General features: G+C 48.7%; 1 protein-coding gene across 1 annotated transcript; it reads right to left on the reverse strand.

The window, feature by feature from the left end:
- Positions 1–97,225: 97,225 nt before the first annotated feature.
- Positions 97,226–219,382, reverse strand: CALB2 (calbindin 2). Its single transcript, XM_069654696.1, has 11 exons — positions 219,023–219,382; positions 123,274–123,350; positions 119,995–120,084; positions 118,791–118,871; positions 114,912–114,968; positions 112,774–112,851; positions 108,790–108,845; positions 106,335–106,374; positions 104,500–104,553; positions 103,749–103,820; positions 97,226–97,817 (listed from the first exon to the last, which is right to left on the reverse strand). The coding sequence occupies exons 1-11, from the start codon at positions 219,117–219,119 to the stop codon at positions 97,695–97,697; spliced, it is 825 nt and encodes a 274-aa protein (XP_069510797.1). The 5' UTR covers positions 219,120–219,382; the 3' UTR covers positions 97,226–97,694.
- Between the last annotated feature and the right edge of the window lie 68,976 nt (positions 219,383–288,358).

Here is a 288,358-nt window from a genome sequence, read left to right on the forward strand (position 1 = left end):
ACCACACTCTTGTGATCCCTGATATGACGAAAGGTACGGCAGCAGTGATGGATTACTACTGGGTTTGCGGCCGAGAAGCCTACTTGCATCTCCCATCATCCTGAAGGGGCAAGTGTTCACTGTATTAGAACACATGGGTGGAGGAACTAACTTGTCTCTGTGTGTTTGGTCCACTGGATGGTTGTGGTTGGTGTGGAACTGCCCCTCACTGCTTCCTATGAGCTCCTTAGTGTTAAGAAGGGGCTACAGAGGAAACTGTAAGGGGTCAGCCCCTAAAAATTTGAAAAACCCCATTGAAGGGGGGAGCAAACCCACAGGTCTTTAGAGCAGCAGTGATTTGTGTCCAGATGATGTCAGAATGAGGATGATAAGCAGCTAGAACATAGAACGAAATCAGCTCTCCCCCGGAGCGGTCAGAGCCATGGAGTCTTCTCTCTGAGCTGGAGTTTTCTTTCTGAGCTGGACGCGAACAACTGCTCAGGCCACTGCAAGAGCTGGTGGTTATGGCAGAGCTGATTCAGTGCCAGCGGAAAGGAGAATGCGTGAGCAAACTCACGGGTGATCAAAGAAGGCAGCAACGAGTAGTGGAGCTGCAAGTACATGCAGGAGGCTACGGCACAGCTGATCCAGTGCCGGCGGTAAGGGAAGGTAGCCAAGAGCAGAAGAGATGCAATTACACAAAGAGCGGATAGCCACAGAGGAAAAGACAGAACGGCTGAGCCAAAAAGAAGGAAAACAGCAGAAACCACACGGGAGAGAAAGGAAGGTGTGGCAGAGCCACGAAGGAAAGGGAGGAGGTACCAGATGGTGAAAACGGCAACTGCGAGGGGAAGAATAAGTGGAGTAGGTAGCAGGAGAAAAGAATAAACGGAAGGACGTCAATGGGAACAAGTGTCGGGCTTCAGGAGGCAAGAAGCAACACAGGTTGCTTTCCAATGCTGAGTCCTTAAGTAAAAGGGTGATGATGAAGCATCAGAAAAAACAGGCACCATCTTGGGGGAAGACTAGAGCGCTTCTGACAGTGTTCGAAAGAGAACCAACCTGTGGTTATTCTGGGTGGTGCATAACACCATGTGGATGATTCCTTCTCCACTTGTGCCAGATGGACCAGGAATTAGTCATGGACATAACACACTGGCTACCCTACACTTAGTACTACTAGTAATCCTGGAAGAACACCTGAAGGGAAAAGAACTGCCTGTCAAGGTGCCAACAGCCACTCCAGCACCTAAAGAAGCAGAGAGAGACTTGCAGATCCCACAAGAAGTTTGCATGCTGCGAGAAAAAGAACGATTTCAACAGGTGAAAAGAAAGAAGAGATCAAACTATATCTTAAAAGGCTCTTCCGCACTGCTCATAGGAATACCTGACGAATATCGACTTTTTAGCTCAGCAGAGACTTTCTGTTCATCTTTTTTGGCTCCTGGGGTACAAGCACCTGCTAACGACAAGTGGGTTCAGATCATCCGATGGGCGCTAGTCCAGCTCGCCAATGATACAGAGAATGGGTTTAACGCCATCAAAGTAGAGCTCTGTGCATTGAGACTCATGACGATGCAGGACCGTTATATGCTGGATCTGTTAACAGCCATAGAAGGAGGAGTGTATAAAAGGATGGGATGCAGCTGCTGCACTTTTGCATCCCTGGAGGATGTTGAGAATGGGTCACTATCCCACATCATGGAGGAGGTGCACAATCTAGGTGTTCAAATGAAGAAAGAAGGTGGAGTTCACAACACGGATTGGCTATCGCTTGCCTTTGATTGGGTTATGTCATGACTGGGGCAACAGTAAAAATACTGGTGCCTGTTATTGTGTTCTTCTCTGATTTTGTGTCCATGTAGTACCTAGTAGTGCAAAGATAATGGTATCAATTGGGGGTTCTAATGCACCTTGCCATACAATAAACAGTGAGACTCAAAACGATACTTTTGCGATTGTAGATATGTCGGGTGGGGATGAGTTTGTTACTGTAGAAGTAATAAAAGGGGGGAATGTTGGGAAGGAACCAGGGTCCTCCCGAACCCCCAAGCACTTTAGAGTTCGGCAAGACCTCTTTAAGACGCTATAATGGACTAGGGGGGAGGGGCACTGGGAAGGCTCTATCATGCAAACATAATCACATACACAGACATAGACAAGCACTGAAGAAGATAGTTATTTTCTAAATATAAGGCACAGTTAACTTTTAGTTGGATAGATTTGTAATGTCCAATCCCAGGCATTTTAAAAGCTTAACTATTGCTGTAGAGGAGTCAAACTCCCCCTCCTTCCCAGAAGGAATGTGGCTGTGGGATTCAAAATAGACAGCAGACTTAGTGTGCGGTTTCCGTCACCGTGGCCAGCACAAACTAGCTCACTAGGTGTCCACTGTCCATCAAGAGTCCATGTGCTCTCCTTTCGTAGTGTTCAGATGGTCTGCCAAAAGTGGGGCTTGGCCCTCTTTTAAATCCAAATAGATGACAGGGATTGGTGTAGGCTAAGCCTACCTTAATTTAAAAATCTTGTATGCTTGAGGTCATAACCAGAGTGCTTTGCAACAGAAAAGGTAAAAGGGTAAAAACATGTAATACTAAATTCCACCCATCTTCCTGTCTGTTGTGGATCAAAGGGTCCCTCAGGTTAATGGAGCTCTCTGTGGTTCCTGATTAAAGCGGCAGGTCTTGCTTGAAGCTGTGGCAGGACCAGACTTTCTGGCTCCATCAAACCACATACTCGTACCTTCTGAATGGGCCCCCCCTGCGAGGATGACTACTGTAAGCATGCAGGCTTAGACATGACATTTCACTGTCAATCGATACTGAGGGCGGGAGTTGGCTTCAGGTTGACCCAGTGCATATGAAAGGGTGCTGGGGTTTCCTGTCTGCTTTGTTAGCCTCTGCAGCCAGGTCCCATATGGGCCTGTTTGAATTACCCTGTGAATGGTATGCAAAGCTGCCACAAGCTGCAAGGCCCAACAAAAGGACAGGGCAGATCCATGGAGCCTTTGTTAGTTAATTAGGCTGGCCATGGCAGGGGGAAGGTTTGGCACTCCCCCTTCTGGAAGATGCATTGTGTACTCCTCCTGTCATATCCCAACTAAATATGACCGGGGGACTGCACCTGTAGGCTGTGTCCAGCCAGAGCAAGCGGGTCTATGCGTATGTTGTGTGGTGAGCATAGGAAAATGTGTGTAGCCCACACATTTTCCAGGGGTTGCTCTACCATCATTCAATTTCTTTTAACATTTTCTAAAAAAGCCCAGGTGAGCACACACCCGCTGCGCGGATGGTCGAATTCCTCACAAGAATCAAAGGTAGTGGGGAGAACGGGAGAACCAGAGGCTTTCTGCGAAATTTAAGGAAGTAGAAGACACGAAGACACTCATCCCAGTAGAATTAAAGAGGCATTGGGCCTCATTACGAGGCCGGCGGTAAGGGGTTAACGGCACTGGTAAGGATGCCGGTGCCGTTAACCCCTTACCGTCGCATTCCGAGGTCCCTTAGCGGGTCCCACTAAGGCCAGCTGGTTTTACCAGCCGCCCTTAGCGGGAGCTGCTAAGGGACCAGGGAGCTAAAAACGAGCCCGCTATTTGCGGGCCCGTTATTAGCTCCTTCCCCATTCCCATTGAGCCCGATGGTGGCTCAAATGGGAATGGGGAATGGTTTTCAGAATGGGGATTTACCGGGTCCTCCAAGGTTGGAATGACCCGATAAGTCCCCATTCTGAGAACCCAGACCCGGATACGACTTTGGAGGCAGCCATGGTGCTAATAGCACCATGGCTGCCTCCAAAGTCGTAATGACCCCCATTGAGTTTATAGTCAATAAAGCGGAACTGTATTAATGTGGAGAGAGAGCTCTCTACCACCGGGTTACAAATATGTTAGGGAGAGTGGCAAATAGCCCAGAAGTCAAGAAGTAAAGAGTGGAGAATATCAGAGAGAGAACTCAGTGAATGGGAAGAAAAGCCAAATGAACCACTAAAGGGAAAAGATACTCCGAGTAAACCACCTGAGAGGGGGAGCCCTAACACCCAAGAAGACATTTCAAAGCTAAGAAGATATATGGTTCTGATCTCAAAAGGGTATAGCAATGTGAATCAGAGAAGAATAAAGAGACCAAAAGGGAGTATTGGAGAACAATCCCAAAAGGGAAGACCCAAAGACATTGTGAAAGAGTGGCAAGAACAGATACAGGAAGTGACAAGAGACCATTTAAAAATAGCCTACAAAAAAGGAATTGTGAAGAGAAGAAGAGACTTTGCCATGATACAATCAGGAGAAGGGAGACATTCTCCTGATCTTATTTAAGTTGGTTTGAATAGGGGTAGAGTCAGATAGAACTCATTTTTTAACAGCGGACTGATTGATCTTAGACTTTCTGATGACTGATGAGCACCATAGTTATTTACATTGACCGGGAACACCCCCGTAGCAATATGGAGAGATAGGCCTTATACTTATTATTTAATAAATAACCAGTACAAATGTTCTCACAGTGTCCACGTCCTTCTTCTGACCGCCACACAGACCATACACTAAGAAACAGTGTCACCACATTCTGCTGCGGTCGCTCATCATACAGCAATAACTGTATTGCCCTACATTCTGACTGAGTAGTGTTCCATAAGGAGAGTGTCACAACATTGTACATGTACATAACTTCAAAGAAATAATGAAACTGCTAGACTTTCCATGGATAGCTGGCCATGCAATAAGGGGTGTCACTACATTATCTATGTATATATACAGTGTGATATGATATTATAGGTCACTTATAACGTGCCTGTACACAAGTATTTCTAGGTGCAACAAGACAAGGAAGGGGGGACAGAGGAGGACAAAACAACAATCTTACTAAGCCTTGTGTTATTCATATTGCGTAAGTATGGGGGGAGGGAGGAGAGAAGTGCCAGGGGGGAGGGTGGGAGGAGAGTGCAAGTAGCTTGGAAGTGCTTTGGTTGGTGGCTCATAAGTGCAGAGTCGGGGGACGGTAGGGTTGCAGATACAGTCCATTAAGTGGTTTGGAGGCACAGACAAGCAAGGGCCACTTGTTGTGCAGGAGCCTGGTCCTGTATGTTCAGTGGAGGGCCAGGTAACCAGAGTGCGCATCAGACAGAGACATCAGCAAGGGAGCGGGAGAGAGAAAGCGGAAGCAAAAAGGAAGGTCTTGATTTGCTTCCAGAACCTTAGATTGGTCTTGCTCAAGTATGAGAGAGACAGGGAGGCTGTTCCAGAGGGAGGCCCCAGCCAAAGAGAGAGATCTAACCCTCCCACCCCCCCTCCCTCTCTGCCTGGAGAAGCGCCTGACCCTCAGAGAGTTGGAGGTGGATGAGCAGAGGGCTTGAGAAGGAAGATGTTTAAGAAGAGAAAGTTGGATGTAGTGTGGTCCCGGCCCCCAAAAGCCTTGTGGACAATGCAGAGGGTCTTGAACTTGATCCTTGCAGCCACATGGAGCCAGGGAGAGATTTCAGGGCTGGAGAGATATGATCCCTGGGCTTGAGGCCAAGGACAAGTCTCGCAGTCCTGTTCTGGATAAGTTGTAAATTGCGAAGAGTAGAGACAGGCAGATTTAGAAAGAGGCTGTTGCAGTAGTCCAGCCTAGAGAGGACCAGGGCTCTGGACACAGTGAGCTTCTAGGGGAAAGTGAGAAAAGGAAGAATACCTCAGAGGAGGTGCAGCTGATTGAGTGACTTCTTAGAGACGTCAGAGATGTGAGGAGAGAAGGAGAGTGTGGAATCGCAGGTGACCCCAGGGTTCTTATCCTCACAGGAAGGAGCAGGTAGATGGCCCAGGGTGTGCGGCCAGAGTGACAGTGTGCACATAGTAATGATTGTCACTAAATTCTCCAGGTGTATCTTTCCATTTTGTAATACTGCATGTGCCACATTTCTCTTTGGCTTTTGTGAATCTGGTGCTAGCTAGTAGCTCTTGCTTTGCTATTGGTCGCTGCAAGCAGTACTCCTACACAAAGGGCCTACCATTATCCCCATCTAGTAGCAGTGCATAGTTGTGGGGAACCAACGGGTTCATGGGTAGAGGCGTGCCAGAGCCTTGATATAGGTCCTCGCTTTGAGCCAAAGAGGATCTGCATACCTGACCTCCAGCCTCCCCGCCCTCAAACACAAAACTCATACCTTTCATCCTGCCTCCTCAACCCCCACATCAAAAAACCCAAAACATGGCATCCTCATCCTTGGACCTCAAAACAACAATCCATATCTGAGGCCAGATTACAGAAACTTTGTACCGGTGCAAGTGCAATTTTGCACTGTATTAGCACTTGGGCAAAGTTTGCCCTAGGTCAAAAAGCATGTGCGTTCAATACATGCTTGCACCCGGGCAATGCTTTCCCTAGTGCTCATACCAATCTACAGGATTTGAAATTAAGATTCGATGAGCAGGAGCCAAAACAAGCTCCTGGGTGTCAAGCATCACCCAGTAGGCAGGAGCTATGGCAAGGGAACTAGGAGCCAGTACACAGTTCACTTCCACACGGCATGCACTCTACCTTTTTCCCCATTATGTATAATACATTACATTTTAATGTGTTCTAGATGTGCCCTAATTCTTTTTATTTGCATTTTCAAACAATCATGGTTTTATGGTACCAGTTGGCCTAGGGAGCCAAAAGTAGCTCCTGGTCACTTGGGGTTAAGCTAACCAGGCAATCCTAGGTTAGAAGCAAGAGCTAAATGGCTTCCAGTTCCAAGAAATTCCGAACCTGGAATAATTGTTAGAACTAGGGCAACATTTGACCTGGTGAAAAAATGAATTGCAATAATAGGGGTTTGCCCTAGTGCTAATATTGTGCAAATTTGCACTTGCAATGGTACACAGTTTCTGTAATTTGACCCATAATGCTCTGTCTCCCATCCCATAACCAGAACACGTTTACCTGGCACCCCAAATTTGGAAGATAAGGCACAGTGAATTTAAATAATGTATCCAGGATCACACACTTTCTGTAAAATGGAATTTGAGACCAGTCTATGCTTTATACACTTGACCACATATTGTCTCATCTCTATTTAATACAAATATGGGTTTTTGGGAGGGATTAAAGGGCTCAAATAATGCTGTTTCATAAAAATGACTTAAATGTCACATTATAAACCAACATAACAAATAAATAAACCCTTACATTAAGCAAAGAGAGTGATTGTAGCTGTATATTTATTTTCAGCATCTTGAATGGAACTCTACATGTAGCAGAATGCAAAAGGTTAGCCTAAACAATCCACTGTTTTGCCTCTGTACTTTGAAGACTTTACCACACAACAAAACTGTGTGAAAATGTCAGCTACTTGTAGTCATTGTTTCAAACACACTTGGTGCTTGTTATTATGCATCACGGCTAGTGGGATTAAATGCTAAGAGTGCTGTTATGTTCCGCCCTGCGTCCCGCTACGCGGTGACGCAGGGCGTCCTTAATAAAAGCCCCGCCCCCGCATTCGGGAGGCAGTTCCGGGGCAGACCTAACATCGGCGTGGGTGTGTGTTTATTGCAGCTCCCGCTGGAGCTGCGCCACCGGCCGCGCGGCCTACTTGCATGACGCCAGCCCCCGCGCGTAGGCCGCGGGCCCTCGACACAACAATGGCGACGAGGAGAGACGAGCTCCACAATAAGCTCGGTGCTCTGAAGGCACCACAACGACATACAGCCATCGCGGCTTAATTTTTGGACACCCGGTGGGGGTGCCATCACACACGTGACCCCCCACCCCAAAAAAAAAAAAAAAAAAAAAAAAAAAATTTTTTTTTTTTTCTCTTTCTCTCATCTATTCATGCGCTCTGCCTCCAAGACCACAACTCTTCCCATCCAACACAGGAGAGCGGCACCACAGAGTGTGGGGAGTGCCAGGCCAGGAGTTGCAACACGGCGCCTGGGCACGGCGGCACCTCCAAGGCAGGCAGACGACGCAGCACAGCATTGGTGGCCGTCGGAGGCACCTACGACAACACGGATCAGGTACACGCCAGCATGGCGGCCGGCACATCCACGCCTGGGCCCTCCACGCCGTCCAGAATTGCGGCAAACCTGTCCATGACGCCGCCTCCACCTCGAACTCAAGGCACTTCGTCGACACTGGTCCAACCGTTTGACCCATTCACGGATCCGTCGTCATGCGGACCCAGATGGCAGCTATGGATCCAGAAGTTCGAGATGGCGATGGAGTGCAAAGAGATCACTGCGCCCAGGAAACTGAAGGCACACCTGCTACTCAGTGTGGGTGATGAGGTACTGCGCATTTTCAATTCGCTGAACGTTGATGATGGCCTGGATGGGTACCGAAGCGCGAAAGACGCCCTCACCGATCACTTCCTCCCTCAATTAAACCCAGACTATGAGACGTTTCTCTTCTGCACCACATTACAGACAGCGGAGGAAACCCTTGATGCGTACCACACCCGCCTGAGGAAGTTAGCCATGTCCTGTGAATTCACAAATGTGGAGAGGGAAATCAGGAGGCAGATCATCAACGGGATTCATTCGGAAAAACTGAGGCGCCTGATACTCAGCGAGAGGGGTATCCCCCTACAGCGTATCCTTGAACTAGGACGTCAGAGGGAACTGGCACACACCAGAGCGGCCAATATGGGGGCCAACATGCCAGGACTCGTTCGAAAGCATCAAGGACTCCCTCTCAGCTGACACCAAGATGGCCTACTACAATACTGAACTGCCCACAGAACTATTCGTAGATGCCAGCCCCGTGGGGCTCGGAGCCATCCTAATGCAAGTCACGAGGGAAGGGGAGAAAAGACCGATCGCGTATGCATCGAGAGCCCTCACCGAGACCGAACAAAGGTACTCACACATCGAAAAGGAGGCCATCGCCGTGCTGTGGGGGTGCCGGCATTTTCACCTCTACCTATATGGACGTCACTTCACGACGATCACGGACCACAAGCCCCTTCTACCAATTTTCATGGGAACCTCAGCACACCCTCCGGCACGAATAACCAAGTGGTTACTGCACCTCCAGCAATATGACTTCAACCTCGTCTACCAACCAGGCAGCGGGAACCCGGCGGATTTTCTATCCAGGCATCCGCGAGAGGCCACTCAACAAGAGATCCAAGTAGCGGCAGAAACAGAGGAACACATATGCCAAGTGGTGCGAGCAATGAGGCCCAGAGCGGTGAGCATCGAGGAAATCGAGGCGGAAACGCACCAGGACCCGTGTTGCGACTTGGTGAAAGATGCCATCCTGTCCGGTGACTGGAAGACTTTCATGAGACATACACACAACAGAACAGCGGAAGCAAAGGGGTTTTTGTCAGGCATATTCACAGTGCGGCAAGACTTGTCAGTCACGGAAGGTGGACTGTTACTTCGAGGAAACCGCATCGTGATCCCTCTCAAACTACAGGACAGAATAGTGGCCCTAGCACATGAGGGACACCAAGGACTGGTAAGGACGAAAGCCCGCATTCGGCACCGAGTATGGTTTCCCCAGATCGAGGAGCGGGTCGAGACACTCATCACCACGTGCCTAGCCTGTCAGATAACAGGGGGGCCGCCAGACCCGGAACCCATCATATCGGCAGAACGGGGCCGCTCTCGCTGGGAGGCCATCAGCATTGACTTTTGCAAGCTCCGGGAGGGCCTCCACTTGCTGGTGGCCGTCGATGACCACTCCCGCTACCCGGAAGTTGAGATAGTTGAGTCCACAGCAGCTGAAGTGGTCATTCCGGCCCTAGAGAAAATGTTCGCAACCCATGGACTACCCATTTCAATCAAAAGCGACAATGGCCCGCCGTTTACGGGAGAGGACTTCAAAAAGTACCTACAGGATCTCAATGTGAAATATCACCACATCACTCCAAGACACCCCCAGGCAAATGGGGACGTAGAACGATTTATGCGGACTATCAATAAGGTACTCCGAGTGTCTAAGGCTAACGCCAGCCCCTGGAAGGTTGACCTCTTCCGATTCCTCCGAAACCACCGGGTCACGCCTCACAGTACAACCGGCATACCGCCTGCGGACCTCATGTTCGGCACCGTCATCAGATCCTCGATCCCGCATCACCCAAGCAGAACCCCGGACACGGTGAACGAGGAACGCACCGAGAGAAGGAGGAGGGATGCCAACGAACACATGAGTGGCAAGCGGAGAGCGAGGCCGTCCCATCATCAAGTGGGTGACCAGGTTATCATGCTACGTAACCCTTCCAAGTCAAAACTTGACACAAGGTACGAGGAACTTCCATGGACCGTCAGCAACCGGCATGGAACCATGGTCACTGTGACACGAGGAAACCGCCAAGTGACGAGAAATGCGTCATGGTTCAAAGCCATACCCCGTACACTATGGACTGATAAGGAATGCCATCGGGAAGGCATGGACAATCCACCCAGCGAAGAAGAGCCGGAGGCCATCCCTGAGGAGGATGGAGCGCGGGATGGAAGCTGGGAACCGGTGGATGAACCTGGCCTCGAGGACCCGAACTGCGACGATGGAACCGAGCTCGAAGCAAGGGGGGAGGACCCCCGCGAAGGACGATACTCACTGAGAACAACGACGAGACCGCCAGCCAAGCTAAGTGACTATGTGTGGCAACTGGTGCAATAGTGCCATGAACCCCAATGGCAAGGTGGCTGAGTGTTGAAGACTGAGCGCTTATGTTGGACTTGGCTGTTGTTCGGCTGTTAGAGTTATGTGTTTTGTTTTGTTTTATAATAAAGGAGGAATGTTATGTTCCGCCCTGCGTCCCGCTACGCGGTGACGCAGGGCGTCCTTAATAAAAGCCCCGCCCCCGCGTTCGGGAGGCAGTTCCGGGGCAGACCTAACATCGGCGTGGGTGTGTGTTTATTGCAGCTCCCGCTGGAGCTGCGCCACCGGCCGCGCGGCCTACTTGCATGACGCCAGCCCCCGCGCGTAGGCCGCGGGCCCTCGACACAACAAGTGCTAAACTCAGTCTCTAAGCAGCCACAAGTGGGAGCAACAGACAGCACCCTCATCTCTTGGAGGGTGTGAGAGTGAGGAGAAAAACGAATCTGCTAAGATGGAAAGCCACCTCCCACTGTTCCATGCACAACCTGGGTAGTGGGTGGAGACCCTAATGGCCACTGGTAATGGCTGTTTGGGGGCGGTATGGAGTGAAAGACATGTTCCTGGCAGGCTCCTTATAAAGGGGAGAAAATTAAGTGTCCCAAGCAAGCCGTCTTGCCCACCAAACAGTCTAGTATATCATCTATTGCACACGTTAGTCGAGAAAAATGGATCATAAGTGACAGAGCAATGAAGTTAAGGAACACTTCAACCCGTTGTGTGTGTCATATAAATGACAAATATTTGTATTATCTTTAGAACAAACACAGTTATTTAATAAAATATGTATAATTGCTGAAAACTGCTCTCTGCTTAAATCCTCCTAAGTGACCTTGTATCCTTCACCACTGTGTCGTCCTCTCTCCTCTCTATAGTCCTGTGTGTCTATGTGCTCCCTGATGCCTGCGGGCTCTGGTGTGTTATAAATAAATAAAATAAGTGAAGCGTTTTATGTAGCGCACGCTTAAAATAATCCCTTTTACAGGATCCTAATTATGGCAATAAAATGAAATGTGACCAATTGAAGTAGAGTGATTTTTCCAGGATTTCACAGATTGGTTAAGTGTGGAAGTGGCTTTTCCGGTTACACAGTTGCAATTTCGTAGGTTTCAGGCCACACATTCTCCCATTGGATCTTCAGTTTGGATCAACATGCAATTCCTGGTAAGAGCAAACAAATAGTCTGCAAGTGGATGATTCCATGCAGTTCTTTTAACTGTCACTGGGTGGCAGTGATGACTTAATTTACTCTGTGAACGAAAGAGGATGAGGCGTTGCTTTGCTGATCTTCAGCTGGGATCTTTTTTCACAGACACTGAAGCTGAACCGGAGCCAGCGTTTGGCTCGAGCCAGGCTCTGGCTCACACACCTCTAGTTGGTGTACGGGAATGATCTATAGAAGTAAAGAGGATCTGCTGCTCTCAAATCATAGCTCGGTGCAGCCCCTGTGGACGTTTTTGCTTATTAAAGGGACAGGTCAAGGCAATTTCAGCTTTGCTTCGTCTATAGAGGGACAGGATTTAATTAAATAGTAAAAAATAAATAAGGAGGAATCTAGTCTGGTCCACATAGTGAGCGCCCAATCACCAAACGCGTATTGGTCTCAGCAACTACTTCCTCTTCAAGTTGCTACTTGTTTCTTTCGAGCCTGCCAAGAGGAGACTCTGCTGTAAAACAGAGTGAGATGGGAAATGCAATGCACTAAAATCTGGCTTCGTTTGATGAATAGTTCCACGTGCCATGGGACGGAAGCGCCTCAAAGCGAGGCTGGTTGCGGCCCTGTGTGGGCAATCATAGTATTGAGCACGGATTCTCCGCGGTTCTACGTTGAAACGGCGTAAGTAAAACAACGAGGACCAAAATAACGATTTGTTTGCACTTTTTTCATTGTTTCATGTGGGGGGGCGACCGACCCCCCCACCTTTTTTCTAGTCCGTAACCCAAACCTCATCTTTTTCTTATTCAAAAAAGTGCAAAAAATCGACAAATTCGACCTAAAGAATTGGCTATTTTTCATCCGCGTTTTTGTATTCAGTTTTTTGGGGGATTAGCTTTTCCACTTCTTATTGGGAATTGTGATATCTATTGTGACGTCATTGCCTCATGTCTTTTGCATACGGGCAACACGCGGAATGATTGTCATTTCGGATTCCGGTCGCGCTAGGATAACGTTCTACTATGAAAGGAGCACAACTGTGGGCCTCATCATGAGTTGGGCGGTATCCCAGCGGTATTACCACCGGGATACTGCCCGGGCTAATGGCATTACCGCCAACACTGATTGCACCAGAAAATAGGCGTTTAGTTGGTGCATTTACCCCCAGCTTAGCGCTTGGAGTAAATGCTGCCAGACTCGTGATTGGGCGGACACTTAAATGCGGCTATAATCGCCATAATCGCGTTACTGCTGCATTTAAGGGTTTCTGCCCAACGGTGTCCCTTCAGAAAGTTCCTTCCTACAACTGTTGTGACACTGACCTGTGCTCCCTCACTCCTGAGTAGGATAGTTACATTACAAATACCCACCATCTTGTCTGGAGGATCAGTCTGCAAATCCCAAAGTCCATAGTCCTGAGGGACTGCATAGCATCATACAGTCTGCCGAGGCAGATAACACAAATGGGTCTCACGAGGATTTTCTTCCATTCAAAATGTCGCCAGCATTTTGCTAACCACTTGTCTCCAGTAGGGGCACCTCTCTTAGCCCATTGTCTAAATATGCCCCATATAACTACTAGGATGTACAGTGATGTTGCTATAGTGATCTCTCGCTCTTCATCCACGATTCCCAACAATAGAGGATCATCAGGGATGGGGATCCCTGCAACTCTATCAATCCATAGATCCGGCTTTGAGTCAGAAATCCCATAATTGCGGGCAGGCCAAAGTATGGAAGCCTAAGTGCCTCTTTTGGCCGTGTTTGCTCCATGGGTTGTCTGGTCTGTTCTTATCAATAGCATGCACTTTGAATGGTGTGTTACACCTTTGGTATAAAACCTTATGTTGGATCGCCATTAGTTGCACACTTCATATATGCTTGACTACCGCCCACCCCGCGTCGTGCCTGGCCTCATCAGGGATTGTTGAATTCATGTCCTTTCCCCACTTTTGCCTATGCTTATCAAACTCAGGAGAGGCAGTTCCTACCAATAGTTTCTATATTTTTGGTAATTGACCCTTTTCGGGAGTTGATCTTAGTGACTCATTTCTCGAGGTCAGAGAAGGGGTTTCGTAGCACCTTTTATAAAAGAACTATGCATCACCCAATGACTAACCTGAAGGTTCTCAGATCTATCTCCTTCTTGTAGGCCGTATTCAGTTTTGGTATGGTAATGTTTATTTATAAAGAGCCTATACACAGACCAGTGTTCAAAGCGCTCAAGGAGGGTGGGAACATGGGGGGAAAAACAGTCGCTGTGACCCCTTGAAATTCTGAGGCGTTGATAGTCTGCACAGGCAGAGAAAGTGCACATAATACATTTAACAGTTTAGACTCAGCAAATAGGCCTGATGACGATTCTGCAGTTTTACCAAGTGCAATTAAGGGTGAGTACATGGGAGAACAGACAGACGATCTTCCGCCATGCAGGGCATTCGAATGGTGCAAGTGCACAGATGCTCACAGTGAGGGGGAGGTCCAAGTGCATCCAGTTGGTGGAGACTGGGGTAAGTGCAGAGAGAGCCTCTCTCTTGGGTTATTTCTGAAGTGTAATGAGGGAGGGTGGGGTGCAGGGCCTTGAGGCTGAGGCAAGTGCGAGGGAGGACTTGCAGGGGTGCCGGGGACCTGTGAGACTCTGAGGTATACCAGACGGCCAGTCAGCAAGCTGTAAGGAAGAGGAGGGAGAGGGGGAAAGAGCAAAGCGCTAGGCTAGCAGGGTAGGGGGAGAGAGAAGGAAGAGGAGGAGAGGAAGGTCTTGAGTAGTTTCCGGAACTTAAGAAGATCAGGTTAAAGATGGAGGGCTATGGGTTAGCTCTTTAGTGTGCCATATATTCAGCCGAAATCTTGAATACTGGTGTCTTGCTTTGGCACTAGGAAACTTCACCAGATAGGTTTCTATGACATGCAATCTTTTGCTGGAACAATTGTGCTCCCTGTATCGTCTTGACGTTATACAAAGCTCTGTATTAAGGATCCAGTCCCATTGATACATTTTCTTTTTTTACTCTGTCTGGGTTAGTCTCTAAAACATCATTAGAGACATTCACATCTTTCAAAAGTTGCTGGACTTTTGTTAACCAAATGAGCATCTGTTTACTTGATGGATTCACTTCATGATTTGCAACCACGTGCATGATGAATTCATAATTTGCTGCCGATGGGCATTTTCGATAAAATGCAACCATTTTCCATTTGCATCCCATACTCAGGGATACCAAACCCAACTCGTGCCTAATGGTCTGCATGGGCTGACCTTGTGCTAACTTCAATAACCTTCTCCAATAGGATCCCTCTAGCCTTGTCCAAAAGGGGTCATCCCTCCATGCTCCAGTCTCTGCACCATATAATAGTAATGGTATTGACTTTTGTTTATAGAAGTGCAGCGTGGCTAGTAGAGAGAATTTTCAGTACTTGCCCCTAATTACGCAGGCCTAGGATGTTACAGTTTTTACTTTCTTCTTAATATCTACATAATATGTTTTAATATAGGTATACATCTCCACTTGCGACAGACCAGTATTCCATATACAGTTGTGAGTGCCAAATTAATTGTTTCCACACTTGGCAAGGTTTTCAAGAACTTGATTTCTTTATTTTAAATCATATACAGGGTATATAGCCCCTCAAATTTGTAGACTCTCTACACATGTTTCACCCTTATTACACATTCAGAAAGGGATCATCAGGAGAGTTTTTTTGCAATAGTGTTTTTTCTTTCAATTTTTCTAATTTTCCAAGTTTAACTGTTGGTTAACAGTTTCAAAAATGTATTTTCAAAAGATTAAGAATTCAGTGTCCATTAGTTTGTTGGTCCTTATCTTTTGTGAGGTCAATTCAATATGGAGAATGGAAGGGATGCGATTGGCCCTTCTGGCGCCTTCAATCTGTGCGTCTACATAATATGGTGCACCAGAAGAATGGTCATTCGTATTAAGACCCAGATATTTATATTTGTGTATAATGTCCACGGGGTTATTCTGTAACAGCCACTGCGGCTTTACTTTAATTCGTGAATTGATGTTGACCAAAGTTTTGCATTTCTCTTTATTGATTGTCAGATGGTTTCTCTCCACATATGTATGCAAGTGATTCAGTAGCATTTGTAAACCCCTGGGAGTCTTTTTCAATAACACAAGATCATCGGCATAGAACAGCCAGGGGATGCAGTGCCCGTTGAGTCTTGGAGGATCAGATTTAATTTCCCTGAAACTGTGCCTCATATCCGAGACAAAAAAGTTCAAGACTGCCAAAGCAAGGATACACCCTTGTTTGAGGCTTCGGTAGGTGGCTATCGGGGCTGTTAAATTTCCATCCAGAGATAATCTAACCAGGATTGTTGTACCTGTATGCAGTTGTTTAATCCAATGCAGAATTGGTCCCGGGCATGCTGTTTTCTCAAGTTTATCCCACAGCAGTTCCCTCGACAAAGAGTTGAAGGCAGCCTTGAAATCTATAAAGGCCATGTAAATTGCCTGATGTCTTTCTTTTTCAAGAAGCTTAATAGCATGTAAGGCCATGAGATTTACATTTGTTCCCATTTCCACCACAAACCCAGTTGGAAAGGGATCTGCTAAATTTGAGGTTTTAACCCATGTGGCGAAATGTTTGAGGATTATGCGAGCAAACATTTATACTGGGACATCCAGCAGGGTGATGGGATGATAACTTTCAGGTATTTACCGTTCACCCTTTTTATACAAGGGTACTATAATAGATTTTAACCAAGAGGGTGGTAGTCAGACAGATTGAAATACTTGTTTGAAAATTATCACCAAGGTGGAGGCCCAGGATTCAGGATGGGTCTTTATCATTAAATTGGTTAGGTCGTCAGGGCCCGGAGGCCTGGACCTGCTAGGTTTGCTTATATAGTATACAATGTCGTCCCTGTCAAAATCAATAGCCATTTGTCCAGCTGCTATATTGTCATTTATGGAGATGGGAAGATGCATTTCTGCATATAAGGTCTTATAATACATGGTCCAGACCTCCTCAGGGACTGAAATGATCTGTACTCCTAAGTGACTTAGCCCATGGGCCTGATTTAAAAATCCCCACATCAAGGCAGAACTCTTAGATGCCACGGATCGGAGCATGTTTTGTGAATCTCGCTGGTACATGTTGGCCTTTCTTGCCCTTATCCAGTTCTTATACTTTGTCTGTAACTGCCTCAAATTTTGTTGCTTCTTAGATGTCTTATGCTTTAGTTTGTAATGTCTATTCGCTTTATACTGAGCCTTCTTGATGACAATCTCTGAATCATAAGTGTGGATATGTGTAGTGTTCTTCTGACCATTACATCCTCCTTTCTGGTGATATATTTCCGGTAACGTGACATATAGGCCACTAGTGATTTCAGACTCTTGGTCTTCATGTCTCAAAGAATAGAATAGCCGATTTTTTAAATCAGTGAGGGTCGGTAGGGTCCACCGAAGCCTATTTCTGGAATTCGAAGCTGTTAAATTGATATTAGATTTATGAAACATCCTTGAGTTCGTCTCTATATTCCACATTAGCTCTATTAGATTGTGATCACTATTGGTCTGGAAGACAACCTGGAAAGTATCAACCTTGGCAAAGAGGCTCTGAATAACAAATATATAGTCTCTGAGAGCCGACTGATTTCCCCTCTGCCAGGTGCACTTAGGAGGAGTATCTCCACTAGTAGTTCCATTCACCATTATCATCTGCCTCTCCTTAATGAGAGCAGACCATAGGAGAGTGGCCTTGGGTTGGACCCGAGGGATTTTTTTTTAGACATTTGATGTTTAAGTCTCCTACTATGATTATGTGTCAGACTTCTTGTCATTGTGGATACGCTCTAAAGTCAGCTCAAAGTCCTGCAAGAAGTCTTCATCTGAAATCCCCACGTGGTTCAAATATGTATTGATCAGTGCAATCGATCCATGTGTCGTCTTTATCCTGACCAATTGAGTAAACATATTTGGGGAGAACCACAGAGAGAGTTCTAGATTTACTGTCATTTCAACCACCACCATTAGCTCTTCCATGGGCCGGCCCCTAAACAGTTGTAATAAGATAATATGGTGTTCATTCCATTGGGGGCGTTGTTAACCAAACTTCTTGTAAGGCCAGAATATCATACTTATTCAGAAAGTTGTTATTACTGAATGTTAGGTGTTTGTAACTCCTCGTATTCCACGAGGCAAGGGAACATGTCCCAGTTCTAGTATTCTCTCATTGTTAATTCCTACTACTATGTGGGCCTTGTCCTACCATTGCATTTTGATGGCAAATTAATCTAAGATTCAGAAAATTATCTTGATTTTTAATTTGAAGCGTCCTAGAAACGGTGCCTTATTGCTGATTATCTGTGTGCATGTCTTTAGTATTATATTTGGTTTCAATATTCATAGTTTGATCAGCACTTCGTATTTCATTACGGCCAGCCCACCTGGGAAGCTTTTCTACGTTTGGGTTTATTTGTTTGTCAATTATGAATCCTAAGGTGTACAATTCTGAGCGAGCCTGCCAAATCAAATTCATCACCACCCTGGACGACATCCATCATTTTACAATGGTACATCTATGTTCATCTACGAATTCTACCAGATCTGTATTGCACAAGCATATGTCTTCTAACATTGGGATTTCATTCATTATATTTAATACAGATGACCTATTTAGATCATATTCGCCAAATTGACCACCTCTGCATTGCATTAGTAAAAAATGACTTGCTCGACTTCTCTTCGGATTCACTGCCATCCTATCAGTTTGTAGTAATAACTTGGGGTTCTTTTGGCAGACTTACATCATTGATATTTATACTTCGGCGATTTTTTGAGGTGCTGTTTCTGCTCGCGTTCAATTGCGGAGTTTGACTGGTCATGTTAAGCCCCAGAGACCTAGCAATGTCCTTTCGTCTTTGCCCGAGCGTGGATTTATATGTATATTGCACACTTGGACCATTGGGTATGCCCTCTTCCTGGGCATCATGTCTGATGTTCACTAGCCTCTCATCACAGTAATTTGTAGCTGGGATGGAGTTCCTCCCATGACTTGCATTTACTGGCAGGGGCTCTTGTTTGACATCTGTTAGTATCGTTTTTGACATTATATTTACTTCCCCCTTGCTTTTATCTAATTCCACTGTTTTAATAAGATCGTCTAGGGGCTGGTATTTTAAAATTGTATTGTATAAGGGCCCTTTTTCAGAGATGTTCGAACCTATACTCAGTTAAGTTCTCCTCTTTTGCATTTTAGTATATTTATTCACCACCACGTTGCTTGCAATTTGGGACGCAGCTTTTGGTAGGACAATTTTCTTTATGAACTGATGTGTGCTAGCCCTGCTCTTTGGAGTTGTCATTTTCATGTTTTTCGATTTTCTTTGTGTTAACATCTTCTTTTTGTTAGCTGGTTTCAATTGTGCATTAGCCAACATGACATAAGTGTTTACTAAACCCTGCTGAATAGGGGCAGGATTTGCTAGCACTTTCGTGATAGGTTCTGATTGGGCATCTTTACCATTTAATGTTTGAGCTGAGTCCTGCTGGATAACTGTTTCTGTGTTATTTTTTTCCAATTTTATGTTGTTCTTTCTTCCGTTGCCGCTTGTCTATGAAGACAGGATCAAGTGTGGAAATGATCTTATTCTATATGCATATTGCCTCATTTGCATGAAAGTCATCCTTGATGCCATTAATTTCTTTTGGTATTTTTCCCATATTGAGGCCCCCCCAGTCATTCTTTCTGTCGCCCCAACCAAAGTTCTTTTGCCGTTGCAGAATTTGAGATAACGTATCAAATTGCGCTGCTAATTTCGTGTCTAGACCTTCATACAATTTCATCACAGAATAAATTGCCATATTCATGGCCTGAACAGTATTTTGGAGATTATCGCTACCGGCAAATGGCTGGGTTGTTGGCTCGGAATAGAAAGGTTGATGTCCCCTCTGGGGTGTTGGCTCAATGAATGATAGTGCCGGTGATTCTCGAGCCGACGGAGGGAACGTAACAGGGGTTTTAGATAGATCATATATATGGCTGCCGTAAATAATATCGCCGGGAAAATGTCGTGGCAATATTATTTGGGTGACCATATATATATGGGGACAGGGGCTAAAAAAAAAATGTAAAAAAATAAATAAATAATAATACAAAAAGTTTGGGGTTTTGGCGGTGTCCCCACATGTTCCATGCAATAATGTCGCCACAAAAAACGGCCATTTTTCGGCGATATTTTTGCATGGCGAGATTTTTGTGGCGACTTTATTACATGGAACCGTTTTTTTTAAAGTAAAACACCACTTAGCAACACGGAAGCCAAACCAATCCATATCAGGCAAAAGCAATTGGGACTCTATCAACCCCCTCATTCTTTTAAGTTCTGCAGCCATTTTGATCAACTCTCCCTTTACCACCACCTTCATCGAGCCCCATTTACTCCACATTGCTACTTATGGTGTATCATTGCTAGCTCAAAATGTGTTCATCACTTGTAAAATGTGTTTTATGTGAATTGTGTCTCCAAGGAAATAGTCTTACAACCTCCACGTTCGCCTCTGCCCTATGCATATTCATCGCTTCATTTCAATTTAATTGGGGCATGATCTGAGAGTGAGATCACACCCGTTTCTAGTTGAGTCATGTTTTTTAATAGACTCAGGGAGAGAAAAGCCGTGGCTGATCTGAGAATATGACCTATGAAGGTGCAATTAGATTATATATTGTCTATCCCATGTGCCAATTGTACCCCAACCATCAAAAGACCAGCCTTTTAAATGCTCGATTTCAACTTGCCTGGCATTGCTACACGTCTGCTATAGATTGAACTGGTACATCCACCTTTCAGCAGATCTATGACTAGGTTGAAGTTACCTGCTGAACTCCACTTGGGTCTTTTGCTCCTAAATCCAAAGAAAGTCAATGAAAAATGTATCCTGGTCCTGATTTGGAGTGTACGCAGAAGCTATAGTGACGGCGCCAGAAACTATAGTGCCCAGTATAACACAATATCTTCCCCCTTTATAGCTGGTCACTTCCTTAATAGAGAAGACAACCTTTCTGAGGATCATAATCGCAATTCCCACTTTCTACTCTTTTATACCTTCATGAAACAGTCTGGTATACTTCTTATGTCTGATTGTATGCTGTGTTGTGCAGGCACACAATATCAGGTAATAGCTTAGATAATTCCAAGAAAAGCTTCTGTCTCTTGGACGGTCTATTCAAGCCTCCTATATTCTAAATCCATAATTTCATAATTTACACAATACTCTTAGCAACTCCTATCCGATGCAAATCACAGTTTAATCATTTGGTATATGTGGGTCACATGTTAAGTTCACGAAGTGTAACCTTATCAAACTATAATATTGGTAATTCAAGATCGTTCTGTGGTACCTGCCTCCCCCCAAACCTTCTGCTTAGCATGATGAGTTAGACCAACCATTATTGAAAAGAGTGACCTGTTTCCCCTCCTTCAGATCCTCAGCCGTATACTCAGAAAACCTGATGGATATATTCTGAGCTTGCCTAAATATCAACCTCTGATATGGGACAATCAAGTTCCAGCTTCACGTAGTTACCTCTACAGCAACCGTTAACTTGAAATTACTGCATTGCACCATAAAAGATTAGTCCCGAGTCAGTTTTAACACTGTTCCAAGGTTCACTTGAACTAATTCTTCCATGCCAGTCGATTTTCACCCTCCTGCACCCGAATCTAAAAAGCCCTGTTCTTAACGACCATGGGGTATTTATGGCAGGTAGTCCTGTACGTAGTTTATCTCTTGTCTAATGTTGAAAGCAGCAGATAACTTACTTCTGTGGCTCCATTTGAAGATATTGTTACCATTCTTGTTAACTTCCATCTTTGTAGTCTGTGTTCTTACCTCCAACCTAAACGTACCCCTCTCTTGATCCTGGTTTATAGCTTGGATTTACTGGCGAGTTGTCAAACCACCATGGATTCTTGTTCCGCTTGAATTGTCCTGCCTCCAGGGATTTTTCCCTATGCACAAGGCTCAAAGACTTTCCTCCACTGCATGAGTGGTGTTTTTTTGGTTCCCTTTGAGCTGCAATCTCAAAGGGAAGAGCCATCGGTACCGGATAACTGCTATTATTCATCTGTCAGTGAGAGATTTCATATTATGTTGCTTTGACAATGTGGTCGGAGATATGTCATTTAGGGGGTAATTCATGGAAAACAGCGCACAAGTGGCGCACGCGGATGGTGCACAGTGTGAGCGTGCAGCAGTCTCCACCAGCCACGTGCGCCAAAACCCATTTCAGCACACAGCATATTCATGGATTTTAACATCCATAACCAGCCGTGGTGCAAAGTGGCGCAGCGACCCTGCAGCAGCGCCAGTTACGCCTCCAACCCCGCCCTGTGCACCATGAACAGCGCACAAATCCAGTACATGCCGCAAAGGCCAGTGGACCAGCATACAGCCCCCCCAACCACGAAAACGCGTGTAAAACTCCCCACGCACCCCTTAGAATATACGTACCCTTCTCTCGCTAGCGAGATCTCGTGTAAAACTCCCTGCGCACCCCTCAGAATACACGTACCCCTCTCGCGCTAGCAAAATCATGTGTAAAACTCCCTGCGCAGCCCTCAGAATATACGTATCCCTCTCGCGCCAGCGAAATCGTGTCTGAAACTCCCCGCGCACCCCTCAGAGTACACGCATGCAGCCCATCCACCCTCCCCATCCCCCACAGGCAGTCCATCCCCCCAATGCATGCCCCACAGGCAGCCCATCACCCCAGTGCATGCCCCACAGGCAGCCCACACCACAGAGGGGACTTTTCCCACGCGGTTTCGGTAGAGCGAGAGGGTTACATGTATTCTGAGGGGTGCGCAGGGAGTTTTACACGCGATAGGCCCTGTGCGAGTGGGGTACGTGTATTTGTGGGGTACACAGGGAGTTTCACACGCGATAGGCCCTGTGCGAGTGGGGTACGTGTATTTGTGGGGTACGTGGGGAGTTGCACATGCGATAGGCCCTGTGCGAGCGGGGTCCGTGTATTTGTGGGGTACGCAGGGAGTTGCACACGTGATAGGCTCTGTGCGAGCGGGTACGTGTATTTGTGTGGTACGCAGGGAGTTTCACATGCGATAGGCCCTGTGCGAGCGGGGTACGTGTATTTGTGGGGTACGTGGGGAGTTTCACACACGATAGGCCCCGTGCGAGTGGGGTACGTGTATTTGTGGGGTATGCGGGGAGTTGCACATGCGATAGTCCCTGTGCAAGCGGGGTATGTGTATTTGTGGGGTACGCAGGGGGTTTCACACGCGATAGGCCCTGTGCGAGTGTGGTACATGTATTTGTGGTGTACGCGGGGCGTTTCACATGTGATAGGTCCTGTGCGAGCGGGGTACGTGTATTTCTGGGGTGCGTGGGGAGTTTCACATGCGATTTGACATCATGGGCCCTCCCGGGTGTGCAGTTCCCTCCCTCCCCATGCCCTGCAGGCAGCCCACACCACAGGGGACTACCCTACAACCCTCACCATGCCCTGAAGTCAGCCCACATGGCACCATGCACTTGTGAGCACACTTGTGAGCCCCGACTCATGTCCCCACCCATCCACCTACCCCCAGTGATGGGCATCTGCCAGCAGGCCCCGACTCATGTCCCCCTGCACCCCCACCCACCCAGTAGTGACGGGCACCTGCCAGCAGGCCCTGACTCATGTCCCCCTGCACCCCCACCCACCCAGCATTGACGGGCACCTGCCAGCAGGCCCCGACTCATGTCCCCCTGCACCCCCACCCACCCAGCATTGACAGGCACCTGCCAGCAGGCCTCGACTCATGTCCCACTGCACCCCCACCAACCCAGCAGTGACGGGCACCTGGCAGCAGGCCCCGACTCATGTCCCTCCCCAACACATCATCACGATCCACATTCATGGGCCTTATGGCCACCCAAATCCCACCCCACGCCACCCCAGTCCAAACATCCAACCAAGTATTCCATCCACCCCACATTGAAATCCCCATGTCATGATAGATCCCAAATGGCAAGTATGCACATCAATGCATGTCCATCACACACACACAATGGGTGCAAGTGAATGAGAAAACCCACATCGTGACATGCATGAAACCAATGAGAGAAAGCCACACAAATGAAGTACGAAACCAAAATGTATTAAATACAAAAGCAAGGGAATGGTCACACAATAATAGAAATAATAAACAAAAGGCTGCATGTCCAAAATGAATGAAAAATATATGAATGCAGAATCCAAATAAATTCAAAAGAAAAAGGCTCCAAAGCGTTCGTCCATCAAACCAAATCCAAAGGTAAATAAAAAAGAAAACCATTGCTCCATGGGTATAAAAAAAATCAATACAGTCAAATCCAGTCCAGAAATATGTACAATGTAACAATTCAGGGTCCACGAGCCCAACAATCCAAAGGAAACCTACAAAATACCCAACCTAACTAATAACTATATACAAAAAGGTGGGGCATAGTCCATGCCCCCCCAAATGAAAGAAAAATAGAAAGGAAACCTAACACTAATTAACTATATACAATGGCGGCGGGCAAGTCCTACGGCTCACTTGTTGATTTCCCGGGCCAGGGCAGCCTCGAACTCTTGTTCAACGTCCTGGAGGTGGGCCTGTTCCCTGGCCCCGAGGTCTCGCAGGGATAGTGCCATGTCCAGCTCCAACTCCCTGCAAATTTCCTCGAGGCACTCAGCCCACCTCAGCGCCCTGCGCATGACATTCTCCGCCCTGACCATAGTGAGCCGTGCCTCATCCGCCCACCGCCGCTCCGCATCTATTTGCTGGCCCAACTGCTGCCACACGGAAGACACTCCCAATCCAGGGTCCTCCGGCCGATGCCTGGCCCTCTGATGTTGATGGCCCTGAGCAATCATTGCTCCTACCTTGAGCCTGCTGCTGCTGTGCATGTGCCCTGTCTCTTGATGCCTGCACGTCCTCCTCCTGCTGGGGCCCAGTTGTTGGGGTGGCCGCCCCTGCTAGACCTCTGACTCCCGACTGTGGCAGGTAGGTGTCCTCCACCAGCCTGGCCACTGGGTCAGAGGCAGCTCCACAGGGTACCCAGGTGATACCTGGGCCGGAAGATGGCACGGATGGCGACTGACTCATAGGGGGTTCAGTTGAGGAGGGGGTCGGTACAAGGTCCAGCAGACGGAGGAACCCAGCACTGTTGACCCGTCCTAGTAGGTCGACGCGGTCATTGAGGCATCCCAAATAACGGGCAGAGTCCTCACGAAAACCCTGCACGTCATCCCGGATGCCCCGTTGACGCAACGCCACCCCAGCCAGGACAGGCTCAACACGGTCCCGGATTGCCACGTCTGCAGGGAGAGGAAGGCCAGTTGTTGTTCGCGCATCCCCTCCCTGAGAACAGGTCTGGACGAAGGCATCCCTGCTGGTGTGGGATGATGCAGTCACAGGATCGGGGACAGGATTACCTCCACGGCGGCCTGTGCTGCCTCCTGTCCCTGCCCCTGGATTGCACCACTAGCACCAGTGGAATCCCCCCTCCAGACCCCGTGTGTGGCACTTCCATGGCCTCCTCCTCAACCAAACCCCCCACCAACCTGGATGACTGCATGCCATCTTCCTCCATAGGTCCCTGTGGGGTCTCAGCTGCCCCTTCTGCTGCTGAGGAGCCCACCTCTGACCTCTGCCTCTTGGGCCTACCCTTGGCAGCTGCGGCCATGGACACGGCACCAGACTCCTCACTCCCCGACAAGATGACAACCCGGGAGGGGAGCTGGGCCTTGCGTCTCCAGCTGGCGGTGCGATCCCTGCTGCTGTGCTCCACAGCACCGTCTCCGCCCTCTTCATCAGTTGAAGCTGCAGATAGGGAGAGACAGAACCCAGGCATCAGGGCACTGTACGATTGTCTGATACACACATGACAGTTGCACATGAGTGGCAGTGTAAAACTCACACATGGCATCACACTCCCCAACACACATATCATTTGAACTCACACACATGCGCAAATCAACAGGAATGTTGCAGCAGGCAGCACCATCCATACACATACAACAGCATCAGCATTGGAAGGTTAGCCTGACGTCACATGCAACATGGGGAGTGCAGAACACATGCACACATGCCACCAGACATACATGCATCTGTATATCTCCACCACCTGTCGCAGTGATATCATCGCCATCCATGTCACATCTGCCAATCAGCCTCCTACATGTCAGTGTCACATGCATCCATGGTGTATCACAGTGGCACACTTGTCAAATACACACACATGCACATGTACATTGTGCAGATATATGAAGGCGGAACCAGCATCCATGTGTCACACCACAACCATGCCACAGTACATACACAGAAATGTAAACATGTGTGCACCCACACATGCATTTGGCCACCATGCATTTGAACACATACGCCATTGATGTGCCTCACACATGACAGGACTCACATGCGGCAGGCTCATGTCCCTGTACATACACATCCATACATGGGCCTACCAAGACATATGTCCAACCTGCACACTCCTGGCACACCTCAACATGCACAGCGTCAAATCAGTACGCATGTACACTTACCGCTCAACTCTGGATGAGTCTGCCTCTCAAGGCCCTGGAGGTGGATCGCTGGGCATATACGTTGCACGAACCTCCTCTGGTTGTTGGTAAGGCGGACCCGGCACCCCTCAGCATCCGCTGCCTTCAGGAGGCGCCGGGCCTTGCTGAGGGTCCTGGACCTGAAGTCCTCCCACCGCTTTTGGACGTGTTGCATGTCGTGGGCTGCCACCCCCTCCACGTGGATGGCAGCCATGATGTCCTTCCAGATCCTCTTCCGTCCTTCATTGTCGGCGCGTGAACTTCCAAAGAGGGCATCATACTGCCCAGGACTTTCTCCACCAGGATGCCAACTTCATTAGCACTGAAGCTGGCAGCCCTCTGCCTCTCTGCTGGGGGGTTGCCACTGGTGCCAGATGGTGTTGTGTCAGACATGGCTACCCCCGAGGCAGGTGTGGGTGGGCTGTGGAGCAATGGAATACCAGTCGGGAGTCTTCTGTTCCAGCAGGGGTGGTCACAGCAACTGGACCCCTGCAGTTGGCTGACGTGCAGGCACCAAATAGCAGGGCACGTGGCCAGCAGGGAGGCAGGCAGCAGCAGATGGCAGGTGGGAGCTTGCTCTGGGCTCCGGGGGGGCAGGAAAATGGACTTCTGGGTAGGAGCGTGGTCTTCTGTGTGTTGTTGCGTGGCCAGCTTGATACAGAGTGATTTGGCACGTGAATAAAATGCACGTCAGCGTGTAATTCGAGGAAAGGCCCTTAGCGCGTAAGCGCGCATGTCACGTGATACGCGCAGGCATTTCCCTCAGCACGGATGCATCCACACTTGCCAAAAAACACTTACGCGTGTGAATGCGTGTAATCTGAGGAAAGGGCCTAAGCGTGTAAGAGAAGTGACGTGTACGGGCGTTTCCCTCAGCATGGGTTAAAGGTGAGCGGGGCCAACAGTCTGCTGTACGTGCCTTTCGTGGAGACCGACGTGTGTGTTGCTACTTCGTGTTGTTTCGCGCGCCATCACAACTTCACAGCGGATCAAGGAGGTATCGCTTATTTTGGCGGGGGTATTGGCTACGTGTTTTTTTCACTAAAACGCTAGTCTGACGGTGAGTCGTGCACGCTATTTTTCCCACTGCGGGTGCCCCTGTGTATCGCGTACCCATTTTCAAGGTCATAGTAGCCTGCGTGTCCCACGCATACGTGTTTTTCATGTCCTTGCTGGTCAGCGCGTACTGCGGGAGGGTAATTCCACACACGTGGGCTACCGGGGGTTGCGTGCACGGTTTTACTGGAGTTTTGGGGTGCCTGAGCGTTGTGTGACCCGTCACTTCATCACCGGGGTCACATACAGCCTTGCAGGTGCAGGGGTGCTGTTAACATCTTGTATCCCACCCCCTTCACCCCAATTGCCCAGGACAATTGTCGTGTACACTTCTCATTGACACTACTACATCTGTTCCGGCACTACTACATCTGTGCCATGGATGGGAGGCCACGAAAGGTGAGGGGCTTCTCAGCTGGGTGTACTCCATGTGGCGGGCGTGGTCAGGGATATGGCCGGGGTGAACAGGGAGTAGGGGAACTCCAGGGTGTCCAGGGTGGCTGCAGAGGAGTTAGTGGCAGGGATGCGCCACTGCAGCAGTGGTCAATTAGCAGTTCTGAAATGCTTATGGTGTGTTGCATCTCTTAGTTTCCATCTGTCTTTTATGCCTGTGACATGTGCCTGACAGATGTGGCGTCTGATGGAGTTCATATATTACAATTTGTACTTGTGTAAGCTTGCCTATTTAGGATTTGTTTGTATATCAAGGCCACTGGATGCATGGCAGGTTCTCATTTGTGTGTGACATGTCTGCTTCATGTGTTGGCTGTCTATGTGATGTCTATGTGTGTGTTATGTGCTTCTGACATGTGTTCTAATGTTTCTTTTTCCCCACTTTGCAGATGATGATGCAAGGGACACAGAGGATGGTGTTGTCATGCCAGACATAGGGTTGCGATCACATCAGCAACACAGCACAAGTGAAGGTGTGGGGTGGTAGGCCACGAGAACCCACTTGTGTTACAGACCATCTTGTCTATGGCTGGCAATGAGTCTAGCCCAGATGATCACTCTGACGACAATGTCGAGTTGGATGTGCATTGGGTCCATTTGTCAGGGGTGAGTGATTCTGATGTGGACGCTCTTCTGTCTGCGACACCTGCACTGAGGGGCCAGACGGTGGTGGGACCTCTGCCTGTGGTGGATCGGGACGCAGGATCACCCTCCACACCAGTTGCTGATGTGCCTGGGGCATCACTTCGATGGAGGAATGTAGTCCTGCAGCCGTGGGTGGTGCCAACCCAAAAAGGACGTCGCCTCCTTGATAATATCGCTGAGAACATGGAATGTGTGGACCAATCCTTGCTACCCCCTGCTAGGCAGGTGGAACTCCAGCAACGGGCAGCACAGTCCATGGCCCGCTCGCTCAGACTGGGCATGGCGGCCTCAGACAGGGTATGCAGGGCTGAAATGGTGTCTTTACATCAAGCAATTGCTGCTCACGCACAGGCACAAATGGAGGCCATGAGGGTTGAGTATGATTCCCTCAGATCTACTCTGGGTGTGCTCTTGATGTCCCAGAGGAAGCGGTCAGAGGAGAGGTTGGAGCAGCTAGAGAGTACCATCTCGGCTGAGCTACGTGCTTGCTGGAAGGTATACCAGTTGTCCAGCCAGGCCATGCAGGAAGAACTCCGTGTTACACGTGTTACCTTGCAAGAGGAAGCACGCGTATCACGCAAGGTTCTACATGCTGACCTACGTGTCATCGCCGCACAGAACCAGGCTCACCTGTCACACAGACTTGCTGCCAACGAGGGGCAAGCAGCACCTAGGCATGGTTATGGTACTGTGCCAGATCAACCTTTTCAGCCAGAGGGTGACTCGGACGACGCAATATCTCCCACACAGGTCGGGCTGTGCAGGCGTTGAGCCCATGGAGGTTTTTTTTTTGTCTCAACATCATCGCATGTGAGTGTTGAGGTGGACCCTGTACCTCCACCCCCCCTGGGTGCCTCCCCCCAGGAAGTATGTGGCCATTTTTGATTTTTCTTGTTAGTTTAGTTAGTTAATATTGTTTTTGATAGTTAGTTTAATTAGGTAATGTAGGTTTTTTATAGTTAGTTTAATTAGTTAATATAGTTTAAAATTGCTTGTCTATTGTGCATTCATGTGACAGTGTGCTGCTTTGTGGCTTTTGAAAGCATCCACTGTCTGTTCCAGCTGGGCCCTTCAAGCTTGTCTCGTGTATGTGTTTGCAGCTTGGGGTCCTGACTCACATAGGCCACTCCTGCTTCCCTTATCCATGGGCTCGCAAGGATGGTTCAGTGTAACAACCATTTACACAAGGGCTTTGGACTTTCGTCATATCTGTGGCCTGTCCGCTGCTGTACTACTTGTGTTAACTCCCCCAGTGGGGATTGAGTGGGTTATATCCATGGCACGTCTGTAATCTATTTGGGTGAGTACATGATTGATGTGTCCATTAATTGATGTGGATTGTGATGTATGCTATTTTCCTGCCTGTATATGTGCTTGATGCACTTCATGCTGTAGACAGTAGCCTGCACCCTTTGCCTGTCAAAGTCACACTGATGGTGGGAGGAGTTTTGATGTAGGTCTGTAACATGGGCCAGTGACAACCAGCATGAAGACACACACACAGGGAACTTTCCAGCATTATTATGTTTTATGCCCTTTCTGCAGGAAAATGAGCCTCCAGACTACCTTTGCCAGCAGACACAGGGCCAAGTACTGCAGAAACCTGGCCACATTCGGTGGTGCAGACGTGCGCATGTGTGCCCAAGCAGAAGCACAGGGCTTGTGCTCTGACGTCCAACAGAAGCAGACGTGTTTCCAGGGGCTCCAAACAAGGTGAGCTGCACAAGGGGCCACACCGCAGCCAACCTTCCACCAGGCCACTTGCACATGCATGCTAAGTAGCGCCAGTGCTGAGGAGCTTGGCCAGATATTGTTGTAGAAGCGCACAGTACAGCTAAGATGCGTTGAGGGACAAATGCCAAGTAGCTTTACAAGTTGTCATGGGCACACGCATGGGCCGTCGCACATATCCTCCAGTCCCCCCTGCTCCTTAGAAGCTGAGTTATTAGCGCAGTAGCGTTCCGAGCCAGAAACATATACAGTGCACAGGGACACCCTGCGAGGCACAGACTTGTGTGCAGTGCATATCATTTGCATGTGCAAATTGCCACTTGCACTACCTATTGTAATCCACGGCTGCCAGAACACGACTTGTACTGAAGTCACACCTCACTATATGTGTCTAGCAGGTCACCCAGGGACCATCCTATCATGTGTGATTCTTGACGCATTGGTCTTCCATTTACCGCGCGCCCATGTGCGCCTGCCTTACTGCATTAACAGTGTATGAACCATCACAGGGGCAAGCTAACGTATAAGTACATAACAGCAGAGAAGAGTGTTTGTTTGTGGAGAAGTCACTTACTTTGGGGCATGAATGATGTTGTGTGTGTGTTGTAAACACACACAGATTAGTAACTCACGCTCTCTTTGCAGCATTGAACTGATCCTGTTAACCTGAGAGTGCGTAGGCAGGAGGCCAGCGCTCACCCCAGAGATAAGTCTCTCTTTGTCTAGCACTTGACTCATTTCGTACTATGTGCATGTAGAGCATGGTTTCTCTGACTGAGTATGTGTTATTGTCAATAGTTGTATTTTGTATTTTGACTACTTTCCCTTCAATCCAACTCCCCTCTCCTGACCCTCTTTCTGGTTATCCTGAATACCAATGCCTGTCCAACCAACGGATCCCTGACCCTCTTTCCCCACGGGGTCTCAGAGGCCTGTGTAAGTTTTACCTTGCAGGCGCCGAGACCACGGAGGGGGTGGTTGGTTTGTGCCACTCCTGCGCCTGGAGACCGGAGCTGTGACACTACCCATCAGTTATTGCATCCTTATTGTATGTTGTTTCCGAAGAAAAAAGGTACTCTTCCTGTTGAACCATTGTTGAACTGTGCTACCATGGTAGTTCTATCATTCTGCTTGTACATGTGCCGGGACTTTTTTTTCCACTTCAAGTAATCTACTGGAGACTCTTCCAGGGTATTTTTGTGCCGAGAGGCTTTTACCCTGGTTTGGGGGTTTGGCTCCTTGGAGTTCTCTGCGATTTGGTATTTTTACCAGTCAAGGAGGCCTCTGAGGGGGCTGGGCCCTATTTACATGCAAGGTGGAACATGAAGACCAAGGGGCAGGGGGATCATGTAGCCAGGTAGACTAAAATGGAGAAGGCTATATACCCCAGACACAGTTGTTCAGAAGGTCATAGTGATGTGTAAATGAGGGAGGGCCTTTTGTTGTTGGACAGTAAGCCTGGGCTACAGTGTTTGGGCACACTCTGACCATGTGATTGTGAGGTATTATGTACATGATGTGTTCTGCTGGTCAATTGCTGTTCCTGTGTTGTATTTACTTTTCAGGTGTCAGGGGATTTTTGTGGTTTGACATGCTGGGGTGTACACATGGGCAATGTTCACATGTGATGTGTATAGGACACTAAGGGTCACTTGATTTCACATGCATATATTGAGTGCATGTCCCTACTGACACACACAGTTGCACAATGCTCCACCACACGTACAACCACACTCCATGCCCACAGGTGCACACATATTGCCTTCTCGGGCACGCTGTGTCCCTGCAGCGCATGATCAATTACCATTTGGGGGTCCTGGACATGCGTCAATGGGTACATTTTTTTATTTGTCCTTTTGATGTGATGCTCAAGGTGTATCCCCAACACAATGGCTGCTCACTGTGCTGTGTGCTGAGCAGTGTGTACCAGGAGACACACAGCACACGGGTTTGGGAGTGGCAATTCTGCCTTGCTCAATGTGCATGTGAACAGGCATTCAGTGCTGTGTTCAAACTACCACTGGTGGACGGCATTTGTGTATGACTTGGTATGTGTGGGAGGTTGTTGGTCAGTCATTTCATCTGATTCCATGTCAGGCATCATTATCTCGGGCCACTTTCTATTTATCACATGTCACTTTGTATATTATTGGTCATGTGTTGACCTTTTGCTGTTGCATGCCATGTCATGGTGTGGCAGACAAGGGTGATTTGGTTTGGGAGGGTTTGGGTGACATACCAGGGATTGTCATGGCCTATTTTATGGGGTGGGTGTGATACACACCTTGCATGTGTTCCCTTTGGTCACACGGTACTGGTTATGTTTAAGTGGCTAGGGATGCACACAATGTAGCACTTCCTTGGCAACATCCTCAGTGTGGTAAGGTTGTGACAGTTGACTGTCTCTTTGTCATCATCGATTGTCACCTGGTATGTGCCAGGCCTGTGTGCACTCCGCAGGGGTGGGAGTTTAGATAAAAATGTGGCCACAAGCTGGGTCCGGGCTGTCTCGCCACTTGCCCTTTCCCCTTGCATGGGCAGCGCCTGTGCCTGTGGTTGGAGATGTGGGGGCACCGCCATGTCCACCGGTACGCCCTGCCATGTTGCAACATTGTGCAGGACACATGCTGCCACAATGCTCCTGCACACTACAGGGGGTGCATATAGTAGCTGGCCGCCAGAGCGGTCAAGGGAGCGGAAGCGTGACTTGAGCACTCCGAATGTGCGCTCCACTATGGCCCTGGTTGCAATATGGGCAGCGTTGTATCTTACCTGGGGTGGTGTGGTGGGGTTCCGGATTGGCGTCATCATGTGGTTGCTCAGAGGGTAGGCACTGTCCCCTCGGGAGGTGATAATGGTTGTGGGTTTGTGTATTTGTCTGTGTGTGACATGCATGCATGTGTACAGGCATTTGTAATTACCTAGGAGCCATGTGTCGCCATGCTTCCCAGCTTCCAGGGCCTGGCTCAGGGCGGACATTCTGTATATGAAACTGTCATGGGTTGAGCCAGGGTAGTTTGCATAGACAGAGGTGATGATTCCCTTTGCATCGCATACAACCTGCACGTTGATGGAATGCCAGTGCTTGCGGTATCGATAGATGTGCTCAGTGGCCCTAGGTGGACGTAGGGCCACATGGGTGCAATCTATGGCACCGAGCACTTTGGGGAAGTGTGCCACCCTGTAGAAGTCCCGGACCATGGCCTTCCTTTCTGCGGGTGTTCTGGGCATGTATATGTGCCTGTGGACTGAGGGGGGCGGAGTCATGATAGCCAACACCTGGTGTAGGCAGCGTGACTGGGGTGGCCTGTGAGACCCCTGCACTATGGCAGTTGTCCGCTGAAATGACCCAGTGGCCAAAAAATGCAGGACATTGAGCACCTTCTCCAAGGTGTTCAATGCTTGGGAGCACAGGGTGGGGGATGTAAGGTCATCTTCCCACTCCCTGACCAGGTCTAGGATGATATGAGGTGGAAACCTATACCTGCCATAGACCTGGTCATCAGGCATCCCAAAAAGGCTGGTCCGGGGCAACAAAATGCAGGGTCTGGCTATTCTCCTCCTCCTGCGGTGTCCCACGAGCAGTGCTGCGACAAATGGGGCATTCATCGTAGCTGTATATACATGTTTGTTGTTGTGCGCACTTTTATACTGTGCACGGGGACGCTTCCGCCTGCCTTCGTGTGGCGGACATGTTGACGCCTGTGCGCGTCTTTTAGCGTGCGCGGGTTTCCCGTATTCGATTCCATGAATATGTGTTGTTTGCGTGCGTGTGGGCGTTCCGTGTATTTCCCTGCACTACTTCCCCAGTTACGCCTTCTTTTTCACGCGTTGTTCCCCATTTCGCATGTTACGCCCCGTGTCATGCCCCCTTTTTGGTGTGTGCTCCGACGTTGAGCACTTTCGCTTTGCACATCGCGCACGGCATTTGGGATGTTGCTGTGACGTGTACGCCCGTGCGCGCCACGCTCAGATTTGGCGCACATCCCGCTGTAAACACGTGCAGGCCCTTCCATGAATCGCACGCGTGTTCGTGTGCTTGCTTTTTCACACTTGCGCTGGCTTGCGCCAAGATTTTCGGCACCCATTTTTTCCACGAATCGGCCCCTAAATATTTGAATGTCGCTTTTCAGAAAAGTGATGGCTCTTTTCTTGCGCACCTTTGCCAAGATCTTCTCCTTCACAGTGTAGTCGTCAGGCTTCACCAGTATGTCTCTCGGCGCTGCCCCTGGTTAATTTCCGGTTTCCCTACTCAATGCACTCTTTCAATATCTGTTTCTTTATCACTCAAAGGAACCCTTAGTACTGAAAATAGGGCACTGGTGCAATCATTCCTGTTATACAATTACGATCCTTCCTTTTGGGTTTTCACTCTAATGCTCTCTGGTCTAGAACCATTTTCTGAGTCCTTGAACTTCAATGGCAATTCTTTAACCATCTGTTTAGTGTCTTGACCACTTCAGAAGTGATTGCCTCTAATTACAGCTTGGAGTGATCCTCTTTATGCCGTTTAATCTGCTTGCTATACGTTCTATCCCCTACTTACTGTTTGCAATCGCTGAGAAAAGATCATCTCTCACCAATTTTAATTATTTTCCTAAATTCATGTTCAGCTCTTCCTTGAACTCACTTGCATTGTGAGACCTTTCGCCATTGTTACTCCACTGTTCGCTTATATATTAATATGTTTGTTTTCCATTAGTTGTAGTCCAGCTTTCTGAGAAGCTCGGGATTCCTATCTGACCTAAAGAGAAGGTATATCCAATAATCCCCCCCTTTTTTTTCTTCCTTCAGTGACATGAGGCACTTCCTGTGTGCGAAGGCTGCTGTCTATTGCCAGAGATGAGGTCACGGCTAAGTGTCGTCTTCAAGACCCACATTGGTCAGTACGTCTTCTGGTATAGTGTGACCGGTTATCTTGCAGACTTAGGTCCCTCTCTCCCCTTAAAATACTTCTGGAGTGTTGCTGCTATGTTTCTCTGTGGTATGGTATAGAGGAGTCTTTGTTGCTGCATACATGCCAACCGTCCTGATTTTTTATTAAACAATTGTGATATTTGTTACTTTCTCCCTCCCTTAAATATTTCTAACCCCAATTCAATCCAACAGGAACATTCAATCTCGATTACAAAATCTCCCTGTCAGCTGCAGTAGAATGTTGGCATGTATGCTGTTGCCACTGGTCTAAATTTGTATTTGCCCATATCTTAGTAACTGCAGCTGTAAGTAGACTGTAGTGTGCACCTTCCCAGCTTTCCCCCCCCCTCCCAATTAGAGGGCATGAGGATCTGGAGGGATTCGAATGTTCACCGTCCCCTTGATGGGTTTCATGAAAGCTCTTCTGAACAATTGTGCTGCCTAACTTACTTCATTGATGTACTGTACGGGAGATGCTTGGCCGCCATTATGGTCAGGCACTGTGCGTGGCCACCATTTTGAAGTCAGGCACCACAACCATATATCGCCTTTGTTTCTCTGCTGGGGCTGCAAGCAATCAAAAGTTACTCTCCGGGGGACTCCCCCACTGTCTACACATCAAGGTCCCTAATTGACCCCCATTTGATCAACTTTCCTGGGTGAGGAAGGGGGAAACAGGTGCTCGCCTGATAGGAGTTCAGAGTAGTTGCTCGGTATTGAGCACCATTTTGGCCAAACCCAGTGGTGTCACTGGAGGGAACGGGGGGTGCGGACCGCACCGTGTGGCACCATCACAGGGGGTGACACCAAAATGCAAATTATGACTGTATGTGTCATTCTGTGAAATTGTTGTGCAGTGTTTAGCTCCAGGGCAGAAAGGTATTGTTTAAACAAAACTGTGTTGTTATTTATAACCACTAAACGGTTTTTCGCAAGCCTAGCTAACATATAAATACAATACAATAATATTTTTTGACAGCACCATGTGTGTCGGCAAACCATATGAATTATGAAACAATTAATTAAATATGAAATCCAACAAAACAATGCGTGTGTATCAGATGATATTTCTCCTGCGGCGGGAACCCACACATGCGCTGCGTGCATTTGCGCTGCAAATAGCAAAGCGCATGCACACTTATGCTACAACAAGTGCGCCACCAGTCACTTTCATAATTTCACGGAAGACGGAGCACTGCTTACAACTTACCGTAGATTACTTTTTTTCTTTTAAAAAAGATATATTTACAGTAAAATGTCGAGAACCTAAATTTACAAGCACTACTAAGGATTCTGTATGGTGTGGTACAGGAGGACATGGAGGAAGGACATGGAGGAAGTCCATGGGGGAAGTTGTAAGGGGGTGACACCATGGCCCTCATTACAAGTTTGCCGGTCCGGAATCAACGGTGCCGGGAAGCTTACCGGCATCGTTGTTTCCGGACCGGCAAACTACGAGTCTGCGGGCGGGTGCTGTACCGCTCACCGGGGTGCGACCTGGCAGGCAGAATGGCACCCGCCCGCAGACTTTCACAGAAGCACCGGCACCCTTATTAACTGTGCTGGTGCTTCCGTGGTCTCCACTCTCATATAGTCCTATGGGACTCTATGGGAATGGGGATCAACATTTTACTGGCGCCTGACTTACAGGACCGCCGGGGCTGTAATGCCTCAGTATTTCCGGCAAGTCAGGCGGCGATAAATCATTATGAGTCTGGCGGCTACCTGCCGGTTTTGCTGGCACGGTTTCCACCAGACCCGTAATGAGGGCCCATGTGTTACCGCATCGGGTGTCACTAACCTTAGTGATGCCATGGCCATACCCTCAGAAATATATTTACAATACAGATTCCAGTGTAACGCTAATGCTTATGTGTTATATGGGCATGTATTCCTGCAAGGTGGTTATTTTTTAGTTGTGATGCAATTTGTAAAGGAGACTTTAAAGAGCGGCATATGTACTTAAAACATGTAAAGATGTCTGCAAGTACCATAGATCATGCCATGATAAATGTCAGTTCATGTCAGTGTTTGGTGTGCCTGGATAAGCTGCCGGAGTCACTTTGCTGCTGTGTGAAGTCTTTCCCCCCACTCTGTCCAAGACTTCGCCCCTCCTGCTGACGCCCGCCTTCAATAACAGCTAGAAGAGCGGAGCGCATCGCAGTGTGGCCGTGTGTCTGGTGTGCCTGGACAAGCTGCCGGAGTCGCTTTGCTGCTGCTGTGCAAAGTCTTTCACCCTTCTCTAGCCAAGACCTTGCCCCTCCTGCTGACGCCCGCTTTCAGTAACAGCTAGAAGAGCAGAGTATGGACGAGTGTCTGGTGTTCGGTATGCCGTTGGCCGGCCGCCCAATGGAGGAAGGCAGGACTCTGAGGAGTTTGAAGAGCCGGAAAGAGGGCGAACCGGCTCCCATGATGCCAGCAAGAAGCCCAAAATCGGCGAAGCAGTCTTTCTGTTCCCTGGAAAATTGGGCACCCTCTGTGACTTTGGCGGGTAAGAACCTGTGTAAAATCTCCACTCTGAACATCTCATTGCTCTCTTCCCCTAACCCTCAACCCTTATTGCTTGCTGCGTCCCCTTGCTCTGAGCTATGTGGGATATATTTACCCACTCAGCTGTACTCCCTTCCATTACCAAGCTGCACTTCAGCAGAAGCAGCACAATGGCTGCGCTGGCTCCTGTGAGCATTATTGCCTCACACCAAAACTGCGTTTTCAGCTACAAAACGATGGCTGCACCATCTTGCCAAGCACATATTGGGCAGGATGGAACAAGGGGGCACACTGAGAAAGCCTGCCAGGGTGTTTCTTACATGTACAAAAGAAGGGGAGTCAAAAAGCAGTGTTGCTTTGCTGCAAGCCCAAAGCTCCCATTTGAAAAAGGGAAATAATGACATTTAAAAATGATGCTGCTCTGATGCTCTTTTTCCTCTGTTCCTCATCATACTACATTTATTAATGAGACCCTGCCATGCCCATCCACATTCACATTGTGCTCCAGCAGGCATGAGCAGTATCCCTGAATGATAGGCTGTTGTTCAGCTCAGAAGAAATCAAAAGAAGCTTTACTTGAGCTACACAGGACACGCTTTACTTTTGGGCTATAAAATGTCAAAGATCAATGCGTCAAAAAGGCCCTGGCTTTCTGGGCCTATGTCAATTTCAGTGCATCTGTGTTTTAAATAAATTGCTGCATACAAGAAACTGACTATGACTGCAGAACAATGTGGGAATTCAAAGGGAAGAGACAAAGCAAATTTGAAAGAAAAAGGCCAGCAGTCGCCACATGTTTAAAATGTACTTTTGGAAACTAAGAAAAATACTTGTTTAAAAGTGTATGTTGGATAAGGCTCTGCCCTTATCTAGCTATGTGGAGGGGTTTTGTGCTGTGAAACATATATGGGAGATCTTATTCAACAAGCCTTTATTCTGATTAAAAACAAAAATAAATAAAATAAGGAAATAAATTGCATTTGCTACATGGGGGAAATCAGCCCCAAACAGGTTTCTGCTGGGGGGTAGGGGGAGGTTTCCAGCAACAGAAGGCCCCTCACAGTAGATGCTAGAACACACAAGTGATAATTGCTACCTTGGCAGACTTTCTTCTGGGCTGAGGCCTCTTACAATGGAATTTCCGGGACACCAACCTGTGAAGTGGAAGCAGCCATAATCCTTCAATCAAACTGGGAAAACACCTCCCCACACTCGGATGAAGGGACAGTTGGTGGTAGCTGAAGAGAAAAAAATGGTTCCAGTGAAGGACAAAGGATGCCCATTTGTTTCAAAAGACTATTTTATTCAGAAACTTTTAAAGACGGTTATTTTTGCAAAAGAAATTTGCATGAATGTAAAATGTTGACAGTTTTAATGTAATTTTGTGGGGTTTAATTTAAGATGTCGTAGCCTTCACTGCCACCTTGGGAACAGAAATGGCAGAGAATTGGGTATTCCACGGAAAGTGTAAATGAGGCCAATGTAAAATTCAATACCGCCATGCCTGATGATAATCCATACACACGTGTAAAGTTATAGAATTTTAGGCCGAATGTTTCACACTAAAAATGACTAATAATTATTAGAAGGGCAAAACAATGTCTTACAAATTGTAGAGTTGGACTGGAATGCTCTGCAGAAAATATGTAACCTACTTATGTAATTTGTGAAGATGCCCCAACTGTAAAAATGTGCCATTTATGGCAAAGCTAGATTTTAGTTAAAGTAACTGTGGGAGGTTCTGGACACTGTAAAACTCACATCATAAATCTGACATCATGCCCTTGAAACCCAACCTGTCATGCTGTCCTCTCATTCTGTCCCTTTTTCGCAAACATCTAGGTCAGACAATAGGACAGGGTCAGACAATAGGACAGGCAACACTCACAATACACCAGTTACCCCAGTCAGGTTTCCACTCCATGTCCCTCACAGTGGAAGGTTGTCACGTGAGGGGGTTTACCCCAAGGGCCACACATACAGACTCAGGGGTTCTCCATTCCTTCATTGGCGTCTGCCATGGCGACTGCAAGAGGGAGCTCGCAGACGCCAGCTACAGGACGCTGCTCACAGAAAGTCAAGTCTGCGATCATGGAGACCACGCTCACGTGTCGCGTCCGCGGGTCAAGTGATGCGTCGCGGATCAGGTGACGCTGAAGCATCCGCTATTTAAGCGCTGAACTTCCGCACGTCCGCGCTTCACAGCTGTTCTTTGGAGGACTCTTACAGCGTTTGGATACCTTGTGTTTTCACGGCTTCTTGACTCTTGGATTGTTTTTGGATTTGCTTTTGCTCACGTCTTTGGCTCTGTTTGCTGGATCAGCTCGAACTCGGAACGCCTTTTGGACTGTCTTGGATTACCCTGAATTGGACTTGGCATTGGTCTCTTCACTGCATTACGTTATCAAGTACTTTGGATTTTGGTCCTTTGTTTCATGAAGTTACAGGAGGGCAAGTTGGGTTTTAACCCAGCCTACAGTTCTTCTCCCTACTGTCATCGGGGAAACCAGCTCACGTGCCCATCCACGGAATTACCAACTATCTTAGGTTCTGGGCTTCCTCGCCCATCAGTTTAGGTAAGCCCTGTTCTTTATTCTGCCTGTTTGCTTGTACTGTGCTCAGTTGATTGCTAATAACGATTTTCTTTACAGCTGACTTTGGTTTCAACATTTCCCGTGGATCCGAGCTGCAAGAACTACCCACCTGTGGCCTCAATGATCGCATAGGGAGTAATCTTGTATTCTCGCTCTGTGGTACTTGGGGACGGAGGTTTCAATACTCTCCACGACAATCAAGCAACCTGACAGACTGTGAAGCCATTCTTTGTCGTACAGAGTATGCAGGGTGCCGCGGATGACCCCATGGCAGCTATGATTCAAGCGATCACAGTACTAAGAGCGGACATGGCTGCAGCTACCACAGCCCTTCACCAACGTTTAGATGCTATTCAGAGTACCCGTAACCCATTACCTGCAGATGCAGAGTTTGGGGACGCGGCATCACCTGCCCCAGTTCCCCAGGCCCCAGCCCCAACCACTCCTGCTCCCGTGATTCTACCCACTCCTTTTCCATTGGCTGCACCTGAAATATTCCAGAGGGATCCCACCAAGTACCGCACATTAATAAATAAGTGCAAGTTACACTTCATGTGTCGACCTACCTCCTTCCCCGATCCTACTTCTAAGGCTGCCTTTCTGTTAACACATTTATCTGGAACAGCCACTGCCTGGGCCAACCCACTTCTTGAGAACAATACCCGAGCATTATACGATTTTGACCTCCTGGTCACAGAAATGTCCCGTGTCTTTGACACCCGTCACAAAGCTCAGTCCAGGGATCTAGAACTATTAGAATTACATCAAGGCAGGGGAACACTCATTGAATATATTACAAAATTCAACCAACTGTCAGCCGAGACTTCATGGCCTGAGAGCAAGAGGGCTGTGGTATTCTACAAAGGTCTGAACAATGCTATGAAGGACGCATTATCAGTAGTTCCTTCCTTGCCCACAGCGTTCCCTGATTTAGTAGATCTGGCTCTCCAGGTTGATGCCAGGCGCTCAGAACGGAAAGCTGAAGCTGGGTTTTCTGGTTCTATCCCTTATACAGGTTCCTCTCATTCTGAGTCTGTTCCTGAACCTATGCAAGTGGGAGGTCTACGTAGTCCTTTAACTTCCACGGAAAGGGAGCGCAGGAGGGTGGACAATGCTTGCTATTATTGTGGGTTGATTGGTCACTTTGTGAAAGAATGTCCACGTCGCCCAAAGGCTAAAGCTCAGGGTTTTCGGGCAGCTTGACCATAGACCCGGGGGTGGGTTTGAGCGCTATTAGTCACTCCCCGGACCAGGTACCTGCGCTTGGCACCATCAGACCCGTGATTGTGCATTCATTGTTACAAACCAGTATTGAGGTCTCACATTCAGTAACTGTCATCATCGATTCTGGTGCCACTGGCAATTATATCGATTTCAATATGGCTCACACACTTAATCTCCCTCTTATCGCCAAGACCCGACCAGAACCCGTACAGACCATAGATGGGAGTTTGTTAGTCTCTGGCCCAGTTAAACAACAGACAGCACCTCTTACTTTGGTCATACAAACTAACCACAAAGAAACCATTAGCTTTGACTTGTTCTCCATGCCTCAATATGGCCTTATCTTAGGCATCCCTTGGTTGCGTCTGCATAACCCTTTGATCAATTGGAAGACTGGTTCTGTGTTCTTTGAGTCAGAAGTTTGCCCGGAGTTTTGCCTTAATACACCTTCTACTGAGAGCACTCCAGCCCAATTTCTCAGTACTGTTTCACAACTCACTTTGGAACCTTCTCCCGTTACCTTGGCAGACACGCACATTGTTGATCTTGTAGCTGAGGCAATTCCAGAGCCTTATCGAGACTACCTGGATGTCTTTGATAAGGGATCATCAGAAATCCTTCCACCTCATAGGTTGTACGATTGCCCTATTGAATAACTAGCAGATTCTGTAGTCCCAAAGGGTTGTATATATTCGCTTCTACTGAGGAACAAGCCTTGAAAACTTACATTCAAGAGTGCCTACGTAGGGGTCACATACGTCCATCTTCATCTCCAGCAGCCAGCCCTGTCTTCTTTGTCCCAAAGAAGGAGGGAGACCTTCGCCCATGTGTTGATTACCGACGTCTAAATGCCATCAATAAAAAGGACAGGTATCCTATTCCTCTCATCACGCCCCTATTGGATCGCCTCACGCATGCTTCAGTATACACTAAGTTGGATCTCAGAGGTGCGTATAATCTAGTATGTGTGAGAAAGGGTGATGAGTGGAAAATGGCCTTATGCACTCGTTACGGATTATATGAATATTTGATCATGCCTTTCGGCCTTTGCAATGCGCCTGCTACATTCCAGCGCTTCATGAATGATATTTTTAGTGATATTCTGGATGTATTTATGGTGGTCTACCTGGATGACATTCTCATTTTTTCACGTTCTCAAGAGGAACACATCTGACACGTAAGGGAGGTACTAAAACACTAACGCATGTTCTCCCTTTTTGCGAAACCCGAAAAATGTCAATTCCACACTGACAACATTGAATTTTTAGGGTTTCACATCACTCCTGATGGTCTCACTATGAACCATACCAAAGTCAAAGCGGTTTTGGAGTGGCCGACTCCCACCAACCTTAAAGCATTACAGGCTTTTTTGGGTTTTGCTAACTACTATAGTAGATTCATTTCTGGATTTTCTTCCATAGTAGCACCTCTTACTCTTTTGACCAGTCCTTTAGTTCCATTTAATTGGTCCAACGATCAACAACTTGCATTTGATACCCTAAAACCTGCATTTACCACTGCTCGTGTCCTCCAACACCCTGACAGTGATCTCCCTTTTATAGTTGAGGCGGACGCGTCCTCGTTTGCCTTAGGGGCAATACTGTCTCAAGAATGTGTCTCTACTGGATGCTTGCATCCAGTCGCCTTTCATTCCCGGAAGTTTACACCCACAGAGTGTCTCTATGCAGTGACCGAAAAAAAAACTTCTGGCTGTCAAAGAGGCTTTCCAAGTATGGCGTCACCATCTCCTGGGTGCAAAACATCGGGTTACGGTCTTCTCGGATCATCAGAATCTACGCGATTTAGCTTCTCTGAAATGCTCGAATAGCAGACATGTTAGGTGGCATCTGTTTTTTGCCGCTTACGATTTCCAGATCATGCATTGTCTTGGTAACGTTCATGGTAAGGCTGATGCTTTGTCTCGCTCTCCTGGTGGGGTTTAATTGCCAGTCTATCCTGAGTCCCTGCTAGATAAGAAACATGTGATATGCCTCCGTACTCCTTCTCTGACTCTGCTGGATATGGTCCGTAAGTGGGTTTCCACACACCCATCCTTACTTACAGATTGGGATTTGGTATTACAAGACGGTCTGCCTTTCTTTCAGAACAAGTTGTTTCTACCCACCACTGATATTCGTAATCTGGCTCTTGAATGGTCCCATGATCTCCCTGTTCATGCACATCCTGGGCAGCGAAGAACACTTTGGCTTCTACAACGTTGGTGTTGGTGGCCTTCCATGAGAAGGGATGTGGAATGCTATGTTAACACTTGCTCTGTTTGTACCCAATCCAAACATAGGAAAGGACGACCGTTGGGTCTCCTGCAGCCTCTTCCCATACCCCCGAGGCCCTGGCATACCGTGACGATGGATTTCGTGACGGATCTTCCCCGGGTTCAAGGTTTTGATTCCATCTGGGTTGTGGTAGACTCGTTCACCAAAATGGCATGATTTATTCCATGCCTGGGCATTCCCTCTGCTCCTGTTCTGGCAGGATTGTTTTTCAAGTCCATCGTATGAATTTTTGGTTTACCATCAGTGTTGGTATCCGACAGGGGTTCTCAGTTCACTTCTCGTTTCTGGCGCGCCTTGACTAGATTAGTGGGGATCGATTCACGTTACTCTTCGGCCTACCATCCGGAGACGGATGGACAGACCGAGAGGGTTAATCAAACCATGGAGCAGTATCTGCGTTGCCTGATTCTCCAGCATCAACAATCCTGGTTTCGCATCTTGCATATGGCTGAATTTGCCTATAACAACGCAGTGCACTCTTCCACTGGTTTCTCTCCCTTCTATGTCTTGTATGGTCAGCACCCTAAAATCCTGCCCATCCCGGATTTTTCGCTTTCTGGTAATCCGGCTGCCTGTTCTTGCATCAGAGACATCTCGGCTGTCCACGCACAGACCTTGCAAGCCCAGGATTCCATGAAGGCTGCCGCAGACCGGAAACGTTCTGTGGCCCCTTCGTTTGCTGTGGGGGATAGAGTTTGGCTTTCTTCTCATCATCTGCATCTACAGGGTTGCCACAAGGTGTTGCCCCGCTTCGTTGCTCCTTTTGTGGTCTCCCGAGTGATCAACCCTGTGGCCTATCGCCTTCGAGTCCCGATTTCATGGCAGCTTCACCCCGTCTTTCATGTCTCTCTTCTCAAACCTTGCCCTGGTCCTACCCGTCTTTGTTCCCCTGGTGCTCCAGATTCCCCTTCCTCCCCGGATGTTTTTGAAGTGCCTGCTATTCTGGGTTCTCGTTTCTTCAAAGGGGGTTTGCAGTACCTGGTGGATTGGAAGGGTTATGGCCCAGAGGAGCGCTCATGGATTCCAGCGTGTGATGTGCATACCACTCGTTTGGTTTCCAGTTTCCATAGGGACAATCCGTTGTGCCCACGGGGTCGTGGGCCTTTGGGGGGGGCTCTGTCACGCTGTCCTCTCATTCTGTCCCAGTTCCGCAAACATCTAGGTCAGACAATAGGACAGGGTCAGGCAATAGGACAGGCAACACTCACAATACACCAGTTACCCCAGTCAGGTTTCCACTCCATATCCCTCACAGTGGAAGGTTGTCACGTGAGCGGGTTTACCCTAAGGGCCACACATGCAGACTCAGGGGTTCTCCGTTCCTTCATTGGCGTCTGCCATGGTGTCTGCAAGAGGGAGCTTGCAGACGCCAGCTACAGGACGCTGCTCGCAGAAAGTCAAGTCCGCGATCATGGAGACCACGCTCACGTGTCGCGTCCGTGGGTCACGTGACTCGTCACGGATCAGGTGACGCTGAAGCTTCCGCTATTTAAGCCCTGAAATTCCGCACGTCCGCGCTTCACAGCTGTTCTTTGGAGGACTCTGTACAGCGTTTGGATACCTTGTGTTTTCATGGCTTCTTGACTCTTTAATTGTTTTTGGATTTGCTTTTGCTCACGTCTTTGGCTCTGTTTGTTGGATCATCTCGAACTCGGAACGCCTTTTGGACTGTCTTGGATTACCCTGAATTGGACTTGGCATTGGTCTCTTCACTGCATTACGTTATCAAGTACTTTGGATTTTGGTCCTTTGTTTCCTCAAGTTACAGGTGGGCAAGTTGGGTTTTAACCCAGCCTACAGTTCTTCTCCCTACTGTCATCGGGGACACCAGCTCACGTGCCCATCCACGGAATTACCAACTATCTTAGGTTCTGGGCTTCCTCACCCATCAGTTTTGGTAAGCCCTGTTCTTTATTCTGCCTGTTTGCTTGTTGATTGGTAATAAAGATTTTCTTTACAGCTGCGTTGGGTTTCAACATTTCCCGTGGATCCGAGCTGCAAGAACTACCCACCTGTGGCCTCAATGATCGCATAGGGAGTAATCTTGTATTCTCTCTCTGTGGTACTTGGGGACGGAGGTTTCAATACTCTCCACGACAATCAAGCAACCTGACACAACCAGCTGAGAGGAAGGCGGTAACTATCACCCCTGACCAATCCAGTTGTTTAGGGGCGTGCTTAGCTAAGCCTGCCCTACCGTATAATTCTACGATGTCACCATGCTCTATAAAAAGGGGGGCTGATAGCACTCTAGACAGACTCTTTCCTGAATGTCCTGCGCCTGCGTTCCTGATCTTCTACATTCATCTTGCCAGATTCCACATTCCACTGCAAAGCCAAAGCATAGCTGATTCCAGATTCCACTGCCAGGCCATAGCATAGCAGATTCCATATTCCACTGCAAGGCTAAAGCATTGCTGACCATCCCAGCAAGGCCTCAATCCAGCGATCCCACTAAAAAAATCCCAATAACCAAAGGGAAAAGCTGTGGTATTCTTTTGGAAAGCATCCTGAGACCTGACTGGCTTTTAGCCCACGAACTGCATGCCCGCTGCAACCCTGCCATCGGGCTGTCCTGATTATCCGGTGACCAGACAGGCCCAGGTGTTGTTCTGTTAGGAGAGTCTGCTGCCACCTGGTGACCCGAGTCCTGGAGTCCAGAACCCGGTTGACTGTGCCTAATCCCAAATTTGAGAGCAGACTGTGAGCATCCCCCGCCCCATCACACATAGTGTACCCCATCTTGACTTTTGTCTTTGTTCCACTCTCTAACTAACCCAATCCATACCCTGACAACTTGTATAGACTGTTCTAATTTTCTGTGCGTCCTGTTCTGAATTCCCACATAGATCAGAACCCAGCGGCAAAGGGTTGATGTCGCAAATCAATCTAAGAACGTACCGTGGCTTTCTTTAACAACATTCAGTATTCAACAATATAGTCAAAATAATTTAGTTTAAGTAAAATTTGCCTTTCATTTTTTAAACCGATTTTCTCTTTTTAACTGCTTTATTTTCCTAAAATCGAACATCATTCTACCTTCCAATTCACCAGATATAGCCCTCCTTTCACTTCTGTATTGTCCCTGTGCAGTGGATCTTTCACCCTTCCAAAAAACCGCATTCCAATTCAGTGTTTTTCCAACCGTTTTTTGGAGAAAACATTTTTACATTTAAAACTGCAAACTAGAAAAAATGCAACTTTTCCACGTATTAATTCGGCTGCACTGGGTTTTCAATTTCAATCTGCTTTGTGACTGTATGCTTTTGTGATACCTTACCTTATGGTTGATAGTGATATAACATCCCCAATACTGTGCTTGATCAAACCTGTAAGAGTGTGCTTGATGATTTACTCCCCGGTAGCATGCCGGGGGCAGCGCTTTGGAAAAAATGTTGGCAAATGTTAAGCCTGTGAAGCAGTTCCCTTGTTTCGAGCCCTACGATTTTCTAGATCTATAATCTCTCTCACTGGGGAGGTGACTAAAATGGCTAATTCACCACAGATATATCGTAAAACGACGACGAAGGGCCGCTGACCAATCTCCAAATTGACATCACTCTTTCTGCCTAAATCAGCTTCTTTTATTAGTGATTTAGTGCCGGGGGATCTATCTGAGGCCGGAATGTTGGAAGGCATGGTGGTCTGTGGCAGATAACTAAAATAAATTACTGGAAAGCCATGTGCTAATGAACAAGTGCAACAACATGCAGCTCCCTACAACATTTCTCCTTTTATCAAGTCAGGAGCCCTTAAAGAAAAGTTGATGCCCTACATAAACCTACTCACCACTGACCAACCTCTCGCCCCTATTGATGATCATCCACTGGCGAATGACCTAGAGAGCTTTACTAACAACACGGTTGTGACCCTTGACCACTTGGGCAGAGGTTCTCAAAATCCATCAAGGAGTTCTTTTGGTTTGGTCTCTGTTACTGTTCCTGCACCTCTTGACTCAGATCAAGTCATGGGTGCAGCTCAGGACTTGGAGCACCATACGTGGCAAACAGCTTTGAGCCATCCACTCTCTACTGAGAGAACGGATAACAGGATCTGTACCCTTGTGACTACAGACATGCCTCAACATTGATTAAACTTGGCTGGTACAGTTCTAGAAGGGCTGGTTTCTGAACAAACTTCCTGCAATAACAACAGTCGCAGGCAGGCTTCTGGAGACAGGACCTTGCTGTCGAGCTCCGGCCTGAACTTTTCCAACAGAAATATAGCTGAGCAGGGACATTGCCCATTGCAAATGAATGTCTCATCTAGAAAAAATAAACCTGATTAACTTACAATGATGTCAACAATCAACATCGCTCTTGCTCCGTTCACAAAGCTTTATGGACATTTAAATGATCCATTAAAGGACCACACAACATTATTGGCGATGATGCATTCGAAACTCGTCTTCCTGGAGGGATTTGTTATGGCAAACGAGCCCTGAACGGAACCTACTGATCACTCAAAATCTGAACCCAGGAATGAGACACATCAGAAAGATGTTAGTCAGCAAGCGAGATCCTCGAAAGCTATGCAGACACTTTACATCTGGCACCAAGTGAATTTAACAGAAGTAGCAAGTTCTGATTGAAAGCGTCCAAAAACACCATGAAAGGAGACAATCTCTGATGTTCCTGGAAAAAATAATGGCCCCTGCAATCTCTCAGAACAAGAAGCAGACGACATCCCGGCAACTGTCTAAAGTCTGGGGGACCTGGTAAACCTGGCCTTTGCTATTTTTGCTCAGAAAAAGCCTATTCTAAGCGCTAGGAACAAGCTGATGGAGAAGCAGTCACCTTCTGATACCAACCAAACAAGGCCCAAGGACCTACCTTACCAAACCAAAGAACACCTTGATTCTAATACCCCCTGTGTCCTCATCTTGCTTGATCTCTCATGGTCAACCATGCCATCTTGCTCAAATGTCTCTGTGACAACCTGGGTATCACTGGTCAGGCCCTGGCATGGCTGACTTCTTTCCTCTCTGACCGATCCTCCCAGGTCCAACTTGGGTCCTTCCTCACCGCTATCTTTTTCTCCACCTGTGGTGTCCCCAGGGGTCTAACCTCTCACCTTGGCTGTTCAACCAACACCTGGCACTTCTTGCCCACCGCATTGCTGCTCTTTGCCCCAACTTTCAGTGCTCTGCGGATGACACTCAGCTCATTATCAGGCTACCTTCAGCCACATCTTCTCCGTCTCTCATCACTGACTGTGTGTCTGCTACCCAGGAGTGGTGTGCCGCCAATGATCTCTGCGTTAATGCCAGTAAAACTGAGATTCTCCTCATCGGCACACCCACTCCCTCCTTTCCTGTCGCTCTCTGGCCGGCCTCTATTGGCCCTCTTCCCGCTCCCACCTGCGAGGCTAAAAACCTCGGGGTCATCTTCGACTCCACACTCTCCTTCTCGCCTCACATCTCTGACGTCGCTAAGAAGTCACACTACCAGCTTTACCTCCTCAGGGGTATTCTTCCTTTCCTCTCCTTCCCCCAGAAGCTCACTGTCTCCAGAGCTCTGGTTCTCTCTAAGCTGGACTATTACAACAGCATCTTTCTAAATCTGCCTGCCTCTACTCTCCGCCCTCTGCAACTCATCCAGAACAGGACTACAAGACTTGTCCTTGGCCTCAAGCCCAGGGATCGTATCCCTCCAGAACTAAAATTTCTGCCCTGGCTCCCAGTGGCTGCGAGGATTAAGTTCAAAACCCTCTGAATTGTCCACAAGGCCTTCTGGGGCCTGGGGCCTCAATACCTTCAACTCTCTCTTCCTAAATATCTTCCTTCTTGAGCTCTTAGCTCATCCGCCTCCAACTCCCTCAGGGTCAGTCGCTTCTCCAAGCAACGGGTTGGTGGTAGATCTCTTTCTTTGGCTGGGGCCTCCCTCTGGAACAGCCTTCCTGCCTCCCTGAAACTTGCGAAGAACCACCTCTGGTTCTGGAAGCACCTCAAAACCTTTCTCTTTGCTTCTGCTTTTTCTCCTCCTCTCCCCTGTGACCTCCTGGCTGTAACTGAAACTGCACTGGTTACCTGGTCACCCTCTGATCTGGGGCCCAGGTCCCTCCCCCACCAGTCTCACACACCTGCACTGCCTGCCTAGCAACCCCTGAACTTGGGGACTGTTCTGTAACACTAAATTCCCACTACCAGCACTTTTCACCTGATTTCTGCACTTACCTTTGCACTTGCCACCTGCTGGCCGTTACTTTACTTATTGTTATTATTCTAATCCTGTGTACTGCACTCTCCCTTCCCCCTCCCCCACACTTTCCCCTTCCCCCTTCCCATGCACTTTCGCAATCTGAATGACACTTGGCCTAGTAGGATCGCTGTCTGTCCTCCCTTCGTTCCCCCTCCCTGCCTTGTCGCGCCTTGAAACACTTGTGTATAGGGGCGTTGGTGGAACAAAGACTCGCGACCTTAACTTTGGACCTGCCCCGATTCTTCCACCTACACCAAACAAGTCTGGAGTGACAACGGTGACCCTTAGCCAGATCATGAATAGTATCCCCCTCTCAACTCGCCCAAGAATATGATCAGCGAAGAGTCCTCTGGGACGAACAGTGAGAAAAATAAAGAATTCACAGCAACAAAACAGCCGGTCACTGGGGTCGAGAACTCAAACTCTGAAAAATCGCTCCCTCAAACTTGAGAGAATCCTGGATAAGGACGACAACTTAATACTCAACCGAAGAACAGTGTTAGAGTTACTTCATTGTATCCCTAACCTCCGACAATTGTCATCTGTGAATCTGAGGATCATCAAGTTTGGAGATGAACAGCGAATGGATTCAATCTATCTTCACATCACTTCTACAGTAGCAGAAGGTATGCTGATTGACGCCGCAGAAAGCCTTCTGATTCTGGGCTTCGACTTAACAGAAGTAAAGGATTCAGAATCCGAGACCTCGCAAGTGTCACAAGTTATATCACCAAGGTCAAAGCCTAATACCAAAGACTCAGAAAATACTGATATAGCCCAAGGAGTACAGTGTGTAAAATCTGTTGCAAACTACCTAGATCTGCTACAGGCAGGCCAGGTACCTATAGGCTTATGCCCTAAGCTGAATGTTACCATCCAACCGGAGCTATCTTCCTGTCAAGTCAGCAGCAGTAGATTGTTGCCACTGGCACAATCGGTGAGAAGCAAAACATTGGACTGCTCATGGCTGCCTAGAGCACTTATACAAAGTGGTGAAAACAATAAATAGCGACCACCATATGCTACTCCTGGAATGGACAGCTTTTACATCTAGAAACCGACAAAGGATCCCTGCGGCGGTATCCATCTGCAACAGTGGATCTCGATTAAGACTCTTAAACAACAGCATTAAGAAACTTACAGTGGACTTTAAACAGGCAAGTCCAATAGTGGAATATACTCCACTCCTGGAACAATTCCGCACTAAGTCTAGTAAGAGAGCATCGCGGCCCATAAACTGTCTACATGCATTCAATGCAGAACTGGTGATTCGAATAAAACTGGTCAGGAAGCTCTCAAGGGTGGCAAATAAATCAAACCTACCTAACGACCAAAGGAAGTACAAAAATTGTCTCCATTCCATCAGACTGAAAATGTACCAGAATGATTCTTAGACAATTCTCAGGGCACTTTTAGGTTAGAAAACGAGGGCCTTCTGGTCACTGATAAAATCAGTGGGCTATACCCAAAATGATGAGCAAACGAACCCTATAAGCGAGACCGGTTGGATCCAATATTTTGAGAAATTATACGCTGAGGAAGCCAACAACAAATCTATCTGTTTGTCTGCCTGTGGGTTCGATCCTTGGGTTCTTTCGAGTGATGTCATTGATATCTAAAAGTGTATCCAAAAACTGAACAGCTTGCGAGCGCCAAGCCCGGATCGTTTAACTAACTTTATGCTGAAAGAGCATGTGGAGGAATGGGCTAGTTTCGTACATGCTCTGCTGCTCCAAGTTACTACAGTGCATCAAATTCCAAACCCCTGGAGGAAAGCAACAGTGGTCCCAATCTTTAAAAAAGTTGAGTGGGAGAACCCCAAGAACTACTGACCCATCACCTTCCTGGACGTAATTGGAAAACTCTACGGTGCAATCATTTTGGACCATTTTCACAACTGGTGCCTTCGCTCAGGCTGCAACAATCCCTTTCAAACTGGTTTTGTTAAGGATATTGGGACTTTAGTTATCATCCTTCTACTTAACATGCTCAAGGGCCGTGTGCGAGATGGGAAGCCCAAGATCTTCGTGGCTTTTGTAGACCTGGTTCAGGCTTTTGACCAGGTCAGTCATCATAAATTGTGGTAGAAACTTGAAGCCAAGAATTGTCCCGAGGCTTTGCTGGAACAAATAATGGCTATGCACTCTGGTACCACACTGAGAGTCCGGTTTGACCAGTCCAGCATTCTATCCAACGAAATCGCAACATCTAAGGGAGTTAAACAGGGCTGTCCAATGGACCTAGCTCTGTTCAACTTCTTTTCAGCCGATATGAAACAGCCCAATCCCTCAATCAAAGCTTGTCCTCCGACGGTGGGGGGAGTCCAGCTACCTTGTTTACTCTACACAGACAATGTGGTCTTAATAGACCAAACCCCAGTGGGCCTCCAGCATCAACTGGACTCTCTCGAATCCTACATCAAGTCAAACGGTCTTGAAATTAATAAGAAGAAAACAAAGATCTTGAGCTTTGGAAACTCAAATAGGGGAAATAACTGTTATTCATGGTTTCTAGACAGAGAGTGCATTGATCAAGTGCGCTTATTTAAGTATTTGGTTGTCTGGCTCAGTGATTGCCAATCAGAGGCTCCAATGTTCCCCCATCTAAGAGGCAAAGGCAAAGCCCTTGCAAGTCAAGTGAGAGCACTGAATCGAAAGTGTGGCTGTTTCTCAATCATGCCGGTACTAACGTTTTATAAATCGAAAGTGGTCCCTGACTTAATTTACGGAGTCGGTCTGGCCACAATTGGAAGGCCTATTTTGGAAAAGAGTCTTCGGCCTTCCTTTATCCACTCCAATTCAAATCATCCGTCGAGAGCTCGGCCTTTCGTCCTTAAAACTAACTGTGGAATGGAACAGTCTGGCACTTTATAGGAAATGTTTTACATCTCCACGTCCCGAGGTTTTGGAAATGCTCCATATCTCATAATTCTATGCGTAATACATGGAGATCGAAAACAATCAGTAAACTGGAAGAAATCGGGGGCTTTGTCGATTTATTACTTGTTAATCCTACATGGATTAAGAAAAAACTGAAAGAGCACTCGATCACGACTTTGGAATCAGCTGCTAGTTATCTGTCGTAGCCCACCTGGCCTTGGCGCCATGGAAATTGGATTTTGTGTCCAACTACTTAAAACAATTCCCCAACAGAATGTTTAGGGATCAATTCCTGAGAACTCGTCTGAATCTTCTTCCAACTAACGAGATTCGGGCGATCTGTGGCTTAACCGAAGTGAACAGATGTTGTTCACTGTTGCGGAAACTTTGAAACACCTCATCATTTCTTGTCCAGCCCTTACAGAAGCACGTACACAACAATGTGGATACTTACTGTCTGAGTATCGGATACTAGACTTGGAAGTATGGTGGAGTATCTTGATGGAAGGAAGCACTGCATGATATGTGATCGCAGTGGTCACATTTTGAGCTAATTTGTTTTAAGGGAACGCATGGAATGTCTATTTAAAGACTTAGGAAGGAATTGGCTGGGATATTTCTGTATTCCTCTTTTTTATTTTCTTTGTTAAAAAATAGTTTCAATTAAATGCTAATTAAATAAAATGTCAGTTGTTAAATGTAATGCGACCTAGGTATGGAGTTGTGGTTGTTGATGTCTCACCTGCCAACGAACTTCAATGGCCTGAGACTAGGCATTAGGATGTAGGGACTGGAGCAAATTCTGGGGTTTAATGGGCAGATACCAGGGCCCTATGTGCACTCTGGTCATTGACTGGGGCGAACGTTCAGTTTCCCTACGGCGTGCCCGGAGCCCCATCCGTGCTGTAGAGAACGATGGCTTACCCGGTGCAGGTTCGAGCGTGATGGGTAGGTAGGGCCACCATTATTCCATGGGGTGATTTGCTGGAACTGGAGGGCACCCTTCCCAGTTCCCTTTGACCTCAGTGAAAGCAAGCTCACTCCCGGAAACAAAGAGGACTGATGGGTGGCTTTCTTCCTCCTTCTCCTTGGGCTGGTAAGTGCGCATGTGGTATTTATTGACAACAGTCGCATGCTGAAGCCTAAGACATCATCACGTCTGGACACACAAACTATGAGACGTAACATCCAATCTCAAATGGAAAACAAGCTTATCACAATGCAGATGAATCCTGCAAGATAATTCTGGCCACATAGCATTCACTAGTAAGCATTACCCAATGACGCATACAGAATATACTCTTGTAGATGGCTAGGTAAACATCAGGTAGCCCTCTTCGGATATTGTGAGCCTGCCGGACTCCCCCCTGGTGATGAAGAGCTTGCCTGTCCTCTACTCCACTATGACAGATGTGGGGTGTGGGATTCCCTAAATTTGAGGTCCTCAACAGACAGCAGTGGGCGACTCCCTCCTATTCACATCTTCATCTTCACCAGAGGGATCAATGGGCTCCAGGCTCAGTTGTGACCTTTCCACCGCAACACGGACATCATTTCATTTTTTGTAATAGACTACAGACCCTTGGCAGTGATCATTGAAGCCTTGACATCTGTCAGCGGCCATGATTCAGGTCCAAACGATACACTCCATTTGTTTGTTGGATGATTATTTCTAACCAATAACCAGTCTTTTACTTATATGGAGCATGACCTGGTGTTTCATCAACTCCTCTCTTGGGCTGATGGCTGCTTGCCTGCTTCTTGCTACTCCACTGTGAATGGGAGGAACAGGTCTTGAAGGGTGAGTGAGGATGGAATCTCTTATGAGTTGCTGCTGCCACACCTGTGGATGTGTGGGGTGCTGGATTATAGTCTTGCCGAAATCGATACAGGGCCCTTTTTATACACTAAACCTAATTCTGGTTTATGCAACATATTTTACTCATGGTTTGCATTCATCTTTGGCCTCATCATGGCCTTGGCGGTACCCCTGCTGTAATTGCGTCGGGAAACCACCAACACAAATAGCATTACTGCTATTCGGTACAGCGCAATTTGTGCCGGATCCTGAGTAGTGGTGAGGCTGTAAATCCCCATTTTCTTAAGGGTCCATAGGACACTATGGGGCTTTTCGGTGCTATGACCACCGGTGGTGTTAGCACCGGAAATGGGCAGAAAGTTGGAGATTTCTGCTCAAACTCTGGATTGGGATGAGCAGTAATTCAGCGGTATTGGCGTTACCGCCGCATTTGTGCCACTCCGCCCAACCCCTGATGAGGCCCTCTCCATATGGTCTTGGTCACACTGAATATTCGCTTGTGCGAGATGCCTCTTGATTATATAAAATTTGGAGAATTCTCGTGCATGAAATGGATGCCCATTGTCTATTGTAACAGGGTCCAAGACCTGACCCTGTCAAGAGGGCATGGGAACTCCTCGCAGCCTGGTGTGAGAGGCCTACCACGGGGATACCCAGAGACAGTCCTGCCCTCACACGAGCTGAGACATTGGATGCAATCGTCTGCTGTTTCATGAAGCCGGTGGAATGCGCATGAGAAAGGGGCAGAGCTTAAGATAACTTTCGTATGTTCTCTTGCCTATAACAACTCCCAGGTGGAACGGGCAGGCAGCAGTTGCCCCAGATAACTAGCTGAGGGAGAGAGCCAATGGAGGGGGAAGGAGGAGGATAAAAGAATGTACACGAAGCAGGAAGGTTTGCGTTATTCAGGTGAGGTCAAGTGAGTAAAAGGAGGACCAAGAGACCAGGCGGAGGAAGAAGGGTTGTGTGAGGTATTGGTTGGTGAGGGAAAGTGGTACTTGGGTTTGAGTGTGCATGCAAGGTGAGTGAGAATAATAGAGAGAGAATAGCAACTGAATGAGAAGGGGACTGGGGAAGTGAAAGGACAGTGACTGCGGGAAAAGGTGTGGGTGTAATGAGAGCAGTTTTGGTGAGAAGAGGGGGGAGTAGTAGTGTGGGGAGGGGAAAGTAATAGTATTTTATTTTATTTTATTGTGCATTTGTTATGCGCTTGTACAACAAGTAAATTGTGTTTCAAAACAACCACAGGGCAACAGGGAGGGAATATGGGATAGAAAAGAATGAATACACTGGAGGATAAAGACAAACCTACTAGGCCTTGTCAGCATTCAGAGCGTGCATGTGCAGAGAGAGGAGAAGGGAAGAGGGGAGGGCGGTAAGTGCTGGAGGGCCAATGTTCGTGAGTGAGCAGCATGTGTCGTGCCCAATGTAGGACGTGATAGGGAACATTCATCTGTAAGAAATAAATGGGTACGTGCAGGCTTACAGTGGCAAAGGCCAGTACGTGCGAAGGCAAGTGCTGTGTGTAGGCCAAGTCTGAAGGCTATTGGTTGTGGGAGGCCAGGGCTCCGAGGACACATAAGGGCCCTGGTCACCAATCACAGTGACTGTGAGATTAGCAGAGGAGGGAAGAAGGGAAGGAGGAGGTGAAAAATAAAGTCTTGAGGAGCTTCTGGAATTTGAGGAGGGTCCGGCCCAAGATGAAGAGGAAGGGGGAGGCTGTTCCATAAGAGGGAGCCAGCTGAGAAAGAGATCGGCCTCGGCTCTCTGTTTAGCGAAACGCTTGACACACAGAGAGTTGGTACCAGAGGAATGTAGAGGTTGTCGTGTCCAGCACAGACACAGTTAACCTGGTGTGACGAGAAGCCTTGCGACGCCGAACACAGTCAATGGGGCTTGTGGATGCTCACACATGCGCAAAGGGATTTTGCCACCGTTTGTAGCAGAAAGCAAAAGTAAATAATAAAGGAAGCATCCCGTTCTCTTGGCTCTGTGTCCTTCATTTCAACGCTGCAGCGTGTCAGGGCCTAAGAAGGGGCATAAGGCTTTTCTCTGCATGGGGATGCAAAATCTGGCAACTAAGATTGGATTTCTCCACCTGCTCACAAAGACAGAAAAGGAAATGAAATACAGCATTTGGTGAGCACCTTGTCTTTCTTTTCAACAAACGTGCACAACTGAGAGGTGCCTCACTGCAGCAAGATGTCTGTGAATTAAGAGAGAGATAATAAGAGGCAGACAAGTGATGCATCTGATGATGAAGGGCCCAGTGCAGCTGCATTTCGTCAAACAGGCCCTTTTTATATGGGTGAACAACAAGCCCAGGGACAGAGATGGGAGCGATGGCTACGGAGATTTGAGAATTACATGGCAGCCTATGAGGAAAAGGTTCCAGACAAGTTTGCCAGGAGATTACTTATCAACTTGGTTGGTCACAACATTGAAGATCACATCCCTACATTCCCGCCTGAAGATGTCAAGACCTATGTGGGGCTCATGGATGCTTTATGTACATATTTCGACCCTCGGAGCAACATAAACCATGAAAGACACCTGCAACACAGTCTGTTAAATGACTGGTGCTCCATGGATGCATTTGCAACTCGATTGTGCAAGTTGGTGGCTTATTGTGACTTTCTTAAATTCTCGAATGATGAGGCCATCAGGTTAAGGATCATCGGAGGGTGTTTAGCGTCCACCGTTAGGAAGAAATTACCCCGGGAACCGTTTTCCCCTTTGCACCATTCTACAAATGGCACAGACGGAAGCGAGAGCAGAATTACAAGCTACGCAGATGGAGACCAGCAAGGCACAGGTGAACGAGCAAGTGTATTACGTCAGTCAAAGCAGGAGAAGTGACAACAGTGGGAACGCCCCCTCAAGAAGATATGGTACCGCCGGAAAGTGCTACAGGTGTGGTCTGCCTTTTTACCACGAGGAAGGAAGAAGGTGCCTTGCTTTTGGAAATTCATATGGCGAGAGTGTGCAATACACCGCCAAACAGGACACAAGGAGGCGGTCCTGGTGGGACTAGACTGGCGTACAACCCATGTGTTCAATGGGCTAGGAGAGACACCTACATGAGAAGGGACTTGGTCAGCCACATTCGGCAGATCAGTGGACGGTCACCGTCACCTCTGCCAGAGCAAGAGAGAAGTCAACATGAATATGCATATATGATTACTGATGTGGTGAATGCCCCCAGAAGGAGATATCAACATTCAAGTGGGTCAACACCCTGCCAAGTTCATCATCGACACAGGAGCCACACTGAATATTGTGTGCATATCGGAATTTCGCAAGATGGTACATCCGCCAGATTTGTAACCATCGGTACTGAAGGTATTTCAGTGGGCCGCCCGAGGGCCAGTTCGGAACCATGGAATGTTTGTGATGCAACTGAACTGCAAAGGGAGACGGGCCCTGGCAGAGTTGCATGTTCTTCAAGGAGAAGTGCCGGGAAACAATTTGGCAGGCCACCCACGGCCCTTGAAATGAAGATCGCTGCCGTAATGTACACAATACAGTATGGATTGTCAGTGATGCAACAATTTCCAGAACTATTCAAAGGAATTGGGTGCTTGAAGGGAGACCCAGTCACCCTTCACATTGGTGGATCAATAACTCCAGTGGTGCAACACCCCAGGCGAATACCTATTCACCTGCAACCACAAGTAGAGAAAGAGATTCAGTGTCTGTTAAGGGAGGACATCATGGAACCTGCCTGTGGTCCCACCCCATGGGTCTTGCACGTGGTCGTGGTACCCAAGCAAGGGACATTCGAAAAGATTTGCCTGTGTGTGGACATGTGCCAGGCCAACAAAGTCATTCAACGAAAGCGACACCGTAGCATGCATCTGGATGACATGATTAGCATGCTAAACAGAGCCAAGGTATTCACGAAACTTGATCTATACAAAGGGTACAACCAGATAGAGCTAGACAAACAACCACGCTACATAAGCACTTTTGCAACCCATGAAGGTTTGTTTTGGTATAAGCGGTTAAGCTTCGGGATATCGTCGGCTGCCGAAACTTTCCAAGAGAGCATTAGGAGGGTAATTCGGCACATACAGAATGGTTTCAACTGCAGTGACAATATGTTGGTTTTCGGAGTCAATCCTGAACAACATGATCTGGCGCTGCATCAGGTGTGCCTAGCTCTCTCTCAGGCGCAGCTAACGTTAAATGCTGGTAAATCTGCATTTCACACAAAAAATCTCAAGTTTTTAAGACTTGTGGGGATGAGTCCTGATCTGGGGAAAGTAACTGTGATTGAAAACATTTCGCCCCGCAAGATGCAAGTGATGTAAGGTCATTTCTGGGGATGGCCAGCTATTGCAGCGGATACCTGAAAGACTTTGCTACCATTAGTGCATCATTAAGCGAACTCACCAAGCAAGGGAATGAGTTTCAGTGCGACCAATCCTGCAAAAAGGCGTTCACACAGATCAAGAAAGACATTGGATCTGCCGAGTGCATGGCCTACTTTGACCCGGCTAAATGTAATGAACTGACGGTGGACGCAAGCCTGGTAGGTTTGGGAGCCATCCTTGCAAGCCCGGCAGAGACAGTCCAAGGGCCATCGTCGCTTATGCGTCCACAGATGTCGAAAGAAAGTACTCACAGCCGGAAAAAGAGGGGCTCACAGTTGTTTGGGTGTGCAAGCAATTTCAGATGTTCCTATTGGGAAAACTGTTCACAGCAGTGACTGATCACCAGGCATTAGTCACGATTTACGGAAACCTCAGTGTAAAATGCCTCCTAGGATTGAAAGATGGGGGCTAAGAGTGCAAGACTTCAACTTGACCATCATTCATAAGCTGGGAAAGGAATACAATCTGGCGGATTTCATGTCCCGGTACCCGCTTGTGATACAAGATCATGACCAGTTGATGGCGGAGGAATACATAAACGTCCTCATTCAGCAAGGACCCCCCAAAGCTGCTTACGACGGGCATAGTGAGAGACCACACCATGAGTGATAGGATAGTGCAAACAGTGAAGGTGCTTATCACATCGCAAAGGTGGAGAGACAGTGAGCTAGAATATGCCCAAGGGAACCAAGAAACCTTTTTTTTTTAAAATATATTTATTATTTTCCATATCACAAAAAACAGAAACATCATCAGTCGTGACTGAAAAGCATATCATAAATGACAGGAAGAAATGAGCACCCAACTCCCCATTCCCTCCGCACTCCCACCCCACACCAAGACCACGGTAAGGTCAAGTTCCTCAAGAGTTCTAACAAACGCTCAGGTCTGCATCTCCCTCAGGCTCCTTCTCAGGTGGTTCAGGATGAAGCAAAGGAACTGTTAGGGCCACCCAACATTGTAGCTTGTCGCTAGAGTCCAATCTTTGCACCTGAATCGCCATCTCCCATGCCGCCGTTTCTGCCAAGGTCCATTTTAAGAGGTCTCCCCACCATAAGGGTATAGGCGGGCCTCTGGGGCTTTTCCAGCTCATGGCTACGCGTCTTTTGGCTGTGATGTATATGAGGTCTTTGAGTTTGTTTAGTGGTTTGTTCTTCCTGTTGTGCTTAAACCTGCCCAGGATACATGCCGAGGGGTCATCCACCTCAATGTCAATGTCTGCCCCGGCCACTCTGTCCTTCACTCGCTACCAGAACTCCCTTAGCACTGGGCAGCCCCAAAACATGTGTGTCACACCGGCCCTGGGTTTGCCGCATTTGGGGCAAAGTTGGGTGCCAGCTCCGGTGAATCTAGATATAGCTTCTGGGGTGAGGTATGCTCTGTTAATGATATACAGTTGGATGAGCTGTAAGCGGGCATTACGGGAGATCTTTTTGTGGTGATAGGTAATGTCCCCCCAATCGGAGTCTTCGAAAACGAAGCCTAACTCGGCCTCCCATTTGTTCCGGCTTTTTAGGTCATCTTCGGTGTAGCCCTGAAGTAGGGCTTCGTAGATACGAGAGGTCTCATGGCCGCCTTCAGCAGCGTTCAAGATCGTTTCAATGCATACATTTTCCTCTATTTGGTCAGCAGCCTCAGGCCACCTATCAACCAAGGCCCGTGTGACCGCTCTATGCAGTAGAAATTGTCCAGTGGGGAGACCAGTGGCGTCGCAGAGGTCGGGGAAGGCAATGAGTTCCTGTTCTTGAATCAGGTCTCCCAGCGTGGCCACACCAAAGGGCTCCCATAGCGTACGAGTCTCAAGGTGCCCCCATGGTTGGCCAAACATGAGTGCTGCGATGGGGATCTGCGGGGAGTACGGGTCCTTAAGGACCACCAGCTTACAGGCCCTTTCCCAGAGGCGTATCCCAAGCTTGGCGAGGTAGGGGCAGTGTTCAAGGGTGCCTCTCCCCGTCCAGAGCAAGTCCCTGAGAAGTAGCTGGGGGAGGGCTGGCTGGAGTAGGCGCGTGTCTATTGTGTCCTCGTCCGCCATCCACTGCACAACATGTCTCAATTGACCTGCGAGAAAGTATAGTTCGAAGTTTGGGATCTTCAATCCGCCCTTCTCGTATGGCCTCTGGAGGGTCTCAAGTGCTACCCTGTGTCTGCCACCCCCCCAAAGGAAGCCCCTACAAAGTTTATTGAGGTCCCTGAAGAAAGAGGAAGGGATATTGTAGGGAACATTGGTGAAGGAATGTAGTAAGCGAGGGAGGGCTACCATTTTGAGGAGGCCCGCCCTACCTGCCATTGAAAGCGGGAGCCGGCCCCAAAAACCCATGGACTTCGAAAGCGAGTCCTTGGCCCTGACGGTGTTAAGGATATGTTCTGTAGCGGGGTTTCTGTGTATGGTTATACCTAAATATTTGAAGGAGGTTGCTTGCCATTCCAAATCAAGGGGTGGGAGAGACCCGTAACATTTGCTGTGAAGTGCAGCTAGGGGAAAGAGGCAGGATTTACTCCTGTTGATCTGGATCCCAGTGTGCTTGTCAAAGCAGTCCAGAGTTTCCAGAATATAAGGTAGGAGGTGTTCGGGGTCCTGCAGGTACAAGACGGTGTCATCGGCGTACATGGAGATGAGGTGAGTCGTGCCGTTAATATGAATTCCTCCATCCCCGTATTCCTGTCTCAGGTAGGCCGCTACGGGCTCTGCAGCAATGATATAGAGCATGGGGGACAGGGGGCAACCTTGTCGGGTGCCCCTGCACAGGGGCCACTTTTCCAAGTAAATTCTATTGGTGCGTACCCTTGCAGTGGGGTGAGCATAGACCAACTGCGTCCATTTCAGGAATACAGGACCTATCCCCATCTTGGCCATGGTGGCATACAACCAGTCCCACCTTACGGAATCAAAAGCTTTGGTGGCGTCCAGTGACGCCACTGCGAGCTTCTGTGATCTCCCCTCTGTACTATAAATAACATGATGTAACCTACGCAGGTTTTCGGTAATGTAATGGCCGGGGACGTAACCGGTCTGATCTTGGTGGATCAACAGAGGGATCACTCTACGCAGTCTGTTAGCAAGCAGTGCCGTAAGGATCTTGCAGTCTACGTTCAACATAGAGAGGGGCCTATACGAGCCGCAATCGTCTCCGTTTTTCCCTGGTTTGAGCAGAGGTATTATCACTGCCTCACTCAGGGAGTCCGGGAGGGAGCTTGTGCTTGACACGCTCAGGATTAAGGGCCTCTACAAATGGTTCACTATGGACTTTTAATAGCGTCAATGTTTGACGCTATTGAGTTTAAGTTGCCAATATTCTTCTGAGCTATCCCTTATGTGTTCCCTGAAGGCAGTGTCGAGAAGGGCTTCAGCTCTCAATCTCCATGTGGGTATAGGGGGCCTAGGCGGAAACACCTCCCAAGCAATCAGCAGGGGGGATGATCCGACAGCACCCGAGGCAAATAATGTGCATCAACGAATGCGGATTGATGTGTTTGGCTGAGAAATATGTAATCCAGCCTGGTGTGCACGGCATGCGGCGGGGAGTAAAAGGAAAACTCGCGTTTCTCAGGGTGCCGATCTCTCCAAATATCACAGAGTTGTAGCTGTTGGACCAGTTTGGACAGGATTTTGGCCGGGGGGGAGGGGCGATCGTGTTTAGTGTCGGATCTGTCCCGTATAGGGTCGTGGGTGCAATTATGATCTCCTCCCCATATTATAATTCTGTTCATGTAAGGGGTAAGCCGTGGATAGAGAGAGTGGAAAAAAACAGTTGCGTCGTGGTTGGGTGCGTAGGTGCTAATTAGACACAGCTCTCTGCCTTCAATAGAGCCACACACCACGACCATCCTCCCCTCATTGTCTAGTTTGGAGCTAGTAAGTTTAAAGGGGACCGAAGGGGCGATCCATATTAAGACCCCTCTGGCATAGGAGGAGTAAGCTGAGCCCACTAGGGTGCCACGCCAGGACTTGGACAGGACTTCAAGCTTCTTGGCAGTCACGTGGGTCTCCTGAAGCAGGGCGATTCCGATCTTGCATTTCCTAAGGTAGGATTGAACACGTCTTTGTTTAACAAACCTATTCAGGCCTCTAACATTCCAAGTGACGATCTTGACTGTGTCATCCATTGGTGCAGTGTGGGCAGAAGTTTGAGGCAATCTGAACTCGAGGTCCAGTAGTTCCAGCATCGCGTATAAAGAGTTCCCGTGGTCTTGGTAATTTTAGTTCGTGGTACCCAGCTATAACATTAACTCCCCGTATCCCCTCCCCTCCCCATAACTGCAACAAAACCCAACAAAGAACTCGCCCAGCGAGGTTTCCCTCGTTATGACATTCCCGTTTTTGTCCCTGGTGTCCATACATTGGTTCCCAGGTGCCCTACTGGTGGGTATATATAAATACCCTAAAAAAGGGGGGGTTACTTTCCAGGGGTCGGAGTGAACATTGACTCCAGCGTCTCCGAGTGAGGATCTAATCAGCTGTGTGAAAGCTTGGTCCGCCCACTGGCGGAGGGCAGAGTCAGCATGATTCCCATTAAGACTGCGGAGGAAACATTATCTCGGTTTATGCCGTCTGTCCTCGATATCAGGTATTTGTAGACCATCCATCCAGTCTCTGGCCTGTGCAGGAGTATCGAACAGGTGTGCCTTATTGTTGTTCAGCACTTTTAGTCTTGAAGGGTACAGAAGCATATAGCGTAACCCAGCTGCCTTCAGTCTAGCCTTTGTATGTATAAACTGGGCTCTGTTTGTTTGAACCTGGAAGGTATAATCAGGATAGATTGCGATTTTGGCGGAGTCCCGTTTGATTTGACCCCCTGCTCGGGAAAAGGCCAGGATTACCTCCCGATCTTTGTAGTTAAGAACTTTTGCAATCACCGGCCTGGGTGGGGCGCCCGTTGGGGGTTTCTTAGCAAGAGATCTGTGGGCCCTTTCGATGGAGAAGCCTTGGGAGAGTTTGCCAGCTCCCACTTCCTGTAGCAGGAGGTTCTCAACGAAGTTAGTGGGGTCGGAGCCCTCAGCACCATCCGGCAATCCGAGGAGACGAATGTTGTTACGGCGGGCCCTACCCTCCTCCTCCTCCGCCCTATCCTCCAGGTTTTTGACCCTTTGCTGGAGCTCGTCGACATCTCGGAGGAGGTGTGTTTTTGATTCAGTATTTTCCTTGACTTGAGCTTCAAGCACCTCCGTCCTGCCTACGAGAGAGCAGAAGTCCTGGCGCAGGAGGCCCAGGTCTATGGCGACGGCATCAATTTTATGTTCCATCGATGTTTTAAGCAATCTAATGGCTTCAAGGAGCTGGGCATTGCTGGGTTCAGGCGTCGTCGCTGCCGCTGGGTCCGATGGAGCGTCCGCGGTCACACTGTCCAGGCTTACAGGGTTCGGGGGCTCACAGGCCGCATAAGTGTCCATGGTGGTCTGTCGCTGCTTGAGCCTGCCATTTTTACCAGCTATCTTGTGAGAACCCAATCCACTCACACCCAGGTCGACAGGGGGAGCGGGCGGCAGGCCAGAAGTCCCCGTTGCGGGGGGGTGGCTATCCCTGAAGCTGCAGGGCCAACAAGGCCATCCCGACTGGGATCTGGGAAAGGGTATAAAGTTACCCGGGTGTCCGGGGGGAGTCCGGGATCTGCTGTAGAGGGAGGAGAAGCCTTGGCACGGAGTAGCGGAGGCTGCACCCGTTTCAGGTTGCAAGGAAGGGGCAATGCACGACCCTCCAGTGCGCGGGCTGAACTAGGTGGTCCTGCTCCGGCCCCCCGCTGTAATAGTCAATTGGCACCCTCTTCCGAGGTGAGTGAGCGGCGGGGGCCAAACAGGCGGCGATTACAGTGCATGGTGAGGTCCCGCACCCCCCGTGGGCGCAGGAGCCCGCGGGGTCAGTGTTAGGCAAATGGAATGCGGTGGATCAGGCGCGACAGCCCGCAGGGACACCAGTTCGCGCGGGCGCTCAGCACTCCCGGCGGGGCCGTCTTCAGTGTGGTTCACGGGGCCCAAGATGACTGCAGGCGTTGGGGGATCACTTAGTTGGGGGGGGCCCTGTGGGGATCCACTCCCGCTCCGCACAGGAATATCAGCTTCGGCGAGTGGGGAGGGGACCAAGGTCCCAGTGCCTCGGGGAGGCCAGCCCCGTGGTAGGAGCTGCAGCCGGGGACAGGGCACAGGTCAGTCGCGGTTTCGCCCGCGCTGCGTAGCAAAGCACAAGTCTAGGCAGTCCACTTCCCCACTCGCTCACCTCAGCAGCGCCGGCCGGCTGCAGGTCTCCAGGCTTCACTGGGACTCAAGGGGCGCCGCTGCGCTCCCCGGGCAGAACGCTGCAGCGCAGGGGCCGGCCCATCTCCCCCTCAACATGCACAGCTGCTCCGCCGTCCTCGCACAGCCACGCAGGCAGGCTGCTTCAGTCTCCCCGCGGGCTCCAGCCCACGACGTCCACAGCGGTGTTGGTGCGATTCAGTCCCTCGATCACTTGGACGCGGGAGCCGCCATTTTCTTTTCACTGCTCCAGCCCGACTCGCACGGAGCACAACGGCGGCAGATGTTCCAGGCAGCACAAACGTCGGGTCCAGCGATGGCGGATGAGGTCCAGAGGAGAATGGTGCAAGTTTCAGCATTCTGTAGTTACAAGAAATATGTAAAATACAGCTTATGTTGGCACATCGAAGCGGAGGACTCCGGAGACACGTCCGCTCTACATGGCAGTTGGCCAGGCCCCCGGGAACCAAGAAACCTTAAAGCAAGAAATGCAAGCTTTCAGACAGGTAAAAGATGAGCTGTCAGTTACAGTGGGAGGCCTTGTGATGTGCAGGAGGTGGATCATTATATCTACGACAGCAAGTAGTGGACCATGCACACAAGGGGCATCGAGGCATGGTGGCCACCAAATGACAGATAAGAGACACTATGAGGTTCCCACGGATCGACTAAATGCTAGAAAACACAGTAAATAAATGCCACTTATGTCAGTGCATGTCGAAGCTCAGCCACCCAGAACCACTCAGAATGTTGGAACTGCCAGAAGCTCCGTGGACCCATGTCATGGTTAACTTATTTGGACCATTTTGCGGTGGAAAGTACTGGATGGTTATAATGGACGAATTCTCTCGGGTTCCCTCTTGTACGGATGATCTCGTCTACATCAACCAGCACCCTCATCCCAGAGTTGGACATTATATTCTCGGCGTGGGGCATTCCCGAGACGCTGAAGTCAGACAATGGGCCTCCATTTAGCAGTCTAGAGTTTGCTTGATCCATGAGCCACATGGGCATATACCACCGGAGAATCACGCCACTGTGGCCGCAAGCCAACGGACTGATCGAAAAATGTATGGGGAGCTTAAAGAAAGTGTTGCAACAAAACGAGCTGAGTCAGATGTCGCTAAACCAAGTGCTATGCAACATACTCCGGGATTACCGGAACTCAGCACATGGAACAACAGGAAGATCCCCATCAGAGTTGGTGTTTCAAAGAAAGGTGAAGATGAGATTGCACCACAGAGAAGAGCTCTGGGAAACCGACCTCACGATGATACAGGCCTAGGATGCGACTAGGAAATCCGAGATGAAGAGATATGCTGAAGAAAAGCGGGGAGCAAAGTCGTTAACACTGTAACCTGGGGACAAAGTTCTTGTGTGTCGAAAGCAAAAATGGAAGTCAAAGTCAAGATTTGATCCTGGTCAATCCTGGTTGATCCCTGGGCAGGGTGATCACACGAAATGTGTCACAATTCAGGCTCTACCAAGAGGGATAGAAGGAGCTCGAGGACGAGGGGAGGGTCGAGGAAGATCGTTGAGAAAGGTCTGAGAATGAGGATGTGGCGGTGGCAGAGAAAGGGCGGCTTGTGGAGATGTCGACAAGACCTAGGCAATGCGTTACAGGGCCTGTGAGACTGATTGAGGAAATGTGAGGCCAACTGTGAGTAATTGGATTTTGTTTTGCCCGAGAGCGGGAGATGTCGGGTCCGGCATGGACACAGTTAACATGGTGTGATGAGAAGCCTTGTCACGCCGAACACAGCCAATGGGGCTTGCACATGCTCATGCATGTGCAAAGGGATGTTGCTGCGTCCACGGTAGAATGCGAAAGTAAATATTAAAGAACGCATCCCGTTTTCTTGGCTCCATGCCCCTCATTTCACTGCTGCAGCGTGCCGGGGACTAAGAAGGGGCATAAGGCTTTTTTCTGCATGGGATGTGAAAGAGGTCTAGAGGGAAAGTATTTAGCAAGAGCAAGTTGCAGCTAGTGTTGTCCCCGGCCCAGGCAGCCGTATGGATGAGGCAGAGGAATTTGAACTTGATCAAATGAAGAGGGGAGAGTAGTAGCAGTGTAGAAAGGGGAGAGTAGTAGTAGTATGGAGTGGAGGCGACTACTAGTGGTGTGGAGAGGGGAGAGTAGAAGTAGTGTGGAGAGAGGGGGAGCAGTATTGGTGTGGAGGCGGAAGAGAGATGTTGGTAGGGAGTAAGATCGGGGGTGGAGTTAGGTAGTAGAAAGAGGAACATCTGAGGGATAGAAGGGGAAGTGTAAGGGAGAAAGAGGACAGATGATGGGTGGAGTGGTAGGGAGGGGGGTAGGTGGAGACCTTTGCATTGGGGTGAACGGCCTTCACTAGATGACAGAAAGGGGGACAGGCCTTAGTGACCCCCTTTTCTATTCTGAAAATAAAAACCCTTGAGCTATCTTCAAGAGTTGCTGTGTTCTTGAGGCCATCTGTGATTCCCACTGCTAGCCCATGGATTGCAAATATTCTTTACATTATTGGAATTACATCCTTAGCAACTGTGGGTTGCACAAAATCCACCTCAGGGTGTATATACCATCGAACTATGATCACTACACAAAGTCTATTGGTCATAATGGTACCAAATTTCATGCTCAGAGTTGTCCAGAGCTGATCTTGAGGGTGCCTGTGTGGGAGGCGGGAGATTTGGTGTAGTCATTGCATGATACCATCTGCAACTTTTGATCATGGCATTCACTTTAGCTTCCAGGCCTGGAAGACAGAGCTTCTCCTGAAATCTTGTTTCGGTTTCGGCCAAGCCTTTGTGCCCCATGTGGGCCAGACTCAGCATTTTTTGACCAACTGCTGGCACTACAAATCCAAATCAGGACTCTCTGATAAAGAGGCCTCCTTCAGAGCCTGATAATTCATTGCAAACCCTCCATATGGCTGCATTGGCTTCTGCCTTTCTGCGTCCCTGAAGATGAAGCATGCGTTTCCACTGAACTGATCCAATAGACTCGAATCCCAGCTGAAAGCATTCATTTAGGGCCGGTACAGAGGCTATTTCACCTGCTGACATTGGCATCGGCACAGCCACCTGGGTGTTTAGGTGAAAGTGATCCTCTGCTGTCACTGCCTCAATGTTTTCTACATCAGACTAGGAAGTAGGGTGGCATGGTAGATCGCGTCTGGGCGATTGTCAGATCCTGGGCGGGAAATGACAATCGTATCATATTGCTTAGTTGGAGAAGCCATTTCTCGAATCTAGCCTAATCAGATGCGGTTGTCACAATCTCTATTGGTTATGTGTAAATAAACACATTATAATTGCAACAGCCCTATAACAGTACCAGAGCCTCTTGCTTTACCTGGGAGTATCTCTTCCCTGTCATTGTGAGTGCCCAGCTGGTGTGGGTGGTGAGTGGGTAGCTCCTGACTAAGTATGTTGGGACAACACTGCCCCCAAGTTAAATAGGCTGGCGTCCACCACAATCTCAGACTGGTGAGCGGGATGGGAATGGGCCATGGCGGCATCTGCAAGGAACACTTTTTTGTATCATGAAGTGCCTTCTGCTAAAGCACTTTCCATGCCAAGGCGGAGTCTTTTCTGGTGAAATTGTGCAGTGGTTCTAACAACGCGACTAGCTGCTTGACAACATGCATGCAATGTTTGCCATCCCCAGGACGCTCCTCATTAGTGTGAGGCTTGTAGGTGGTGTGGCAGGGTCAGTCGATAATCCTGCAGTTTAAAAAGCAGAACCTAATAATTCTATGCCAGTGCGCAAAAAAAAATCACATTTTGCATGATTGAATATCAAACCCTGTGGCAACCTGGCGAGTGCAATGGTGAGACGTTTGCCGTGTCCTGCTTTTCTGGGTCCATGAATAAGAACGACTTCTCTGATGTTGAATACACCAGGTAATCCAGCCAGCACTCTTCTGATTGTGTGCTGCAACACCCCTGCCATGGAGTAAACTCCTGAGCGGAGGCTCTTGCACTGGTACAGACCACGCTGTGCGGAAAACCTGACTGTGGCACGGGCTGAAGCATTACCTGATGGGACCCGGGGTTGAGGTCCAGTTTGGAGAAGAAGTTGGCATGGTGCCATCTATAGTAGGAGTTAGATGGCACCTCCCCCATCGTCGTGGCTGCTGATTCGAGAGGCGCATGTCAATGCAGATACGATCCAAGTCTGGCTATTTTGGTTTGGTTGTAGGTTTGGTTGTAACAATTATTGGGGAGACCCAGAGAGTGACTCCTTATATTCTTGAATAATGTTTTTCAAATTGTCCAGTTCATACTCCACATTTTGTCAGAGAAACACGGATCCTTCTGGGCTTGAGAGCAACAAGCTGAATAATTGCTCGACATATAACCTAATTTGTGGAGTTTTTAGACATCCTACTCCATGAATAAATATGTTGTACCTCTTGAGAAGAGTACTGGCTGCGCCCTCTAAGTACACCCCATAGGAACAGTGCTCCAGCAGTATCACAGCCCAACAATGTGTCTTTGCTGATTTTCATGGCATATCAACGAGAGCGTACACGTCATTGGCCATGACTGATGTCTGACTCAAAGAGCAGTATTGTTTTGGAACCCTCAACTGAGAAAATGTTCAGTTTAGTCGGTGACAGCCTCATACGAGGTTGTGTAGCTTTGGAGTGTGCCTTCACGGACACACCACGTGCCTATCTGTAATGGCGTGCTCTTCCCTGTCATGTTGCCCATGCACTTTGGCTGATAGTATTGACTTCTCCCTGAACCCAAAAGTGCCGAAATTAAGAAAACCTCCTCCTCAGCTTTGGGATCCAAACTTGCAGCATCATCTTGGCACACATCGACGTGTGCCACCTTAGGCTTGAATCAGGGAGAACCTTGCAGACTCCTTGACAACGGATGGGGTATTTGTGACCCGAACACACTTGCATACTCATTCAATTTACTGCAGTGTCCGCAAGTCTCTTCTCTAACCATGCACAGGCCCACGTGTGGCACCAACCCACCACAGAAAGCACACAAGTCAAGTTGTGGCATCAGGGGCATCAATCACAGCATCCTAATAGGTTTCCCAGGCCCAGTTGCAATATTCATTGGCGCGATGTGCCAGGTTCTCTCGAAATGTGTCTTCTTGGTTTTACTGAAAAACAACCCTGACTGAGTTGAGCCCTCCCTTCAACCACTTCCTTGAGCAGAGATGTTGGTTTGGGAGCTTAGGGGCTACACCCAGGGCCGACCTTAGGGGCAGCAGCACCCTGGGCGAATTGGCACACCCCAGGCCCCTCCGTGCACCTGGTCAATGGAGGCGGGGTGTTTTTATTTATCTCCTCGCTCCAGCGCGAAGGTAATGAAATGAATAGGGGGCATCAGCACCCTATTGTGATTAAATGCACTCCGCCGCCGCAGGTGCATTTAATAACAATGAGGAGCCTGCCAAGCCTTCTGCCACTACACCAGCTCGGGGGGAGCCCTTGAAAGACTCCCCTGAGCTGGCGCTGTAGGGGGCTAATGGGGCCTTTTGTTATTAAAAGTGCCCGCTGTGGAGGGGCGCATTTAATAACAATAAGGTGCCATTAAATGCACCCGCCGCTGCGGGCGCATTTAATATCAAAAGCTAGCCTGCTGCACCTTCTCCCCACTACACCAGCTCGGGGGAACACTTGAAAGATTCCCCCGAGCTAGTGTGGCGAGGGCTAATGGCACCCTGGGGGCTGTGACGCCACAGGCGGTCGACCGGGTCGCCCGGGTCGCCCTCCTCTAAGGCCGGCTCTGACTACAGCCAAAAGGCTAGCTAGCCTGGTGTTCTGACTGTCCCAACATTAGCGTAGCCCCGAATCTTTTCCAGACCTAGCACCACCCATGTCCTTGAGGAAGGTACTTATAAATGCCAACTGCCTTAGGCTTTCATGGATGACTTCAAGACGCATGTCCCATCTGCTTAGCATCCCTAATAATTAAACGCTCATAGTTAGCATTCAGCAATGGACTAAAGGGCGCAGCCAATAGCTCTACGGCTACTTTATATGAGTCATCTGAGGGGTGCAGGCTCTTTAACCCTTTGTGGAGCGCCTTGCCAGCCGTATAGCGCAGATTTAATTTCTTGAGAACATTATCGTTTTCCTTCCGGACTGTGAAGTTAATTTCCACTTTCAACACCAATCGACCATTGCAGACTTTGACTGGATGGCGCTTTAGAGATGTCAAAGACCTCCATGGGAGGAGATATGGGGCGGTTTAATGTAGGTGGCGCCACTTCCACCACTGTCAGTTTCTTCATTGCTTATAATGGCGTGTGCTCAGCACAGGTTATGCAGATCTATGTCATTTCACCGGGAAAAAAAATCAGAGAATGATTTTTAAAACGAAACAAAAAGATTTAAATATCACTGATTTCTTTTATGTATTTTAATTTGGGTTTGGCCGGTCCACCTAAACCCCCCCACCCCCCATTTCCCTATGTTTATAACCCCACTCCAAACCACTCCCAACCCATTTTAACCCCTTACTCCACTCCCAAATACATTTTTTTAAATCAATATTTTTTCGATTTTTTCGTTTCGTTAAAAAATCATTCTCTGTTTTTTTGTTCGTTTAATTCACTGGATACCAGGTTATGCAGCATGGTGTAAAGAAAGGGCAGCACACAGTAGCACTCTATCTGTGGATATGAGTTTGCCACCTAGGACCAAATAACACCTGCTTCTGCAATAGTCTGATGTGTCAAGCGAGTACAGAGTACATGTGTGTGTGTCCCTGGTGGGGGGGGGCATACTTCTCAAGTCGCATGCTTTTGGCGGGTGTCACCTGCCTGCAAGCAGCTCTCACCCGCCCAGCTCCCTAACCGCTCTTATAAGTCGATGAGTTTTCACCCGTCAAAAACAAAATCGGGTGTTTTTACCCGCACGGGGCCAAAAACGATGAGAGCTATGGGGAGTGCTTTGCCACTGGGCTGCGTTCAGTGGAGCAGTCTTGGTGGTGCAGGCGTGTTCCTGGAGGCGCATGTGGGGGCGAACAAGCACACTCCAGAGCTGCTACAATTTTTGCTGATGCACTCCTTAGCACTGCGGGTTCCAAAATATGGTTCTGAGGCGGGGCCCTACCGGGTACCCCAAATGTCCCCTTCCATCCCCAGGCTTTATTTCTGAAGCCTGAAGATGTGCGAGAGCTACAGGCTTCAGAAAGAAATGTGCCACCATTACAGAAGAAACACTGGGGCCACTGGAAGCCAAGGTCTTTTTTCCCTAAAGCCTAAAGCTCCCGTTCGTTTGTGGGAGCTTCAGGCTTTAGGAAAAAAGGCCTCGGCTTCCAGCAGCCTCCCCTATTCAACCTTAATGGTGCTGCTGACCCTCGCAGGCATTCCTTTAGCTAAGAGATGCAGTGACCCACCTGACACATGTGGTGCTATCCCCTACCAGGCATCCATTTAGGTAATAGATGCAGCGATCAGCATCCTCTCCCCTAGAGAGGAAAGGGTGCTGATCTCTACAAAGGGCTGCCTGGCAGCAGTGTCTGTAGCCCATTAAGCTGGGGTTCATCAAGGGAGCATGGCCCAATGAACTAGCAGCAGACCCCCTGGCATTAGGCCACGCCCCCTTGATGAGCCCCAGCTTATTTTCCCTAGCCACTCAAGGTACTGGTGATGGCCGTGGACCTGCGTCGAAGCTGCGCCAGAAGTCCCAACACTCCATGGTGCCCTGCACACCAGTGCTCTCTGCGCCAAATATCTCGTCGCTGCTTGTTGTTGAGTGCGGGTGCATCTGACAGCCTGCCCACTCCAGTTCGGAAGTGTGAGGCTCGTGCGGCAGAGACAGAGACTGACCAGGTGGCTTGCTTTCTCTGGTTGATTATGCTGCCACGTGCGCAAGTAGCATTTATTGACAACAGTGAACTGATGCTGTAATAGCTGCCAATTCTGGGACTTGTAGCCTCATCCTTACAATGGGAAAATAACAAACTACAAGTTCTAGCAGGCAACTGGAACAAAAATCAGGACCGGATCAAAGTGTCACGTGTGGAACTGGGAAACTTGGTAGGGAAGGGCACGTGCAAACATCATAGCTCTCAACCATTTGTCTCGCAAAGGCGGGTGAAACCACCCGATTTTGTTTTTGGCCAGGTGAGACGCCCATTGAAATGAATGGGCGTGCAGGAGGCTTGGCGGGTGAGTCAGCCCTTTGCAAGGCGGGTGACACCCATCAAAAGCGGGTGAGTTGAGAGCTATGAAACATGCAAACGGTAGGACATAAAAGTATAGACTATGGGGCTCATTATAAGTTGGCCGGTACACAGTAAAAGTGCTAGTAATAACATTTACTGGAGCTTTTATCCGACCGATTTACCTCAAGTTTCCAGCTGGAGGTAATCTGCCCGCTTACCAGCAAAAAAATGTCTGTATTACTAATTGTGGCGAAAGCTCCTCCAAAGAAGTACTGCAGGTCTCCTTGGAATGGGGAGTTACCTGGAATATCGCCATTGGTGATCTGCTAGTATTACCGGCAGACAAGTGCCGCTAATGGTCATTGCATTGGGTGGAATACCGGCAAACCCGTAATGACTCCCAATGAATCTATGCGGGAAATCGGGACAAGCCAGTGCGGCAGGCGCAGGGGGTGATAAGGGGCTGTGTGCTGGTTTAATGCAAAAATCCCCTGTGGGTTTTCATGCCATGCAAAGCTTCAGTGAGCACCTGTCCACGGTTTGGATTCAGGGCTAGTGTAAAATGTGTGTATTTCCCTCTAGAACTTCCGGAGACATGTTCTCCATCGTGACGTTTCTTGTGGCCTTCACAATTACGCGTGTGCCTTTCTCTGCCGCTGCTTCGGTCACTGGACGAGGTAGGCAAATGATGGGTGCCCATGAAAATGCCGACTGGGTGCTGGACCTATGGCCGCCGAGCACGCCAAAAAGGAATTTCCATACACGCAGCTGCCAGGAAACAGACAGCAGTGTTTGCAGGTGGCTTTTGAATAGGAAATCTGTTGGCAGCTAAAAATAGCCAGATTTGCCGAGATTCAACGCAAAGCAAACACGGGCAGGAGGGGGTGGAGATAAAATGTGTGAAAGAGGAAGGGGGAGATTTCCGTCGCCTTTTCGAATCGATCTGAAATTTCCAGGCAACGGGAGTACTTTGACAAATGGGGAGACTCCAGTTTTCCCTGTTACGAGACAGCAATGCATTGCTATTACGCTCCCAGAAGTGGATGTTACGGTAATGCTAAGGGCATATATGCCATCGTGCTGGGGCACCTGGGAGGGAGAATTCATCCCAAAAAGCGTTGCGTTGGGGTTAGAATTATTTTAGGCGGGAGAAAGTACAAACATACATAGAATTTAATTGAAAAAATCGTGAGTCTCCCGCCTAAATTTGTAGGGTTGGCATGTGAGTGTTCCCAAATCTTTTCTTTTAATGATCCGATTTCTTACCAGAAATCTTCATTACTCCTACTCCTGCTGTTCTTCGTCCAAGTACTTACTTATGAGGTACCAACATCCATTGACATGAACCCCTTTTTTATTTCTTTTTTTATCACCCCACCCATATCACTGGGAATATGGTATTCCCTGTATCTCAACATGAATGAGTTACTTTTTCATACCAACCCGATTGACAATGCCTATTGCATCCAATCAAGGATGGGAGTGGTGGGTCTTAAGTACGGCGACGAGGAAGAGCAGGAATAGGAGTAATGAACATCACCGGTAAGCAATCGATCATTACCTCCATGTTCCTCTTCCTCGTCACAGAACTTACTTAGGAGCTATACCAAAGCCCCCGCGGAATGGGTTGAGAAAATAGATGATGACCAGAAAATATACTGTGGGTACATCCCATCACCAGTTTTACTCAGACATCGCCAAAGTCTAGTGCACTCCTGCATGCAACGCACTGCGCCAAAGGAACATGCCCCACCAGTGTGCAGATCAGGAGATAATGGCTTGCTAGGGTGCACCCAGGTTGCTGCCCTGCAGATGTCATGCATTGAACCCCCGCTCCTCCAGGCCTTGTGCCCATGAAGCAGCCACCCCCCTCGTGGATGTTCCCTGGATCATTTGTGTTGGGGGAACCCCCACAGTCCCATAAGACAGCTTGATTGCCTCTCGTATCAGATAGATGCCTTTCTCCCTGGGCTTGCTGCCCCAAATGTTACAAATAGATATACGACCTCTTGATATGATTTGTTTTGTCCAAATATGTCAGCAGTGTGTATCTCACATCCAGAGTATGCTTCTGTGCCTCCAATGGCGATGCTACCTCCTGAGGTACGTTGAATTTGGTCAACACTTTCGATCCTAAAGCAAGGGCGACCTTTCAAGGACAATGTGTCTGACTCCAACATCAAATATGGTAGTTTGCCCCCCAGTGCACCAATTTACCTATACCTTCTTGGCGATCTGAGAGCTACCAAGAACACCGCCTTTAACGCCAGCCATTTCAGCTCAATTGTGTTTATTAGTTCGAACAGTGCATCCTGGTATGCCCTCAATACCAATGATAAGTGCCATGGGGGCAGTGCTGCTACCTGCCAAGGTCTAGAATTCATTAAACCTTTCAGTCATCTGTTCTCCAGCTTCTTGTTTCCAGAAACCACCACCACCTCGAACGTCTTAAGAATGGCTCTGACCCCATCTACAAGCTGTCACTCAAAAACAACATGGTTGCCGAGAATGCAAATAGTAAGCGCCTGCAACCCCTTCATTTCGTACCTTTTTGTGAAGTTCACCCAAGGCCCTTCATGCACCTTAAGGGTCACAGGCCTCCCCACATTCTGGACTCCTAGTGATAATTGTGATGCCAGGCCTTGCCTTTGCAACCCCTGCCTTTCTGCCTAAGGTGCCCCAGTGTTGAATCTTGCACACTAGTGCACCTGGATTCAGAATAAGAGGGAACAGGGAAGATCGAAGCTGAAGTGTTGGGGCTATTGCCAGTTCTGTCACCAGTGGAAACCAGGACCTACTTGGCCAGAAGGATACCTGGAGACTGGTGTCTACTTTTGACTACAACCCTTGGGATCAGTGGAAGTGCCAGAAATGCATACAATGGCCCTTCTGGCCACTGCATGCTCATTGGATACCCCTAACCCCCATTCCCCCCTCCCCACCCACAAACATTCTGACATAGGAACTTGGAGCAAAGCCTCAGGGCCTTTGCATTATGAGACTTGAGACCCAAAATGATCACATAGCTTTTGGAACATCCCCCTGCACAATTCTCAAGTGGCTGAAGGAAATACCTGTCAGCTATGGGGGTGTCCTCCCCTGATATGGCCCACCCGTACTGACAGCAGGTTCACCTCCATCCCTCCCCCATGTGGAGTTTGTTGCCATCTCCAGCTCCCTGGAAACGAGAACCCCTCTGCCTGTTGATATATGTCATTGCAGGGGTGTTGTCCATTAGGATCCCTTCAGCCTTCCACTCTTACGCCTGCAGATCCTTGCCTGCTGCCTCCAGCTCTCTCCAATTGGAAGTGTGTGTTGCTCCCTGCACTCGCAATCTTTCCCCATGAGTGATATTTTCCACCATGGCCCCTCACCCTAGTTTGCTGGCATCAGTGGTAACTGATTGGTCATGACTGTCTTAAAGGAAACTCCTTGAGTAAATTCTTCATCTGCAGTCACCACTGCAATTACTGATTCAACTCCTTTGAACTAGTATTATTCTTTCTAAGACCTGTATCACCGCGACCCAGTGCCTGTGTAGGTGTGATAGCAGTGGCCTCAAGTGTAGCCTGGCCCATGACACCAAAACACGCGGGATGCTATGTGTCCTTGAATTGGAAGAAAATATCATTGTGGTTGACTGCTGCAACCCGATCAAGATCCAGACCAAAATCAGCAGCCCGACCCCTCTCTCTTCTGGCAATGGAACATTCCCCTTGCATTCCAGAACCAAGTCTCTGTAAATGTCAGGCCATGTGAGGGTCAGCAGTGGGACTCTTTAGTACGGATGAATCGAAATTGCCGCCAGGGCCCTCCATGTGGTCCCCATATGCTGCAACAATTCCTCCTCCGCCAAAGCCCTGAAGAACCAATCATCCAAATATCTGAAGGTCTGAATTCTCTTTGCATGATGTAATGCCACCACTGAAGCCAAACCCCTTTGTGAACCACTTTGGGACTGCCTTGAGCCTAAAAGGCATAGTCCTGATTTGCAAGTGTTGGTTGCGTAATGCGAACCTCGGGAATATTTGGTGAGCTCTCTAAATTGGAATATGATTGTAGGCATCCTGGAAGTCCAGAGATGCTGGGAGGGCCTCTTCAATGATCAGCTCTCCATCCTGAACTTCTGATTGGCCGAATGTAGTTTCTGGCGTTTCAAGTACCGAACTAACCAAAACGTCCCTGAACCCGTGCGGACGAGAAAAACAATGGAGTGGAACCTCGGAACCCTCATGATTGACTTATTTGACAGGAGCTGCTGAATGTTCAGCTTCATCGCCTCTATTAGTCACTCCCCTGGGCAGCAGGGTAAAGATTCTACTTGAGGGGGCTGGTGTGGATGTGAACTCTATTTTGTACACCCATCTCACCACCCATTCACCCGTGCGTCTTATGCCTGGCCCTGGGCATCCCAGGCCTTCGTAAACTTTCTTAGTCTCGCCCCCACTGGCCTGGCGTCAGGACCTCTGTGACCGGGTTGGAGAAATAGCTTTCCAAGACTCCTCTGGGAACTGCTGATTCACTTTGCCCGGGGTCTTCCGCAATCCTTCACTCGCTTTCTCTGCTCTACTCTGCATATATCCTCAGGTCTTCTGCCTGTAACTTTGGCTTTTCCTCTGTTCTCCTTCGCAACTTCCCCACCTGTTTGTGAGCCTTAAAGATATTATGAACATTGTGTTCTAAGGCTTCTCCAAAAAGGATCGGACCCTCAAACAGGGCAGTGGCCTTTTGATGTGGTGCCGTATTCCAGTCCCTTATGTGTATTCGTATCTGTCCTGGAATGGCTGCTATTTCGGAATCACCCAAAAACCCTGCACAAAAAGCCTGAATGGGCGATTTGGGCGAATTTCGGCCGTTCGAAAATTCTGAACGGCTGAAAAGATCGACCGAATCCCCTATTCGGTGCTAAGGGCTGCTGGGGCTGCAGGGATGTCCCCACACCCTCGTTCACTGTATTGTGAGCAGGGGTTGTGCAGCCGATCCCAAAAATAAAAAAAGGAAAGGACCCTGCGGTGCCGGTTCTCGATCACGGAAGTGAAAGGGAACAGGCGTTGCAGGGACACAGCGAGTCAGCGGCACACAGCGAAGTGTGCCGTCGCAATGTAAGTAGGGGGCTGGGGCTGGGGGCCGGGGCTAAGTCGGAAATGTGCAGGGGAGAAAAATTATCTTCTGTCTTTTCTCCCTCAAACATTTCCGTCACAGTCTTCCAACCCCGATCTGCTATTTCCCCCCACCAAATGCCAGATCTGATAGGAACTCAATCTGGCCTTGCACATCCTGAATTAAGGGAGCATTGTCCACCAGTGGCACCCCCAGACATTTTTCATAGGAGTGGCCACCCTGGAAATCTTGGGGTGACACACCAAAACAAACACACATAACTGAATGAGCTGGTGGGGGCAGCATTTTTTTAAGGGTGGCCGTAGCCCCCGCCCCTGTTGTCCATACCTTCATGCAATTCTTTTGAAAGCGTATTGATTAGCACAATGCCATCCCCGCCATATAGGAGGCGCAGGTGTCTGCCCTCAGTGACAAGTGCAAGCCTATGTCATGCGTCTTCAGGCTTGAGGGCACATTCCTGTCTACACTATCCTGCGCTCCTTCCTCTGGCACCATTGATGAGCTCCTCGCCAGGCTTTGTAGAATTGTATCGGCGTAAACAGTCTGGGGACAAGTCTTTCCTTGGACCCTTCTGGGCCTTTCCTCTCCTTCAGTATCTCCTCTTTAATTCCCTGCAGTGGAGGAAGACCTGGTTTCAGGGGATGTTTACATGGCAGCGGGGGAGGACGCCTTTCCTGGCTCTCCCTCATAGTTGCCTGGAAACCTATGCAATGAGAAGCCTGCAACAACGCCTGGGGCATTGCCTCTTTATCCGGGTATTTTATCTGTGGATCCTCCTCTTATGGATCTGTGTCTACTGAAGAGGATGAGAAAGGGAACTGGAAGACGTTGGCGATGTGAAGTGGGGCTCAGGGGGGGCAGTATCCACGTATGCATGCCGCTCCTCTACTTCTTCTTCTAGCTCATCTTCACACTGACAACTCTGAAGTAGACACTGCTGGGAACTCTAAATTGTTTCTGCTTTCCCAGCAGCCTTAGATACTTATTTCTTCATGTGTGACCAGTGGTAGAAGAGTACCAAAAAAAGTAGCGGAACTGTGACCTCGGCGGGGGATAGAGTAGACAGGAAGAGAGCAACGTGCAACACATGTGTTTTAACGGTTGCAGCCATGCTGGTGGACAGCCAAATGAGTTGAAACAGATTTCGGTTTAGCTGTAACTGCTATCAGGGGGTAAAGTGGAGAAGTTTGCTTCAACTTCACAAAGAGCAGTTCCAGAATGGTGAAAATTGTTGCAGAAAGTAGTGAAACTGTCAACAGTAAACAATAAAAGTAGTGGAGCACTGCTCCCGACCATTCCCTCTCAAGTTGACCACTGTGTGTGACATACCCTCTTCTTCAGCACCTAAGGTGGCTGCTGGCCGCTTTGGCTCCATCTCCTTTGCGAACCATGCTGTGTTCTAATGAATTCCGGGTCAGAATGAAAAACGTTCATCCCGCCCCTATCTCCCTACCGACTGCCCCAGTGAGGCGGTTCCCCACCCTGGGGCTGATGACACGACTCTTCTCTTCGAGCTATGATCTCCACAGGACGCATTGCCAGCACATGGGTTCTCCTCGAGCTATGATCTCCACAGGACGCATTGCCGGCACATGGGTTCTCCTCGAGCTATGATCTCCACAGGACGCATTGCCGGCACATGGGTTCTCCTCGAGCTATGATCTCCACAGGACGCATTGCCGGCACATGGGTTCTCCCCGAGCTATGATCTCCACAGGACGCATTGCCGGCACATGGGTTCTCCTCGAGCTATGATCTCCACAGGACGCATTGCGGGCACATGGGTTGTCCTAGAGCTATGATCTCCACAGGACTCATTGCCGGCACATGGGTTCTCCTCAAGCTATGATCTCCACAGGACGCATTGCCGGCACATGGGTTCTCCTCGAGCTATGATCTCCACAGGACGCATTTCCGGCACATGGGTTCTCCTCGAGCTATGATCGCTATGATCTCCACAGGACGCATTGCCGGCGATCTCCACAGGACGCATTGCCGGCACACAGGTTCTCCTCGAGCTATGATCTCCACAGGACGCATTGCCGGCACACAGGTTCACCTCGAGCTATGATCTCCACAGGACGCATTGCCGGCACACGGGTTCTCCTCGAGCTATGATCCCCACAGGACGCATTGCCAGCACATAGGTTCTCCTCGAGCTATGATCTCCACAGGACGCATTGCTGGCATATGGGTTCTCCCCGAGCTATGATCTCCACAAGACGCATTGCCGGCACACGGGTTCACCACGAGCTATGATCTCCACAGGACGCATTGCCGGCACACGGTTCTCCTCGAGCTATGATCCCCATGGGACGCATTGCCAGCACATAGGTTCTCCTCGAGCTATGATCTCCACAGGACGCATTGCCGGCATATGGGTTCTCCCCGAGCTATGATCTCCACAGGACGCATTGCCGGCACACTGGTTCACCTCGAGCTATGATCTCCACAGGACGCATTGCCGGCACACGGGTTCTCCTCGAGCTATGATCCCCACAGGACGCATTGCCAGCACATAGGTTCTCCTCGAGCTATGATCTCCACAGGACGCATTGCCGGCATATGGGTTCTCCCCGAGCTATGATCTCCACAGGACGCATTGCCGGCACACGGGTTCACCTCGAGCTATGATCTCCACAGGACGCATTGCCGGTACACGGGTTCTCCTCGAGCTATGATCCCCACAGGACGCATTGCCAGCACATAGGTTCTCCTCGAGCTATGATCTCCACAGGACGCATTGCCGGCACATGGGTGCACCTCGAGCTATGATCTTCACAGGATGCATTGCCAGCACATGGGTTCTCCTCGAGCTATGATCTCCACAGGATGCATTGCTGGCACATGGGTTCTCCTCGAGCTATGATCTCCACAGGATGCATTGCCGGCACATGGGTTCTCCTCGAGCTATGATCTCCACAGGATGCATTGCCGGCACATGGGTTCTCCCCGAGCTATGATCTCCACAGGACGCATTGCTGGCACATGGGTCCGGTGGCCTGTTCTCCCTGCTCAATCGAAGCCCCTTGCCCAGCAGGAGCCCTGGGAGGTTGCCTCACTCCCTATTCTCACTGCCAGCTCAGCTGCAAAGAGTCCTTGGAAGGTGGGGAGGGTCCTGGAACGTTGCCCCACTAAGCCCAGCACAGAGGACCTTTGCAGGGCAAAGGGCGCACAGCTATCTACCCGAGTCCCTGCCATGAGGCAGGACATTGAAAAAAAAAAACAAATGCGTGCTGGGTAGGAGAGACATGGAGGTAATGGCTGTATTTGCCTTACTCCCCTAATCTTTGTGCGCGGCCATGTTAATGATTTTTGAGGACCACTGCGAAATTAGTTCGGAGCCCTGCCCCAACCAATGGAATTTAGGAATCCAGGTATCTCTAACTTACATGTGTGATAGATCAGTGAGTACTTTCTTCATAGCCTCTAATTCCTCTCTCGGAGGTCTGCGACCTTCGGCTCCAGATGTTTGGGAACTCCCATTAGTGCCAACCAGCATGGCCAATGGTGAGCGATCAAGGCAGTCATAGTCCAAAATACATGAAGAGCAGCACATTGCAGACCCCTGTCCTATCCTCTATGTGTGCTAGACCACATGTGCCCTTCCCGTGTACCCCAATCTGTGTCCTGTATCCACTTTCGTGGACAAATAACTTCCTTATGGCTGCTAAACTCATAAAGCAAAACAAATGCGTGGGTATGTGTACCTCCCTTGTGGTGTTTAATGTGAGTTCTGCATCCATGCTTGGGGATGTGTACCTCCCTTGTGGTGTTTAGTGTGAGTTCTGCATCCATGCTTGGGTATGTTGACCTCCCTTGTGGTGTTTAATGTGAGTTCTGCATCCATGCTTGGATATGTGTACCTCCCTTGTGGTGTTTAATGTGAGTCATGTATCCATGCTAGGGTATGTGTACCTCCCTTGTGGTGTTTAATGTGAGTCATGCATCCATGCTAGGGTATGTGTACCTCCCTTGTGGTGTTTAATGTGAGTTCTGCATCCATGCTTGGGTATGTGTACCTCCCTTGTGGTGTTTAATGTGAGTTCTGCATCCATGCTTGGGTATGTGTACCTCCCTTGTGGTGTTTAATGTAAGTCATGCATCCATGCGTTGGTATGTGTACCTCCCTTGTGGTGTTTAATGTGAGTTCTGCATCCATGCTTGGGTATGTGTACCTCCCTTGTGGTGTTTAATGTGAGTCATGCATCCATGCGTGGGTATGTGTACCTCCCTTGTGGTGTTTAATGTGCGTTCTGCATCCATGCTTGGGTATGTGTACCTCCCTTGTGGTGTTTAATGTGAGTTCTGCATCCATGCTTGGGTATGTGTACCTCCCTTGTGTTGTTTAATGTGAGTTCTGCTGTTTAATGTGAGTTCTGCATCCATGCGTGGGTATGTGTACCTCCTTTGTGGTGTTTAATGTGAGTTCTGCATCCATGCTTGGGTATGTGTACCTCCCTTGTGGTGTTTAATGTGAGTCATGCATCCATGCTAGGGTATGTGTACCTCCCTTGTGGTGTTTAATGTGAGTTCTGCATCCATGCTTGGGTATGTGTACCTCCCTTGTGGTGTTTAATGTGAGTTCTGCATCCATGCTTGGGTATGTGTACCTCCCTTGTGGTGTTTAATGTGAGTCATGCATCCATGCGTGGGTATGTGTACCTCCCTTGTGGTGTTTAATGTGAGTTCTGCATCCATGCTTGGGTATGTGTACCTCCCTTGTGGTGTTTAATGTGAGTTCTGCTGTTTAATGTGAGTTCTGCATCCATGCATGGGTATGTGTACCTCCCTTGTGGTGTTTAATGTGAGTTCTGCATCCATGCTTGGGTATGTGTACCTCCCTTGTGGTGTTTAATGTGAGTTCTGCATCCATGCTTGGGTATGTGTATCTCCCTTGTGGTGTTTAATGTGAGTTCTGCATCCATGCTTGGGGATGTATACCTCCCTTGTGATGTTTAATGTGAGTCCTGCATCCATGCTTGGGTATGTGTACCTTCCTTGTGGTGTTTAGTGTGAGTCCTGCATCCATGCTTGGGTATGTGTACCTCCCTTGTGGTGTTTAGTGTGAGTCCTGCATCCATGCTTGGGTATGTGTACCTCCCCTGTGGTGTTTAATGTGAGTCCTGCATCCATGCTTGGGTATGTGTACCTCCCTGGTGGTGTTAAGTGTGAGTCCTGCATCCATGCTTGGGTATGTGTACCTCCCTTGTGGTGTTTAATGTGAGTCCTGCATCCATGCTTGGGTATGTGTACCTCCCTGGTGGTGTTAAGTGTGAGCCCTGCATCCATGCTTGGGTATGCGTACCTCCCTTGTGGTGTTTAATGCGAGTTCTGCATCCATGCTTGGGTATGTGTACCTCCCTTGTGGTGTTTAATGTGAGTTCTGCATCCATGCTTGGGTATGCGTACCTCCCTTGTGGTGTTTAATGTGAGTTCTGCATCCATGCTTGGGTATGTGTACCTCCCTTGTGTTTAATGTGAGTCATGCATCCATGCTAGGGTATGTGTACCTCCCTTGTGGTGTTTAATGTGAGTTCTGCATCCATGCTTGGGTATGTGTACCTCCCTTGTGGTGTTTAATGTGAGTTCTGCATCCATGCTTGGGTATGTGTACCTCCCTTGTGTTTAATGTGAGTCATGCATCCATGCTAGGGTATGTGTACCTCCCTTGTGGTGTTTAATGTGAGTTCTGCATCCATGCGTGTATATGTGTACCTCCCTTGTGGTGTTTAATGTGAGTTCGGCATCCATGCTTGGGTATGTGTACCTCCCTTGTGTTTAATGTGAGTCATGCATCCATGCTAGGGTATGTGTACCTCCCTTGTGGTGTTTAATGTGAGTTCTGCATCCATGCGTGGGTATGTGTACCTCCCTTTTGGTGTTTAATGTGAGTTCTGCTGTTTAATGTGAGTTCTGCATCCATGCGTGGGTATGTGTACCTCCCTTGTGGTGTTTAATGTGAGTTCTGCATCCATGCTTTGGTATGTGTACCTCCCTTGTGGTGTTTAATGTGAGTTCTGCATCCATGCTTGGGTATGTGTACCTCCCTTGTGGTGTTTAATGTGAGTTCTGCATCCATGCTTGGGTATGTGTACCTCCCTTGTGGTGTTTAACCTGAGTTCTGCCTCCATGCTGGGGTATGTGTACCTCCCTTGTGGTGTTTAATGTGAGTTCTGCATCCATGCTTGGGTATGTGTACCTCCCTTGTGTTTAATGTGAGTCATGCATCCATGCTGGGGTATGTGTACCTCCCTTGTGGTGTTTAATGTGAGTCCTGCATCCATGCGTGGGTATGTGTACCTCCCTTGTGGTGTTTAATGTGAGTTTGGCATCCATGCTTGGGTATGTGTACCTCCCTTTTGGTGTTTAATGTGAGTTCTGCTGTTTAATGTGAGTTATGCATCCATGCGTGGGTATGTGTACCTCCCTTGTGGTGTTTAATGTGAGTTCTGCATCCATGCTTGGGTATGTGTACCTCCCTTGTGGTGTTTAATGTGAGTTCTGCATCCATGTTTGGGTATGTGTACCTCCCTTGTGGTGTTTAATGTGAGTTCTGCATCCATGCTTGGGTATGTGTACCTCCCTTGTGGTGTTTAATGTGAGTTCTGCATCCATGCGTGGGTATGTGTACCTCCCTTTTGGTGTTTAATGTGAGTTCTGCTGTTTAATGTGAGTTCTGCATCCATGCGTGGGTATGTGTACCTCCCTTGTGGTGTTTAATGTGAGTTCTGCATCCATGCTGGGGTATGTGTACCTCCCTTGTGGTGTTTAATGTGAGTTCTGCATCCATGCTTGGGTATGTGTACCTCCCTTGTGGTGTTTAATGTGAGTTCTGCATCCATGCTTGGGTATGTGTACCTCCCTTGTGGTGTTTAATGTGAGTTCTGCATCCATGCTTGGGTATGTGTACCTCCCTTGTGGTGTTTAATGTGAGTTCTGCATCCATGCTTGGGTATGTGTACCTCCCTTGTGGTGTTTAATGTGAGTTCAGCATCCATGCTTGGGTATGTGTACCTCCCTTGTGGTGTTTAACGTGAGTTCTGCCTCCATGCTGGGGTATGTGTATCTTTTCAGAGCTGCTGCACACCTTCCACAAGGCCACTGTGGGTAAACTGCTCTCTGATTCTGCTAGAAGACAAGCACCTTTGTTGTGGCTCATTGTGGAGTGCTGATGTTGCTCTTGAAATGTCACTTGTTTATTATTTGGATTCCTGCATGGAAGAGGGGGCCAGGGAACCTGAACGCATTCGATAGCTGCCAGGGCAGTATAACAAGCTTTCAGCTGTGACTGGGCTGAGGGGTGGACGGAGATTAGTGGGTGCACAGAACTTACCAGCGCTCAAACAAGGGTGTCGTAAACAGAATAGAAGCCACAAGGAAGAGGCACATACCAACAACAGATAGAACGTGACTTTAGAAGTTTTTAGGAATGTGCAAGTACCCGAAAGACTCAGATTAAAAGGGGGCAACACGTTAAAGTGGTGTTGCAAAGAGTGGGCCAAGGAACACATGACTTTGTGGTGTGCATCATATATGAATCTTCACTATTGTTACATACGATGCACCACTATAGCCAGTTAAAGCCTGAGGGAGGTATTTTTGAAAAGTAAAAAAGAGAGAACTAAATCACTCTTGAGGGCACACACGTTTTAAATATAGTAAGCACTTGCTATTTTGACCAGTTAGGCAATATTAAATTGACTGAGATGCCCAATATCACACGATGGTTAAGTGACAAACCCTGTATTTTAGCCCAGTCTGCAATTTAGCAACTTGGCAATATTGTTTCACAGTTGTTGTCAGACAGCAAGGTACAATTATTTGTGAATGTTTAACTTCCATGAAACTAAAATATAGCCCAGCGTTCAAGGCCTGGCTTGGAACGTACACAAGTCACAGGATAAACCAGCATGACATTAAAAAAAAATCCTTATGGAAACAAGGGGCATGGTTGTAGCTTTCTTTTCTCTATCATGAATGGGTGTGAACAAATAGAATTCTAATTGATGTGAGCCTAAATAAATCGCATACGGGGTTGCATACTGTGTTTTAAAGATGTAAAGACACCAAAGAATCTGTGAGCGAGGGCCACCTCCTTCGAATCATTGCTTGAAACAGACTTGCTGATGCTTACAGCTCGCATGCTCATTGGTGGGACTAGGCACTACGCCTGGACAAAGCAGATGTTATGTGTGTTTATCAGTAGCACTTTCTGGTAGAGGTCAGCACCAAATTGTAAATACTTATGGTTATCAACCTCATAGAGAGGACATGTTGAGTGGGCATTGCTGGGTTATTTGACCGAGGTCAATAAATTTGGCCAAACAAGCCAAATCCCTGGCCCACCAGCAGCCTTATATCCATCCCCACTCCCCTACTTATCTTATTGTCGTCAGCTGGTGCTTCTCTTACGCTCCTGCGACGCTGCAGGGTTCCTTTCTCTGTTTAAAAAAAAATGTCCCCCGCTTCCAATGTCCCGGTAGCGGGGGATACCCCTGCAACCCCCATTTCCATTATAGCGAGCAAGGGGAGCGGAGGACACCCGTGCCACCCCTGTTCCCCTTGTTCGCTATAATGGAATCATATGGCCTAGCTGAGCGAATTCTTGGTTGTACAATCATTTTGTACAGCCTAAATTCGGTCAACTAGGCCATACAGCCATTTTCAGTCAAATTGCCCAATTCTGCATTGTATGGCATGTGAGGATTTATATCTGCAATACGTGACTCACACACTGAGCTATCGCCTTAACCATTGCGGCACCCAAACGTATCCACATGCATTAAAATGATTAATTAAGGCATCTATCGTAACTCCTCCTTTTAACCGCCCCAGCAATCCTCCTGACGTCCTTACACTTCATTGAGACCCCCTCCCAGGAAAGATGTATACATCACGGTTGACTTCAACTAGATCACTCTCCAACATCTTCTGAATTCTCCTTCCTTGAAGATGCAACAGTTTGAGAGGTATACACAACCATGCAAGGAGTCCTGCTCCCTACCCCCACACCAGGCACACCCATGCCAACTGTGTGACCACCCGTTAACCCCCAAATACACCATGCCTGCGGTCTTACTATCTCCAAGCAGATCCACACTCGGCACCATGCCTCCCCTCCACAAGCCCCAACATATCCAGACCTGGCGGAGGAGGGGCGGGGGGGGGGGTTTCTCCAATAGCTCTAAAGTTCCCAAATGCTAAGCATGAGCAAATCAACCAGCCCTGGTTTTTATTCTTTGCATTCTGAGACTTGCAGTTTCACCTTTCCAAGTTTAAACGCAGGACTATAATTCCCAGGATCCATCGAAATAATCAGTACTGCATGACCTACTCTACGTATCCATGGAACGTTTTGCATTCCATAAAACAATATCCCTATTTCCTGCTGTTTGGGTGACTACAGATTCCAAATTGAGGGACATTTAACAGCTGCTTACAAAGAAAGAAAAGACATTCTCATCGGAAATGCGACTGTTGCTGGCAGTAATTATAATTGTGCAGGCAGTTTCTAAATGTTCCCCGGCCTCCTGCAAGAGCTATGCTCTTTGATGTGGAGTGAGGGCTCAACAGATGACAGTGACCAGCCTCCCAAAGTTAAATAACCACAAAGCAACCAACCTGACCTTTTCATCCTTTTTGCAGGGTAATGCAAATTACACCATGGTGACATATTTCATATTTTTTGTATGGAATATTATTTAAATGCTATAAAATGACAGGTTGATTATCATGGCATGTGTTGTTTATGTTTTCTTTAAAAATGTGCTCTGACTTCTGACATGGGGGTTCCAGGTTGGAGGACCAGGGAAAGTGGCCTGTTCGTCCACCAATTAAGACACCTCTGCCCTTGGTGGCCTTTTGTTTGGCTCGCAGGGAGTGGGGAACATGCCGCCATCTTGGTAAAGGAGAGGTAGAAGACCAAGACGGTATTTTCGACACTTTTAAATACTGTCCTGGTGTTCCAGTGGTGCCTACTTTTCCGCTTAACCCAAGCACATATTGCATAATCAATTCTGAGTTTTCCCTAGGACAGCCATTTCCCTGATGAAGTGCCCTCTGATCCGAAGTGCATGGGATCAACAGTCCACTTCATAAATATTTAGATTCAACAATGTGTGGATTAAATTGTTGGCAGTTCACGAGAACTTGATGTTTGGAATTAAGGCTCCCATTGATGTAAGAACATTTGAATTCATTGGTAATCGCAGTGGCATTCGCAGTGGCAGTGGATTTGCCGCCTGGACTGTCCCGAAATCATAGATCATTTTCTATGGTCATTCTTCAATAATTTTCTCATAGTGCAAATGAGGTTACCAGGATTGCTCAAATAGATTATGTTTAAACTTTTAATTTAATTTTAAAAAATGGTGGTGTCTACCATGAAATTGTAATTAAAATAGTGTTGTCTGCTATAGTGGCCTCTACAATTCTGCAACTCAGAATGAAATTCCAAATTAAATGGTCAAAACTGATCGCCGGATGTTCATTCTACGGTGGCCATGGGCAAATGGACCATTGGGGCGATTCACGGGATGTGTCCAAAAGACTGTTTAGCTATGCCAGTTTATGAGGAGCCCACTGATGCAGGGGCTGTGTGAGATGCTAAGAGACACCACCACCTGGCACTAACAGCAGATGCCGCATCGCAGCTAATGGTTGGTGGCATTGTAAGGACCCAATTCCTCATCTAACCTTTGATCAAGCCATCCCCGAGGATGCGGATCAGCTGCGAGCCAGTGACCCTAATGCAAAATGCAAACCCCATGCTGATCAACACGGTGGAGCGTGGGAACATGTATTTGATCAAGGTATTGAAGTTCTAGTCCGACAGCCAACGGCTTACTAGACCACACCCATTTTTCACAAAGAACCTTTGACGAAAGGCGCCATAGTCACAGACCAGCAAAAGGACAAGGTGATCAAGAGACACTCCATGCACTTGAAGAGGTTTCAAGAGCAGAAGTTGCCAGACCCGGAAGTGACTTTGGCATCATTTGGTGTAAGTGTCGCTTCACCTGATATTTAGTGAGCTGATTCCAAGGGGCTGGGGGTGCTCATGAACACCAGAACGCCCTGCATGTGTTTTGAACAACATGACTACATTTTGGGGGGTTTGTTTCTTTAAAGATCTGGGTGGATGTCACTGTAGGGAAGGATGCAGGATGAATGAGAGGAGCTAGGAAAGGGGAAGCTGGGTGTAGCCTGGACTGGGTGCGCTTGGCATCAAAGAGATAACGGGGCATCTTGCTGAACCCGTGTCCTGTTTCCTGCGTACATCTTACAGGAGTGGAGGAGGTAGCACGGGTTGCCTGGCTGGTCTCCTGATGCGCCAGAGGAGGGCTGGTGCTACATTTTGTTTTCAAACTCATTTTTCCTGTTCAGAAATGTCCAGGTCTACCTATCAAGTGGTCCACTTCTTCTGAGCATCCCCAGACAAACTACAATGGGCCTGTAGCTTACAGGGGATTGTCAGTAACTCTCTATAGTTCTGTTGCGGGTGAGAAACAAGAATTCTATGCCACCCCCTCCCCTGATTTCCTCCCATTTCTGTAACATATTCTCCTCCCCTTTGCTTTCTTGCATCCAAAATGAAATCCTTAGGCCAGGCGGCACGGGCTCTCCCTGAACAGGATCATTACCTTGACTGCCACACATTTCCCGACACAAGCATGTGATCGTTAACCTCCTGGCCACAGGGTGGCGGTTTCTGGTTGCTAGTACAGGAATTGCATGGACGCTGATCCAGAGGCACCCCCTGTTCTGCAGTCCACATGACCTCGGCTCCCCACCTATATGCAAGGAACCACCAGCAACGGCACGCCACTGGTGCTGTTCTGATCCTTGCCGGGTCAGTGTTCCCACAATGTGTGATCCTGCGGCGTAACCTCTGCTCCCACACTCATCCTCCACAGCTCTTCAAGGGCATGCTCCCTCCACTACCCACACACTATGTCCTCAACGCCTGACCCAACGGTGTTTCCCCGATTCTCCTGCTACACCCCCACATCTCACCACCCCGAGGCATGCCCCCTTCCTGGGCTTGCCTCTCTCCTTGACTGATGACTACATCTTCTACAGCCTTGCTATGCCTCCGCTCTCTGAATGCATGGGCCTTCCCACTACCCTCATCCACTGTCCCAGCAGTTGGCTTTCCAACCGTGTACTGGTGCACCAAGGCTCTGCACACTTCAGGACCTGTTCTTCACCTCTCCAACGGCTGCGTCCTCCACCCTTAATCCAGCAGCACGCGCCCCACTCCCATCCTGCTCCAGCATGGCTGCACGCCTGCAAGGGAAGGTCCTTTCCCCTCTAGCTTGCGCACTGAACTTCTCAAGTGTGTCCCTAACGCCCATGCTGTTTCTCCAAAGCTCTGCACCCACCAAGGTTGATCCTCTCCCCCCATAACGTGTGTCTTCACTCCCTGCCCCAAAAGTGTTACATCAACTGGCGTCATGCCCCTCTCAAGCCCTAGCCCTTTAGGGCGTGTACTCTACCTCATAGTGTCGACTACCTATTTTGTCTCCAGTTTGTATCACCAACACTGTCAATTCTATGACAAGACAGGAGGCTCATATTATGCATTACAATCTTTACTCTGAAACCACAGCAGCAAAGAAAAAACTTTTACAAACAAAAAAGTTTCAACAACAGAACTAGATAAAGTTCAATGTCAATGCATGGGGAACTCCCCAAACCATCATGGAGGATAGGTCATACCCTGCAGGGGACCAATGAGCAGGGACCCTCCTTTATATATAACCCCAACCCCTCTTTCTTTGCTGCTGACACCACAGAGCTAAGTCACCCCTTTCAGTTGTGTCTTACATTGTTTGTCAGTAGTAGGCTTTATTAGTTTGAATATAGCATATATGGTAAATATGTGTTAATTACCTTTTATTATAAAGGAATTTGTGTATTTGATACATTGTATCTGGATAGCCGCGTGTGGCCGTTGGTTTCATTTTGGTGTCTTTCAAAAAGAAAATATGTATTATGCTTATACATCATGTTTCAGCTGAAGCAGTGGTGCAATGGTTGAATTTCGGACTACAGTCCATGAGGTTGTGAGTTCGAGGGAGCTCTCTAATTTATTTCTTCTTTAAAAATTTCTCGCGCTTGTAAACTCAGGTGTTTCTAGTGCATTAATCAACTCGCTCCCGGTGTGCGCGAGAGCAGTGTTGTTTACACTGTTCCCTCTTCATTTCGCCTGTGAATTCCAGGTGTAATGGTTTATTGGGCGTGACACCCTTTAGGCTCCTGTTGTGCGCCGGTCAGAAAAGAAAGAAGCTGTTGCTTGACACCCGGCGTGTACGGGGCTCTTGTTTGAATTCGTGCCCCTTGACAGATTTATGGTCACCTGGGGATTCCAGGTGCTGTAGGCTTTGGGTTCGGCCTGCCCCTGTGGCTTATGTTTGTAACAAAAGCCTCTGTTTCAGTACTGAGCCAAGTTAGCTCAAATATAGAGCTGCAGGTCTCCCATGCAGGAAGACCCGGGTTTGCGGCCGACCAGCGCATGTTTATTTGTATATTTTAAGATTAGATATTTTAATTATTATATTTTAAATAATTGTATTTTACAGTGGAGGTATTTGATTGTCACCTTTTTTGCTCAGTTGAGCAGGGATTTCCTAATGGGTATTTGGTTGGTTCATGACTTCTTCAGAAAGATTATAGCACAAACATTTTAATAGTAAAAAATGTGGTTTTGTTAAATGTTTGTAATTTCGTATCCCTGGTGACACAACACATTTCCTTACCTTTAGTGCTGGAAAGAAAGAATGTATACTGATAAACTGTGGGTTTGTTAGGTCAAAGTCTGACCATCCAGCGCAAGAGCCCGATGCACTGCCAGTCTGCAGTTTTATTTTATTTTCTTTGTTTATTTATTCATTTACTTATTTCTTATGTTATGTGCTTTGCCTTCACTCTAGGTGCCATAACCTGTTCGGTTTCAGGTTCAGCCTGATTCTATTGCGAGGTTACCCCCTTGTGTACTGCTGATTATCACACCCTGCTCGGGCGAGCAGTTGGAGGTGCACTTGCTCAGTGTATCCTACCTTCAACTTGACAGTTTTCTTTTGTTTGGGTTATCTTCCCTGGAAAGGTGCAGTCACCTGCTCGGTGGCAAGGTTGCCTGGGGTTTCTGCGAGGGGTCCCCTTGTATACGGCTGTGTCCACACCCTGCTAGGGTGAGCAGTTGAGGTACACTTGCTCAGTGTTTCCTCCCTTAAAGTCGGCAACTTGGGTAATTACCTTAACTGGCATGCACCATAACCTGCTCGGTTTCAGGCTCTGCCTGAGTTCTAATGCGAGGTTACCCCCTCGTGTACTGCTGATTATCACGCCCTGCTCGGGCGAGCAGTTGGAGGTTCACTTGCTCAGTGTATTCCTTCCTTAAGGTCGGCAGCTTTGTTTAGGTGCTGCATATGGCTGACGCCATTGTTTGGTCTTGTAGGCGTGCAGTAACCTGCTCGGTTTCAGGCTTCGCCTTGTTCCTACTGCGAGGTGCTCCCTCGTGTACTATTGGTTGCCTCACCCTGCTGGGGTGAGCAGTTGAGGTGCACTTGCTCAGTGTACGCTTTGATAAACAATATGTTTAAGTGTTGACTGGAACACATTTGCGTTTTTTCAGAATTGTCAGTGGCCCAGAAAGCTCAGTGAGTATTAGCTTATATAAGGGCCGGGGATTCGGTCCCCTGTGAGGGCGTAACCCCTCTTCTTTGGATATTTTATATATATTTCATATATTATATATTCTTTATTTATTAAGTGCTTTAAAGAAAAGAGTGTGGAATGGAAGTGGTTGTAAACAGACCCATATGGGGTTGTACCTTCCTCTCAAACCATCTCTCTGGTGTTATCATTCGTCTTTTAGTTAAAAATTCTGTCACCCTTTACCTTAGTTAGTTTCAGGACAACTCAGTCCTTTCCTTAGGTTTTGATTCCCGACCTCAATTGCTCCACCCAATACCCGTGCTGATTAAGCTACAGTATTTTCTCTCAACATGAGGAAGAATAAAGATGATGCGTTATGCCTCTATTGAGGTCTGTAGGGCTTAAGGCTCTCTTTAGTGGGGACGTTTGTTCTCCCCTACTTTTGTCCCATTGGACATTCCTTATTCTTTTGGTTTCTGGTGGAGACAGGGTCAGCTCGAGGATAACCGTTCAGTTTTTTACATGACAAGTTGAGCAACCATGTTTTACTTGGATGGAGTGTTTGGAAACACTTGATGGTATCAGTTAGACGAGTTGCCAAATAATAACTTTGTGGCGCCTGCCTCATGTTTTTCCTCCCAAAGCTTGGCCTATGGTTCAGCTAACCGTCTAACAGTGTGTGGCAACTTCTCCTCTGCTCGAGGAGTACACGCAGGCTTCTGTACCCTCATGAGCGTTGCTTAACCTCTTTAGAGTGCTGTTTTCATATCCGTGCTGACCCTTCTGATACAGGTTCCTAATTTTGGAAAGGTCTACATCAGTCTTTTATCCTGCTGAGATCGATAAGTGAACACCTCACACCACACAACGTTTGTAGTAGTGATAAGCACCACTCATATACCTGAGGGTTCGTAGTACTGTATAAGTACTGTTTTGCTATGGACAATGTGCTTAGTTTTTCCTTCCCCTGATTCCCTTAGTGGCCAGTCAGCCTCACATGAATACAGTGACTCAGACCTCAGGGTTTGAGGGGACAGTGTCCCAGATTTCTTCTCAACCTTGCATTTACGGGGCATTGATAATTATCCAGAGTTCTTTCCCCCTCATTCCCCTTCCTGCCATCCTTGGGGGAGATTGCATCATAATATTACACCTCTGGGAGTATCCAATGGTTTCCGTTTTTTCCTTTTTACAGGAGTTCTGGCGGGTGACCAGTGCAGACTCGCACTGAGCATTTCCCTCCCGTCTGTTACTTTCCTTTGTGCTAATATCTGGTATTTCAATAAGTTAACCGGAGTCTGTTCACAGTCAGGGGATTGGTTAGAGGCGCTAGTGGGTATTTATTTCTCTTAACGGTGTAAAGCGGGGCTTTAATGTGGTCCTCAGGGTAGTTTTCTTTCTGGATTGCAAGGTTTTTCCTTTGGATAAGTGGGGGAGGTTTCTCCTCTTTTGGGAAGGCTCAATATCCCTTGGTGGGATAGAGGGGTCTGGGAGTGATACTATCCCCCAACCACGTTATGACCCTCTATCACGATGCGTTCCAGAGTCTATACATTAACTTTCAGACGGTGTCTGCCGCTACGACTACCAGAGTGCTGGGATATATATTTGGTTGATGACTTGATTATCATAGTCACCTGCATGGCAGGGGGACCTTTGGGGTTTTCACAAGAGTCTGTTTGCAGTAAGGTGCCAGCTCAGGGTGCTGTGAGCTTCAAAGATCTGCAAATTGGCTGAAATATAGGTTGGACCTCTTCTGGTGTACACCTTCAGTTTAACCGTTTAGTAATCAGTTCTTTGCAGTTTAGAGTCTTGCTAAGATTTTGGAAATTTGGTGTCCTCCTTCGGTTACTTCCGATCCGCTAGGGGATTTATCACCAGGGAGGAGGGATCAAGGTTCAAGCACCGGGCATACCTACAAAGGAGTTTAGATATCACTATAATGGTAGTGATTGGATGTCGGATACATTTTTTCTTCTTGCCAAGATTGGCCTCTTAAGGATCAGGTTTATAATATCTGCCTTTTGTCATGGTAGCAGAGTCCTTCTTCAAGAGTTCGGGAGGTCTGAGGGTCTCCGTGTTGGCGGTTTGACGGGTTTAGCTTCTCAGGTGGGGCCCTCTCTTCCATTCTGCTTCTGCCTCCAGAAGACTTCCCTCCTTAGTATACACATATGTCTGAAGACAATTGTAGATTAATTCTATTGCTTTTCAGCTCCGCTCAGGATGGATTGTCCTATTACAAAATGTATAAAAATTATTTTTTACTCCCATTTTACCCTTTGGAAGATTTGTCTTTCCCTCTTGGTTCCCCAGTGTAGTTCTGTGACATGCCCTGTTTCTAATGCGATATCTTCCTTTAATGCATGGGATGGAACCTATAAGACTTTCACCCCTATGGGGTACTTTTCTTTATCTCCAGGAGAGCAGGGTGTTTGTTTTCATTGGTTTGCTTTCTAGGTCCCCAAAAATGGTACGAATTTAAGTGTTTTGAATATTTGATTGAACAACATAGGTGTTTATTTCAGATGGTTTTGTCCTAACCTATTAGTATAGGAAAACTTTGTTCAATGTTTTCCCCTCTTTTAACCAGTTGGTTTTGGTGGCCTGTAAGGAACGCTGGAATTGGCACATTTCCTGTTTTTCTTGCAGTGGATTTGACTTTGCCTTATAAGACAGCTTTTCGGGCAACCTAGTCTTGGGCAATTCTCTGATTGGTCAACAGATTGATTTGATGAAAGCATTTAAAAAATGTTTCCTTTCCTATTATTTTATTATATTATCTATTATATTGGATCATTTTGTACATACTAATGAGATGCAAGGGCTTTGAACTTGCATAATATGAGCCTCCTGTCTTGTCATAGAATGACTAATCCCCCACACTAACGTGAGATGGGGGTTTAGATTCTATTAAAGACAAGGAGGCGATTATTATCCCTCCCACCCACCCTGGATATGATATGATATGACAATTGTGATACGCATGTACACAGGTGGTTCAAGTGAGAACATTCTTTGGTTTGTTGTTCTTCCCAACCACCCACCCTTCTTGCTTGTTGTTCTTACAGGTACGAGTTGAGGTTCTGCTCAGGAGTGTGGATCGCAGTTACAAGTTCTGGAGTGCGTGATTTCGGGTGAGAAGTCCTATCCAGAAGAACTTCTTCATTGCTTCAGGCTGCGGAAAGGTTGAGATCTCCGGTTTCGCTGGATCCTTTTCTCTGCGCTACACAGTTCAACCGTTCCATTGGGCGTCTGGTGCAAGTCAGCTGCAGAAAGAGGGGTTGGGGTTAGAGTAATGAACATATATAAAGGAGGGTCCCTGCTCATTGGTCCCCTGCAGGGTATGACCTATCCTCCATGATGGTTTGGGGAGTTCCCCATGCATTGACATTGAACTTTATCTAGTTCTGTTGTTGAAACTTTTTTGTTTGTAAAGGTTTTTTCTTTGCTGCTGTGGTTTCAGAGTAAAGATTGTAATGCATAATAATCGCCTCCTTGTCTTTAATAGAATCTAAACCCCCATCTCACATTAGTGTGGGGGATTAGTCATTGTGTACTGTTGTGTACTTCACATACATGTCATTTGTTCACCAAAATCCCTATATCTTGTAAGGGATGATACATGCCTATCTGCATTCAACTGCAGTCAGTGTAACTGGCCTGAACATGTGTGTATTTTGTACAGAATTATGTTATTAATGTGTGCCCTGCTCTGAACAACTAATTTGAAAATGATATTTTATGCATTAAAAGCTTTGGGGCAAAATGCTGTTTTTGCTCACACTGCAATTAAGAGCAATGTTTGTCTTCATGTAGGGTTAATGTGATTAATGTATATGAGCTCAGAGTCATCCTGATTATTTTCACTATAGAATTTCAAACCTACCTGGGTAGATCAGGGCAGAGCCAGGAGCCTTTGTCTTTTCTATTTGAATTTCTACCTCATAGTGTGTGCAACCACTCAGCGCGGTGCTCCTACACCGCTCCCCTGCTGTACACCTTTAGCACCCCGCTCCAGAGCTTGACCTCTGCTCACACACGGTGTATGTGCTCACTTTCTGGTGATTGGCGTATCCACAGCAACAAGTTCCTCCCTCAGTTCACTTCTTCTCCAGCCCCTCCCGCGCCCCCTGCGTGGACACAAGAGACCAGACTTCCGGTAGCAGTCACCTCAGTTTTATTCGTACAGTGCTCTTTGGTGAAGAAAAGGGCAAAAAAGTATGGCAGAGGAAAACCAAGAAAAAAGGGCCATTCATCCTCCCCAGAGCAAAGAATACAGGGAACCCCAAAAAAAAAGCAACACCAAGGAGGCCACAGCAAGTCCCAAAAAAGAATCCATTCACCCTCTCCCCAAATAAATGTGTCAAACAAACCGCAATCCCCCAGGAGATTCAGAACCCAGCCTCTGACCAATCTCCGATCCGCTGCCGGCAGCCACGTGACTTACAATGTACGCAGCCGCCACTACTTCATGCCTTCTCCACAACCTCCAACGCACAGCCAGGCCTGCGGCCGCTTGGTGGCAGCAGGCGTGTGGGAGAGGCAGCGCGCATGTTCCCCTTCCTCTCTCACCAACCTTCTCTACTGGTTGGGTTGGGTGGGGGAGAGGGCCTGGTAGGAGAGTAGTGCTTAGATGGGGGAAGGGGCATCGTTGCACAGTGCGAGCTCCAGCTCCTTGCGGTAGAGCTTGCCGCCATCCGAGAGCGACATGATGCTTTTCCTGTAGTTGGTCAGGCTCTGGATGCTCATCTCCTGCAGGGGGACAAGAAACAGAGAAACAACCCAAGTCAGACGGCCCTCGGCGTTTGAGTTTCCAAGAGAAGCGTGGTGTTGCATACATTTCATAATGAGGCGATGTGCCCCGAGGCGGTATTAGCCCACTGTGCAAGTTACGGGCCTCAGCAAAGGGATCATGCCTTAACGCGGGCGGCGGTGCCGTTACCGGAGAGTTGGCCCACCGATGAGGGGCATTTCGCCATTAGCACCTATGTAGTTCCCTACCCGGGTGCTAATGGGGTCTTAAAATAAAAACGTACCTTGATCCCGTGGCTCAGCTCTGCGTAGTGCTGCTTGTCAATGAAGTCCGTTTTCAATGTTGATGACTCTGACGTCATGAAAACAGACTTTACTGACAAGCAGTGCTGTGCGGCAGCGGGCCGCGGGATAAAGGTACGTTTCTTTTGTTTTAAGATACCATTAGCACCTGTCTAGGAAACTACACGGGTGCTAACTGGTGACGGGGGAGCGGGGAAGGGGACGCTGTACAGTACAGCCCACGTCCCGAGCCTCCTGATTGGCAAGCGCCCTCCCCACCCCGGATGCTAATGAGAAAGAAGGTCTTCTTTGTGTCAGGGTCTGTTGTATTCATGTTACGACTTCTTAATATCTCAGGTTCATTGCAAGTGTTATTTTGTGTGAACGCTATCTATTAAAGACGCCTCTTGTCTGCAAATGTTGCACCACTTTTGAAGGGAGCAGGGCAGGTGCACACAGGGTGCCCTTCTCTACACGCCTTGTCTCAGCCAGAAGAGCCCGTACTTGTATTATTAGGGTAGTTATTGGGCACAGATCTAGCTTTGGGAAGTAACGGGGCGCTTTACGAGTCTCGGATGGGAGGTAGGTTGCAAGGGACCAATACAAAGGAGTGGGGAGCTAACAACGGGGAGGCGGGGGGGGGGGCAATTTAGCATCAAGGGATCTACAAGCAACCAGGGGAGGGAACAGAGGGGAAAGGGGGGTGAACGCACAGTGTCGGGTTATGGGGGCCGTGGACTGACTGTGAGACTAAGTGTTAAGAGGAGCCATTCCTTGAAGGGGAGGGTCTTGAGATCCTTCCTGGAATGTGGAAGGTACCATCTTAATCTTTATTTGCAGTTGTGTTCATCTCCGAGAACAATCCCTGGTTGATGCAGAAATGGGAGAGTCCGGCCAAGACACAGTGGCAAGGGGAGTGCTCACCTACCACGAACCCTAGGCCAGAAGAATGGCCCCTGGGCCTGAGCAGGGAATGACTGTGTGTGCAGCCCCTTGATGCCGCATTTGCATTTTATAAACCCTCTGCTATGACTCCACATCATGGTTATAATACTAATGTGTGTTCTTATATGGTGCTTCGGGCGGATTTCTCTGGCTTCTAAGTGCTGTAATAACTAACATGTGCTATTAGCCCATTGTCATGGTAATCAATGCATCAACCTTGGAAGGATGGACGCCTGCAGTAGGATTCCAATTTGCCAAATGTTGATTGCCCTCCCCTCTGATGCCTGGGCTCGATCGGTGTGAGCTGACCACCAGACAATGGCACTGATGAGCGCCAATGTAGTGTCAGTGAAGAGAGAACCTGCCCAATGGGAGCAAGCCCGAGGCTGGAGGGGGCCACGTGGGTCCAGCAAGTCACAGTGAAGAGTCGCTAACCCTGAAGTAGACGATGGAGGAGCTGAAGCCACTGCTTGCCTAACTTCGCCAAGTGATATCCAGCCAAAATACAGAAAGCTATCATTGGAGCCTGTGATAGACAGGCAAGCCCTCATGCTACCATCTTTGCTCAACAGCAACAATGAACTCTTCGCTGTGCTAAACTTCACAGGCACGCTTGGCTACTGGCCAAAGCACTGCAGTGCACACTGAAGCCAGGTCATCCCTGCGGGTAAGATTGCTCAGCGAGTTAAGCCCTCACACAATACCTCTGCGTCCAGCCTGCAGAACTCGGGTCTGAATCCTGGCCGGGTCTGCTCCATCCTTCAACCTTCCCAGCTTGATAAACTGATGTACACGTGCATGGATAATAGCGCTTCGAGGTTGTTGCTAAACTGCCCGAAGCATGGTGATATTATTCTTAGAGGTGGGCAGGCCTATTGGAGAACTCAGGAGATGGCTTGATAGGCCAATGCCTCTGACGGGGATTGAGTGCCTTCCCTCACTCTCACGTCTCCCAAATGATGGGACTTTCCCAGCATGAATCCCATGTGTTATCACTAAGCATTGATATTCCTTTGGCCCCTCATTTCAAGTATTCTTTCCAATGCCCCCCTCCATTCTGGGAATGAGACATCAATCTGTTTGGTGCCTCTGCTTTCTTAACGACTGAGGCCAGGGCAATTTAGAACCCTAATGGAAAATGTTAATTGCCCTAGCAGCCATTGTTCAGTTAGTTCTTTCCTTCTGCCGTATATTTCTATGAGCTACTTGCATTGTATTGCACCCGCTAGCCTCCTTTTCTCCTCCTTCTCCCTTTCTCTGTGGTAACGCCAAGAAGGATATTGTTTCGGGGCAAGAAGAGTGGTTGTGCAGGGACTCATTTCTGCATGACACAGTGTACAATCAAAAAAAGTGGCACGGGTGTGGAGGAAGAAAATGAGTTGAGGTAAAGTATTTTAATAACACATGTGCATATGTAATTTGTAGACACCCTCATCGGTGGCTGAAGATGTGTCGGGGCTCATTCGGGCCCATCTCAAAATGATGTTTGGCCGCCCCCTCCCTTACAGCTGGGAAAACCAGTCGGAGGCATCTGCGGGCTGTATAGACTACACTGAGGGGTACAGGAATGCAGGGTGGGTAATAGCTGCAGGTTATCACGGGACAGGCAGCCAGAAGGGAGCTGAAACACGAAATGTCTGCTAGATAGATCAAAAGCTCTTTGTCAGCGAGATGCTAATGTGGTCACCACCTCAGTAGACAGTGAACGAGGAGATAGGAACGCTGCTGGACACTGCAAGAGGCCAGACCAAAGTGACCGCCTCAGGGTGGCGGCTAAGGTGGCCTATAACGAAAGCGCTGCTAAACGCACATTTACTGTACTGTTTTAAGGAAGTATTTTGCTTAGGGATGAGACTGCCGACATGAGGGCACCTGCTTGGGGTCCAACTGGGGATCGAGGCCCATTTTTACTGAAAAAGTTGAAAGGCCCTGGCACCGTCCCTGTACCTCCCCCCTGCAATCAGTGACGTCAAGAGGTGAGGTATTGGGTCGAGCTCCTGGGAAACCAGAGACTACATTTGAGAATGCATGCAAGGGCTAACAAGGGGAGGCGACTCTCGGGTCTATGTTGGAATTTAAGAACACAAGTTTCATGAACCGCTTATCTGCACCTTCAAGGTGAAATGGTGTGTGCTGGATCTTTTCAGGTTAATGTGTGTTCCTCATCTATTGGATTTTTGCTCCAATGTGGCCAGAAGAGACATAAACCACTTAGCAGCTAGAGTGCTTTAATATAGCCCTGTATTTGTTTGCCGTTTTTGTGTTTGAGGCCTGCATCCTTTGTGTATTACTGAGTAAGGGTCATCCTGACGCACAGTGATCAGACCCTCCATTTTGATTCAGGCATCACATTTCAGTGCTAGTTCTTAGCCCTTTGTCAGGTGGCCGCTCCCACGTGTTGACATCCTTGCAGGTGACCTGTCTCATTGCCTTCCTGGCCCCCCAGGGGAGAGAACTTACTACTGACATGGTGCCAAAGTTGGCCTTGGCTCTCGGGGACATGTACTCTACCCCATAGTGTACTCAGGCAGCCCCAGCGGTGCTCCTGCGCCACGCCTTCAGCACCCCACTCAAGAGCTTGGCTTCTACTCAGATGTAACTACTGCACTCACTTTCTGGTAATTGGTCGTATTCACGCTCACAAGCCCCTCTCTTAGGTGACACCTCACCTCGCCCGTTGTCTCTGAGGCAGCGGGACTCAACTTCCCACTTCGCTCGAGTCATGACTGAGGGGTGGCTTTCCAAGGGACCAGGCTTTATTCCACCTGAGAATGGGCCTGGATTACTGCGACAGGGAATGGACCTGGATGTATTCCACCTGGGACAGGGCGCGCAGTATCTCAGCTGGAAAATGACATAATGTGATCTCACCGAAAACTAGAGCAGACCTAACCCCGTCTGAGAGAGAATGCAGTCATCTTTATCTGACCCGAGAATACACCAGCAATTTACGCTGCGTGAGACTGGGAAGGGCATTATCCCACTAGATAATATAGCAGGCATTATCTGACCAGACACATCAGAAAATGGACTGGCCTTATTTAACCTTATAATTGACTGCACATCAAACCTAAGGATGAAATGGCGTCCCCTGACCAGAGAATATAACATTGTAATCCCAGGATAAGGGAGAATAGCTCAGGGGCAAAGTGCTCGGCTTGAAAGCAAAACGACAGGAGAAACACAGGTTCGATCCCGGGTCCGTGCTTACAAACCTCTGGGTATTAAGTGCATTATAAATAACCTATCATATCTGGAGACGGGACAAGGAGTTCCTGTCAGCACAAGGGTGGGTCTTTGTTATTGGAGGAGGGAAATAATGTGTTTGTGGACCGATTATTCTTAAAGTACTACTTTTTGGAGAGATTTCTGAGTCTGTCTTTTTTATAATTGGCTATTTATAACCCAGAGGTTTCCAAGGGCGGGCCGGGGATTGAACCTGTGTTGCTCTGCGTCGTCTTGCTTTCCAGGCGAGCTACGTTGCCCCCGAGTTATCCTCCCGAGTAAAGAGATACTGCCATTGATATGGGTCCCACCAAAGCCCCATCGCCCTTGCACATCTCACAATGTAAGGCCATTCACACAGATTCTGCCGAAGCGACCTCAGGTCCTGCGCTTATCATTTTTTCCTCAGGGTCTGTCTGCTTAATGCGAATAAATATGAGGTCAGCTCTGCACGCTCTATTTACCAAGTAGCATTAATGTTCTGCACGGCTCCGTGGGCATTTGCTGACATCTATCCTGCAGTGCACATTCATTGGAGCTTGGAGTTCAGCAAGGCAGAGTAAAACACTTTATCCTAATACGAAAACTTGTTCGCTCGGGGCATTAAAGCACACTCCTTTACGCAAGCACACCCCAGTCAGTGTTGGCTTGCCAGTCAGGACTGCTACTGCTAGGCTTAGTCTCTACCTATTCGCAACACAGGGTTGTGGCTGTCTGCTCATTTGGGTGCGTGTGGCGCATCTTAGGCCCATCATGGCAGCATGTTGATGTAGTCCTTCTTTTATGTCTGTGTTTATGGGAGGGTTGCTGAATGAGTCTGCACGGGACGCTGAGAATTCAGGCATTCTCTGGCTAATGTGAGGCTGCACCTCAGCATATGAAGCTTAACCTGGACCTGTGCGGGGGTACCCAGGCCCACGGGCGTAAACTGGCACATGGGGCAGTTGCAGGGAGTAGAGGAAGTCAACACATGGTGCCGTGTAAATGGGACAGCTCAGGGGGCTTTACTTTGTTGGTGGCTTGCAAGACTAATTGTGATCTTTTTTTAAGCTACACAGAATTATTCATTATTTGTTATTGTCTAATCAGGGAGTGTATCTTGAAGGTCATGGGTTCAACCAAAGTGCAAATGTCCTTCCAGTTAGTAAATGCAATGTTGTAGGGGGCTTTCACCCAGTTGTTCGGTGTACCTTAAAATCCCGTGTGCCCTGAGAGTTTACCTGACTATATTCCATGGGATAATGAATTAGCCATTCCATTATCCCACCAGAAAACGGACCAGGGATTATCTCACAATGGACCAGAGTTCACCCACCTTGTAATGTTCATGCCCGCATCTGATAATGGCTGGACTATATCTGGCCTGGGAATTGACTGGGCACTCACTCGCCAGCCTGAGAATAGGCTGAGCTTTGTCCCATCAGAGAAGGAAGCTGATTGTCCTAAGGGGTGTCTGCTCACGTGTTTCATGAATCTCACCTTCTTGTTCTTCTCAAAAAAGTCCTTCAACAGGGCGTCCAGCTCGTTCTCATCGATGAAGCCGTTGCCGTCCTGGGAAGGCCAAGCCGGGCGCGGTGGCGAAGAGGGAGAGAGACAGAGCAGAGGGAGAATTTGACTGGGGGCTTCTTGGAAACACAGACGCATACAATTATTTGAAAACAGCTGGAAAGAAGCGAGATTTTGAACAAACTGGAACATATTACAAAATACCTATTTGTTGATTGTTTCTGCATGAGCAAACATACACCATCGAGATAAAGAAGACACTTTGTGTTATGCTTACACTTATATATTTATTTTTTACATTTCCACCCCAGAAACATGATGGTAATTTAGAAATCGATTTGCAAGCGACAGGCCCTGTGAGGCTGGCAGATGTTAATACCCAACCACCACCCAGGGGGACTGGCAGCTAATGTAAGTGTTGGGCGCCGCGTGTGCCCATCTCTTACACAGAAATGGAGGGCCATGTTGAGAGGGGGTACGTGTCTGGACAACCTTTTGAGAGCTGCGCCTACTTATGAATGGGTGCAGGCACGTGCACATGTGGCCAGCACCCACAGCCCTTGTGGAGATGCCACCTGGTCACATCGCCAGGCTCTCTACTGGAGCCGGTGTCGGCCTGTGGCTGCTGGCAGCGCTTTGGGGGAAGGGCTGATGCTGCTGGGCCTATGCAGTGCCCATCCTTTGCTAAACCTTTTCAGGATGGAAATTAATTTGCATTCCTCACCTTGTCATAAAACGCAAAGATGGAATTGAACGCCTCGGAGCTGAGCTTCATTCCCTGAAAGAAGGAGAAAGGGGAGTCATTAATGCGCATGCGTGAGTAGCAGGCGTGCAAGACACGGGAGGGCGGATAGAGCCCAGCAGGTGCACGAGAGAGGCCCATCAGGCATATGATAGGTGGGATGGTATCAAAGCACTAAATCAGATCAACAATGCACTAGCCTACCCAGGTGAATCAGGACACACACGCCTCCAGACAACAGAAAGATCCAATCCTGCTGCCCTACCATACACAAGCAGAGACACATGATAGAACCTGTCAGACATATGATAGAACCCTTCCGCCATATGATAGAACCCTTCCAAAATATGATAGGCCTCTTCAGACATATGATAGAACCTGCCAGACATATGATAGAACCTGCCAGACATATGATAGAACCCTTCAGGAAAACGGTAGAACCCATCTGGCATATGATAGAACCCTTCAGACATATTATAGAACCCTTCAAACATACGATAGAAAGCTTCTGGCATTTAATAGACCCCTTCAGACAGAACACAGAGCGCTTCTGGCGTACAGTACAACCTTTCAGACATATGCTAGAACCTGTCTGGCATATGGTTAACCCTTCATCTATCTGATATAACCTCTCTGGCATATGATATAGTGTTTCAAGCATACACTACAGCCCTTCAGTCATACGATAGCGCCATTCCGGTATATGGTAAGTGCTTCTGGTATACGACAGAACCCTTCATGCATACAATAGAGCCATTCAAGCGCATGATAGAACCCTTTTCCCATGTGGTAGAGCCCTGCAGACAGGGCATAGCATAGAGCCCTCTGGCACATGACAGAGCTCTTCTGGCATACAATAGAACCTTCTGGCACATGACAGAGCTATTCTGGCTTACAATAGAACCCTCTGGCACATGACAGCTCTCTTCTGGCATACCATAGAACCCTCGGGCATATGACAGAGCTCTTCTGGCATACAATAGAACCCTCGGGCACATGACAGAGCTCTTCTGGCATACCATAGAACCCTCGGGCACATGACAGAGCTCTTCTGGCATACAATACAACCCTCTAGCACATGACAGAGCTCTTCTGGCGTACAATAGAACCCTTCATGCTTGTGGTGGGAACCCTTCAGGCATTGGATACAGTGCTTCAGCCATATATAGAGTGCTTCTAGCATATGGCGGAGGACTCCGGGCACATGGCAGAGCAGTACAGGGGTACGATGGAGCAGAATGGGTGCATGATAGAGAACTGCAGGTGTATTGTGGAGCACTCCAGGCGCTGTGTAGTGTACAGTAGAGCAGGGCAGGGGTATTAGAGAGCACTAGATGTGTAGAAAGAGCCCTTTGGGCCAAGGCCAGAGAGATGCAGGTGTGTGACAGCACAGTAAGGGTACTGTCGAACGGAACAGGTGTACTGAGGACAACAGGTGTTATGGACCACACAATTGCATGATAAAAACTACAGGCATGTGATAGAGTAGGGCGTGTGTATTATAGAGCACTGCATGTGTAAAAATAGCGTGTAGGCATGTGGTGGGGATGCAGCTGCATGACAGAGCAGCATAAGTGTATGTCGAAAGATAGACACGTGTGTTTATGCATCATGCAACTCTGCAATGATTTCCCAGCGGTTAATGCACTTGCTTTAGACATCTGGCCAATCAGAGCGGGAGATGCTCATCAGTGTATGTCAACCTGGGAAGGGGGCGGATGTCATGTCACAGACCAGGCCACTGCCAGGTGCAAAGAATGTGTCAAGAAGATGAGACAGACTGAGGAGTGGCGAAAAAGAGAGCAGGAGTAACTTACCTGAAACTTCAGCAAAAAGTTCTCCTGAACCGGCATCAGCCTGGAGAGAGAAACGGAGATGAGAACTCCACTAGCACAGCGACCCAGAGGCCCTACAAAGAACAACACGCCCAGGCCCCTGGGGCCGCCGGCCTTCAGTTACCTGCTGCATCCCGCATTGCACGGGGCTGGAAATGCAGCGAGCTGCTAATTGGGCAGTTTCACTCTGAGATAGAACACAATTCTATGTCACAACCCCCTGCTGAAGGCTGCATCCAAAACAGACCAGATGTTTGTCAACGTCGGGGGTTCACCTCCCCCCTAAGGTCCCCCCTAACATATTGAACCAGCCTCCCCTGCCCAGACATGATCCACGTGGGTCCAACCTGCGAATCCGCCGTAAAGTGCCTTCCACCGCTGCCCCCGTGCCCACGGCATCCAAACATATCTTGCGCTCCTCCCCTACCCCTCACCCTGCCCCGTGATCGCCCCACCCTCCCACACACTCTCGAGCCCCCTCACTCTCCCCCCCCTCACCTACCTAGTCGTGTGGTCCCTGCCCCCCCCCCCCCGTCAGCGACTTGGTTCTGCCCGAAGGCATTGCATGCTGGCTCTGGAGGTGGTCTATATTATTGAGTCTTTTTCACACGTGTGCAAAAGTATGCGGTCAATAGACCTAATACCGATAACACAGCTGGTCCTTTTCTAAACAAGAAAGTGTCACCGGAATTTCCGGGTGGTTTGACTCTGTTTGAAACATTCCAGCTTTTTTCTGAATTGGCAATTTTAGCTTTTAATTTTTCCCATATTTTTTTTAACTCGGTAAATCCGAATGGGGTGGGGATGGCATAACCCCCAGGAAAGTGCTGTGTTTTTTAAACTTTTGAAAGCCCCACACGGGTGGACAGTAAGAGGTTGCTCATTCAATTCATCCACTCCATTAGCTAGACATGGTAAGATACTACAGCTTTTGCGGACATGGGCTTTAACGGCGCACCAACCCGAGCTTTGGTAGGCCCGAGTGAAGCAAGAGACTCAGCTCGGGCTGCGGGCCTTTAAAGCCCAAGTCCGCTCCCCAGCCCGGGCGTTAAAGCTATTCACGTGGATATTTTTTTTTTCCATCGTATAGGAGTTCAGCTCTGCGCGAGCCCATCTCCCATTCGGAGCAAAAAAATGTAATGGCTGCCACCATTGAAACCATTGAAACGGATTGCCGGCCACGGAAAAGATGTTCCAAAATGGCTGCCGTCAACCAAAAAGTAACCTAGTCCCTTTTGTATGTCAATGGCGGTGGCCAGACGGAAAGAGATGGGGGACCGGAGGTCTCTGGTCCTGCAGGTGAGATGGGGAGGGCTTCAGGTTGCTGGCACATCAGGCGTGATTATGTATTCTCGCCCACTTTTCCAGCCACCCGATTGGTTGGCTCACCCTCCCCGGGTGTAAATACAATATATTTGATAGAAGGTAGTCTTTCTTCCATGCCAACTTAGAATATGGACTACCAGAAGTTAACTATGTGCCATCGACGTATTACAAGGCACTCATTTTACTATATTCGCAGTTCACATTGGCACTGAGAGCAATTGTACAAAGCAAGAATGGACTACTTTGTGCTATTTTCGTAGTTTTGATTATGCTATGGACACAGTAGAAAGTCTACCTTCTGCAAGCTCTACAGCATATGGTAATGCTTATTTTCATGCTGACTGATATCTAATTAGGAATAGACAGGGCTTTAAGAGGGGAGGGGCTAACAGGGGCAGAGCCCTGACAGTCTTCAAAAAGTGCTCCTGAGCCGGGGATCTACCCGGCTCCCCCCGACTTGCCCAAGTGGCACCAAACACCTCAGACAGCCCTTTAGCTCAACAGAGCCGCATGTTTAAAGGGCTGCCTGTGGGGTCAGAGTTTCTGATTAGAAAAAGGGGAGAGGCACTGACCTTTCAGGTAGCCCTTTAACCACACAGCTATGTTGAGTTAAAGGGATACCTAAGGGGTTTGGTACCTCTTACAAAGAAACAAAAGGAGGCGGGCGCTCTGCTCTCAATTCTTTTGGTGTGGCCTCTCCTTTTGTTTCTTAATCGCCGGCTCGGACCCCTGCAGGTGTGTGCCTGTGGGGTTCCGAGCCAGTGAATAAGAAACAAAAGGAGGGGGCTCACCAATGCGCCCCGCCCCTCCTGCTTGGTTCCCACTATCCCCCTTTCTTTCTATACCCTCTTCCTATCCCCGCTCCCCACTTAGCCCATGTCCCCTTTCCAGAGCCCCCCCTCAAACCCTTGAGACACTTATTAAAATAAAGGACGGGCGATAAACCTTATTCCCTGCAGTTCCTAAAAAACACACGTCATGATATTTTGCCCTGACCGTCTCAGGTCTCCCTTTGGTTTTGAATCACAGTCCTATTATTACTCCCAGCCAGGGATTTGCCCATGCCCCCCTCACTCTTTCAGTGAAGGAGATGGGAATGCGGGGCTCTTACCTGGACATCTCCGACAGACACAGCTTCCCATCCCCGTTCATGTCAAACATTCGCAGCTGCCGAAAGAAACAGACAACTCGATTAGCGCGTGCAACACCTGCTCCCAGGGCAGTAACTGACATCTTAATCAGGGTGTCCTCTACGCCCTCATCACACACCTCCAGTGGGGCCACGGGGCCATTGCTACAATAGGGCAGTTCTAACCAGCTGACTAGAACGCCACCAGCAGAGAGTTTGCCTTGGCGCCATTTAGGTCCTAGGAACATCAAACCAGGCCCCATCTTAAGGGATGGTGGTGCCCAAGAGACCTTGGCATGGGCCGGCATAAACCCTTACACTGACCATGCCTGCATACCTCAGTCGGCATCCTATGCCCACTGGTGAAATGGGGGCATGGCCAGCCTGCCAGGGGGAAGCTCTGCGAGCGTGTTTCATAGCGTAAACTGCATGATGGACTTTATTTCAGATTCCGAAGTGAAAACTATTCATTTTACCCACTTCATCAACAGCTGATTAAATGTATGCTTGCATAATAGCCTGGCAGTTTTGTGGGGGACAGGTCAACAAAGGAAACAGGGGAGGAGGTCCTGAGACAGCCTGAAGGCAGGCGTCGAGAGTGGCAGTGTCTTTCCCCACCTGAGGGAATCTGATCGATCAAAAAGAACGTTTTTTTCCCTCCAGATTTGGCGCTTCCTCCTCTCCAGTAACCCCTTTCCCCAAAACATCTAGGCCCCACCTGCAAGCCGTAAATCCCAATCCAAGACAATCAAAGGGCAAGACGGAAGCGCTGGGGCAGGACACCCCCCCACCCCAACCCCATCACCAGCAGAAGCCGCGAGGATGCCAAGCCCGCCAGGCTCAAGAGAAGGAAGCAGCCAGCCTGGCATTTCCTGGAGGAACGCCCTGGTGTCGGAGGTGCTGCCATCCCATTGACCTAGGCCGCAGCACGGCTTCCTGCGGTGATGGCCGGGGTTTAGGTTCAGGTGGGTTTTGCTGAAGGTAAAAATACTACAGATATCTGGCAGAAAATCCAGAGCGAGTGGGCTGCTTTCCATGGGCGACCTAGTGTCTGTATGGCCAGCCCCCCCACCCTCCCCCAATGGTGCTGAATATTTGTAATGAAGGCCTCCCTGCAAGAATGGGAACATGGTTGCAGGGCCTTCGCTCGTAAAATAATGGCACTCTCAAAACCTTACAAGTTACGAAGAACCAGACCCGAGAAACCCCACCTGGGCACATGGGTACCTGCAGCTGGTACATGCGTGCTCATGGTATAGTTTGCCCAGCGAGTGTGGCAATGCACGGGGCCTCAAGACATCGGCAGGGTAGGGAGCCCCCCAACTCACTCTTCTACACAGGAACAATTCTTATGCAATCCAGTACATCCTAGTGTGGGCATTAATGCTGGGGGCAATGCAGCCGCCTTGGGTCCAGGATGGTGCCATGCAACATTGGTTCGATCCCTGTCCAGTGCTCAGGAGCAGGGTTACTCCAGCATGAAGCTATAAATCACCAATAATAAGCCAGTTGACCCCCCCCCACACACACACACAAGCGCACTCCCACTCACTCGCCTTTGCAGCATGAACTCCCAGGTGTGCACAGGAGATGAAGCCGCAGGGAAAGCCCCTGTATAGTAGCAGGAGCCAGGATCCTCTCCAGGCTGGCTACCGCCATGCCTTGAATGAGGGCCGGCCAGTCTACTAAAAGCAGAGGCAGCACACAGTCTGGAATGCTGCAGGCAGACTCATCCTCAGACTGAGAGCTGCCAGCCGCCAGCAGGCATCTCTGCACCATCACCTGGCTCATGGCGCAAGACCGGATCTGCTTCAAAATCTCGCGCCTCACATAGAAATGCCTGGGCAACCCCCCCCCCCACACCCCTTTCTTATCTCCAAGAACAAGTAAGACCCTACGGTCAGAGGACTGACCACCCCCAAAACAAGAGGCAAAAGCTGGAGAGACAAGCTTTTCACAGCCGTAGTTTAGAGGGTTGTCCAAATCCAGGCCTCGAGGGCTGGGACCCTGACAGGTTTTCAGGATATCTCTCATAAATATTCACGAGGAAATATTTGCATACATTTAGAACCATTGCATGCAAATTTATCTCAGAACTATGAATATGGGGTAGCCTGAAAACCGGACCTGGATCCGGCCAGTTGGACAACTCCGGGACATGCACACAGGCTCATCACATTCGTGCCTGCTGCCGAAATCTAGAGGCTGATGGGATCTAACACATGTGCTATACAAATAACACCTGAACTAACATTACCTTCCTTGAGCACACATCTCAAATATGGAAAGCCCTGACCTTCGCTGAGTTCACATCTCAATCATGAGACCTATTCGTACCCTGTGTACACCACCTAGTAATGGGCCTCCTGCACCTCCACTGAGCAAGCAAACAGTCATGGCATCTACACCTCTCCAGAGCACACACACCAGTCATGGCATCTACACCTCTCCAGAGCACACACACCAGTCATGGCATCTACACCTCTCCAGAGCACACACACCAGTCATGGCATCTACACCTCTCCAGAGCACACACACCAGTCATGGCATCTACACCTCTCCAGAGCACACACACCAGTCATGACATCTACACCTCTCCAGAGCACACACACCAGTCATGGCATCTACACCTCTCCAGAGCACACACACCAGTCATGGCATCTACACCTCTCTAGAGCACACACACCAGTCATGGCATCTACACCTCTCCAGAGCGCACACACACCAGTCATGGCATCTACACCTCTCCAGAGCACACACACCAGTCATGGCATCTACACCTCTCCAGAGCACACATACCAGTCATGGCATCTACACCTCTCCAGAGCACACACACCAGTCATGGCATCGACACCTCTCCAGAGCACACACACCAGTCATGGCATCTATACTTCCCCTGAGCACACACATCAAGCATGGCAGCTATACCTCCCTTGAGCACACACATGAGTTATGGCACCTCTACGTCACCTGAGCACACACATCCTCCATGACATCTATACTTCCCCTGAGCACCCACATGAAGCGTGGCCGCTATACTGCCCCTGAGCAGGCATATCAAGCGCAGCATCTATACCTCCCCTGAGCACACACATGAGTTATGGCACCTCTACGTCACCTGAGCACACACATCCTCCATGACATCTATACTTCCCCTGAGCACACACATGAAGCGTGGCCGCTATGCTGCCCCTGAGCAAGCATATCAAGCGCAGCATCTATATCTCCCCTGAGCACACACATCAGTCGTGGCATCTACACCTCCCCTGAGCACACACATGAGTCGTGGCATCTACACCTCCCTTGAGCACACACATGAGTTATGGCACCTCTACGTCACCTGAGCACACACATCCTCCATGACATCTATACTTCCCCTGAGCACACACATGAGTTATGGCACCTCTATGTCACCTGAGCACACACATCCTCCATGACATCTATACTTCCCCTGAGCACACACATGAAGCGTGGCCGCTATGCTGCCCCTGAGCAAGCATATCAAGCGCAGCATCTATATCTCCCCTGAGCACACACATCAGTCGTGGCATCTACACCTCCCCTGAGCACACACATGAGTCGTGGCATCTACACCTCCCTTGAGCACACACATGAGTTATGGCACCTCTACGTCACCTGAGCACACACATCCTCCATGACATCTATACTTCCCCTGAGCACACACATGAGTTATGGCACCTCTACGTCACCTGAGCACACACATCCTCCATGACATCTATACTTCCCCTGAGCACACACATGAAGCGTGGCCGCTATACTGCCCCTGAGCAAGCATATCAAGCGCAGCACCTACACCTCCCCTGAGCACACACATCAGTCGTGGCATCTACACCTCCCCTGAGCACACACATGAGTTATGGCACCTACACCTCCCCTGAGCACACACATCAGTCGTGGCATCTACACCTCCCCTGAGCACACAGCTCAGGCTTGCCCCATCCTTACTATGGTCTGGGTGTACTCCTGCAGCTTTTTGTCATCATAGGGCCGGTTGGCTTTTCTCAAGAGGTCCGATAGGAAGCCCTGTGAAGAGAGAGAGAGAGAGCTTCACTTCAGAGAAAGCACTGGATCCATTATGGAACGCTGGATGGCGCCATGCTGCCCTGTGGTGTCACTGCCGCATGGCCGCAATGTCTCATGAGCAGTCACCATGTTTATAAGCCGCTCCAGTAACATGGCATATGGCCGCAGGGCAGCAGCACAGCGAGGGCAGCCTTGGCATGGAAAACCAGGCTGCCTGTGCATATTGGAACTCTGCCTAGCGAGTGAAGCATTGGGTTCTCGGGGGGAAGTATCGGAGGCCACTTAGGGCACGAGTCTGGGTGGGGCTGGGCAGATGTATGCGGGTGTTGTTGTGAACACGAACTTGATTGAGGTTGAGAAAAATGTGCCCGGGTAGGTGTTGGACATGATTTTGGGGGAGCCTACTTTGCTGAGGATTGGTGCAATGGGCTGTGTGAGGCGTTGGACATGATTCTGGGGGAGCCTGCTTTGCTGAGGATTGGTGCAATGGGCTGTGCTGAGGATTGGTGCAATGGGCTGTGTGAGGCGTTGGACATGATTCTGGGGGAGCCTGCTTTGCTGAGGATTGGTGCAATGGGCTGTGTGGGGCGTTGGACATGATTTTGGGGGAGCCTGCTTTGCTGAGGATTGGTGCAATGGGCTGTGTGAGGCGTTGGACATGATTCTGGGGGAGCCTGCTTTGCTGAGGATTGGTGCAATGGGCTGTGTGGGGCGTTGGACATGATTTTGGGGGAGCCTGCTTTGCTGAAGATTGGTGCAAGGGGCTGTGTGAGGCGTTGGACATGATTTTGAGGGAGCCTGCTTTGCTGAGGATTGGTGCAATGGGCTGTGTGAGGCGTTGGACATGATTTTGGGGGAGCCTGCTTTGCTGAAGATTGGTGCAAGGGGCTGTGTGAGGCGTTGGACATGATTTTGGGGGAGCCTGGTTTGCTGAAGATTGGTGCAAGGGGCTGTGTGAGGCGTTGGACATGATTTTGGGGGAGCCTGCTTTGCTGAGGATTGAGGCAATGGGCTGTGTGGGGCGTTGGACATGATTTTGAGGGAGCCTGCTTTGCTGAGGATTGGTGCAATGGGCTGTGTGAGGCGTTGGACATGATTTTGTGGGAGCCTGCTTTGCTGAGGATTGGTGCAAGGGGCTGTGTGAGGCGTTGGACATGCTTTTGGGGGAGCCTGCTTTGCTGAGGATTGGTGCAAGGGGCTGTGTGAAGCGTTGGACATGATTTTGGGGGAGCCTGCTTTGCTGAGGATTGGTGCAAGGGCCTGGGTGAGGCTTTGGACATGATTTTGGGGGAGCCTGCTTTGCCGAGGATTGGTGCAAGGGGCTGTGTGAGGCTTTGGACATGATTTTGGGGGAGCCTGCTTTGCTGAGGATTGGTGCAAGGGCCTGGGTGAGGCGTTGGACATGATTTTGGGGGAGCCTGCTTTGCTGAGGATTGGTGCAAGGGGCTGTGTGAAGCGTTGGACATGATTTTGGGGGAGCCTGCTTTGCTGAAGATTGGTGCAAGGGGCTGTGTGAGGCGTTGGACATGATTTTGGGGGAGCCTGCGTTGCTGAGGATTGGTGCAAGGGGCGGTGTGAAGCATTGGACATGATTTTGGGGGAGCCTGCTTTGCTGAAGATTGGTGCAAGGGGCTGTGTGAGGCGTTGGACATGATTTTGGGGGAGCCTGCTTTGCTGAAGATTGGTGCAAGGGGCTGTGTGAGGCGTTGGACATGATTTTGGGGGAGCCTGCTTTGCTGAGGATTGGTGCAAGGGCCTGGGTGAGGCTGGCGATGGACCTGGCTTAGGTCTGCTGCATGCGCCTGAGTGACACGGGGGAAATGCGCTGGGGTGATTCCATGCTAAGGCTGCTGCCAAGGTCTATGTGCCCAGAAGTGAGCGAAGAAATCCAGCCCTCCATAGAAGGGGTGGCTCATCTCCCACCTCCCTCCACTTAGAAGCAGGCCTTGGTATACTCTCTGTAGACTGCATGGGTCATTTGGCTTATCCTTGCCTGGGGCCCACCAGAGGAACCCAAGTCAGACCCCAGATTTCTGCTTCGGCTCAGGCTTGCTTGTTACCTTCAGCTCATTGGCCTCGATGTATCCGCTGCGGTCTGTGTCGTACTTCCGCCAAGCCTGCAATGGTAAGAGTAGCTAGAGTTAGAGATATTCTGATCATCCCTGCAGGCAGGCTGGGGAACAACAGGGGGCAGGAGGGCAAAGAGAATCTCACTCCCAAGAACCACCCCTCCATTGTTGCCTCTGCTGGGTGGATTGCAGCATTGAGACCCGCATTCGCCTGCCATGTTCATGGCCACGTAAAGCTTTGGCTTCTAGAGCAGGGGCCTGCACCCTTTAGCGTTCCAGAGGTTTGGACCCCAGCTATTTGATCACAGTTAATGGCGAGGCATCTTGGGAATCGTAATCCAAAACATCTGGAGAGCCACTGGTCGCAGACTTCTGCTCGAGCGCAATTCCTTCTCTATATTGTTCTAGTGTAGCCTGGCTGGTACAAAAAAAGAGACATGCCACCTGATCCCTACTGTGCATTATGAAACAGGCTAGGAGTAAGGGTGCATTGGCCCGTGGGTAGGATGTTTCAGTACCGTGCCATGGCAAGCTTCAACCTAAACCCGATACATAACCTACGCTCCATTAAGTCGATGAAGATTCCCCCCTCCATGTCTGCATGTTTCTCCAGTTGCCCCGCCTGCTCACTACCAGAGGGGTAGGGTCTAAGGTTCGGCATTGTAACAGAATTTTCTCATGGGTAACCCCAGTTTAATCAGTTGCCCTCTGTGGGTCAAATTAGCTACAGGGCCTGGCTGCCTTCTCAGAGTCTCCAATATCAGTGTGTTCCAGCGCTGAAACCGCGTCATAATGGTGGGGTCAGAATAATTCACTCTTTAATTATGGTTCTGAATGTGTCAAGGCTACATTATTCACACCACTCTACCCTCAACTTTATAAACCGGCCACCCTCCACTCAGCCCAGAGCCATATGCACGGCCTGTCTCACTATCCTGCGGCCCAAGATGGGGTTCCAGCATAGATACTACTAACACGACATTCAATTGTTTAGTAACAAGTGCTGATATTTTTAATTTGTGTAATTTGTGTATTAGTTTCTCGTTTTCCAAATTGTCCCTTGATCCAATGCAAGTAAATTGGCAAATCCAATGCTACATCCAGTTTTGTAATCGTCTGTATGCTTCAGCTGAGCAGATTAACTTTGCCTTCTTTGAAAATGACATCACTTCAGATATAAACTCTGTAGAGGAGACATTTAACCCAGATATGAGCCTTAACCACTGTAGACGTAATACTTCCTCTAAACGTGAGCGTTAAACCTCCACGGAGGTGATCTTTGACCTCGATCGGTTTATGTCTCTGCAGAGGTGAGAGGTATTATTATTAGGCTATTTATTGAGTGCGCACCTCTTTACAATCATAGGGGGAAGAACCTGGTGAAGCAAGAAGAGAAACAAGGGAGCAAGGTACAAGCACCAGGGGGTGGGGAAGGCAGGCAATTTGGCAGCAGGGGATCTAGAAGCAACCAGGGGAGGAAACAGTGGGGAGCAGGTCACCTAGTCTCAGTCTCAGGTATGGTGGGGAGTGGAGGGTGTGTGGACCGAGGTGTTAGGGAGGAGCCATTCCTTGAAAAGGAGGGTCTAGAGTTCCTTCCTGGACTGTGAAGCAAGGGGACATGCATGATGTTGATGGGGAGGAGGTTCCAGAGTCTTGAGGTGTGGCCACAGAAGGCCTGTCTTCTGGTTCTTTCCCTTCTGCATTGGTGGAGTTCAAGTCCGCACATATCCTTACTTCTGGTGGATTGTAGACCTCTGGAGATGTTGTTTTTCTCAGTGAGGTAGTAGAGGGACTTCATAGTGACAGCCTTGTAGATGATGGAGCAGAATTTGAAGATGATACAGGCTTCCACCAGGAGCCAGTGCAGTTTGATGAGGTTCAGGGAGAGGTAGTAACCCAGACCTTTACAGCTTTGCTCTGGACATGACATTTGACCTCAGTAGGGGTGACCTTTTCCCAAACATATGAACTTTGACCCCTAAGAATGTGATAGACCCTTTGACATCTGTGAAGGTGGCAGGCTCTTAGGATATGAGAGTTGGCCTCTGTGAAGGTCAAACTAAATATGAACTTTGGCTTCCATGGAGGTCAATTTTATCTTAAGTGCTTTTATCTTTGTGGAGGTGGTTTCTGCGACAGATATGACCCTTCACCTCATACATGACAGTGCAACATCCTTCTAGAAGGATTACAATTGAAGTTTCATAGTGGGTAACAGGTTTCTGTTCTCTGAGGGCGCAGTCTGAGGATTGGCCTAGTCTAGCAGGTGAATTACTGCGATGTGGGTCACTATTTCTTGGGCCTGGCTCTAAGCTCTGCACTATTGATCCATGTTTGCCTTGAAAGCGTCTCCTCTGTTTAGAATCACTGTCCATTACGCTACATAATAGCCCCAGTATGTTACGAAAGTTGTTTATCTCGGACTCTGTCCAGCATTACTGACCAAGAGACCCTCATGTGCTAGGCCCACACATGACGTGTGTCTGGTGTGGCACCAACCTTGCTGGTCTTTCTAAGGTACGAGCCTGTCACAAACCTTTGTGATTTCTCTGTTAGGCCAGTCTACCTTTCCAAAGTTACCGCTGTTACCAGCTAAACGCCCTACGCTTGACCCTGTTCTTTCGGCGATGGTGCAATTGAATAGTACTCCCGTGGTGGTAAAGCCAGGGTCGTGCCATATTGAACACTGCAGGCGACATGCATATGCTACATAATGCACGTGCAGTTAAGTTTTGCACAGTCGAATTACAATGAAGTCTCCCTGTTTTCCGTTTTTACTGATTTTTACACTTAAATACAGAAGGAAATCACTCTTTTTCATTTCAGTATTTGCAAAAAAAAGGAGAAAGCCGGAAATGCCTGTCTGCTGTTTGGGTCTTTAAGTTGTCAAACATGCATTGCAGGTCAGTGGCTGCACAAAGTAATACAACAGAAAGTCTCAAGAGAAACTGAATTCCTTTTTAAGTTGTTGAAATGGCTGCAGATATGAAGCCCTCGCCTTTCTGTGCAAGAACGCAGCTCTAGGAGCTTCCCATTATGGCCATACAAATGCTAAGGTTTATTTTTATTGTAAATACATGTGAAAAATACTACTAACGACTTAAATATGAATAAATACAGATGGAAATGGTGCAAAATAAATACCATAAGACTGGGAGCTTTGATGACAATGCATGTGCAGTGTGGCCGAGCAATGAGCACCTGGAGACGGCCCCTAGGTGGTAGCGGTGCCAGGTATAAATCAACATAGTATGGCGGGTCAGCAGTGCAAGCACAACACAACTTCCGTGAAGTCAACTGTGCGTTTTGGTTTCAAGCCTAGGGTAAATTATACCACACTCTACTTGATTTGCAAGCCAAATGTTACGCAAGCGCACATAACTATTTCCGCAGCCTTACGCGTTTGCACGTAAATATTAGAGTGTGCCGGCAACATCATTACACTGCAACTCCATTATAAGGAAGTCTTGCGCTGCGCGCAGTGTGTCTGCAGTCTGGTGTATGCGTACTCTGCACTGTGTCTATGCAGTAGCTATGTTGTGAACAGACCATTTGTAATTATAATGTAACTGCAGCAAATCTGCAGTGTAATTGAAGTACAACTCTTGCATAGTCAAGTATTGCGCGGTGTATCAATTGTAATAGGATTAGGTCCGGGTGCAGTCAGCGAGTAGCGGAAAGGTTCCGCTTAGCTCAGATTAGTAGCTAGCATAAGTAGTGTACACTTCATACTCATGGTACTTGCCCTTCGGGGGCTGCACAGCTCTCTTTTGAACAGTGCAAGTACACCATAAACCAGGCAGAACCAGAGTGGTCCAGCTCCCGTGTCTGTGTGTGCATGGAGTGGACAGAACGAGAGTTTTGACTCACCTCCATAAACTCGGCACTCGACCCCGCGTGCTGCCGGAAGCAGAGCAGGAAGTTTTCCTCCGTGGGAAGGATTTGGGCTAGCTGTAGAGAAACAAGACAAGCAGAGCCTACAGTGTAAGTAGCGTGCAAGTGAGAAGCAACTTCATGATGACTGAGCTGATGAATGTTACACAAGGCGGGGCATTTCAATAATCACACATTGTTGCCTAGAGCTTCATGGCAGATTCCTCCCGTTTCAGTGTAATGTAGCATGAGGTCTGGGTGAACACTGTCCTCCCCGCTGCAATGCCTATGGCTTCCAAACCACGTGAGCGAGGGCCAACCTTCCTTTGAGAAGTCCCCGGCCAAAGGTGACCGACCACATGCCTGCAGCTGGGCTGGCTGCTTCTAGCAGGTTCCAGAAAAGCAGCCGATGCGGCGCCACTGAAAGGGACGGGCAGGCAGAGCGGGCGCTGCTCAAACCTGAGAGCATGAAAACAGGAACCCTCACGTTCGCGCATGCGCGAGCGGAAGTTTACACTCATTCTGCTGGAGTGATGGGGTGGCCCACTTAACCGAGCCCCCAGAAGATGGGGACATGGATTTAAAAATTTGAATGTAGGAAAAACACACATTGCAGCCCAAAACTGCACATTGGTGACAATTAAGTGTAAAGTAGGGCAATATAAAGTTAATAAAAGCAAAGCAGGCCTCGAATGTAAGGTCGTATGTTCTTACGAGCTCTGCTGATTCAACCCAAATTCATAGAGTGGGATTTGAGTAAAAGAAGCTGTGAGGGAATCACCTGGACACTATGGTCCCAAAGAATGACGCTGCTTTGCTCTTTAGACACATTACATGTTCCACATAGGTGCCACATGGGTGAAACAGCGAAATATGTCAGTTTTGTAGCTTCTCAATTTGAGCATCCCAGTGTTTTTTTGTAAGTGGAAAATCACTGTAAACTGGATGGTGTGAATAAAACACCCTGTCTAGGTGGGTGGGACATTCCACTTGACCAACAGTAGGTCTGCGCAAAGATCTCCTGCCAGCATTCCCTGGCAGCGCCAACCTCTCTGGCAATGCCCCATTTTCTAGCTAGGCTGCTGTGCCGCTGGGGATGTGAAAGACGGAATGTCTGCACCCCATTGGCTATGCTGCCTGCAGGGGGGTGACTCGAGAAAGTGGCAAGATCCACTCTTACTAGTGTGGGGGTGCCACCCACCTCTGCCATTTCGATTCGCCCGTCTGAGTTCTTGTCGTACTTCTTCATGTACTCCTTCATCTTCTCCCCAAAGTTCACGCTCGCCCCCTCCTGATAAAAAGAAAAAGACAGTTTACATCCTCCAACCCAACTCTCTCTGCCCCCACACACACACCTGCCCACTCCCACCCCATTGCTAATTCTGGAACATCCGTTGATCGTAGTGGGCATGAACTAAAGGGTAGGACGTTCCTCTACTTTTCTGAAAAACCAGCCATCATTGTGGGCAACCACCCCAAGGATTCAAACCCGTGTCCAATGGACAATGGCCTTGTATCATAGCTCACTGATACTGATATTTCATTTTTAGCGTGCTCTTACACGCGTGTTTCAGAGCGGGCTGAGGCAAGGGAGGGGAACAAGGGAGAACAAAAACACACAATCTTACTAGGCCCAGTGACATTGAGAACGCGCAAGTGCAGGGGAGAGGGAAGGGGGAATTGCAGGGGGGAGGGGGGAGGTGGAAAGTGCTGAGCATAGGAATGAAAAACGTCCAAAAATGGCAGTGCAGCCAGCAAGTGGCAAGTGCTAGGTTTAAGGCAGAGACAGGGGGTGTCTGATAAGTGCAGAAAAAGGGTGGGGACTGTAAGGTTACAGATACAGACCCAAGTGCAGGGCTTGCCAGGAGGCAGTGTGGGTGCGTGGCAGGGTGGGCAAGTACATGGGCCTGAAATTAGGGGATAACCAGGTGCACGATGCCGAAGCAGAACAGATCAACAGGGGAGATGAGGAGAGAAGGCAGAAGCAAAGAGGAAGGTCTTAAGGTGCTTCCGTTACCGGAGATGGTTCTCCTCAATTTTCACAGTGGCAGGAAGGTTGTTCCAGAGGGAGGCCCCAGCCGAAGACAGAGATCTACCCCCAGCTCGTTTCTTTGAGAAACGACTGACCCTGAGGGAGTTGGAGGCAGAGGAGCGAAGAGCTTGAGAGGGAAGGTTTTTACAGAGGGAGAGTTGAAGGTATTTTAGACCAAGGCCCCAGAAAGCCTTGCAGACAATGCAAAGGGTCTTGAATGTAATCCTTGCAGCCACTGGGAGCCAGTGAAGAGATTTCAGGGCTGGAGAGATACGATCCCAGGGCTTGAGGCCAAGGACAAGTCTCGCAGTTCTGTTCTGGATGAGTTGCAAAGCACGGAGAGTAGAAGCAGGTAGATATAGAAAGTGGCTGCTGCAGTAATCCAACCTAGAAAGAACCAGGGCTCGAGATACAGTGAGCTTCTGGGGGAAGGAGAGGAAAGGTAGAATACTTCTGAGGAGGAGCAGTTGGAAGTTTGACTTTTTAGAGACATCAGAGAAGTGGGCAGAAAAGGAAAGTGTGGAGTCAAAGATGACCCTGAGGTACTTAGCCTCGCAGGTGGGGGAAGGAGGAGAGTCAAGGGAGAGCGGCCAGAGAGTGATAGGAAAGGAGGGTGAAGGTGTGCCGATGAGGAGGATCTCTGTCTTGCTGGCAACAAGGCAGAGATTGTTGACGGCACACCACTCCTGAATAGCCAACATGAAATCAGAGATGATAGAAGGAGAAGAGGTGGTTGAGGGTAGCCTGAAAATGAGTTGGGTGTCGTCCGCATAGCACTGAAAATTGGAGCAGAGAGAGGCAATGTGATGCGCGAGAGTTGCCAGGTATTGGTTGAAAAGCCAGGGTGAGAGGTTAGACCCCTGGGGATCACTGCAGGTAGAGAGGGAGATAGTGGAAAGAAAGGACCCAAGTTGGACCTCGGAGGGTCGATCAGAGAGGAAAGAAGTCAGCCAGGCCAGAGCCTGATCTGTGATACCCAGGTTGTCATGGAGACGGTTGAGCAGTATGGTATGGTTGACCATGTCAAAGGCAGAAGAGAGATCAAGTAGGATGAGGACAGAAGGGATGTTAGAGTCAAGGTTGGAGATTAGGTCCACTGAGCTATATGGGCAGGGTCTATAGTTTTTCCATCAATGGAAATGCACCGAAATGCAAATCCATCGATGGAAATGCATCGAATGCCAATCCATCAAAATTAATCTTTTACATGTAGAAGTGCATATACATCGAAACCTGTGCATTGAATGTAGAAATGGACAAGTTTTGATGGATATGGACTTTAAAATGTAAAAAATAGCATTTGGATGCATTTTTTTGTAACGTTAAAACGTTACATGGAGCTGTCCAGTGCTGAAATCTTCAAAGGATTTTGGCACTGGCCAGCTTCATGTAACGTTTCATTGTTTTTTATTTTTTCCCCCCAACTCGCAAGACACACCCCTAACCCTAACCCTAAGCCTAAGCCTAATTCTAATTCTTGCCCTACCCCTTACCCTAACCCTACCTTACCCTAACCCTAATTCTAACCCTTGCCCTACCCCTTACCCTAAATCTAACCCTTGCCCTACCCCTTACCCTAATACTAATTTTAAATTTAAAAAATCCATCGAATATCCATTGAATTTTATTCAATGAAAATGCATTTCGATGGAAAGTATTTTCGTTGAATAAAATTAGATGGAAAGGTCTTAGATTAATTTGATTTCCAAAGTCTAGATACCTGGGGGCAGCTATGGTCTCAAGCATGCGTGTCCCTTAAGAGGTGCAAATGTTGGGTGGTTAGAAACGGGAGGTGGGGGGGTGCATAATACTGCATGCGGTCTGAGGGGACGAATGACTGAAAGCAATCACAAGGTGCACTTTCTTTCACTGTGCTTCTTTCAGTTTTGATAGTAGAGTTGTAAAACACAGTGTGGGGGCTTGGAGCGAATGAGAGGTGTGATACCATATAAAATGGCTGCACTGAGGGAGGGAGGGCATTCGGGGGGCTGCAGGGGCTGGGGTGGAGAGGGTGAGGGAGGTGGGGAGGAGGTACCATTACACTGTATTGTTTTGTACACTGACTACTGGCACCATCCATCCAAGCCTCGGCCGAGCTCTGCTACCCGCACGTTACAATGTTTTGACTCTGTCTCTGGCCTCAAAGAAATCCCATCACAGGCAAAGACCCTGTGAAACCAGCCTTACACGTCCGCACAGACCATGAAAAAATCCAACCCACGACTACACAATCAACCCAAGATGACGGAGTAGTGAGGCTTAGCCAAAAATCACTGCTGATGGATACAATCTGTCAGCAAGAGGAAGAAAGAAGGGGCTGGCCTCAAAAGACTGTTCCCCTGATCCAGCAGCCAGCAGGCCCTGTATCTGCATCAACAGTCCACACAGCCACTCTCCTCCAAAGGAGGGGAGGAATGGGGCAAAGGGAGGCAAAGCTGGCATTCTTACCACACCGGCTCCTTTCCGCGCAGCTTCCAGCTCCTGGAAAAAGTTCTCCAGCTCCTTGCCTTCGATGTAGCCATTTCCTGGAACAAAATACCAAAAACACATACACGTCAGCTTATAAAAGTCTGCTGTGTGCAACAAACTAGTAGGGCGTCCTCGTCCTATTTCAGGCACAAGCATTTAACAAGATATGGCTTAGAACTTCAAAGTGTGTATTTGAATTTATAAGATGGAGGCGGCAGCCCCCTCAAAAGTCACCAGTGCCTGAATATTCTGGGGGCGTATTTCTATTTCTAAAGCTATGCACGTCTCTCTGCTGTCCTAGTGTAGACTCGATGCTGGTGGGGAAATTATAAGGGTTAACTGGTGTTTTACAGCGCCAAAGATATTGGCATAGACTTGCAATGTAACAGAAATAGAGGCAGGGGCTAGGCTGCTCAGCATTGGCAATGAACAGAGGTTTCATGGTCCCCACCAGCCTTTTAGGTGGGGCTTCTTTCACTGTGTATACAGACCTCCTAGGGCCAATGAACACTGCTCTGGGCTTCACTATGTAGGCAGGCGTTTCCGCAGGGCAATACTCCACTCTATTGGACTGGCCCGGCCTCACAACCCTGCAGGTCTCCATGGGGTCTTTGGCTTTTGCTGATGCACCCTTAAGGCAGAGGGGGGTGATCGCAGTCTGGCTCCGGAGCGCGTGGTAACAGGGCTGTACCTTTACCCAAGACCTGCTGCACAGCCACAAACCTACTGGATCTTATTGGCGTTGCAAATTAGGCTTTTAATGCAAGCAACCAATCAGAACGGTGTAAGAAAAAGAAAACATGGAGAACGGTGGAGTTGCGTCAAGTGCGTATTTATTATAGTGATTTTTGCTAATAGAGAGTTCTTTTCAATCTTACAGATCTTCTATTAAGCTTCATAGAAGATATGCTGTCCTTTGTTCAATGACATTGAGGGAAAGTCTTTTTTTGAGGGTTAGTTGAAGTTGAAACTTCTATTGGTTTTTCATAGAAGAATGTGGTTTGCCAAATGTCCAATAGGGTAAATTTGTTCAGAAATGAAAGGTTTTTGATCTTTCTATTACTTTGTCATAGAACGTTGATGGGTCCTTAAATCAAATTAAATTTGCAAATAAGTACAAGGTCCTCAAAGTTTGCAAGTCAATGCTTAATATGCAGTCCTCAAATCCTCAATACGTGTTTCCCCGCTGGATTTTAACATTGGTTCTTGAGGAGGAATTACAAAATGTATACTTGAATTAGGTTTTCGAATATATTTTCAACTGTATAGAGTCACCAGTTTTGTCTTCACTGTCCCAACGATATGGGTAGCGTGTGGAGATGTTGCGGTTGTAAACCAGCACGTTCTTGATAGAAATCCTCGTCTTGGTGCAAATGTTTCCTCTGCTCAGCATGATAAACCAATCAGAACAGCACTGAGGCCCCTCTACTGATCAAGCACGCCACCCTGGGGCTTGGAACCAGTCCCCCCACGCCCCCATGATGCACACAGCCTTGGGTCTGTATGCCTTTAATATACTCATGGCAGTGAAGACCCCAGGATGTGTGTGTGCCCACCCTGCCAATGAAGTACCAATCTGGGGTCTTCCCACTTACTCAATCAAACCAAGAGTTCCAGGGTCCAGATTTGACCCCCCCTCCCAAAGAAGCAATAGTCGCAGCATGTGGCAGTGGTCGCCCCGCCAAGGAAGCACACAGCCTTATGGATCATGGTAGATGGCTTTGGACCCCGTCCCCAGGCCTCGCCTGTCCCATGGAGCAGCACACTCTAAGAGGTGAATGCACGTGCTGTTCATTCGCCCCTGGGCTCTATAGAAATATTCACCCAACCAACAGAGACCTTCATAATGGAGTAATGCTCCTTTATAGACAGGGACACCTGTAGCGCCCTCTGCAGAGGCACATGGACACGAAGCCCAAAACACTCTTCCTTCTTTGACAGTCACAACCATAGAAACCTATAGATTATCGCCCTCTAAATACTACTGTCACTCGCATATAACAAGGGCATCTAGGTTGACCTAAAGAGTAGCATTCTCCTATAGATTGAGGTCTGTGATGACTTACTCTATGCACCGGCGTGCCACTCTGTAAACAAGGAGAGTCATAGTAAGCCAGAGTACTCTCCTCGTCACTGGAGCAATGTTCACTCGTCCCTAGAGACTGGTCTTTAGGCCTGGACGCTGATCCTTTGTCTATCAGCGGATTTGCTGCTTGCTCTCCGCAAGGTCCTTCCTCCGCCCGCCTTTCTGGTTCAACGGATGTCGTCTTGCTGTCTGTCCATGGCTAGCCCCACTTCTGCAGGGGTCTCAACATGCTCTATTGCTCCACCTTCCTGGTTCGACTGATGTCTTGCTGTCTGTCCGTGGCTAGCCCTATATCTGCAGGGGTCCCCACATGCTCTACTGCTCTGCCTTCCTGGTTCGACCGATGTCGTCTTGCTGTCTGTCCGTGGCTAGCCCACGCCTGCAAGGGTCTCCACAAGCACTGCTGCTCCGCCTTCCTGGTTCGACCGATGTCGTCTTGCTGTCTGTCTGTGGCTAGCCCATGCCTACAAGGGTCTCCACAAGCTCTGCTGCTCCGCCTTCCTGGCTCGACTGATGTCGTCTTGCTGTTTGTCCGTGGCTAGTCCTACATGCAGGGGTCTCCACATACTTTACTGCTCCACCTTCCTGGTTCGACTGATGACGTCTTGCTGTCTGTCCGTGGCTAACCCTACATCTGCAGGGGTCTCCACATGCTCTACTGCTCCTCCGTCCTGGTTCGACCGATGTTGTCTTGCTTTCTTTCCGTGGCTAGCCCTACGTCTGCGGGGGTCTCCACATGCTCTACTGCTCCTCCTTCCTGGTTCGACCAATGTCTTCTTGCTGTCTGTCCGTGGCTAGCCCTACATCTGCGGGGGTCTCCACATGCTCTACTGCTCCTCCTTCCTGGTTCGACCAATGTCATCTTGCTGTCTGTCCGTGGCTAGCCCCACGTATGCAAGGGTCTCCAGATGCTCTACCGCTCCTCCTTCCTGGCTCGACTGATGTCGTCTTGCTGTCTGTCCTTGTCTAGCCCCACGTCTGCACAGGTCTCCACGTGCTCTACTTCTCCTTTCTGCTTCCTTCCTCCTCTAGCTTCTTCCTCCTTCTATGCTGGGGCGGAATGCTCGCTATTTACTCTCCCCTCTTCCTTAATACTCTTATCCTCCAACCTCTGGTCTCCCCTTCTTCCCACTTGCTTAAAGTTCTCCTGCACCCTCTTCTGCCATCTGCAGTCCTGCTCGATGCTCCACTCCTCCATCTTCTTCTCCTTTAGGCGGTCCGATAGCGCAGTGAGTAGAGCGCTCGCTTTGACATCTGTACAGAGCCTGCTGAAGCAGGTTCGAATCCCAGGAGGGCCAAACTCAGCCTTTCATCCTTCCAAGGTCGATAAATGAGCACCACACACTGTGGTAATAAGCAGCCCTCAGATACCTGAGGGTTCGTAGTGCTATATAAATGCTAAATTATTATTATTATTATTAAACTCTCTCTCTCGCCCATCCCACACCGTCAGCTCTCTGGTCCCAGCCTCCTCGTCCTGTACATTCAGCTCTCGCTTAACCTTCAGCTCCCTCCTCGGCCACTCCTCCTCCTCCTTCAGCTCCCTCCTCCTCCTCCTCCTCCTCCTCCTCGTGCACCTTCAGCTCTCTCTGCACCTTGGTCTTTCCATGCTAGTTCACTGCACGGATCGAAACACCCACACTCTCTAATGCTTTCCCCAGGCTTTAATAGGCCCTGAACCCCTCCTCTGGGGCCGGCTATTCTCTATGACCTGCACACGTGTGTGTCATGATAGCTCTGAGCTTGGGATCGGCTATGAGGTGACTGTTCAGATGAATTCAATGTGTCGCTGACAGTGTGTTTCCGCCCTCAGACCGAGAAGGTCCTCCATCTTGGAATTCCACTCCTGCAGATGTGCGGGTGCCGCGTTCCCATCCGAGTGGCACCGGTAAGCACTCTGGGTTCTGTTTGCAGGATGCAGCACCCCAAGAACAACACTCTGTGGAAATCTCAGTTTGTTCATTCTTACAGATTGCGTTGTTGTGTCCTATTTCTATGGACGTGCATTGTCAGTATGTGTGTCCTTTCTCTCTGTTGATGCCAGGGTGGCGGGGTGACGCCACGGAAAGGGAAGAGGCGGGGTTAATCACAGAGTTCCGATCCCGTCGGAACTCAACATGCGTGTTACCAGTCCTATCCCTCGTGTCTGCTTGCCCATGAGGGGGCTATGTTATTACAACAACAGTCTTCGATGGGTTTTTCACCGAAACTTTTTTTCGAACAAATAATTGACATTTGGGGGGGGGGATAATGAGGAGGACCGCAACCCCCTTGTTAGTTTAACATTATTTCCTACCCCCCTCTTATAAACCCTTACCCACAACTCCATATATTTTTCGATGAGTTTAAAAAAATAAAAATCGGCAAAAAACCTGTCGAAAAAAATACAGTCCATGTAACAACCTTGTAGCACCATGGGCTCTAGCAGTTGCTTGCACCGCATATCATTTAAAGGGCCACGAGCACCTGTTTGCTTATCACTAGACCCCCCTAAGGCATGTTTGCAGGACTAAGCGCAATGGCCGGGGCTTCTCTCACACACGAGAGCCGGCCACTCTTGCCTCTTAGTCACTAACTTCCTACCAAGGGTCCGCGTGCCCACGGGCTGTGGCGCACGCGTTTGCCTGGCATGGCGGCTGATTCAGAGGGCCTGCAGCAATAGTAGAATTCAGGTGGCAGGGCCCTGGTGGTGATGGGGTCGAGGGCACCCGATCCTTCCTGGACCACCCACTCTACACCACATGATGGAGCTGGAGTTGAGGTCTGTAAGCCTGGGTTGCACCCCAGACACAGATTCACACGCACATGCACACGTGTGAAAGCCCCCCACACACACACACACACACCCTCAGTTTGAAACAGGGGACGTTGTCACAGAACACGTAGACCTATCATTGTACCTTCTCCCTAGCTCTTTGATAGTAAGTGCTGTGGTAGTTTATCCCTGGGTACCTAAAGACCCGCCATGCTGCCTCCTTCTTAGAGCTGTGTAAGTATGTGCAATGGCAGGTTAGTTATGGGTACCTGTAGTGCTGTTGTTTTACCTCCTTCCTAGTTTTTTGTCGGTAGGTGAAATTACAGCATAGACCCGGGTACATATAGTCCTCTCAGTATACCTCCCGCACTGCTCTTTGTGAGTAAGGTCAATAGTGCATAGTTCTGGACACCTATAGACCTGGCCTTGTTCCTTGCTCTTTGTTAATGGGTGCAATGATAGCATAGCCCGGGGTACCTATAGCCCTCTCAGTATACCTCCTGCACTGCTCTTTGTGAGTAAGGTCAATAGTGCTATATTTCTGGACACCTATAGACCTGGCCTTGTTCCTAGCTCTTTGTTAATGGGTGCAATGATAGCATAGCCCGGGGTACCTATAGCCCTCTCAGTATACCTCCTGCACTGCTCTTTGTTAGTAAGGTCAATAGTACATAGTTCTGGAGAACTATAGACCTGGCATTGTTCCTCTTCCCTAATGCCCTAGTTTAGCTTTGAGAAGAGAATGGTTCTCTCTGCGTCTTTTCTCTTGTCCGCTGACCTCGGCGGCCCCCGGGTTCAAAGCAGTGAAGGGCATCAGTGCCCACTGAACTGTACACCTCCTGGACTTTCTATGCCCCCCCACTTCAGTTTCTCCCCTTAGACTAAAGTTTCATCGCCAACGATAGTCTATTTTGTGCACAAAAGGGATCATTGTGAGCAGCACCATGGTGAAGGTCAGGTTCCCCGCCGTGGGTAGTCTGGTTACCATTCCGAGTCCTGGACAAAGGGGACCATGCCACCTGAGATGGCGGCTGACAATCAGATGAACTCTGGCCATGCCAGCCTAGAGGGGGCGAAGGGCAGTGGGTGTGGACGAGAGAATGGAAAAATAACTGATATTGGAGGAGCATGTTCGCTAGCATAACGCTGAGACACCCAATACACCACCGTCCCTCACCCCCTCCTCTGCCACCAGGGTTGAACAGCACGGTAAATCCACGAGCCAACGAACCGCTCACCAGTTTCGAGGCTCACTTTCACACTTGTGGGTCATCTTCCAACATTCAGGCGGCATACAATGGGCACAGACTCTTAGGGTGCTCAAAACGGACCTCTGTTTCGCCTCAGAGGGGAAGGCTAAAATCTGAAATGTCAAAAGTGAGACGGTTGCATGTCGCCTGTAGTGAGCGCAGCCTGTAAAATGAGGAGGGTGGCAGGGTGACCAGACATCCAAAATAAAAAACCGGGACGGGTACAAACATAGAAGTAGGACTATAATAAGCCCCCCGCCCAAACCCCCCAAGTAAATAATGAATACTTTCCAATGCCATCACTGTTACTTGATATACACTTTGCTGTTGTGCCTGTAAAATGGAAGCATGAAAAAATAAAGATGCCTTTGCTTTGACACGTCTTGACGTCTGTTTCTCACATGGCCCGAAGAGGTCATGCACAGGGCTGTTACCTGAAAAGTTGGGGGTTCGAATCCCTCGTGCGACGCCAGAGATGTGGTTAAAGCTATTACTAAGTGTGTTTGATTGATAAATGTTCTGCTAAATTGTTTGTAGATTGTAAAGATGAAGTGGTCACCATGAATTTCCCCAAAACCGGGACGTGGTTTTTAAATACAAAAAGCTCTCGGCAGAGGGGGCCGAGGGTCCAATTCCGCGACGTCTGGTCACCCTAGAGGAGGGTGACATTCAGCAGGGCGCCATAAGGTCTGCACCCACGTGTAACCTCCCAACTTCCAGCTCGGTGACAAGGGGGTGTGGCTGACCCCAGGAAGTAGTACTGGGATTCATAGACACTCCAGAACAGGACGTTTGGGACGATCATACACACTCCTTGCACACATGCAAACATGCATACACAATGAGCTGATGTGCACTGCTGGTTTCAGAAAAGCCTTTCCTCAAGTCTCTGCCTAACAAGAAGCAAGTGTGCACATCAGCCCCTTCCCCTCAGATGGGAAAGAACATATGATGTTCGCACACATCCGTGGGCGGGGGTGTGGGGGGATCTGATGGGTCCATTTGATTTAGCTCAATGGCGCTGCGTGCCTGCCAACAGCGTAGCTGCCCGTGCCTTTGATACTGCTGGCACATCGGGCGATGGCCCGATCTTATTAATGGTCAGTCCGCCTTTACATGCTGCCTATGCGAGAGGGAAAGCTGTGCTGGGTGGGGTTTTGGGGCGGCCCGGGAGGCTGGAATGCGGTGTCCATGCACTCTCCATGCACTGTCTGCTCACTCGTGCCACGTTTGACAGCTACACCAGGGAGGCAGCCGAGGCATTGGGGTCACTGCAGGGTTAGCGAGCATGGCAAGTAAGGGGAGAACAGGGATGAGATGTCCCTCTGCGGGCAAGGCTCATGACACCCCCTCTTCTCCCTCCGCCCTGCTCCTTGTGCGGTGTGCAGTGCATCCCCACTGGCACCTCTCAGAGGATTCCCAGTGCTGCGTTCTACCCTTGCTGCTGGAGGGGCAGGGGGTACCTACTGTTACAAAGCCAACCTTTTGCACTGTCCAGGGCGTCAGGCAGGCACATGTTAGGCCCTACTTTGAGAATAGCACACAATATAGTGGTTAAACCAGGTGATCCGCTCAGCCACTGTGGCATGCAGTAGCCACATCTGGCCACCAACTAACCAAAACTAAAAAGGAAAGGAGCACAATTATGTGTTCATAAAGCACTTTTGGCAGAGGGCATTAAAAAAATAATAATCAGGAAATGCCTCCAAAATGTTGCCCATGAAATGCCACAGGGTGTGCATGAAATTGCTTAGCAGCCTGTTCCCCACAATCCGCATGAAATGCCCTGCATCGTCATATGTGCCAATCAGTGTGTCATATTTATTTATTTATTGGTCCTTTATATAGCGCCTATACACTTGACAAGTGTTTCAAAGCGGTCCAACACAGGGAGGCAAACAGAACAAACATCCTTAATAGGCATTGGAACAACCAGAATGGGCAAGAGCTATGTGTTAGGAGGTAGAACATATAACAAAAAGGAAGACAAACTGTAAACAACATAAAACATAATTATTGTTCATGCCTGACAGTCGATTCAATATGCAAGAGCTAGACATAGAGAGATGAGAGAGGAGAGAGGGCTGGGGGAGGGAGGGAGAGGACAAACTAACGAAAAACTAGGCCTTCTGACATTTCAGATAGTGAAGTGCTAAACAATCGATGGGAGAGAGAAAGGGAGGGGTAGGGAGGAGAGGGGAAGAGAGATAGCTAGGAGGCAAGGGTAGTGCAGGATAGGCATGAGTGTAGGATCCAGGGCAAACAGATGCATGGAGGGGTGCAGGATGTTACAACAACCCACATTTGAGAGTCCTGGGCACATAGGTTCATGGAGGGGTGCAGGAAGGGACAACAGCCCACATTTAAGAGTCCAGGGCACACAGATGCATGGAAGGGTGCAGGATGTTACATCAACCCACATTTGAGAGTCCAGGGCACACAGATGCATGGGGGGGCAGGATGTTACAAAACCCACATTTGAGAATCCAGGGAACACATATGCATGGAGGGGTGCAGGATGTTTCAAGAACCCTCATTTGAGAGTCTAGGGCACACAGATGCATGGAGGGGTGCAGGACGTTACAACAACCCAAATGTGAGAGTCAAGGGCACACAGATGCATATTTGCAGAGCAGGTAAACATGCCAGAAGTGAGGTGCTGCTGAGGAAGAGATGAGGGGGCCAGAGAGCCCTCCAAGGCCTGAACAGACACAGACAGGGCCTTAGCTAGTGGGTCTTGGCAGCTGGTGTGGGGGCTCCTCAGGGTCTTGTGGAGCTGCACTCGGGTCTGTCTGGTGTGCTGATGGAGAGATGAAGAAGCAGGTAGGGGGAGGGTGCAGACAGGGCCTTAGCTAGAGGGCCTTGTGTGGTGGGCCAGCCATCTCCTGCTGGCTTGATCTGATTGGGCTACAAGAAGCTATCTGGGCCCAATCAGTGCCCTGTTTTTGGTATTGAGCAGGTACTCAAGTGTCTGCGATCAAGGTGGCCATGATGCAGGGATGTCAGAGAAGTGCCCAACATGAGCGGAATGCACTAAAACACTCCCATAGCCCCACAAGCAGCAGCAGGGGAACACTTCAGGCAATCTTCAGTGCAGGCAAGATCAATTTAGAAATTTAGGATTTTTTTAAAAAAATGCTGAAGCGCATAGCGCACTGCTCTGAAATATCACAAAAAGCTCAACGAGCATGATTTCACTTGGCAGAGGTGGTGTGGGGGCTCCTCAGAATCTCGTGGAGCTGCACTCGGGTCCGTCTGTTGTGCTGAGGGAGAGATGAAGGAGGAGGCAGGGGAAGGGCAAAGACAGGGCCTTAGCTATGGGGCTTTGGCAGGTTGGGCGGCCATCGCCTGCTGTCTTGACCTGATTGGGCTACAAGGATGTAGCTGAGCCCAATCAGAGCCATGTTGTTGGTGTTGAGCAGGCACTTCAGTGTCTGCGATAAAGGCGGCCATGATGGAGGGATGGCAGAGAAGTGCTCAACACGAGTGGAATGTACTAAAATGTCCACAGATTAATGTCCACCAATGCTGCAGTAAACATGCTGAGCGCCACAGACCATTACATACCAATGCCACAGCATATTGTACACCCTAAAATGAATGTGAAAGATGTCTGAGATTTAATTGCAAAATACCTGCACAATAACACAGAGCACATGTCGCCCTAAACTCTCAAGAGCACTTCTACCCCCGAGATTTTTGTAGGAGGTACCTCTGAAATGAATATGTCTACCCGCAGTATCCACCACCTTCCAACCAGCTGAGATGGATTGAACGCCCAGAAGCATCCATGTATGCATGCAGCGCCCTTACAAAACAACACATACAGCACCTATATACACAGTAAAGGGAAAAGAGGGATTCCAATTGGAACGCAGTCACGCCAACTACTAACACCCCGGTAGATGAAGCAGAGCCATGCTGGGCTTCGCACCCCGCAACTTCAGTAGTGTCGCCTACGTTCCCATGGCACGGTGAGTGCGCCTCTGGGGAGAGTTCTACACCCCGGAGCGTGAAGATGCGCTTCCCGTGCTGTGCAGGCCAGAAGCAGAGACTGAGCTTTCCACACTTGGCCTGGGAAGAAAGCGAGAGCTGGGAAAGAGAAGGCCGGCCCACGGACAGAGGCAAAAGAGAGCATAGCCCGCTTCCCAAGCGCCTGCTGTGAGGCCCAGGAAACCCAACACACCGAGATGCCCAGTTGAAGTGAAGGCCACTATACGTTGAGGCTACAGCAACAGTTAAGTTGGCCAAAGGGTTAATATTTGTGCATGCGTTTAGATATTTGGACCCGGATGCAGTCTGCAACTGTACGGCCCTTTACCTGCCAGTTCAGGTGTTTTTCCATCCAAGCGGCCATTTTGTACCCTGTGAGCTCTGCCATTAGGTTTCCCACCACCATGACTTTCAAGGAAGAGATGGAGGATGGCTCTAGATATGAAGAGGTAAATAAAATGAATATATGAGCATTTTGTGTTATGTTCCCTAAAAGACCATATTGATTACTAAACCAAGCTTGAACCGTTGTCACCTGACTGCATTTAGTTGCATTTCTCAGTGCCACTGCTGTGCTGCATATTTGTAATGGGCTCCTGCGGTTTGCCCGTTCGCTCCAGGTGGAGACAGTACCACAGTTACTTAAAATGCCCACGTGCCATAGCCTTCAGGAATACAACGCGCCCCTCTGCGGTGCAGGCCAGCGCCAAACACCTGCTGTCCCTGCTTCACCAAGGGGGCTGCAACAGTGCTATAGACTCATGGGGCTAGAGCAGGAACATTCAAATCGATCGACCGAAGAATGCGGCGGCGGGGGTTTCTTGGCAGGTCCACGTCAAGATGTCCAAGTCCCTGTCAGGCTTCCATTGCTTAATGAAAAGCGGGGCGAGGCCGGTGCAGCGCTTGAGAAACCGTGCATTTGAAGCAGCTCTCGGCCTTTCCGGGATGAGGGCAGCCCAAGTCATCCTGGCAAGTGAAGGCAAAGGAGGGGCTGTTATGGATGCAAGGAAAAGCAGAGTGCCAGTGGCACAGTGGAGCATCGAGCATGTGCAGTCTTGCCAACTTCACCCAGGCGCAGCTATGCCACCGATGGCAACTGAGTTAATCATAGGGGCGGCCTGTGCTGTGCAGTAATTGCCTGCAATCAGAGGGTGGCTCCAGGAGAGCAATTAACACTCGGAGCAGCTGCCTGCTCCGGGGACGGCAGGGGGCTCTTGCCTCCATGTTGGGTCTGTTTTTGACGGAGATGAAGGTCCTTCCTTGGGCAGGACATGCCTAGCACCATGTCCTGCAGTGCAGGTGGTAGCAGGAGAGACCACCGGGCCTTCCTGTGTCCAGGGGACAGTGTCTAGCACTGAGGCCATTTTGGTCTGGGGTTTGATCCTCCCTGCTGCTGTCACATGTCTGTCAACAGAGCAACGCCAGGGATGATGTAGGTTTATCAGGCCCCGCCATGTCGCAGACACCTTGTGCCAACCCCACGCCCATGACGTGAGAGCGGCCCCATACTGCGAGAGGTGCGCCAGGGACTTTGCCATGCAGAGATTGGCTAACGACTTTATAGCAAAACATAAAGGGTGTCTGGTAAGGCCATGATCGTCCAGGCTCACGTGTATATCCAACCTACAAATGGATCAAGACCTGTGTGTAGGGCAGATCAGGCCGTGTGATCTACACCACCACATTACACAAAATAAATGTTCATTATTCATTTACATCACATATTAAAAACATCTAAATTCCTCATTTCATTTGATGCACCTGCTGTATGCAAGTTTAAAATAGACACATCAAGGTCTAAAGGAATACACACACTGTGAAATAGGTGTAGGTGTTGTAGAGAAACTGCATTTCTTCCTCTCACCACAGAAATAACAATGGGGCTCTGCATTAATTGTTGCATGTATGCGCTTTCGATGCACAATTTCACATGCATTCACCTTGTGTTTTTCAGCGTTGCTGTACTGGATTGTTATGTGGGTGATGTTATTTTTCAATGTATGATGTCGCCGTTGCGCGAACAAGAAAAAGTAGGTGTTTTGGTGTGTTAGTTCACATTTGAACATTTCATTTTTGTTGCCTGGTGTCTATTTTGAACTTGCAAACAGCGGTTGCATGAAATCAAATTAGGAACTTACGTGTTTTTAATATGTGATATAAGTGAATAATGAACATTTATTTTGTGTAATGTGGAGGTGTATATCACATGGCCTGATCCGTCCTGCCCACAGGTCTTGATCCATTTTGTAGGTTTGCTAAAGACTTTATAGGACATATTGTGTTACCGCTGTCCGCGTGAGCGTGCGCCCACAATCGGAAGCATTGGTATCCGTGCCTTCAGGACGTTCTCATATTAACCCATAGGAAGGAACGGAGAACCCATAGCTCAAGCCATGCCTTTTCCTAATAATATCACACTGTACTGCAGTGGTGCATGCCGCATGCCTTCTGTACTGAATCCTGCTGGCAAGAGGTGTTAATATTAGACAGTGTAATGGTGCTTAATTTATCAGCCGCAGAAGGATGAAAGGCGAGTCTGTCTTGGCAGGATTCAAGGTGGTGAATGCAGGATGCATGCAGGTGTCTGAGGCAAGCACTTAACTCGCTGAGCTGTTTTACCAACTATCATGGTGTATTCATGGACAATCACCATGTCCCATTAACCAGTCCCAGTAGCCCCTTTCGGAGCTGGCCTTCACCTCTTCTAAAGACATTGCATTGGTCGCTTGCATGATATGTTGGGGACAAATTCTGGAAACAATGATCCAAGACTGAGAATTGTCCTGGCATCCATCTTTAAACAATAACAGACAGTGAGGAGCATCTAACCCATGTCTGGTGAAAACGCCACTCCCCCCAGGGCTGACACACCATTCATCATGGCTGAACCTGCACCAAGGGCCTTCATCCCAAAGATTATCACTGGAGAAAATGAAGGGATGCCACGCGCATCTGAAATCTTGCCTGACACAAGAGCAAACCTGGAGCATCCTGGATTGTCCGAGTGCTCATGTGCAAAAGTGATTCACAAATGGCATCCCAAGATGCTCCAGGCATCTCCTGACTGGGCCCTATTTCAGCCTCTGCGGATTACGCATAAGGGAGCAGGTGCAAAACCGAGTTTCTTCCCGTTATGTCCTGATGTGCTCCATCGCATTGTGTGAGGTGGCCTCAACTAGTGGGAAGAGAAAATGTGAGTCACGCCCCAGTCAAGGACAACACCAACAGCAAGCACAGGCTGGCATCTCCCTTCCTAACTTCATCGTCAATTGCAAACTTTACCCTCGCACTTGTCCAAAACACCCACTCACCTTTTGTGTGAAAAGGACTTTTCAGGGCAACAAATACATTTTTAGAAACCTGCATCCCTTCTGAGTTTGATAATGGATTGCATACAGTCTGTTGATCCTTTCCAGCCCCTGAAGTCCAGGGAGAACACAGAGCAGACATATCTTCAGGCGGCCATTTTGATGCCATCACCACCCATTGTTGTTAGGTTGCGATCAGAATGTCGCCAGTACTGGAACCTCTGCGCCGGGTATTGCTAGTGTTTAAGGGGTGCTGTGGGGAGGATCCCCTGCTCCAGCTCAACCTTTCCCGAGGAGCGTGACAGTGACTTGCCACACATGTTGACAATTATCAACAAAGCACCTTTAAGAGGCCTTGGTCAGCTCCTGAAGCCAAGGGCAAAAGTGCTAGCGATACCTGTGTAGAGAGCAGCCCCGGGGGAAGAAATGCTGAAATGTGCCAAATGACAGTTTGCAAGCCGCATTCCCAGAGCAGCTTGGTCATGAGCATCAGGACGCGCAAAGAAGAACTCTGTGAATGGGAGCCACTCAGCTGAGTATGTTGCACGCATGCTCAAACAAGATGGGGCCTGGGCATCATACCAGCTCACCTCATGGTGCCATACAGGAAAGGGAAGAGCCTTACAAGCCGGGCGTGCACTGCCTGCCCATTCAAAAGGACCATCCATGTGTGATGACTCTCCCACATACCTGATGGTAACAGGGAGGGTGCGGTCAAGGGGGTGTCCAGGCCCTTATAATAGAGGCCAGGAGTGATCTGCTAGCCTCTGCTCAATAGGCTACAAACATGAAGCCTGTAATAACGCTTACTGGGTCAATGCACCTGCTGCACTTCTCGTTGTACACCCTGCGGGTTCCAGGTGTGAATCCCAGTTAGCCACCTCAACCTGTCACCCATCGGGCGTGGCTAGTATAAGTAGCACCTATTGTTTTGTTATAGAGCTCCAGAACCTCAAGGCCGGGGCAGCCAGAAAGCTAGTCTGTGTTCTACCAAACCATTATAATTGTTCTTTTATAACGTGCTTAGCGCGAGCCTAGTATTCAAACCCATGCTGCTATGCATTGTCTTGCTTCCAAGACAAATGCGTTGCCCCTGAGCTATCCTCCCAATACAATGCAGACGCTAAGGTCTCTCAGGGCTCATTTTATTAGTTGGTTAGATTTGGCTTTATATACAATTAGACCTATTGGATTGTGCAGGTGTACGTTGTTCTGCTATTCCTCTCTGTAAAACTCACACCACTTTGCATTGTGGTACTTGCAGTCCTACATTGACAGAGGGAAAATAAGACTACACTTACATTTCAGGAGTTCAAATGGACTTTAGTTAAGAGCCAGGACTTGCAGAGCATCACCAAGGGCTCTACTGACTTCCTTAAAATATGCAGTGTGAATGATGGAGAGGTGATGTCAGGTGAGACAAGTGTGCAGTAGGTTGTCATTGTTAGGAGGCCTATTGTCATTCAGCATTTCCTCCCCAGCTGTTAGTTGTCATGCAGATCACTGCCATTTACCTAAAGAACCTGGCATTGCTCTGCTGTCACTGCAGGTCCTCTGAAGTCATTTCTCAGGGTGCTGCGCATCCTGTATGCTAATAACCTGGCTTTGCTCTGCTGTCACTGCAGGTCCTCTGACGTCATTTCTCAGGGTGTTGCGCATCCTGTATGCTAATAACCTGGCATTGCTCTGCTGTCACTGCAGGTCCTCTGACGTCATTTCTCAGGGTGCTGCGCATCCTGTATGCTAATAACCTGGCATTGCTCTGCTGTCACTGCAGGTCCTCTGACGTCATTTCTCAGGGTGCTGCGCATCCTGTATGCTAATAACCTGGCATTGCTCTGCTGTCACTGCAGGTCCTCTGACGTCATTTCTCAGGGTGCTGCGCATCCTGTATGCTAATAACCTGGCATTGCTCTGCTGTCACTGCAGGTCCTCTGACGTCATTTCTCAGGGTGCTGTGCATCCTGTATGCTAATAACCTGGCATTGCTCTGCTGTCACTGCAGGTCCTCTGACGTCATTTCTCAGGGTGCTGCGCATCCTGTATGCTAATCTGGCATTGCTCTGCTGTCACTGCAGGTCCACTGACGTCATTTCTCAGGGTGCTGCGCATCCTGTATGCTATAACCTGGCATTGCTCTGCTGTCACTGCAGGTCCTCTGACGTCATTTCTCAGGGTGCTGCGCATCCTGTATGCTAATGATGCCCCACCAATTCCTTTGTAGGACTTGTGGCGCGACCCTGTCCCCATGCTGTCACATGCGCTGCTTTGTTGACACCAGGCAGTGCTCACAGGGCTCCGTTACATTGGGAGGGGGTTCTTCTGCCACTTGACACCAAGATGGCTGTTTCTTTTATTTTTATTAATGTGCATTGGCGAGTACGCTTGCACCAAAAATATCCACAAGCTCTCTATTCTCCCAGCGTATCACACCTGGCAAGCTTTCACACATGCATGGCTCTGGGTACTTCTGACCTGCACCGTTAACACAAAGCAGCACAATCAAAAGAATCTGGCCCAGGCAATAATAAATAATAAATAATTTTGCATTTATATAGCGCTGCGAACCCTCAGGTATCTGAGCGCTGCTTATTATTACCCACAGTGTGTGCTGCTCATTTATCGACCTTGGAAGGATGAAAGGCTGAGTTTGGCCCTGCCTGGATTCGAACCTGCGTCAGCAGGCTCTGCACGGGTGTCGAAGTGCTCTACTCGCTGTGCCACTTGACCAGAGGTGTCGCTAGGGAGGGGCTAGGGGGGTTATCACCCCAGGTCTTTTGGTTGTAGTCCCGAATAGAAGCTCAGGGGCTACAGCCAAATAGCTAGATAGCCCTGCGTTCCGACAGTCTGACATTAGATCTTTTCCAGACCTAGCAACACCCCTGGCCATCACTTACACCTCTCTTCAACCGTTGGTTCAATTTACATATAGACTAGGGAAAGCAGGAATATTTATTGAAGTACCCCAGTCCTCAACATAGGCGTGTCCAGGGAGAGGCATGGGGTGGCACGTGCTACCCTCTGGAATCTGATTGGCCACCCCAGGTGCCACCCCATTATCCTTAACTATGATCATTAAACTTTAAACACAGGAATGTAAGACACTAATGTTATTAGTTAAAGTAGATATGGGTAGTGGAGACACATAGTAAATTACTGCTATTCAGACGTGTGTGTGCGCGCACGCGCTCATACTTCATGCCACCCCTGCATAAGTCACTTAGGCCACCGCAAAAGAGTCTGAACACGCCACTAGGTTCGCGTTAATGATTAGATTTAATCCATTGCCATGCTCTGATGTGATGGGGCCAGATCCTATGTTCGTAAACACAGGAGAAGTTGCCGTATATGTAATATTGATTAAACTATTGAGACAATTCGTCATATTTTGCCCGCGTGCCCCGGCTTGGGAACCATTTATGCAAGGTTTCTTAGTACGAGAAGGAGTCTATTGGCTCCCTTCAGTTTTGGGGCAGATGTGACATCCCTTGTCTATAGCTTTGTATGATGTATGGAGGACATATGTAAATGTGATGCCTTTTAAGAATGATGTGTAGATTGATTATTTTATTATTGCTTGCAAGTATATTATTGATTTAGTGAGTGTTGTATTTAATTTGATGTCGTTTTTTTCTTTTTTCATTTCGCTCTATTTGATGTGTGATACGTATGAAAAGCTTTTGCTGAAACATGCCAATAAAAAAGCAACACAGTATAACCCTTTCTTTCTTCTCCTAACAAACTAAACCCACCCACCCTCGTCCAGAGCAACTGGCGATCATGTAAACGGCAGCGGTGTGCGGTCCAATTCCTAATAAAGTTTTGATGTAGTGCTTGCTGACCCGCTTATCCACACCAGGGTTCATTTGGCCTGGATAAAGTGTTTTTTGACTACATGTATGTCTCAGATACTATGGGGCAAGGTACATGTGGGGTCCCGCAGGGTACTTGTCTGTCCCCTTCTCTTTTTAATGTCTATTGCCGTCCTCTCTGTGATCTCTTGGACAGGCTGGGTGTGCATTTGACCAATTATGCTGACGACACCCAACTTGTCTTCGAGCTGAGCGGCAGAGGACGTGGAACGTATTAACAAAGCCTATGCAGCAATTCAATATTGGATGGCTAATAATGGGATGTGTCTAAAGGCTACCAAAACCGAGCTCATGCTGTTCGGCTCATCCCAATCCAGATCCAATCTGGACAGCCAATATGCGGGTCTCCTCATTGAGAACCACCCTATTAAAACTGTCGGCAAAGTTAAAACACTGGGTGCAACTTTTTAATCTTCTATGAACTCGGTTGCGCACATCAAAAATGTCACTCTAAGACTAGTCAAACCATATGTCTCTGAAGCTAACTGCGCCACTCTCGTTCGCGCCCTAATATTGCCAAGGATGGACACTTGCAATGCCGTGATGATTGGGGACAGTAAAAAGAGCCCCATGCATCTTCAAGTTTTACAAAATGATGCTCTACGCGTTGTTAAAAGCGTTGCTAGACATGAACCTATGTCCTCCCACAGAAGGAACTTGCATTGGCTCCCGGTGGAAGCTAGGATCCATTTTAAGGCCATGACAATTGTCCACAAATGTTCGTACGGCCAAGTTCCGGGCTACTTGAAAGATTGCATTAAGGTTGATCACTCGGGTAGAACTACCAGATCGAGTGACGCGGTTGAGAAGTAAGCGCACCAGAGGCATGGCCAGATCCTGTGCTGTTCAATCCGCTACTTCCTAAAGTTCTGCGCCAAGAAAATGATCTACTGAAATTTAGGAAAGTGTGAAAAACCATCATTTTTTAGTATTAATCCCTGGATTCGACGTTCCCTTCTGTCTCCCCCTTCTTTTGCCTTCACTTTTCTCTGCGCCCTGATGCCTGCGGGCTCCGGTGCCCTATAAGGGTGCATAATAATAATAATCCTAATATCAGGCATTTTAATGACGCACAATCAATCCCGAAAAGATTGAGTGAGTTGGCGCGTCCGGGACTTGAGCACGTGACCTGCAGTGTGAACTCAGATCGCAGCAGCACGCGCCTATCTGGCCTGGCCTGCAAGCGAACAGGAGCTGCTCACCAGGACTAGTGCAGGGGAGGCAGTGCAGGCAGTGCAGCAGTGCAGGCAGCGTGGCAGGTACCTTAGCCAGGCGAAGGACGCGTGATTGCATTGCTTCAAGTCTGTCGGGGCAGCTCTTGGTGGGGTGGGCGAAGTGAGGGGCAGCCCTAAACAGCTGGGGACCAGCCCCGCAGGCTTTGATGCGTCAGGCCAAACGGACCAGCTCTGTTTACTGGGCCATCCGCCACAGAGTAGCAGCGTCATTTATGTAGTGAGCTTTAGAACCTTCCCTCGAGTTCTTTGACCCAGAACCACCAAGTCTACTTGAGGTGATCCCGCACTAAAATGTCCAGTGGCCACCAGGGGGCGCCTTTGCTCCATAGTGCGAGGCACACGGAAAAGCTTCGCGGAAGATGGCCAAGCGTAATTAAAGAAGCCATGCAGCTGAAAATAACCGTAAAAAACAGACACTCTGCAACTCAAAAACAAATAATAAGTATATACTAAGGCTAACACGAGCAGGGCAATTTAAGCGGCACACATAAGCCTTCTAGTGCTGAAATAAAGGCGAGCTCGTTGCAATAAAACGAGATATTAAGAGTTGCGCAAAGCGTTTGGGCAACGCAGCGCCACCCCAGTCTAAATGACGACGTTAGTAATGCATGAAGAAAGGACGTACTGATGAATGCGACTGCAGGCCTAAAGCTGGCAGCACGCGGTCGGAGGAGGCTGTAACGGACACCCCTGCAGCCTGAGCCGAAACTGAGAGGAAACCTCCGGGCCAGGGGCGCCCGGAAGGATTCCCGACTATAAGTCACAACCGAAACCTCGCCAATCAATGTTTTATTCACAAATCATATATCCATTGATGTCTAAATCAGCTTTGACAGAATGCAGCTGTGGCGGCGGGTACTGACCGTTGCCGACATCTCCCACAGCTGCAATCTGTCAAAGTTAATTTAGACATCAAAGGATATATGATTTGTGAATAATGACCAAGATTATAATTTGATTATATTGACTGGTAAGAAATGCAGAAGTTTCAGGTGTGACTTACATTCACGAATCGTATTGTGCGCACCTGTACCGGAGGTTTCTCTTAAAACAAGATATGATGTCAGAAACTATCTATCAAGCACACGTGCAGAAGTCCAGAGCGCTGCCAAGCGTGCAGGGGCAGCGCTTTCCTGCCCAGGAACATCCACACGCTTTACAAATGGCTGAACGGAGCGGGCACAGCTGCGTGCCGCCGGCTCTGGGTGGTGATTGATTTGCTGCGCTCTGAGTGCAGGAGGTGAGGCCAGGCAGAGCGCTCGCCTGCACAGGGACCTCTGGCATGGGCAGGGCTGAGGCATCACTCCTCTACATTGACCTGCAGTCAATACCGAGACCTTCACAGGGCTTTCGAGATCATGTTGGCTTGCTGCATTTTAATGGTGAGTTCAAACACGTCCCTTTACTGGTAAGACAGCAAAGAGGGTAAATGCTCGTGCTGCACAGAGAGTGTGACCTGCGTGCTCACATGCTGTAATCCTAAATGGACCGGCTCTGGCTTCCTTCCTCTCTGGCCAATAAAATGAGGACCATTCATTGGTATTAGCACCCCGAAAGGGGGCGCTGGCCAATCAGGAGGCTCGGAACGCGGGCTGCATGGTCTGTTCAAGCCCCCATTCCGAGCAGCATGGGTACTGCTAGCCGGCGCCCCCTTGCCTTCCCTGCTCCTCCTTCCCTCCCTGCCCGCTCCCTCCTTGCACCCGTGTAGTCTCCTACTCAGGTGCTAAGAGGATACACAAAGAAACGTAACCTGCTGCGCAGCCCAGCACCACGCTGTGGTTTCCCCGAGTCAGTTTTCAATGTCGATGACGTCACAGTCATCAAGATTGAAAAGCGGCTTCGGAACCATGGCACGGCACTGGGCCGCACAGCAAGGTATGTTTCTTTTTCTTTCTTTTTTCAAATGCACACCATTGGCACCCACGTAGGGAACTACACTTGTGCTAATGACGCTATGCGCCTCAGCGGCAGGCCGACCCTTTCGGTAACGGCACCGCCGCCCACGTTAAAGTCCTTCAATTCTCTCGGGCCCTTAACTTGGGCGGTGGGACAGGGTTCGGCCGCCCCTCGGGGTACATCGCACCGATTTGTTAAATGCGACTATTAACTTCCTGAAGGGAATTCGGTTCAATGCACTATGAACATTATGGGCTGGATTCACAAGGCGTTTTTCAATAGGAGCGTCCCACTGAAAAAAGCTTTGTGATCCGGCCCTAGGTCTACTTCTTCATACCCCAGTGTGTTCAGACATAGCTCAGTAGAGGACAGGAGGACGGGACATGGGGACAGGTAAAAGGAAGACTCCCAGTACTACTAGTAGCTATATTGGTTGAGGCGATAGGAACTGGACCCTGGATGCTACCATTGACCTCCAAGAGGGTGGCTGCAGAACAGTTGTGAGGTGGACATCCAGCAGACACAGAAACATCAGAAGAGAGAATTCTGGCACCTGGGTGATGCCCAGGGTGCAGCCAATCTGCTCGAGTGGATTGTGGGCGGACTCTGATCATAGCAGTCCACTTTCCGAGCAACTTGAAGTCTGCTTTTCCCATGAGTCCCTGCTCACCCGGACAACTGCTCACTCACCTTTACCTCTCTGCTCCTTACAAGCCTTGCCCGCACCGGCCCACCTGCAACACATGCACCCATTCAAAGTTGGGTCCGCTGGAAGTTCGGAAGTGAGGGGTGGTGGCAGGTAGGGATGGACTTCCAGAAGCAGGGGAGACTCCAGAAATGTGAATACCACTCTTGGAGTTCAAAGAAAATCTTTTCAGGGTGGCAAATGAGTCTGCTCACTCACCTGAATGATTAGGAACCAGGAAGGCAGACACTGCAGCACCTTCATTTGCAGGGGGTTACACAGGGTTTTAGTTAATGAACAGCAATGGTATAAGGAAGTGCTCTGTGACGGCTATAAAGAGCCTTGCACTTTGCCCTAATTAGTGGATATATATGCACGCAGTGTACGCTTGGGATTTATAAAGTGCAACGATAGCTGGGAAGCAACAGAGTGCTGCACTTTGGGGGCTTTCCCAGGGGGAGCAGAGGTGCTTGTATGGGTAGGGAACTAATGTTGGAGGCCCTAGGAGATGGGGTGTTAGCTAGGCTAACGGCAGAGGTGAAGGCGTCGCTGGAGGTGCCCCTCAGCGAGACTGCTGCCAGAGCAGCTATGGGTAGAGGGGAAGACATTGAGAGGGGAAGATATCTTCACATGGAGGAAAGTACTTGCCCCATGATTACTGGAGGTGAATAATGAGGCAGAGCGGTTAGGAACTGTAACTCTATCAATAAGAGGAGCAGTGATACTGGGCCCATTAGAGATTCATTAAGGCCCAGATGTGTGCTGGTCCTATAGGTTGTCATCACTGCTAAATGTGGGTGATAAGATGTTTAGTAAAATATGGATTCTCAGGCCACATCCTCTGATCTCGAAGTTGGTTGACGTGGACCAGACGCTGTGTGGACCCAACACACCATGAATCTGAGACGAATCATGCCCATTCTATATAGAAAATGGAAGAGGGCTCGGAGGTCCATCGCACAAACTCCTTAGCCGACGAGAAGGCATTTGACCGCATAGGATGGGTGGGAATTCATGTTCTCCATCCTCGAGTCCATGAACTTTGGCCCTACCTTCATGAGCCTGATAACGCGGCTATAACCGGAGACATATGCCCGGGTCATATCAGACAAATGGAAGGTGGAACAGAGGAAAAGGCCGGGGTGGCCATTGTGGTCCCTCCTTTTTCTGTTAGTTGTGGGGATTTCCACGAATTCCTTCTGCTGTAGTTGACTGGTAGAGGAGTTGAGTGTGTGGGGAAACAGCCTGCTGTTGCATTGTACACTGGTAAACGTCTTCTCTTCCCAATGCATCCTGTGTGATCAATTCTGTTGGTAGTAGAGGTGATAAAGGGATACGGATATGTTCGGGGCAGAAATGTAATTAGGGTAATTTGGGTTGGTGTTCTGAGGGGTTAGTGGCAAGCTGCCCTTAGACAGTTTCCAAGATTCAATGAGCTCAAAATCAAAGCGTTCAACATTAGGAGAGAACTGAGATGTCTTAGGACATCTGGATGAGGTTACCTCTAGCGATTGTAGGCGGACCAACACTCAGCAAAATGGTGCTCATTCCGGTTCTACATTGAAATCACAAAGCCGAGAACAACGCGGCTTGTGTCGCCGAAGCTGAAAGCTTCGTATTATGACAATCCTGACTGGCAATTCAACTGATCATTGTCCCCCGCTTTCCACAACCCCCAAACCCATAATGCCAAACAAGGGGAGCGGGGGACACCCCTTCAACCCCCAGTCCCCCTGTTCAGCATTATGGGATGCAGAATTTTCGTCCATGATGATGCGCACTAAACACGCATTCAGCATTTTTGTTCTCGCTTTTTTCGAGGTGTATCGTGATTTCTCACTTACTGTGTGTATTTGCGGCGGCCTCTTTCTACATGGGTTCTGATTTCTTTAGCGAAGTAGACGCACATTTTACACCTGTGATTTGGAGCACTGGGAGATGCAGGGGGCTAGTAAGGGCATTAAACCAGACTCTGGGGTATAGCATCACAATTCCAGTTTGCAGCCCAGTCGTACTATACAGAGCCGAGCTTGGAGAAAGGGTTACTAGCAGAAGCCATTAGGCCGCGGAAAATGGCAGAGGAGGGTGTACGTTTGCCTCATATTGGCACAGTAGTGAGGCTGGTGTCTTGGAGCGGCCTACGCTAAACCATGTCCTAAATGGGCCCAACTGCAGCTTTCTCAGGCAACTAGCAAAGTAGACTTAAGGTGCTGGACAGGAAGTGGATGAGCACAAGAGTCAGATTTCTGTCTTATTGAAAGGACAGTGGGGGTTCCTGGGGGGATTTTTTTTGCAGTGTGCTAGAGTTGCCAAGAGAGCATGGGGTAACTGGTCACCCATGCCTGAGCAGTCGAAGAAGGGCCTGACACAGGGAGAGATCTGCCAGAGATGGGCTGGCAGAGAGCATGCGTCCATGTCAAAACCGTGTGGCCGCACTCTAGATCTAAACTGTTACAATGCAATATTGTACACAGGACATATGCAACTCCACTAATGACTCATAGAATGAATAATGCAAGGTCATTCCCTTGCTGTGCAGGTCGCTTCCCGGAGGCGAAGGTTTGCAACATGTCAGGGCAATACCCCATGATGCCAGAATTGGACAGTGCCTTCAGCAAGGCAAGTCTGACGCCACCCGATATCTGCCCGGCCTGGCCTGGCACCAGGGGATACAACATGTAACACTGTGAATACGTTTGTAAATATGGGATTTTTCCTGGTGAAAGCCATAATTGCAATTGCATGGACAGCAGAGGGAACACCCACATGAAACAGAAACTTAGCATACATTGCAGTCAAAATGACAAATAATTACAGCATTATAAAATGGGCCAAAGGCTGCCCAGGTATTATGCAATATGCTACAGGATGAACTCAGCTGACTGGATGGTGTGCAGTTGAGCTCTAGGTACTTTTGTTTTCAGAAAATTCATTTAAAACTATTTGTTTGAAGAACATTTTGAGGGGCTGGATGTTGCCCGCCGCATGTTGCAGATTCTTGCCCCATCCCTAGGGCACACTAGCTGCTCCAGGCATGCTGGCGGACCCCACTGTGGGCTGCTGGGGTAGCAGACAGCGAGCTTGAGGGATGCTGCAGCGGAAGAAATGGATGCCCTGTTCTGGCAGTCCCACCCTACCATGATAGGACAATTGCAGAAACTGCAACTGGCTGTTAACCAATGGGATCGTTGAACTTGAACATATAGGATTTTGTTTATGAATGAACATGGAAAATAAATAAGAACATGAAGTGAAAAAATATAAATGAGGGAGTGTAACATAGTCTTTATTTGTAGTGCGGGCGTTAGCGGAGCGAGAATCACACAGCCAGTTAACTTTTACTCAGCTCCAGGAACCAAGCCCACAAATCAGCGACTCTCTCTATCTTCCGTATAAGGAAGACAAAGCCCCAATCAGCAGACTCCAGAGCCGGAAGAGACAGGAGACAGCACCAATGAGGCATTCCAAAGGGCGGGCCCAGAGTGTGATTGGCCGGGTACAGCGGAAAAGCGAGCAAAGAGTGCAAGGGTCGCATGAATACAATTATTAGCTCCACCTTGACGTACCTCGCCACTGTGGGACACCTCCCTGGGACGGCAGCGGGAGTCTCCTGAACAAGTATAGCACAAGCGTCCCCTATGGACAGAGCTGGCGGCCCTCTACTGAGAGGAACTTTAGACCTTCCCAGGGAGCTGGGCAGGGAGCTGGCCATCTAACAGAGCTCAGCTTCGTGATTGGCCGAGCACTGGACCAGAATTCAAATCCACTGATCAAGAATGTTTCTGGCATCTCAGATAAGCCATTTGAGCCAGGGTGCAGCGGGGCTGCGCCCCACGCCATCATTTGTAGAGATGGATGCCTTGTTGCCCTCTGGGAAGCAAAAATACAGTACAACTACGTCAAACGTGTTTTTGTCATCCTACGTGGGAGAGTGTTTATTACCACAAATACAGAAAGTCACGAGGCCTCCTGCACAAGAAATATAAATAGGAGCCCAGAGGGAGCTCTGGGGTGCGGAGGAGTGCTGGATGGAGGTCCAGGTGCTGTGTGGGGCCCCTCCTCTCAGTTACCCCCCACCCCTCCCCGCCCCTCACAAGCGTGCGCTCAGCGAGACGAGGCGCCATATGGCAACGTGTTAGGAGTTTCTCATTATGCTCTTCGCACCTTGCAGAAATGGCAGCCGTGCGCTTCTTTAATCGTGCGTGGGCACGCACCTAGTGTGTCGCCTATTCCGCAGGAATTCTCCAAGGCCACTCGGACGGTCAATTTTACGTTAAAAACGTTGATCCGCCAACGTTGATGGGAATTATGCGCACTCTCTTGTGCGTTCTATGTAACTAATTGCAATGTTTAGACACCAGCTGCGTCAACTAAATCGATGATGTTTTTGACTAGGCGTGTTGGAGTGTTAATCACGGGAGGGGCAAGAGAAGCCACGAGCTCAGGCCCACTAAGACCCCACCACACAGGGCAAACGGATATTATAGTTAGCCATGTCCCAGAAATGCCAGTGCAAACGTCTGGAACTGGCCGATGGAATTTACCCAGGAAGCTGTGGCTGCGGCCCAGAAGGACTCGGCGCCAAAGTGTCCAAGAGGCTGAACCCTCAGCTTCAGGAGCAGCAGCTGGCTGGGGGTGCTGCACCACTTCAGGGGTAGCCCGGATTTACCTCCGGCTGCAGGGAGGAGAGTGGACTGGCCTGGGGGGGCCTTACCCTCGCATAAGAACAACCGCAGACTCATTCTGAGAGAACAGAGTAATATGGACAGCGCAATGCTTCGGTATCCAGTGACAATAGAGAATACAATTACAGAGAATGCTATAACAGAGAAACAAACACAGAGAAAAAAACATCAGACATTTTTAAAAATTGATATCGGGGCTGGGTTAAGGGGGTAAAACGGGAGGCAATGGGGTTGGGGTTGGTTTAAGCACATAGAGAAATAGGGTGTGGGGGGGTGGTTTGCTGAAAAACCATTCTCGGTTATGTATTTTCTGTAATCACATAAAAACGAATCTTCTTCTCTTGGCAGAACAATATGATCCGGCTTTAAGTGGGCCTGTGCTAGCCGGGTCAGAGCCCAGGCAGACTCTGAACATTGTTTCTGAGACGGGGTGCTGCCTGGGCTACCTAAAGTTACTTTGTAGCCCTAGCCGACGGGGCCGGTCATGCGCAAGAGCTTCATTGGGGGAAAAAGGCCTTGGTTTCTAGCAGCCTCGCCTTTTTCTTCCTTAATGGTGGAGCCAGCCACTGCCAGGCATCCCTTTAAGTAAGGGTGGTAGCTGCTTCTCTTAGTTAATGGGATGTCTGACAAGCATCCCTTTAGCTACGAGATGCAGGGATCATCACCCTCGCACCCCAAGTGAGATGGTGATGATTGCTGCAAAGGGATGCCAGGCGGGGGGTAGGTGGCGCTTACCTAAACCGCCTGCCGCTAGTTAAGTCACCCCCCTTTTTATGCCACGCCCACTTTTAGAGCACCCCCTCGATTTTGAATGCCACTTAAAACACTGAATATGCCCTAGTTCCTCTCCCACAGAGGCGCCTGTTTCAGTGAAGGTGGCCTTGCTCGCGAAATTGAATCTGTGTTATGTGTCCAGGAATTCTGCATGCACAGCCTAGTCAATCCTTAAGTGTGTTATCAATTCTGCTCGGTGCGGTACCGCAGCTACAAGCTGCCAAAGTCATTCTTCCGATCAGATGACCCTAGCCCCGGAGTAAGGTGATCAGAAGTCCCAGTTTTGCTGGGACAGTCCCGGAATTAGGCCCTCTGCTCCCCTCCCCCCACCGTCCAGAGGGGTTTTTTGATTTAAAAACCACATCCCAGTTTTTGAATAAAGGGAAGATTACCAGTCTAAAATGATTGGTGTTAGGGTGGGCAACAATTATAAACCAAGCAAAGATCAGAATAATAAGTATTTTACAATGCACCCCTCTAACATCCGAGGCTGGGCTTGAACCCCCAACCTTTCACGAGCCCACCATGCTGCATTACCAGCCTGAGCCACTGTCTGGGAAACCAGATAGATAGGAACGTGTGTAATATTAATCAGAGCAAAAGCTCCTTTGTTAATGACATGCTTACATTAAAAATCAAAACCGCACAGTTTATTTGCAGGATAGCAGTTCTGTCCTGGAAATATCGCGTGCACATATGGGAAGAAGTGGGGGCAGGAGGGCCTGCCATGGTAGTCCTTCTTTCATGGAGGAGCACGGAGTGTACCGCAAGTGCCCGTGAAGCGCTGAATGTGAAATAAATGGCTGCTCAAGAGAGGCGGAGACCACACCACGGAATCCTGCTGCCCAGAAGACATGACCCAGAGGAGCTGCCCACAAGTGAGAGGGCAGGAAGCAGGAAGGACATCCCAGAGGGAGGCAGCATCAGGGGAAGTCTACGCAAGCTCCCTGGAAGCCCGCTGACCTGCAGATGCCGCCAGAGGAGCAGAGAGTGAGCAGCACCCAAAGACCAAGAAGTGCCATTGACCAGAAGGGCTGGAGCCCACTGGGCAGTTGTGTCGAGTGAAACCGAGTCAAAGGTCCCGAAAGGAGCGCAGGAAGTTAGTGTTGAGTCAAATGTTGCCTTGCTGAGCCAGTGTGAAGTCCCACAGCACACTGAGAGAGTTAATGCATCAAGAACTATTGCATATTGAAAATGTAAGTCCACAAAACCCATGAGGAACTAAAGACGCTTGTTGCTGATGAAATAATGCCTGATAACAAACTGAGCCTGTAGGCCCAGATTGAATTGGAAAAAATGCTAATGATACACTGCATGCTGGGAGACAGAATCTAATGTCCCAAAATGAAATGATAAAGTGGATGCAAGATGAACATGGTGTGTTGGGAAACTGGATCGAAGGCCCCCAGTGCACCCTATGGGCATACCCAACTACCTTCTCCTCCCACCCCTGACCAAAGCACTCAATCCTGGGAACTCCTTGAGCTTCCACTTTGCCTTCTAAATGGATGCTAATGTTATTTTTCACAGGCTTTGTTTATAAATCATCACTGATCACAAACCCAGAGTCTTAAACAATAACGAGGATACCAGCAATGGAGGATCTGCTGCTGACCAGCTGCACTGCATGATAACACTATAGCCTAAGCTAAGTGGTTCCCAGCTGCCCAGGGTCCACAACAATTCCCAAGTCAATGCCATACTCCTAACACACTGACGTACTATGATTTAACCCCAGAAAGGTTTCTCAACAGGTGTGGAGTGAAAACTCCTGGCGTTTCTCGGACGAGGACAGCAAATGGATTCCAGATTCGTAAATATTAAGTATTCGGACTGGTTATTGAGAGAGTGATTTTTTCCATTGCTGCCACTTCCCATATCTTGACCCTCTGCACCTGGTACCCTCTTTGGCTTTCCACTGTTCAGCAAGAGCCAACGTGGCCGGGTTTGTACATGCGTCAGGAGACAGGACTTCCAGCCATTGGCAAAGGCCCCGATTGGCAATATCCCTCAATAACATAACCAACAAGTTGATAGGTAGTCTCAGGCCAGTTACATCCTTGATCCTACCCACAATTCCCTCCCAGAATACTCGAGCCTTGGGGCAACTCCACTATGTATGGAAAAGATCGCCAGCACCCCCGCATCCCCCCCAACATAGTACCAAGAACCCCGGGAGAGTCCTTGCTAATGCATAGAGGAGTATGTGCCTTCTTCTATATATGGTGCACTGAGGAGATTTGCTAGCTCGCTTCCATATTCCCTGCTATGCATCATCCAACATACTATGCCCTAGGCCCTGCTCCCAGATGGCCATGCATTTCAGCTTGCCAGTCCTCCCAATCTGGGAGTTTGTACAGCACAGAAATGTGACTGTTCCCTAATGTATTATTTTAATGTTGTTCTAAGTGGGATACATTCCAAAAAGAGACGCGGTTTTAACCTTAGGGTGGACAATCCAGAGTCTCAACTGTTTATATATATATGACAACCTTTCTTTTTCCCCACACTACAAGGTGAAGGTTACGTTTGAGCTTTCTTCTGAAAGGTAATGGCTTCATTGTGGCTGTAAACCAGTTTCTGGTGTAATAAAAGGTATTAACCGAGTATGCATTTTGCCAGTTGATTTATAAGCAATATGTATGTCCTTGCATCTGCTCATTACACTACATTTCTGTTAAAAACTATGATTGGCCTAGCCAACAGTTTTGGCTCCTGCATAAGAATCAGATAGGAGTTTGCCAGGCACTGCCATCATATACCCAGACAATCACACCATTCCCCAGCTATTGCCATTTTATGGCCATGTTGAACCATTACAGCAGTGCTAGTTGACTACCTAACCCATGTCTAGACAAAAGCATAAACTGTTGTCTTTGCCAATGCTCGTCTGGCAGGGAAGCTCTCTGGACAGTGCTGTCTGATCATGACCGCATTAGGGTGATGTGTTGTGTTATGCAGAAACTTCTCAAAATGGTGCCATTGCACACTATTATTCTAGAGGGTTCTTCAAAGGCTTCCCATTGGCCCTGGGCCTCAATGACCCCCGATCTGCACCCAAGACACTTTGTCAACACTTCCCACGAGATTTCTCTCACTGCAACGCTCTTTTTTTGCGGCACAAAGCAGAAAAGTCATCCAGGCACTTTCATTTGCACTTCAGAGCTCCACGCAGTTTAATTTCCACCTCAGAATGCTCTGAGGTATAACGCCATACATCAATTCAGAAAGCAACACCTCGTTCTCAATTAAACTGCCCCGAGTCTACTACACCAATAACATTTATATTGGATTTCCAGCAAATTAGTTAGAAAATGAAGCTGGACAGACCGGGCAACCCAGGCTCGCTCTGGGACTCAACAGGAGATCTCATATCCAGACATATCTCACAGAACTAAAACCGCTGCCCAAAGAAACGTGTTTAATTCAGGAATCTCTACCTTTGAAAGAGCTGCGTCTGCCCAAGGCGGAATCACGGTATTATTTTATTTTTCTGTACCCGGCCCTTTAACCTATGCGGGGCTCCGTACCCTACACAAAGTCCTAGTCCTGTTCGCATGGGCCATACCTATACATTTGATAACCGTAGTATGTGGCACTTCGAGCCCTCCTCCTCCTGAACGGATGAAATGTTCAACACTTGCACTCAAAATGGAGGGCAGAGGTACCGAGCGCTATTTGATTGACTCCTGCGGGTCAGGCTGACTGGCAAAATGGGGACAGTTGCTGGGGGGCCATGAGGCTGAAAAAGTTGAAAGGCCCTGCCGCTGTCCCTGTTGCGGTTAAACAATATAATTGAAAGACACATATAGGAACCAATGAAATTGAAAAACATGCTATCCTAGGCCTATGAAGAAACACGTTGGGGATGGATTTGGACTGGGGTGCATTGAGTGACTTTGTCAGTGCTTCTAGCATCCACTACATGGATGGGTGCTAGTTCAGTAGGAGAGTTAGGGGAGAAGTAGGGTTGTAGGGATAGGGGGAAAAGGTGGTAGACAGAAGGAGAGTGGGGGGGTTGGGGAGAGAGAGGGTCACAATAGTGTCAAGAATTTAGAGATTTTAGATGAAAAGTCGAAAGCAAAGTCTTTAATGGGGTGGTGGGACAATGGATACTGGCTTAGTAGGATAGCTCAGGGGCAACGTGCTCACCTTGGAAGCAAGACGACACGGAGCAACACAGGTTTGATCCCCGCATCCACGCTTAGAAACCTTTGGGTATTAAGCGCGTTATAAATAACATATCATATCATAGTAGGTGTGAGCAAAGCTTGGAGGGTAGATGAAATCCTGCCGGAGTGATTGCAAAGGGAGATTAGGTTTGTGAAGAAGGATGATTTGGCCGAGTCCTATGCTAACTGGCTTTTGGTCGCTTATAGCTCCATTGTAGCGCATCTCAGAACGTACACCTGCTTCTTCCCAGCCAGCCCATTCACCCCCCTTCTCCCCCTCTTCCTTCACTGTCTTCACTTGCCTATTTCTTTTACCCTCCAACAAGCACCTTGACTTCACTCCCTTCCACCTTGTACTCATGCCTCTCTCCTTCAGCCACAACTCAGCCTAATTTCCACCTCACTCTCTCTCCTTCCCACATCTCCCTGCTCTCCCCTGCACCCCTCAAAACCAACACCATTGTTCTCCCAGTAAATCAAAACATGTCTATCACTCACGCCTACTGCACAACACCTGTTGGTCTCTCCCACCTCCTATCACCCTTTCACTAGGATTCTGGAATACCCAATCCCTCTGCAAGAGGTCTTCCTACATCACTGCCACGTTGAAACCTATCACCCTCAACTTTCACGTCTTGCTATCATAGAAACCTGTAACTCCCCTCATGACTCTGCTACACTCCCGGCTCTCAACACTGACTCTGCTACCTCCCACCACTCTCACAGACCTGTTGGGAAGGTCAGCAAGGACATTGTTGTGGGCTAGAAGTAGGGTGGGGTTCCAGGATTTGCACCAACCTAGTAGGTTATGGTGCATTTTTGTTTTGAGGGTCTGGATCTCAGGTGATCGATGGCTGAGGACGGGCCATGAAGGTGTGAATGCCCATGCAGGGCAGTGTTGTGAATGCCCATGCAGGGCAGGGTTGTGAATGCCCAGGCAGGGCAGGGTTGTGAATGCCCATGCAGGGCAGGGTTGTGAATGCCCATGCAGGGCAGGGTTGTGAATGCCCATGCAGGGCAGTGCTGTGAATGCCCATGCAGGGCAGGGTTGTGAATGCCCATGCAGGGCAGGGTTGTGAATGCCCATGCAGGGCAGTGCTGTGAATGCCCATGCAGGGCAGGGTTGTGAATGCCCATGCAGGGCAGGGTTGTGAATGCCCATGCAGGGCAGGGTTGTGAATGCCCATGCAGGGCAGTGCTGTGAATGCCCATGCAGGGCAGGGTTGTGAATGCCCATGCAGGGCAGTGCTGTGAATGCCCATGCAGGGCAGGGTTGTGAATGCCCATGCAGGGCAGGGTTGTGAATGCCCATGCAGGGCAGTGCTGTGAATGCCCATGCAGGGCAGGGTTGTGAATGCCCATGCAGGGCAGGGTTGTGAATGCCCATGCAGGGCAGTGCTGTGAATGCCCAGGCAGGGCAGGGTTGTGAATGCCCATGCAGGGCAGTGCTGTGAATGCCCAGGCAGGGCAGGGTTGTGAATGCCCATGCAGGGCAGTGCTGTGAATGCCCATGCAGGGCAGGGTTGTGAATGCCCATGCAGGGCAGTGCTGTGAATGCCCAGGCAGGGCAGTGCTGTGAATGCCCATGCAGGGCAGGGTTGTGAATGCCCATGCAGGGCAGGGTTGGTCAAAGGGAGTCACAAGTATATAGTGAAAGTCATAAAGGCACAGCCAATGGAAGAGGCATGAATAGGGAAGAGAGACAGGAGAGAGGTCCTGACAACATCAAGGTAAAGGGCAAGGATGTCATCTTGGTCATTGAAGGGGGAGGAGGAGGGTTTGGAGGGACTGAGATGTTAAAGTGAACAATGGAGTGGCCAGAGAGAGGGCTCAATGGAGAGGTCAGAGGAGGAGAGCGAAGTAGAGAGAAAGACAAGATTTCCCACCAGACTGGGTAGGATGACCATGGTGTATATAGAGGGAATGGGCAGATTGGAGGGGGTCAAGTCCAAGGCAGGAGACAGGAGGCAGTGGAGGGCTTGAGAAGGTATAGTCCCCAGCAGGAGAATGGGGATGTTGGTGGGACATTACGCAAGGCGAAGGAACAGAGCAGGGAAGGAGTTGAGAGGACCAGGGGTCAGTAGGGAGCCGGAACAGTCAGACGAGCTGAAAGTGACATATTCAAATGAGGAAGAGCTGATGTCAGAATGGTTTGGGGGGCAGTGGTAGGGGACCTATTGATACAAAAAAACACTGCATTGCCCTTCCCAACAGGTCTGTGAGAGTGGGGGAAGGTAGCAGAGTCAGTGTTGAGAGCCGGGAGTGTAGCAGAGTCATGAGGGGAGTTACAGGTTTCTATGATAGCAAGACGTGAAAGTTGAGGGTGATACGTTTCAACGTGGCAGTGATGTAGGAAGACCTCTTGCAGAGGGATTGGGTATTCCAGAATCCTAGTGAAAGGGTGATAGGAGGTGAGAGAGACCAACAGGTGTTGTGCAGTAGGCGTGAGGGATAGGCTAGCTTGGATTTACTGGGAGAACAATGGTGTTGGTTTTGAGCGGTGCAGGGGAGAGGAGGGAGATGTGGGAAGGGGAGAGGAGGGAGATGTGGGAAGGAGAGAGAGTGAGGTGGAAATTAGGCTGAGTTGTGGCTGAAGGACAGAGGCATGAGTACAAGGTGGAAGGGCGTGAAGTCAAGGTGCTTGTTGGAGGGTAAAAGTAATAGGCAAGTGAAGACAGTGAAGGAAGAGGGGGAGAAGGGGGGTGAATGGGCTGGCTGGGAAGAAGCAGGTGTAAGTTCTGAGATGCGCTACAATGGCGCTACAAGTGACCAAAAGCCAGTTAGCATGCCCAAAACAAGGACGTCCTGTAGTGCCTTGAAGTAACATCAGCTCTGCAGTGAGTGGAGAGTCAGCGTGCTGGCGGATCCCTATGCGTGGAAGCAGGAGTTGGGTGAAATGAAAGTGGCCTCAAGCCTCGGGTGGGGCCCCCAGCCACTGCCCCCATGTTGCCAGTCAGCAGTCTTGTAACACAGCAATGTATTCCTTTCCGTCTTTTCGTTCCGGGGCTTAACATGTGCACTTTGTAGCGCTTGCATTACAAGCTGCTTTTCCTGGAGCCCTTCCAGCCGTCACTTCCCACGGAACATATGGAAGTGTGAACACCTCATTGCCATCTAACACTGGTTTCTCTACATCAGCCACTTCCTGACAAAGAAGACTTTAGAGCTCTTCAGTGGGCATTTAGTATTTAAGCTCCATGCTGGCCAGCCGTCTTGTGATCATCAGCGGCTATACACCTTATCTTTGGCGCAATTGTAATGCATGCACCCCACGGGTGCCTCAGACTGTTTTCGATCTAAGAAGGGCCCTTGCCCCAAACATCATTTTGACATGGGCCACCACACATCTTCAGCTGGACTTGCTAAAGGAACTCGTGTGGTTCCCTGTCCGAAGGGTTACTGAGACTAGGAATCTGTGTAATGAAGTTTCTGGTAGGCAATCAGTGCAGCACTTTCGGCCCCCGAGAGGCGGTTGTGCGGTGGGTCTGGGGGTCGCAGGAATCCCCTCGGCACCATATGTATTCCCCACAGCACAGAACACGAAGACGAATACACTGTGCGGGTATGGCTGGGAGAGGGGTGGCCTCTGGGACCCGGTTGCTGTGGGAACGGGGCTTCTCTGTATATTTAATGAATCCACTGGCAATTAATTTCCAGCAAAGTTTCCATTCGTGTCTCACTTCCTGACGCCTCCCTCCCTCCCCCACTCACCGCCATTCTTCCTCGAGGTAAACCCAGGAGAGCTGGAGGAGGTGGTGACAGCAGATCTGGTCAGCGAAGCACACACAGCCGTAAGGTGGATGCCCACTGCTCTGAGCTGGGGTACCCCCCACAACATCCCCCGCATACTACTCCACAATCAGCACCACCTCCTGTCCCAGCGCATCTACTGCCCCCAACAGCACCCACCTCCTATCCCAGCACCCATCTACTGCGCCAACAGCACTCACCCCCTATCCCAGCACCCATCTACTGCCCCCAACAGCACCCACCCCCTATCCCAGCGCATCTACTGCCCCCAACAGCACCCACCTCCTATCCCAGCACCCATCTACTGCCCCCAACGGCACCCACCTCCTATCCCAGCACCCATCTACTGCCCCCAACAGCACCCACCTCCTATCCCAGCACCCATCTACTGCCCCCAACAGCACCCAGCTCCTATCCCAGCACCCATCTACTGCCCCAACAGTACTCACCCCCTATCCCAGCGCATCCACTGCCCCCAACAGTACCCACCTCCTATCCCAGCACCCATCTACTGCCCCCAACGGCACCCACCTCCTATCCCAGCACCCATCTACTGCCCCCAACAGCACCCACCTCCTATCCCAGCACCCATCTACTGCCCCCAACAGCACCCACCTCCTATCCCAGCACCCATCTACTGCCCCCAACAGCACCCACCCCCTATCCCAGCGCATCTACTGCCCCCAACAGCACCCACCTCCTATCCCAGCACCCATCTACTGCCCCCAACGGCACCCACCTCCTATCCCAGCACCCATCTACTGCCCCCAACGGCGCCCACCTCCTATCCCAGCACCCATCTACTGCCCCAAACAGCACCCACCTCCTATCCCAGCACCCATCTACTGCCCCCAACAGCACCCACCTCCTATCCAAGCACCCATCTACTGCCCCCAACAGCACCCACCTCCTATCCAAGCACCCATCTACTGCCCCCAACAGCACCCACCTCCTATCCCAGCACCCATCTACTGCCCCCAACAGCACCCACCTCCTATCCCAGCACCCATCTACTGCCCCCAACAGCACCCACCTCCTATCCCAGCACCCATCTACTGCCCCAACAGTACTCACCCCCTATCCCAGCGCATCTACTGCCCCCAACAGCACCCACCTCCTATCCCAGCACCCATCTACTGCCCCCAACGGCACCCACCTCCTATCCCAGCACCCATCTACTGCCCCCAACAGCACCCACCTCCTATCCCAGCACCCATCTACTGCCCCCAACAGCACCCACCTCCTATCCCAGCACCCATCTACTGCCCCCAACAGCACCCACCCCCTATCCCAGCGCATCTACTGCCCCCAACAGCACCCACCTCCTATCCCAGCACCCATCTACTGCCCCCAACGGCACCCACCTCCTATCCCAGCACCCATCTACTGCCCCCAACGGCGCCCACCTCCTATCCCAGCACCCATCTACTGCCCCAAACAGCACCCACCTCCTATCCCAGCACCCATCTACTGCCCCCAACAGCACCCACCTCCTATCCAAGCACCCATCTACTGCCCCCAACAGCACCCACCTCCTATCCAAGCACCCATCTACTGCCCCCAACAGCACCCACCTCCTATCCCAGCACCCATCTACTGCCCCCAACAGCACCCACCTCCTATCCAAGCACCCATCTACTGCCCCCCACAAAACACCCACCTCCTATCCCAGAACCCATCTGCTGTCCTATCAGCACCCACCTCCTATGCCAGCACCCATCTACTGTCCCCCATAAAACACCCACCTTCTATCCCAGAACCCATCTACTGTCCTATCAGCACCCACCTCCTACCCCAGCACCCATCTACTATCCTATCACAGCACCCATCTACTGCCCCCCAAAACAACCACCTCATATCCCAGAACCAATCTACTGCCCCCAACAACACCCACCTCCTATCCCAGAACCCATCTACTGTCCCCCACAAAACACCCACCTCCTATCCCAGAACCCATCTACTGTCCTATCATCACCCACCTCCTACCCCAGCACCCATCTACTGTCCTATCACAGCACGCATCTACTGCCCCCAAAAACACCCACCTCATATCCCAGAACCCATCTACTGTCCCCCACAAAACTCCCACCTCCTATCACAGCACCCATCTACTGCCCCCAACAACACCCACCTCCTATCCCAGCACCAATCTACTGCCCCCAACAGCACTCACCTCCTATCCCAGCACCCATCTACTATCCTATCAGCACCACCTCCTGTCCCAGCACCCATCTACTGCCCCCAACAGCACCCACCTCCTATCCCAGCACCCATCTACTGCCCCCAAAAACACCCACCTCCTATCCCAGAACCAATCTACTGTCCTATCAGCACCCACCTCCTACCCCAGCACCCATCTACTGCCCTGAACAGCACCCACCTCCTATCCCAGCACCCATCTACTGTCCCCCACAAAACACCCACCTCCTATCCCAGCACCAATCTACTGCCCCCAACAACACCCACCTCCTATCCCAGCACCAATCTACTGCGCCCAACAGCACCCACCTCCTATCCCAGCACCCATCTACTATCCTATCAGCACCCCCTCCTGTCCCAGCACCCATCTACTATCCTATCAGCACCCCCTCCTGTCCCAGCACCCATCTACTGCCCCCAACAGCACCCACCTCCTATCCCAGCACCCATCTACTGTCCCCCACAAAAACACCCACCTCCTATCCCAGAACCCATCTACTGTCCTATCACAGCACCCATCTACTGCCCCCAACACCCACCTCCTATCCCAGCACCCATCTACTGCCCCCAACACCCACCTCCTATCCGAGCACCCATCTACTGCCCCCAACACCCACCTCCTATCCCAGCACCCATCTACTGCCCCCAACAACACCCACCTCCTATCCCAGCACCCATCTACTGTCCCATCAGCACCCACCTGCTATCCCAGCACCCATCGGCTGCCCTATCAGCACCCACTTCCTCTCCCAGCACCCACCTACTGCCCCAAGAGCACCCACCTCCTATCCAGCACCCATCTACTGTCCCATCAGCACCCACTACGTATCTCAGCACCCATCTACTACCCCAACAGCACCCACCTCCTATCCAGCACCCATCTACTGTCCCATCAGCACCCACTTCCTATCTCAGCACCCATCCACTACCCCAACAGCACCCACCTCCTATCCCAGCACCCATCTACTGTCCAATCAGCACCCACTACCTATCTCAGCACCCATCTACTACCCCAACAGCACTCACCTGCGCTCCCAGCACCCATCTATTGTCCTACCAGCGCCCACCTCCTATCCCAGCACCCATCTACTGTCCCATCAACCCCTGCGTCCTATCCCAGACACTGCATACTGTGTCGTGGGCACTCATTGCATTCCCAGCAGCCCTCCTCAGTGGCATTAGCAGGCAACCCATCTCCCGGAAGCAATCTCGGGGCTCTTTATATTCACCTGCGACGATTTTGGATATTTGTTTAATAGAATAATGACGGGAAATGCCCCTGATTCCACACCCTCCTTCCCCTCAAACTGCCACCCTACCTGACATCAAGGGTGGGGTGTCATTATTAACAGATATGATGTAAAGTAAATGAAAACAAGAACAGGGGAGAAGAAAGGGGGGCATAACAAAATAAAGAAGTCAGAAAGAAGGGGCAACAGCGAAAGACTAAGGAGGAGGAGGAATAGGGGAGGAAGAGATAGAGGAATAGAAAAAAGGGGAGCAAGGAGGAACTAAGGGAGAAGGAGGAATAGGGAGAGAAGTGCGGGCTAGAGTGGAGTCCCGGGGACAGCGAAAGAAGGAAGGCAAAGAGGAATAGAGAGGACTCACGGGAAGGAAGACTACCGAAAGAAGGGAGAGGAGGAGGAAAAGAGAAAGAAGTGGGGGACAAAGAAAGAAGGGAGAGAACAAAGAAGAATGAAAGACTAACGAGAAGGAGGATCAAAGAATGGAAAGAGCAGGAATAGAGAAGACTCGCGAGAAGGAGGTCAAGGGAAGCAGGACCAAAGAAAGAGTGATGAGAAGGAGGAATGGTGAAAGAAGGAGGCAAGGATTCCAAGATGGCGCCCGGTGAAGGAGGACGCGAGTGAGTGTCTCTCTCTCCCCACCGTGCCGCAACGCAGCAGTCAATGAAGCTATGTGATTAAGCAACATGCTAATTCCATAACGCGGAAGTGTGAGGAGCAGGAAGAAGTAAAACTGAGCGAAGAAAAGTGTGCAGCGGGCAACCACGCGACGATACAAACATACTCCAATGAAGTGAGAGACGGGCAGGCTCCGCGGCGAGGAGCATGAAGCCCGGATGCTGTGAAAGGAGGGACGGAATGTGCAGATTTCCAGGGCCGTGGTGAGGTGAGCTGGACCCCTGCGTACCTAAGAGGAGTGGAGAAAAGAAGGCGCCAGGCCCCGGGAAGAGAGAGAGGAGGAGCAGACAGGCAAAGTGGGCAACAGGGGAGGCCCCCGCACCACATCTGGCGAGAGCAGAGGGAAGAAAGGATCCAGAGCGGAGCTCCAGGAAATCGGCCCAGTGGGTTCGAGGGGGGAAAAGGATTGGGACTCCACCCTACCACAAAGCCGGAGGTCAGCGGTACTTTAGCCTCATACTCAAGGGTAAAGGAAAATGCGCCTGCAGAGGCAACACCCGTCCTCCTGAACGATAAAGAAGAAAAGAGTAGGGGGAGACCTCGCTTACAGCCAAATTCTGAGATTAGAATGCTAAACAACAAGTCTTACAGTAAATAGTGATATTGCAGTCACAGTAACCACGTGCAAGAAGTGGTCCGCTGTCACCCAGGAAGATATTTGGGTCCTAAAAAGTGCCCGTGGCAATTAGGAGAGCCTTGTGGTGGCCGAGACCATACCCCAAAAAAGTTAACATCATTACCTGGAGTAAAGGGAGCCCCGTGATGCCAGGATTGAGTAAGGGCTGATAGGAATTGACATTCAGGGCCTCTTAGAAAACGGGAATAGCCTGGTTGACTGAGGGGAATGAGGGTGAAACCATGACGAGGGTCCCTTGCCGCAAAACAGATCAAGTGTGTAGGATCTGACGGCCGGTGCAGTTCGGTGAGACGCCAGTGGTGCCCAGATGTTCAAAACAAGGGGGGAAGGCAGTGACGGCATCCCACAAGACCCATCAGGCAAGACAAGAGGCGAGTATTAAACAACTGTGAAGTTCAGAGCCAACCTCGCAGCCCAGAAGCAGAGGGGCCAGTCAAAGCCCATCTACTTTGGGGACTAGGGAGGAAGGGGCAATGGCACTATGCAAAGAAGATATGCAGAGCTGGTTCAAAGAAATTCAAGACCATTTTACGACCTCCTTTCAGACCCAGTTTGAGACTTTGAAAGAGGAAATGAAGCAATCGGTGCAGGAGCCAAATAACGACGTGGCGAAGCTAGAAGAGAGGACAGACACATTGGAAAAGATTGTCCAAAATATGGAGAAGGAAACGCAAAAGAATGATGAAGCTCTGGAACACTTCTCTCGTTTATCACATAATTTGGAGATCCAGTGTAAAGACCTGGAAAACTGCTCACGTCCAGTGACTCTTTGCAGACATTTTGGCAAATAGTTCTGAAGAAATGGTCCAGGTGGATCGCCTACATCGGGTAGGGCCACAGAGGGTAGTGGAACCTGGCTCACAACCAAAGGATGTCTTGGTGGCAATAACTTGGTATGGTCAGAGAGAGAAAATCCTGAGCATGGCGAGGGCAGAGGGTCAGGTGCGGATTAATGGAGAGGAAGTTCAGTTATACCATGACCTGGCACAATCCTCGCTTCAAAAACAGAGATTGACAGGCACAGTGGTAAAATTCTTGGTGCAGAAACACGTCTGGTACAAATGGACATTCCCCTTTGGCCTTCTCTTTTCTTGGGAAGGTCGTTGACATAGGATTACAACATGCAAAGAGGGAGAACCAATTCTGAACTTACAGGAAGAGTGCGCCGACACAGGAGGGGACAATCGAGGAGAGAAAGAGGGTACAAGAAGCAATGGGAATGGAAAACTGTATCGACGAAAGGCAAGGAGGGAAGCAAGACCTGAAGCAAAGTGGCAGATCCAGACAGAGGGACAATATACAAAATGAGACTTCTGCGGGAGGAGAAAGCTTTCATTTTTTTGTACCCCGGTTTTGGGGAAAGACTTAAACACATTTCTAAGATGCATGTGGCCGAAAGGCTGAGGGGGACGGTGGGGTTTGGAATCCTAAGTGTGGTTTAGTATTTGCCACAATGTTTCTCTGGGTAATTTTGAGAGCCAGGCGCTGCGGATACTACATCTGGGCGAACGTAGGAACCTGTACCCTCCTCAGGGAAGGGGAAGGAGGGGGCAGAGGGGGATTTGAAGTTGAGGGTGCTATTGTTAGGTTGCGGAAGTTGGGGGGTGTAGGCAAAGGGAGAGGTGGAGGGGTCAGAGAGAGAGACAGAGGTACTAAGGATCCATGATCAAGGGGTAGAGGGGCGAAATGGACCATAATGATGGAGGAAGTCCTTTAAGTTAGTCTTATTTAATGTGAAGGGTCTCAGAACTCCAGTCAAGAGGAAAACATTGGAATGCTGGGTGCGTGTGCGGGAGAACCTGGATATAATTATGTATCGAGAAACCCACATACACAAAAGTGACAGAGGGAAATTGAGGATAAGGGCGTTCTCTCGGCTGTATCGGGCCAACTCTGGGGAAAAGAGGGCAGGGGTGTTGATAGCATTGCATGACAGGTTGGGGGGCCAGATTTTGGCAACCCGGCTAGACCAGGAAGGGAGATCACTGTTTCTGAATGTTATCTTGGAGTCGCACTATATTACGCTGGCCACAATATATGCCCCGAACACAGGCCAGGATGGCTTTTTGAGGGGGGTGCTAGCGAGATTGGAGGAGTTTGCTAAAGGGGACATCATCTTAGCAGGGGACTTCAACATGGCGTGGGAGCCCCAAATTGACATGAGCACAAGTCCTACACAACATACTATGGCCCCTTTCAGGGCTCTTAAGCAAGAAATGGTAACGTTGGCCCTCCATGATGTTTGGCGTGCTGTGAAAGGGCAGGGACAGGGATTCACATATTATTCACGTGTTTATTCATCTCTCTCCAGGATTGACTATATCTGGGCCTCTACAGGTTTGTTGGGGAAAGTAAACAAAGTGGAGGTGGGATCAATATCCATGCCGGATCATGTCCTGATGTCAATGTCGATTACATTAGGGTATCCCAGGGTGGGGGGATTATGGAAGTGGCAATTAACGTCAGAAATAGTGCACGATCAGGTACAGGTAGAGCTAATCAAGAGAAAAATAGGACAGTACTTTTAGGAAAACGAGACCCCAGACTCTAATTCAGGGATAGTATGGGATGCATTTAAGGCAGTAATGAGGGGCCAGGTGATAGCTATTGAGGTGGCTAGGGACAACCAGAGATCGCAATGGGTGAAAGAACTGGAGGGGAAACTTAAGGAGGCTCAAGACGAAATAATGAAGGGCCCGAATAAGAAATTGGTGAGAGCAATGAGGCATATCCAAGGTCAATTAGAGAAACTTCATACAAAAAAGCAGAAAAAGCGTTACTGCGCACGAAGCAATGGTACTATGTGAAAGCCAACAAGGCAGATAAGCTTCTGGCGAGACAGCTGAGGGGTAAGACCCAGTCTCGGACGATCATGAAACTTAGGGACGCAGCGGGGGGAGATAGAACCACAAATGAGGAAATAGGGGACATTTTACAAAGTACTACCAGACTTTGTATACACTGGATAATCCCTCAAGTTCTAAGCAGGGGGATTATCTCTCCGGGGTCGGGCTTACACAATTCTCAGAGTTAGGTAAAGAGACTCTAGATGAGGATATCAAAGGAGGGGAGGTGAGAATAGCAATCAGTTCCCTTCCAAAAAACAAGGCCTCTGGTCCAGATGGGTACTCAGAGGGCTTCTATAAACAATTTCAGGACTTATTAGCTCCTCGACTTACAAGCCTATGTAATACCTTAAAGATACAGGGACAATGAATGCCGCAAAGATGATAGTGCTCCTTAAGCAGGGCAGGGACCCTTCCATCCCGAGCTCTTACAGGCCAATAGCCAGGGATCAAGTCGAAGGTACAGGCGGGTGGACTGAGGCCATCCACTTTTATCAGAGGGTGAACTCAGTCCCCCCCCAGCTAAAATCAGAAACATTGAATGTCCTCTTTTGAATTCATTAATTAAATCCAACCTCAGGGATAGAACCTCAGTCAGCAGGTTTGCAGGCTAGACACTTCACCACTGCACTATGTAACCTGATGAAAAATGACACACAATTAGAGGTTGAAATGTCCCATTTCAATACTGAAAGTTCCAGGGAATAATTTGCATTAGTTCTTGGTGTTTAAAACATGCACACCTTTTAACGTTTTCAAAAACACTATTAGAAGAAAGCATCCTCTTTTGGTTTTGTGTGTGTTTTGATTTTATGAAAGGCAAATGCCACTTGTCCTGTGCAATTTGGGAGATATGCAAAGGCAATGTAATGAAATGTGAGTATTTCACCTTGATATGCTAATTTCTGGTGACGTCACATCCCATTGTATTTGTTGATGAGTCCCCCCCACTTTATTTTTTAGGACCTGACCCCTGCCAATAGCAATGATCAACCTAGATGCCAAATGGTATACCAAGATCCTGGCAAACAGGTTGACGCACTTGATGGCGAAATTAATAAGAGAAGACGAATCAGGGTTTATTCTGCAGAGACAAACACAGGATAACATCCGCAGGGTTTGTCATCTGATAGAGAAAACGTCCAAGACTCAGAATTCAGTGTTATTGGTGTCATTAGAGTGGAATGGTCATTTTTATTTAGTACAATGAAGGCTGTGGGGTTTGGCAAGGAGTACATTTAAATGGTCAAGGCAAATGATATTTCCCCCACCATTCGGTTAGCAGTTAATGGGACTCTCACAAAAAAGGTGAATCTTGGGGGGGGGTACTAAACAGGGGGGCCCTCTGTCCCCTTTATTATATGCCATATACCTAGAACCGCTGCTTGCTCGGGTCCGGGAACACCACAGGTAATTGGGATAGCTATGGCGGAAGAAGAGCATATGGCAATAGCATTTGCCGTTGACATGTTGGTAGCACTATCAAATCCGGAAAGTTCACTGCCGGGATTGCTGAAGGAATCGGAAGGGTTTGGATCAGCGTCAGGGCTAAAAGTAAACAGATAGAAGTCGGAAATGCTGAACTTGTCATCAATCCAGACAGGATGGAGAGGTTGAGTTCCCAAACACAGTTCAGGATTGCGGATAAGGGTATTTTATACTTGGGAATTACCCTCACCAGAACGTTGGGACAAATGTACGGGGTGAACTACCCTCAGCTACTGGCCAAGATTAAAACCGATTTTATGAAATGGAGCCCACTTACAATTTCCTGGTTGGGAAGACTGACCAAGATTAAGATGGTGGTGCTTCCGAGACTGCGGTACTATTTCCAAACAGTGCCAGTTAGGGTTCCGGAGTTTTTTTTTGTTGCTCACTTACCAAGTCATTTACTTCTTATATATGGTGTAATAAACCACTGAGGGTGGCAATGTCTACCTTGAAGGCACCAAGAGATCGAGGGGGCTTGGATTTTCCCCATTTTCACAGATACTTTGAGGCAGCTTAATTGAGGGTTGTGCGGCAATGGTTTGCAGATAGTCCACGGAAAATCAGGCCCGACAGGATAGGGCAGTGGCGGGTTCACCCTTATCTGGGCTATTGTAGCAAAATAAAAAACATAGACACCCCAGTGAATTAGTGAAATAGTTGGCTTGGGGGTAGAACAGTGGGATTCGGCAGTGAAGGCAAAAGGGGCGTTTAAAGGATGGATAGGGCCTGGATGCCAGAAAATAAGGGATATGTTTCGGGGACAGTCTTCAGTCATTCGAGGAATGCACTCGGGAGCTGGGGTTATGAAAAAGAGACAGATTTCAGTATAATCAATTAAAACGCTGGATGATAGACCCACGATTAGAGATGCTGCCACAAGACAGGGGACCCCTTTTGAGGAATGTGTCACGACCCACACAGGAACAAGGACATTGGTGTCCAGTCTCTATAAGATATCGTAATGACCATGATGAGAGAATTCCATGGAAATACATGAAAAAATGGGAAAATAACACTGGTGTAAACTATTCCTGAAGAGTCCTAGGGGCACCTATGGAGAGCGATCCTGAATTTAACGCGCTCCATCCAGTTGAGGGAGATGTGGGTTCAAGTTTTAATTCAGTGACACTATATGCCGGATAAATTAAACACTATGTACCCATTGGTATCAGGAAATTGCTGCAGGGGTTGTAGGACTGTGGGAGTTTGGGGGCATATCTAGTGGGACTGCCCAGTATTGCAACCCTTCTGGGAGGAGGTTCAAAGGCAGAAGCAGGGGATGATTCGTGGGGTGGGGGGAATAGACCAGAGGGTGTGGATGTGTGCCATGTTGGACCCGAGGTCAGGGGAGTATATACCAAATCCCAGAAACGCAGTGTTATGACTCTTATACTAGCGGGTTGGTTGGCAATAGCGCAACGTTGGAAACAAAAACAGGGCCCTACGAATCAGGATTGGCTTCAGAAAGTTTGGGGTGTGGTAGCAATGGAATGGGTTACTTCTAAGTTACAAGGGAACCATGAAACTTTTAAACAGGATTGAGGCGCGGCCCTGCCGTATTTACAAAGGGACTGCAATGGTGTCCCCGTAAAATCAGAATTCTGGACATTTTTTGCATCCTTGTTGTTGAAAAACAGGAAAACAAGATGAAGAGGACTCTTTCTGACAAGAAAGGGAGGGATGACGGGGTGGCGGGACGGGACAGGAGTTTATTTTTGAAATATGCTGTTTGAAAAAGCAATAAAAAATAATTTTTTAAAAAGCAGCTAGGAAGGAGAAACAAGGAAAGAACAGAAGGAGGAGTAGAGGGAGACTGGCAGGCAAAGAAAGAAGAGAGAGAATGAGAAACAACGAAAAACTAACGAGAAGGAGGAAGAAAGAAAAAAAGCAAAGGAGTGTGGGAGGGAGTCCCAAGGCACAAAGAAAGGAGGGAGACGAGGAGGAATAGAGAGAGAAGTGAGGACAAGAAGAGAATGTAGGGATGGAGGAATAGAGAGAGTTAACGAGAAGGAGGTCCAGAGAAAGAAAAAGAGATGGAGGAATGAAGAAAGTTGGAGGGGAATCAAGGAAGGAGTCAATGAGTAATAGAGAAAGAGCTAAGAGGATGAAAAAAAAAGAAGGGATGAGGAAAAGAGAAAGACTGACAAGAAGGAGAAACAGAGAAAGAGGGAACGAATGCGTAATAGAGAAAGAAGTGTGAGGAGGAGCAAAGAAGGGGGAATAAAAAGGACAACGTGCGAGGAGGGTAACACTGGAAAGAATGCAATCCCTGAAAAAGAAGATACGGAGTGATGGAAAGAAAAAGAGGACATAGAAAGAAAACAGGGAACAGGACAGAACAGGAAAAGATGAAGAATTGGAGAAACAGGGATAGAAAGGAAAGGAGGAAAGGATGAAGACACTGAAAGAACTGATGAAAGGAGGAACAGGCAAACTAGGAAGGGAAGGGGAGGGTGAAGCGGCCGAGAGCTAAAGAAGTGCTAAGCAGAAAGAGCGTCGAACAGAAAGAGAAATAAGGGTGAAGACGTCCTGAAAAGGGGGTAAAGCGATAAGTTAAGGAGATGGGGTTACGGGGAGCTTGTGAAGAAGGGCAGGGACTTGGAGCCTCGTGGGGCATGGATGGCAGCCGGGCAGCAGCGAGGCACTATGTTGTTCTCCTCATGCCTCAGGTGCTCCTGGGAGATGAAGTCAGTGTTGGCCTCAGCGCCCCCCCCCCCCCAGTGGCAGCTCTCGGGACTCCCTCTCTTGGGAGCTGCACAGCGGCAGTGGTAAACAAGCCTGCCAGGCAGCTGGCTCCCAGCTGGCACCACTGAGCCCCAGCGAGGTCTGGCCAGAACCAGCATTTTTTGCCCACTTGTTTGGCAGGAGAAAGGGGGGGGTAGGAGTAAGAGCGTGTGCCCAAATAGGGGCTCCCTCGCCTGTAGGGCAATAGGGCAATGCCCAAAAGATCACCCCAGCGTGCTAGCGTGGATACGTTTTGTGGACCAGTTTCATAAGTTTGCAGATGGTCGTTTTAACCAATTATATGAGCCCAATTTGATTCAAGAGACACTTTTTGCTATTACTGTTAACAAAATGGGACACTCGGTATTACGAAAACAGTTCGTGGCAAATACATTGCGATTTCCCAATCAGGACCAGATGTGCCCTCAGAGTGCCAAGCCATGAGACTCCCTGCGGGGGCAGAAATTCGCCCAATCCCACCCTGAGTGTGCTATGGGAGGGGCATTGGGTGAAGCGAGGGAGCCCAGACTCCTCTCCAGGTTAAAGCGGTGCAATTTGCGGCACGTTTTTCAGAAGGAATCACAGTCGCCTCTCAACATCTCGGCTGCAGGCCTTCCACCTGCTAAGCTACCTGTGCAGCGTTCTGCTTTAGGGTTCATGGGTCGCCACGTGATACTGCAGGCAGTCACTGCATGACCGTTTGGGTACTTGCCTTAAAAGCTAACATTTCTGAATCTACAGCCACATTAACATTGCGCACCACGTCATGTAGTACAGCGGAAACTGAAAACCAGACGCCTCTCCTCCGGCGCCATGGGAGGTTCATGGCCCTGTTGCTAAACGGCTCAGGGGGTTTGCACCCATGCACTTGGCGCCTAGTTTGTATCCCCTCTGACCGCAGAGTCCATGTTGACTCCCATCGTACCCGCAAATGCAGTGGGGGTTGGGGCCCAGGGCACCAGTCATGTCCCCGCTGGCGGGTCAGGGCTCATGGATCCGAGAACTGGAGCAGCGGGCGACTCACGTGTCGGTGCCAGAGCGGCGGGGGTTGGAGCAGGGACAGAGTGGGCCATGCTTGTGTATGGCTGGTGCGGCTGAGAGAAGGGCGAGAACAGGTCAGGGCCCGGAACTGGTGGTAGGGCCAGGGCAGAGGCTGGCACGTGACTGGCCACTGGGAAACGAAGAGACCCCCCCCCCGCCCCTCCTGAAGCTGGCGAGCCTCAGCACAAGTCAGAAGACATTAGACTACATCACCCTCACCCTCAAGGAACTGTACTGGCTGCCCCTCCCGGCCCGCATCATCATCTGACCAGCCAGCACCCCCTACAAGACCGTGGGCAGGGCCCGGTGAGGATGTGCCATGGTTGTGATGGCCCATTTCAACATGATGTTTTGAGGCCCGCTTGGCTGGAGCAGTAAAAAGCAGCCTAACGCACCTGGGGCGCATACATTATAATGCACACAAAGAAATACAGCCAGGGGTTAATAGCTGACATGGGATCTCGGGCATCCTCTGGTGGAATTGGCCTCCCAAGCCCTGCCACTCTGCCCCCACTAAAGAGCGCGAGGGCAGTGGCCTGCTCTACTACCCACACCTCTAAACTCTGACCTAGGGGAAGGGGATGTCAGTGCGGGTGTCTCTGCGGTGCTGCCCGTTTGCTGTCACTACATACGCAGCAGGGCACTAGGTCGGTTCAACGCTGCAGCTTTGTGCCGGGCGCGCCTTGGTAGGATGCGCCCAGGGCGCCGTTAGCCCCTGCAGCGTCAGCTCGGGGGAGTCTTTCAAGGGCTCCCCCGAGCTGGCGTAGTGGGAGAAGGCGGACAGATCACCTTTTGTTACTAAAGGCACATTTAAAAACAACCTCCCTGTTCCAACGCGGGAGCGAGGCAGTTTTCATTAGAATAAGGCCCTATTCCAGTGATTAACTCCCTGCTTAGGCTCAGGTGCCGGAGTAAGGAGTTGAAAAAAACAATTGCTACTCCACCTCGACACCCCCTCCGAAATTCACCAAAGGCGCACGGTGAGTGGGGGCGCCAAATTATTCTGAAACTGCCTGGGAGCTGCTGCTGTTAAGGCCGCAGTGTTTCCACGCCACATGCACTGTTAAACCTTCTTGAGTTGCCTAGAGGGGTACGAGATGCAGGGTGCCACAGGAAGCCTGGTGAACGCTTTAGAGGTAGGAAGACAGCAGGGCTCAAGTCCAGGGTACACGCAGGTGGACGGAGTCCAACAGGCTTTTTTCAGAGGGTGGACTCAGCCCGCCCCCTAGCTAAAATGAGGAACATTGAAAGTCTTCTTTGAATTTATGAGATAAAGCCGACCTCAGGGATAAAAGCGCAGGCATCAGGTTTGCAGGTCAGACACTTCACCAATGCACTATATAACCTGATGAAAAATAGCAAACTAAAGGGGAACTGTCCCATTTCGGTTCTGGATGTTCCAGGGAAAACATTTGTATTGGTTCATGGAGTTTAAATATGCAAACCTGTAAACGTTTTCAAAAACACTATTAGAAGAAAATATCCTGTCTTGGTTTTGTGTGTGTGTGTGTTGATTTTGTGAAAGGCCAATGCCATTTGTCCTGTGCAATTTGGGTGGTTATGCAAAGCCAATTTAATGAAATCTGCAGATTTCACCTTGATATGTTAATTTCTGGTGAGGTCATTGCGTTTGTTGATGAGTTCCCCCACTTTTATTTTTAGGATTTGACCCCTGGAAGACAGGCACTGCCTTAGAGTGCAAGAAAAAGGAACAGAAAAAGCGTCTGGATTCCTCTCACCACAGACAGTGGCAGTATGAAAAGTATAACACGGTAAATAAATATAATATCATACACGTTTGGTCATTTGGTTAAGCATCAGCAGCTTCCGAGCGACTACACACCTAGACTCTCTCGTGAACCCCGGGAGGTGCTGAGCCAGGGTCGGACTGGGAGGCCACCAGCAGACTTCAGCCCAGTTCAAAAACTATAGTCACCTCTATAAAGCACTGTGAATGCCTTTGATCTCAGAAGCACTGCCACAAAAGGCATCGCTAAACCCACTGCTAAAACGGCTTTGTCACCAGGTAATGAAGTGATGTTAAGAGTCACTTCAAGCATATACCTCAGCAGCAAGCACTTAACCCACTGAGCTATCTCCTCTGTAGGTGAACATGTGCTGGGCAGGTGTGATGATTAGTGATGACTGCAATGGGCAGGTGCTGCAGAAATGCTCACATTCCCTTCATGCTAATGTGTGCTTTTCATGGTTTTGTTTTTGAGGCAGCCCTTGTCTTCAGGGGGCAGTGAGGGGTGGCATGCAGGCATATCAAGGGATCAGCCCTGGAGTCTTTCGGCCACCAGGAGAGCGACCGATCTGTTCAATGGCCAGTCCACCCCGGCTCCCGGCTACGGTAAGATATAAACCTGTGACTGTGCGGTCAGGCTGCACACTGATCATGACCAGCGCCGGCCCTCGGATTGGCGGGCCCTGGGTGGCAAAAGATGTGTGGGGCCCCCTTATTTGCATAAATAGTGATATTATAGAAAATGAGATCCTAGAAAGAGCCTTTAATATGCCAAGGTAACATGGGAAGTTGCATTAGCAACACGTTGCCAGCAGTAAAGAAGGAGATGAGCAATACCAGGAGTGAGGCTTTTTTTGACAAATCAGACAGTGCCGGTTGAGTACCTTGGACAGGCTTCTAATTGTGGCAGATCAAGCACAGTGAGATAAAAGGATTTGCCCAGGAGCACACAATCTGCTTATGTGGAGAAGCCGAGATTTGAGACCAATCTGCAATGCGCGCACTTTCAACACATCTCCTCCCAGGTGTAATTGGTAGAAATATTGTTTTCAAAAGTCATTTTTGAAACTTTTCTTTGAAAACACCATGTGACTGTGGAAGGCATTGCAAACATTATTTTAGAAGCTTCAGCTATTATTTTGGCTGACAAAAGAAACAAACTCCAAGCAGATTCCAATGAGGTCATGTCAGGGCAGGCATTGGCCCTGGGGCTGCCTGGGCAGGTTACCTCTACTGCAGGATTGCCCTATAGTGCAATAGAGCCTATTTACCTGGGAGGTTTTGAGGGAAGGAAGTAGGTCTTCAAATGTTAACAAAATTAACAGGGCTTAAGTCCTATAAAAAAGTGGGGGGGTTCAATAATATATGTATAGGTGCTGTGTAAATGGTGGCAGAGGGTGCAGCTGCACCCGGTCTTGCTGTGCTCATCTAAATCACTGGTTGTGGCAGGGTTTCTGACTCCTTTCCTGCTGGGCTCAGGCTTGCTGACGTGTTAGCATGCATCTTCCAAAAGTAGCAAGTGCTGCTCCCTTCACAAAGGTCAGGGAGCATCATCAATGCACACTCTGAGCCTTGATTGGTGGGGGTGGGCACGGGTGGAGCAGGGGGAAGCAGGGGGATCCTATTGTGGAATACATCAAAGACAACTCAGCACGTTAGGCAACTGTTGCTGAGATGTTATATGTTTAGACCTTCCAGTAAATGATATTGTAGTTTTCCTATTTTCTAGTCATGCTGCAAAATGTGCTGTGTTTCAACCTGTGATTGGGGACAGCTCCCTCACTTCACTAAGTGTGAGAATTTCTGCCCCGTAGCGAAAATCAAAAACTGTAACTCACAATAAGTGAATATATCTTAAAGTCAAATATGCTAATTTAGTTCAATTGACCATTCCCCTTAGAAGAAAGTACACAAGACAAATGAGCGTTTGCCTTAAAAAAATGAATCAACACCAGAAAAAATACCAGATAGAAGAGATTTTTATAATCGCTATGCTGGCAAAGTATAAAAGTAGCCCACATTTTAAACACAACAATTTATGATAAAATTATTCCCTGGAAAACAATATCCAAATAAGAGGCGTGTGCTTTGATGACACTTTTATGTAGTTTTGCGGGTAAGTCTCTGCACTGGGAACATGACAACCTGGGGTGAAATCCTAGCAGCTGAACACTTGAGAAAGCAAACATTTGTTTTGAATGCCAGCCTCAAAAACACCCAACCGAGGTTGCGTCCCCCTCTGGAAAAAGTGGGTAGACACTGTCCACCCACATGTATCCTCCAGTTGTGGCCTGAAAATCAGCACAGGGCCAGATCCAGGAAAAAGAACCCCTCCAGTCTCCAGGATTGCAACCTCTTTTGCTACATCCGAGGCAAATATTAATGACTCACTCGCCCTCTCATCCTTTCCCCCTCTCACGCCCACTTTTAGCTTTCAACAATACTCTGTTTATGAATATGAGTTGAAAAGTACACAAACCATAGTAAAGTACTCACACAAATAAATATATTCTTACAGAAATATGCTAAGGCAAAAAGTATACAATTGTGGCATTGTTCCCCCCACCTTGAATGGAAGACTACAAATACCAGAATGCAATTCAGCAGATCGCAAACAAATTGCATGCCACACTTAGAATCCTGAACATAGCCTGCGTTGCATCTAGATAGATTTTTAAATGTTAGCATGTGCCACACTTAGAATCCTCAACCTAGCCTGCGTCGCATCTGGATGGAATTGTGGGTGTTAGCATGTGCCACACTTAGAATCCTCAACCTGACCTGCTTCGCATCTGGATGGAATTGTGGGTGTTAGCATGTGCCACACTTAGAATCCTCAACCTGGCCTGCGTCGCATCTGGATGGAATTGTGGGTGTTAGCATGTGCCACACTTAGAATCCTCAACCTAGCCTGTGTCGCATCTGGATGGAATTGTGGGTGTTAGCATGTGCCACACTTAGAATCCTCAACCTGGCCTGCGTCGCATCTGGATAGAATTGTGAATGTTGGCATGTGCCACACATAGAAGGAATTCTTAAATTTAGCCTGCGTCGCATCTAGATAGAACTGTAAATGTTATCATGTGCCACACTTAGAATCCTCAACCTAGCCTGCGTCGCATCCAGATAGAATTGTAAAGGTTAGCATGTGCCACACTTAGAATCCTCAACCTAGCCTGCGTCGCATTTAGATAGAATTGTGAATGTTGGCATGTGGCACACATAGATGGAATTCTTAAGTTTAGGTTGCGTCGCATCTGGATAGAATTGTGAATGTTGGCATGTGTCACACATAGATGGAATTCTTAAATTTAGCCTGCGTCGCATCTAGATAGAACTGTAAATGTTAGCATGTGCCACACTTAAAATCCTCAACCTAGCCTGCGTCGCATCCAGATAGAATTGTAAAGGTTAGCATGTGCCACACTTAGAATCCTCCACCTGGCCTGCGTCGCATCTGGATAGAATTGTGAATGTTGGCATGTGCCACACATAGATGGAATTCTTAACTTTAGCCTGTGCTGCATCTGGATAGAATTGTGAATGTTGGCATGTGTCACACATAGATGGAATTCTTAAGTTTAGCCTGCGTCGCATCTAGATAGAACTGTAAATGTTAGCATGTGCCACACTTAGAATCCTCAACCTGGCCTGCGTCGCATCTGGATAGAATTGTGAATGTTGGCATGTGCCACACATAGATGGAATTCTTAAGTTTAGCCTGCGTCGCATCTAGATAGAACTGTAAATGTTAGCATGTGCCACACTTAGAATCCTCAACCTAGCCTGTGTCGCATCTGGATGGAATTGTGGGTGTTAGCATGTGCCACACTTAGAATCCTCAACCTGGCCTGCGTCGCATCTGGATAGAATTGTGAATGTTGGCATGTGTCACACATAGATGGAATTCTTAAGTTTAGCCTGCGTCGCATCTAGATAGAACTGTAAATGTTATCATGTGCCACACTTAGAATCCTCAACCTAGCCTGCGTCGCATCCAGATAGAATTGTAAAGGTTAGCATGTGCCACACTTAGAATCCACAACCTGGCCTGCGTCGCATCTGGATAGAATTGTAAATGTTAGCATGTGCCACACATAGATGGAATTCCTAAGTCTAGCCTGCGTCGAAATCTAGATAGTAATGTGATTCAATAATCCTGCAATCATGAATCAATAACCGACTCACTAACAATTACACCCCTCTGCATACACCTCTCAAACTCCAAACAAACACAACCACAATTCTATAACACAACAAACCGCACAAACTTCACAACGCTACAACAACAAAACAAACACACATAGATTCGCACAACAGTACACGACGGCTACCGAACGGAAAGCACCCAAAGCCCAGCCAACGGACCCACCGGGCTGAGGCCGCCAACAGCAGATCACTGCTCTCTTGCACTTTCCCAGTTATTCCCACTAACTCACCCCCACTCCTTCCCTTTTTCAGAGTCGTCAGAGCATCAGGGGACCACTTTGGTGGTGATAGTGCGCGGTTCAAATATCCTTTAACTTTAACATGTCCTTATTGAAAATGTACTTTCAAGTCGTAAAGACACATAATAAAAAGTAATGTGTGAAAAGGTTGCCTGTTTGTATTTCAATGTTTGACAAAGACACGCTCCATTTATAATGTGAGGAAACTGTTATAGTCCACAAAAAATAAATGCTTTTTGGTGTGTTAAATATGAACTTGTGAAAATAAGGCAGATAGTTTAAAACTATTTTATGTGATATATGTAATTGCACTGGGGAGGGGGCATAGATTGATGTAGCGAACTGGTTTTTTGTGTCCGTTTTCAAAATACAAATGCCCCTCTACAGTTCTTAACATGGAAAAGTTAAGAATGTCTTTTCCAAAACAATGGTCTCTTAAATGAGCCACTGCATGTAGATCGTGCCGCCCTTTAAATCCTTTGCTAGAAGAAAGAAACTGATAAGCAGTCCTTACAGCGCCCACCGAGTCTGATGGGCCGCTGGGGCGCGGGGGAGGGGGGGTATTTGTCTCTAGGGCTTCGCAACCAACCGGAGGTTGGGAAGTGACCGGTGGGCTCACTCGGACAAATAGAAAAACGGGCCTTGTACATGCCAGCTGCACAGGGCCTCTTTACAACAATATTAGTATAGTCGAGGCAGGCACTGGTGCCGGCGGGCCCACGCTGACAGCAGGGCCCTGGGCTCCTGCACAGACTGTACGTGCCTTGGGCCGGCCCTGATCACGCCTGACAGTGCCTAACTGCGCTGCAGAATAGCGTCAACACGGTAAAGGTTCCTTTGAGAGCATGAATGGGACTTGGCATCTACCAAAACTGCGTCTCGCTTCGTGGGTGGCTCTGAAGCCCTGTGGAGCTTTCATAAGCGGTCCTCCTGCTTCAGGCTATCGCCTTATCCATTGCCAAGAGTGAACGGCTGCACCGATAAAAGGTGGAACTGCACCGTGAAGTACACATCCTATTTTTAGCGGGCATTTCTCTCTTTCAACTTCCGGCTGGTACTTTGATTCTCAGACATTACTGTTAAAAAGTATTTGTATTAATCGTTTCTTTACAATTTCACACTGTTAAAATATTGTTTTGTTTGGATATTTTGCACTGGCTGTTGCACGCCTCCCACCAGCGTGCCCTGCCCCCTCTCTGGGGGGGTGGGGTGGAGGGGGTGAATCAAGCAGTGGCAAGCCATACCATGAATCCGCGTGGTGCTGGGCGTTATCCAGGGCAGCGGATCCTGGACACTCCGCGTGGAGCCACGACCACAGGCTACCAAAACCAAAAGCTGTCCCTGACTTTCCACAGCTAAAATTCGCCTAGCAAACGATCCTCTCCTAGAATATTCAGTGCACATTAAGAGCTTGCAAGCAATGAGAGGTGTAAGGTGCAAACCTCCTCTGGCTCCTAAACCTTCATAAAAACCGAGACTCTGGACAGATGGGGCATCAGTATGCAGCCTAACCGACCCTTTGTGGCTGTCCAGGTGTTTTGGACCACACATCCCATCAGCACTAGCCAGTATAGTCAATGGTGAGGGATCATGGGGATTGCATTTCCAAAGCCCTGGAAAGCCACTGGTTGCAGACCCCATGACGTTTTTTAGTTTTCTTCTACAGGAGGGAGGGTCATAATGGTGGCCAAGGACTAACTGGAGATTGTGCCACGAACGGGCACCCTGGAGCCAGAAACCTCTAAACCCACTATTTCTCTGTTATATGTGATCTTACCGACCACAATTACAGAGTGGTAAATGTAATCGTGGAAAAAATACTGAAAACGTTTTTTTTTTAAATATGTATTTGTGGGTCACCCCCCAAACTCCCTATTTTTAACCCTTAAAATGCCAGCTCAACCCCATCCCGACCCATTTTAACCCCTTTACCCCACTACCCTTTATTTATTTAATTGATGGTTGCAGTGTTTTTCAGTGCTTTTGTTCACTCTGAAATGTAGCACTCGGGTTTTGTTTCAGAGATTTTGACTGGATGCCTGTTTCTCTACTGCAGTAAATATACTAGCCTAGCTTCTATGCTAGGGGGATTTCCACATGGCGCCCTGGGATGTGGCCCCAGACTCCTGATATGCTTCTGAGAGAACACTTCTTGGAGGAGCAAGGTCAGGTGTGGTGAAAAGTACGCGTGGGTCGCCCAAGATCACACAGGAGTATGCATGGCGAGCCAGGACACTCAGTGGTCAAAGGAACCACATGGGCTATAGATGATAGAGGGAGTAGGGGGAGTCTCTAACTTCCTGCAACCCCTCCCCACCACCTTTCTCAGCGCAGACTGGGCCGCCTGAATTACAGATCGCCTCGTGAAATGCTGATTCTTTTTGGATTAAAAGCAACGAATCCCCCCGGATTATCCTGCCGCCGCCGCGGGCACTCAGCCCGAATGGATGCCATTGTAGGTTTACGCAGAGAGCAACCATCTGGGCATATGTTTTGGGGGTGCGCGGGGACAGGCTGAGGCTCCACTGCTTTTGACTTCCTTCACTAGCACAGTGGTCCGGCCACGTCAGGGCGCTAGGGGAGTGGCGGCCGATAGTCCCTGTGCACAGAGCTGGGGCAGGCAGAGGGGGTAGCTGCCCGGGGCACGGAGTTTAGGGAGCCTGAGATGGGGCGCTGGAAGGAGCCCACCCCGACCGCTGCCTCTGAGCACCCTGCCGTGTGCACCCCGTCTCCACATAGGGCCAGTGAGGCTTCACAACTACTACTGCTCTTTGTGTTGACAGAGCATTTAAGTGGGGGGCTACTTGCCAGTGATGACTCATTTAAGAAGCCGTTGTTTTGCACAGTGCGTCTTAGCGTTTCCATGTTAAGAGGCTGACCGGCCCCCGCAGGGGGCGCTAGAGGGACAGCCTACATAGCGGGCTGTCCCTTCTGGCCACCCCCTTCCGGTCGCTGGTCAAGCCTCTCTCCTCTTCCTCTCCTCCTCTGAAGGGGAAGAGGCGTTTCCAGGTGGACCTGGCTTCCCGTCAGGTCCCCCTGCAGACACTTATAAGGGCGGGAGCTGCTGGCCATCAGTCTCTTTGCCCAGCAGCTCCCGCCCAGTGTGAATTGACTCCTGAAGCATCGATCGGTTGTCGCAGCAGTTGTGGTAAGTATCGGGGGGAGGGGAGAAGGGTCTGCTCGCTGGCCGCCGCGCCAGCTTGAGCGAACCCGAGGAATACAAAAAATTTATTAACTGTGCCAAACACGACCGCGTGGGCTGAGCGTATGTAACTTACCGGGCCCTGGTTATTGAAAACGAATGATATTTGTATATGAGTAGCAAGGTGAAATTACGGCGTGCCGCGGGTAGGTACCGGGGCCGTCTTCTCGCAGGGGTTGAATATGTAATGTGGACTGCATGCTCCAGTTAGTACAGACAACAATGGGCCAACCGATAAGTGCGGGGTCTTGGCATGCTGGGGACCGGGGTTCGAATCTAAGGTGATTTGTGACAAGTGCGGTTTAAATGTGCAATTTTTAATAATAACGGGCGCCGTGCGTGTGTACTAATAAGTTGTTTTGACATGCTTATGCGGTCACCGTGTAGCGGTTGTTTGTAACGGGGATGTTTTTATTGTTAATGGCCGCCGTGCGCGGTTATATAGTCAAAGCCCGGAGTCATAGGATAATTGCATGTTTTGTTGCTAGTTTGTATTGGCTGAGCGCAGTCGCCAGTGACTCAAGTGGTAAGTGCTTGGTCTTTGAACGCTAGCGACCTAAGTTCTAGTGCGTGGTCCGGGAATGTTGTTAGAAGGCTGGGATTTGGATAGTACGTGTCGCATGCAATACAAAAGAGGGGTTTCGGCAGGCGCATCTTTATATGGTGTGCCCCAAGTACCCACAGATGGGCGTTTGGGCCGTGTTTTGTTTATATTGGGCCGCCGTGCTTCGGTTACGGCCTCGGTTAAGTTAGAATCATCTACGCTGATCTGTTTTTCCTACCACTGAGCCAAGTTAGCTCAAATATAGAGCTGCAGGTCTCCCATGCAGGAAGACCCGGGTTCGCGGCCGGCCAGCGCATGTTTATTTGTATATTTTTAAAATGGCGGCAGTGCCGTTAACAGTCACTTCGCTTGGTCGTTAATGTTGGAAACATGAATTAGAATGCGAAAGCTCACGCATCCCGTCACATAATGGGGAATAATTTAAAGGTGCCCAGATACCGCAGGTTTTTTTTTTTTTTTTTAGCGGGGATGGTTGCACAATCAGCCGGTCAGCGCTTGGTACCGGTGGGTTTATAGCGCTATATCAGGGCCTAATTATCAAACGTTAGGGGTTATAGCAGCATGAGATTCAGGCGCAACGGTGGCGGTGTGAACCGATTGAACGTGATTGCTCTCGGAACGCTAGGGGACCGGAGTTCTAACCCAATGTCCGGAACCTCCTGGGCATGTTTGCTTTTTCTAAAAAAAAAAAAAAAAAAAGTAATCTTTGTGGCAAACGATGCCTGATCGGGTCTTTAATAGGCCGAGGAAAGTAGTTAGGGGGGAACCCGTGGTATAGATTAGGGTATAGATTAGGGCCGCCATGCCCCAGAATGCGGAGCATGTTGACACAGCTGCTGCTCCAAGAAAGGGAAGCAGGGTTGTTTCCCAGGTTTCTTCTTTTGGGCCTTAACTGGTAAGTGGCACAGCGAGTAGAGCACTCGCTTTGACATCCCTGCAGAGCCTGCAAACGTCGAATCCCGGCAGTGCCGAATCTCAGCCTTTCATCCTTCCGAGGTCGATGAATGAGCACCACACACCAGCGCTCAGACACTGGAGGGTTTGTAGTGCTTTAAAAAAGCAAAATTATTACGAGGGAATAATTTGGATAAAGCCTCTCAGGGGTTTTTTCATGTTTATTCGGTTTTGCACATTATGTTGAACTTCATGCTTTATTTTGAATACAGGTCGGGCAAAGAAGCTGCAAATAAGAGGGATCTAACCCCCCCCCTTTTTTCCAAAAGACAGAAGAGTGGTAAGGTACAGGGCATGTAATACTGTTTTTTCATCAAGTTGGCGACAGGGGGCTAGTCAAGGCACTTCTGGGGCCCAGCACCGTTTAATCCACTAAAGAGGGTATTGATTGAACTCTTTCCCATTTCCAGTATAGGATGTCGTCTGTGGAGGATTCTCAGGACCTGTTCCACTCAATTGAAGAAGTGCCCAACACCCCGGGTTCAAGTGACGAAGAGGACGAAGGGGCCATATGGGCGTTATTCCGAGAAAGGATGCGCAGTGAGGGGAAGGGCTGGGCTAAGGAAGTGTTAGCCAGGAAGCAACCGCTGCCCCCCCAACAAGTGGTGGTAGAGCCGCAAATCTGTCCAACCCCCGTGGTTGACACCTCCCCCCCAGCGAAATCACACCAAAGCCCTTACCGGCAAAAAGAAAACGCCAGCGGAAGGGTAAGAAAACGGAGGTGTTGCAAGTGTCGCCTGCTGTTCAAACTACAAGTGAACTTGGGCAAGGGGTGATGGCGGGGCCAGGGGTTATGAGTATAAATCAAGCGCAATTGACCATAGCATCACCCCTGTTACAGGTGTCTGCTGCTAACTCAGAGGTGACACCATCAGTCAGCGGTGCAGTTGGGAATGAAAGGTTTGGGATGATTTTGGAGGAATTGTTGTTGTTAGTTAAGGGCAGTGGGGCGCCTGCTGTGGTGGCAGCGGACAAATTACCAGTTGCTAGGAGCGTGTGGGAGGGTACCAATGTGGGCACTACTAATAACAATCCACCCACCGCTTCCACACCCACCGCCCCTGCAACAGCCCTGGGGCCAGGCATCAACCCGGTCATCCCACTCTTCCCCCACCTACTGTACCTTTGGGTGCTGTGCAGCCCGTGACAGTTGCACCTTTGTTGTCAGGCAGGTCATCCTTGGCATGGCATATACCACAGGACATTAAAGAAAAGATATGGGCTAGGAAGAATATTGACATATTCAGCCTGTTGGCAATAGAAGATGCCGGTCCCAATGTCACCTTAAGTGCAGAGGAGAATAATAAGAGGCACCGTAAGTATCATCCAGAGGAGAACATCGCTAACTGGGAGAAAGCGTTCGCTATACTGTCAGTAATAGTGATGGAAAGGAATCCTGAGCAGGGACCAGGTTTGGTCATATATAGGGAATCCATTTTAGAGGAGGCAAAAGAGTACGGTTCTACCGGGTGGATTGATTATGACAGGAAATTTAGATTTATGATGGAGCAATGCCCCGAGATGACTTGGGACCAAAAGATGATGGATGGTTGGGTCTCTTTCATGGGTGGTAAGCAAAGGAAGAGCATTGGATGGGCTGATGTCCAAAAAAGCAGTAAGAGTAATTGGTATGGTAAGCAAAATAGTGGGGGTAAGGGGCAACCCTTTCACAATGCCCCCCAGGGACAGGGGGGTCAAGAGGCAGGAGCCACAGGATCTGGCGTTGCAAAGGGAACTAAAGAGGAGAAGAAAACAGGGAACAGAACATGCCGTTATTTTAATAAAGGCAGCTGCAACTGGGGTCCGAAGTGTAGGTACAGCCACGAATGTGGGAAATGTGGTGGGAACCATCCCCTGGTCAAGTGTTTTAAGCGGGAAGGTTTCTCCGCTGGCAGGGGTCAGCGGAAAGGCCAGTAAGTCCACTACCATTTCCCTCCCGCCTCCGGCAATCAGTGCAACAGCACAGAGACTGGATTTGTCCACTAAGGGCCCCTCTCCAGTTAAATTACAGGTGTTAGGTGAACATCTAAACCACTACCCCAAAGAGCGCGAGAGGGATTTGCTATTTCGGGGTTTCACGGAAGGGTTTGTTATCCCTTACGAGGGACCACACACCTGCCGCTTTGCCAAGAACCTACCTTCAGCAAGGGACCTGCCGGGGGAAGTTGATAGAAAAGTGAGCAAAGAACTGGAACTAGGCAGGATTGCGGGGCCGTTTGATGCCCCACCCCTCCCTAACTTTATTGTGTCACCACTGGGCATAGTTCCCAAAAAGGAAAAAGGTAAGTACAGGCTCATCCACCACCTTTCATACCCAAAAGGAGAGTCTGTCAACGATTGGTTGAGCCCTGAGACATGCTCTGTCCACTATGCTTCTTTTGATCAGGCTATGCTGGTTGTGGCCAACATGGGGAAAGGGGCTTTGATGGCCAAGGTGGATATAGAATCTGCATTTCGCTTATTACCTGTAAATCCGGCCAGCTTTCATTTGTTGGGGTTCCATTGGAAGGAGGGTTTCTTTGTGGATAAATGCATGCCCATGGGGTGCTAAGTGTCTTGTTCCTTTTTCGAAGCTTTCAGCACGTTCCTTGAATGGGCGGCGCGCAGAAGAGAGCAGCGGGGGGCAATGGTCCATTACCTGGACGATTTTCTATTTACTGGCAAGGATGGGTCCGATGACTGTTCAAGTGCAATGTCTGCCTTTCAGCAATTGATGGGAGAGATGGGGGTTCCCTTAGCGCCTGGGAAGACAGAGGGTCCATGTAGGGTTTTACCATTCCTTGGCATTGAGATTGACACTGTTAAGGGGACCTGCAGGTTACCAGAGGACAAAGTCAAAGGCCTAAACGCTGAGATTAGGAATAATTTGTCGAAGGACAGGACCACCCTGGAGAAGATGCAGCAACTCCTGGGTAAGCTGAATTTTGCGGCCAAAGTCATCCCGGCAGGGAGGGTCTTTGCACGAAGGCTGGCCAGGGCAACAGCTGGTGTGGCTCAGAAGCAACACCACATTAGATTAAGCGCTGCCCTCAAAGAGGACTTGAAGATGTGGTGCAGATTCTTAGATTGCTTCAATGGGGTTCAGATATGGCGAACCCCGTGGAAAACCAGCGCTGAGCTACAGATGTTTTCGGATGCTGCAGGAAGCGAAGGTTTCGGTGTGATCCTAGGGCCTGAGTGGTGTGCTCAGAAGTGGCCGCAGCAGTGGCACAAGAAGGGCAGAACAAAAAACATAATGGTCCTAGAGATGTTCCCCATTGTAGTCGCATTGTTGTGGTGGCCTACGATTCTGGCCAACAAGAGGGTACGTTTTTGGTCCGACAACAATGCGGTAGTCCAAGCCATTAATTTACAGTCTGCTTCTTGCCCAGCAATGTTGAGCTTGCTCAGAAAACTAGTGGAAATATGTTTATATCATAACATTGAATTTAGGGCTCGACATGTGCCGGGCACTGCAAATGTTGCTGCTGACGCTCTTTCTCGCTTTCAGTGGTCCAAGATCCAGAATGCCCACCCGGAGGGCAAGCTGGAGGGAGCACGGTTCAAAAAGGAATGGTGGCAGTTGGTGGTGTGGACAGGGCACTCGCAGAGTTGAGTGAGCGCTCACTCACGCCCGGAGTAAGATGCAGATACCAGCAAGATTATGGTAAGTTCAAGAGCGTGATTTCTTATCTACAGTGCGAAAAACAGACCGCGGAGGAACAGGTATGCACTTTTGTGGTTTGGGCTCACTCAGAAGGATTGTCAAAGAGTTGGGCGGCGTTGCACCTGGCGGCGGTTGCCTTCCACTCCAAGTTGGAAGGGAGGGGTGATCCCACAAAGGGGTTTTTGGTGCGCTCGGCATTGAAAGGCTAGGCCCGTTCGGAGCCAAGGTCTGAGGACGTGCGCAAACCAATTGACTTTGGGTTATTGGTGAGGTTGTTGGCCACATTACCTAGCATATGCTTCGGCGAATACGAAACGGCGCTATTCGGGTTGGCGTTCGCATGGGCCTTTTTGGGGCCTTTAGGATTAGTGAGCTAGTTTCTGCATCCAAGAAAGACACATCTGGGAGGGCCATTGCTTTGGGTGATGTATCCCTGTTCCACAAAGACTCAGGTGAAGGGGTCAGTATATGGTTGAGGAAAAGCAAGACGGATCAGCAGGGGAAAGGTTTTCACATATGCCTACATGGGGCCCCCCTGGCGGATTGCTGCCCTGTGCACCTTTTTAAGCGGTTTATACAAATAAGAGCTACAAGCGCTGGCCCCCTGCTAACCCACGCCGACACTTCCCCCCTCTCTGTATTTCAATTTCGCAAGGTGCTGACAATGGCCTTGAAGGCCTTGGGATTTCAGGGGGAGGGATGGTCTACCCATAGTTTCAGGATAGGCGCAGCTACCACTGCCTTTCAGCAGGGCATGTCTCCACGGGCAATCATGAAGGTGGGGAGGTGGGAGTCGGGCCGTTATCGATTGTATGTCCGCCCCCAGCATAATTCATCCCCTGAATAATACTAGATACAGAGGGCACTCAAGGGCGGGGCGGAGTGGTGTGTGTTGGATCCGGGCGGATCAAAGAATTTATGGTATGGTATGTTTTTTCCCCTTAGATGACGCAGTATGGCTGATCGGCCACTCATTTGTGACACGCGCTGAAAAAAGGGCCAGGCAATGGACGATCGGCCACAACCTGGGTTTCAAGGGTACCGAATGTGTGTGGCTGGGCACTCCTGGCATGAGGTGGCATTCCTTGCTGCCGGCAATTCACTGGCGACTCCAGTGGCGGCGGGCACCAAGGTGGTTAGTGATTCATTTGGGGGGCAACGATCTGGCCAAGTTGGGTCGCGGGCGCTTGCTCGCACAAATACAGGTTACTTTGCGTATAATAGCGCACGAGTTGCCAGGCACAGAAATATTCTGGCCAGAAGTCGTGCAAAGGCAAGTATGGAGAGACGCCATTTCTGTAGCCGGCATGGAGAAGTCCAGAAAGCGCCTCAACAGAAGTGTTGCGAAATTCACCAAGGCAGAGGGCCTGGGGTACGTGGGGCACTGCTGTTTGAGCTCCTTGCCTTCCCATTTTGAAGCGGATGGGGTCCACCTATCTGATAAAGGCAACGATGTTTTCCTAACGGCTTTATTGGGCGAGCTAAAGAGGGCAGGTTGCAGATGAATTCAATGGTGAGTATGGCAAGCTGTAATTGTCTAGTAAATTTGAAAGAGAAGCAAGGTCCTAGGGTTTGGGGGCATTGATGGCAGCGTCAGCCACCATCAAAGCGTGGCGGAGTATCGGGGCGGTCCTAGCCAATGAGGTACTTCACGCTGCAGCGGCTCGGGATTGGCCGGGCTCGAGCCGATCCCTCGACGGGCACTGACTCCCTTCCTTAGGGCTTTAGGCCAACAATCATCCTGGTCAGTGCCCCTGGTTCCTGCTGGCTGTGCCAATGTAGCTGGAAGAACCAGCAGTTTGTCAGTTTGGCCAGTGGCTAAAGTGGTGACATGGTTCACCTGTATCTGACTGTTTGTAATGTGGCTGGGACCGTTCCAAGTTGTCTTGCTCCAAATAAACTGTGACCTTATGTTTTTCCAAAGAACTTTAATACAGTTGTCTGTGTATTCATTTATTCATTTCATCGTGTTATGATAATGACCTAAGGAGGTGGGGGTGTCCAATGGGGATCTCCCCGCTAAGAAGTGCAAATGGTCAGCACCAATGTGAAAGGACCCATTGAAAGACCCTCCATGGTAAGCGTGGAGCCCTTGGCATCTTAGTCCTGGGAAGTGACATACCATACGTGGTAAACGGCAGCCTTACACTGGGAGTTGGACAAGACAGCGCTGCAAACGGAAGAGAGATTCAGCGTGTGACCGCCTCCATGTTCATTCCCTTTAAAGTGCTGTTATCCTTGTTTCCAAGCTCACCTCAATCAGAAGGAGCACTGCTGTCGTGGCCGTCTACGTGCACACAGATGGCTATTGCACTGTCTTTGCTTCAAATTAAACAGAAATGCAAAGATGTGCACTGCCCGTCCACCCTTGAAGGCCTACAGCTCGGACAGATGTGCACGCAGAGGTAGTGCTGTCTACGGGCATTGCATTGTAGAACTGCAGAGTCAAATCATGACGCAGCAAGGCTGGGCAATGCCGCAGGGCCGCCCAAGGCGAGGCAGGGTAACTGCTGTTACCATATGGCAGGCCAGGGACAGGAGCAGCCCCCAAACCCCTAAGCCTGCTCCTCTCCCTCTACAGACATGGAGACACGCAGTCTCTGACACACAAAACAAGGGAAGGGTGAGGTGTGAACAATCACCTCACCCTTCCACGAAGCAACAAGGTGCTAAGCATCCGGAGAAGTAACAGTCAGGCAGGGCTCAGGTTCAAAGACCTGCCCCCCCTCAGGGGGCCTAGACAGTCCCCTACACCGGCCTGGGGGATGGACTACAGCTCCCCCACTATGCACATCAAAGACCCAGGGCTCTTATAAATAAGGGCAGCATGCTCTGAGAAAACAATCTGTTTGTGGACCCTGAATGGTGACCCATACAAACAGGAGGTTCGCTGAGTCCTCCAATCTTTGCTTCTTTACCACAAAACCCTCCCACCCTACAAAAGAAGGGAGAAGAACAAAGAAAAAACGAAGAAGGACACTGTACAGTGACCACTACAAGTCGAGGGACAATAAGGCAGCACGGGCCAGAGGGGGTAACCTCAGGATCCGGTACCCAAAAGTATGATATTATTATGATATGTGATTATCGTTATTCCATAACCATATCTGCACAATAAAATCCTACAGCCTTTTATTGCCAACACTTGACAAACTGTGTGCTCTTATTTACTGGTGAGGGTAAGGGTCGGCCAATACAAGTGCATGCATATGGGTTCAGCAGCTATTAGCGTTCAGTACTATTAGTGTATACTTACATTCGGCATGTGTAGCAGTATTGTGGTGCAGAGCACATTGTGGAGAAGTCAGGTGGACATTTACATTACTTTGCATGTTTCGCACATATCGTAACCCCTTTATGGATAGGCTGTACCAAAACCAGCTCTGCCATATGCTTTGTATGTGTGGCGTGGGCATAACTTGCACATTTCTACACCATGAAACACCATCTCATGTTGTAATTTGTGGTCACACAGGCTTCCATGGTATACAACATAGAGTGTGCTGTTTACGCCTCGAAAAAAGATCAGTCGTAGCATTGTTGCACGTCTTTGCATCTTTATTGCTCTTTGAATGATTGTCTTGGGAGTAGCTGTCTGCCCAATCAGTCATGGACTGGCCTTCGGATCTGCATTCCTCCCAGAGACAGCGCCATTCTCACCAGCAATCCAGCACATGATGCTGCGCAGCTCATCGCGCTCCTAAGGGTGCGCGGCAACAGCCTGCATCATTTTTGCATGAATTGCAAGAAGAGCAATACTTATGTGCAAACAAGTTGTAAAAAGCAGGACAAAATCACCTATATGCTTTCTTTTTGCACTTGGCATTGCAAATTAAATAAATAGGACTCATGGCAGGCAGCAGCTACAGTGCAGTCACATGGAATCCGCCTGCTTTTTGCTGATGTAAAAAGCTGGTGCTTGGGACTATGCCAAGTGGTTTTTGGAGGCAGAGAGGAAAAGGGAGACAGCAAAGTAACTCCCGTTCCGTGCATACCCTCCGTCTCTAATAATCATGCACATGCCCAGAGCATGAACTTGTGTAGCTGAACACCACTTGTTCTCGTTCATGGGAAATAATTGCAATCCCCAATCCCTATCCCTGTCGGCGAAAGATAGACACACGCTGATCCGTTCATTGAAGCAAACGTGCTATGATGCCGTTAGATGTCCGGGGCAGCACGCGCGCTACACTGAACGGATCAACCTGTGTCTACTCTTCACCGACAGGTGCGGGTAACCCCCTGAACCCCATTCGTGATAGGGATTGGGGCATGCCCAGAGCATGAAACAAGGGGTTAAGAGAGGCAACACAAACGTAACGCCTGTATTTAGCACCGTTGTTTTACTCTCTGGGAACTTGGAACACGGGCCCCCCTGTGTCTCAGAGGTACAGCGAGATGAAAGCGGCTGAGACACAGAGAGGTGCCAGAGCATACAACAAGCTGTCCCTTGTGGCAGTGCATGCAAAGTTCAAATGGTGGATTTGTGGTCCCTTCATCCAGTTATCAAAAGCCCTAATTGTCTCATAGTTTGGCTTGTGGAGGAACTTGGGACCTTTGCTCAATAAGCAATACCATGACATCACACAATGTTATTCACACTGTTAGACAGAGGAACTTCAAAGACCTACAGGTGTGGAGCCAGCAGTTTTCGTGTAAACTAACACCTGCTTCTGCTTAGTCTGAATATTGGATTAGATTGTTCCCTCTCAGCGGGGTAAAGTGAACTACACTTTGGTCTGAGGAGGGCGCAACATCTCGGTCGCATTTGTGAAGGCAGGGACCAGCATTTTGATACAAACCAAGCCCCTGCCCTTTTGGTGGGATTCACAGTGGGCCTCATTCCAAATCTGCGGGTCTGGAAATAAAGCTGTGGATAGCAACGTACCCTTTGTGGACCGCCAGACTATGAAAATGCCTGCAGGGGCCGGTGCTTCCTGACCTGCCGGGTGCACCGGCCCCTGCAGGCATGCTTTTCCCAGAATCACCGGCACTGTTAGCAACAGTGCCGGTGCTTCCGTGTCCCCATTCCCGTGGAGTCCTGTGGGACTTCCAGTTTCCGCCGCCCGATATCGTGGGCTGCCGGGACATGTAATGTCCTGTTGGCACCGTGATATCAGTCGGCGGAAACAGTGTTAAGAGGTCGGCGGCAACCCAACGGTACTACCGGCAGGTTACCGCTGATCTCGTAATAAGGCCCAGTGTCTGTAAAAATACCAAGTGCCTTTCTACAGACATACAACTGCCCAAAACAAAAGACACGGGCAGCTTTCACAGTACGGCACGGATATAAAATGCGCCGGGATACTCCAGAAAGCAAGACGTCTCTCGGAAACGTTCTCCAGGGAGCAGCAGGTGGTACGTGGAATTAGCCTCCACTTTCAAGTCGGGGTGATGTAGCAGCACCTGTTGCAGTGTCATTGTGAGTAGAAACAGGCCCCGTAGCAGCCCCAGTCTGGGAGTAAGTGCATCACTGCAGGCCTTTCCCAGGTTGACACACTCACAACATTTGGTTTTAGCAAACACTGAGGCTGTGACACATGAGCAGTAGCCAAACTAATAACTCAAGCGGGCACGAGGGGGAAACATTTCACTCTCCTTATTGCAGTGTTGGGCGGTTGTGCTTCATAAAGGGCCTGGTCAAGCCTGAGAAAATGTTTCAAGTAATGGGTTGAAAAGATGCTTTTTACAGCATACATTTCAGAAAAATTCGGGCAGAAGCCATACAATGTACAATGGGCTTGTAGAGGAAAGAAAGCGTGAAACAATCTATTAACGCGGGTCACCAAAGAATTTACAATACCTTTTCATGATGCCTGTTCCAACGAGCTATGCCAGTAATGCCACTGTAAAGCTCATTTTCATGTTGTCGGTGCCCGTTATGTATGCCGGAATTGCCAATGTGAAGCACATTTTCATGATTCCTAAGCATGCAAAATATATGCCAGCGGCACTGCCCGTTGAAGCATGTTTTCATGATGCGTGTGCTCATAATACATATCGCCACTCCGCCAGCTAACGTCTTGAACAAATAATTGTCCAACTGCAGTCAGCTATCCACAACAATGAAAACCGATTCCTGTTTATAATATTGTTGTGAACGTCAATGTGTATGTTTTCTTCTGTAAAGTACTTGAATTACAATGTAACAAAACCAGCTTAATTAGCAAAATAATGATTGATATTGAGGAGGGGTTGTGCCCTGTGACACAGAGGTGTAATTTGGGAGTGACTTGTGCCGGTCAGGGCGAGGAGGAGGGCGGGGCGCATGCTAGGGTTTTGCTTTGGGTACCCAATTGTCTAGAAACTGCCCTGCCTGTGCAGATCCCCAGGCATTGGGCACTAGTTGAACAGTTCCACTTTTTGAGGTGATCGTGGTCAAAAGGCACATTTGAATGGATGCTTTTTGAATTCTTTGCAAAACCAAAAGAAGTGTTGCTCCCGCCCAGCCACAGGTCAAAGGGCCGAAGTAGCACTCCAAAGGGTTCAGTCGTGTGTTTGGGATGTTTCCCCACCAAACTGCTTATAAGAAGCCTGATGGCGAAGTAATGAGGGCTTTGCAGGGTGGTGGCGCAACCTGGTACCCCAGGGCTTTGTTGGGGGGCCTCTTCAGTGTTGGCACTGTCTGTGAGTAGTGTTGTCTAGGCAGCTGTGTTGCCCAGCTGCTGATAATCAAGTATCCCAGGTGCCCCTGCGAGGCTCAGTGCCGCTGGGACCCACTCTGCAGGTGGCGGAGCACAGAGCTGGCACCGAGGGCAGCCCCGGGATGTTCAGGTCGATGCGGCCCTGGCTTCCCTGACTAGCAGTGTCCTTCATGGATCCACGATGTGAGTCCTGCTTTCATCGCAGAGGGAGAGGCGCTGTTGGACGTCTCACTTCTCGTGCGTGTCTTTATTAGCGTCAGTCAGTAACGGAAATCGAATTATCCAGAAGGATGCATGCCCTGCAGCCATCACGGCCATCACCATGCCTCCCGGGTTCTCCTATAGTCCACGTTCTAGCTACCGTGCACTCTCCTGTTTCTCCTTCATTCACCCGGCCTCAGTGCTGATCTGCGCCTTGGACAGCAGAGGGTGCTGCTCGTCAGGGTAGAGGTGCCTCAGCAGAGCTGGGCGGAGCAGGACATTTTGGCACAGCCGGTTTGGCGCGGGCCGATTTGGCACGGCCGGTTCGGCGCGGCAGCTCGCGCCAAACTGGCCGCACAGAAATGTCCTGCTCCGAAATGGGAGAGCGACTATCAAAGGGGCTCTTTGTGCATGTAGGCTGGGGTGATAGTACAATTGATAGTACAGTGTTGAACGTGCGCACTCTGATGTACTGGGTGCACCGAGAAGGGGGCACTCTGATGTACTGGCACTGTAACAGAGAGAAAAGCAGTGACCATGCCCTGGTATGTATTGGCACTGAACCTGATAGTACAGTGGTGCACGAGCTTTTGCTCCCGTGGCTGGAGTGTATGCACTGTGCATTGAAGGAGATGTAGTTATTTCTTCTGCAGCCAGGATAGCCTTACAGTGCGTGCATTTACTCGGAGGGGGCGGATTGAAACAGGGATGTACAATCGTTCGGAATCTGTGTGTTATGCAGGGGGATCTGCACGCAGGGTCTGTGTGTGCATGTAGGTATGGCGCTAAGTTGCACGCAGGGTCTGTGTGTGCATGTAGGTATGGTGCTAAGATGCACGCAGGGTCTGTGTGTGCATGTAGGTATGGTGCTAAGGCGATGTGCACTAGTGTGCGGCGTGCCAAAACATCCCAGCGCCAAAACATCCCGTCGCCGAACTGGCCGCGCTGAACTGGCTGCAGCGAATCGGCCTGCGCCGACCGGTGGTGCCGAAACGGGGTGTACTGGAGCTGTGAGTGTGCCCTAGCCACCACTGCAGTAATAATGGGCTTCTGCAAAGTCCGTTGAAGGATGCAAGTAGGTAGTGGCATGTGAAGTCAGCGCGGAGGTGTGATTGCGCAGGGTCCTTTTCATTGGAAAACTCACGTGTGTGTGTGTCCAGGTGGACCCAACAAAAGAAGGGACACGCAATTCTGGGAATTGTAGTCAAAGTGCCAAAGTGCCCGCTATGTAGCTCGAACCCGGATTCTTGGACTCCTGGCCCATGCAGCAACGTGTATAAGAAAGACTGGCAGGAGAGGCGTTCTGAAGCTTCACTGTGAGAAACAGTTCCCGGGACCAAAGGGCCCATATAGCAGCGGCGGGTGGTGACTTTTCTAATTGGAAGGGGTGTATATCTTTCCCACGAAAATGCATTATCAATCAATCATAGCGAGGGTGTCCGAACCGGAAATGGGCCAAAATGTCACCTTCATAATTGCGATGGCCGAAATGTCCGACTTTTTTTTTTAAACACCCCCCCCCTTACACCACATATATATGTGGGGGGTATGTGATATTATAGTAATATGGGGGGGTTGAAGGGAGTCTCCCGTGCATATCTACGTGGTGTAAAGGGGGTTACATTTTTTTTTAAAGTCGGCATTTTAGGCCGTTGCAATTATGGGGATTGCAGTGATCACATAGATCCGTCCGAACCAACCAAAGGGAACCGGGGAGGTGGGTTCTCCCCCGGAGAAAAACAAAAAGCATGGTTGGGAATGGTGCATTTTGCTGCATACATTATGTGAAAAATTGTGTCAAAAGCCACAAAGTTTACATTTGTTTTTGTAGGGTAACAAATGGAAAAATCCAATAGATACAACTCACCACACAGAGGATTTTCCAACTTATTTTCATGATGACTTTGACCACAATACATGCCAGTATTAAAAAAACATGTTCATGCTGGCTGTTCCCATACATGTCCATGTAGGCTGCACCAATGCATGCCATGTACGAACATGCTCCTGTTGGCTTAGAAAATGCTACAGTTAGGAAATATATCCATAATAGTTGCACCAATGTAGGCCAGTGTGGCCAAATAAAAACACTCATTAACCTTGATGGCCATAAAATGCCATGCCACAGAAAGAAAATGTCTAGTCACGTCTAGCCACGTAACACTCATCATCGAAACATGATAAATGTTGTTATGCTGCTAGAACGTGTTACATAGGTGCAGCCTGTCTGGTTACATTTGCTGCCTATTGCATGGCATTTTGTACAGGGTATCATGGTTAAAGTAAACATGATAAGTGTTATTATGTGGCTAGGCTGGTTTACATTGCTGCAGCACTCCTGGTTAAGTTTTTCTGATGCTGGTACGGCATTTGTTACTGGCCATCAAGGTTAAAGCAAACATGAAAAGCAAACATTGGGCCTCATTAGGACCCTGGCGGTAGCCGTGCCCTTGTTAAGGGCATGGCTGCCGCCGGTAATGAAATGTTACCGGGTCCATGGAATGGGCAATTACCAGGTCATGCCGACCTTGGCTGACCCGGTAATTGCCCATTCCATGGACCCGGTAAAAATGAATCGCCATTCCCATTTGAGCCCCATAGGGGTCAATGGGAATGTGGAGGGAGCTAACAACGGGCCCGTTGTTAGCTCCCTGGTCCCCTCGCGGGACCCGGAAAGGATGTCTGGTCTGACCAGACGTCCTTTCCGGGTCCCGCGTGGGGATCTCGTAATAGGGCGGAGTGGGTTTAATGGCACCGGCACCATTATCGGTGCCGTTAAACCCATTCCGCCCACCTGGTAATGAGGCCCATTGTGCTTTACATTTAATGAGCAGTAAACATAACCAGTCTAGCCAAGTAACAACACTTATTTTGATATTGCAATGTGTATAAATTGGACACTGTGGTAGCGCCATTTTGGTTCTGCTGAATCGAGACTCCCATGCTTCACTACTTCCTACTACGGAGCAAGAACAGGGATAGCACTCACCTAAAAACCATGGGTGGGAGCACCAAGTGGCACCACAGGTAGGATTTTCTGGAGTCACAGGATGGATGAAGAATGAGGCTGCTTCTGCGTTTACTTGACTCTGAGGATGCCATGCTGGTGTAGGCCTAAAGTCCCGTAGAATGAGGCTGCTTCTGCGTTTACTTGACTCTGAGGATGCCATGCTGGTGTAGGCCTAAAGTCCCGTTGAGAATTTCAGTTTGGAACAGAGGCTGCTTTTGGTGCTGAGAGGGCAGGCGGCTCCTGAGGTGGCACTTGGCGGCCTGATGATTCAATGGATCATTTTGATAGTCACGGCTGGTGAATATTTTCGGTGGACTGGAGAGACCTAAATATTTCTCCAAATTAGCCTGAGTTGCCAAGAGTATTGAGGGAGTCCAAAACAAACAAAAAAACTGGGGCTTTGGGTTCTTTTCCCCCAAGACCATTTTTAAAATAGTGCATTTTACAGCACAATTCTTTTTGTAAAAAAATGGGTCAAAAGCCACTAAATTTACAATTGGTTCTTTAGGATAACAGGAAAAAATCCAGTCAATGCCACAAACAGGAGCATATTAAAACCTTGTCATGCAGGTATGCCAATAACGGTCAGGGTGTGCCAGAATGCTGAGCTTTTCTTATTCTGACTTGCAAAATCATGTAGGTTATTGTGTTTCAGAAAGTTAGATCTGCTAATGAGACCACATTTTCATAATGCTCGATGCCAAAAAGCACAATGCACTGATGCACCTCCCGTCTCCTGACACCCCCAGCAGCTGCCCTGCAGTACTAACAGGGAATGTTCAGAAGTCACATTTGAATTCCTGAACACAGTTTCTGAAACCCAAAGTTGTAACAGACAGTGGTGTCTTTTTAACTGCATGCATCTGTGTTTCAAACCATCACAATTGCGTACCCAAGCAGCCTGGTGGCAGTTAAAAAGAAAATATAAACCATTTCTAGTGTTGACATGGTGGCTACTGAGATTAGTCAATTAAATAAACGCAAGCATTTGATGGCATTTTAATGTCAGATTGGTGTAAGAAGGCTTGTCACACCCTCCGAGCCACAGGAACGCTCAGCTGGGAACCGGTACTCCAAAGGTAGACCTGCCATTACAATGTCCACCTCTCACCGGGGTGCTGATGACTGGAGTCCTTTTGATGTAAGCATACAGAGAAAGGGGGTGGAGTTAGAGTGGCCAAGACATTGTTTTGGTTCTCGGAGGGCTCACACCATTTTGGATTTGGCTAGGATTCCTAAACTTCCCACACACGGATCAATTTCTCGCAGTCAGAGCACTCTGGGTATGGCGTCAGTAGGCAAAGTACATTTGTTACAGCAGCCAGGATTGGACCCTTAATATCAGGCCGGCTCTGGACCAATCCGCTATGGCACTTTGCTTACAAAAGGGAGGTAGAGACACTTCCTTAAGGGATTTCTCTTTGGACACTGCCTGGCGAAGGATTCACTGGAACTTGATGATGAGTACCGTTTCCTCCAACGTTCCCTGCCAGAGAGGAGGAGACCAGTGGCTTCCAAGGAAGAGGAAAGCTGTTCTCTCTAACCATCCCAAGTGTCTGTTTGGGATGGTCATCTGGCTGGACAAGGCCTAAGGCAATTGAACATCCCGCAGACATTTGAAAAACGTTGTCTTTGTTGGTTGCAAAAGAACTTCTCTTTTGTCACGCATTCACAGTGTGTTCCCCCAAAATTCAGTATGATAAACACTCTAAAAATATTATGTCATTGTGATAAATCATGAATGTCACTCACTAACCACAGTCACTACTGGTATAAAACGTGATATTTCTGTACTTTTTTCTTTCCTAATCTTAAATATTTACTTTAATGTATGTGGTGTCTTGTGGCAAGCACCCACTACATGGTTGTGTATTGAATCATTTGATTAACATGTGTTTTTACTTTGTTTGCTTTACTGGTATAAATCTTTTGGTTCATATGTAATTTGGATATATGAAATAGATAATCTATCCTAATTTTCCCCCTGACCATCTCTAAAGGTGGACTAGGAGAGGGGTAATTGAGCAGTCTGGTCTGTTCTATCTATGGCAATTAAGACACTGGTACCCAGGACCCTGCTCACTGGGGGTGACACAACCTAGCAAGTGCTCTCTACATGGCTTCCTGGTTGGGAAGGGCAGAAGAAATCACCCACGTTACCCCTAAGACACTGGACTGAATCTCCCAGCACTCAAAGAACCGAGGAAGTGATTACTGGCTCCCCTTCCATCTCTGTACCGCCTCGACGCACCGGTTTAGGCAACTTTGAAGTCATCCAAACTGCTGCAAGGGAACAGCCAAAATCATCTTACATGTCACTGCACAACTGCCTCAAACATCTGTGTGTTATTGCTCCATGCCAAACCCAAAGTGCCACCGTCTCCCTATTCGAGACCCACTGTGTCTTCTAATGTCCCTAACTCAACACTGACTGCCTCATTACCAGCCTTTTCGAGCGTCAAGCTGTTGCTGCTGCAGTCCCACAATGCAGTGTTCAGCCAGTCAAGCCGGCTTGCTGCCAAAGCCAAGTCTCGGCTTCGCTGTACCAGATTCTGCCGAGTCTTCAGCACCACCAACCCCCAACACTGCCATCTGTGCCCTAGCATCTTCGGCCTACAAGCTGCTACAGCTGCTGGACAGCGCCGCATCATTGGATCCCATTGCTGTTCTACCTTGACTTGACCGCGGCATGGCGGTAAAAGCTCCCAGCCTCTCGGTTTGACACCGAAAAGCCGGGCTCAAGGTTATTGAGCCCGGAAAAACAAGAACTAAAAGTATTTGAAGTGGCCCTGTCCCCTTGGTCTGCATTAAAGGACCCTAGCGGCTCTCTATCTTTTAAAATAAATATTCAATAACTATGACATTGTGCTTCAGAAATCATTGCCCACTTTAGTTCAATGTCTGCTTTCTCTATGTTTCCCCTTATAAGGGTGGGCTAATATTGCTTTTATTAGTTATGTGCATTTTTGTTCCTTAATCTCTTATTTTTTATAGAGTCCAAGTTGGACAATCTTTTATGTTGGTGCCACAGTACTATTGTTTGGCTTGCTTTTGTATCCGCTCACACCCATCCTGAAGAGTATATCTTGCCCTCGACCTGCGCTACCCCAAAGGCTCAGGAGGTATACATTTTGAGCTATGCCTGCTTCACCTTTATGCGTGGGATCGCTGCTGGTTTAGTAGTGGTGTGTCAGAATGGCAGCTGTTAAGGGCGGGATAGGCCAATCTTTTTATATTTTTAATAAATAAAATGATGCAGGTAATTTTGTTTCTGAAGGGGAAGTCTGCTAATCAGACACCCGTTTCATAAATGCTAAATGCCAAAATGATAGTGCAATCATGGGTCTTTGCTGAGATAGTCTCCTGATATCCTCAGCACACGCTCGGTAGTGACAGCAAGGCAGGCTCAAAGGTCGCAAGTGCATTCCTGACAGCTGCTGGAACATAATGGTACTACAGGAGGAAGAGTTGGATTTTAAATGGTCTGCACCACAGACATGGGAAGAGTGCACAGTTAGAGAAGCGAGAGGGGAGAGGTTACACAATCTTGGTGTCTGCTAGGGCTTTCTACAACACCCCATTTCCTGCACACCAATCACTCCAGTTACAGTGATCTAAGGCAAAGAAAACGTGTTAAATCATTAGACCCCTTAGATCAGGCTCCCTTTGGGCCATTCCTCTGTAACATTTTGCTTTTTATAAGGTCATGGAAACCTCCCACTAGCTGATTCGTCTTTGGACTCTCAGAAGAAGGATTCACCTGGAACTCCACTGGGGATACAGTCTATTCCAAAGGCTTCTGCCATGGAGGGGAAAACCGAAGGCTCCAAGGGAGAGGAACGCTTTTCTCCATACGCATCTCAAGCGCACATTTGGGTTGAAGCTGCTGTGTGGACAAGGCCTATTGCAACTGATGCCCTGGCACCCAGGACCCTGCCATTGGAGGTGACCGAGCCCCTGCACGTGCTCTCTACAAGCCTTCCTGGTTGAGAAGGGCAGACGACAGGAGTCACTTCACCCCTGGAGATCCTGGACTGGGCCTCATAGTAACCCAGAAGTCAAGGAACAATCATCTGCCCCGGTTTCCGCCCGTATCCCCTTGTGAGCTACAACGACACAGATATCACCTGCATGTCCCAAACTTCTTCATTCATCATGTCGTTGCTGCTTGGACCGCACTGTGTGTTGGACCCAGTCCACTGGCTCATCAACTCAGCACTGAATCACAGCCTCGGAAAGCACCTAGAAGCCTGGCTTGATGATATTTAGGCCCAAAGACAACAAACCAAATGTATTTTAAGAGGCCATGTCCCTCAGTGAACGAAGTGACGTTCTGGCCCACTTCTTGGCCTTTAAAAAATAAAGATCCTTGAACAGTGGCATTTGCTGCTCAGATCATTTGCATGCACTCTTGTCATCACCCAGAGTGCCCTTTTATTCTCAAAGGGCCTCATTACGAGGAATGCGGTAGGAGTTTAATGGGGCCGGTAGAGCTGCCGGCCCGTTAAAGCCCTACCGCCCCATTACGAGGTCTCCTCGCAGGACCCGCTAAGGACGCCTGGTTTTACCAGGCGTCCTTAGCGGGTCCTGCGAGCAGACCAAGATGCTAACAACGGGCCTGTCATTAACAGGCCCGTTGTTAGCATCATCCCCATTCCCATTGTGCCCTATGGGGGCTCACATGGGAATGGGGATGTACTGGGGTCGGCCTCCCTGAATGGGGAAATACCGGGCCCTCCAAGGTCGGAATGGCCCGGTACTTCCCCATTCAGTGAACCCGGACCCGGTACCCGGAATGGGGGTAGCCATGCCGCAAACAGCAGCATGGTTACCTCCATTCTCGTAATGAGGCCCAAAGTCTGCATTCTCTATGTTTCCTTCACAAGGGTGGGTCTCCGGAATTTTTAATTAGTTGTGTGCCTTGACTGTTTTTATTAAAGTCCCTATTTTTATAGAAAATTGATGCAACATTATTTTATTTTGGCATCGCCGTATTATTGTTTGTGGGTTGCAACTGGATCAGACCTATCTATCCTGACACCACCGAGATGTGTCCTGCATGCTGCAGCACAACTCATCAAAGGACTCTGAAAATGTGACCAAGTCACCCCGACCATCATCGAACTGCACTGATTCCTGCTGCAAGCATGTATCATCTTCAAATCCTGCTGCATCATCAACAAGGCTGTCGCCCTGAAATCCCCAAGCTACCCCACTCAACATCTCTGGAGGCCCATCAGAAGTAAGGAAATGTGCAGGTTTGTACTCAGTCGGTGGTGGAAGGAAAGAACCACAATTCAGAGGATATAGATTGTGTGCCAAAATGCATGTTCTGGATGATTTGGGCACTTAACACAGTAGAATGGCAGAGTAGTTAAGCGGGAAGTGGCCATTGTCTTGTCAATGGTAAATTATCCCTGATATTCTTGTGCATTTGCTATGTTAAGACTGACAATAAACCTTTAAAAGAAGTTTGTGAAGCAGGATCCCTGAATGAACTGGATGTTATGCAGGCACCTGGAATTTGGTAGACATAATTGAAATCCCTGAAATATGGTCAATGCTGCCATGAATCCTAGCATTTGATGGAACTTTCCCAGATATCTGAATTCAAAAGAACATATCCAGAATCCGCACCCTGGATGTGCAATGCGCAAAATCCTAGAATTAAACCGGATTTTCGCAGGATACTCTGAAGTTGACTGGAAATGTCTAGAATCATAGTGGCTAGGGTGCCATTCTGCCACAAAATTAAACGGCTTTCTGTGCTAAACTGCTTTAGCATTTACTCTGATCCTTTTTTCAGACCTGTGCAGGCTTACCGGTGTATTGGGAAAAAAGCTAACCAGTGTTACAGGTTAACCAAGCCAGGCCACCACAACTAACATCTCCCCAGGAAGTCAAGTCCTTCTGCGAATACAGGTAAGTGTCTAATATAGAGCAGCTCTGCCATTCTGGAGGCCATGCTGTGTAGTGAAAAAACAATTGCCATCAGGCCTCACAGCGTGCCACGGAGTTAAGACTTGCCAATTGGCCTGGCAGTGTCCTATTCGAGGGAACGATTACCAACTGGACGAGTAGTGTCCTATAGGGCGAAGAATTGCCACCAGGCCTATAAGGGTTTCAGGTTAGCCAAGAAATTCCACCAGGCCTGGTAGCGCCCCACATTAGCTAAGTCTTTCCACCATGACCAGTAGCAGCCCAGGCAGGGAGTCACCTCTTGCCACCAGGGTCAGCAGTGTCCCACTGGAGCAAATGATTTCTACCATTCCCAGGAACGTTCCAGGTTCATCATCAGATATGGCAGCACATTAGGTTAGCTAAATCTTGCCACCTGGACAGGCAGCACCTAAGGGAGTCAATTCTTTCCACCAATCACAGTAGTATCCTATTGTGACAAAGCATTGCCACCAGGTTTGGAGGTATACCAGGGAGCTAGGTCTTGGTACCTGGCAATGCCCCATTGTTGTATTTTTTTTAGAATGTGTACCACTCACTGCTACCATTTTCATAGCCTCCAGGTACTCCGGTGGATCTGAAATGGAAAAAGGGGGCAGAGTGGGTGCTTAGTGGTACAGAGGGAAAGCAAGGTGTTGTTAATTGTTGGTGCACCAGGAGCAACTGGAGTCTGTGTTTTCTTGGTGGATAGTGATTTATAGATGGAAGACATTTTGTTTCCAGGTGGGAGAGCTTGAGTGTCTGGGGAAGATCTGGGTGTTTTAGCCAGTGGAAAGGTTTGCAAGTTGATACAAGAGGTATAGAGTTGTGAACATGTTGGTGTGGGTTGAGGGTTTTGTTTAGCCATTTCAGTTGGTGAGTTTAGTGAGCACGTGGAGCGAGGGTGTATAACACATGAGGTTGTTAACGGGCTATGTTCGTTGTGCATTGTTTGTGTCCAAAGTTAGTTTTGGATCTTTCTCTTTGGTCTTGCCCAGTTTTGGGTCATATTATGGAGAATCTTGGTCGGTTAGTTTTAATGGGCTGTGGTTGAGTGGTGTGCTGCTCCAAACATGTTTTAGATAAGATCCATTTAAGTATTCCTGTAGGTTTGTTCCTAATTGTTAGTTTGTTCTTTGTGTTCTTCCTAGTAAGGTTTTCTTGGGTGCATGTCAGGCTTTCCGGTGGCAGTGACACTAGACGGATGCTTTTGTATGGCATGATGTCCCAAGAGGATTACAGTCAATAGGGATTGCGGGTTTGTTCCTTTTGGAGTGTTTCTCTTCCATTTGTTCATTCGGGTACGACCTTAGTTGGTGGGGTCAAGTAGTGTCGTGGGGATGCTTTATGGCTGTGTACTGTCATTATTAGTGTCTCACTTTGTTGTGAGTTGTACTTTATCCTGTCATCTGTGAGTCATCCTAGTCCTAAGCTTTTGAGTTGTTGCCATTTTTGTTTTCCTGTAGATGTTATTTTTGTTGTTAGCTAGTCCATGTGTAAATTCTGGGTCATCTGGTGGTGCTGGTGTAAGAAGGGCTACCTATGTGGCATGCTAGCCCAATGTGATTGGGTTTATGCGATTTAGGTCTCTGTTGGTCGTTCCTTGTTGAATATTTGGTTGCTATGCTCATTGGGTTGTGCTGGTTTCAGGCCATACAATGTTAAAGCCAAGCAGTTTCCTAAACGTTAAGTAGCCTTCTGATGTAGTAGTTTTATTATGAGGGTGAAAAAAACTGTGACTCTGCATTTGTTTTTCTCATAGTGTCTAGATTAGATAAGTATGCCATTCCTAGGCAGGGGTGTTGCTAGGTCTGGAAAAGACCCGGGGCTACGCTGATGTCGGAACTGTCGGGACTGGGGGCTAGCTAGCCTTTTGGCTGTAGCTCCTGAGATTCTATCCGGGGCTACAACCAAAAGACCAGGGGCTATAGCCCCCTTAGCCCCCCCTAGCAACGCCTCTGTTCCTAGGTATACGGATCCTTTTTGGTTGCTAGAGGGAGATTTTGTCAATTCTATGTCAAGACCGGAGGCTTGTATTATGCCTTTCTCCAAACTTTACTTATCGAGCAGCATGTTAAAATGTAACAAGATATTATAACAAAGTGAACAAACTACATGTCCTATTATATTTGAGTGTTTGGTAGTCCATAAATGATTGGTGGGCACTGACTCATGACTCCCATTCAACCAATCCGATGGCCTACATGTCCTTGAACTCTCTATCCCTTGTGACCTCTTGCTCTTTCTTTGCCGCTCGAGCAGCAGACAAGTACTTTGGTTTTCTTTCATACTGTGGCTCATAACGTATGGATTGTATTCTTATAACATTGTATTACTACGCATGCGCGTAGGTTCCGTAGTTGATACTGCAGCGCGATCGCAGCCATCGGCAGAACATTTCCACATCAGGAGTCAGAGCGCAACAGGGCCTTAGGCTGCGGCGCCCACACCTCACAGGAACGTCCGGCAGAGGGCAGAATTACACGGAAGGACCGCGAAGTGCGACGGAACTCAGAGGTTCCGGCCCTAGCGGAGCACACTTCCGTGTAGGCATTGCGCAGTAGAGAGCGCACACGGAGCATTGCATCTAGAATATCTGCATTGAATTACATAAATATATAATTAAAAAACTGCTGAAAAAGCATACGGTGGTGTGGAAAGAATCCTGTCAATAAACAGGGCTCAGAAAAAGTGTGCCTGCTAGCAGTAGCACACGTTAGACGCCCGACCGCGCCTGCAGGGAGACAAACTTGACGAGCAGAGTCCCAAGAAAAACGCAGACGCTGTTCAGACAGCATATTCCCTGGCCCGTTTAAAAGGAAAAACGCTGCAGGCCCAAGTAGCCTGTTAAAATCCGCTATTTGGCTCAGAGAACCTTTGAGAGCAAGCCCTGAGCAGCTCCATAGCTCTCAACTCACCCGCCTTGCAAAGGGCTGACTCACCCGCCAAGCCTCCTGCACGCCCATTAATTCCAATGGGCGTCTCACCCGCCAAAAACAAAATCGGGTGATTTCACCCGCCTTTGCGAGACAAATGGTTGAGAGCTATGGCAGCTCTAGTGAGGAGGGAGAAAGGCCCCACACTAGCCAAAGAAGGCTGCAACCCAGTACGAGGCATATTATTCAAAAGGCACTCAGTGGTGGGCTAGTGCACAGTGCTGAGCACATGAGCCTGATGGGGGATTGGTTGGCGGTCTCCCAGGGAATGGAGGAGCTCAGAGGGTCAGGAAACCCTGGAAGAATCAAAGTGGGAAGAAAGAAAGCCCGTAGGGTGTGCAGTGCCCAAAAACTCCCCATCATCCCCACAGGCTCACCAAGGAAAGAGAACGCTGCCAAAAAGAAGGCAGCCAGGTCAAGGGAGAGAGTTAACAGGTGGCAAGAGGTCTACCGCATCCAGTTCAGACGAGCATGAGGACCAGAGCTGGCATGAGCCATCTAGCGAGGAGGCAGTGGAAACACTGTCATCTTCCAGAGAAAAGGAAAAGGGCAGATATACAGGAGGAGGACGGGGATGAGTTTGATCTGGAATCACTTATTCACCCCAGATCCTCAGAATGGGAAACACCAACGGTTAAGAACACCACTCTAAAGAAACCAGGAACAAGTTACGAGCGAAGTGTCCCAGGCTGCATCTATCTGAGGGGATAGCATATACCCCGGAAATTGACGAGAGGATGCTCACATTCATGGGGAGATACGCCAAGTGTGTGAAAAAAGCCCTAGACAGATCCTGGAGATCGTGGCAGGATAAAATGCTCGATGTGGTGGGCCCACAAACAAAGAAGTGGTGACGGCAAAGCAAAAGGGGGTGACAATTGATTCCATGGTATAGGCATGCTGGATGCTGAGGGCTGTATGCCTGTTGGGTAACGATAACAGGGCCACCATGGCAGAGGAGGAGGTCTATCCTAGAGAAGATAAACGCTAAATTGAGTGAAATGCAATGCCAGAGGCCACAGCAGCAGCTGCCAAGGGAAAACCGTTTGGCAATTCATTCAGAAAAGAAATCCCCAAATTTGTCAACAATTATGCAGTGCTAGATAAGGCACAAGAATCCTTCAAAAGGGTATTCTGCAAGAAGGTTTTTGGACGGGCTGATAAAGACAGGGGCCGCTCGGCCAGCCAATACTCCTACGTCAGGCCTTACGGAGACAAAACCAATTGCAGAGAACAGGACAGAAAACCAAACCCCTTGTTCCCCTCAAGGGGAATAGCTTGGGGAAGAGGCTGGTGTCAAGCTGCATGAAAGCAACATAATAACACAGGTGAGAGTGAAAGCAGCGCAGCCAATGCAGCCAAACAGCAAAGAGATGCCTGCAGTAGGCGGGAGAGTAGCGCATGCATTGAGAACTGGAGGGTAATTTCCGGAGACCCCTGGGTGCTAGATACAGTCCAGGGTTTTCATTTAGATTTTTGTCAACCACCAGTCGAATTGGGATTTCCGAGGCCAATTTTGTTCAGGGAAGAGGACTGGCAAATGCTAGACGCAGAAATCAGAGAGCTGGCGTGGAACAAAGCCATTGCTCAAACGTCGGACGCCACACACGGCTTCATAAGAAATATGTTCCTGGTGAAAGGCAGATGCTAATTGAGAGTTGAAAAGGTTCATAGTTTACAGAGATTTCAAAATGGAGGGTGTCCACCGCCTATAGCAGGGAGATTGGCATGCCAGAGTAGACCTCAGAGACGCTTATCTGGCAGCACCTTTTGCGCCAGTACATCAAAAAGTCCTGCGATTTCTCTGGGGAGGATAGACATGGGAATTCATGTGTCTGTCTGTTGGACTGGCATCAGCACCCTGGTGTTTCACCAAGCTGATGAAGCCGATAGTAAGCCTGCTAAGAGAACAGGATATTCAACTGATCATATACCTGGACGACATAGGTCTAATGTGCCAGGACAGAGAACTGCTTCAGGAGCAAGTGCCAATAACAACCTATCTGCTGCAGCAGCTGGGCCTCCTATGAAATTGGGAGAAATCTCAACTACACCCGGAGCAGTCCATGGCATTTCTGGGATTTGTGGTAGACACGACCCAGGGGATGCTTAGTTTACCGTTGGATAAGGTGAACAGGATCAAAAAAGAGATCAGGAAGACTCGAACGAAGGAAGTCATATCTGTGAGGGAGTTGGCCAGATTGGTGGGTCATCTGGCGTCCTCAATCCAGTCCATATTCCCTGGGTCTCTACATTACAGAGCATTGCAGAGGCTCAAGATCTAACATCTCAGGAAGAGCCTGTCCTACGAACAGAGGATTCCGATATCACATGAGGCGAAGGCAGAATTGGAATTTTGGTTCCAGCATATAGTAATTGATTCAAACGCCAGCCGGTGGGGCTGGGGAGCCTGTTGTGGAGAAATGACAACAGGAGGCAGAGGATCAGGACAGGAGCTCGATCTGCACATCATTTGTCTGGAGTTGCTAGCGAGTTCCTTTGCAGTGAAATGCTGGACCCAGGACAGAGTTCATTGTTGTGTACTCCTCAAAATATATAATGTGTCCGCAGTCAGATATATCAACAGACTGGGCAGAACGAGATCCAGAATGCTAGCTGGTGAAGGATTTCTGGCATTTATGCTTGGAGAGGACGGTCTCGGTGGCAGCATAGTACCTGCCAGGGCTGCAGACTGAATTAGCAGGCCGGAAATCCAGATATCTCAGGGATTCCAGCGATTGGCAGCTTGATTCAGAGACATTCCAGGAACTGTTCGCCTGATGGGGCCCATTTTGGACAGATCTGTTCGATTTGAGGCTTAACAGACAACTATCCAATGTTTTCAGTTGGAGACCGAACACAGAGGTGGAGGCGAAAGATACGTTCCTCCAGCCCTGGGGGCGAGACAGAGAGTATGCGCTTCCTCCATTCACAATGATTCTGAGGACACTAGCGCAAGCAAAAGACAAAAGGTTTCACTGGTGTTAATAAGGTTTCCCAGTCTGTTGGAGATGGCTTGCCACAGGCTGATAGCACTGCCGAGATGGGAGTTGATTGTGCTTGGTCCCACCGGGAACAGAACCCCGTTGGTACAAGCGGGCCACCAGAATTTGATAGCGTAGCCGATTTCAGGGGATACTGGGTTATGCCGGGTCTATCGGCAGAAGCTGAATGCATCATAGAGGAGTCGTGGGTGCCCAGAACCACGAAGGCTTATAAATCAGCATGGGCACAATGGCATAGCTGGTGTCTGGAAAGGTACATGCATTCCACTATAACGGATGTGGTGCATGTAGTGAATTTCCTGGCACAAATGGCGGCACAAGGCAGGGGCCTATAGAAAAAATAAAATACAGCACGCTCAGCGATTTCAGCAGGACACCCGTGTGTCGAGGGCCTTCCAATGGGAGAATATTGCCTAGTGTGCAGGTTGCTGAGAGGCATAAACATTTTGAAAACTCTGACACCTAAGTACAGCTATGGGATGCCAATGCAGTGTTGAGGCTGTTTACAAGATAACCAGACAAAGTGGAACTCTCCAGAAAGGCCTTTTCAGCCAAAGTGACAATGCTTTTATGTCTTGTTTCATGCATGAGGGTATCGGATATCAGAGCGCTAGAGATTACTAGGAAGACGGTATCCCCAACTGGAGTAGCGTTCACTGTCACAAAAAGAAAAAAGACAATAACAAAGACAGGTTTAAGGACAGTGTTCTATGATTCTTTCCCAGATCAGCCTAAACTTTGTCCAGTCAGATGTCTGGTGTGTACGAGACCATGACAGAAGGCCTTAGACCTGCAGGAATATTTCAGCTGCTTATAGGATTGCGTAAACCTTATGGGGCAGTAATCCCAGTTACCCTAGCGAGATGGGTGCGATGGGTTATGCAGCAAGTGAGTATTGCTGTACAAGTCTACGATGCGCAATCAGTGAGGGGGCAATGGCCTCTAAGGCGTACAACATAGGGGCTTGGCTAGAAGATATATTAAAAGCAGCCGAATGGTCGAAGGGGTCGATGTTTATGATTTTTATTTCAGACCAATTTCACACATTTCGACGTTGGTGGCAGGTAAGCTTTGAACAAGCATAATCAGAGCCTCCGATCTTGACATAGAATTCAGATTTTCAACACTAACGTTATAGGAAGTCATAATTCTATTAAAGACACAGAGGCAAAGGATTATCCCACCCTAGCAATCGCCAATGTACCTATTATTTTATGAACTGAATGTTTATTATTAAAGACTGTAATGTATTTATTTTGGCACGATTGCCCACCCTGGCTAGATCACTTTTTAAGACATTGGGCCTCATTACAAGTTTGCCGGTCCGGAATTAACTGTGCCGGTAAAACTGTACCAGCACAGTTTTCCGGACCGGCAAACTACGAGTTCTGCAGATGGGTGCCGTCCCACCCGCCAGGTCTGACCTGGCGGGCGGAACAGCACCCGCACACAGAGATGCACTGAAACAAAGGCACCATTACGACATGGTGCCAGTGTTTCTGCGGTCCCCATTCCCGTGGAGTCCTGTGGGACTCCACGGGAATGGGGATTAACAGAATTGCCGACGCCGGATTTACCAGACCACTGGGGCTGTAATGCCCCGGTAATTCTGGCAAGTCCGGCGACGGTAATTCACTACGGGTCCAGCGGCAGCCTACCGGTTTTACTGGCACGGCTACTGCCGAACCCGTAATGAGGCCCATTGTTTATGTTGTAGGTGCCGATGTGGATAATAAGACGGCATGTTTTTGAGGAATGGGTAGAAGACAAGCTAGAGTTGGCGTCAACTGGTTGGGGCGCAAATGTTAAAGAGACATGGACCAGCGAAAGAAAGAGGAAGAGGTCACAAGGATAGAGAGTTTAAGGACATGTAGGACCAGTGTCAGTGCACACCAATCATTTATAGACTACCAAAGACTCAAACATAATGGGATATGTTGTTTTTTCTCTTTCTTATAATATCTTGTTACGTTTGAATATGCTGCTCGAGAAGTAAAGTTTGGACAAAAGCATCATCCTTCACCTCTGTGTCTTTAATTGAATTATGACTTTCTATAACATTAGTGTTGAAAATCTGAATTGAAGTAACTCTGCTCCTTGACCGTGCAGTCCTCTGTGTGTGATGCAAAGTGCTTTCAATTGATTGTTTTCTTCACTGGTAGCCAGTGGAGGCTTCTCGAGGCTGGGGCGATGTGCCCTTTCCTGCTTAGTCACAGTAGATGTCTTGCTGCTGTGTTTCGGATATGTAGTAATTTGTTGGTGAAGTAGTCTGGCACGCCTACGTATAGGTTGTTTGTGTAGACGATTCTTTACAATATATAATGAAAGTATGGCGACGGCTCTGTGTGGAAAGCAGAGATATGGCATGATAGATCCGATCGAACATAGGTGGTCGAAGTATTTCCGTACTATGACCTTGACTTGTAGTTCTAGTTTGAGCCCAATGTCCAGGAGAATTCCAAGATTTGTTATTATTGAATTTCAGGTTCATTTCAACAGGCCACAGAAGCAGTGCATGTGTTCCTTTGATGTCATGCGGGGGACGGGGATCATGATTTACGTTTTGCTTGGATTTAGTTTTAAGTGTTCATTCGTCATCTAGATGTTTATCTTGCTAAGGCAACCAGTGAGGAGTTGCTGGAGTCGATATCCATTGTCAGCTTGAAAATGATTTGTGTGTCATCTGCATACCTGTAACAAGTTAGTCCGAGCTTTTTAATTCGTTTCATGAGAGGGGCCATGTAAATCTTGAAAATTAATGATAAGTGACTTGGTCCTTGTGGGATGCCACATTGGATTGCCACCATGTCCCGGAGGGTTCCTGCGGAATTGAGCCTCGCGGCCGCAACAGACGGACGCCATGGTAGCACAGTTTTTCAAATAGGGCAGCTAAGTTCTTCCACCGAGACGATAGCATCCAATGGGTGGTCCAGTCCTGCCACCAAGCTCAGCAATGTGCCAGGTGGAGCCAAGCAGCTTGCCACAATGCTTAGCCATTTCTAAACGGTATCCCACTCTTGCCACAAGGCCCAGCAGTGTTCAGGCACCGATCTCTCACCATAATATCTTTCATCGACCTCTGAAACAGTGTTTCTAGGTATTGAGAACTCATCCCCCTGTAGAACAGGGGTAAACATATGCGAATATTGTGTATTATTAGTAGCTAATGATATCCTGGGAACGAGAGCTGGCATCGGGATCCTGGTGGAGGTCCATTGGTCTCATGCAGTATTGCTAAACCTCTGAGCAGTCTGAGCTGTGACTGCATGGACTTTTTGGGGGGGTAGAGGTAAGGGGTTGCAGGGGAGTGCACACGATGAATCGGTCCTCTAAAACGACTGTGTAAGCCTTACTTCAAGTTGTGTGTACCCAGTGCTTCCAGTTTTGATTGCCAGCATCAGTGATCGAAGTGAGCGGGAACGGTTGGGAGATGTGTTCCACTGCTATTCTTTTTTCTGTTTACCATTCCTCTACTTTTTACTTCCATAGTCACTATTCTTAATAGAAGATTTTTCCATTCATCTGCCTGTGCAAGTGTAAAGTTGTAATAGGAGCCTTAGTTACTAGTCACTGGGACTATTGCAATGCCCCGCCTGCAACACCTTGCCACATGTTGCACTATGCTTCCGCCTACCCTCTCCCCTGCCGAGACCACAGTTCCACTACTTTTTTCGGTACACTTCTACCACTGGGCATTATGCTTCCAGTCCTGCACTGGATACCTTTCCCTGACCCTCTGTCTGACCAACACTGACCAGGAATTCCTACATTTGAAAATCAAAAACCCTCAGATTTGCCTCCCAGCATCTATAAGTACTTGAGAGAGAGGGGGAGGGGGGGAAGAGAGAGAGAGAGAGAGAGAGAGAGAGAGAGAAATAAGAACTCAGTGAAAAAGAGAAACAGTTTAACATTGTTTATCTTCAAATAAGGCAAAATAATTGGATATTTAACTGGAGCTTTATTTGGGTTTCCTGAATCAGACTACCAAATGCCTCCCTCGGTTCTAATACCAAGCCTTAACCATGAGGTGTTACGTGTTTCAACGCTCATTGGGAGCCCTCAGTGATGTTCTGGTAGTACAGTGTAATGCCACCCCCCCTAACCGCCCCTTGACAATCCTGAGTGTTCATGCTCTTCTCCAGAGACCCAGGAAAGAGATGAAACCCTCGAGACTCCAGGCCAATCCCAGAAATTAGGCAGGGTTGAGTTGTGGACACCCAATAGACAATTACAGAAGCGCAGATGGGTTTTCTTCCACACTTTCGTGCTGCCCTTTGCCTGTCCTCCTGCTCTCATTTCGATACCTGCTCTCATGGTTTTAAGTGAGCCGGGGCTACCCCAGCAGTCTACAAAAATGGTGTCTCATCCTAAAGTCCCCTGGTAACCCCAAGCCCACCAGAAGCCAAGGCCTTTTTTCTAAAGCTTGAAGCCCTCACGTATGAGGGCGAGCTTCAGGCTTTAGGAAAAAAGTCTCGCCTTTTCTTTCTTAATTGTGTCACCGACCCCGCCAGTCTCCCCTTGGATATGGTAATCATCAACCTCACACCCCAGGTGAGTGGGGGATGCTGGATGCAAAGGGATGCCTGGTAAGGGCTTGTTGACGCAATTAAGAGGCAAAACTTACCTGAATGTCACCTGTTTGGCCACGGAGGGATCAGTGCAGGGGTGGGGTTTTATGGGGTGAAAAGGGGCACAGCCTAACAGGCAGCATTAGGTCTAGTAAGTGTTGCCTCGTTAATACGGCGCTGACCCCCCTGACAGGCCAGGCCCCCTTTCAGCCACGCCCCCATAAATTGGTCACCCCGAGTTACCTGGGGGCAACCAGACATGGAATCCCTGCTCACTGTGCTCAGAGAGGCACAGCTTCACCTCACTGATGAGGCCCAACAAGGCAGAAACACGTGAATGGGGTTGCTGTTGGTACTCTGGTTCAGAGACGAATTGCCATAGCATTTTGGTGCTGGACTTCCCATGTGGGCAGGACAAAGACTGATATGCAAATGGAAATTTCCCATCTGTGAAAGGTACAGTGAGCAAAAAGCGTGTGCTGCAAACTCTCATCTCAGAACGGGTTATCGTGACATGTTCCTTCTGGAGAGGAGCGCCTGCTACCTTTTTTTAAATATACGCCCCCATACGAGCCCGGGCTCGATTGTGAATGCCGCTTAAAGCACTGCCTGCTCTCAATAGCTTGACCCGCTTTCTGCGTCTTTGCTTGGTCTCCTGCATCCTCATTTCTCCATCTCCCTGCAGTCTCCCATCTCCCTTCAGGTTTCCTCTTCAGCAGTAATGAACCGCCTGCTTCTCATCAGTCACCTTTACCCTCCCAAGTTCCTGCTCTCTGTCCATTTACCCTTCCCATTCTCCTCTGCAAGCCTCAGTCCTCCCCTCTTCATTTCCAGCTCCCCATGCCTCAGTCCTCCTCTCTTCCTCAGTTCCAGCTCCCCACGCCTCAGTCCTCCTCTCTTCCTCATTTCCAGCTCCCCATGCCTCAGTCCTCCTCTCTTCCTCAGTTCCTACTCCCCATGCCTCAGTCCTCCTCTCTTCCTCAGTTCCAGCTCCCCATGCCTCAGTCCTCCTCTCTTCCTCATTTCCAGCTCCCCATGCCTCAGTCCTCCTCTCTTCCTCATTTCCAGCTCCCCATGCCTCAGTCCTCCTTTCTTCCTCAGTTCCAGCTCCCCACGCCTCAGTCCTCCTCTTTTCCTCATTTCCAGCTCCCCATGCCTCAGTCCTCCTCTCTTCCTCAATTCCTACTCCCCATGCCGCAGTCCTCCTCTCTTCTTCATTTCCAGCTCCCCATGCCTCAGTCCTCCTCTCTTCCTCAGTTCCAGCTCCCCACGCCTCAGTCCTCCTCTCTTCCTCAGTTCCTGCTTCCCACACATCAGTCCTCCTCTCTTCCTCATTTCCAGCTCCCCATGCCTCAGTCCTCCTCTCTTCCTCAGTTCCTACTCCCCATGCCTCAGTCCTCCTCTCTTCCTCAGTTCCAGCTCTCCATGCCTCAGTCCTCCTCTCTTCCACAGTTCCAGCTCCCCATGCCTCAGTCCTCCTCTCTTCCTCAGTTCCTGCTTCCCACACATCAGTCTTCCTCTCTTCCTCATTTCCAGCTCCCCATGCCTCAGTCCTCCTCTCTTCCTCAGTTCCTACTCCCCATGCCTCAGTCCTCCTCTCTTCCTCAGTTCCAGCTCCCCATGCCTCAGTCCTCCTCTCTTCCTCAGTTCCTGCTTCCCACACATCAGTCCTCCTCTCTTCCTCATTTCCAGCTCCCCATGCCTCAGTCCTCCTCTCTTCCTCAGTTCCTACTCCCCATGCCTCACTCCTCCTCTCTTCCTCAGTTCCAGCTCTCCGTGCCTCAGTCCTCCTCTCTTCCACAGTTCCAGCTCCCCATGCCTCAGTCCTCCTCTCTTCCTCAGTTCCTGCTTCCCACACATCAGTCCTCCTCTCTTCCTCATTTCCAGCTCCCCATGCCTCAGTCCTCCTCTCTTCCTCAGTTCCTACTCCCCATGCCTCAGTCCTCCTCTCTTCATTTCCAGCTCCTCATGCCTCAGTCCTCCTCTCTTCCTCAGTTCCAGCTCCCTATGCCTCAGTCCTCCTCTCTTCCTCAGTTCCTACTCCCCATGCCTCAGTCCTCCTCTCTTCCTCAGTTCCTGATCCCCATGCCTCAGTCCTCCTCTCTTCCTCAGTTCCTGCTCCCCATGCCTCAGTCCTCCTCTCTTCCTCAGTTCCTGCTCCCCATGCCTCAGTCCTCCACCCTTCTTCAGTTCTGCTCCCCACATTTCAGTCCTCCTCTCTTCCTCAGTTCCTGCTCCCCATGCCTCAGTCCTCCTCTCTTCCTCATTTCCAGCTCCCCATGCCTCCGTCGCCCACTCTTCCTCGGTTCCTGCTCCCCATGCCCGAGTCCTCCACCCTTCTTCAGTTCTGCTCCCCACATATCAGTCCTCCACTCTTCCTCAGTTCTGCTCCCCACATATCAGTCCTCCACTCTTCCTCAGTTCTGCTCCCCATATATCAGTCCTCCACTCTTCCTCATTTCCAGCTCCCCGTGCCTCCGTCGCCCACTCTTCCTCGGTTCCTGCTCCCCATGCCCGAGTCCTCCACCCTTCTTCAGTTCTGCTCCCCACATATCAGTCCTCCACTCTTCCTCAGTTCTGCTCCCCACATATCAGTCCTCCACTCTTCCTCAGTTCTGCTCCCCACATATCAGTCCTCCACTATTCCTCAGTTCTGCTCCCCACATATCAGTCCTCCACACTTCGTCATTTCCAGCTCCCCATGCCTGAGTCCTCCACTCTTCGTCATTTCCAGCTCCCCATGCCGACTCCTCCACTCTTCCTCAGTTCCAGCTCCCCATGCCGACTCCTCCACTCTTCCTCAGTTCCAGCTCCCCATGTCCGAGTCCTCCACTCTTCCTCGGTTCCTGCTCTCCATGTCGCCATCCGTTCTCCATCTCGCGGACTGTTGCAGGACTCGCCGGCTACAAGTCCCACCAAGTGGGCACTGTTCTTAATTGCCGACCTCTGTCTTCAATAAGTCGCCTCATTCATTTCGGTCCACCTATCCCAGCCAAACTCCCCGCTTCCTTTCCTAACAAGGTGGAATGGGTTGGGGTAGGAAGTACCCGGGGGAAGGAGCTACGCCCTCACACATTAAGGGTGTTAAGGGCAGGAGACAGCGCTCTGCCGTGACTCAGGCCCAGGCACCGATGGGAAAGAGAGGCACCAGGAAGAGCCTGCCAGATCTGAGAGCAGACAGTTTATGTTTAAAAATCATTAACAGGCAGCAGCAGCAATACACGTGCAGTGACAGAGGGCAGAAGCCTGCCTTGCGCAAGTCATAACACATCCCCGTGACAAAGCGGGAGGCGTGACAGCTCTGCTCAGCTCTGAGGTGGCCCGCGCATCACGTCTGAAACTAAACAGCCCCTGCGCTGGGGGGAAGATGTACCCAATGGCCACGGGAAGGCATACAAGATATTCACTCTCCTGGTCACAGAGAAGGGGGCAGGGGGTCAACAGCACAATCGGTTAATGCAGCTTCTGCAGCCGGGGCTTTAAGTGGGCCGTGGCTAGCTGGGGTGGAGCTCCGGCAGGCTCCGAAAATTGTTCCTGGAACGGGGCCCTGCCGGGATTCCCTAAAGTCCCCTGTTAACCCCCCCCCCCCCACCTCCGCTGCTAGAAGGTCAGACTTTCTTTCTAAAGCCTGAAGCTCCCGAGAAAAAACTCTCATATTGCCATTGTGTTGCCCCCCACCCCCCTACCAGGCACCCCTTTCAATAGAGATGCAGGGGTGTTGTTCCCTGCATGTCTAATAAAAGGGGTGCCCGCAGGGGGTCGGCGACACAATGAAAAGGCGAGGCTGTTATTGCAAAGCCTGCAGCGCTCGTGTATGAGCTGGGACCAGTAGTCACATCACCACCGCAAGAACGCTCCCGGTTTTATTCTCAGCACAGGTCATTTACCCTCCCTCAACCCCATGGTTCACTTTTTTCCTTCCATTTTTTTCAGTTGGAAGGAGGGAGACAGTTTATGCTCGAGGATAAAGTGCCTAAAGCAAAGGCACAGCGGGCACTGGGGATGGGGGGCACGTGGAGAGGCATTGGGGGACCATGCATGGCCCCACTAGCGACCCGGTTTTTAAATCTGCCCCCTTTCACCACCCCCAAAGTGCAGAGGCTTGCTCCGCCTCCGAGAGCCAGGATGCTAAAGCGATGGATCGGGAACTTGTGAGGAGAACCGGGATGCGGAGAAGGGCCCCAAGGGGCCACTGGCAGGATCACTCAGGCCCCAGGGGAGCGCCCTGCAGCACAGCTCCCAGCTAGAGGCCTCGCCTTGGGGGTGTGGAGGGGGCGGGGGGTGGATGCTGCTTTGTATGTTTTCTTCTCGCACCGTCCATGGTTTGTCTCACTTCACCCCCTGCCCTGCCCTGCCCAGCAGACATCCCCCTTTGCCCCCCTGTCTCCCCTCAGCAGGCCCTCGCTGGCTGGGGTTTCCTTTTCTCGCCCTGCCTCCTTGGATTGCCCTTCTCCTCTCTCCCGCCTCCTGTGATCAGCATCCCCTGCTTCTTCGGTTCCCTAATCGCTTCTTATATCTAAGCTCTCCTGGTTATTATGCCTGCCCCTCAGCGGCATGCACGCTCCTTGCCCTCACCGTAGACTGGGAAGGGGGTTGTGGGGGAGCGGAGGGGGGCTGGTGCAGAGCGAACACAAGTTAACTTACTACCAGCGTTCCCTCACTGATACCCTTCCTAATCTACAGGCTTCCCATCTCCCCTATTAGGAGTTCCTGTGCTCTCCGCCTTTCCCTTCTTTCTCTGCTGAGCAGTTCCTGCACTCCCTGCTTCTCCCTCTCCTTATCGGTAACTTGGCTACCTGCCTTCCCATTCTCTCTCTCGTGAGCAGTTCCTGCACTCCCTGCTGCTCCCTCTCCTCAGCAGTAACGTGGCTACCTGCCTGTCCCTTCTCCCTCTCCTGTGCAGTTTCTGCACTCCCTGCTTCTCCCTCTCCTTATCAGTAACTTGGCTACCTGCCTTCCCATTCTCTCTCTCGTGAGCAGTTCCTGCACTCCCTGCTGCTCCCTCTCCTCAGCAGTAACGTGGTTACCTGCCTGTCCCTTCTCCCTCTCCTGTGCAGTTTCTGCACTCCCTGCTTCTCCTCTCCTTATCAGTAACTTGGCTACCTTCCTTCCCTCTCTCTCTCGTGAGCAGTTCCTGCACTCCCTGCTTTTCCCTCTCCTCAGCAGTAAGGTGGCTACCTGCTTGTCCCTTCTCCCTCTCCTGGGCAGTTCCTGCACTCCCTGCTTCTCCCTCTCCTTATCAGTAACTTGGCTACCTGTTTGTCCCTTCTCCCTCTACTGGGTAGTTCCTGCACTCCCTGCTTCTCCTTCTCCCGAGCAGTTCCTGTGCCGCCTGCTTTCCCCCCTTCTCTCTCTCTGCTGAGCAGTTCCTGCACTCCCTGCTTCTCCCTCTCCTTATCAGTAACTTGGCTACCTGCCTTCCCATTCTCTCTCTCGTGAGCAGTTCCTGCACTCCCCGTGTCTCCCTCTCCTCAGCAGTAACGTGGCTACTTGCTTGTCCCTTCTCCCTCTTCTGAGGAGTTTCCGTGCTCCAGGGTTTCCCCTTCTCCCTCTCCTCAGCAGTTCCCAGTACCCCTGCTTTTCCTCTCTCCTCCTTCTCAGCAGTTCCTACTCTCCGTGCTGTTCCCTTTCCCTTTGCATCTCCAGCAGTTCTTGGGAGTGTAGAAGGGGAAACCCCGGCCTGTTTAGGAAGTGTGGGGGGAGGGGATGGGCGGCCTGGTCTCCTTATGAGGGGGAGGGGCAAATAGATAAAAAGATGAGGAGACTTGATAGGGTAAAGGGCTTTTTTTTCGCAGCACTGAGTATGGTTAGATATATTCTGGGTTATATACGGGTGCACGAGCGACTTATTCAACGAACGAAGCCAGGTGCTCTGAGGAGCGTCACCGTTTCTTGAAATTAGCAAACTGATGTGTTGGTCCGTAACCGTAGCGTGCACACTCTGCAGCAGGCGCATGTTCCCACCGAGCTTCCTTAAATCGCAAGGAAAGAAAAATAAGCCGCGGTCCCATTTTAGCCTGTTTTCATTGGTCCAGTGCGAGGACAGGGAGACATGGGGGGTTAGGAATTAATGGATAATCGCCTTTCTTTCTGATGGCTCTCTACAGCAGAAACACTCCCGCCAAAGGCGTCAATGCGTACCCCCTGCTCTCTGCGAAATGTCCTACTTTCAACCCAAGCCTGGCACTGCCTCCGTACAGCGGTACTGGCACGCATTGGGGTAATGCAGCGTGGCGTGTTGGCGCTATTAAAGGGCAATACACGCACACACGTGCACAGTCCGCACAGGTGCGTCTGCCGCAGACGCTATGCTCTGCTAGGCAAGCACGCGCTTGTATATGGCATCCTCTATGCACAGGTTCGAATCCGGGTCAGCCTCTCACCCTTCCGAGGTTGATAAATTAAATGCCAAGGGAATATGTTTTTAGAGCACTGAGAGACTCCAACACCGAGTGCTATATTTGTCTCGGGAGGATAGCTCAGGGGCAATGTGCTCGCCAATACGACACAGGTTCGATCCCGGGTCCGCGCTTAGAAACCTCTGGGTACTAAGCGCGTTATAAATAACCTATCATCATATCATATATGAAATCGCGTCAATCATATCGCCTTTGTGTCCTTGGCGCATCCTGCCCTTTTGGCGTGCTGTCACCCATCCCACAGCACACGGTTTGACCCTGGAGCCAACGCATTGAGTTCCAGTAGCTTCGCATTGTTCGTACTTCCCGTGCGCTGTCAGGTCTTATCGGTCACTCGCTGTGTGTGGGATTCCCGAACACCTGGGAAATAAGCGCACCGGAGCAGGTGCATTGACCCACCGAGCCGCCTTATTTCCTTAGTCCCAAATGCTCTTGCAAAGTATACCGGTTTCTGTCGCATTGCTCCAGCTTTGAGCTTCAGCAAACGGAGCAACAGCCCGTACCCAGTGGAACACCCTGGTTTCACCCCCAAAGTGCCTATATATGTATGCACTGCACCAAAGCACTACATTAATATAGGCGTAAACACCCAGAGATCTGCAGCAGGCGCATGTACCTATTCTCACATCTCACAATTTCGCCAGGGACCGGGCACAAGTGCACTCGGAAGTTAATATAGTGAAGAATATTTGTATTTTATTCCAGACAGGAGAAGGGGCCGGGGACTAACGTATCGTACTCTATTAACCCTATCGTGTTTCTCTTCTTGGTGGAAAGATGCTACAGTCAGTTTTCCAGACTGTATCTCCACTGTAGTAAAATATATCACACCCTGTGTTCCGCGAAACTCTGGTTCCCCTCGGCGTATGATTCTTTATGTATTGACCCCAAGCGCCCTGTGGTAAGCGTGCTAGTTAGCGCTACTTGGGAGAACAGGCACGGGGATGCGTAGAGAGGATGATCTCTGCAGCAGGTGCATTGACCCAGATGGCTATCCCCCGCCTGGTGGGATACAGGTGGTCTGGAAAGTAAATGCGCCAGGCAGTGGTCGGACTAGAATGTTTTGACAGGATCTGGCACTGGGCAGCCCGCAGCGGGGACGAGTCCCAGTGGTGCAGTTCTTACCGTCCGCATCATAGTGCTTCCAGATGTCCAGGAACTGCGAGGCGGTGAGCTCGGCCAGGTGCAGGTAGGGGGGCTGGGACTTCTGCTTCAAAGCCATGCTAGGGGCGCGCTGGGGTCTCTGGTCCTCAGGGGGGGTCACTGGTCCTCGGGGCTTTCTGGACTGCAGGTGTCTTGGTACCCAAGCTATTGCCTCCTCGGGTGATGCTCCAGCACGCGGCCCCTCACTTCGCTCTCTTCAGCAGACTCCGGGCCCCGCTCCCCAGCTCGTCCTTTATATACCGCCCAGGGGGTGTGGGGGGTCGGGCAATTCCTGTCCAAGCCGACAGAGGGCGCTGCAGCAGCGCTGCGAAGCACACGGATGGGAGCGGGAGAACAGATGCGCGAGGATGATACCTGCGCAGAGGGCGGGGCGGGGCGCAGAGGGCGGGGCGGGGCGTGCGGCACCTGGGTACCCTCCGCCGCTGCTGCTGATGAGGGGACGCGCACGGGGAGGGCGGGAGCCGCTGAGGCGCAAGAGGACAAGCGCGGGGGCCGCTGACAGGGACATGCAGGCGGGCGACCGGGCGAGCTGAGGGCGGGGAGGTGCACGGCGACCGGCGGTCCCTGGTGGTGGAGGGATAACGCGAGTCCCCGGGGAAACAGGAGGTATGGGAAGGGAAATGCTGAGGAGAGAGAGGGCGGACGGGGCGAGTAACGGGAGTCCCCAAAAGAGCGAGGGTAAGTACGGGGAAAGCGGAGACAGACGGTGCAGAGGAAAAGGAGAGCAGGGACTGGTACCCGAGAAAGAAAACACGCGGGAATAGACATGGGCGTAATTTTAGGGGGGACAGGGGTGTTTGTCCCCCCCCAACATTTTCATCAAAGTTTCTCCACTGGGAATAGAGCAGCAGGTGCTAGGGAGGGTAGCAGGCCGCGCCGGGGAAAGCTGCCAAGGGGCGGCAAGGGGCGGGTGCGGACAGCGCCCAGGATGGCCACACAGGCCTCGGCTTTCTCTCACTACATACCCAGTTCAGAAATTCAAGGGCCGCATGAACTGCAGGGCGGATTATGTGGGATGAAAATCGGGGGTGGGGGGGGGGGGGAACCGAGTCCACGGTGCACCTTTCTTCCTTTCAGTATTGTTAGGGGTTGCCTGCCATGGACATCCCACACGCACCCCAACTGCTGGTCCCCTCAGCACGTCACAGGCCCAGTGCCTGTGGGGGTTTGGGGCCTGCCCTGGACATCCGGCAGGCCCCTGCTTGGTACCATCTTGCATCAGCACCCTTGGGGGTGGGGGCACAGCCAGCCATGCCCCTGACCGTGCGGGCTTCTGCCTCCGTGCTGGCATGAGAGTCCCACGGCATCAGGGCATGCAGGCCTGGGCCTCCCACCCGGAATAATACACGGACTCAGGCGCTCCTGTCGTGGAGTCTGCAGCCGTACTAACCCACGTGCCTGCAGGGCTCCCTTTTATTAGCTTGGGCCATCTTAAAAGGGCAATACAGGGGGGAGGGACACATCCCCTTAAAGAGGCACTTCACACAGGAGGGTTCACTACACCGCATTCCTCCTTTTTCATAAGAAACAAAACAAACTATATTACACAGTAACTGATTTTCCTCCCTCCCGTTACAGAACAACATTGCTTTTGACTCGTGGTACCAGCTTCCCACAGGATGTGCTATTGACAGACATATGGTGTCATATTCTTATACCAATATCACCGACCGACCCCTCACCCCCAGCTGACGGTCATAGGGGCACGCCATCAATGGATGGTTGGCAACTGGACCGTAGGCTACAACCCTTAATTAACCTGGGGTACGGAATTGCCACCACCACATGACGCTAACGGTCGACCACTGGTGCCATATAGAGCACGCCTATATACTGCGGGAGCACAGCCTCACATGACGGTCCTTTACTGAGGCCACTTTAGTCATGTGCATACTATGCAGGTTCACAGCATCAACACGCATGCCTACTGAATCATCCCGAAGCAATGGCCAGACGTCAGGACATCAGTTTGTCCCCCATCAACATCTGCACAGGAGTCAATCCCCCGGGACCAGGTCCATCGATTGTACAGTTAAAAACTGGCAAAGCCGCACCTGGCGGGTGTTGCCAGGGGCCACATCGGCCTAGACCCTTGACGTTATGGGCAGTCCCTGCAGGAGTCACTGACCACCTCCCCGAGTCCCTTGATGGTATAGTTCACAGCCGGCAAAGCCGCACCTGGTGGGTACCAGGGGCCACATCGGCTCAGTCCCTTGATGTTGAGGGCAGTGCAGCAAACGCAGCTCTTCGGGCGTCCCTGCTGTTCGATGTACCACTTCCCGGGTATGGGCGACCGGACATGATGCCCAGGGCAGGGTAGCGCGACGCAGATCGCAGGGGGTCCAAGCTGCTCCATGCGCTGTGGATGAGACACGGGTGACAGAACATCAATCACCCCCCCCCTCTTCGTAATGTGCCCCCAGTCAAGAGTGTCTCTTTTCATCCAGGGGTGCATGAGGGCGCCCAAGCACTCATGATGAGCTGCAACCCGCACCCTGCCGGTTTCACCACTTCTAGGTGTTGGTTTGGTCCCTCAACAGGATGGCAGGCCGGCGAAGGCTGGTGACAGGCAGCAAGGGTGCAATCAGTGGCAGGCAGGTAGTTTGACGGCCTTGGCGCGGTGGTGATGTCGCCCACAGGACAGGCAGGGTGAGAACAGCATCATGGGGTGCACAAAGAGCAGGCAGATTACTTTCCTCGTTGCATGGCCAGGTTCTCCGATGGCATGTTGTCCCCGACACAACTGGCCGGCAGTCTGGGCCACTTGCTCTCTGTGCCTTGGATGATCTTGTCGGAGACAACCATGGCATAGTGTCTTTGTTTCCAGACGGCACTGCTCTGGACCGACTGCTTCTATGCAGGTTGGCCTTGTGGGACTGGACTGGTGTTGCTGGTGGGACTTGCGGCCCGCTGGGTGGCATGGGGTGACAGTCCAACGTTGGACAGAGTACAGAGTATGGCAGTCGGTACCATTCTTGAGGCGCACCTGCCAGTCTTTTGTGTGCCACAATATTCCCCTTTTCAACTCCGCCGCCGGAGGATTTTGGATTGAATGGCCCAGGACCGTGTGGCATGCTTTGCCAACGGCATGTGTGACCCACCACGGCCGCCGTTTGTCCAGGTCTTCCAGGGGCTATTGTACGGCAGGGACGAGCATGTTTGCACTGCGGGGTGGGGGCCAGGCCATGTAGCCATCGGAATGGCTGCATCTTTTATAGCCAGCCACATTGCTGCCCTTTGCGGGGGCTTTGGGCAGCTTGGGCTGTTGAGGTGCTGTCTTCTTATCTTTGTTGGGTCCCCCCAGTAGCAGACGCCTCACGACGCAGGCTCCTCCTCTTCCTCACAAGATTTTCATCCTCCTGCTGCTGTATGGGCCACCTCTCCTTCTTCTGGTAGGATGTCTTTCTTCTGACCCCAGCCTAGGTCGGCCCCACCCCGCCTTCCATCCTTCAGCCAGGAGACCGCCCACGCTACCGCAGTGACAGGCATCACACAGTACCGCAGTGACAGGCATCACACAGCACTTTCGACACACTGTTGCTATCCCTGCCTGTGTCGCCCATGTACACGCTGGGGCGTGGGGAGTTAGCATGAATACAATGTTGCATCTTGTTGGTTGGGGGTGTGCCAGCCCCTCACTGTACCTTTTAGCCAGGGATTTGGTTGGGTTCTCTTCTCACTGCTCCAACGTGGAGCTACGGGTTTCACTGCCATTCGGCGCGGTATTCCAGATGGGCTTGGCCTTCTGTTGCCGCTACCCATGATGCTGGTGGTCAGTACATGTGCCCCGTCATCACTGCCAATTTCCTTGCACCCCTATTTTCCTCTTGAGCTCCGACATGGAGCATACCTGTCAGTTAGGAAGGCCCTGGGTCTGACATCATTGCTCAGATGACAAGAGCACAACGCTCACTGAACACAGATACACCGATGCGTGGCATTGCCTCAGCTTGAGGTACTCTGTAGATCACCGATGATGTGGAGTCGTTACTTTCGTTATCAATGCCCCGACTTGGAACTCTGCAATTCACCGCTGGCGGCCCGGTCTTGTAGAGGGCCCTGCACACAGCTGTGCACTCTGCCGCCACCACGTTAGCCGGGGTCTTCCGTGCCGCCTCGATCCACTTCTTTGCTCCGGCGCGGAGCATCGCATTTCTACCACTAGCCAGAGGCCCGGGCAGCACTCTAGGAGCCTCTGCTCTGCCCCAGCCCCAGCCCCGACACCAGGCACTCCGATCATTCATTGCCGGGCCCGGGATAAAGAACGGAGGACCCCAATGGATGCCACCCGATTCCGGAGCTTTAATGCTCAGCCACCTGCCCAGGACCCCAGTGGGAGATCCAGAGGCAGCACCGTGCGGGAAGGCGCTGCCACCTGTGGGGCATTCACCTCCCGTTCTTGTGGCCATCGCCCTCATTCGTACGAGGCACGGCCGGCCGACACCGCCACAGGGCTGCCCCTCTCTCCGGTCGCACGAGCACCCTCTCTACAGAGGGCCGCCAGATATTCTGGGGGATGTCCGCGCACCCACTCGGCTCGTGGGGGGGGGGGGGCGTGGGACATTCATTTCTTTTTGTTGGGCGGGGGACCGCACAGCCTATCCACCGAGGCCACTCCGGAATTGCTGCGGGGTCAACTGCCCCTCATTTTCCCCACCACCCACAGCATCAAGGGGCTACGTGGATTCTTCGTCCTTGTCGCCAATGTTAGGGGTTGCCTGCCATGGACATCCGGCAGGCACCCCAACTGCTGGTCACCTCAGCACGTCACAGGCCCAGTGCCTGTGGGGGTTTGGGGCCTTCCCTGGACATCCGGCAGGCCCCTGCTTGGTACCATCTTGCATCAGCACCCTTGGGGGTGGGGGCACAGCTAGCCATGCCCCTGACCGTGCGGGCTTCTGCCACCGTGCTGGCATGAGAGTCCCACGGCATCGGGGCATGCAGGCCTGGGCCTCCCACCTGGAATAATACACGGACTCAGGCGCTCCTGACGTGGAGTCTGCAGCCGTACTAACCCACGTGCCTGCAGGGCTCCCTTTTATTAGCTTGGGCCATCTTAAAAGGGCAATACAGGGGGGAGGGACACAGCCCCTTAAAGGGGCACTCCACACAGGAGGGTGCACTACACCACAAGTATTAGGGTCGCTGCTGTAAGAGCGGCCGAATTGGTGGTGTTATGAGAGTGGACGGAGGGCGGTGTTATAGCAGGAGGGATGGCGAGGCCTTGCAGGCAGGGCCGCCCTTAAGGGCAGCAGCGCCCTGGGCGAATTGGCGCCCCCCCCTCGCCCAATGCACCCCCCTGCTCAACAGGGGGCGGGGCCAGGGTGGGCAACATTTTTTTTTAACCTCCTTGCTCAGGCGAGGAGGTTAAATAGGTGCTGTTAGCACCCCGTTGTCATTGAAAAAGCCCGCCGCCGCGGGTTCATTCAATGACAATGAGGCACCTGCCACACCTTCTGCCACCACACCAGCTGGGGGAGCCCTTGAAAGACTCCCCCCGCCCCCCCCCAGCTGGCGTGGTGGGGGGGCTAATGGTGCCTTTTCTTATGAAAAGTGCCCGCGGCGGAGGGGTGCATTTCACCCACCGCCGCGGACACCTTTTACAGTAAAAGGCCGCCGGCCAGGCCTTCTCCCACAACGCCAGCTCGGGGGAGCCCTTGAAAGACTCCCCCGAGCTGGGGGGCGTGGCGCCCCGGGCAGTCGCCCGGCTCGCCTCTGCTTGCAGGGGGAACTAGGAGGGCCAGAGAGGGGCTGTCGTGTTATGGGAGCAACGCAGAGGTAATGGGGGTGTTTATATGAGAAGGGTTCGAGTGTTTGTTGCTATGTGGCCTAATCAAGACAGCGCTATAGGAAAGGCAGAGCAGCGCTGGGGTTCGGGAAGTGTAATAGGAGGGGGTGCGAGTGATGGGCGAAGTTATGGGATGAGGCTTACTCTATAATATTGCTGGGTGGGGGGTGGGAGTGTGACAGTTCCCAGCAAACGGACGACGCTAGGGCCTTTCAACCTTCACTTCCCCAGGGGGACACAGACTGCTTCAGCTCTAAGCAAGGGGGACCGCCACATATCTTCAGCTGGGCCTGCCAACAAACAGGGCGTGCATTGAGCCAGGAACCAGGACCTTTTCACATACTTTTGAATTGTATGACACCAGTGCTCCTATGGTTGCTGTTCCTTCATATTGCTCTGCATTTGCAGGAAGTATCCGAGTCATCATTTTTCATGCTTGAATTAGTTGGAGGTTTGATGTTTCGGGAACGTTTAAACTTTTTAACCGATTCATGACTGAAACCTTCTAGGATTCGAAGCAGACAAAAGCCAAGAAAATGCGGGTATGCTTTCGGCGGAAGCAGGTACTTATTTTGGTTCTACTTCAAACTTGATTACCCGCTTAAGCGAGACATAGAACACTTCTCAATCAGTAGCAGCACTGGACAAAGAAAGCAATGTTTTTGTATTTTTAATCACGTGTTGTGATATGCATTTAACATAAGCTCATTGAACACAGGATAGCTTTTCATATGCAACTGCAGCATTATATGTTGGTTCACAACTAAATATGGGACAGGGTGGGGTAAAATATGGACTGCTGCTTAAACTGATAAAATGTGCACCCAAGAAACATGCGTTCATATCCTGATTTACACTGTTGACCAAACTATAGGATCCAGGGCAAATTACTCTACACTTCTCTGTCTTATTTCCCTTTACTGCCAACATTGGGGACACCCAGAAGTGATTTTCTTACATACGTATTATAAAAAAGCACTCACTCATGCATAGTTTAATAGACTACAATGTCATTCCATATATATTATTGACGATTTATAAAGTGCATACAACACTCAGAATTGTCCTTTAGCTTCCTCATAAAATGTCACACGCCATGGCTCTTTCTCCATAGAGAAAAGTGAATTAAATGATACAAACAGGTTTGGTGGGTGGTATGAGCTTGCAGAGACCCATTCTTGATTCTGTGTTGGAGCAGAAGAACAACCCAAAAATCTATAAGACTTCTAATAGAGCATTTTTGGTCGCTAGAGGCTTGTAGCTAGGCTAATTTGCAAATCTACAATGCTTTGCCCGCATGGCTCTAAACTGAAGGTGTGCTTCCAGTGAGGGCTACTGGAATACGCTGTGGGCCCGTGGCGTGTGTGACTGGGCTCACATGGCTTATTCTGCTTTCACATAATAGAAATGTGTTAGGCAAGTATTCACTCTGAAAGGGCAAAATACACAACAGGGTGTGTATTTACAAAATGAGTAAAAGGCAATCCAGTAAATTGTGCACTATAAAAATGAAAGAGTGTCCTTTTCCCGAAATGTAATTCCAAGTGCAAAGAAGGGAAACAACTAAGTGAGTATGCGGAAATCAGCAAGCTCCTCTAATTTAGTGTCAGCAACTATTTGAGTTGTCGAAAAACTTGGTGAAGAAACCTACTTTTAAACATGATTCATTCTTTGATTAGTGTGTTCACATGATATGATATGGCATTTATAACGCGCCTATACACAAGTGTTTCAAGGCGCGACGAGGCAAGGGAGGGGGAACAAAGGGAGGACAGACAACGATCCTACTAGGCCAGGTGTCATTCGGATCGCGCAAGTGCATGGGAAGGGGGAATGTACGGGGGTAGGGGACAGTGCAGTACATGGCCTAGAATAATAACAGTAGGTAAGGTAACAGCCAGCAGGTGGCAAGTGCAAAGGTAAGTGCAGATATCAGGTGAAAAGTGCTGTTAGTTGGACTGTAGGGATACAGAAACAGTCCCCAAGTGCGGGGGTTTCCAGGCAGGCAGTGCAGGTGTGTGTGACTGGTGGGGGAGTGACCTGGGCCAGAGAACAGAGGGTGGCCAGGTAACCAGTGCAGATTCAGTTTCAGCCAGGTCAGCAGGGGAGAGGAGGAAAAAAGGCAGAAGCAAAGGGAAAGGCTTTTAGGTGCTTCCGCAACCGGAGATGGTTCTCCTCAAGTTTCAGGGAGGCAGTTCCAGAGGGAGGCCCCGGCCGAAGAAAGAGATCTACCACCTACTTGTTGCTTGGAGAAGCGACTGACCCTAAGGGAGTTGGGGGCGGAAGACCGAAGAGCTCGAGAGGGAAGATATTTAGGACGAGAGAGTTGAAGGTATTGAGGCCCCAGAAGGCCTTGTGGACAATGCAGAGGGTTTTGAACTTGATCCTCTAAGCCACTGGGAGCTAGTGCAGAGATTTCAGTCCTGGAGAGATACGATCCCTGGGCTTGAGGCCAAGGACAAGTCTCGCAGTCGGGTTCTGGATGAGTTGCAGAGGGCAGAGAGTAGAAGCAGGCAGATTTAGAAAGAGGCTGTTGCAGTAGTCCAGCCTAGAGAGAACCAGAGCTCTGGAGACAGTGAGCTTCTGGGGGAAGGAGAGGAAAGGAAGAATACCTCTGAGGAGGTGCAGCTGGGAGTGTTACTTCTTAGAGTTGTCTGAGATGTAAGGAGAGAAGGAGAGTGTGGAGTCGAAGATGACCCAGAGGTTTTTAGCCTCACAGGTGGGAGCAGGAAGAGGGCCAAGAGAGGCCGGCCAGAGAGCAACAGGAAAGGAGGTAGCGGATGTGCAGATGAGGATAATCTCATGTATAAGGAAGAATCTTAACATGGAGGACAATGATGGCAACATAGCTCAGAGCGGTAAGCAACGCTTCGCGCGTGCCTTTCGGCGGGGCCCATTTTGGCACACCACTGTGGCCGCAGTCCCCCTTTCGCGCGACAACCAATCGACGCTGGTCATTTGGCATGAGGGTCTTTAGATGCGGCTGACATTGCAGCCTATGTATAAATGACCCTCAAGCCAAATGAGCACCATACACCTGAGGCTTTCAGTAACATGTGCTGCCAATTTGTGAGTCTCCCCTCGAGCGGCGAGAGCACTCACTGCTATAGAAAAGCGAGCTCAACGAAATAAACAGCCTCAAAGCGCTTCTGGATATTGGGGCACAGGTGCAGCATATGGACATGGAATGCAGACTACAGTTGCATAGGTTTCTGGGGGTTCATTTCACGAGTATCCAAATGCAGCTGGCCTTTTTAAAAGTCACGACAGACGATCTGATGTGCACATGCAGAAACCCTGCAACCCATTTAACAAAGAGTGGAGAGGAATGCACAGCAAGTGCGTGTGCGTAATGGTGTGCCGAAACATACCAGCGCCTAAAGATCCCTGCTGGCCGCAGCCAACAGGGCGTGCCAATAAGGGACCTGCGGCAAAGCGGCTGCGCCAAAACGGCAGGCGCCAAATGGCTTGCGCCTAAAAGTCCTGCTGCCAGCTCAGAGTGTTGAACGCCCACTTCAGAGATTCACGTGGTCTCTATGTCACAAATTTGAAACTTGGTATGGACAACAGGGTGTTTTATCATCCAAAGTCAATAACATAATTACCATTATGTCAGGTATTAATAACGCCTAGTAATGGCAGGTGGAGACACAGACTTGGGGCATGTTTATAAGGGGTAAACATGTTAGCACTGTGTATCTGTAAAAGACTCACTTAGTATAATCTGCCATCTACTAGATCCAGTCCTTCATGCTCATAGAATAATAAATAACAGATTCTGGTTTACTGGGACAGGAACTACCTCCAGGGGAATATTTTAGCCCAGGGTGCAAATATATGATATTTCCCAGCTGGCAATGTGGGGCAGCGATCCACCTTGGTGGATTAGCCACAGAGTGGCCAGCTGCATGTGAAGTCACCGCTCAGTAAAAGCATTGTTGGTGGTCAGTAAAGGTAATAAGGTTAACACATAATTGCTCACCTTTGCCATCTCACATAACCCCCTCATGAAACCCAGACCTCAAACATATGCAGAAACATAGCTCTTGTGTTGCTGTTCCATGTAGGATCCGAGAAGTTCTGACGAAGTTGGTGCTTTGGCTCATGTCGTTTTGCTTTCTTATACAATACAAAACTCTATTTGTCCCCTTAAAACTGCACTGAAGGACTACAAGGAGCAGATTTGCAGAGTGATATGGTTGTGGGTGGGCCGCAGATGGTTTGTTTCATGATTTAATGCGCTCTGACATACAATCAAACCCCACAATTCTGGAGCAAAAGACGTGTTCATTTCGGAATCACTATTTTGTTTTATTCAAAGACAATCAATGCAAAGGTGGCCCCCATGCTTTATGCAGGGGAAGTCACCACAATATTACATAATCAAATCACGCGAGGTTTGTCTACAAAAACAAAAATAACCTGCCTGCATAAATCTTGTTATTTCTCACACACATGCGTCCATTTACATAACTAAATTTCTATGGAGCTAATTTTTGTGAGGGACGCAACATCAATGGAAGGTGTACGCACCTCATTTTCAACCATTTGTATGGCGGAGAGGAGGGGCGTATCTCAACTTACAGAACTACAGGCCATAGGTATGAAATCAATGCACTTAGAGTAAATGGCAAATAGTCATGTCACAGACATTATAGCAGCATGGGTAAACACAATGGAAGCTAGATTTGTCGCAGTTTATTACGCGGCCACACTCAACTCAGGGAGTTCCTTTCCCCCAATCAAGGTGCCGCACAACAATGCACTGTTATTTTAGTTCAGTTTGATAAGGCCTCCAACCCGCCTCACACCCAACCCCAACAAATACCCAGTGTCACAATGGACTAGGAACCAGGCCGGTGTGTATTAAAAAAACTAATATTTATGAATGTATTTAATCCAGATTTGACAAACTGACTAACATCAGCCACCAATGCTGTGGCAACACAAGAACAAAAATGACTTCCGTAATGGCACCAACACAGAGATTATATTAAGATAGGCAGTCAAAATTTCCTGCAGCTTCCCTTTGAAATCATTCACCAATACAGAAAAATAAAAAATCAAGGAACACAGGGATTGCTTATGTGGTTATACTACGTTCTCTCCTAGCAATTCTCCATCCTCCAAACATCAATTACACTTGACCCCTCTGAATTGAAGGCCACTGGCAGGGAGTGAGAACACAATGGGAACATCGTTTTGGGTTCTGATAGAAAAATGCACTCTTTTGAACAGGGATTCAATGGGAAAAATTGTTTTGCACTTATTACTACAGATGCAATATGAGGGAAAGAAAAGCAATGGGAAAAATATTTTTTCCACACATGAAAAGAACAGACAGGGCTTTGTGGTTTGGGTCAGAGCACAATGGGAACAAAAGGGCAATTTCGTTATTTTCCACCACACATGCAAAGGAAATACAAGGCTTCACACTTCTGATTTAAAATGAAGGGGACCTGGCCTAGCAGTTCGGGCTGGGCTGCTACCATTGGTACCAGACTGATTTGCATTTGGCTGGACCCCTTTTGCAATGGCGCAGACGGGCTAAAAAACGGTGGTGTGGAAGGTTGCCCAGAGCAACGCCAGTGGTACAGATTCATTCAAAACCTTCCACCCATCACTTTTGTGGTCAAAGTTTGTCTCACTCTGTGAGAGAGGGTATGCCCAGACGTAGGTCCCTTGCTCGCTGCGCCATAGGGAACCAAGCTGCACCTCACTGAGGAGGCCCAACAAGGCTGAAACATGTCTGGGGTTGCTTTGGTTTCCGTGCAGAGGGGACCTGGCCTAGCAGTTTGGGCTGGGCTGCTACCATTGGTGGCAGTACCAGACTGATTTGCATATGGCTGGACCCTTTTTGCAATGGCACAGACGGGCTACAAAACGGTGGTGTGGAAGGTTGCCCAGAGCAACGCCAGTGGTACAGATTCATTCAAAACCTTCCACCCATCACATTTGTGGTTAAAATGAAGGGGAAGCAATGGGGAATTTTGTTTGCACACTCACTTGGAGACAAGTGTTTTGGGGATTCATTCTTTTGGATTCAGGACCCCCCCCCTTTCTGTACCGAAGTCAGGGGTTTTCTTACAAATAGTCAATCAAATCTTTATGTCTATACCGGCTCGAAACACAATGGGAGGAGCTTGTTAGTTTCTAATGCCAACAAAACACATCCTGTGATTTCTATAGGGGAATTAATTGATTTACTTTAATTAAATATGCTAAGGATCTACACAGATAAACAGGGTATTTTGCTATGGGGAAATAACTAGAACAATACTTGAGAAAAATGCAGTGGCTACACAATCTATGGTTTTGGGATAGCTTTACTTACAGAAGAGGCCTTGTAGCGGGCATCAGGGAACAGAAGAGCACCACTGGGACAGCAATGATCTCAGTAAAGGATAGTCCCCTCTGGCTCCTGAAGGGGTCCCAGTCAGCTTCTATGCCTCCTTGTCCCTGTTTCCAATGCAAGATTTGGGCACTCTCTGCTTGGGTGTTTCTCGCAAGAGTCCAGCAGCAGGTTACCTCTGGGAATAAAGTGAAAAAGCCCAGTTCTAATGCAAACCGGTCTTCTTGTAGGGCAAATGACATCACAAACTTGTCATGATTCCCACAGAAGGGATTGGTTGGTTCTCTCCACCCACCTCCCACCTGTGGGCTAATAGGACAAGGAGTTGAGGGGTGTGGGTCAGGAAAGCTAAGGGAGGAGAAAGCTTTGTCATCCCAAACTGACATCTGGGTTTTGCATGTTTAACTTCTTAAAATATATCAACATGGCAAGTACTCTGATTTTTCAAATGTTTACATGTTGTCACACCGCGGGGAATCTGGCGGCTGTGGAATAGGTGGAGACTGCGTTCGCCTTTACTGGCACCATCACGTCCAATGAAAACGTGAGGTGTCGGTCTAGTTGTTTCCTGCAGCCTCCCGACACCGGTATTTATACATTTCACTTCCGGGGTCGGGTTGCGTTGCAACGTACAGTTTTCGTTCTGTCTCTTGCCTGCGCTATCTCCGTTTGGTATTCCCTTTCTGGTTATTACTGTTTTCTTCCTTCGTTTCCTCCCCGCCTGTTTTTCTGGTCCTCTTAATATTCCCTTCCACCCTCCCGTCTTCCGTGAGTGCGCTTCCCTTCGTTTCTTTCAGTTTACTATTTCCTGGCTACCCTGGTTCCTTCCTCTCTCGCGGAGTTTGTTCTCCTTCCTCTCTCCTTCTTTTCTTTTCTCTCCACTGATTTCCCGGTTCCAACTTTTGCCTGCATATCGGATTGCCCTGCCTCGCCCATTCCTGCTTGGATTTACCGGTTGCTCCTCCCGTGTATCGACCACTGCCTGCATTTCGGATTGCCCTGCCTCGCCCATTCCTGCTTGGATTTACCTATTGCTCCTCCTGTGTATCGACCACTGCCTGTTATTCGGATTGCCTTGCCTACCATTTCTGGCTGAAGTACTTACGGCTTCACTCTTTCTATCGCTATCTGCCTTTCTTGTCAGCACCTCCACCCCCGCTGTGTTGGATCCGTTCCTACTTCACTACAGTATCCTTTGGAGTCATAATACTCGAGCTTCCTTCAGCTGCGGAATCTCATCTCTTCCGGGGTTTTTTATGCCTTTGGCTTTTTCCCCAGTACTCGGCGGCTGCGGAGGGTTGCCACAGATCACCCTTTGGGTGTCACTGTGGCGTCCTACCTTGGTCGCCTTCATCTACAAAAAAAAGGAGTAAAGACTCGAGCAAAAGACAACCCAACGCTGTCACAACGCCGGAGACTTCAAGGTGAGGTGGAAAGGGAGGAAGGGGAGTCGGGGGCATATTCGGAAGAAGAGGATAAGTTAGACCATACTGACAGTTTGCAACGCCAGAATCAGATATGGCTACGCCGCAACAGGTCCAGGAATTGATCGCGGCGGTTCAAAGCCTGAACTTGGAAGTTCAAAACCTCAAGAGCGCCAACGTTGCGCTACAACAAAGAGTAGCAGAGCGGGATCCACCCACTGCTGACTTACCCCCTTTGCCACTGGTGTCTGGGAAGTTTGATGGGTCGCCTAAGAGGTTACAAGAATTCTTGGATGCCTGCCACCTGCATTTTTCTTTTCGGGCTCATGCCTTTTCTACGGGTCATGCCAAGGTGGGATATATGATAACTCATATGTCTGGCAAAGCCTTGGCTTGGGCCACCCCACTGGTTAACAGAACCGAACCGGTTCTCCAGGACTATGATGCTTTCAAAACCCTGATGAGACAGACATTTCTACGAACCGAAAGCACCTACATGGCCTCTGAGGACCTCTTAGATATCAGGCAAGGAAGCTCTGACCTGATGTCCTACATTACCTCGTTTAAGCAGGTCGCAGCAGAAGCTGGGTGGCAAGAACAGGCCCAGTATGCCATTTTTCGAAGGGGTCTTCGAGAAGAGTTGAAGGATGAACTTGCACGTATTGAACGTCCCCTAAACTTTGCAGATTTGATCACTGCAACACTTCGGATCGACTTCCGACTGTCCGAACGTCGAGCGGAGCGCCGCAAGATCAAGAGTGGTGGTGCCATGCCCCTTGTCCCTCCTTCCTCGATGCCACCTCCCTCTACACGTCTTTCACGAGAAGAACCTATGCAAATCGGAACCACTCGTTCCCCTCTCACTACTGAAGAACGCAGACGACGAAGAGAAGGAAATCTATGCATGTATTGCGGATCCTCATCTCATTTACTTCGGGATTGTCCGTCTGTTCCTCCCCGGCGCTCGGGAAACAAGCACCCTCGGTAAACTTAGGGACTTATTACCGAGGGAGTGATTCCAGTCCCTTTGTTACTCTTTCAGTCACTACTTCAGACCGTTCAGATGAATCAGATGATGCCCGACTCATGGTAATGGCCGTTACTCTTCTGATTGGCAAGAACTCCATTCAAACCCAAGCACTCCTTGATTGCGGGGCTGCTGGAAACTTTATGGATACTCATTGGGCAGAAAGCCAGGGCTTGTCACGGATTGCCAAGACGGAAGATCAAAAGGTGGAAGGTGTTGATGGGGAACCTTTGAGCTCAGGCCTCATTACTCATGCCACTGAAATCCTCACGATGCACATCAGGCAGCATTCCGAACGTCTTTCTTTTGATTTAATCCGAGCGGCCCACTTTCCCCTGATCATTGGCATTGGATGGTTACGTAAACACAATCCCACCATAGACTGGTCCAGAAACCTGTTGAGTTTTCACTCCGAGCACTGCAAGACAAACTGTTTGGCAAAACCCACTTTTTCTACCATCCAAACCTCCTGTGGAGAAGAAGAAGCAAAGACCATTCATTGTATACCCGCCTATCTCCAAGAATATACCGAAGTGGTTACGGAAAAGATCCCTTTGGAACTTCCCCCCCACCGACCAGAAGACTGTAGCATCGATTTACATCCAGGTGCTTTGGTCCCGTTTTGTCGGATGTATCCTTTGACGGTACTAGAAAGACAGTTTCTGCGAGACTACCTTGATAAGAATCTGGCCAACGATCTAATCAAATCCTCCAAATCCCCTGCAGGCGCTTCTTTGTTTTTTATACCTAAAAAAGACACCCAGGAGCTACGACCTTGTATAGACTACCGGGGGCTGAACAAAGTTACTGTCAAGGACAGGTACCCGATGCCCCTGATCTCAGAAATCATCCATGCTGTAGAGTCAGCCACGGTGTTTACCAAACTCGATCTCCGTATTGCATACCATTTGCTTAGGATCCAAGCAGGGGACGAGTGGAAGACGGCGTTCAGAACCCCTTTCGGGTTATATGAGTACCAAGTGATGCCCTTTGGCTTGGTGAACGCGCCGTCTACATTCCAACGTTTTATGGACAGACTCTTTTCGGATCTCTTAGGACACTCAGTCATCGTATATCTCGATGACATTCTGGTCTTTTCCTTCTCTAAGGAAGAACATGTTGCACATGTCAAAGAGGTGTTCCGCAGACTCAAAGACAACCACCTTTCAGTCAAGTTGGAAAAATGTAAGTTTTCTGTGACATTTATCTCGTATCTGGGTTACGTTCTTTCCTCAGAGGGAATATCGATGGATCCTCAGAAGGTTAAATCTATCTTGGACTGGCCGTCCCCTAAATCTGTGAAGGAGATCCAAAGATTCCTAGGATTGTCAAATTTCTATCGGAAGTTCATTCCGAACTTCTCTCAATTAGTACTCCCGATGACCACACTCCTTAAAAAGTCCTCCCTACCATTTCAGTGGACTTCTCAAGCTGAGAAAGGATTTCTACAACTAAAACAGGCCTTTTGCTCCGCTCCCATACCAAGACAACCTGATCAACACAAACCCTTCATCGTGGAGACGGACGCATCTTCAGCTGCTGTAGGAGCAGTCTTGCTGCAGGAATATCAGGGTGAAGAACATCCAGTGTCATACTACTCTAGGACACTGAATCCTAGCCAGCGTAATTATTCTGTTATAGAGAGGGAACTGCTGGCCATGAAATTAGCTTGCACTGAATGGCGACATCTCCTTCAAGGTGGTGAACACCCTTTCACCCTTCGTACAGACCATAAGAATCTACAAGTGTTGCGTCAATTTGAATGTTACAATGCTAGGCAGGCTAGGTGGGCTCATTTCTTTGCTCAATTTGACTTTAACATAACCTACATCCCGGGAGAGCAAAACGTTGTGGCTGATGCCCTGTCCCGACGTAGTGACTACTTGTCAGAACAGGAAACCACCGTTGAATTGATGTTTGCTAGATCTCCCTGTATCGGTTTGGTATCGACTTTCCTACAACAAGTCAAGGATGATTCAAGAGAGAGATTTGAAGATGAAATGCAGGGAGAGAAGCCGGAGTACGTTCTGAAGGATGGGCTGTATTTAGTCAACGCAAGGTTATACTTGCCAACCACATCCTTGAGAAGGACGACATTGTTCTGGTGTCATGATACCAAGATAGCAGGTCATCATGGAGTAAAAAACACTCAAGATCTCTTATCGCGTTATTTCTTCTGGCCAAAGATGAGGGAAGAAGCCAGACTATACGTACAATCTTGTATCACCTGTCTCCGTAACAAGTCTTCTACCCAAAGACCATTGGGATTGTTGGAATCATGCCCGGTTCCCACAGGCCCGTGGACCACATTATCTACCGATTTCATAGTGGAATTGCCCGAATCTCAAAGATGCACCTGTATAATGGTGGTCGTTGATTCTTTTACCAAGATGGCACATTTTACACCTTTACCCGGAGTGCCTTCAGCCTCCAAGATGGCAGGGGTATTTCTCAAAGACATATTTAGACTACACGGTCTGCCTACCAAAATCATTTCTGACCGTGGCACCCAATACACTTCGCATTTTTGGGCAGCCTTTTGTCGGCGGTTGGGCATAGAAAGAGCTCTGACCTCTGGGTTCCACCCACAATCAAATGGTCAGACGGAACGTCTCAATGGTACATTAGAGCAGTATCTTCGATGTTTCGTTAATCAACAACAAGACGATTGGGTCCAGTTGCTTCCTACTGCTGAATTTTCGTACAATAATTCTTCCCATTCTGCCATCGGTACCAGCCCTTTTTTTTGTACTTACGGTTTCCATCCCCGTATTTTTCTACCATTGACTGACATAGAGTCCTCAGTCCCTTTTGTTGAAACAACATTAGCAACCGTAAAAGAGGCCCAAGACCGGGCTAGACAGGGACTCAAAGAAACACAAGACAGAAACAGGCTCCAAGCCAACAAACACCGGAGACCTGTCCCAGATTGGACAGTCGGTTCTAGAGTGCTTCTCTCCACTAAATTCTTACCACGGTGGGTGCGTCCTTCAAAATTGTCACCTAAATTCATCGGACCATACAAGATAACACACGTGGTTAATCCAGTGGCCTTTCGTCTCCTATTACCCACACAACTACGCCGAGTGCACCCAGTGTTTCACACCTCCCAACTAAAGACATTTGTTGAAGACAAATGGCTTCGGACGAAAGGGAAGGTATCTGTACCTCCGGATCCCTCTAAAGATTTTTATGAGGTCTCCCGTATTTGCGACTCTCGTTATCATCAAGGTCGATTGGAGTACCTGGTCCACTGGAAAGGCTATCCAAGCTCTGAGGACACATGGGAACCCAGATCCCACTTACGTACCCCCTTCCTTCTACGACAGTTATATGTCAAGAACCCTTCTAAACCTGGGGGTGTGGACCTGGGGAGGGGGCATACTGTTACACCGCGGGGAATCTGGCGGCTGTGGAATAGGTGGAGACTGCGTCCGCCTTTACTGGCACCATCACGTCCAATGAAAACGTGAGGTGTCGGTCTAGTTGTTTCCTGCAGCCTCCCGACACCGGTATTTATACATTTCACTTCCGGGGTCGGGTTGCGTTGCAACGTACAGTTTTCGTTCTGTCTCTTGCCTGCGCTATCTCCGTTTGGTATTCCCTTTCTGGTTATTACTGTTTTCTTCCTTCGTTTCCTCCCCGCCTGTTTTTCTGGTCCTCTTAATATTCCCTTCCACCCTCCCGTCTTCCGTGAGTGCGCTTCCCTTCGTTTCTTTCAGTTTACTATTTCCTGGCTACCCTGGTTCCTTCCTCTCTCGCGGAGTTTGTTCTCCTTCCTCTCTCCTTCTTTTCTTTTCTCTCCACTGATTTCCTGGTTCCAACTTTTGCCTGCATATCGGATTGCCCTGCCTCGCCCATTCCTGCTTGGATTTACCGGTTGCTCCTCCCGTGTATCGACCACTGCCTGCATTTCGGATTGCCCTGCCTCGCCCATTCCTGCTTGGATTTACCTATTGCTCCTCCCGTGTATCGACCACTGCCTGTTATTCGGATTGCCTTGCCTACCATTTCTGGCTGAAGTACTTACGGCTTCACTCTTTCTATCGCTATCTGCCTTTCTTGTCAGCACCTCCACCCCCGCTGTGTTGGATCCGTTCCTACTTCACTACAGTATCCTTTGGAGTCATAATACTCGAGCTTCCTTCAGCTGCGGAATCTCATCTCTTCCGGGGTTTTTTATGCCTTTGGCTTTTTCCCCAGTACTCGGCGGCTGCGGAGGGTTGCCACACATCACCCTTTGGGTGTCACTGTGGCGTCCTACCTTGGTCGCCTTCATCTACAAAAAAAAGGAGTAAAGACTCGAGCAAAAGACAACCCAACGCTGTCACAACGCCGGAGACTTCAAGGTGAGGTGGAAAGGGAGGAAGGGGAGTCGGGGGCATATTCGGAAGAAGAGGATAAGTTAGACCATACTGACACATGTATGGACTACATTTTAAGGCAAATCAGATGATACTAATCTTAGGTCGGCACACCCTTCCTATGCAGAGATACAGTTTTTCTTCATTTACTCATGAGCCCCATCAGTGAAACATATGACACTTCATGATACCAACGTTAATTTTGTCCTTCACCCTCACACCAACCTTCAAATCTCTCGAAATCACGCGAAGGCCCAAATCAAATTTTTCTTAATAGATTCTGTTATGTTTATCACACAAAACTTGTTTTGGCATGGTTCAAATGAGATTTCTATCACATTTAATAAAAGTCTGGAATGAGCGTTGTGGCATATATGTTGCCCTTTTTATGCCATACAATGTATTTTATTATTAATTAAACCCCTTCCCCACAGGCCTTGCTCACTCTCCTAACCCCACCCTCCCTCTCTGGGACAAGCAGACGTTAAAGTTTCAGTTCAGTAGAAATGCCCAGCTGCATGTACAATTGTGCAAAAAATGGCTTTAACTCATACACAATGCATTTTATATGAAGCATTTTATAATGTGTAATGTATTTCTTTAATCTCACAGTATCACTTCTGGATTATCCATACACAGGCAAGTTATATGAGAAAACCATGTTTACCTTGAAACCAAGTGGGCACTTCTTTGCATACTGGATGAGGAAAATGTTTTCTTTATTTCTTATAACTACAATAAGCTTGGCTTCACTTGAGATTTCTGGATCACAATCTGGTATTACATTGAAGATAATGTACACGCTGCTGTCTCTTTAAGCAGAAAGTTTAGCTTTCCATGGATTTAGTAAAACAGCATTTTCAGCCATATGTCATCAATGCACAGCATTCAGTCTTGCTGTTGGAAGGTATGTATTTGTGTATGTGTGCTTTTTTGAGAACAGCCTGGCTGAATATCTTTTGCTAATTCATGATGCTTTTCAGGATTCAGGGACGGCTCCGTTTTTCTTGAGGCCTACTTATGTATCATTTATTCAATTAGTATAAAAGCCTACCTTCATTTACTCTTATTATTAGTGCCCCTAATGGTTTACTGATTAGTTTTAAATGTTGCTATACTCGTTAGGAATTGGTGTGTGTGCTCATGTATATGGGGTGTACGTTTATAGCTTACTTCTCGCCTGGGACATTGCTTACTACCACACTGTTGCTGGTGCGCTTTGGACCTATAATGGGAGTTCTACACAAATGGGGTTGCTTTCTTTATGGCCCTGCATTACTTCAAAGGGACTTTTCAGAACTTGTACATCCGTGCACGTTGGGGACGTTGGATGTACTCGCCAGCACAGTCAAAGTGGTTCCACCCTGTGAGTCCCAACACCTTCCCTTCACTTTCTCTAAACAATTCAAAAGTCTCCTCCGAGTGCCCCTTCACTTAATACACTTTCCTCTGATATCCTGATCTTTTTCTGGCTCCTCCAACCTCACCCAAACACCCCCCATTGCAGACTGACTCTGTTGGCTTTTTATGGCTCTCCCCTTTCTGCCTAGAAGGTTCTCTCTGCTCCCATTAGGCACTGCTGTCAACTGCTTCCTTGGGCCAATCTCTGTCTAAGCTAATCACAGCTTCTCCATTTCCTCCCATTCTGTGCCAGGAATTCCCCTTGGAAGTCTTCATAACATCCATTAACCATGCCCTCTTTCCAGTCTCCTTTTCCATCCAGCCAGCTATGTGATCACTGTGGTCCTTTGTTCTCTGGTTCTCTCATGTATCAAGTACATCACTGTTCAGGCATGGTTTGGGAAGTGCTCCTCGGACTCCCCTATTTCTGCACATTCCCTGGCTATCTCCAGTGCCACCAGCACTGCCACACTGCTCCCTTGTACCCAGTCAGTGCTTAGTGGGATGGATGGTGGGTTAGGGGATGCCAGGCCATTGGTCCCAGCCCCATCCATCTTCCACATGGGTGATGCTGCACTCGTCATTGATCACAAGCTGTGCAATTAGCAATTTATTCACAAACGAAACAACACATCTCTATCTATGTAGCAGTGCACCAAGTACAAGCAGACAGAGGCCTGGGGAGAAAGCAAAGGTCATGTTAACTCCCACACTTCACTCGCTCCCAGACAGGCCAGCACCTCTCCAAGGTTTTCCACCCTCATTCTGGGCTATAATTTCATCCCTCCCTGCACCTCGCAGCACAAATCACACGACCTAGAAGTGAAGACAGGAAGGCCCTGCTCTCTGATCTTTTAATTGATTGGGGGGGTCTAATAGGTTTACGATCAGTGGTCTGTGGGTGGCTGCTACCTTGGAATTCAGGGGTCCTAAAGCTGGGGCAATTGGGTGCTATACCTGAGAATTGGGACGTATGGGGGGTCAGAAGCCTGTGCCCTCCTTCTCATGGGATTGTATTGTTCACAGACACTCAGCCCTCCTCCCAACGGGCTTGCAGGGCCATTCTTCCCAGGACGTGAAGTTTGGCAACATTTTAGGACAATTAAGGGTTTATGGATCTGTGTTGCTCTGGCCTTTCTCATCAGTGTCTGGGATAGAACCTATTCCTTTGCTCATTTTCTCGCTAAATGTAAGTTTTGCGCTACTGTATGGCTGCTAATATCTAAGATGGCTGCTATTTCTGTATGTGCACTGCGTCTAAAAAACATACACCCCCCCCTGGTCTCTTAAAGTACCTGTGGTGGCATTTGCCTTATCCTGAAGCGTTTGGGGGTGTGGGAAGATTGTGTCCACTTAAATGCTGGTGAGCTTTGCACTACGTAATGTACTTAAAGTGAGTTGTATTCGCGTAAGGAAATAGTTTTTAGAAAGCTTGGGGTGCAAACCCACTGTGAAAAGTGCCTCCTTGATTGGCACTAGATAAATCGTGGAAAAAAGACCTTGGCCGTGAGGCCAGCGGTGTGGGCTGCACACCTGTGGACCACTCGAAAAGTGGTTAGATTCAAGTATTTGTGAATTCAATAATTGTTTACTGTGGTCATACATTGAATATAACTTTATTCGTTGCTTATTCTTTTCATAAGCTCTGCACCCTCTGTGGGTATTATAATTTTGAGGCTGAAAATGTCACATTAGAGGCCTATGCATTTCGGGTTGAAAACCCTTCCTCGGGGCCTGTGAACATATAGCAACAAGCTATCCTCTGATCAAATCTACTTACATAGTTAATATGTTGTCAACAATTTGCAAGTAGTGAAACAGTTTCCATATCACAGCAAAAGAAAAAATCAATCAATATTTACGATGAACAAGATCATCCGTGTGTATGCATAACACATTAAGAAATGTACGTTACCAAATAAGTTTTGTGAAGGTGATGCATGAGTACATCATCATCATCATCAGAAGGATTCATCAATTTGCAGAAATTCGAAAACAAGAAAAAATAAAATGAACAAAAATAAGAGTATGCCTATATATAAAGAAATGCTGTTCAAGCAAAACATTTTTGTGAGAAATGTAACAAGGTAAAGGCAGGTAACTGACCTGCTACTCGCGTGTCTGCTACTTAGTTGGATGTCTTCCTTTAACGGAGAAGATCGTATCCATATTCATGTAAATCTGGTCGCGAGTCTACAAATTCAAAAATGAACTGTCAGGAAGTGAAATTAAATCTAAAGACCGGCGGCCGAGGCCGTGTCTGGAGGGCTTCTTACCTAAAAATGCGTTGCGCAGCTCGCAGCGGCGGCAGAACGCTGTGAACACCCACGTGGAGAATGAAACTAGCTTAGTCATGAGAGGTTACCGTGGTAACTGAAATGCTAACATGATAGGGTGTGCACTGTGAAGTGTGTGTAGAAAACAGGGCGGCCATTTTAGAATGGTGTTTAAGGCTCAGATGAGTAATGCGGTAAATGAGAAGGCGAAAAGTCGCTAGATCTGATGTTGTAAAAGCGTGAATCTGAATGACTGAACATTGAAAAATGTGGCAAAATGCTAGAGTATGTCAACGAGATGTATAATAAATAAAAGAAATAGAAGAAAAATAAAAAGGATGTTTGGAACATAGTCCAAGGTGAAAAGGAAAAAGAGTTAGAATAGTTCAAATTGGTCTGGGATAATAGAGATAAATCTGGAAACCACAGCATAATCCTCATAAATATACAATGTAAAAACTAAACATTAATTATGTGAATCCTTCATAAAAAACAACTCAAATCAAATTCTTCATTCATCCCTTCCGGTGTCATGGATCCTAATTTTTCAATCCATAACGCTTCTTTCTGGGCTCTCAGTTTTTTCATGTTCGTGCTCTGTCCCTTGGTGGGGATCACTTCCAGCACTACAAATCTGAGTTGTGCTACTGTGTGTCCATTTAGTACAAAGTGCCTTGCCACTGCTGATGTTTGGTTATTAATACGGATGCAGGATTTATGTTCATTGATGCGTACTCGTACTTTCCGTGCGGTCTCGCCGACATAATACTTGGCACATGGGCATTTAATTGCGTAAATGACATTCTCTGACAAACAGGTGGCGTGATGTCTGAGTTGGATTTTCTCTCCTGTCCTTGGATGTGATATATGAGGTCCTTTGATAATGTTATTACAGTTACTGCAACTCATGCATGGGTATGTCCCCGGGTGTTTGTCAGTTGCTTTTTGTTTGTTTTTCTTACTGTGTGTGTCGACCAATAGATTTCGTAGGTTGTTGCTTTTCTGATACGCAAACACGGGTGGTTGCGTAAACAGTTCTCGTCCTCTGATCGTTCTGCAGTACGCTCCATCTATTGAGCACACTGTCTTTGATTTGTCGACTCTGAATTGAGTATTTTGTGACAAATACCAATTCTGGGCTCTTTCGTTCAGGTTTTTTAGACAACAGTTGTGTACAATCTTGCGTGTCTGTTTTGGTCCTAGCAGCTAGGAGATCATCCCAGGGTATCCTCTTTCTTTAAGTTTCATGTGTAGTTTGTTTAATTCCTGGTCGCATTCTGCCGGGTCGCTTACAATCCTTTTTATGCGCAACATTTGGCTGAAAGGTAAGTTACGAAGGATATTCGGTGGGTGAAAACTCATTCTGTGAAGAAGGTTGTTTCTGTCGGTCGGTTTTGAATACAATTTTGTTAAGATCCTGGAGCCGTCGATCGCTGTTTGAACATCTAAATAATGAATATTTGGGTTGCCTATTTCCATAGTAAATTGTATTCTGTTGTCAATATTGTTCAGATACAGTAAGAAAGTGTTGAGTTCTTCTCGGCTGCCTGACCAAATCCCAAATATATCATCGATATATCGATACCACTTTTTCAAGTGTGTACTCCATTGTGGGTGATTAATGATATGCCTGGTTTCGAAATCATACATAAACGTATTCGCATATGCTGGTGCCATGGTGGCTCCCATTGCAGTTCCAGTTACTTGCTTGTAATACGTTTCTTTGTATTTAAAGCACAAGTTTTCTGAGATAAATTTCAATAGGATCAACAGGAATTCTTTGCTAGCTCCTATTGGTCCTGCATCGAATAGTAGTTTCTCCACTGCTCTTTGTCCTAGGTTGTGCGGAATGCTTGTATAGAGGTTGGCAACATCTATGGTGAATAGAATATCATCTGTTGTAAGCTCAATTCCTTCCAAAATCTGTAAAAAGTGAGTAGTGTCTTTGACATACATGGAAGTCTGTTGAATAATCGGCTGAAGGAAATAGTCAATGTATGTACCTAAGGGTTGCAGAATGCTTTCAGTGGCTGCCACTATCGGTCTTCCAGGAGGATTCGTAAGTTGTTTATGAATCTTTGGCAGAATGTACAAATGCGGCATTTTGGGATATGTAGTCCACAGATAAGCTTTTGATAAGATTGTGTCCACTTCCCAACTTACCCCCCTTTCATGAATTCTACATTAACAACTTCCCCCATAAGTCCATCCTTACTCGCCCCTCGCCAGCGTTCCTTCTCCAACCTTTCAGCCTCTAAATAAGGTGATGATCCCTCCTTCGGAGCCCATGCTCTGCATACATGACACAAACTCTGAGCAGATCGGGATTACTCCTCAGGGGTGCAAGGTATATATATGTACCCCCATCTCCTGGCAAATCCACCCAATCTTCGTATAATGCTCAGGATCAGGTTGAGGTATAGTGATAGAGCCAGGAGGGTGTAAGCCCTGCTCTATGACCGCCATGAGTGGTTTATTTGGGTCATCTGTTCGGACAGCACTATCCTATGTACTGCAAGGTGCATTAGATACCCGAATTGAAACCATCATCATGGTACTGCCAGGTACTGCTCTGGCACAAAATCAAAGTCTCAATTGACAGGTTCAAAAAAGGACCAACATGAACACTATCAAGGGCACCAGCATCTTCACGATCATCGCCATCCTGGAAGGTGCGCAAACAAAAATGGAATCAAAACAGTCATAGAGCTGTATGCGAGCTTCAGTTTGCATTTGGGAGCCGAGGGTGTGCAGTGCTCCTATTATTTGCACCAATGAGTCATTTTCCATATCATTTGGAGGCATGAATGTGCAGCAAGAGTTGCCAATTTTGTGGCAAATCCCTCCTACCATCGCCATGAGCAGGTGGAGCACTATCTGTTCAGGAGGGTCATCATTTCTTATGGCATGAATCTCGACCTTGATTGCATTGAGGCCGTGCTCTGTGCCATTCGCCCGCTGTATGACCTCCCACCTCACGACATGGAGCCATTTCGCATTTGCAGCAGTTTGAATTCCAGGCAGCAGTAGAGATGCAAAACTATTTTCTTCTTTGATGAACAGTTTATATTCATTGGGTATTTTTTTGAGTATTTCAGAGGAGTCTTGAGATAGGTAGTTCGACCTCCTTTTTCTGCGCAACTTTCTTTTGTTTTTCAGGTAAGATGCAAAAGATAGGGTGCTGCAATGTGCTTCTTGTGTGCCCCCCTACTGTTGGAGCTGAGGCTGGAGCAAGCAAGTTCTTTGTTCCCACTCTGAGGTGATCTTCGGGCATCATGAGAACTGCTGAGTGTAACATGGCCAGTGAGCAGTAGCCCCTCCATGATGGCGGGAGGTGCAAGAATGCCTGCTGTCCAGACACCTAGTAGTAGTCCATTACTGCCGCAGTGCCTTTTTTGAGGTCTGGAATGAACAATGTTTTATTGAATCTCATATTGGCCCCAACGAAAACAGTTCCTTCATTGTAAAAACATAGTTCATGAGTTTCTTGCTGTTGTACCTTTCCTGGCTTTTCCATTGCTTCGACCCATGTTAGTTTTGCCACATGTTTGTTTCAGAATTGCGTACACACTTTATTCACTTCAGCCAATACTTCATCTCCAAATACCAATAACTCTCCTGCTGCGCAACTCATTTATGTTTCTTGCCACCTGCTGTCTATGTATTTACCTAATTGTAAGTTGAAGTATGGTCTCCTCAAACACTCGGTGCCTTTGGGATTTTGGGTGCACTACAGCTGGTCAGGATCAATAGTTTCTAATCACACACTTTGCGCCTGGAATGTGCCTCACAGCCTACAAAATGCCAGATGAACTAAGCATTGAGCCTCTAGAATTGGTAGCTCTTGTGTTATTAATACCTTGGGTGCTCCCGATTCGTTTGGGATTGTTAGGGAGAATTCTCAGAAATGTGCTAATTCCCTTCTACCTTAGAGACCCACAACTCTTTTTGCTGGACCTTAGGACTTCTAATTTCTAACCTGGAGAGAGTGAGACTTTTTCCCCACTCTCTCATGTATTTTTCTGTGATTTGGACTCTGTGTTTGTTTTGACTTTGAAGTCTGACAAACTCCATAGGTATCATCTTTACATTGTGACACCCAGCACCTTCAGTGCAGTGGCACAAGGAAGTCTCTTAGATTTCCCAAAGGTTTACATACCTTCTCTTGGTAAAACTACTGTTTCCAAGAGCAGTGAAGTGGAATTGACTTTACTTACATTTTGTAACTTTCTAGACCCAGCGCACACTATCTTACCATAGGGTGCTGGAGGGGTTACTTAGTATCCCCTTTGTCTATTTTCTGATGTAACATTTTTATATTACACTTTTACACGATTAATGTCCGGTGGCAGTGGTTTACATTTTACTACCATTGTGCTTTTTTTACCGTGGGCTGCAATTGCAGCTGCAGTAAGACACCCATGGGTCCCCATTTTGTCAAAATGGGCCCTATCTTCTTTTTTGCCATTTCTTGTTGGAAAGGTCCTTCTTGAGATTTACTCTACCAGGTTTGGTCCCTTTGTTCGTTTTGTCTTTGGCGGGAATCACGAGTGAAGACCGCCTCTGGCTCCAGCGTGTCTAGCAGGGCAGGAAGTGAGGGAGGTGCCCCAAGGGTGATTGGCTGGAGGGTTGTCCTTGGTGGACAGCCACCCTGCTGTGTGATTGACAGCTAAGCTGCGACTGAATGGGAGAAACCTGCTTAAAAGGCACGGCTTTTTGCTTGGAAGGCAGAGTCGACCACTGGACGAAGGAATCCGAACAAGAACTGGGAAGAGACGCTTGCTGCAACTCCTGGACCATTGGTTTGCCCGGTGAAGCCCTGCTGCATTGCCGAAGCTCCGAATTCGCCTCAACTACAAAAGCCCTGCAATGGACGACTTCTCTCTTTGGGTTGGTGGGACCAATCAACCCCAAAGTGAACTCGTCTGGACAGCCTCTCTGAGTTGCCTGTACTTCCATTGCTGCTGCAGGAACCAAAGTGCCAGGGAGAGGAAGACCAGATCGAGTGCATCGCTTTTAAGTTGGACCTGAGCTCCAGGAAGATCCTTGGGACTCCCAAGAAGCGGGACTGACCAAGCCTGAGCCACCTCAACAGAGTGTTGTACCCCAGATGTGAGGAAAGTCCATAGTGGTATCCGAGAACCGCAGTGTTACTATTTGCGAGAGCCGCGAGGAGCTGAAACCGCAAAGTGCTACTTATCCGAAGATTGCCCATTGCTGCCGCCGACCTTCCATTCGTAGTGCAGGAGTCCCCAGACATTCTCCCTCTTGTCCCCATGACTGAGGCCCAGGAACAACATGCTCTGCAGACCTACACAAGAACAGAAGACAGCTGGAACCAATTTCTTCTAACCAAAGGTACTGTAAAACTAAGGGGATTTACCTCTTGTCGTGTAGCCTTGCTAGTTCTCAGTTGAGACTTGTCTTGGTTGCTTTTGCAGAGTTGCTTGCAGCTTTGCTGCTCACAAGCCTCCCAGCTTGTGGCCCTCTAGTGATTCTAGCATTTCTACAAATACTTCTAAAACAGTCTGCAAGACACTTACTTACCTGCAAGAAGTGCTTCAGCTCACCTAGACGTTTGCACAATCAACTTTGGCTGACCTGGCTCCCTGAAAGTCTCTTCTTACCTCTGACTTTGTGCTTTACCTTTCCTCCAGGAAAAGGTTCATTTACTTTGCATTGGGGGGTTCAGAATTACTTACCTGCTTCAGAATATTTGTGTAACCTTTGCTTTGTCCCAAACCCTTTTCCTTGACACCAAACTCAGTATCGCTCTAAATGTGCCAGTCATATATTAATGTCCACAGTGACCTAGTTATTTAAGTCACCTCTGGGTGTAGGAACCATCTGTGTGCCATCCCAAATGGGTACTTGCTGATTTAGAGAAACTAAGAGTATGTATTTTGTGTTACTTATATATCGCTCCCTTCTGAAGATGGCTTATTAAACTGACTGTTACATACATTAATAATTGTACAATCAAGAAACCTTGAGTATAAGAGTTTATTTGAAAACCTGTCACTGTGAATCTCTGTGTAAAAACCCTACTGCTCACATTGACCCCTCTTGAGATAAACCTGGCTGCTCAGCCACACTACCAACCTGTGTAGTACAGACTTATACCAAACGTTGGGTTACCTATTGCTAGAAGGACAAGGTTGGTGTAGTCTCCCAAAGGGTACTGCCCACAATTTTGCCTAACAGGGATCAACAAATAGACATAACAACTTCCATTCACCCTTCTCTTTCCCACCGAGCTCATGTCTGCGTACCAACCATTTGAAAATTCTGGGTGATTCACATCCTCTATTGTATCAAGGCCAAGTCCACGGTATTTGTCATTTTTAAACTCCTAAATTGCCCTTTTTTACATGCTAAAACTATCTTATATACGTTTTGAAAAGACCTGGTGAGGTCAGAAGGTATCAAGGTATCTTGGAAGAGGTAATACAATCATTTGTGTTATGAACAGTACTGTCACTTTTAATTTGAACACTTACATGGGAATCTGTGGCCACAGTGACGTGTGCGAAAAGAAATGGCAACACATGTGTTTTTGTATCTTTGGTCAATTGTACAACCTGAGTAGACCCACTGATGGTAGCATTTGGTTGTATGCCCCCCCCCTCTTTTACATGCACTCCCCTTATAAAAGTGCAACTTAAATATATGCCTAAACCAAACATGGATATTGCAAACAATCCAACAATATCACACAGTTTGCATAGATACAAATAAGAAAACGTAGACATTATATCATACACATTACATTTTTTAACAAACAGAATCAGTAGAGCCAGCTGGGTCCATCGCGAACACAATTGAAAAGGAATCTTATTAAAACAGAAGGACATAGGGACGGGGAGAGGGGGGAGAGAGAGAGAAAGAGAGAAAAGAAAGAGAAGTAAAAATACAATAGAAAAAGAGAAGTGTTTTCTGAACTATGAGTGCAATCCCTGTGCAAATGTAATGCGTCGCAGCGTTGTGTGGTAGCATTGGATAATATACTTTTAGTCTTTTAGAAGCAGTGTACAGGCTGTAATTGAGGGTGAGGTTTGGGTGCTGTGGGCATGGGGCAGTTTAATATTCTGGTGCGGGGGTGCTTTGCGGACATCATCGAGGTGCGCCAGTAATGTAACTCCTTCACTTTAACCGCAAGGGTAGTGGTGTAAAAAAACTTGAAAGGGGCCATTATATCTTGGTTGGTTCCACCGGCGGGTGAAATTCTTTGCATAAATCTAACCGCCAGGGAACAACTGCACAGGAGGTGATGTCACTGATGTGTCTGTGGCAGCGGCAGTTGTTTCCTCTGTCCGGGGAGGTGAAATCTGTTGGGAGACTTATTTTATTGCCTTTGTTAGGGAGGACAAACAGCTGCTAAATTCCTCCCCCAAAATCAACGCTGCCCTATGAGTGGCTGACGCTCGTCTAACAGGAGAGACCAGGGTGTGCCTGCGGCATCCTGTGACCACTTTGTGGGGATGATAGATGGTGGTCTTTACAGGTCTGTGTGCACAAACTGAACAATGCAAGTGGTAAACAGTGCACCCAGTTATTCTTTAACGTGGTGCACAGCACCAACAGCTTGCTTTTCAACAGGCCATTGATCCTCTTCACGATCCTGGTGGCCCGGGGGTGGTAAATGGTGCACATCCGATGCCTGATGCCAAAAGGTTGTTAAAGAAGTGCTGCCATTGTCTGATCTTAATATATCCCACACACCCCATTGAGGGAAAAAATCCTGCATCAATAATTTTGCAGCGCATGTAGTATCTGGATGTGCACAAGGTCCCGCCTCCACCCATCGTGAGAAGGGGCACAAAAGCACGATAAGATTTTGAGACTCATTGCACTTTTCGCCCATATCTGCATAATCAATGTGCAGTTTGCGGAACGGCCCAGTAGGGTGGGGCAAGGTGCCTCTGATAGTTCTCAATGTAAACCCTGTATTGTAACTTTGACACAGTATGAATCGTATGGCTATGTTAGTTAAGTTCTCGTGTAAGTTGGGGACAAACCAGTCCTCCTGTATTTCTGCCGCAATGTGCTGTTTTAGAAACCTGTGATGGATGATGTAACTGGTTGAATGCGAGCAGTAATAACTTGTGTGGCGTAACCGCTTTCCTCAATATCTCTTGCATCCATAACTGATCAGTTGGGGACTGTTTACGCCCTCTTTTCACCCAAAGTTCTTTTTCCTCTTGTGGCGCTCATCCCTGTGACCCAATGATCTGTGCAATTGGTAATGCATTGTACGATGTGGGCAACTGCTCTGTGTTGTGTGCCAATACAGGATACTCTGAGACCTTTCGCACTGGAAGTTATGCTGCTCTTTTCACGTTACTGATGAGACCTCTTCAGTGCTATTAGTGTGGGTGGTGCATTTTACAACTGCCACTACAGATAGTCAGTGTGTGAAAGAGTTTATCCAACAATGCAGCATGAGACCCATCAGCTTTCCGGAAACCCCTCCTCTTCCATTGTGCGAGGCCTGCATGCACTGTGGTGGTGACGTATGCTGAGTCTGAGTAAATCGTTACATAGCACCCTTGGTACATTTGCAGCACTTCAATAAGCATCATGAGTTCTGCCGTTTGTGCTGAAAAATGCATCATTAATCTTGTCTGCACTAGTGTTTCATACTCCCCATTGTGAGAAACCTGAAGGTGTCTAACCCGCTAGTCCCCGGGGATCTGTCATCCAGGTGGCCAGGACACGGCCATCACTTTTGGATCCAGTTCCTGGGGATGGACCAGTGCGGGAGGATCATCTGAGTGAGGGGTCTTCAGGGAGTGGGACACCGGATGGCGAGACGCAGTATCCCATTCCCTGTAACACCTTTACCCCATCCTACCTGGTAGGATACTTAGGAACTCAACCCCCGCCCCCCTTTCTCAACACAAACACTTTCTCACGGACAGCTCACTATGAGAGAAAACGGACTAACACCCGAGACGTATACCTGACATGTCCTAATACAATGGTCAGGCAATTACTGACCATTGCACGTCCCCACATGGATAAAAGGCAGAACACGAGAGCACACTCTGAGCGAGACAAAGCACACGAGGAAGCAGCAGTTCCAAGATGGCAGTTTAATACAAGGCGAAAGATGGCGAAACAGAAGGGGATCGTATGGAGGGAAGTGCCCATGACCTTTTTCGATGAGGGACCGCTACTTTCATGAATCTTTGAAAATAGAAAAATCCTACATTGTGTGTCGGAGGTACCCGGGGCTCTTCAGCGTCGATAGTCAAGGCAGGGAGAATCGCTTTTCACCGTGGTACTGTCCTTGGCTCCTCAACAAAGCCGCACCAGTTAAGTCAGCACAGCCGGTGAGTTGGGGAGACTGATACCAGACCGGTCTGTGTTGAAGCCATGGTTGCAAGCAGCAACATTGTATAGTGAATGCTGAAGCAAACAGTGTATGAAGCGTATGTGATACTCAACGCAAGCAAAATTGAAGAACAGATGAGTGATTGAACTTTGAAGCCAAGATACGAAACCTTATGCAGAGTGGTCACACACCGCGTGCATGCTCATTCAAAAGTCTCTGTAAGGTATCCAACTGAAAGATGGCAAAAGCGAAAGAGTGACAAAGAATTGTGAATCGAAGTGGTCCTGCAACGGGTCAAGCAAAATCAAAGTTGGTCCGAGACCGGACGAGGGTGATCAGGTGAGTTTTTGGTTAAAGCAAGTTTGTGTTAAAAAGTTAAATTGAAATTGGCATGAGCCTAGCAGAGGGAGACTAATTGAACATTATGTTAAAGAGGATCTGAGCCCGGCTGAGGTTGATCCGATATGAACCGTGAGTCATCCAAGAAATTGGATGCATGAATATCCTATGAATATCACCTGAGAAATTAAGTACTTGTGAAAATAACTTATTGTTTGTCGCATCAGGCCCTCTGAAAGAAGAGACTTGAAAGGCAAAGAGACTTGGGCATGGAAGGCCCTGATGCTAATGATTGAACTGCATCCTCGTGCTAGAGAAGACAGAGATTGTGCTAAGCCCGAGTGTACCGCCTTGTCCCATGCTGAAAACGTGGGGAAGGGAGGCCAACGGCCGGAACATCCTGACAAATCATTTTGTGCACACTTCTCTCTTTTTCGTAACACTGTTTCACACACTGTTTGTATTTAGAGGTAAGGATTGGCAATAGGTTTCTTGGTATAGGCTTTTATTTTGACAAGACACCACTATGACTGTATTATTACTATTTGATGGTCCTATCTTGCTCCCATCTGTAGATTTAGGATTAGATAGGCGTTTTATAACCCTTTTCGGAGTCAATAAACACCCTTGAACTGTGGTCACTTGTGTCTGTCTTACTGTTGATACCATGCCTTCCTTACACCATCCACCAAGTGGACAGCTGCCGCACCAGTGTGATGCAAGCCTGTGTCCTGGTCAATTGTGGCTGACCCATCGATGAAGAGGACCCCCCCACTCCCTCGAGTGGTCTATCGTGTGCTTTTGGAATTTCATCTTCCTCTCCCTCAAAAGTCATATAGCTGTGGTCTGCCAAATCTTTGTCAGAGCACATTTCTGTCAGAAAGATAGCAGAGTTAACCGTTTTGCATCACACAATGTGAATGTATGGACGTGATAAAATAATCTCATATGCAGACGCACGCTGCATGGTCAATGTAGATTTTGATCGTCTTAAAATTGCAAAAACTGCATGCTCGACATACAATGTTACAGAGCATCCCATAATGATAGTTTAACTCTTTTCAATAGCAAATACTGCAACAGCAAGTGCTTCCTTGCTCACAGGCGAATTGGCCCTGCATCATTAAATATAGCACTGTAATAGGCCAATGGCTTGTGGCCCATTGTGCATTTCTGAGTGAGCACCTCAGTCATCAGTTGCCAGTTGGAGTGGGAAAATAAATAGAACTCTTGTGTGTAGTCTGGGGTTGCTAACACTGGTGCTGTCGATATGACCTCCTTGAGGTCATTGAAATTTGTTTGCATGTCCTCTGTCCACTCAATGTTGTTGTCCCCCTTTTGTGCTTCTTTGAGGACCTGTAATAGGGGCCTGGTGTATGCTGCATAGTCAAGTATCCATGCCCTGCAATGCAGAGTCCCAAGAATGTTTGCATTTCTTTCACTGTTTTTGGCGGTGGGGTGATGCGCCCAGAGGCGGTGCGATCTGGGATGATTCTTTCGCCATTCTTAGAAATCAACTGGCTCAAGTACAGTCCCTCCTGGAGGCAGTATTGTAATCTGGCCTTATCAACCTTGTATCCCTTGTGGGCCAAAAGCTGCAGGATTGTCATGGAGTCTTTTCTACACTGGTGCTCGCTGATACTGCACACTAGTAAATCATCAACATACTTATTGATTGCGCTAGGCATCTGAATGTTTCCTAGGTCAGTGTGTAATAGCCTGTTGAAGATGCTGGGGCTCTCACAGTACCCTTGAGGCAGTCTTGTGTGTTCAAAGTGCATCCCCCCATGCATAAACGCAGTGAGGTATTGTGAGTCAGGGTGCAAGGGAACAGAAAAGAAAGCATTTTAAGATATACCACAGTAAAGTGGGTCGCCTCTTTGGGGATGTTACAAAGAATTATTGTGGTGTTCTGGACCACTGGAAATTCTGCCTCTACAATGTCATTAAGAGGGTGCACATCCCAAATCATTCTCCAGCTCCCCCGTTTTGCTTTCCTTATCGGGTATATAGACTTGTTACATGGGGAGGTAGATGGCACAGTTATCCCCTGATTTAGTAGGGCAACGATATATGATATGGTATTTATAACGCGCCTATACACAAGTGTTTCAAGGAGCAAATGATAGTGTCTCATATCCCCTCCTCTGCCTCTTTTGACAAAGGATACTGTCTTACACGGGGCAGTACAGTGCCTTGCATGAGTGTTATTCACACTGGGGTCACTCATTGCAGAAGCCCGACGTCATGGGCATTTGTTGTTCAGAACCTTCAGTGACCTGTTCCAAGTCTGTGTCAGTGAAGGGGGGCAGGGCTACGAGAGCCATCAAGGGGCATTGCACTTTTCGGTACTGCACCATAATGTCACAAGGGATAGAAATCGCTAACACAATTTCGCCATCATCTGGTCGATCTTCAAACAGGTCTGCATCCATCACTTATCTGAGAGGCATTGTGGGGTCAATACACAATGCTGTGCACCACTCGAACCCCTCAGAGGGTCCCAATCACAATAATCCATTTAGGGGACACTACCAGTCCCTGCAAGTCCAGGGATAGTACTGTGCCTGTCACTAATTCAGGTGTCACGACAGGCCAAAAAATGAAGCCAGATGGCACTTGGCAACAAGCCTTCCCAATCTGAGGCACCACCTCGAGAAGCACTGTTATGCCATACACAGACAAATCGGGGTCGATGGGAATACCGTAGACAACAGCCTCTCCTCCCCTTGCATGTATTATGACCATCACTCTTATGGCACACATGCCCGGGGTGGAACACACTACTTTGTGATCAGTAAAGGAGATCGTCATGTTCAATTTACTAAATAGGTCTCGACCCAACACATTTTTCGGGGAGCTCTCAGAATACAACAGAGGGCACGCACCATTTTTCCTCCTAGGTTGATATCAAGTTCTTTTATGTAGGGAATCATGGCGACAGCCCTAGAGAAGCCCTGTGTGTCAAGAGTTTCACCTGATAAAGGGATGTTTCCCTTACTGATGCATGATTTAGTGGCACCTGTGTCAACCATAAAGATGAATTGCTTGTTACCTATCTCAGCACCCACGAAGGGTTCCTCGTCAGGGTGGACGTTTATGGACAGAACTGGGCACACAACAGTTCTCCGTGGCCTGTCCTAATAAGGGTAAGTGTTAGAGCTGGGGAACGTAAAAGGGTTGTTCCCCACCACACTCACACCACGGTATGATATGATATGTCATTTATAACACACCTGTACACAAGTGTTTCTAGGCACGACAAGACAAGGTAGGGAAGACAGGACAAACAATCTTACTAGGCCTTGTGCCATTCAGATCATGTAAGTGCGACAACATGAAGTGCAGGGGGAATTGCCAGGGAGAGGGAAGGGGGGAAGTGCAATCAGGGCAGCACAGCTCGGAGTAATCGCAAGGAGGCAGGGGACTGCACAGGTTACAGTTGCAGCCCCTAAGTGCACAGTAGGCCCACAGGCAGTGCATCGGAGACTGATCATGGAGGGGCCTGGTACCCAGTGAGACTCTGAGGGTAGCTAAGCAACCAGCTGGCACCACAGACAGGTGGTCAGCAGGGGAGGTAGAGAGAGAGAGAGAGAAAGCAGAGGAGAAATGGAAGGTCTGGAACTGCTTCCGGAACTTCAGGTGGTCTGGCTCAAGTTTGAGATTGGCCGGGAGGCCATTCCAGAGGGAGGCACCTGCAAAGGAGTGAGATCTACCCCCGCCCAATCTCTGCCTGGAGAAGCATCTGACCCTCAGAGAGTTGGAGGTAGCTGAGTGAAGGGCTCGAGAAGAATGGTATTTTGGATGAGAGAGTTGGATGTAGTGTGGGCCCCAGCCCCATAAAGCCTTGTGGATGATGCAGAGTGTATTGAACTTGATCCTTGCAGTCACCGGGAGCCAGTGGAGAGATTTCAGGGCTGGAGAGATCTGGTCCCTGGGCTTGAGGCTAGGGATAAGTCTTGCAGTCCTGTTCTGGATTAGTTGCAGAGGGCAGAGAGTAGAGGAAGGCAGATTGAGAAAGAGACTGTTGCAGTAGTCCAGCATAGAGAGAAGCAGGGCTCTAGAGGCGGTGAGCTTCTGGAGGAAAGTGAGAAAAGGAAGAATTACGCTGGTAGTGGGCCTTCTTGGCAAGGTCTGTGATGTGCAGAGGGAAAGAGAGGGTGGAGTCAAAGATGACACCAAGGGTTTTTGCCTCACAGAAAGTCAAAGGAAGAGGGCCCTATGAGGGCGCCCAGAGTGAGAGAGGGAAAGGTGGGCCAAAGGGGCCAAGCAGACACTGAAGAGCCAGGGTGATAGGTTAGAGCCTTGGGGAACACCACACATGGAGAGAGAGGTGGTGAAGAGAAAGGACCCAAGTTGGACATGGGAGGGTCGGTCCAGAAGGAAGGTGGCAACCACTCCAGGGCCGGATCTGTGATGCCCAGGTTCTCACAGAGTCACTTGATCAGGAGGGAGTGGTTGACTGTGTCAAATGCAGAGGACAGGGCAAGGAGAATGAGGGTAGAAGGAAGGCTGGAGTCAAGATTAGAGAGCAGATCTTTACAGGTCTTCAGGGTAGCAGTTTCTGAGCCTCTGGCTGCTCTGAGGCCAGACTGATGGTCATGGATACAACCAACAGATTCAGTGTAGAGAGTAAGCTGGGAGATGGCCAGCTTTTCAGGAGTTTGCCCAAGAAAGGGGTGATAGATACCAGGGGATACTTTGCCGGACAGGTAGGATCAGCCGAAGGCTTTTGAAGGAGGTGGTGCACACCGAAGTGCTTGAGGAGAGAGGGGAAAGATCCAGTGGTGAAAGAGTGATTGCAGAAATCGTCCAAGGATGAAGCAAGGGTGTCAATGTTGTCCTTGATGGTTCTGGAGGAGCAGGGGGGCCCCTGTCTGGATGAGACATTCTTAGATCAGACTTGTCTAGAAACCTTGTCGGGGTTGTCGGAGAGAAAGAGGAGAAAGGAGGAAGAGAGGGAGAGGCAGCCAGAGGAGGGCTGCAAGAGGTAGAAGGAGAGGAAGAGGAGAGCGAGGACAGGATGTCCTGAGTTTTAGTAGTGAAGTGAGAAGCCAGAGCTGTGCAGAGGGCCAGAGATGGAACAGGAGAGGTGGAGACTGTGGAAGGATTGGCCAGCTCCTTGCAGATTTTAAAGAGTTTGGCCGTGTTGTTAGAGGCCGCAGAGATGCAGGTTTGGATGTGGACTCTCTTCTTGAACAGGACAGAGAGTCTGCATTGCCCTTGGAGCAGGCAGCAGGTCAGTTTGTCAGAGGATGTGGCTGAAGCCCTCCACTTCCTCTCAGCCACCCTGCACTTGCGTTTCAGGGAGGTGAGTTCGGAGTCATACCAAGAATTGCACTTGGAGGTAGGCTTCAGATGGTTTCTCATGACAGGGGGAAGGATGTTGAGAGTGTTGGAGATAGAAAGATGCAGATTAGAGAGGTTGTGTCAGAGTGAAAGTCAGCCACAGGAATCGGAGGAGCAGAGAAAGTAGAGACAAAGGCATACACTGACGCATGCTTTGTGGGCCGAATAACTGAGAAGGTAGGTGGCAGTGCTGGGACGAGCTTTGCCTGAGGGACTGAGTTTCAGGCGAGAGGAAAGCAGAAAGTGGTCAGTCCAAGAGAGAGGAGTGGTGAGATGTTTAGAGAGGGGGATGTCTGAGGAGATGAGAAAATCCAAGGTGTGTCCGGCAGAGTGTTGGACCACAGGGTAGAATGGAGAGAGAGAGAGAGTGTTGCAGAGGTTGCGGAAAAGCCCAATAGAGCCTGGTAGGGCATGATGGTGCTGTTAGGCTGTGTGTCTTTCGCTGGCATGTTACATCCGTACATGGTATCCTGTTTGGGCATTAGTGGTTGTGTCATCTGGGGGTTCTGCCCTTGCATACCCGGGGGCCGTGGTCGTAATTTAGTGTAGGCCTGATGTATTTCATAGGGTATGAAAGTTGGCCCTGGTGTTGGTACCTGTGGTCAGGGTTGGGGCGGTGGGTTATAGTTGTTATTATATGGGTTGTATCCCAACCCTGCCTGCTCCTACACTCTCTTGCAAAAGGTCCCCACTTCCCACAGCTACATTATTGCGAGGGACCCATGCCTACTCCCTGAGGTCCCATACAGCCAAATCCCCCTCATCCCCCTCTGTACCCACCCCTTCCGCATTCCTGACCACCTTACTGCCACTCATGGCGAGGGTGCTGAGGTCCACCTGTCCTTGTCCTCCTCCTGGACAAAATTCTGCTATTCTCACATCTGGAGGTGCCGAAATCTGCTCCGCCAACTCGGTTTGCGCAGTTGACGATACCGCTGCTTCAACTGCTATTTTTGCTAGTTTATTCTGTACTATTTATTTTTATTTTATTGTGCATTTTTAAGGTGCTTATAGAAAAAGTAAATTGTGTTTCAAAGCGTTTTGCTTCCTCAGCCTGCAGCCTTTGGGCTGTTTCTTTCTCTCACTCCTTCTCTTACAATGCTGTATTATTATTGTTTGAATTTCAGCCCACCCCTTTACTTCAATGCCCACTATTTTGTCAAGTGCCTTCTGCACTTCCTTTGGTAAACCCCTTTAAATAACGAAATAAAAAAGAGGAAATTATCATTCCCACTGGTCTTCTCTGACGCCACAGCTACGGGACCTTAATAATGTATTGTGCAGGGTCTTCATCGTTCCCCATGGTATACTGCAGGTCTGGTGTGTCGGGGCATGTTCGCCGCAGCACGTACCCCAACTGTGCCCTGATATTGTTAAAGGGTGATCCATCATGTGCATCATCGTCCAATTTTACTCCTCGGTATCCTGCTTTAACCCACACGTCTTCCACCTGATCCCCCACAATTGCGACAAGCAAACTTTTCATATCCCCCACATCTTAAGTAATCCCTGCTGTCTGTTTTTCGAAGGCATGGATCCATTTTTCGGCCCCGGAAGGGGCGGGGGCAGCTTGATCAGATTATTCAAATAGGGCCCCATTACAAGTCTGCCGGTCCGTAAATAAGGGTGCCGGTAGCAACGCACTGGCACCCTTTCCGGACTGGCAGACTACAACTCTGCTTTCCTGGGCCTGTGCGCCCGGCAGGTCTGACCTGCCAGGTGCAATGGGCCCAGGAAGCAGAGTTTTCACGGAAGCACCGGCACTGTTAGCAACAGAGCCGGTACTTCCGAGTCCCCATTCCCATGGAGTCTTATGGGACTCCACAGGAATGGGGACTAACATTTTCCGCCGCCTGATATCCTGGCCCGCCGGGACTGGCACTGGGATATCAGGCAGCAGAAACAGTGTTTCAGTCTGGCGGCAACCCGCAATGGCACATGGGTACCTTCACCCCTCCCTTATTTATGTCCAACACTTCCCTTCTTCCTTGCTAATGCCACCCGACCATACCTATTCCTTAACCGTAGTCCCCACAAACTTCCCAACCGCTGCGTTAGTTCGGCCCCTGCTGCGCATCGTCCTCCATCTCATCCACAGTGTCCCATTCATCTTCCCTCAGCTCTCAATCTGTGTGTCACTGTCGGACCTCACTGTCCCATATCCTGTACTACCCGCTCACACGTCACTGCCTCCCTCCTTTTCAATATGAACATCCTTTATGGCCATGCTGTCTAACCAAAACAAAATGTCTCCTGCTCTCCATTCATCCAATCCCCTCCCCTTCTTCTCTCCTCTCTCCTGAGTCGCTCTAAGTCGAGCCAATTCTACCTGCATAGCCTCCAATGCTTCTACTAACTCCTTCTTAACCTTACTATCCTGGGGTGGGATAGCACTCAGTGTCGATATGTAATGGGGTGGGCATGTATGTAGGATTTCCATACCCTGTGGCTGGGCGAGGGGGTAAAGCCCTGTGTGCAGGGGTACAGTCCCATTCTCCACTGCCACCACAGACATTGCTTCTAGGGCGGCCTCTTCAGTATTCTGAGTCCCGGCCCCATCAGGGTCCTTCACATCCTCTATCATCTTCCACAAATCCAATATCTCTTTCCTCTTTTGAATCTGTTTACCTTTGTATTTAGCAGCTAAAAACATGCTCATGTGGACTAGTACACCTCTATTGTGTGTGCCCTGTTCTTGCCAGGAGCGGGCATCCCCTGTGTGTCTCCACCACTGACTGTTTGTGATACTTCTCTATTTTATTCCTGTACACTGGCAATGCACCATACATATGCTCCAATCGCGTCCCCCATTCCATCCTTGGAATTTGCATGCTCAAGAAAAAATAAAAAAAACCTTTACAAATATGCGCTGGGCACACTTTTACCTCAATGTCACTATCAGTCCAACATCCAACATTCCCACCTGCACGTCGCCCCCTGTGAGCACTACCGCCTCCCCCTTTCCACACACACACATACACACTACACACTCTCAAAACAAACTTATCAGCACTGGCCTACCTCTGGCCTCCACTTCTTGCACAAAAATCGTAATACACTTCAGACAACAAGCTAACATAACAAGCTAAAACAACAACCACTATTTCCACCGAGCCCACTAATTATACAGAGCTCCTAATTTTTACTTTATTTTCTTGTCAAAAAACAAATGGTGCCATCCTCTCCCCTCACCCAGAAAGGCTCCCTACACTCCTGTCTTTCCTCCATAAAATCCTCTTAAATTACCAAAAATAGGAATAAAAATAACCTCGCCACGTGGCCTTACCACACTCCTCCTTCACTCATATACACAACACTCCCTCACGCCATACCCATCGTTGTTATCCCTCACAAGGGGTCTACTCACGGCTGCGTGTTCACCCAAGCTCCTCCATCACAGGGTCCCAATAATGGCCTGCACTATCCCTGGATCTGCGCCCCGCTCCAAAGAGCAGACAGGAATTCTGTGAAAACTGCTCCTGCACACCTCTGTGGTTTGCGCACATGGGTCTGGTCACTGTAGGTGGGCGCGGCCCCTTCAGAGAAGCGGCCTGGAAGCCTCTGTCGCTGTTGGGGTCGCTATGATAACGTTGAGGTCACCAAATGTAGAAAAGGCCCTTAGACGGGCACACCAGAAAAAATAAAACCTGCAAGGGAAAAAGGCCCAACAAGCCACTTGCAAGGATAACAAGTTTATTTCCACACAAAAAATTGAAAGCGCCAATAAAGAACTCTGCTGCCGCGGAACGTTCTTTCAGAATCTGCATAAGCAGCACATTATAAAGGTACATTGCTTCATCATTGACATCACTTCATACAGTAGAAACCTGCACGGCTGGTTGGTGAGATCCTATACAAAGGCCGCCTGCTACATAAGGGATGCCAGGCCATTGGCCCCAGCCCCGTCTGTCCATCTTCGTCCACGTGGGTGATGCTGCACTCGCCATCGGTCACAAGCTGTGCAATTAGCAATTTATTCACAAATTAACCACTCGTCTCTATCTATGTAGCAGTACACCTGTTACGAGCAGACAGGAGCCCAGGAGGAAAGCCGAGGTCATACTAACTCACACACTTCATTCACTCCCAGACAGACCAACACCTCTCCAAGGTCTTCCACCCTTGTTCTGCGCTATTCCTGCACCTTCAGCACAAATCACGTGACCTAAAAGTGACAGCAGGAAGGCTCTGCTCTCTGATCTTTTGATTGAGTCGAAGTCTAATAGGTTTACGATCAGTGGTCTGGGGCTGGCTGGTACCTTGGAATTCAGGGGTCTTAAAACTAGGGCATTTGAGTGCTATAACTTAGAATTGGGACTGGTGGGGGTCAGAGACCCACGCCCGCCTTCTCATGGGATCTTATTGTTCACAGACTCTCGGCCCTACACCCATGGCTTTTTAGGGCACATTCTTCTTAGGGCGCGATGGTTGTCAACATTTTAGGACAATGAAGGGTTAATGGATCTGTGTAGCTGTGGCCTTTCTTATCGTTGTCTGGGATACAGCCTATTCCTTTGCTCATGTGCGAGGCCTCGCCCTGGGTTCTGACTGTCACGCTGCGTTTAAGCTTTGTGCCATAGTAAGGCTGGTAATATCTAAGATGGCTGCTATTCCAGCATGTGCACTGCATCTACAAACCATGCAATAATGTAATCAATCAGAAGCCTTTAAAGGCACCCTCCTCCAGCCTGGTTTCTTACAGTAACTGTGGTGGCCTTTGCCTAATCCTGAAGCGCTTGGGGGTGCGGGAAGATCGTGTCCCCTTCCTAACACCTGTGATCAGAGGGGTGTGTCCCAGTGGCTTCTGCCACCAATCCTGCCATGGCACTGTGTGACCTGGCCCAGATCTGCCAGACCTGCATCACAGACACACTGTAGATAGACACAAATTGAGGTAATGCATTTTTGCACAATGCCTCTGGCACTAGAATGCAGCTTTGTCCATTGACAAAATATGGTCCAGCTGCTCACATATTGTCTCACCTACCTCAAATACATTGCACCACACCTCTGGCACTAGAATGCAGCTATCCTGCATGGTAGAATTCGGCCTATCTGCTCACATAATGTCTCTTACACTTCAAATATTTGCACAACACCTATGGCACTAGAATGCAGCTATCCCCCATTACAAAATTCAGTCTAGCTGCTCACATAAGGTCTCTCCTGCCTCACATACTTTGCACAACACTGCCATTACTCGAATTCAGATATCCCCCATGATAACATTTGGGCAAGCTGCACACATAACGTCTCTCTCACATTCTCTCTGGACTACCTCGCTGCACCTACCAACATGCACGCTCAACATGGCTGTCTAGCAGGGACTTGGCCAACCCTGCTTACCTTCGTACTGGCTAAGTGCACACACACTCTCTATTTCTCTCTGATGAATTTTCACATGCTTGAACTTCAGTCCCCCAAGGGAGTTCGGCCTGCAGCGCATTGAGACCATACCAATGGTGAAAAGCGCTATACAAATACCCATTACAATACAGTACAAAACATGAAGTTGCCCCCCCCCACACGCCTTTGAAGTACACCATCTGTTGCTTCCTCAAGCAATGCTCCTGCGCATTGTTGGTGACTTGTATCTATTGGATTTTTGGATACTGTAATATCACAGCAACTGGCAATGTAGGGGCTCTACTTATCATGTAATGACAATACTTGGCATGTAGCTGTAACTAGCATAATATGGAAGTAACTGGCCACACAATGCTGAAGTGGCATATCTATGGCAGTGCCTCATCCTATGTTGAGTCTATTCGGTCTAACCCTATGTAATCATGACCCCATCCATGGCATATGAAAGCAGCACCCCTGGTAAAATGTGGCTGGTATCTAAAATAATCTTGTCTGCTTTAGTACCTACTTGGTATTTTAAACATTGTACATTTATGTCCTTTTTTTTCCATCTGCAGGACACTTTGGTGATGTCACCACGGTTAAAGAGGAACTGATGCCATCCAGGTCAAAGGGTCATGTGACATCACTTCCTGTGATGTCATCAGGTATGCAATGTAATTTCCACTACCCCTTGAATTTTGGCAAATTGACTTCACTGCTGGCTCTCGGGATGGCCTGTTGTGTAACGGCCTACAAGTCCCATAAAAACTGCTAGACATCAGGGAAACGTAATTACATCATCAGGCCGTTGCTGTACAGCCAATGGGAACATCTCTCCTACTGGCAGTCCACAATCTCCGGCATAAGGAATGGAGAACCCTGGTTACCAGCGCTTCTCAATCAAGTAAGTGGTTGGCTAGTGAGTAAGCATGTCTGAATCTGATTTTCTGGTATTTCGATTCTTGTTTGCCTGTTTGACCCTGCCTCAGTTCACCCCCGTCTCTCTGATGATTGCCAGAATGTTTTTTCTGACACTTGCCTGTCCCTAGATTACCTGAGAGCAACTCCGTGTGTTTTTTTCTGATGCCTGAATGTCCTTGGATTGCCTGATGCCGCTCCATTTGACTGGTTGCCTTCATGGTTTTTCTGTTGCCTATCTTTCCCTGGATTGTATAAACCTTGTCCTTGAACATTTCTTGTTTCTTTCACTGGAGTATCATACTCCCATACAAGTACACACTTGGAAAAAGCAAAGGGAGAATGGGGGAAGTTTTGGTGGATAAATAACTTGAAGTAATCAAGTTTCTGTTTTGTCTCCTTCAGCCTTGGTTGCTGTATTATTTGTGAATCATAGCCTTTTTGTTCAAGCCACCTGCACCCCCGCATGATCGGTCCACATGAGGCAGTTTTCAGAAAAAGAAAGTCCTCCCTATTGGAGCCACATATTGAGGTTGGCCGTTTGTGTTGAATTGAAAGATATTGAATCAGTCCTCATAGGATGAAGAGGATGAGAGATGTTGGGCTAATGAGGGACTAACACAAGGATGAGGGTTGGAGGTGTAATGAGGCACTGTAACAAGGATGAGGGTTGGAGGGGGGGGAATGAGGGACTGTGACAAAGGGACTGTGATGAGGATGAAAGTTGAGGGGGTAATGAGGGACTGTGGCACAATGAGGATGGTGGATGTAATGAGAGAGTGTGATGAGGATCGGAGATTACAGGCTAATGAGGGACAGTAACAAGGAAGGGGGATGTTAGGGTAAGAGTAATGAGGTACAGTGATGAGGTGGAGAGATGCTGGGGCAAGGGTAATGACCCTTATTTGGAAACCTTTGTATGTAACTATATTACACTGCATACAGTTTGCTTCCGCTTGCTCGTAATAAAACACTATAAGCGTATGCTTCTTTGTTATATTAGACATCACGAGTGCTCAGATTTTTAATTTGCCTGTATACGTTTGTTATATTTATTAAACTTCATGACATTTTGTATGCTTGTGCTTTCTCATCATATTGTGTTTGGCTTATACACATGCTTGTTGTAGTTTGTAAATATTACACATTACACTTTCTGCATATTCACTATGAGAGCACACTCACATACCCAACACAATAAGGAATGGCAGCATACACAACAGATTACAACACACATACAAACATACAGTCACTGACAGAAGCAGGCACACCACACACAACAATAGATGGCAACACACACACACAGCAACAGCAGAATCTCCTTGACAAACCACAATGGTCTCATGCCTATAGGGACCTCTTTTTCAATTCTTTGACTCTTCCCTTGCTCCTTTAATCCTCCTCAACACTCGGCCATGTGCTCCTACCCCAACCAGACCTGCTGTATCACCCCCTGGGCACATGGTGCAATTCCCTTTCTGTACCTCTCTCAGGTCTTCTTTGACTCTGACCTGCTATCTCTTACTTTCCGCCTCTTGAACATTTCTTCCAACCCTCTTGTCTGTACAATCCTCTGTATTCCCTCCAATGCTTCCTCCAAACACTGTTCCTCTTCTCCTTTGCAGTTGCTTCTAACCTACCTTTTGAACAGTGGTCCCATCATGCGTTTACCCTTCCTCAGCAAACTGATTGAGAAGACCATTGCCATCCAGTTGCATGAAAGTATCCCTCAGCACAATCTCCTACAGGGCTACCAGTAGTAATTGGGGGCCCCCTTTAACATCAATGTTAAATTTGATAGGTGGCCATGCCCTGTTTTTGTCCTTAGTCCCACCCCCTTTTGATATCAATTTGATATGAATTTGATGTCAATTTGATTAGCCCCTCAATATTTTTGATAAGCCCCCTGATCATTGTGATATACATTGTATTGCCCCAAAAATGTTTAAATGTATATAAAAAATATATACTTTTTAATATCAATTTGATATACATTTCTAGATCAGCCCCTGGCCGTAGAGCCTGGTCGAACATCCACGAGTGAAGTGAGCTCTGAAGACAAGGACTATGAATCTATGGTCGTGCAGAGTGACACGGTTATGATGCCGGAGAGTAACTCTGGCCCTCTGGGCCCCCGTGGGGATCAGAGAGGCAGTGTGCAGGAGTGACGAAAGCCGAGGTGCAGCAGAGACTATCAATGTTTACTGTGTTTGCGGTTCAAATAAACTTGAAAACCCAGGGGATCGCAATAACAGTCTGTGTAAGGAATGTGCCTCACTAATAAATGTTCCTCGCTAATAAAGAACAATACAGACACTGCGGCTCTCCCTGTGCTGCTATCTGGGCTATTCAGGGTTTTACAGTTATAGGGGTGAAAATGTGTTTAAAATGCCACTTTCACAAATGGTGCTCAGGACATAAAATTGACCACCCACAACAGGATGCTCATGAATGTTTGGAAATATCTTGCACAGATAATTCACTATGTAAAATATGTCACAGTTTGAGCTCTAAATGCCTTGTAGAAATGATGCAGCTAATACAACCGCTAACACAGCTAAAGGGTGGGAATGGGACAGAATGATGTGTGTCTAAAACACTGTGGGCTATACAATCTGCAAATAACCCCCTTTTGAAAATGAAGCAGTTTAGACAGGGGTGTCCGATATGTGTTAGAAGCATAATCGAGAAAACAGTTCACAAGTGGGGGATTAAGTATATCAAAGACAGTATGCTAGAGCAATGTGCATGGGGCCCTGTAAACTGACCTACGAGGATTGAGACTATAGATAATTGACATGTATGTGCGCTTAATTGCAGGTGATAAAAATTAACACCTTTTGGAATGCGGACAATTTAATGTGAAACCCGCCATTGGTGGTGTACAACAATTATTGTTGGATTTACTTAAAGTGGATCTAGGGACTACGACAACAATGTTGTGTTATCTGGAAAGACTGGCACAGATATTCAGACGTGAATGTAACAATGTTTTATGTATCACAAACATATGTTCCAACAACAAACACCCGCTAATGGAGACTTACTGGCATAAGCACTGCAGAAGGGGTTTTGATGATTTAAGACCGCCTGTGTACCCGTCAATGAAGCGGACGGTGTACAACATGCAACACCATTTTCTAGCTGTTAAAGGACATTAGTTGTTTAATAGGGAACTTTATGAATTTCTATCAGCCGTCTCGCTATTGTGCATGTTTGCTTATTGACGCAGTGAAAGGAAATGTGTCTATGAAGTAATTACCCGTACTGCAGAATCTGTAGCCTGATTGATCACCGAGCAGCATCTCACAAATTCAAACTATTCAATGTGAATACAAATTGATGTTTTAAATGATAATAAAAATCTATTGCTTATACAACCTAGTTATGTCTCCATGTTCAAAGGGGCATGGGTGAACATGTCTGGGATGTGAAGATGTCGAAAATATATTATGACAAAGGGGTGTTGGTTGTTGCTGAGAGGTTGATCGCCTATAAACTGCAAAAATAAAAAAAAACATTTGAAACAACGCTGAAGTGATAGTTTTACTTTGTGTCTTAGCTTATACAGTGTGATTAAAAATATAGTAACTATTTCTGTAGCCCATATCGAGTTATTGACCCCACCATGCTTAGTGTTATAGGTATGAATAAAACAACTCTTTTAAAATCAACAAGAGTCAGACCTTATTATTACACATAATAAATAGGACAATGTAATTAAGAGCCAGGCCGTTTTATGAACTGAAAACATATTTATTTACAAAAAAGACATGGGGAATGAGCTCAATGACTCTAGATGTAATCCCCCTAAATTATGTGCCAGAGCTATCCAATGGTTTGGGTTTGCAGACGATATTGTCTTATTGGATCTCACTCCATCGGGCCTACAGCATGCTCTAGAAGCACTACATATTTTTTACAACAAATAATTATTTGAAGATGAACACCGATAAAACAAAGATTACAGTGTTCAAGCCTTCCCGCAAACAAGGGAAACCCATTAGTTGGTGCCTAAATGGAGTTAACATCTAAATTGGCAATCGAAATACATACCTTGGGGGGGTCTTTAATGCCAACATGAAGAGCGCTGACCATGTCTCTAAATTGAAGCTGCGTTGTGGCAAGCTACTGGTGCTCTGTGCTCTTTTGCGATAAAGGGAGGTGGATTCTATGTGGAAGCTCTTTTAAAGATATACCTTATGAAAATTACATCCATGCTATTGAGGTATTATCTTTAAGCAGGCTTCATAGACTGCCAGCATTTGTCTCATCTGAAAGGCCTTTTTTAGAATTTGATATTCTACCCATTACTTGCTGAATAGTGCTGTCATCTCTTACACTATATTGGAAGTTGGCTAATGCTGATCCAAACTCACTGATTGGAATCATATATAGGGTGTTTGCTACTACTTTACCCTATATGGAATCATCAAAATTGGGCCACATATCCCGTCTATATGATACTTTGGGCTCTCGGTTAATGATGATCTCAACTGCAATGTCCTTTTTATTATAGAAGCGGTATATAAGGATGGAACGTAAGCTTATAATATGGGGTCCATGATAGTCAATTTGGCTACTAAATCAACAGCATTTGACTACTGTCCATGGATTCTTGAAAGGTTGGCAATTCCACGATACATAAATAATTTTGTTGGCAATCATTTGGTATGGGTGTATTTGAGAATCAAATTTAATGCTGTTAAATCTCTGGAAATCACTAGTCGTTGGTTCAATGAGAAAATTGTTAATAGACTATGTAGGTTTTGCAGAGGCCAAGAATTGGAATCTACTTGCCATTTATCAACTGAATGCAATGCTATGGCCTGGTTGAGATTAAAAGCCTTAACCTCTATGGGGTTTACTACATCAATTGATGCTCTTGACTAATGGACATTGTTCTTAAGTGGAAATCATGATGGGTGTATGATCTATTTTATTTTACTATGACGAAAAATGTATGAAATTATTTTCATTGTTGAATTTTAAAATGGATATATGACTGTAATGGTTGTTTTAATGTATTTGATGAAATTAGGTTTGTGGTTGGTGCTAGTATTAAAAGTCAATGGGCCTCATTACGGCCATGGCGCTCCCGTAATGAAGGGTGCCGGTATGGGACTGGCTCCGTTCATTACGGGATGCCTTATTACGAGGTCCCCTAGCGGGACCCGCACAGAACATCTGGTCAGACCAGACGTCCTTTGCGGGTCCCGCAAGGGGACCAAGGAGATAATAACGGGCCCGTTATAAACAGGCCCATTATTAGCTCCATCCCCATGGGGGCTCAAATGGGAATGGGGATTGGTTTTGTGAATTAGGAATTACAGGGTCCTCCAAGGTTGGCCACATTCACAGAACCCGGTATGGAGGCAGCCATGCCCTTATTAGGGGATGGCTACCTCCATACTCGTAATGAGGCCCAATAACATGACTGTGGAATACTAAATACAGTAAAAAAAAATATTAAAATAAAAAAAGGCATTTAATACAGAAAGGAAAAAGGTTATATGTGAACAAGCAATTTGATACAGAAAGGTAAAACGGATTCAGGTAACTAGTTTGCCTCTTATAGGCAATGACATTTCCCAACGTTCTTAGGGAGAAGCCATACTGCTGCATCTAACACACACAAGGGCAATCATGGCTGTCTCAGATGTGCATTCTCCATGCTGGAAATTAATGACTGCCACAGCGTATGGAAGGGAAGTACAAAAGGAACGCATCAATCACCCTGACCATTTCAATAGGAAGATTGAGTATTTTCTACAGAGGGCTCTCATCCATACAAAGCCAGCATGCATTCTGGGGGCATTTGGCAGGATGTCAAGTGTTAAAAAGTGTGAACACGGCTAGGTCAGCTGCCAAATTTGCAGTCTTATATTCTAGGCCAGTTCCTAATTGTGGAGAGTGGCAGAATGTCTCAGGGGTCATTCCAACACCATGCATTTCACTCCCACCAGATACAATGACAGATATGTTTGAGTGCCAACCTCTGTATGCATATTACCCTGATGGCCAAAGGAGGTGCCTCTACTTGCTCAAGTCCAAGGAGCTGGAAAAGCACAGCTCAAACAACAGGAAATGGATGTAAAACAAAAATCTGCTGACTACAGAAAATGGTTCCTGCACTGCCAGTGGTAGACTAGCAAGTCAACTCTGATGAGAAGAGGAGTGAAATCTATGTCTCAGGGGAATGGGCAGGTGGGTTTCCTTTAGTTGCCAGACGGCTAGGAAGGGATATAAGAAAAACACCAGTTCGTCTCTCGATTCCACTCGGGAAGCAACGCCAACAGGTTTCCTTGGCTTAGCATGCAGTGGGGAAACCATCAAGCAGAGACCACACTGACACTACTAACAGGTGCAAGTGGCACAACAGCTCACTACGTCAAACCAATGCTTGGTTAGGTAGATTCTGCCCAGTCCTTTTTTGGGGGAAAGTCTTGTGAACTGGAAATGTGAACTGATAAAAAGTAAGAATCTGAGTGAATCACCATGAACCCAGTGAGTGGCAAGTGCTCAAGGCCAGATGCAACTATCAGTTAGGAGTAGAATCCTTACTCAATCATTGCCAATTACGTTGATGGCCTTTCACTACTTCTAGGAGCTTTGTGATAATAAGAGTAATTCACTCATACCAACACTGTTGGTTCCCTATTCAAACGAGGTCAACCTCTGGACTCATTCTGGAAAAAGCCATTTCAAGGGTCCACCATGCAAAGTCACCCCCTCCTCTATGAAGTACAGTAACTAGGCCTGTGTGTCCCTAATTTGAGACTGTTTTAGTAGCTTGTAAAGGGTAAAGTAGATTGCAATTCTCAGCAGCACTGCCTAAATCTCGGATGAGCATGTACAATGTATTCTATTCAAACTTTTTTTATGGATTCAGAAGATTCTTGTAAAGTGCAATTTCAGCAAGGTCTTCAATCTTTGGACGAATACATTCATCTCGCTTTCTTCTCAGGTAATTCTAGAGACCCCCTTAACAGTATTCTGTAATTACTGGAGTGGGCGCTGGAGTGCAAAAAGGGGTTATTTTTCTACAGGTTTTGAAATGAGCGAAAGCACATGTATTAATTATCGGTATATTTATTGCATGTTGCAATAAAACACTGATATCAGGAAAGAAACAAAAACACAGAGGAGGGTCTGGGAATTTTCCTTTCAGCGTGTGGGGCAGGATCTGTTAAGGGCACCCATCAGAAAGAACTCGAGAAGGCATTGAAAGGGCATGGGCACCATGAAAGTGAAAGAATCTGTTGCATATCCAATCTAAGCTGATGAGAAAACATTCCATGATCAGACTAATGCTGTGGCTGGGACATGAAGAGCTCAAATCTTCCAGCGATTTACAAGCTCTTCATACTCTCGAAGCACACACCCCGCTAGTCTTAATCTGCAGTGAAATATAGCTTCTGCAGCCTCGAAGAGGGTTTTTCATGCCCAAGTGCTCAGGGCTTTTGCTCACTCCTGGTATATCAGAATGTACTGCTGAACACCCAATACATAAACATTGATTTGCCAACCATATACTCACAGAAAAGTGGAATTTGGGGGTCAATACAACGCGCAGAATATTCCAAAGAAGGTTTAACATGAAGAGTTGAACGCAGTATGTTTAGAGTGCAATAATTAAAGTACATTGGAATGCTAACTTTATTTTAATCTAATACAATCTTGTACGTTTTGACCAAGGAACCAACACAATTTAGAACCTTTTTCGCTGTCTCCAGCTATTTCAATCCCGTTGAGGAGAGCCTTACATCAGTATATTCAGTGCATATCTAAAAGATGCCTTTATGTGTTTTTGCCCCTGCCAAGCGGTGCCTGGATTAAGAACAGCGGGACAAAACGTAAATGCCCATAAACCATGAGGTTGATGAATCATGAGCGGGTCAACGGAACTCAGTGACTGTGGCCGCAAGCTTCAAATGACCAACATACTCTAAAAGTAGCAGTACAGCTAAACCCCAAGAGTTGGCATACAGCACAATGTAGGTGAAATCCACAATTCAGCTAAACTCATGAGATTAATCATTTTGCTTAAAAGTATGACGTAAACACAAGACCATCCAGTGGAACTATGCTACACAAACACTAATTTGGTGTGGACAGAAAGCTCAGCTAGGAAGGAGAGGCTTCGCTTCATCGATGTCAGTGAACAATTGAAGCATTACATGATGTTGACATTTCCATATTGTCCAAGGAACTGACACACACAGACTATTTTGGGAAACTATTCCTGTGATGTGCCGCACGTATCTAGACCCTGTGCACAATCACCCTAGAGAAAGGACTAGCAGTAACTTTATGGAGGGCTCAGTTTTAAGTGCTGCCTTCTACCAGCACAATCAGCCTCGAAGGTAGATAATTGCTCTAGTGACACTGCAGAATTTCCAGCTGCACATGTTGGTAGAAGCTAATGATGGACTTCAAAAACACTATTAAGACTACTCAATCTTTTACTCCACTACCAGTTGGTACTGTTCATTCCCACTAAAATACAACTAATGCTGCCCTTTTCTGAAAATAGTGATCCTCTAAAACAGCAATTGCTCGGTGGTGATCATATGGCAGCCTTAAGCCACTTGCCATCCTAAATGTGTGCTCGAGTCAGCCTCATGCAGTAACAGAAGAGGTTGTGCGTTCTAGTTTGTGGTGCTCAACAAAGAGACGGTGATGTTGAAAGGCAAACCATAGCTATCTTACCGGATATATTAAAACGATACATATGGTGATCCATTATTGTATGAAATGTATATCACATTACAGTGATATCATAACCATATTTTTTGTAGTCTACATAATGCTATGTGATGCAACTTCCTGTTTTGTCAAGGGGTGAAAGGTGGTGTTCCATCGCTTCCTGTGATGTCCCTTCGGGGTGGGGTAAAATGACCACTTCCTGTGATGTCATCAGAGGCCAAGGGTCATGTGATGTCACTTCCGCTACCCCTGGCATTTTGATGAAATGACGTCCCTGGTTAAGAGTGGCTTATAATATAAATTTAAGGGGCACTTTGATATGGAAGGAGAGGGTAGTGGGAAGAAAGTGCTGCAAGGGGACCTGGTGTTCGAGGGAAGAGGTTGTATGCAGTCACGTGCTTGCTCAGAGCACAGGCACGTATCGGCTGGTTGCTTGCACTCACCAGGGTGCCAATAGGATTCACTGCACAAGGAGTGTGTTTAGCCAACTGGTTATTGGATAAACACAGATACATCTATTGGTAGAACAAAGACTGATGGGAAAGCCGAAAAGATGCAGAATCTGTGGGCAAGTTAACATCAGTGTTCAGGGAAAATTGTGGAAAGGAGGAAAAGTGTAAGTGAAGATTGTTTGATGCATAAAGTGAGCAACGAAGTAAGTTATTAAAGTAGCTTTTGGCCTCCACATTCTGATAAAATATCAGGAGTCCGTTATGTAGGTGCAAATGCAGCAAGCCGTTGTCATCTGCCTCAATACTGGCAATACTCCAAACCTTCAAATTACAATACAGGAAGTCCTCATGGAGGAGCAATTCCGTGTCATCTGCCTCAATACTGGCAATACTCCAAACCTTCAAATTACAATACAGCAAGTCCTCATGGAGGGCATGCTGTGTCATCTGCCTCAATACTGGCAATAGTCCAAACCTTCAAATTACAATACAGCAAGTCCTCATGGAGGGCATGCTGTGTGTAGACGTGCAAAATGACCAGGCATGGGAATCATAACAAACCTATTCATGGTGAACAAGGGCTGTGCAAATAAATGGAATTGGTTGGATGGAGGGTGGCAGAGGTAGTCTGGTAACATATCTACCCATTACCATATCCACCCAGTTTATCAGAAACAGTTCTGAGTTTTGTTGGATGATATCTACACAACCTCAGAGGTCCCATATGAACCCATATGGAGCGACATTCAGAAAAAAGGAAGGAAGTTATTGTTCATGAAGAAATAATTTTTAAGGAAACCATCAATACGATTTTAAACAGAGAAATGTAATGTGCAGAAAAGTTTAAATGCAATAAATATATTTGTAAAATAAATATTTGTGAAAAATGTTTGTTCTCATACAATTATTTGCTGCCATTAAAATGGTTGTTAATGTTTTAAATACCATTCTCAGTATCATACATTTCCATGGGCTTGTGCAATTCAGAAGTATACAAATAAAATTAAATATTTGCCCTTCCACACTTGTATTAAAAACATTTTGACAGGATTATCAAGTCTTTTAAAAAAATAAAAATAAAAATAGTTTTCTCCATACCAGGATTCATCATTATGGTTTTTTAATGACATGTATAATGTTAAATTACAAAAGAAAAAGTCAAGGCTCTCATTACAAGTTTGCCGGTATCCCGCCGGTAATTCCAGCATGATACCGGCAAACTGCCCCACTGTTTCCGCTGCCTGATATCCTGGTATTACCGGGACATTCGAGGTGGCGGAAAGGGCAGTAAATCCCCCCTGTGGCTGGAGGTAAATCGGTGACCCCGACCAGCAAACTTGTATTTTGCTGGTGCCGGAAAAGTGCTGGTGCCGTAATTACCAGCAATTTTAACTACAATTTTCCTGAACCGGCAAACCCATAATGAGGCCCAAACTCTTTCACTGCACCGATAGGCAATCCCTTCATTATTGCCATGTTGAATTGATACACAGGCAGTGGTCAAAGTCGGGCGGAGCAATTGGAGCGGTGCTCCCCTACTTAAAAAAAAAAGTTTTACTGTTTCTATATTTTTATTTAAAAAAGAAACTGTTCCGGAATTGTTTAATTTTAAAATAAAAGTGTAGGAATCAGTGGTCAGAGTGTACGAAAAGAAGAAGTGGAACTATGTTCCCTGCGGGGCTGCCCCCACTGCCCACAAACCCCGTTGACGTGCCCCTGCCATGCGCAATCCAAACCTCAAAAGAAACGTGCCTGCTGCTCAGGGAACGCTTAACGTCTTCCTACACTTTTCTTTTAAAACGAAACCATTATGGGACTTTTTTTTCAATATAAAAGTGTAGGAATGGTAAAACGTAATCAAATAAAGTATAGGAGCACACCACTCCAACCGCTTTGATTACTGGGTCAGTGCTGCCAGAGGAACAACATTTCCTTAAACTTGGGTTCTGCTGGATCAGCTCCAACCTCACATCGCAGTGTGCCATGATAGAACTGCTGGGTTGTTGTTATTTTTCCAGTGGCCTGCTAGGGACAAAGCCCATTCCCAAGCCCCATCATAGCCCTTCCCCCGCAGTAATCAGATTTTATTTTTGCATTTAAGGAGCTTGATGTGAACATACTGCAGTCACAGCTGTACAGGCAGTTGATGGGTAGGTGGGAGGGGTGGCTTTAATCTTTAGCACGCCCCTTAAGAGGTGAGAAATTGGGAAGGGTGTCCCGGGGGGGACGCAAAGCGTTTCTCCCCGGGGATTATTTTGGCGCTGCATACGGCCAGCGAGTGGCCGTGAAGGGTAGAGCGCCTCATTGGGGTATTTAAGGCTCCAGGGAAGGTTCGGGAGTCAGCGAACTCAACACCAGCAAGACAACTGCAACGCTGTTCACCAGAAAGAAGATCAAGGAGCACCCACACATCAGCCTCAACGGGGAGACCATCAAATGGGAGAGCAGCAGCCGCTACCTCGGTGTGACCCTGGACAGCAAACTCAACTGGGAAAGCCACATTGAGAATACTCAGCAGAAGGCAACAGGAAAGATGGCAGCACTGTACCCACTCCTGAAGAGCAAGTCCATGCCACTCCGGACAAAGATCAACGTCTACAAGGCGATCATCAGACCAACCCTGACTTATGCCTCCCCAGCATGGATGACCTGCCATGAGCGACACCGGAAGAGTCTTCAGATAGTCCAGAACAAGGCCCTTCGGATATCGTCCGGAGCACCAATCTTCACAAGGATAGCAGACCTTCACAGAGACCTGGACATCGAGATGTTGGATGAACATCTAGCGAAGCTGAGTAAGAACTTCTGCCAAGAACTGGATCAGAACCCGAACCCTCTGATCAGAAGACTCACTGCCACCACTGCAAACCCCTTCGACCGCTACCCGCGGCCCATCACTGCGAAGACCCTGTGAAACCAGCCCTACTGTGACAAGACCACACAGACCAAGAAGAATACAAACCCACGACTACACACTCAACCCGAGAAGATGGAGTAATGAGGCTCAAGCCTCGGTATCCAAAAAATCACCGCTGATGGATAAAAATCTATCAGCAAGAAGAAGAACAAGCGAGTCGAGTCGGGAGTCAGGCGACGGTTGGACTTGGAGATTGTGAAGTCCTGTCACCTGCTCCCGGGCCTTCCCTGTGGAGCGGGGCCCTCAGTTCTGGAGGTTAGTGTAGTTAAGTGGTCTGGTTTAGCATAATAGGGAGTTTAGGCATAGTTCAACATAAGGTGAATTAAAAAAAAAACTAAAAAAATAATTATAATAATAAATACATTTTTTACATTATAGATAGGGGTACCGTAGATAAGGTACCCCCTCTTACCGTAGCCGCCGCCGGCCTAATTTAGTATCCGTGGGCGGGGGAGCGGGGTTTTCCTGGGTCGGGTTTTCCAAGTCCGGCACGGCGTGAGGTAGAGTGAAAGTGCTGGCCCACGTGGCTCTTGTTATTGAGCTTTTGTCATAGTAAATCTGGCATCCAGCGCCGGTGCTTTCCCGCCCCTGGTCCGTGCTGTGTCCGTGGGTGAGGGCTTATAGTGGCAATATCTGGCAGCCAGAGCCGGTGCCTCCCCTCCCTTGGTCAGCGCTGTGTCCGTGGGTGAGGGCTTGTAGTGCTAGCGTCGTAGCCTGTTTCCCTGCTCCTACAAAGGCAGCAGTGCGCGGTAGCAGTATTGGGTCGAAAGGGGGCAGTGCGGCTCTCTTATAGGGACCGCTCTGTTTTATGTGCCTTTATGTGCGGTGCTGCGTGCGCGCCGACAGGGGGCAGTGTTGGGCAGCCGTTTTCTTGGCCCCAATTTGAGCTGGGGACTCCTAGTTTTGGGGGTTTTCGTTTGGGGGCAAGTTAAGGCTTAATTCTCTTAGGACAAGAGGAGTTTCTGGAAGTTTAAAATAAATAAATAAATAATAACATATATGTAATTTAATTAATTAGTAGTATTCTGCTATCTGGATATTTAAGAGTTAATTAACTCTTTACAATAAATGTTCTAGTTATATTTACGGCCCCTTCTTTTTCCGGGACTTCTCTTAGTGGGTTATTGTTCCAAGGGTAGTTGTCGGCTAGGGCGGGGGTTAAGCATAGCTAGTTTAACAGAAAGATTGTATTTTAGGGCTCGGACCGATGGGTGGGCAGTACTCAGTGGGGTGAAAATAAAAAATAAATAAATGCATAAATAAAAATAAATAAATCAATTTTGGGAATACCAGTTGGGTATTACATATTACCAATGGGGTTTTATTAGGAGTGAATTTTAACTCTGTTCAAAGTTATTAGTTTGTCGATTTGGGTAGAGGTCCCCGGGTAGTTTTTGGCTCGGGAGCTTAGGCTAGTTAGTTAAGCGGTAGAGGGGCATATTTCAGTGCACAGCAGGTTAGTTGGGGCACGATGGTGGGACAGGGAGCTAGTAAGAAGGGTTTAGTGGATGCTAAGGCTCTGAGGGATGCCCTGGAAATCATTAGCAGGGCATTTTAGGCCCAATTGGAAGGGGCGGTGGGGGAGGTCACGGGAGAGGGGGAGTTAGGAGGTGGTAGGCCGCAGCGTAGAGCAGCGGCAGATGGGGATCTCGCGGCAGTGGTGGCTTGCACCCCTGCGGCGGGGAGAGGGGAGGTTTGGAAGTCCAGGGGCAGGAAGATGAGGAGGGAAATAGATAGGAGGGCATCCGGGGGAGAAATGAGTTCAGGTGGGGAGCCAGGGGGAGGTTGGGAGTGCTCAAAAAGAGGTGGGTCAAGGGAACCACGGTGGGGGCGGTGATGGGGCACAGAAGGGGGTGACAGGGAAGAGGGGAAAAGGGGGTAAAGACCTGCGGAAGAGTGCAAGTGGGAGAAGGAGAGAGAGGTCCCCATCAATTGAGGAGGTTAGAGAGGGGCGCGGAACGGCCCCCCCGGGTAGGAGGAGTGAGGGCGGAGGGCACTGCGCAGCCCCCGCTGTTCAAGTGGAGGGAGAGGGTTTAAGAGCGGCCCCTCCTCGGTCAGCGCAAGGAGAGCCTAGAGGGTGCAGCACGGCCCCTAGCGAGGAGGATTACAGGGTGGAGGACTGCACGCCTCGCCCGAGAGAAGAGGACCAGCAGGGGTTTCTGCGACCCCGCAGAGAAGACATCAAAGGAGTGGCGTGGCGGACGCCCCGGGCTCGCAGGAAGAAGATCAACTCAACTCGGGCATGAGCTCACATCCACAATGGTATTTAAGGGGTGCTGAAGTTGGTTTGGAGGATTATGGGGGGCAGTGGGAGGAAGAAGGTGATAGGGCTGTAAGGGAGAGGAAGAAGGAGAGAAGAAGTTTGAGGTGGTATTGGGAAAGACAGGTGCAGGGCGGTCAGAGGGCAAGAGGTCGGGGGAGCAATTGGTTGGGTGAGTGTGCTGACATGCTTTGTCCCCACAGTAGGAGCCCTCTAAGAAAAGAGATGAGGAGCATCGGTGGGGAAGCCAGACCGCAGACGGGCTGTGTGGAAAGAGGTGAACGGGAAAGGGAATGGTCATCTGCATGGCAGAGAGGGAACACGAGAAGGGGGATGGGAAATGAAGGGTCTGGTCTGCAAGGGGTAAGGAAAGAAGTTGGTGTACAGGCCATTGGAGCCTTGGGGGATGAGAACGGCATTTGCTCAGTGGAGGTTCAAACGGACAAGGTGGTGGAGCCATTGGCGCCCGAGGTGCAAGTTGCAAAAGAAAAGGAGGTTGAAATGAAAGGCAAGGGGAAAAAACTGCCATACATGGGTATTACAAAACCTTTGGGGGCGCACTTGATGGCAGCGACCAGGGAGAAGATTCAGGGGGGGGGAATTTGTAGATGTTTTTAAGCTGCTTCATAGGGAAGTGAGAGCAAAGGAGGGGTCTAGGGAAGAAGAGAGGGAACTGGCTTCGCGCCCAAGGGTCCCAGTGACTATTGAGAATTGGACGTCAGCATTTATCATTTATGCCAGTGTATATTGTGAGAAATTCCCGGAGCGATGCGTGGCTCTGCTTAAATATATGGACGTAATTAGGAAGGCTTTCACGAGTTTTGGGGGTTTTGCCTGGGTACGCTATGATGAGGAATTCAGAGCAAGAATGGCGGAGGACAGTCAGGCTATTTGGGGGGAGATAGACATGGATCTTTGGCTGCAATGGATGGCTCCAACGAGGCTTGCCCCGACATTGCACACAGCAAGTGGGCTGCCTGTGCCTTACCGGCCCTTTCTTGGTCGCCCTGCCCATGAGGCGGTGGGAGGAGGAGGCAGAGGACAGCTCTCAGCAGCATGTTGGGCATTCAATAAAGAAGGCTGCACGAGGTGGATGTGCAAATTTAAACACGAGCATCCAGTTACAGATTGTTTTCGGGCAGGGGACAGTGGGTCAAGGCAAGGAGCGGGGCAAGGAGGTGGGGGGGAAGGACTGCATGGCAGGTAATTTGGGGTGTTCTGGTAGATCGGGCTCAGTTTATCGGAAAAGGAGGGGGGGCACAAGGTTAGATGAGAGCTTTTGGGGGCGATACAAAGAGGGTATGAGAGGGGTGAGGAGGAAGACGCTTAGGTAGGGCAGGGGAGGACCGCAGGGGGGAGGTAACTGTGGAAATTGTTAAGGGGTGGTGGCCGTCGTTTGGAGGGCAGTGACGACGGTGGGAAAGCCCTCACTCTTGCCGCACGACAAGGTGAGTAATCTTTAGGATGCATGGACGGAGGTGCGGGAGCGCCTCTGGTGCAGCAGGGGGAAGTGTTGAGATGGATCTGCATGGACGGGGGTGCACTAGGGCCCCTGGTGCAGCTGGGGGAAAAATAGAGCAACAAAGCAAGGTGCTGAAGGAGGAATTTATATGGAATGGACTGCATGGACGGGGGCGCAGGTTTGGCCCCTGGTGCAGCGGTGGAAAGGAGTAAGGAAGAAAAGGGGCCTGCATGGACGGGGGTGCACTAGGGCCCCTGGTGCAGGTGGGAAACAGGTGGCAATGGATGCAAGGAGCTTGAAGATTAGTAATAGGGAATGGACTGCATGGACGGGGTGCAGGTTTGGCCTCTGGTGCAGTGGCGAAGAGGAGTAATAAAGAAAAGGGCCTGCATGGACGGGTGTGCACGTGGGCCCCCGGTGCAGGGTGGACAACGCAGGGCCATATTAGTAAAGTGAGGGAAGGTGGGGGGCAAGGGTGAGCAGGAGGGTAATAGGTTAGAGGAGAAAGGGGGGCTAAGTGGGATTAGGTGTGTTGTTTAAAGGTTAGGTGAAAGGTGCAAAACATAAGGTCGACAGGTAGGAGAGGTCCGGGGGGGATTTCCGGAGAGGGATAAGGAGATGGCCAGGAAGGATAGGTTACTGAGGAAGGTGTTACTAGTGGTGTGGGAAAGGTTAAGAGGTTGGAACTCATTTCATTAGGAGGGGGCAGCATCTGAAGGGAGCAGGCTGGGCTATTCAGAGGAGTAGGTGAAAAGTCTGGGACGCTGGAAGTAAGGGAGATTAAAATAAAAAAAGAAAAAAAAAGAAAAGGGGTATGTCAAGGACCGGGGCAAACAGGATGTATTTAAAGAATTTGTCAGTAGGTAGCAGGAGGTTGTGTTTATTAGGATGTTGTTGATTTGTAAGTGATTTTGTAATTTATTTTTCAGATGCTGCTAGGAGGTCGGGTCAGATGTCAAAAATCTGGTTTGTGGGACATTCTATAGTTAAAGGGGGCGGGGAAAGAAGCTGAGAATAGGGTTGTTGGCAGGCAACTGTGTTGCAGCTATAAAGATGTGGTAAGAGGGTCCGGGTTTGGGGGGCTGCGCTGGGATCAGTGCTGCCTATATGCTGGGTTGAGGGAAAGCTATGGGCCTCTAGATGGGGTGATTATTCATGGTGGGGGAAATGATCTGGTAAGGGATACGGGTGTGGCTCTTCTTAGGAAAATAAAAAAGGGATTGTTATGGGTCCGAGAAGTGTGGCCTCAAGCATCTGTAGGGGGGACTAAGTGGTTGCCGCAGAGAGTTTGGAGGGGAGCCAGGAATGAGGGAGCGATAGAGCGGGCAAGGAAGGGGATAAACAGAGAGATGGTAGAATTTTGTGCACCGGTGGCGGTACAGGTTATGGACCATAAGGAAATAGTTTAAGAGGGATTCATGATCTTTGGAGAGGATGGTGTACACTTGTAGCTTTATGGGAATAATCATTATCTGGCGGACTTGGGCTCTCGGCTGGGAGATTGGTTGAGGAGTTGGAGGTAAAGGAACTGGTGGGGGGGTGGGGCAGAAAGAACACCTCGGTGGAGGGTTTTTCTGGTGCCGGGGGCATGGCCCCTTTAGATGTGGGGGGAGGGAAGCACAATGGGGGAATGGCACGGGAAAGGATGGGGTGGTGCTGTTTGCACAACGGCCCACCCCGGGGGAACAGGTATTGAGCCTGGAGGGGCATGGCCCCGGGGAGAAAGCGGGACGCCTGGAAAAGGTGTAAGGAGACGGTAGGGTCCAAGGGATAGTTAGGGAGGAAGTGGCTTTATTTAATTATTTAATTGTTGGGGGAAAATGAAAATGTTTAATTATTTAATTGGTTGTTTAAAATAGTGCTTTAGTTTGTAAGGCATGGAGCCAGGTAAGCGTTTAATTGTAAGCTTTGGCCTGTCACATTAAAGCGACCTTTTCCACTTTTAAATGAGTCTGGGTTTTTGTGCAGTAAGCCAAAATGGTGGGTGATTAGAAAGGGGAATGTGTGTAAAGCTGCATGTTGTATGGCACAGTGAAAGAAGGTTATGGAGGACGTTTAAATTGCATTTTGCCTTTTCTTTCAGTGTTTCTTTCAGCTTTTACACAGCAGTGGGGGTGGAATAGAGGAAAGGTGCGACCCTGGTATGGGGTTTGTATTTCGCATGGGAAGGGGTGTGGCAATGGGGTATGTGGGGAGCGCAGGCGAGCCAGCAGGGCACACAGTTCCACTACTTCTTTTTGTGCACTTTGGCCACTGAAAACAGGTCAAAAGATGAGCCAGTGGCTGCGCTGCTGAAAAAAGTGGGTGTCAGTTTTGGCCGGGGCATACACCATTTGCTAGTGATGTAGGTAGGAACCCCCGCCTATCACATATCTAATCACATATATAGGGTTCCCCATATAGTCTCAAATTGGAAAACTGAGATACTAGCTCAGCGATTAAAGTGCCATCTCAAACAAGCAGATACCTTGCAATTCCCAATGTCTAATCCTGGCAGACTGATTTTCCCTTTTGCCTTCCGCCTTCCAATGTCGGTTAATTGGATACCATTAAACTGGGTTAGAAGAGGGAGGAATCGGGTATGAAGTAGTATATACAAATATGATGTTCTTATTATTGTGAAATAGCTGGAGAGTTGTTGTCCTCAGGAGATTTTGAAGACTCCTGTCACTCTGTTAGGTGAAACTTTCACACTTGTGGTGCCTTTACCAGGCTAAGATTGTTTTCCTAAGGTTTGGGAAATCAAGGCAACAGACGTGACTCCAGTATTCTGAACAACCCTGTGTCCAGAGTAGGGGTTTGCCGAATAGTAGATTTAAGTATTCGACAGAACACCGAATAGTTGGACAAATATTCGTCCGAAGCCGAATATGGAGCCGAATAGTAGCCTTTTAAAATAAATGTATTTATTCATTTTATTTTATTTTTTGGATTTGAAAAGCGCGCTACAGCCCAGAGGCTTCGAGGCGCTGTTGCATAAGATTGTCTTGGTTACAATTAAGACTGCTTGGTCCAGGGTTACATTGAACGTGTAGCCCAACAATAAGAATCTCTTAGGTTACATGCACAGGTGGTTTAAGAGGAAAGCTTAGCTCCGAGTTGCAATGTACGTTTAACCTAACAGTGAATAGAGTAGAATACATACATGGTTGGTTATAGATTTAGTGTATCATACAGTCACAGTGAGGGTTTCATCACAGATAGTAATAACGTACTGCCTAAATGGGTTCCAATGGTTTGGCAGCGGTACAGGTAGTACTATGTAATACAAATAGGATAGTTTTTATCGCTTCGCAGAAGGCTATATACGAATCAATCCTTCTAATGTGGGGAGGGTAGAGTGTTCCAATGGGTCGCAGCCATGGTGGGGAAGTTGGTACCTCCTGCGCGAACTCTCTGGGTTTTGGGAGTGGCAATTCGGTTGGTGTAGGCCGATCTGATGGGTCTGTCTGAGATTGGCTTAGCTATTTTTTGAGCCAGGTAGAGAGGTGCAAGGTTGTGGATGCATTTATGTGTTAGGGCGAGAATTTTAAAGATGATCCGCTCTTTATCAGGGAGCCAGTGAACCTGCTTCCTAGTCTCGGAGGTATGGTTCCTCTTGGAAATACCAGTAGCGGCCCTGAGGGCATTGTTTTGTACCGTTTGGAGTTTGGAAATATTTTTGCCAGAAGTAACTACAAATAGGGCATTGCAGTAGTCCAAACGAGATCCAATTTTTGCTCTTGCAATGGTGAGGTAGTTCTGTTCAGACAGAAAGGGTCTAGCTGCATTGAACAAAATAGAATGATATGCGGAGGAGGAAGCAATGGCGTTGACCTGACTATTCATAGTGAGGTTAGAGTCCATGTATACACCCAAGGTCTTGACGGCCTGAGATACAGTGATTTGCATGTTGTCAATCATGAAGCAGCTGTATTGTTTGTCCAATTTTCTAAGGGTGACATGTGATCCAATCAGTAGAAGTTCGGTTTTCTCACCATTAAGGCACAACCAGTTTTCTGCCATCCATGTTTGGATAGTTGAGTATATGGAGTTAAGGGTGTTCATGTCGGACTTGTAATCACCAGTAAGGGGGATAAGCACCTGCGTGTCATCAGCATAATTAGTGTATGAGATGTGCAGCGCGTCCAGAATGTGGAACAGTGGCCTGGTAAATAGGTTATAGAGGGTAGGCGAGATGCAGGAGCCCTGTGGGGCTCCGCATTTTATGTCACTTGGGTGGGCACAAGCTGAGTCTGAGAAGACTTTCATAACCCTTTCCTGAAGAAACAAGGTGATCCAAGCACAGGCCTTCGGGGAGAAGTTAGCCGCCGCAGAGAGATGGTGGCAGAGCGTCTTATGATCCACCAGGTCAAACGCTGCAGACAAATCAATGAGCAGAAGGAGCGCAGGTTTGCCTGTGTCTCTGAAGTCGTCCATTTGATTTTTAAGTTCTAACAGTGCAGTTTCGGTACCGTGTCCTGGACGGAAGCCAGACTGCCGGAGGCTGAGAAGAAGGTTAGTTTCAAGAAATTTTTGGACTTGCATATAAGCTGCCTTGTCCAGGATTTTTAATAGAAATGGAACTGTGGTGATGGGTCTATAGTTCCCTGGGACTGTTGGGTCAAGAGTGGGTTTCTTAAGGAGAGGGCGTGCCCAAGCTTCCTTAAGACCAGTTGGGACATGGCCAGACTGGAAGGATGCATTAATGAAGGCTGTAAGGAATGGGGCCAAGGTAGGGGCACAGTCTTTGATGAGCTGAGATTGACAGGCATCTCCTTTACAGTAGGATGGTTTAATGAATTTAAGCAGGGCAATGACTTCTGGTTCACTCATTTCCTTAAAGTCGAATAGTCAGGGTTTTATCCGAATCAGATTCAGCAGACGTGCTACTGTGTAGGTTAGACATTTGATGGCTAAGTGCCAGTTGATGAGCGAGGATTTTGATTTGCAGAGTGTTCAGTTTGTCAAGCATAGCAGATTGGATATTATTACACCGACTTTCATCTTTATGGCGAGTCGGGAGTGGTGGGGTGGGAGATTCTAACTCTGAAGAGCGCAAAAATGTCTTGATCCCTGATTTAGCCTTTGCTATCCTAATATTAAAAGATGAGGCTTTGGCTTTGACAATGGCAGCTTTATATTCTTTAGATATAGTCTTAAAAGCTGATTTAGAGACATCATTAGGGTTAGCTTTCCAGGAGGAGAGCGCTGCCCTCTTCTTGGAACGTAGCTCAAGAAGCTCCTGGGAGAACCAAGCATTGGAGTGCTTAGCTTTCCTTAGGGTGAGTGGAGCAACGGTGTCAACCGCTTAGGTGATGGCAGATTTGAAAGAACTAGCGAGAGTTTCCGGGTCCCTGGAAAAAGGGGGCTTAAGGGCAGGCACCATGAGGTAAGGAGTGAGCTTTTCTTTAGTAAGCTGACGAGAGCTTCTGGTGAGTGCCGGAGGGAGCGGAATCACTTGCTTAGGGGGCCCCTTATTAGTATTAAGGTCACATTGAATGGAATGGTGATCAGGCCAAGGAATAGGAGAAATAACTTTATGTAGACAAGATAAACACGTTGTTAATTGAAAACACACTTTAAAATTTGCACAGGAGTACAAGCTTGGCACTGGAATTTTGTAAGCACCCCAGTGATGTTAATTCAGTGTTCTTCATTTCGAAATGTTTACACCTGTCATGGTTAAGAAGATCAAAGAGGGTACATTTGGGGGCTATGTGTTTTAATATCTGAATTTGATCTGAACCCTTGTATTGCTGTGTGTATGTGCATATACTGTTTTAGATACATGGGTATGAATTGGATGAATGTTTAACTGTTAATGCATTTATAATTATATTTTATTCCCTAGATTATCAGCTTGTGATTTTATTTTTCTGCTGTTTTATGAATGCATTGGCGCTTTAATGGCAATCGCTGAATAAAGCTATGCAACCGATCATTTCTCTTCTTTGTTGTCTACAGAAGATGTTTGTACAGTGTGACCTACCGTTGAGCCCAGAGCGCCTGAAAGCCTCATTTTCCAGTCCATGTTATCATAAAACCCAGTTCCTGGTAGGGGGAAACACCTAGGAGTCTTTGGGGAATCGGGCCAGGAACTATCCTTGCACCTACAAGCTGTGGACACACATCACTGAGGGTGGATCAGAATTAAAACAAGACTGTGGCAAACCCGTGTTTGTGCCAAGCATGGGCATGTCTGATGATTCGTTTTAAGGACTGGAACATTCTACCTCTTTGTATAAATACCCTGGCTTTGATTGTATGTTCCTTATTACTTACCTGCATTGAACCATGTCCAGGAAAGGTTATCTTTCTCAGAAGCTTTGGCAGAATGTTGCATTGGGTTCGGTTCGTGTTACCTACATGTGAGCCAGGAGCTTCAAGGGTCCTTTTGGCTTGCTTCTGTTTGGGAGAAGCCGGCCGGGCATGATGTTAAACCTCTAGACACTCTCCCATTTCAGTTCCCAGCTCTCCCCTCACAGGGGATGTGCTTGTAGTGAAGCCTGGGGAAGCATTATGAATTGCTGGTTTGCTGAGATGGGCCAACATGCTATTGCAAAAAACAGGTGATGAGGCGCCAAGCGGCTAAGTTTCACGCAATGTGTAGCCGCTGGCTGAAGATAACATGCAGGACTTGATATAGACAGAGGCGTAGGCAGGGTAGGGCCTGAGGGGCAAGGCCCACCCAAAATCTGTACATGCCCACTCAGTAGCGCTGCGTGGGCATTTACAGATATTTGTGTCAGTGCAGTGGGCCCAACTACATAAGCACCAGGCCCCATTTGCTAGACAATCCTGGCTAGGCCTCTGGATATAGATGTTTTACACAGGCTGATAAGAACACTGAACTTCCGAGGCTTAATAATGCAAAGGTCTTGGAGCACATCCGATTGTGGTGTGCGTTTTACACGTTTTTAGCATTGTATTATTACTATCGCACTAAGTGAAGTACCTTTCCCTGTTGGCGTTAGAGAGCACTCTACGCCTAGGGGCCCCACTGGCAGCATGGACTAGTGCATGCACCAGTACGACACGCAGCAAGAGTCATTTCACAGGTTACTTAGGGTCCTGCGGACTTAGTGCCCATTTTGGAGTCCCGCACACGGTAATACCACATGGGGCAATACCACCCTTGCAAATGGAGGTAGTACTTCCACTTGCATGCAAGCTCTGATGGACGCAGGTAGGTTTCACAACCAACAAGAGTGTGGAGTGGCACCACGGGCAGAATTCCATAATGAGGCCCATTTCTTCATGATGATCTCCCCTGTCTGCATTTTTCTCGTGAACCGTCTCTCTGCATTCAGACAAAGGTTGCCAATGATGGTGACGATCATAGTAATGATACAGGTATTGTTTTCGTTATTCTGAACAATAATCATACACATAGCAACAGTATCAATACTATTAACACTAACACTCATATTAAATGCAGTATCCATAATAGTAATCTTATTAATGCGGATATGACATGTTATTATGCTGCTTAGTGCTATTGTTATCATGATGTGTTCACTGTGAGCCCCGCAAGCAGAACATCATTTGGGATTCTGGGTTGCTGGTTCACGCGAAGGGCGATTCATCCTTCTGCATCTCCTTATGGTCCTGTCTGAAGATAGCAGCCAAAGCCCTTTCATCCCAATCCAATCTGGCGGCGAAATCGCGGAAATTAGTCACATAAATCAATATGTCTCGACGGCCTTGCCTAAATCCAAGTCCTTTGGATTCTTCTGCTGCAACTGGCGTAAAATATTTAAAAGTCCAGCTAAATTCTGTTTCAAAAGCTGCACAGCTATTCCATTATTATTCCATCATTATTATGGTGTGGACCTAGCTTCCAGAAGCAACGGAGCGCTTTACAGAGGTATACAACAGTACAGATGCATAACAAAGCACTTTTCAGAGGTAACAACAGAACAAATGTACAACGGTGGGTAGGATACAGAGGGGCACAGAGGAGAGGTACAGCTGTACCGGGTGTCTGGGAGGAGAGGGACGAGAACGGCATCTTGCGAGTCAGGTGGCACGAAGGGCGAAGTGATGGCCTAGGAGTTGAGGAGGAAAGACTCCTTGAGGAGGTGGGTCTTGAGTTCTTTTCTGAATTGTAAGAGCCTGGGGGTGAGTCTGATGCTGACTGGAGGAGGTGCCATAGTCTTGGGGCACAGGCAGAGAAGGCTTGTTTTCTGGTCCTTTCCTTTTTTGCAGCAGGGGATTTCAAGTCTGCACGTGTCGTGGCTTCTGGTGGTGCGTTGTCCGTCAGAGATGCTGAGTTTCTCTACGAGATAGCTGAGTGACTTGAGGGCGACTGCCTCATAGATGATGCAGCAAGACTTGAAGGTGATTTGTATGTGCAGGGGAAGCCCGTGAAGGCTGATGAAGGCTGGGGTGATGTGATCCAGAAGTCCCCTTTTTGTTGTCATACATTTCACTATTCCCAATGTAACCGTTGTTACACAAGGAGGATCCTGCGACAGACACCCCTACGTATTGGAAGCCATTGATTTCGACTGAAGCATAGATCATATTCTACGCTGGTATAACAATCCTCCTAATGAAGATTAATGAATTATTACTTTTCACAAATAAAAGCCAGCTGGCAGGCATCTCTCACTCCCAGGGGCGGCTCATTCATAACAGCAATGGAGTGCCGACCGTCCAATTAGGATTTATCCAAGCCAGACCAATGAAAACACTGAGCGTTCTCTCAGCATTAAGCAGCTGAGCAAATGCTCCTGGGTGGGCTTAACATTATATAGGGAAATGTGGTTTCCCTTTGACAGTTCGGTTCCTCAGCGTGCATGTCTAATAAACCATGGAAGGCCATGGGCGTTTTACTTCCCCAGCCTTGCATGTTGCACTGGGGATGCAGGTTGGGGAACTGCAGGTCCAAATGAGTTTAGGGGGTGCTCCTGGGCCTCTCCGCACATTCAGACAGCCTGGAACGTTCAACTGGGAGGGCTCTGGCTCCTTCAGACCACATTCAGGAACCAGGGCACTGTCCCAGTTTCCTGGTTCCTATTTCATTGTGCAAAGGAACCAAAGGACCTTCATGCCAGGCAGTGTGTGTGTGAATGAGCAAGCTTATAGGTGCGGCTGTGAATGAGCAAATGTGTGGTGTTTGGTAGCATGATGAATGAGCAAGTAAATGTTGTGTTAATGTGTGTGCTTGGGTTTCTGTCATGCAGGGGATGCCGATTTTCTTACAGTGGCATGGCATTCTTTATTAGGCATCAAGAGTAAAACAAACATGATCAATGTTATTACATGGCTTGAATGGCCTACATTGGGGCATCCAACCTGGACCTGTTTCTTTACTGTGGCATGGCATTTTTAACTTGGCATCAGTGGTAAATCATGCATGATAAGTGTTATAAAGTGGCTAGACTGGATGTAAACTTGGTCAGGATAGCTCCTCCATTATGTGTCCCAAACTTCTCTTCTTGTGTTCTGATATAAATAAAGCCAAAGGAAAGTTCTTCTTCTTGTTGTCCAAAAGAAAAATAACTAAAGAAAATCCACCATAGTGTCAAAGTCCAGTCCTCCTTCAGGCAATCCATTTGAATCCCTCAATGTCTGGTTTGAATTTTC

The sequence above is a fragment of the Ambystoma mexicanum genome, chromosome 1p (assembly GCF_040938575.1).
Source record: "Ambystoma mexicanum isolate Mex_15411 chromosome 1p, UKY_AmexF1_1, whole genome shotgun sequence".
Taxonomy (NCBI): Eukaryota; Metazoa; Chordata; class Amphibia; order Caudata; family Ambystomatidae; genus Ambystoma; species Ambystoma mexicanum.

Excerpts from the sequence above, each read along its gene's own strand:
- CALB2 (XM_069654696.1), bottom strand. The coding sequence starts at position 219,119 with ATGGCTTTGAAGCAGAAGTCCCAGCCCCCCTACCTGCACCTGGCCGAG. Across the intron at positions 118,872-119,994 it reads GGCGAATCGAAATGGCAGAG|CTAGCCCAAATCCTTCCCAC; the intron begins GTGGGTGGCACC and ends GTTTCTCTACAG. Across the intron at positions 108,846-112,773 it reads AGGAGTACACCCAGACCATA|CTGCGAATGTTTGACATGAA; the intron begins GTAAGGATGGGG and ends TTCTTTCGGCAG.